At 45.0% G+C, this 285,110-nt stretch overlaps 10 protein-coding genes, 1 non-coding gene and 1 pseudogene across 15 annotated transcripts; 8 read left to right on the forward strand and 4 right to left on the reverse strand.

Moving 5' to 3' along the window:
• Positions 1-2,509: 2,509 nt before the first annotated feature.
• Positions 2,510-3,514, reverse strand: LOC147002066 (uncharacterized; the record flags this gene model as incomplete). The annotated part of the gene is made up of 1 exon (XM_085828228.1): positions 2,510-3,514. A coding segment is annotated over one exon (1,005 nt), but the record flags the coding sequence as incomplete, so codon positions are not given.
• On the forward strand, positions 3,322-28,954 carry Pygo1 (pygopus family PHD finger 1). Its single transcript, XM_021173379.3, has 3 exons — positions 3,322-3,615; positions 21,330-21,415; positions 23,107-28,954. The coding sequence occupies exons 1-3, from the start codon at positions 3,567-3,569 to the stop codon at positions 24,223-24,225; spliced, it is 1,254 nt and encodes a 417-aa protein (XP_021029038.1). The 5' UTR covers positions 3,322-3,566; the 3' UTR covers positions 24,226-28,954.
• An 8,355-nt stretch (positions 28,955-37,309) lies between these two features.
• Positions 37,310-51,877, forward strand: Dnaaf4 (dynein axonemal assembly factor 4). Of its 2 annotated transcripts, XM_021172575.2 has the most exons (9): positions 37,311-37,484; positions 39,091-39,238; positions 39,777-39,910; positions 40,453-40,678; positions 42,726-42,871; positions 43,769-43,878; positions 48,047-48,200; positions 50,686-50,791; positions 51,031-51,872. In XM_021172575.2, the coding sequence occupies exons 1-9, from the start codon at positions 37,362-37,364 to the stop codon at positions 51,144-51,146; spliced, it is 1,263 nt and encodes a 420-aa protein (XP_021028234.1). In that variant the 5' UTR covers positions 37,311-37,361; the 3' UTR covers positions 51,147-51,872. The 2 variants fall into 2 exon arrangements, with proteins under 2 accessions (XP_021028235.1, XP_021028234.1); XM_021172576.2 differs by lacking the exon at positions 50,686-50,791 and having other exon boundaries at positions 37,310-37,484; positions 51,031-51,877.
• LOC115032112 (U6 spliceosomal RNA) lies at positions 48,666-48,772 on the forward strand. Its single transcript, XR_003837739.1, has one exon. It is a non-coding gene; the product is annotated as a U6 spliceosomal RNA (small nuclear RNA).
• Positions 51,878-54,277: 2,400 nt separating the features above from the next.
• Pierce2 (piercer of microtubule wall 2) lies at positions 54,278-58,590 on the reverse strand. Of its 2 annotated transcripts, none has more exons than XM_021173397.3 (2): positions 58,082-58,351; positions 54,278-55,713 (listed from the first exon to the last, which is right to left on the reverse strand). In XM_021173397.3, exons 1-2 carry the CDS (start codon positions 58,142-58,144, stop codon positions 55,372-55,374), a joined length of 405 nt encoding a protein of 134 aa, XP_021029056.1. In that variant the 5' UTR covers positions 58,145-58,351; the 3' UTR covers positions 54,278-55,371. The 2 variants fall into 2 exon arrangements, with proteins under 2 accessions (XP_021029056.1, XP_021029057.1); XM_021173398.3 differs by having other exon boundaries at positions 54,280-55,713; positions 58,329-58,590.
• A 138-nt stretch (positions 58,591-58,728) lies between these two features.
• On the forward strand, positions 58,729-88,562 carry Ccpg1 (cell cycle progression 1). Of its 2 annotated transcripts, none has more exons than XM_021173388.2 (9): positions 58,729-58,866; positions 70,384-70,452; positions 71,976-72,096; positions 72,416-72,492; positions 74,089-74,287; positions 78,244-78,495; positions 82,738-82,859; positions 84,388-85,784; positions 87,872-88,562. In XM_021173388.2, exons 2-9 carry the CDS (start codon positions 70,393-70,395, stop codon positions 88,059-88,061), a joined length of 2,418 nt encoding a protein of 805 aa, XP_021029047.1. In that variant the 5' UTR covers positions 58,729-58,866; positions 70,384-70,392; the 3' UTR covers positions 88,062-88,562. The 2 variants fall into 2 exon arrangements, with proteins under 2 accessions (XP_021029047.1, XP_021029050.1); XM_021173391.2 differs by having other exon boundaries at positions 84,388-85,450.
• Positions 87,841-110,829, reverse strand: Pigb (phosphatidylinositol glycan anchor biosynthesis class B). The gene is given in 12 exon segments (XM_085844783.1): positions 87,841-88,858; positions 89,962-90,142; positions 90,438-90,651; positions 94,128-94,192; positions 95,285-95,496; positions 96,253-96,304; positions 100,744-100,884; positions 103,449-103,579; positions 105,929-106,033; positions 107,880-108,006; positions 109,710-109,857; positions 110,593-110,829. Coding segments are annotated over 12 exon segments (1,650 nt in total). The 5' UTR covers positions 110,723-110,829; the 3' UTR covers positions 87,841-88,714.
• Positions 110,830-113,580: 2,751 nt separating this feature from the next.
• Positions 113,581-113,920, forward strand: Pigbos1 (PIGB opposite strand 1). Its single transcript, XM_021173399.3, has one exon. The coding sequence runs from the start codon at positions 113,648-113,650 to the stop codon at positions 113,819-113,821; it is 174 nt and encodes a 57-aa protein (XP_021029058.1). The 5' UTR covers positions 113,581-113,647; the 3' UTR covers positions 113,822-113,920.
• A 959-nt stretch (positions 113,921-114,879) lies between these two features.
• On the forward strand, positions 114,880-168,078 carry Rab27a (RAB27A, member RAS oncogene family). The gene is made up of 6 exons (XM_021172122.3): positions 114,880-116,131; positions 146,469-146,643; positions 153,317-153,402; positions 155,670-155,773; positions 157,998-158,121; positions 166,115-168,078. Exons 2-6 carry the CDS (start codon positions 146,491-146,493, stop codon positions 166,311-166,313), a joined length of 666 nt encoding a protein of 221 aa, XP_021027781.1. The 5' UTR covers positions 114,880-116,131; positions 146,469-146,490; the 3' UTR covers positions 166,314-168,078.
• Positions 168,079-173,380: 5,302 nt separating this feature from the next.
• Khdc3l (KH domain containing 3 like, subcortical maternal complex member) lies at positions 173,381-175,448 on the forward strand. 2 transcript variants are annotated; one of them, XM_085828276.1, is made up of 6 exons: positions 173,381-173,546; positions 173,691-173,870; positions 174,074-174,297; positions 174,529-174,687; positions 174,724-174,975; positions 175,428-175,448. In XM_085828276.1, the coding sequence occupies exons 1-6, from the start codon at positions 173,381-173,383 to the stop codon at positions 175,446-175,448; spliced, it is 1,002 nt and encodes a 333-aa protein (XP_085684402.1). The 2 variants fall into 2 exon arrangements, with proteins under 2 accessions (XP_085684402.1, XP_085684401.1); XM_085828275.1 differs by lacking the exon at positions 175,428-175,448 and having other exon boundaries at positions 174,724-175,278.
• A 10,434-nt stretch (positions 175,449-185,882) lies between these two features.
• Rsl24d1 (ribosomal L24 domain containing 1) lies at positions 185,883-196,798 on the forward strand. The gene is made up of 6 exons (XM_021172452.3): positions 185,883-186,037; positions 187,977-188,090; positions 189,539-189,611; positions 190,694-190,757; positions 194,236-194,321; positions 195,285-196,798. The coding sequence occupies exons 1-6, from the start codon at positions 185,957-185,959 to the stop codon at positions 195,356-195,358; spliced, it is 492 nt and encodes a 163-aa protein (XP_021028111.1). The 5' UTR covers positions 185,883-185,956; the 3' UTR covers positions 195,359-196,798.
• Positions 196,799-264,472: 67,674 nt separating this feature from the next.
• On the reverse strand, positions 264,473-264,927 carry LOC110301069 (ARL14 effector protein-like pseudogene; annotated as a pseudogene).
• Positions 264,928-285,110: the final 20,183 nt, after the last annotated feature.

Genomic DNA, 285,110 nt, shown 5'->3' on the forward strand with positions numbered 1-285,110 from the left:
AGTCCCAACATAAGGACGAATGTATGTTTTGAGTGACAGTCCCTATTTGTTCTGTTCTCTTTTGTGTCTGTGTAGTTACCCATTCCTACAGTGGTTCTAGAAAATTAACCAATGAGGCACAAGCCAAGCCTTGGGAAGTGCTTGCACAGTAAGGTCTTTGCTCCCTTTATGCCCTTGCAAATCCTGTAAACATTATCCTCTGAAAGATCCCAGACTCCCAGGGCTGGGTGCTGCCCCACAGCCCAGCTGTGGTGCTTGCTCATTGCTCCAGCTAAAAGCCATCTACTTACCAGAAAGTAGAGCCTTTGGCCACCAACTAACCACAGATGCCTGAATTACTTTGTGGTACTACAAAAAGCCATTCTATCAGAGTCCAGCATAGACTGCCTGTCCACAGAATTATAAGCAACTAAATGATTGTTTAAACCACTGGGAGTGGGGTCATTATACAGTATTGATACACAACAACTTATAAATAACATCAGTGCAGATGTGATTTCTGCCCCACACCCCCAGGTACTAGTATATGCACGACCTGAGGTATTATTATCTTTCTGTCACCTGAACTTTCCAGTCTCAGACCTAGGGTGTCCAAAACTGAGTTCACCTTCCCCCCATATCACCACCAGTTTTCTCTCCCTGTGTCCACCCCACAAAGACAAGACTGGCAGCAAGCTCATGACTGGTGCTTCATTCAGTGTCATTGTCATTGCTTCGTACAGTTCCCCAACCCCACCTCAGTGTGTGAGGCACTCACTCACTTCTTGGATATTTCATGGCTGGTATTGTTGACAATGTGTCACCTTTGTGGTTCAGGTGCCAGGGGGCTAGCATGAGGAGGCCTTTAAGAGGCCATCAGACTGTAAGGGAGTGTCGGTAACAGCTTGAGTTGGGTGTTGTCTAGTTACTGTTGCTTAGTTACTATTGCTGTGATGCAGTGTACTGACAAATAGCTGAGAAGGGAGGGGCTGACCCTGGCTCACAGGTCACAGTTCAGTCCATCATGGTGGGGGGACACCGTGCCATAGTCATGGTGGGGACACTTACCACAGTCAGGAAACAGAGCAGTGTTTGCTTCCTTGTGCTTAGCTCTTTCTCCATTTTAGTTTAGGGTATTTTTTTTTTTTCCAGACAGGGTTTCTCTGTGTAGTCCTGGCTGTCCTGGAACTCACTCTGTAGACCAGGCTGGCCTTGAACTCAGAAATCTGCCTGCCTCTGCCTTTCAAGTGCTGGGATTAAAGGCATGTGCCACTACTGCTGGCTTAGTTTAGTTTTTGAGACAGAGTCTTACTCTATGGCCCAGGCTGACCTGGAACTCACTATGTATAGCCCAGGATGGCCTAGAACTCACTACATAGACCAGGCTGGCCCTGAATTCACAGAGATCTGCCTACTGAGTGCTAGCATTAAAGAGGTGGGCTACCATGCCCAGTTATTTTATGTGTGTCTGTTTGCATGTATGTATGTATGTATGTATGTATGTATGTATGTATGTATGCCATGTCTGCGCCTAGTATTTGAAGAGGCCAGCAAAGAACATGGGATCCCCTGGAATTGGAGTCATGGGTGACTGTGAGCCAATATGTCAGTTCTAGGAACCAGTCACTTGTCTATCTGAAACAGCAGCTCCTAACCAATGATTCACCTCTCCAGCCCCTCTCCCTCTGCCTTGTCTTTTGACAAGGTCTCTCAGTGAACCTTGTTATTGTTTGGGTAGACTGGCTAGTCAATAAACTCCATGGGTCCCTTTCTCTCCAACTGCCCAGTCCTGGGTTTATAGACACAAATTGGTGCCCAGCTTTTATGTGAATGCTGAGGAAACTAACTCACACTTCTCTGGTTCCTCTCCCCCTCCCACTCCTTCTCCCTGAGACAAGGTTTCTGTATGTAGCTTTGGCTGACCTCGAACACACAAATATCCATCTGCCTCTGTCTCCAGAGTGCTAGGGTTAGTAGTGTGCCATATGCCATCACCAGCCAGGACTGGGATATTCTTTTTCTAAAGCAGATTGCACTAATGTAGGGTTTTCCCTTGGCCATTGCCTGAGCACTTGAATGAATTGTGTAAGTCCTGTGTATAGGAAGATGAGAATCCCGTTTTGATTAGTTTATAGGTCCTCCTTGTGCTTAAGAGCACTTGTCAGATATATTTGTCTAAGGTTGGATATAGAAACAAACGGTGTGATAGATACCTGGTGGAAGATTGGAGGCTGCACCTAATTTCTCTTAGTATAACAAGGAGAAAACCTAACAACGAACAGGGGAAACTCCTAAACGTTCACAGAATGTCAGAGCTAGAAGACATTCTGAGTTGAAATCAGAAAAGGAACCTCAAGAGTGTATGCCTCAGTTGTCTTGGGTCACACAGCTCAAGGGGAGAATGTGGACCACTGCTGGAATCTAATTTACACTCTCCTCGGCTTGGGGTGGGGGAATCTCCCTACAACTTGTCCGTGTGAGGTCACCTTTCCCACTTCTGGTGTTAATTGCATGCACTGTGTTGAACAACTCACTCATTGCTCCTCCAAGGAAGGGGGCGTTGCAGAAAAACGAGTTCGAGCCACGGGCACGGGGAAAGTGGGGTGTCCACATATCCACCCGGAACTATGCTGCTTTCTCTGACAAAGTTTTTCTGAAATCTGACTGCGAGGCGTGCGGTGGTTGGGATGAAGTTCGGAGCTGCTGTTTCCTCGGGGAGGCTGGGGCTGGGCGTGCAGAGGGGCGTGGAGCCCGGGGTCCTGGGGCCTGGAGGGCAGAGAGCAGCCCAGGGCACAGAGGAGCTGGACTCAGATTTGGAGGGTTTGGGGTCTTGGAGGGTGGCGGGGAACGCGGAGCAGGACATTGCGCCCTTGCGCCCTGCACAGGTTGCGCAGAGCCAGCTAGTCTTGGGCCTCGGAGGACAGCGGGAAGCGCGGGGCCCGAGCTGCGGGGCGCGGGCGGGAGACGCAGGGCCCGGGGTACTGGGCCTTGGAGGGCGCGAGGTGAGTGAAGGGCCTGGCACACACGGCCCCGGAGCGCAGCGCAGCCTTCCAGCGAGGCCGCGGCCCCGAAACCCCGTGCGGGTGCGGGTGAGGGTGCGGGGCTCCGCGCGCCCTGGGTCCCCGCCCCCGAAGCCCGGCCCCGTGCTGGGCTGTGGAGCACAGGCAGGGCGGGGAGGCCTCGGGTCCGCGCCACGTCCCCCGAGCGGCCGCTGCAGGCCGGGGGCTTTTGTGTCCGCGGAGGCCGCGTCTCCCCCGCGCGCGGGCGGAGCGCAGCGCAGCGCGGCCCAGGGCGCGCGTCTCCTCCCGGCCGGGCGCGGGCGCCGCCCCCAGGCCGCGGCCCTGAGCCCGGCGGATCCCGGCTGAGCCCCGCGAGCGCACGGAGCCCCGAGGCCTCGGCTGCCTCCTAAACTTTTCAAAGTCGGCCCGCGGCTCGGCCGGCCTGGGCTCCGAGCTCGGCCGGGAGGACTCCAGGGACCGAGAGGAGGACCCGGAGGATCAGGAGGAGGACCCAGAGGAGGAGGGGCCGCCGCATCAAAGACACCGGCTTCCCGCGGCCCGGGGGCGAGCCATGCGCGGCGGTCGGTAATGTCAGCGGAACAGGACAAGGAGCCCATCGCGCTGAAGAGAGTTAGAGGTAACCGAGCTGGGTTGGGAGGACTAAGGGAGCGCGGGCCCGCGAGGAAGCCACCGGGGCGCCCCGGGCCTAAGTGCGTGGCTCTAGGCGCCCCGGGTCCCCACTTTGTGTGCAGACGTGCGGCGCTCAGCATCCCTTCCTACCCGGCTCCTCTCCTGCTCCCCACCACACAGCACAATAGACACCTCGGGGTGAAAAAGAGACACCCGCGAACAATACCCACCCCCCAGAAAACTAAGTTGCACTGCCAGAGAGTTGAGGCGCTTGGAGGAATCACCTCCCTCCAAAAGGCAAACACATATTCACTATATTTTCTTTTAGTTTAGGGAGAGGAACTAGATACATTCAGAAGGCGTTTTCTTATTAACCAATAAGATTAAGAATCAAATCATACAAAATCAGCTCCTGCATCATTGGTTTTCTTCCTTGCCTTACTGTCTCAGAGAAAACAGAGAGAAGGACGTATTGAACAAAAGGTACTGCATGTAAATTTAAAACACACACATACTCACTACCACATACCATCTGGAGATTTGGAGATACCTGCCAGCCCTTATTTCCAGCTCTGAGTGGGTTTCTCAGTCTGGGAGTCTCAAAGTTTGTTCATTGTGCAAATATTTGTTGAACATGTACTAGGTACTAGGTACTGTGCTTGGCATGGGTTAAAACAGTGAATAAAGAATTTAGATGTTCTTTACACAGGAGTGTAGCTCTCAGTAAACAATATAAATGGTAAAGTACTGTGCAAAATACCAAAGCAGGGAATGGGGGTAGAAAAGACCGACAGGGAGCGGAGGCCAGGAGTATATAGAAGGTGACCTGGAAGGTGGGCTGAAAGGAAGATGACACAATCCCTGTCTTACCTGGGGAGAAGGCACTCCAGGCAAAGGGAACCAGAGATGCAAAGGCTTTGGGTTTGGTTAGCCTGTGTATCCAAGCCGTGCCAAGGCAGCTATGGTAACTGTGGCAAGGTGAGCTGGGATGAGCTGGAACAGCCAGGTGAGATGGGCAGAGGGTGGGTGTGTCTTGAGAGTCATTAAGACTTTGTCTTTTGCTAGGCACGGTGGGCAGGCCTTTAGCTCCAACACTGCTGAGGCAGAGGCAGGTGGCTGTCTGTGAGTTTGAGGCTAGCTTGATCTATACTAGTAAGTTTCAGTCCAGCTATTGAGACCCTGTCAAAGAAGAAAAAAAAAAAAAAAAAGAAGGAATGCCCCAGGCTTGGTGGCACACGCCTTTAATCCCAGCCCTTGGGAGGCAGAGGCAGGCAAATTTCTGAGTTCGAGGCCAGCCTGGTCTACAGAGTGAGTTCTAGGACAGCCAGGGGTACACAGAAAAACCCTGTCTCAAAACAAACAAAAGAAGAAGGAAGAGGAGGAGGAGGAAGGAAGGCAGGCAGGCAGACAGATTTTGGCTTTTACTCTGAGATGGGAACTGGACAGTTTTTCAGAAAAGCAGTATTGGGTTCCTAAGAGGTTTGTCTGGGTGTTGTGCAGACAATCAGACTGAGGGGAAGGACTGAAGCAGTGAGGCTACTGTGTAACCTTTCCATCCATGCCCCACAAAAGGATAAGGTGCGCATAAGTCGGCAAAATGTCCTTTTGCCTTATGTGACCACAGACATCTATTGATGTCTTGGTTCAGTGTGACTTCCGCATGCACATGACCCCAGTGCGGTGGCATCCATGTTCTTCTCTCAAATGTTTAGGGAGAATTCTCCTTTTCAAGCACTTGGAGGATGGTTCAGTGGGCAAAACATCTGCCCATTAAGTGTGAAGCTCTGAATCCAGGTGCCCAAGACCCCAGTAAATGCCAGGTGGGTGTGGTGGCTCTCCTGTTACTCCAGTAAATGCCAGGTGGGTGTGGTGGCTCTCCTGTTACTCCAGTAAATGCCAGGTGGGTGTGGTGGCTCTCCTGTTACTCCAGCAGGTGAAAGGGAGACAGGTGACCCCCAGAGCAAACTAGACTCTGACTCAGTGAACGTGGGTTTCAGGTAAGAGACCCTGCTGGAATACATACATTAGAAAGCAATGAAGAACCCACCTCTGGCCTCCACGTGCACGTAAACAGGAAGAAAAGGAGAAATGGACTCTTTAGTTATTGAAACAAAAGTTTTAACTTAGAGCAAAGTGTTACTTTTAAAGGCTTGATGTCTGACAACCTTTCATTTGCTGAATTTTTGTTGTGGTGTTATTGTTTGTTTGTTTGTTTGTTTGTTTTGAGACAGGGTCTTACTGTTGTAGCCTTGGCCATCCTGGAACTGACTATGTAGACCGGGCTAGCCTGGAACTCACTGAGCTCTGCCTGCCTTTGCAGGGGGTGCAGGGATTAAAGATGTGCACCACAGTATTCTGGCTGGTGAAAGATGTAATCCTGTGTTGTTTGTGAGTTAGACTTGCCAAAGCCATCAAGGAATAGACCCTTCTGAGATGCACTTTTCCCCTGAGATTTTTGCAATAGAAGTTTGCCTGTTATTATAAATTGCTTCGGGGTTAACGGAAAGGAAACAGCTTTCGGGTTTGTACCTTTGATCTTAGCAGTCTGTCCTAACCAAATGTAATGTTAATTGGAATGCGTTAGTATTTGATAGTGTGGCCAAGAATACAGATAATCCTTCATATTGCTGTGTTTGCAGCCACATCAGCAGTAGGTAGTTGGCTCAACTTTCAGCTCAAGAATATTCTAAGAGTGAAGATCCCCAAATACAAGAAAATACACAGCCAATATTTTTACAGCATGGAGAGTATCTTTATAATAACTCATTTCCAGACATTAATTTTCCAGATATTTTTGGATTGGTTCCTAGTCCATAAAAGTTTTGTGTTCCTTTTTTTGTTTTGCTATGATTTGGGTTTTTGTTTGTTTGTTTGTTTGTTTAGTTTTTGAGACAGGGTTTCTCTGTGTAGCCCTGGCTGTCCTGGAACTCACTCTGTCGACCAATATGGCCTCAAAGTTGCCGAGATTGACCTGTCTCTGCCTTCTGAGTGTTGCAGTTAAATTTAAAGGTGTGCACCATCAACATCTGTCTGGTTTTGTTTTGCTTTTTTAAAAAGACTCATGTTATGTGGTCCAATTGGTTCAAACTCCAGGCAGATTCCTGCCTCAGCCTTCTGAGGCAGAAACTGCAGGCATGCATGAACAAGCACACTCTGCTTCTATCTGAGCTTTTCTGAAGCACAATACTGCTGAAATTAGCTGCCCTGGAACCGTTTGTTTGTTTTGTTTTGTTTTTTGGTAAATTATATATATATATATTTTTGAGACTCTTTGCAAGATGTGGCTTTTGTGCGGTATAGATTCTTGAGCCGAGTTTCTCAGGCTGTTCTCACCCACTTGTTTTTCCTGGTAGACCTTAGAGTGGTTTTGTGTTTATTTCACGTGTATTAAAAGACTTCATTGAGGAAGAAATAGATTCCAATCACCTGAGACAGACTGTGAAAAATACTGTCCCCTGATCCAAAGGAGCAAATGGCACATTTTAATAAAGAAATCAAAGTCTAAGAAATAAAAAAAAAGACTTCATTAAATTCCTGACCTAGGGGTGTGTGTGTGTGTAAGGTTTGCATACATATGTGTGTATGAAATATGTGTATATATATACATATTTCAATTTAAATGAATTGTTTTTTAAAGGAGATTTATTTTATTTCAAAGTGTGTGTATATGTGGAGGGGAGGTGCCTATGCACGTAAGTACCGGTCATCTTAAAACCAGGAAGACATATGATGCCCTGGAGATAACGTTGCAGTTGTGAGCAACCTGATAAGGGTGGTAGGAACCAGACTGGCATCTTCTGCAAGAGCAGTTGTGCTCTCAAACACGGAGCCATCTCTCCAGAGCCTTAAATGAATTGTTAAGAGAGCAGTACAGCCAAGCAGTGCTGGCACATGCCTTCAGTCTCAGCACTCAGGAGGCAAAGGCAGGTAGGTCTCTGAGTTTGAGGTCAGTGTGGTCTTCATAGTGAGCTCCAGGGCAGCCAGGACTGTGCAGAGAAACCTTGTTTCATAAAGAAAAAAAAAAAGTAATTTAGGGGCTGGAGAGGTGGCTCCTCACTCAGTAGTTTATATACTTACTGCTCTTGCAGAGAACCCAAGTTCAACTCCCAGTACCCACATCGGATGGCTTAACAAGGGCCTCAAATTCCACCTCCAGGGGATCCTGTGGCTCTGGTTTCAAAGGGCACCTGCAGTCTCTCTCTCACATGTACACATGATTTAAAATCATAATAAAAGTGAATCTTTTTAAAAAGTAAGTAAGATGGCTCAGCAGGTGACGGTGCTTGTTGTGTCAGCCTGGTGACCTGAGTTGGGTTCATGGAACTCCAAAACAGAAGGAAGAAAAGTGACTTTAAAAACGTATCCTTTGACTGACACATGCATGCTGTGGAACAGCTACTCCTCCACACATGATGAGTGAATGAATGAATGAATGAATGAATGAACGAATGAATGAGGAACTGCAATAGATAGAACTCAGGTTTGACAAAAATGAGATGTCGTTGACTGAGGACTTTGCTGTAGCGTGCTCTATAGATCAAAACCATCACACCTTTAATCCCAGCACTTGGAATGTAGATGCAGGTGGATCTCTGTGAGTTCCAGGCCAGCCTGGTCTACAGAGTGGGTTTCAGGACAGTTCAGAACTCCATAGTGAGACCTTGTCTTGGAAAAAAAATACATGAAGACATCATAATATCTTGTAATTAAATACAGATTTCCATAGGGCTTGGGAGATGGCTCAGTGGTTAAGAGCATGGGCTACTCTTCTAGAGGATCCAGGTTCAAGTCTCAGTACCCACTGTCAGCTCACAATCATCTGTAACTCCAGTTCCAGGGGCTCCAGTGCCTTCTGGCCTCCTGCAGCACCAGATACATGCACATAGTGCAAAGACAAATATGTCGGCAAACAGTCATATGCATAAAATAAAAGTAAATAAATATTTTTAAATGCTTTTGGATGGGTTACTTCAGTTGGGCAGAATGTTTGCCTAACATGAGGGAAGCCCTGGACTTGAACCAGCTTCAGATAAACTGGATGAGGGGGCACAGGCTTTTAACCCCAGCACTTGGGAGACAGAGGCAGGCTGATCTCTGTCTAAATAGTGAGATCCTGGACAGCCAGGGATATTAATGGAGAGACCCGTCTCAAAAAAACCAAAGAGAGGAAAGGGAAGGGTGTGTGTTTCTTTTTTTTTTTTTTTTTCACTGTTTTTTTTTTATTACATATTTTCCTCAATTACATTTCCAATGCTATCCCAAAAGTCCCCCATACCGCCCCCCACTTCCCTACCCTCCCATTCCCATTCTTTTGGCCCTGGCATTCCCCTATATTGGGGCATATAAAGTTTGCAAGTCCAATGGGCCTCTCTTTCCAGTGATGGCCGACTAGGCCATCTTTCGATACATATGCAGCTAGAGACAAGAGCTCCGGGGTACTGGTTAGTTCATCATGTTGTTCCAACTATAGGGTTGCAGATCCCTTTAGCTCCTTGGGTACTTTCTCTAGCTTCTCCATTGGGAGCCCTGTGATCCATCCAATAGCTGACTGTGAGCATCCACTCCTGTGTTTGCTAGGCCCCTGCATAGTCTCACAAGAGACAGCTATCTTTGGGTCCTTTCAGCAAAATCTTGCTAGTGTATGCAATGGTGTCAGCGTTTAGAAGCTGATTATGGGATGGATCCCTGGATACGGCAGTCTCTAGATGGTCCATCCTTTCATCACAGCTCCAGGGTGTGTGTTTCATGGTTTCATCCATGGTTACCAGGTGAGTTAAAGGCCAGTGTGCAGTAGATGTCTCTCCAAAAAGAAAAACATCAATACAAGAATTCCCATGGAGGCTTAATCTTGAGGGGAAATCCCAAAAGAATTGAGGGAGAGAAACAAATTCAGAGACGAGGAATTATGAATAACCAGAGTTAGCAGTAACATAAGGGGCAGGGTGACATTTACAGAAGTGACAGAGAAGTCCTATAATGTACTAACAGGAGATGCTACCAATAGACAATATTTAGTAAGTGCCCCACTGGGATGGATGAATGGAGGGTTAGGATTGAGAGTGGAGAAATATGGCAGAAATTGGCAGAAGAGCTAGTGGAAGGACGGGAGGGAACAGTTTCCATGTTTAACATTGGACTGTGTGTGACTCAGTACATCAGCAGCAGGCGTCTGAGTCTGGCTCTAAGTCTATTGTTCAACTCCCCCCACCGCCACCCTCACCCCCACCCCCAGGGTTTTCCAGTGTATGCAGAGAGTATACCTGACATGGCTTGTAACTGAAGCGAGTCACTTATGTCAGAAACAGAGACCTGGAAGTCATAGGTAAACAGGTGAATACTAATTAACATCTTGGGAACACACAAGCGTACCCGAGAGAATGAAGAGCCTTGAGGTCTCAAACGTTGAAAAATACTAACATTTGGGAGACAGATGGAGAAGACTGAAGCAGAGCAAGAGAGCTGTCAGGAAAGATGGAGTGGTGGGAGGAAGTCACACGCAGAAGAAGAAGAGTGCACTTACGAGGGACACACAGATGGATCTTGGTGTTTTAAAGAACATTTATTAGGAAGAACAACAATAGGAACTAACCAGTACCCCCAGAGCTCCCTGGAACTAAACCACCAATCAAAGAAAACATATGGGTGGGACTCATGGCTCCAGCTGCATATGTAGCAGAGGATGGCCTTGTCGGTCATCAATGGGAGGAGAGGCCCTTGGTCCTGTGAAGGTTCTATGCCCCATAAGGGAATGCCAGGGCCAGGAAGCAGGAGTGGGTAGGTTGGGGAGTGGGGGGGGGGATAGGGAATCTTTGGAGAGGGAACTAGGACAGGGGATAACATTTGAAATGTAAATAAAGAAAATATCTAATAAAAAATTAAAAAAAACATTTATTCTAGAATAAATTTGGTGGCACACGCCTTTAATCCCAGCACTCAGGAGGCAGAGGCAGGTGGATCTTTTGAGTTGGAGGCCAGCCTGGTCTACAGAGTGAGTTCCAGGACAGCCAGGGCTACACAGGGAAACATAAGATGTATGCATTAGTATGTGCAAGCATGCATACCTGTGTGAATTTATGTGCACTACCTGTGTTCAGGAGGCCACAGAGGCAAGAAGGCTTTGGATCCTCTGGAACTGGGGTTACAAGCAGTTGTGAGTGCCGAGAACTGAAATCAGGTTCTCTGGAAGAGCAGCCAGGGCTCTTAACTGCTGCACTCCCTCTGTGTGTGTGTGTGTGTGTGTGTGTGTGTGTGTGTGTGTGTATTGTTGTTGTTGTTGGTTTTTTTGTTGTTGTTATTTTAAGTAGAGTCTTTTTGCTTGTATTTTTCAGACAGTATTACTTCGTGTATCTCTGGCTGTCCTGGAATTAGTTCTGTAGATCAGGCTGGCCTCAAACTCACAGAGATCTGCCTGCTTCTGCTTTCCAAGTGCTAAGATTGAAGGTGTGTGCTACCACCACCCCAATAGTAGAGTCTTACTATACAACACTGACTGGCCTAGAATGTACTGTTGAGACCAGACTGGCCTTGAACTCACAGAGATCTGTCTTCCTGAGTGCTGATATTAAAGTCATGCCATACCACCACTCAGCTGGTAGAGTGTTATTATATAACACTGACTGGTCTGGAATGCTGTTTAGACAAGGCTAAGGCTGGCCTTGAACTCACAGAGATCTACCACCCTTCTGCCTCTGGAGTGCTGGGATTAAAGATATGTGCTGTCTTTCCCCAGATGGAACTTTAAAAAAAAAAAAAAGATTTATTTCTGAGTGTCTGTCTCTGTCTTTCTCACTGTCTCCATTCTCTCTACCCCCATCCCTCTGTGTGTGTGTGTGTGTTGTATGCACTCTCTTGCGTCTGTCCTATGCAGGAGTCTAAATGTCCAGACTGGAGCATTGCCTACCCTTGGGTTGCTGGCCTTTATAACACCATGTACGCACTGGTCCCAGACTCCTGTGCTCTGACAACAGTTAGTGTTTAATTATGGAGCCCTCTCTCCATTCTGTCTTTAACATGTTGACTGGAAGTCATGTGTTTTACCTCTTGGTTGTATGACAGAAACTCCTTATAGGATGAAGGTCTGTTTTGACTCACAGTTTCAGGTTCCATTGTGGGGAAGGGACAGTAGTGGGCACACGTGGTGGAGGCTTGGTCACATGACTGCAGACAGAAGCAGGGAGAGCTAGACTCAAGAATAGGTAGACTCTTAAATGCTCCCCTCGGGGGCTGGAGAGATGGCTCAGCGTTTAAGAGCACTGACTGCTCTTCCAAAGGTCCTGAGTTCAAATCCCAGCAACCACATGATGGCTCACAACCATCTGTAACGAGATCTGATGCCCTCTTCTGGAACAGCTACAGTGTACTTACATATAATAAATAAATCTTAAATAATAATAAAAAAAGGCCAACCTCTAGTGATCTACTTGTGCCAGTAAACTCATTCCCTTAAGGCTCTTCTTGCCTGGCACACAAGCTGGGCATAGTGGCACAAACCTGTAACCCTCAGTAGGCTGAGGCAGGAGAATCTTGAGTCCCATACTGTAGTTAGCTACCTCTCTCTCTCTCTCTCTCTCTCTCTCTCTCTCTCTCTCTCTCTCTCTCTCTCTCTCTCTCTCTCTCTCATAGACACACACATACAGCACTACAACAACACAATACATAAATAAATGATTTGGTTTTGATTTTTTGAGACAGGATTTCTCTGCATCTGTTCTGGAACTATATAGATCATATATATAGAGAGAGAGAGATAGATAGATAGATAGATAGATAGATAGATAGATCTTAAATATATTTTGCCTGCATGTATGTATGTGCCTGGTGCTGGGAGCAAAAGCATGTGTGCCACCACACCCAGCTTATAAATTAATAAATGTAATGAAAATTTTTAAAAAGACAAACAAAGGTAGGAGGAGATATTAAAATAATATCTTCAACTTCCAAAACAGAGAGTGAATGAATCTAAAAATGAACAAAGTCCTGGAAACATAGCCCAGGAGTAGATTATTTGCTTAGCATGTGTAAGGTCCTGAATTCCATCCCAACACCATTTAAATAAATAAAATGTAAGGACAAAATATAACTTTCCCAACTTAATGATCTTTTTTTAAAAATAGTGTTCATGGTTCTTTTTGAAGGTGTACTTTAAAATTTATTTTTATTTCATGTACATTGGTGTTTTGCCTGCATGTATGTGTGTGAGAGGGTGTCAAACTCCCTGGAATTGGAGTTACAGACCGCTGTGAGCTGCTGTGTGTGTGCTGGGAATTGAACCAGGTTCTCTGGAAGAGCAGCCAGTGTTCTTAACCATGAACTAATTCTCCAGCCCTAAGGTAATGTTTTTTTCAAAGTGTTTTTTCTTAATCCCTAGAGCAGTGGTTCTCACAGGTTGAAGGAGTTGTCTAAGACCCTTAGAAAACACAGATATTTACATTTCAACTCACAACAGTAGCAACATTACAGTTATAATAGTTAATGTATCATCAAAAATAATATATAGTTAAAGTGGCAACAATGTTATGGTTGGGTCAGCACAACATGAGGAACTGTATTAAAGAGTTTACAGCATTAGGAAGGTTGAGAACCACCTCCCTACATGAGTCTTTTAAAAACCCTCTTGAGCTGGAATGTGACTCACTTAACAAAAGTGTTTGCTTAGCGTGCAGAAAGCCCCAGACTCCATCCCCAACACTGAATAATTTCAGAGAAGTGACACATGCCTGTAATCCGAGCACTGGAGAGGTGAAGGCAGAAGGATCAGAAGTTCAAGGTCATCTTTATCTACCTGGTGACTTAAAGGCCAACCTGAGCTACATAAGCCCCTGTCTCAAAAGGAAAGGAAAGGAAAAAAATAAAACAAAAAGGAAAAGGAGAACATTTCCCTTAATGAAGAAAACACTGCAGTTTGTTTTCCTTTAGTTCCATGAAATACTAGTGAATTTTAAATTTTAACGCTGTTTCTTAAAAAATATTGTCTGGTGAGGCTGGAGAGATGGCTGTTGTTAGAGCACTGGCTTCTCTTCTAGAGAACCAGATGAGATTCTCAGCACCCACAGGAGGGCTCCCAGCTGTCTGCGACTTCAGTTCCAGAGGATCTGATGCCCTCTTCTGGCCTCTGTGCACACTGCAGGCATGTGGTACACAGATGTACATGTGAGAGAGAGAAAAAAAACTATGTACAATTTAATTTTTTTTAATTAAAGATTAAAAAAGGGCTGGAGAGATGGCTCGGAGGTTAAGGGCACTGACTGCTCTGCCGAAGGTCCTGAGTTCAACTCCCAGCAACCACATGGTGGCTCACAACCATCTGTAATGGGATCTGATGCCCTCTTCTGGTGTGTCTGAAGACAGCTACAGTGTACTTCCATATAATAAATAAATAAATAAATAAATAAATAAATAAATAAATAAATCTATCTTTTAAAAAAGGTTTAAAAATATGATTTTATGAAAGTATTACTACGTGTTCCTCTGTATACACAGAAGGAAAATAGAGCCGTCGACAGCAAGCCGGGTGTCTGAAGTGAGTTAGCTTCACGGTTGTGTGTGGCTGGTGGGGCTTGAGATGCTTTTCAGTCAGTAGGTTTTAACAGTCATTACCAGATGGCGAATGTAAGTGACCACAGCATAGGAAGTAGGATTTTCATGGCGGTGGCAGCTCGTGGAAACAACCACCATGGCTGAAGCTTTCAGACAAACCAAGCAAGGCTGGAGCTACTAAACTACGTGAACTCCAGAAGGGAAGCATGTGGGATATAACCCGACTTCCGAGAAAATGATGCTCATGGGGTCTCACTCCGGCCTTGACTTGGAGGAGAGGGGTGAAGTTCTGAGGATCAAACCTGGGTGTGAGGCACCTGTGAGGCCAGTGCTCAACTCCAACCCAAGCCCTCCAAGGTTTTTAAAAAAGTATTTACTGGGACAAGGGCTATTGACTGTGGTGTATTGTTGTAAGCCTTGCAGCTCTGAGGGGCAAGGGCTGTCCCAGTGGAAGCAAGTGTTGCTGCTCTGAGGGGAAAGGTGTCCTGGCAGTTGAGAGCAAAATCACATTGTGCAACAAACCTCCTTACATAAGAGGTTTATTGGGAAAGACACAAGAGGGTGGCTGCCTCTGCTCAGGTGAGAAGCAGCAAAGAACTGACCCGGAGACAGGTTTTCTTTCCAGCAGACTTTTCCAGGAGATTTCCAGAGCAGTGACTGGTAGGATTTCAAGTCCTGATCTTGGGACAAGCCCAAGGATTGGTAAATTTTTGAGCTCAGAGATTGGTGGGTTTTCAAACCCAGAAGTGAGCTCTGACATTTTACCTTGCACCTCCCCCCCGTTTTTTGTTTATTAGTAGTAAGCTATCAGGTGTAGTACAACCAATTTAAGCGTATCCCTGACTAGCTTACTGAAACACAGACTATGGTTATTTTATTTGACTTTGACATTTGGCAGCTGAGGTAGGATCAAGCAAGGGGATGGAGCAGCAGATTTCAGCATCTCAGCATCCCGAAGGGTAAACGAATCCTGTCACAGCTGCTCTCTTAGTCTTCCATTCTGCATTCCATTAAGCATTAAGAATGATTTTCTGCTCTTTGAGCAGATGAAAGACATCTTTCTTTAAAAGTCAGTTTGGATTATATCAGATTGTAATACCAATTTTTACTTATAGCATTTAAAAGAATGGTATGAACAGTCTTGAGGATTTTGTAGTCAATAAGGTCTATTGGCTATGCAAAGACATTTCTTTTTTATGTCTCAGACAGTCTCAGAGCTGTTCTTACATAGCAGGATCAACACATATATTGCCTGTCTTGTTGATCTCACCAAACTCCCTCTTTTTGTTTGTTGCCAAGGTCATCAGGTTGTCTTCCCGGTCAAATCTTATTATCAATAATTTGGATGGACGATACAGCTTCTCTTTTCCTGTCAGAACAAATGTAAAACCTCATCCCCAACATAACATATTTCCTTTCTCTCATTTTGGAATTAGGACTTGTATAGGTTGATCTAATTCAGCAGTTCTTTCTGAAATCCAGTGTATCGTAGCAATTGTGCTATTTGTCTCATTGACTTTTAAAGAACCTAAAGTCAACAAAGCACGTTTTAAACCATCTTTTGGAGATACTATACCCTTCTTCTGTTCTATGAGCATGTCCTTCAAAGTCCTGTTAGGTCTTCTTATTATGGCTTGACGTATAGGATTGTGAGCTATAACTAGAATAGGCTTCATGCCATGATGTCCATAAGACTGTTGTATTTTAATGGACATGTATGTGTGAGCATCATCAGTTTTAATATGGAAAGGCATCTCCAAGATAGCCATCATTTCTAATAAATGTGCAATCTCAGAATCATCCCCCTCAGAACTCCGGGCAGAAGTCCATTGGAACTCCAAACATGTATCAACTGTATGATGTATTAACATGTGTACGTATCTTAATACTCCAAACTATAAAATGAAACACACAATCAGTTGTTTGGCATTTCTCTAAATTCTGCATAAGCAGAATCTGGATTCTTAATTCAATATATTGCATCTCTAAGGGCTATCGTTCTAATTTCTTAAGCTCCTGTGGAACCTTTCTGTCTGGAACTACGCTTTTTGATGTTATTGTACGTTACAGATTGAATTCTTTTGAGATTTAAAGATTTTGATTTAAATATTCCTTTAACCTCTGTTTTATGGTCTCTAGTTTAGTATCTAATTTCTCAGTCTCTTCTTTCTCCAAGTCTGTTTTGTTCTGATTTCTCCCAAAGATGATATACAAAACTGTAATCATTGAAAAAAACATAGCCATTTGTATGCTGATAAGCAAAACAAGATCATATCGAACCCGGAAGCATTGTATTATTGTGTTTCCCTCCATCCCAAATATAGAAGGCATTTTTCTTTTATAATTTCAAAACTTCTCCCTGAAGACTTTATTTCTTACATTTAAATTAAAATTTTCTCTTTATGGTTTTTTTATATTTAGTTTCCCTTCTCTTTTATTGTTCTTTAAACTCAATACCTTATCAGTGAGATTCTTGGGAATTTTTAGTTTGTATCTTGTGCTATGTTAGCCCCACCCCAGCTAGCTTAATCGGTAGAGCATGTGGCTATTAATCTCAGGGTCTTAGGTTCCTGCCCCACATTGGGCACCAAAATGTATAACCAATTTAAGCATATCCACAACTAGGTTACAAATAAGTGAGACTCAGACTATGGTTATCTTATTTGGGTTTGACAATTACTTAGGGGTCACCCCTAATCTACTTTTCTAGCTGATGACCTGGCTACCTCCCCAGCAGTGTACCCCAGATACTTGCTGTTTCTCCTGGCCAAGTGCTCGTGGTTCCTCTCCCCTCACAATTATTTCTTCCTTTCTGGTTCTCCCTCCTTCTCTCCTCTCTCCTCCAACCAGGTCACTCTAACCCACCTACCTCTAATCCCTCCAGTAATCCCTCCAGTAATCCCTCCAGTAAAGTAGCCAATTTTACATAATCAATAGTTTTAAATCAAGGAACAAGTTTTACACAACAAAAGCTTGTAAGCATAAAAATTCACTTATAGGCCTAGACCTTTGGGTCTAGAATTTAGCATTACAATATACAGCAACAGATCAAACCTCAACAATCAGGGCTTAGGGGGTCATGTTATTGTTACACTACTGTCACGCTGATTGGGGGCACCTAGGTCCTAGGGGCAAACTTGACCTTCAATGACAGGGTGTTATCTGAGATCATAGGCCTCTGGTCCTATATTTAGGGGCTGATAATCCTGTAATAGCAACTGGTTAAAAATCTGGTTAGAAATCTTTCAGATCTGTTGGTGAAGAAATCTAGACAAGCAGATTATGAGACAGGGTACAATTAATAGAGTTAGGAAAAGAAGGAAGAGGCAGTGTCCAATTCCATGTTGGATTGTCAGTGATGCACTGTCCAGATGCATTGAGCCATTCCTTATGTTTTTTGGAGATCTGTCTGAAGTTGTCAGATCTTATTTTTTCCTATACCCAACTGATTGGCATAAAAATCAACATTCTTCCCTGAGGAAGAGGCAAAGACCACACTTCTCCACTGTTAGTAAATCTAATCCTGGCCAATTTGTAGCCCTACAGCAGCCAGTGAGCCTGTTTGACCCTGGAGGGTGAGGATCTGAGCTACCTGTTGGAGATCCTAGATGAACTGAGAGAAAAACTGATAGGAGGCAGTTAGGGATGTAGTTAGTCCTTCAGTTAAAGTGGCACTGCCAGAGGTTAAACCCACGTTGTGAAGAAGAATAAGACCTGAACCATTCATTTGTCATTCATGTCATGCCAGTTTAAACTCTGGAATGGGATTGGGCAAGGGCTCTTCTCCAGGTTCCACCCCCAATTTTGGGAAAAGGAACACCAGGGCACAAATCCCAGACCACAAAGTAGATAGGCAGCAGAAAACTTGAGTGCCACAGAGGACTGAAGGGTTGTGACTATTTCGACATGAGTGCTCAGGGTCAGGGTATGATCACAGTCTGAGGAATGCAGTGTGCCCATAAAGTGTGTCTCTGAGGGGCTGAATCAGCCTGTGATACCCCAGATAAGTGAGGAGTGGGGATTTGGCTGAGAGCTGTTACTGAGCAGCACGGTCTGTTAGTGGGTATGAGAGTCCAGTGGGTGATGGTGGTTGTGAGTTTGACTCAGGAGGTACATGCATCCAGCACTTTCCAAAGTGGCCAGGCACTGGTCTTCAGTAGCTGATCTGCAATTAGGATGGCCCACATTTGTTCCATGGTATGTGCAAGACCATTATGAGTAACCTTGTTAAGTTTTTGGCCACTTTTTACAGTAATTTTCCTTTTGGTTATAGAGAAAACAGGCACGGGGGGGGGGTAACCTCTAATGAAGGAGAGATGGATAAGGGGGGTATGGGGAAGTGGATTAGTTTTTGACAGCCGAATAGAGAAAGTTCCTGACCCTATTAAGATGGGCTGTTGGTTACCAGTAGGGGTCTCCTGGACATTAAACACCTGTATGTAAGAGCTATGTTGAACAGGTGTAGATAGGAAGAGATAGAAGAGAGAACAATTTTTGATATAAAAAAATTTTTTTAGAATAAAGGGGGAAAGCTTGTTGAGTGGCAGAGTTGCTGCCATTGGAAACTGATCATGCCAATTTTGGCCACTGAACTGTCATGAAGCCATGCTGTTTATAGTAATAGAGTGAGGCTTTAATAAGATCTGTGTCTGTGGAGGGAGAGAGGAAGGGTCAAAAAAACCAACTACAGAGTGAGTTCCAAGACAGCCAGGGTTACACAGAGAAACCCTCTTCCGAAAAACAAAACAAACACACAAACAAAGAGAAAGCTCTACTCTGTTGTTTGGTTTAGTTTGAGACAAGGTCTCACTCTGTAGCCCAGGCTGGCTTGAAACCTGCCTCAGACTTCAAAATCTGGATTATGGGTATGTCCTGGCTGCATTTTTTTTTTAAAAAATCTTGAAGATTCTAGGTTTGTTAAATGTTTATCTGGAGCCAGACGTGGTGGCGCATGCCTTTAATCCCAGCACTTGGGAGGCAGAGGCAGGCAGATTTCTGAGTTCGAGGCCAGCCTGGTCTACAAAGTGAGTTCCAGGACAGCCAGGGCTACACAGAAAAACCCTGTCTCAAAAAACCAAATAAAATAAAATAAAATAAAATAAAATAAAATGTTTATCTGCATCTGTTGACATGATCACATGGGGGGTTTCCCCCTTTATACTAAAATAGTTGATTATGTTGCTTGATTTTCTATCTATCTATCTATCTATCTTTGTTTTTTGGTTTTTTTGTTTGTTTGGTTGGTTGGTTGGTTTTTCGAGACAGGGTTTCTCTGTGTAGCCCTGGATGTCCTGGAACTCACTCTGTAGACCAGGCTATTGAATTCAGAGATCCCCCTGCCTCTGCCTCACTCCTGGGTGCTGGGTATAAAGGTTCTACCACCACCTGGCTAGAAGTTTGAGGATTTTAAGTTTAAGGACAGCCTGAGATACTATCTAAAAATCAAAAGCAAAGACAGGAAGACAGACAGACAGACAGACAGATGGACGGACAGACAGGAAGGAAGGAAGGAAGGAAGGAAGGAAGGAAGGAAGGAAGGAAGGATGCTAACCAAAAAAGCAAACTATGGGGATTGTGTAAACATAACTACAGGAAACCACTTCCACATTCCGGATTTAACTAAAATGAAGTTGGGGTCCCTGGAACCTGGAGGGTTGGAGGGATGGCCCTGTAGAGTTAAGCCCTCAGAGACTCCGAGATGTAGATGCTGTAGGGCTGGGCTCCTGTGCTGAACACATGCTCCCTAGCTGGGAGTGCTGTTTTAGGAGATCCTGCCTAAGGGGCTGTGCCTTTGGGAGCTGTATCTATCTGGTCCTCTCTTTCTTAATTGCTCTCTGTCTTGTTTTCCTTGACATTTCCTCCACCCTCGCCTTGGTGATCCAGTGCTTGGGCCAAGCAGCTGGGAGTGAAGCTCTGACACTGAGCTGAACACTCAGCTTCACTTCTCTCAAGTTATAGCCAGCACTTTCTCACAGCAAGAAAGTAATACAACAGGTTACATATAATAGAGACTGGTTGTTGGTGAGACGGCTCAGTGGGGGAAGGCACTTGCTGAAACCTATCAACTTGAGTCTGGTTCCCTGATTCCTCAGTGGGAAGAGAAAACCAGTTCTCTCAGGTCATCATTTGACCTTCACACACACACACACACACACACACAAATATATATCTTATATACACTTAAAATAGTCGTAAGGTTAAACAAAAATGATAAAGAAAGTAGATCTTTTTAGTGGCCTCAGTGACCATTCCTTTAATCTTTTAGGGACCTTGACTTAGGCCAAATTGGGACTGGTGGCTTCCATGCTGAAAACGAATTTCAGGATCACTCAGCATGAAGTAGAGTTGGAGACTTTATTAAAGATATATTTTTCAGTGTTCTGCCTGTCTGTATGCCTGATCTCACTATATATGGTTGTGAGCCATCATGGGTTGCTGGAAATTGAACTCAGACCTTGGGCAGAACAATCAGCACTCCTTAATCTCTGAGCCATCTCCCCAGCCCCTGTTAAAGATATCTTAATGTAGGCTTAAATTGTGAAAGGTAGGGCAAATGAGGCACTCAGAAAAAAACTGATGACACGTCCAAGGGTAGGTGTGGGCTCAAGAAAGAGCGTATTCAGCCGGGCGTGGTGGCGCACGCCTTTAATCCCAGCGCTCGGGAGGCAGAGGCAGGCAGATTTCTGAGTTCGAAGCCAGCCTGGTCTACAAAGTGAGTTCCAGGAGAGCCAGAGCTATACAGAGAAACCTTGTCTCAAAAAACCAAAAAGAAAAAAAAAAGAGAGAGAAAAAAGAGAGAGCATATTCATGACCTCTGCTTTAGTTACATAAACTATTTTGGTGGCTCTCAAGTTATGTCTCAAAAGTCTGACTAAAACCCTTTTCTGTTCATCCCTTTGTCTTTGTCTTGTGTTCAGTGAAGTTATAGGATGCTCCAGAGATGCACTGGGTGAAATTGTACTCTGATGAGGGGTTGAGTCCCTGAGAGCTCCAGGTTCACTGCTGGGGAGGAAGCCAGCCTTCAGCAACTGCTATGCTAGATTCTTAGGAGAGGGGCTCCTCCCAGCTTCCTGTCCCTGTAATTGTCCCTGTCCTTATATCCTTCTGCCTTAATCATATCACAATGAGATCTATGAAGCAGTTTCACCTCCAAGTGGGAATATTATGGGATTTACTTTTTTGTAGGTGGTGACAGTGGACTGGATGGGTTAGGAGGGCCCAATATACAACTAGGAAGCCCAGATAAGAAAAAACGCAAGGCCAACACACAGGTAAGTTGACATTTTTAAAAAGTTATTGTTTTTTTTAAGATCTGGTGTTTTGATGTGGTTGTTTGTTTGTTTGTTTGTTTGTTTTAAAGCAAGTGTTTATGTGCATGTGTGTAGGTACCCCGGGAGGCCTGAAGTTACAGGCAGTTGTGAGCCACCTGAGATGTGTGCTGGGAACTGAACTCAGGTCCTCTGGAAGAGTGTAAGTGCTCTTAACCACTGAGCAGCCTCTGGAGACCTGATGGTTTCCTTAGTAACAGTTTCACTTGGGGTGATCAAGAGGATAAGTGAATGTTTCCATTTGGCCATGTAGTTTGCTTCCTGTCTGCTTCAGAGCCTAACCGAGGGTTCTGCACTCAGTGTGCTGTGTGCTAGTCTACCCTGTCATTCTATTTAAAGATTTTCAAATAGTTTTACCTTGAAGTAACTATTCTGTTATTATGGCAGTCAGTATTGTGTGGATATCATGAAGTAATTATAGCGGAAGTCTTTGTTGTAACTTGTGATTATAATAAGCACACACAGCCATTTATGGTTTTTTATTTGTTTATTCATGTATTTGTTTATATGTGTGTGAGTGCCTGCATGTACGGCTGTATATCGTGTGCATGCAGTGCTCTTGGAGGCCAGAAGAGGGCGTGGAATCACCCAGAACTGGTTACAGGTGGTTGTGAGCCCCTGTGGGTGTTGGAAACTAAACCCCAGCCTCTGGCAGAGCAGCAAGTGCTGTTTCCTCGGATCATCTCTCCAGCCTGCTTTATGATTTGATTTGCTGGAAACTGAGGCACTCTTCTGCTGACAATGAGTATGAGTTACTTTGATAGGAATCCAAATTATATTTTGTTTCCACTTTGGTCACTGTCTGTTAAATCTGAAGTGTAACCATTAGATATGTAGAGATTAGGGCTTTGAGAATGCTTTAATTATGGCTCTCCTGACATAAAAAAAAAAAAAACACTTGGAATTTGTTTATCGCTAAGTAGCTTTATGACTATTTGGAGTATAAAAAAGTTTTGATTGGAGCACGTCAGTGTTTTAAGAGAGAGGATGGAGCTGCAGGCGAGCACATGCATGAAAGCTATGGCAGGCCTCTGAAATGATTGATTTGTTTTTATTTTATGTGTGTGAGTGATGATCCGCATATATTTCTGTATACCAGATGCATGCCTGGTACCCGTGGCGAGCAAAAGAAAGTATCAGATCTCCAGGATCTGAGCTACAGACAGTTGTGAGCCACCACATGGGTGCTGGGACTGGAACCCAGGTCCTGAGGAGCAGCCAGTGCTCGCCACTGCAGAGCATCTCTCCTGCCCAGTGACGGGCTTCTTGAGAGAGCTAAATGAAGTTTGAAATAGCGACGAGTTTGAGCTAGAGAAGCGTGCCTCATCTCCATCCCTAAGTGGGAAAAATGTGTTTTATACTGCGGGTGTGTGCACCTGAGTGTCAGTGCTGGGGAAGGCCTTGAGGAAGGTGTCAGATGCCCCGGAGCTGCACTTGTAGGTGGTTAGGGTCCATGTGCTGGGCGCCAAACTTGGGTCCTCTGGGAGAGCAGGGTGTTCTCTTGACCACTGAGCCATCTCTGCAGCTCCATATGTTTTTATCAAATATAATTAAATATAAACGTCGGGGAGGGCAATTGAAGAAACTGAACATGCATCCGGACTCTTTGTTTCCCCTTTCTATTCTCCTTGCAGGGGTCTTCCTTTCCTCCGCTGTCAGAGTACGCGCCACCACCGAATCCAAACTCCGACCATCTAGTGGCTGCCAATCCGTTCGATGACAGCTACAACACCATTTCCTATAAACCACTGCCTTCATCTAATCCATATCTTGGCCCTGGGTATCCTGGCTTTGGAGGCTACAGCACGTTCAGAATGCCACCCCACGTCCCTCCAAGAATGTCTTCTCCCTACTGTGGTCCTTACTCACTCAGGAATCAGCCACACCCATTTCCTCAGAATCCTTTGGGCATGGGCTTTAACCGGCCTCATGCTTTTAACTTTGGGCCACATGATAATTCGAATTTTGGAAACCCACCTTATAATAATGTACTGACTCAGGACATTAACATGCCCGGTCAGCATTTTAGACAAGGCTCTGCTGAAAACTTCAGTCAGATTCCCCCGCAGAATGTTGGCCAAGTATCTAACCCTGACCTGGCATCTAATTTTGCTCCTGGGAATAATTCAAACTTTACCTCTCCGTTAGAATCGAATCATTCGTTTATTCCACCCCCAAACGCGTTTGGCCAAGCAAAAGCTCCACTTCCCAAACAAGACTTCACTCAAGGGGCAACCAAAACCCCGAGTCAGAACTCGTCCACTCACCCACCTCACCTAAATATGGAGGATCCAGGCAATCAGAGTAACGTCGAGTTAAAAAATGTCAACAGAAACAACGTTGTCCAAGAGAACAGCCGTTCGGGCAGCGCAGAGGCCACCAACAACCATGCGAATGGGACCCAGAACAAGCCCCGGCAGCCCAGGGGCGCGGCTGACCTGTGCACCACCGACAAAAGCCGCAAGTTCTCCCTGCTCCCCAGCCGGCATGGCCATTCCTCCTCTGACCCTGTGTACCCGTGCGGGATTTGTACAAATGAAGTGAATGACGATCAGGACGCCATTCTGTGTGAAGCCTCTTGTCAGAAGTGGTTTCATCGCATCTGCACTGGAATGACCGAAACAGCCTACGGGCTCCTGACAGCGGAAGCATCCGCAGTGTGGGGCTGTGACACGTGCATGGCTGACAAGGATGTCCAGCTCATGCGCACTAGAGAGGCCTTTGGTCCACCTGCCGTGGGCGGCGATGCCTAAGTACGGCTGTCGGCTAACGTGGGTTCATTGTTCTGTGTAGAACAGAGATTTGGTGACATAGGATTTTAATGTTTGACATTATTTTTTTAAAGGCACACACAAAAATATTACATTTTAGTTCTTACTAACAATGCTTCATTTTATTGTTTTTTGTTTGTTGTCTTAAAATGAGATTAATGTGGGGGGTAGAGACATTTACAAATAAATGTTCATTGTTATTTATCATAAACACAAAAGCCTCTTGAAGCTTCAAAATAATATATGACAAAAATAGGCAGGTTGTAACTTTTAAAAGTTAGAGTCATTGAAAAAAAATGTATATTTCAGCGTTAAACTTTGACCGTGTGAACGTACATATTTGGTTCAAGAGTAGACCAATTTAACATGTTCTCTGAATACAATCTGTGTGGGGATAACATAGGGGGATATGTATCTTTAATAGATTTTAAATGGCTTTTTTTTTTTTACTTTATTGTTAGAATTTGACACCTGATTCTTCCTCTTCTAGGGTCTTTGAAATATGTGAATTTCATTGTGTCAAATCAGTCTTTCCAGGATATCTATGTAGTTACAAGACAGACACTGGTCATAGCATAGAGTCTATTCCAAGCAGTAGTTGCTAATTAACTGGTGGGTTGTGCCACATGAAATTGCTAATATCAGCTCACTGGTTTTAGTAAAGTTGGCATAACACGTTTCCACATGTGTCGTTTAGAATTATGCTGGCATTGTGTTCTCTATTTTTAAATTATTCTTGTTTCTGTTAATGTTTTCCACATAATAATGCAGAGTGCTCAGACTCGTGAACACTTTCTTCCACACACGGCTAAACTGGGACAGTCTGCAAAGAGAGGGGCAGGAGTGGCCATGGGGTCTTACAGGGCTCCGCTGCTCTGAGAACTAAGCACTGGTGGTTGGAGGAATGTTCTGGAGATCTGAGCCTGTAAGATGAACCTCAGGGAAGTTCAAAATCCACTTAAAGTAAAGGCCCGTGAAGAGGCAAGGCCAACGCTTCCTTGGGGCTGTGCTTCAGGCTTAGTGGTTTCTGGTGTAACTGGGGATGGTGTGAGAAGGCACCTGAGAGGACCTGACCTCCAGAGGGATGCTCTAAGATCCTCCAAAATGGCACACAGATATTTTAGGAAAGGATCATAACCTGTGACTTTAATAAACAAATGGTGTATAGGACAGTAGGTAGCAATTTAGACAACAGTGGGGTATCCCTAATAATGCTTTGATATTCATTATCAGTGTGACCATAAAAAGTTCTGAATGTGGGGCTGGTAGCCTGGCACTGTATACAAGAGCCCTTGCTGCTCTTGCAAAGGACCTGGATTCAGTTCCCTGAAGCCACAGTGGTCAATGTACAACCACCTGTATCTCCAGTTCCAGGGAATCTGATGCCCTCTTCTGGCCTTTATAGGCACTGCACACACAAAGTGCACATATATATGTTTGTGCATGCACAGATACACATAAAATAGAAACATCCTAAAACATAATAATCAAAGGGATTAAAATGTAAAAGCTCTGAACACTCTGCTGCTCTTAAAGAGGATAATTACTACAGGAAGCTTGAAGGGAAGGAGACCCGTGACAGCAGCCCCATGTTATCAAGAAACTTAAGGTATGTGAAGATTTTCGACTTAAGGGCTGGAGAGATGGCCCAGAAGTTAAGGGAGCTAGCAGATTTTTCTGAAGGACCAGAGTTTGATTCCCAGAACCCATGTGGCAGCTCACAACCATCCATAATTCCAGTTCCAGAAGATCTCATACCATCTTCTGACCCGCCTGGTGAGGGACACGGGCATACATGCAGACAAAACACTCATACACCTAAGAATAAATAAAAAGATACTTTTGACTTAAAAAATCTTTTTGTTAATGAACAGAAACCATACGTTGACACAGTAGGCCCGTACCTTGTGTGTGTCCCGGGTCTCAATGTGCTGAACCATGGTTAATTGATGAACCATGAGCTTTGTCACCCACCCTCATCCCTAGACCATTATTTAATGGAAAGCTAGTTTTTTACAATTGGGGCTTATTTTCTAGGAAACAGCATGTTCCAATTAAGAAGTAGTAACTATAGGGCCTGAATAATTTATACAGTTGACAAAATGATTAATTGTGTGAATATTAGACCTCTGATACCCTGTTGGTAGAAAACAGTGTTTCTGATGTAGATCATTATTGACTTAAATTTAAAAATATATATATAGTGCTTTGGAGTGGGGGGAAATACAGTGCTTTAATTTTGACATAATAGTTTCGTACAATACAATGTACGCAAGGTTTTCTCCCGCTACCCTTGACTGGCTAGAACTGGGTAATCATATAATAAATATTGTCACAGTTTTAGGAAATGAAATGATAATGAGCTTTGTAACTAATGTCTCTTCGGGTGCAGGAAGGCCTGCGAGGCGGGGGCTACCTGCCGTGTGCTGGAGTTCAGTGGCTCCATCATCTCAGGCGGGTTGTTTTTGTTAGAGCTAACTTTCTTTTTCTTGAAATTCTTTTGAGCGCTGACTTTTTGAAGATGTATCTTGGTTTTAATTCTGTGTATCTGCGTGTGGGTGTCCACAGAGGCCAGGAGAGGGCACCAGATCCCCTGCTGGAATTAACAGGCAGTTGTAAGCAGCCTGTGGTGGGTACCGGGAAGCAAGCTCTGGACCACACCCTTAGCGCTTAGCCTCGCAGCCACCTCTAGCCGTTGTGTCCTGACTCAGGGGGAGAGTTAAGGACTTCATGCCGTGTGCTCACTCCTAGCATTAGGTGGTGACTCTGACTGAATGGAACAAGATGGCTGGTGCTCTCAGGAGTTAACACCTCAGTGTGGTAGTATTGATTTGGTTATTGTTAAAAATGGGTTATATAGTTGGATAAGCCATTTCTTGCTGATGGCTTTAGTGGTTAGCTTTCTTTGTGTAGAAGTGACCTCTAGGGACATGTGACCTCTAGGGACAATGTGATTTATTTCACTTTATTTCTAAGGCGCTGCTTTAAAAAACAATACAGTTGAATTTCAAGTGCATTACACTTACCAAGCATCATAGTAAGAATCTGTAAATATAAGAAAAACAGCGGATGCACACCTTTAATCTTAGCACCCAGAAAGCAGAGGCAGGTGGATCTCTGAGTTGGAGGCCAGCCTGGTCTACAGAGTGAGTTCCAGCACAGCCAGGCTCCACAGAGATACTCTGTCTCACAAAACAAAAACAAGAACAGAAAAGAAAAACCACAGGAGGTGGAGACAGGAGGCTCTCTAGGAATTTCAGGATACATATTGAGACCCTAACTTTACAAAAAAGAAAAGAAAGAAAGAAAGAAAGAGAGAGAAAGAAAGAGAAAGGAAGGAAGAAAAGAAAAAGAAAAGTCTTACCTTTGTTTCAGCCATGAGTCATGGCTAAGCTTCAGCAATCACAGCTGATGAATATCTTCACACATTTGAATTAATTTTCTTACTAGTTAACACATTCGTCTGTACAAAATACTGTCAAAATTATAAGACATATAGAGATACATTTGGTGATGTAAAGGATGAATTTTGAGTATAGCCAGAAAATTTGTCTCATTTTACACAAAGATGTCTGTTACACAGCTTGACAGAGCTTTCTTAGGAAACGTGATTAAAGAAAAAAAAAAAAAAACAAAAACAAAACCTCCCAACTTCAAAAATGTATCAGGTGAAGAAGTATGGGCAGAATTGTGTCTTTTCTGGTCTGATCCTCTTTCCTCACTGAAAGGCCTCCTCTCCTACACACTACAAACCTAGCTCACTGTTTATACCTGGGCTCGCTCAACAAAGCCAAGTTCCTGATGAAGTTGTAAATCATCAGTTTCTAGGCTGGGATATGACCCAGCTGTGAACACTTCCTGCTCTAGAGAAGCCAGCTTCTGTTCCCATGGCAACCCACAAGCATGTGTAACTCCAGGCGTGGGGGATCTGATACCTTCTTTTGAGGGCACTGCATGTGTATATGTGTGTGAACTCTGAGCTACCACATGGAAGCTGAGATTTGAACCTGTGTCTTCTAGAAGAGAAGCCAGTGCTCTTAACCCCTGAGCCATCTTTCCATTGATGTCTGCAAAATTTGAAACACGGAGCATGTGCACGCACAAATTAGTTATTTTCTGAGAAGTTTCCTTGCTTGTTCAGTAGAGGGTTTCTGAACCCTGTGCTTCAGATATTACAGGATACACAAATACTGAAGCAACTTAGATAATTGAAGAAAATACATCTGTCTTCAAATAGAGTGCTTAGAGTTAGATTTGTGATCAGTGTCTTCTGGCTAGAACAGTGCTGCTCTGTGGTTCTTGCTACCCAAATTAGAAGGTCACGTACAGGCATCCAGGTTTTCCTGCACTGGTGATTTATTCTGTGTAAGTACGCAGAACATAATGACAGCCAGGTTTTGAGTTTTGCTTTTTGTTGATGTTTGGTTTTTGGGGGTGGGGAGATTGGTTTGATTTCAGTTGGTTTGTTTTTCAGACACCCAGTTCTGCCTAGTGATAGAAAAACCTCTTAGTGATATTGGTCACCATGCAATCTGATAATTTACCATCATAAAAATACCCTGCCCCCCCATATCAAACAACTTCATCTAATAGCCTTTCAACCTTATTTGTCTTGAGTAAATTAGCATGCCAGCATTTCTCTCACACTCAGGCTGATAGGACATGAAGCAGATACGCGAGCAGATCTTTAAAGGGGGGTTTTAAGTGTGTAGAGCTTCGTTTCTGTAATGTAGAGAGGTTTTGTGTGCATGTACAGTTGTGCTGTTTTATGCTTTCCTAATTTAAAAAGTTGAAAATCAACCAGACCCACAGAGCTCATTTGTAAATAATAGTCTGGAAAGTCAATATGAGATGGTTAGATTCTTAGGGAAGCCCATGAAGGCTTAAAACTCTTTTAAATGACACATTAGTGTAAGAGAGAAAGCGGCGGCCTTCCGTGCTCCTGGTGTGCTGATGAAGTTGACTGGCATGGGCGGTTCCTACTTGCCCTCTTAGCTTCTGCTGTAGAGGGAAGTTTGTCTTCTCTCCTCCAGGATGCTCCAACTATCCAGCTTTCCTCTGATCAGAAGTTATTTTGTGAGCTATGGATGTGGCTCAGATAGTGAATTGCTTGCCTGGCATGCATGAAATCTGGATTCCATCCCCAGGACCATGAAAAAAATGGGCCACGGTGGTTGGTAGCCACCTGTAATCCCAACACTTGGCAGATGGAAGCCAGAGAATCAGAAACTCAGCACCATCCTCAGCTGTGGAACAAGTTTGAGGCTAGCCTGGGGTACATAAGACTAACTCAGAAAGTGGGGCGAGGGAGAAAGAAAGAAAAGCAATGACTTTGTCCTGTGGTGTTGGGTGTCTAGGTTTTAAGAGAAGAGCATTTTCTGCCGGGATACAAATGAAGATAGTCGTGACATTATGTTACCTTTTTCAAAGAGTCTTTGGAATCTTTAACACCTAACATTTCCGACAATGTGGCTGCATCCCAGGTCCCACAGGAAGCAGTACTTTTTGCAGACCAGCTGCCCTGTCTTTGGACCACTTCCTTCAGACTGTCTGGACTTTTCGTAGCTTCCCTGTGCTCTGAGGTTCCCTACTCATCCCCAGATTTCAGTAACTTTCTCTCGCTCTCTCTCCTCTTACTCAGGAGAGCAGTATAAGATTGCATCTGCATTTACCGATTCTTGGTGGTTCTGACATAGGACTTTGGAGGTACTGGAGCCCAGAGGCCAGGAAGAGCCCTCTCGACTCCCAAATCAGATGGTCAAAGAGAGATGGAAGAAGGAAGTTATGTATAAGGCAGAACCTCAACACATCGGACACTTGCCTGTGTGCCATTCAAAACTCAATACAAACCACGGGTGGGAAACCTGGCCTGTGTCCAGTTTTACCAGTAACACATTACGTGCAGTTATATCAAACAGTTCTGCAAGTACCTGTACCTTTCTTGTTCTGTGGACATGTACGTGGTATTGCTTGTTAGTTAAAATGTTATCTTTTATTAAAAAAAAAAAGAGTCCTGCTTCTTATCATGATGTCTGTGACTTGAGCAGTTGTTTCATATTAAAACTGTCTCTTTCCCATGTACTGTTGTCATACGCCTCTTCTGGGGATATCAGTTAAGTGCTTTTATACAACCCCAAGTGTGTTCCACATTGGTGACATGTATTTTGGCAGTAGGTTGTCCTTTTGTTCTTAGTGTGTGTCTTAAGTCATACATGCACCAGTGCTGTGGTCTGTGGCAAAATTACTGTAATTCAAATTGGAAAATAAAAAGTTTCCAGACTTTGTCCAACCTTTATTCCCATGACAAAGGAAATGACTGTGTAATTCTGATGATTTTGTCTGCTGGTACGTTTTAAGGTATTCTAGGAGGTAACGGAAACATCCGTATTTATGGGTTAGTTTGTAATGGCTCTGATGTCTTTGGGGATTAAAATTTGGTGTTAGCTCATGGCGTTCATAATACATAAATACATCTAAGAGTAGTGTAATTAGTGAATCTCAGTGTTTAGTACCTGAACCGGGAGGCTCTGGAGTTGGAGACCATCCTGGGCTGCTTAGCAAGACTGTCTCAAGAAGAAAAGAGCCTATCTACCTGCAGATATGATTTCTAAGGAATTCCCTCAGCTGACACACACAGATGACTCCTAACTGGAAGCAATATTCATTGTACTATAAGCAAAAGAATGGTTCTTTATTAATAAAGAACTTATTGAGAAAAGACAATGATTAATAAAATGATTCTCGCTTATTTAGAATTTGTGACCATGCACACACATAGGATGTCCTATTCGTTTGTGCTGTATGATGACTGGTGTGGTGTTGAAATGCATGATCGTGATTTTAAAAATATTTAACCAGCGAAGCACATTTTCATCTTTTATTTTTGAGGTATTTATTTAAGAACACTAGTTTAAAAACATTCTTTGATGGAATTGGAGGAATGATCCAGCCCTTAAGAGGGCTTGCTGCTCTTCCAGAAAATCAAGTTCAGTTCCCAGCACCCACATTGGGTGTCTCCCAACTGTTACTCCTGTTCAAGGGGAGCCAAAACTCTTCTGCCCTCTAAGGACATCTGCGTGTGTGCGTGCATGTATGCGAGTGCGTACACACACACACACACACCATTAATAAGGAATAAATATTTTTAAAGTCTTTATCATTAAAATTAGTACCCAAAGAAATTGTAACCAATGACATTTGGTCACTGCAAATTTGCATATTTGAAATTATATTAAGCATATACAAATGTAAAGTATAAACAAATGCTGGTGCATGCTTAAGTTGCTTTATCTTTCTAAAACATTCTAGTTTAGACTTCACCAGTCAGAACTGCTCTGGCTTAGAAAGACTATTCTACACTACTGAACACATTTCTGGGTGAATGTGAACCTAGGTTATGTTCATGTATCAGAGACTGCATCAGACCTTCATATGCTGGTTGTGCTATGTCCTGTATTTTTTTTATTGCTGAGTAGCTTGACAGGATGGAATAGCAATACCTCTCATTCAGTCTTTTTTTTTTTTTTTTTTTTTTTCGAGACAGGGTTTCTCTGTCTAGCCCTGGCTGTCCTGGAACTCACTTTGTAGACCAGGCTGGCCTCGAACTCAGAAATCCACCTGCCTCTGCCTCCCGAGTGCTGGGATTAAAGGCGTGCGCCACCACACCCAGCTTCATTCAGTCTTAAAGATGCTACATGGTGGCCAATCCCGCTCTATCTGACTTGAATGTCCATGTTTTCCTAGGCCTTTGTGTGTGTGTGTGTGTGTTAAAAAAAATTTAGTAGCACATCTTAGGGGTTTAATCTAACAAACAGCCTTTTAAGGGCTTTAGTGTTTCTATTTAATCATAAAGCTTTAAGGAAGTAGTACTATGAATTAATAAAGTGATCAGGGCTGGGCACGGTAGTACGTACCTTTTGTTTCAGTACTGGGAAGCAGGCAGGAGGATCTCCTGCAATTTTGGGGCTAGCCTGGTCTACATAGTGAATTCCAGGCCATCCAGGTATGCAGAGTGAGATGGCAGCCTCAAAATAACAATGTAATAACAACAAAATAATAAAGTGATTACTAGATCATTCCAAATTATAATCGTTACATGGCTCATACACGGGGTTACACTTCTCAAAGAAACTGAAAGCGCAGTAACTGATAGAACTTGGTCAAATGTGGGTAGTTTTTATTTTAAAGTCTCTCAAGGGTTAAATCTAATACATTTGGAATTATAAGTATCTCTCCTAGGAGATACTGACCCTGTACAGTTTCTCCATTCTGCTCAACCCCCTTCTGCCCCCAACACCATGCAGGAGTTTAACACTGAGCGTGCCTCCCCACCTTTGTGTTTTAGTCTAAAGTTTTAAGACAAGCAGAGAGTCTGTTTTCCCATCAGACTACGGTCTCGTCACCATTGCTTTCAGGGAGACACGTGTGTCATCTGTGCTGTGCAAGGACTGTCGTCCCACTTAGGCTCACTGCTAGTGGAAATGTTGAATGTAGGCTTTCTTGAACAACTTGTCAGTTTGTCTCCTCTGGCGTTACTCTGTCCCAGACTCTCTTGAATAAAGGTAGTTTTTAAGGAGAAGGCCTGGTTCTTTGAAGAGTTTGAACTTTCATTAGGAAGGGGAGGGGTGAGTGCATTGGCTTTGAATGAAGTGGAACCATCAGCAGGTTAAGGGAGGCTCTGGCCTGGAGGTTGCCAGGAGTTGACACTGATTGAGTGAATTCTTTTGGTCAGGTCCTGCTATGTACACTTCTTTTCTTCAAAGAACAGAGATGAGGTAGAAGGTTAAATCTGTGTGACTTTAATATTGTATGCAATGCAGAAAGATACAACTAAATACTTGCCATGCAAGGGAGACACCAGGATCAAGAAGGTGGTTTGGGGCAGGGTGGAAGTGTGAGGTGGGGGCTTGGGGGTGTGGGGTTAGGAGGGGCTAGAGAGATGGGTAAGAGCACTCGCTGCTCTTCCAAATGTTGTTCAATTCCCAGCACCTACATGGCAGCTCACCACCGCCATCTGTAACTCCAGTTCCAGGGGAATTTGATGCCTCCTTCTGGCCTCTGTGGACTCTGCATGAACATGGTACTCAAAAATGCAGGCAAACACCCAAACACATAACACAAATAAATTTTAAAAGAAATGACTTAGTGGGCGTGATGGCACACACCTTTAATTCCAGCACTTGTGATGCAGAGGAACGGGCATGCAGATCTCTGTGAGTGTGAGGCCAGCCTGGGCTACAGACCGATGTCATATATTCTTAAATTTTTAAAATTTGGGATTAGTAAGTCAGATGTGTAGTCACATATGTATTCCAGACAGAAGGACAGAGTTTCATTATGTAGCTTGCCTGGACTACATAATGAAAGAGGGGTAGGGAAACAGTGGGTGAGAGGGCTCAGCAAATCAGTAGCCTGAGCTATACAGCAAGTTCCAGGTCAGCCTAGACTACATGGTGTCTCTAAAATGAACGAATGAATAGTAATTTTTAAAAAGAACCTTTTGTTTTATATACGATGCTTATTTGTTTTATCTATTAGAGGTCAGAATTCTCTCCTTTGACTATGTGGGTCCTGGACCTTAAACTCACGTTATCAGGCTTGGCTACTTAAGAATCCTTTTTTTTTTTTTTTTAAAACTTCCTTTTTTCAGTCATCATTTAGCGTACAGCAATAATTTGCTTGTTTGTTTTGCTATATAATATTCTGTTTGTGTATTTACTTTAGAAATATTTAGGTGCTTTCCAGGTTTAAAAGATTTCATTTATTTTATATTATGTGTATGAATCTTTTGCCTGGCCTATGTCTGTGCACCGTATGCATGCAGTGCCTTTTGAGGCCAGAAGATGGCATCAGATTCCCTAGAACTGGAGCTACAGACAGTCATGAGCTGCCTTGTGGGTGCTGGGTGCTCTGTAGAGCAGCAGTCAATGCTGTTACCTGGTGAGCTGTCTCTTTAGGCCCTAAGGGAGGACATTGTTTTTATCTATCTGTCTGTCTGCAGTTTCTCCTCCCTCCTCTCCTCCCAGTCCTTACCCCCATCCCTCTCCAGAAAAGGGGAGGCCTTAAGAAGGACATTTTTTTTTTTTTTCACAGAAGGATCTTATGAGATCTGTCTCAGAGAAGACTGGGTTATAGACAGTTAAAGGGTCTTTCTTACATTCCTTCAGTTTAAGCCAGGCAATGGTAGTACATGCCTTTAGTTCCAATACTAGGGAGCCAGAGGCACAGTCACAGGCAGGTGGATCTCTGTGAGTTCCAGGACAGTCAGGGATACACAGAGAACCCATGTCTCAAAAAACTGGGAGGGGGGGGCGACAAAGTTTCTTTAGCCTAGAATATTTAATGTGTCAAATATAGCATGATGTGGGATAAGCAAAGGGATTACCTCAATTTTGGAAGCACTGAATCTAGTTGGAAACTTCCTTCTCTTAGGCTGTCCCAAATTCCGACCCCTTTCAGAAAGGCGTTTCTCCCCGTAGTCTGTTCTCTCCTGCTCAGTGTGCTGAGCTCAGCTTGTTCAGCTACAGAGAGATGGCTTATATGCCTGGGTTGAAAAGCTTTGAAGAAATATGTCAGATAAAAAATTAACAATATTATGCTTTTTGATAAACATCAGTTCTACTTTTGTTTTTGTTTGTTTGTTTGTTTGTTTTGAGACAGGGTTTCTCTTTGTAACCCTGCCTATCCTGGAACTCCCTCTATAGACCAGGCTGGCCTTGAACTCAGAGATCTGCCTGCCTTTGCTTCCTTAGTGCTGGGACTAAAGGCGTGAGCCACTACTGCCAGATAGTTCTGCTGTATTTTATTTCAGACAAGGTCTCATGCAGCCCAGGCTGGCCTCAAATTTAGGATGTAGTAGAAGTTAGCTTTGAACTTCTGGTCTTCCTGTTTCCACTTTGCAAGTTCTAGGATTTCAGCACACACAGCTACACCTACCTGGTTTGTGTAGTGCTGGGATTAAACCCAGGGCTTTGAGCATGCTAAGCAAGCTCTCTACCACCTGAGCTACCTCCTCAACCCATCAAGTCCTTTAGTTTTTTATAATTTATTTGGATTTCCAAGATAGGATTTCTCTGTGCAGTCTTGGCTGTCATGGAACTTGCTCTGTAGACCAGGCTGGCCTCGAACTCAGAAATAGACGCCTGCCTCTGCCTCCCAAGCACTGGGACTAAAGGTGTGTTGGCACACTGCCTGACTTCTTATTTTTATTTTTAAAGATTTATTTATTTATTATATGTAAGTACACTGTAGCTGTCTTCAGACACTCCAGAAGAGGGCACAAGATCTCATTACAGATGGTTGTGAGCCACCATGTGGTTGCCAGGAATTGAACTCAGGACCTTCCGAAGAGCAGTCAGTGCTCTTAACCGCTGAGCCATCTCTCCAGCCCCTTTTTAAATTTTTTAAAAAAAGATTTATTTATTATATGTAAGTACACTGTAGCTGCCTTCAGACATTCCAGAAGAGGGCGTCAGATCTCATTATGGATGGTTGTGAGCCACCATGTGGTTGCTGGGATTTGAACTCAGGACCTTTGGAAGAGCAGTCGGTGCTCTTATTCACTGAGCCATCTCACCAGCCCCAATTTTTTATTTTAAAGTATGTGCGTGTGTGTATGTGTGCGTGCGTGCGTGTGTGTGTGTGTGTGTGTGTGTGTATACAGTGCCTGTAGAGGCCAGAAAAGACACAAGAGCTTGAGACAACGAGCTAAGAACAAGAATAGAATAAAAAGAGGGAAATGGCAAAAAGCAGGATGAAAGTGAAACAAATCTGCAGGGTCTGTTAGGTTCTCAGCTCAGGACTGACAAAGGATCAGACGTTTGAGATAACGGTCTGCTGACGAAACAGGTCAAAATCAGGAAGGGAGAGATACTAACGCCAACTCTACTGATCCTCAACGTTCTGCAATAAATTACGCTGGAGTTTAAACATTTCTCTAAATGCTCGCCAAACTTTTTATTTCTAGTTTAAAATGCAGCATCCTATGTGCAAATAACTTCTCTAGTACTTAATTACATTTATCATTCACATCAGATTTCCGTAATGTAGCAACTGGGCCTAAGGAAGTAGTGTAGAAGGAGCATTTAGAATAAATGAAAGATCTCGGTTATTTTTCTGCTAACAATGCACATGGCACGAAGGACGTTGGGCTGAACTACGCGGCCTTCACGTTTCTTGGCAGCTGAAGTTCGGTGTGTATTATTGAAGTCCAGTGGGAAATGTATCCGTTTAAATCCAATAGATCCTACTATGGAATTGCAGCAAAGTTTATTGTGAGGCCTTTGGGTCTCAAAAATTGAAGTTTAGGTCCCTTCCCAGGGTTAGAGGGAATGTACACACCAGTGCTCCCAGGATGGGTGACGGCGTCAGCCCCTGAACATCAAACGTTGCTTTGTATTTTGAGACAGAATATTTGTGTTTATCAGGGTGGGTCTCCAAGTGAGGGCTCTGCCTCAAGTCGTGAGATTACAGGCTACCACACAGCAAATGGTCAGAGCAAACCAAACGTCCTGACTCTAAAAGTGCCTTGCTGTCACAATGTACACATTCCAGCTCTGCCGACCCACATCCCTCTGCATCCTAAAGCTCCAAGCTTTTTCCTTTCCAGAGCTGGGAATACAACCCAGCCTCTCCCAGGGAGCCACACCACAGCTTCTCTTCTCCTTTAGCAAAAAGTCACTTTAAACTATTTGTATTTATTTTAATTATTTTGTGTCTGCGTGTGAGTGCGGTGCCCTCGGAAGCCAGAAGAGCTCAGATTGGAGCTCCTGGCGCTTGAGAGACGCCAAGCACCGGTGCTGAGGCTCGAACTCGGATCCTTTCGGAAGCAGTGCCTGCGCACGGCAGTCTCCGGTCCCCGAGCCCTCTCGTTTCCCGTGTCCTGCTCTACTTCTTCCTCATTCTCTCAGAGGCAGCGGGGACACAGACACTCCAGACTCAAGTCGGACTACCGCCAACTGCAATACCCAACACGGTGGGAGACGGAGGGTCCTACTGGACCCCTGACCCGGAAGGACCCTAAGGACCGGAAGTGATGGCAACCTCGCAATCCCCGCTTCCCTAGCAACCCGATCGGCTTCCTAGCGACGCAAAGTGGCTGTGCAGTCCCTAGTCCCGCCATGCCGGTGCGAGTGAGCGAGTTCAGCTGGCAGCAGACGCCGGCCACGATCTTCCTGTCTCTGCCTCTGCGGGGCGTCTGCGTGCGCGATGCTGACGTATTCTGTGGGGAAAGTTACCTGAAGGTGGGCGGGGCGGAGATGCAGTTGCTGTGCGCCCCGTGAGCAGGAGCTGTCTTGTAGAGTGTCCATTGCTTTACTTTTTAAAGTTAATTTTTAATTTACATTTTTTACTCTTAATTAATTTATTTTTGTTATGCTAAGGATCAAGCCCAGCATCCTGTGTATGCCAAGCCACTGAGCCACATCTCTAGTAACTATGTATATATTAAATGTATGAATGCGTGCATTCATGAGTGTGCATCAGGTGTGTGTAAATGCCTGCGAAGGCCAGAAGAGGGGGTCAGATCTCCTAGAACTAGAGTTACAGATGGTTGTGAGCCACGCAGGATGGGAGAATAAGAATAAGTGCTCTTAACCACTGAACCATCTCTCCAGCCCCATTAGCCTCGGGGTGTGAGCAGGGGGGAGGGTGTCTTATTCTGTAGCCCACACTGGCAATCCTCCTGCCTCAGACTTCCAAGTGTTGGGATTAATGGGATGCTCTCCCATCCCTGGCTAAACCTCAACTTAAAGTTGATAAACAAGTCTAAAGCTGCTGAGATGGGCCAATGAGTTAATGCACTACCAGCAAGCCTGACAGCCGCAGTTCCGTCCCCAGAAAGGAGAAAACCAACTTCTCACATTCTCTGACCTTCTCCTGCGTGCCATGGCACTCAGACCCACACACATGCACACAACGTTGTCATTAAAACAACAGCTGGGCAGTGGTGGTGCTCACCTTTAATCCCAGCACTTGGGAGGCAGAGGCAGGCAGATCTCTGAGTTCAAGGCCAGCCTAGTCTACAGAGTGAGTTCCAGGACAGCCAGGGCTACACAGAGGAATCCTGTCTCGAGAAACCAAAAAACAAAACAAAACAAAACCAACCAAACAAACAAACAAACAAAAATATCTAAAAAAAAAAAAAAAACCCCAACAACAAAAACAAATCTGTTGTGAGCGTGGTGTCATCTAGACATATTCAGGTCCCAGATTTGCTTTCACCTATTGCGTCCTCATATGCTTTGCTAAATTATGCTGCCTGGAATAAATTCAGTGGGGTTTTGAGAAACATTTTACACACACACACACACACACACACACACACACACACACACACACTGGGATGGAGAGGGGGAGGGCTGGCTTCAAACTGGCTCCCTCACTTCGTAGCTGAGAGAGAGAGAATGACCTGGGATGTCTGAGCCCCCTGCTTCTACCTCCTGAGTGCCCGGATAAAAGGCCTTGGACACCACACTAGGAACTATATCCCCACCCTAGCATGTTTGCTTTTTTTTTTCTGGAATAAATGGTTGTAAATATTTTTGATTTACCTTTATTTATGTGTGTTGCAGATTTGGCTCTGTGCATGAATGTGTACCATGTGCTTGTCTGACACCCTAGGAGTTCAGATGAGGATGCCAGATCCCCTGGAACTGGATTTCAGAGGGTTGAGAATTTCCATGTGGGTGCTGGGAACAGAACCCAGGTTGTCTACAAGAATAAGTGCTCTTAACCACTGAGCCGTCTCTCCAGCCCAGACTTTTTTTTTTTTTTAAGGTGGCAGTGTCTTTAATTTGTGTAACTAACTCAATGCCTCTCTCTCTCGCTCTCTCTCTCTCGTCTGAACAGGTTAACTTTCCTCCATTTTTATTTGAGCTGTTTCTCTATGCTCCCATAGATGATGGGAAGAGCAAAGCCAAGATTGGAAATGACACGATTCTTTTCACATTGTATAAAAAGGAGCCAGTTCTGTGGGATAGCCTTTCTATGCCCGGTGGTAAGTTTTTAAAGGAAAGTTGTTCACTTGAGCTGGGTGCCATTCAAGAGAGCTCAGTATGTGCCTGTAAGCCAATATCAGAAAGATGGGCTACATGAAACCTTGTCTCAAAAAGTATTTTTCCCCCCTTGGTGTCATGGTGACTCTAGGTGATGCTTGCTTACATTTCTCAGGTCTTAAGATGCTGAAGTAAGAGGATCACAGTGCTAAACCACCCTGGGCCATATAAAAGATGCTGTCTCCATCAGTCTTCCACATTTTATGAAATTAGATCTAAAGAAGTCTTATCCAGATCAGTATAAGTGCTTCTCTCCTCAATAAAGCAAGTTAATGCCGGGTGGTGGTGGTGCACGCCTTTAATCCCAGCACTTGGGAGGTAGAGGCAGGCGGATTTCTGAGTTAGAGGCCAGCCTGGTCTACAGAGTGAGTTCCGGGATAGCCAGGGCTACACAGAAAAACCTTGTCTCGAAAGACCAAAAAAAAAAAAAAAAACACACACATTCATAATCCCGACATAGTACTTTTCCTTATATTCCAGTTGATAAAGAGATGATGCAGAGAATAAGAGAAAAATCTATCTTGCAAGCACAGGAGAAAGCAAAAGAGGCCACAGAAGCAAAAGCTGTTGCCAAGCGAGAAGACCAGAGATACGCGCTAGGCGAGATGATGAAGGTAAGCGACAGATTCCAGGGCACTAGAGGTGCCGATGAGCCAGGGTCAGAGAAGTAGTGCAGCCAGGAGTGGGGGTGCAGGCCACCAGGCTCCTCAGGAAGGTGAAACAGGAGGATCAGAAGTCGCAGCCATCAGCAACTGTGGTGAAACAGCCAGCAGTTGAGAGGCAGAGGCAGTCAGACCTCTGAGTCAGAGGCCAGCTTGGTTTACAGATGGAGTGCTAGGCAAATGATCAGCTACTGCAGCTCACGAGTTAGGTCCTCAGCTTCTTGGCCACTGACCGGTGTACTGTCCCACCACTTCTCGTGTCACTCCCCCAGCCCCACCCAACACTGAGCCTCCTACATGAAGCCTAGTGGGTTGGGGGAGGTGTGGACATGGACACATAAACACACACACACAAACACGAGCGGGATCCACTGTTTCAATGTAAACTGAAACCCAAGCTCTTACCCCAAGGCTCAGACACTCAAACTCATCCCACTTGTACAGCCACTGCTTTTTGAATGTTTTAAAGAACTTGCTAATTACAATGCTTGTAGATTGAAGAAGAAGAGAGGAAAAAAATAGAAGATATGAAAGAAAATGAACGGAAAAAGGCAACTAGAGAATTAGAAGCGTGGAAAGAATGTCAAGAGAAAGCTGACCGACAAAAAAGAGTCCAGAGGAAGGAGAAACCGCCCGAGGGAAAGCAAGCTGAAGAGACCAAAGCTCTAAAACCTCGGAGTTTGCCCCGGAAGGCCCCACCCACTCGCTTCCCCACAAGAGGTGTGGCGCCCCTGTCTTTTTCTCTTCCTTCCTTTCTTTTTAGAAATCTTTTTGCAGGCATAGGCCATGCTCCGGTGTACCGAAAATAAACAATAAGACACAACACAAAGACATAAGATGGAAGACCTTTGCTGAGGGGCGGGACAGGATTTGCTGTGTAGGTCTGAACCTCCTGGAATGTGATACGCTGGCCTCAACCACAAATGCTTGGCTTGTAGGGATTCACCGTCACACATGGCTTACTGGGCACACTGTAGTCATTTTGTACAAACCGGAAACATCAGGTGTAGAGAGGCATTGAAAAGAACAACAAAATACGGGGCAGACACTGGGAACTAGTTAAGGATTGGCTAGAGGACAGGAGCCACACAATTGGCGTAAGGACGCAACCAGGGTAAAGACGGGCAACTCATTTACCTTCTTCATTTTCCTCTCCTGTAGCCCAGGCTGGCCTCAAACTTGCTGCATAGAGACAAAGACCTTGAACTTCCGATCCTCCTGCCTCCACCTCAATAGTGTTGGAATTTTAGGCATGGCGCACCATCCCTCAAGCAAGTTTGTTTTTTTCTTAGTGCTGGGAACCAAGTCCAAGGCCTTCTGCTTTTCTAGGCAAGCTTATAGAGCCCGAGCTAAATCCAACACACATACACGCACGCGCGCACACACAGAGACACACACAGACATGCACACACACACATTTTTTTTTTTTTTGAGAAGGCATTGTATGTAGTCCAGGGCTGTCCTGAATGCCCTATATAGATTTTTTAAAATGTCTTTACCTTTTCGTTCTTTCTTTTAAAAAATAGTTTGTTTTTATTTTATGGGCATTGCTGTTTTGCCTGCATGCATATTTATGTGAGAGTATTGGATCCCCTGCAACTGGAGTTACAGTAAGCTGCCATGTGGGTGCCAGGAATTAAACCCTGATCCTCTGGAAGAGCAGCCAGTGCTCTTAACTGCTCAGCCTTCTCTCCAGCCCCTCCTTTTCTTATTTATATGCACTCCTTTTTCTCTAAAGTATATTACTCTGAGTCTTTGTTTCTTGAAATCCTCTCCCACCTGTTTCAATGTTTGCCTCTAAGCCTGTGCGTGTTATTTAGGTATGTTGGTGTTTCTAACTAACAGCATCCTTCCTTGTCTATAGATGACATCCTAGCACCTGGCCTCATTCCCCTTGTCCAGGCTGGGCAGCCTCTGAGTCTGCTGAGCCCCGTATGCGACTGTCTGCCTTTCATTATCATCATGGCTGCTTCCTTACAGTTCTCTGAGATGGGTGAAAAGCTCCCTTCTTTAGGAAGTGTGTAGAGATACTGCTGTGGGGCACAGAGATTGGAGGAGGTGTGCATGTCAGTCATAGGTTTGCCTAGTGTGCCTCCCCCAGAGTGGATATGAACTAGACAGAAGCTCAACAGTGAACCCCAGAAAAGTAGCAGGTCGTTGGTTAAAGAACAGACTGGCTGCCATGTTAATGCTAGATGTTCTATTCCCTGTTGCAGAAAACATCTTTGGTTTATTTTTGTTACTATTATTTGTGTATGACGTGTGTGTGTGTGTGTGTGTGTGTGTGTGTGTGTTGGAGGTGTGGGAGGACCACTCTGTGGAATTGTTGTCCTGTTATGTCCTCCCTCCCCCCTCCTTTTTTTTTGAGACAGGGTCTCACTTTGCTCACTATGTAGTCCTGGTGGTCTGAACCTCCTTATATTAGAGCAGTCTGGCCTTGAACTCACACAGACCAGCCTGCTTCTGCCCCGAGTACTGGGACTAAGGTGTACACTGCCCAACCAGCTCCTTCCACTTTGTGCCATGCTTACACAGCAAGCATCTACCCTCAGGCCTGTCTCACTGGCCTAGCTTTGCCTTGTTTTATTTTGTTGGGTTTTATTGTTGTGGTTTTTTTTATTATTTATTTTTTGTTATTTGCTTCTTTGTTATTGTTATTATTTGTTATTAATCCTAGAACTAGCTTTGGTGTATAATTATCTTAAAAGTCAATGTGTTAGTTAGAAGTGAGAAATAAATGACTTGTTGGATGCCTTTGCTTTTGAAGGGAGGAATTGGGAAAACATATTTCCTGAGAAGTTAAAGGAAGACAGAATCCCTGCGCCTCGTTCCGCTGGCAGTATTCAAATCAGCTTTACCCCTCGAGTGTTCCCAACTGCACTTCGGGAATCCCAAGTCGCAGAAGAGGAGGAGGTAGGCACACAGTATCAGTAAGGCAGTCACCACTTCAGTTAGTGTCAGCGTCACCGCTGGTGGAATGCCTTCCCTGCTTCATCTATGGAAATTAGTGAGTTTCAGGACAGCCAGAGCTATGGAGAGAGATTCTACCAAAAAAGAAAGAAAAAAAAAAGGAAGGAAGAGAAAAGAGAAGAAAAGAAAGGAGAGGAGGAAAGGAGAACAAAACAAGTTAGGTTTTATATTCCTTTGTTTTGTGTTGCATGTTTTGTTTTAGTGTTTTTCTCTTTGTTTTTGTTTGAGACAGTGCTTAGATTTTTCTCTAAACCTACTTTATTCAGGGTTCTTAAATGACTTAACCTCCCTTCTAGCCCACCACCAGAGAGAGGGGTGAAAGAAGGTTAGTAGAAAAAGGGCATTGTGGATCTGTTTCGTAGTAGTTCCTTGCGGGAGTCCACTCTTCACTGTCAGGATACCAGCAGTCTGGTTCAATAGAAAACACTAAACAAGAAACAGTAGCACTGGCTCAATCCAGCAGAAACCTGAAGGCTCTCCCATATTGGCACGAGTCAGCAGAAATATCACGAGAAGTTCTTTGATGTGTTTCTCTCTGAAAAGTGAAGACCAGCAAGCATTGCACAGAGTTCTAATGCAAGAATGCCTTCTCATTGTGTATGGGGACCATACGTGTTTCCTGTTCCTACCCCTCTCCTCATGAACACAGTCCAGGAGCCCCTGCCCTGGGGATGGCTCCATCAACAGTTTAAACGAGTCTCTTCACATTAAGTAATGCAATCAGGATAATCCCGCAGGTATTCTAGAGGCCTACGTCCTGGGTGATTTCCATATACTGTTGGGTTGACGGCACTAGCCAGCATAGACAGTGTCCACCACCAAACTGCGTTCTCATTGTAGTGGCTGCATAAACAAGCAGAAGCACGGAGAGCCATGAGCACTGACCTTCCTGAATTCTTTGACTTAAAAGAAGAAGAGAAGAATCCAGACTGGTTGAAAGACAAGGGAAAGTGAGTTGTCTGAGTGTCCTGCACCCTACACTGGGCTCATCATGTTCCAAGACTAGCTGGACCTTGTGTTTATGAGTGTGTTGGGGTAGGCAGGCCATGTGCTGGCCTTTTCATGTCTACTTGATGCAAGCTTGAGTCATTAGGGAAGAGGGAACATCAATTGAAAAAAATGTCCTCAGCAAGGTTTGCTTGGCCTACACAACAAACTGAAAGCCAGCATGGGCAACTTAGTGAAACCTTGTCTCAAAATAAGGAAGGAATTGCTACAATCCCACTACTTGAGAGAGAGAAAGGAGATCTGGGGTTTAAGGCTTTGTTCCCCAGACTGTACCATGTGAGCCCCATGTCCAAACAAACAATAAGTGAAGTAATTTTAAAAGGGGGGAAAGGGCAGGGGACATAGCTTAGTGTTATAGCACTTGTCTAGTTAGTGAGGTCCTTGGTTCAAACTCCAATGCTACAAAAAGAGGCCTATAATCCCAGAAGCTTGGAGGCAGAAACAGCTTGGTCTATATAATGAGTCACACACCAGCAGGGGTAACATACAGCTGTCTTTTTCTCATAGAGTATTCCAGAAAAAAAAAAAAAAAAAAAGGAGCCATGGGACATACAATTAGACACATGACATTTTAGTCAACATCAGAATGTACACTGAGCTTCAAAGAGTCTGTCACTAGTGATAGCATAGCCATCTTTATGTGCATAAGCACACCTACAGCTTTCAAAAACAAGTCACCTACTGTCATCTTTCTGAGACCAAGCAGCTCCTGCTGGTACAGATGGGGAAAGAGAGATAGATGTGCTGTGCGCAGCTGGGATTATGATGCTTGCTTTTAACCCCAGCTCTGAGGAGACAGGTGGATCCCTGGGGCTCACTGGCCAGTCATCCTAGCCTGGTCATCCTAGCCTGGTCAGGAGCCCGAGAGCCCAGTGAGAGACCCTGTCTAAAAAGCATGGTGAGGCTGAGTGTGTTGTACACACCTTTAATTTGAGGTGGGGCTCATCTACATAGTGAGTTCCAGACTAGCCAGGGCTCCATAGTGAGACCCTGTCTGAAAACAAGCAAGCAAGCAAGCAAGCAAGCAAGCAAGCAAGCAAGCAAGCAAAAGCAAGCAAGCAAGCAAGCAAGCAAGCAAGCAAGCAAGCAAGCAAGCAAGCAAGCAAGCAAGCAAGCAAAGCAAGCAAGCAAGCAAGCAAGCAAGCAAAGCAAGCAAGCAAAGCAAGCAAGCAAGCAAGCAAGCAAGCAAGCAAGCAAGCAAGCAAGCAAGCAAGCAAAACAAACAAACAAACAAACAAACAAACAAACAAACCCAAAAAAGGCAGCTGGCTCCTAGGGAACAAACGCAAGCAGCATACACTTTATGCAGGTTCCCTTTGCAGGTCTAGTCCCTCGGAGCCAGCGTGTAGGCAGGCCAGGTGAGTGGAATACTCACTCACAGTTGCCCTCCACCACAGTTGACGGAGAACAGCCTTAAGAATGAAAATTTTGAACCTGGCAGTGGTGGCACATGCCTTTAATCCCAGCACTTGGGAGGCAGAGGTAGGCAGATTTCTGAGTTTGAGGCCAGCCTGGTCTACAGAGTGAGTTCCAGGACAGCCAGGGCTACACAGAGAAACCCTGTCTCAAAAAACCAAAAAAAAAAAAAAAAAAAAGAATGAAAGTTTTGTGTAAAAGATTTCAGTAAACCTGTAAACTCTTGTTCTGAAAGGGATTATTATGTTTGTTATTATTTGCATAAATCTGTCCCCTGCTTCCTAAGAGACAATCTCTGCCAAGATTAAGTGCTACACAGTGTCTTCTAACAGGATAGTGCCAGGTTGCTGTGAGTCCTGCTTGGTGAACATGCCTCCCACATGTGACACATGAAGTCCTAGCTTCAACTTGTAGATCCCACCCCTCCTACCCCACCTCACCCCCACCCCCTCCCTAGATTGTCACAGGAGATCCATGGAGAACTGTCTTGTTATTTTGTTGAGCCAGGGTCTCTTGTAGCCCAGTCTACACTCATCGTTTTGAAAGTTGCCTTTTAACCCATGTACCTAAATGCTTTCAGAGCAGGGCCAGGAAACCCATCTTTGCTACTGTGTTGAAATAAACTAAAGTTTATAGAGACAGGCCAGTCTCTTCACCCTGCTTTTCCTGATAGAAGCTTGTTAGGCTTGCTATTGTAAGATGGCTTCTCAGTGCAGGTGTAATTGTTTTCCATTGATTGTGTTTTACAGCTTATCCTAGTCTGTTGCAGCACTTGGTGTTTAGAGTAAGTTAACAAAATGCAGAGGAGGGAAAATTCACTCTTCCCTTTTGAGGACTCTTATCCCCTAGGGAGAAATCAGTTGCGTATGCTGCAAGAGATCACCAAGCTGTGTATTTGTTTGTTTATGGTTTTATTTTTTGTTTTGTTCTGCTTTGGTTTTGTTTGTTTGAGACACGCTCTCACTTTGTAGCCCTGGCTGGCCTGAAACTCCCTGTGTAGGCAAGGCTGGTCTTGAACTCATGATGATTCTCCTGCTTCAGCCTCCCGAGTGCTGGACTGACTACCCTGTGCTTTCATGCATGGGAGGATGTGTTTTACTAGGGCTTTTGTTTTGTTTTTACTAGGGCTTTTTTTTTTTTTTTAAAGATTTATTTATTTATTATATGTAAGTACACTGTAGCTGTCTTCAGACATTCCAGAAGAGGGCGCCAGATCTCGTTGCGGATGGTTGTGAGCCACCATGTGGTTGCTGGGATTTGAACTCTGGACCTTCGGAAGAGCAGTCGGGTGCTCTTACCCACTGAGCCATCTCACCAGCCCCTTTACTAGGGCTTTTGTTTTGTTTTGTTTTTGAGACAGAATTATGTGTAGCCCTAGCTGGCCTGGAACTAGCTCTGTAGACCAGGCTGGTCTTGAACTCACAGAGATCTTCCTCTGCCTCTGCCTCTGCCTCTGCCTCTGCCTCTGCCTCTGCCTCTGCCTCTGCCTCTGCCTCTGCCTCTGCCTCTGCCTCTGCCTCTGCCTCTGCCTCTGCCTCTGCCTCTGCCTCTGCCTCTGCCTCTGCCTCTGTGATTAAAGGTGTTTGCCATCACCACTGAACTGACATATCAGCACTCCTGCTTCTGCCTCCAAACTCCTGGGACCACAGGCCTTTAGCACCATGTCCATGTTATTCTTTAAAAATCATATTTAGAATGCTTCTCCCTGCTTCATTCTAATGCTAAATCAAAGGGGCATGTGTCTCTTTACCAAGATGTACGGATGCTGGCTGGCTGGCCTTGCGCACTCTTGCTGTCCGTCCAGTAGATTTTTGTAGTGTTGGGGTTTGCTCAAGGGCCTCACTAACTAGACATGTGCTATAACACTGAGCTATGTCCCCTGCTCTCACTAACTAGACAAGTGCTATAACACTGAGCTGTGTCCCCTGCTCTTTCTCCTTTTTACAATTATGTCACCTATTGTTTGCTTTGACATGGGGCTCACATGACACAGTCTCCTTTCTCCCTCTCAAGTCGTGGGATTGCAGCAATTCCTTCCTTATGTTGAGACAGTGCCTTCAGCTTGTTGTCTGGGCCGAGCAAACCTTGATTTTGCAATCTTCTCACCTCAGCCTGTGACATGACTGGGATTACAGATCTGCACCACCAGGCTGGTTGGTGTTGGCTGTGTGTGTGTTGACGGTACTCCGACACGGGTGTCTTGCTCGCTCATAGCAGCTTCCTCACGTCATGAAGAGCTGTTCCCTCCTGTTCTTGCTGTTTCCATTCTCAGCACCAGTTTCCCCATGGTTACCAATGAGCAGCAGTGTTTGTGCTGTGTGCTTTCCTCCTCCATATCCAGCAGGGGAGAAGTTTTACCAGCTTTTCACACTCCAACTTGAGGCCCAAGTCACTGGCTTCATTCAGGCCAGTTTAAGTCTCCTATCCCTAAATAAATCCCTGTATCAAGAAAGATAGACATACACCTGCTGCATTAAACCAATGAGGGCGGCCTTTGGGTGGGAGGATCTGCCCTACTCAAGGTCCTTGCTTGGTGTATGTGGAGAGCTGGAGTCTGTGCAGTAGGCTGTCTCCATCTGACAAGAAATAAACAAGGCAGATGGTGAACTATCTCTCTGAGTGCCAAGTAGGCTCAATGTTATTTTTTCATGTTTGCTTCAATGTTAAATTGGCCCTTTCTTTTTGTCTCATTAGCAAATTGTTTGCAACGGAAAACTATTTGGCAGCGGTTGATGCATATAATTTAGCCATACGACTGAACTGTAAGATCCCATTATTGTATTTGAATCGGGCTGCTTGCCACCTCAAATTAAAAAACCTACACAAGGCCATCGAGGACTCTTCTAAGGTATGTATATTTCTCTGTTTGGGTGTGTTGTGTATATGTTTATGTATTTACTTCATTTAAAAATATAGTGCTTTGAGGCTGGAGAGATGGATCAGCTGTTAAGAGCACTGACTGCTCCTCCAGTGGACCCAGGTTCAATTCCCAGCACCCACGTGGTGGCTCACAACTGTCTGTAACTCCAAGATCTGACACCCTCACATAGATATACATGCAAGTAAAACACCAATGCACATAATACACACGCGCACACCCCATATGTATATGTATATGTATATGTATATGTATATGTATATGTATATGTATATGTATATGTATATGTATATGTATATCTATGTATATCTATCTATATCTTTAAGATTATCATGAAGAGCCAGCTATAGTGGCTCATCAAGGGTTTGAAGGAAGAGGATCACTTAGATCAAGGCCAGGCGAATTCCAGGCAATGTTACCAAATGAGAGAAATGTGTGCTCACTTCAGCAGCACGCATGCTAAAATTGGAATGATGCAGAGAAGAGCATCATGGTCCCTGTGCAAGGATGACACAAAAATTCATGAAGTATTTCCTAATTTTTCTTTTTGAGTTTCCATTTGGAATGTGCTTAGACTACTAAAACAATAAACTACTGATGTCTGAAAAGTTTGTTACAGAACCTAGCATGTTCAAGATCCACAGGGATGGGGGTGGGGTGGGGCTTGGGCCTACCTTTGCTAGGCCTTCTTTATTGGTTTAAACGATGCTCTAGGATTAGCACTTAGCCTAATGGTAAAGCCTCTGCTCAGCCAGTGTGAGGTGCTGGTTCTGTACTCAGTCCCCTCCCCCAGAAGTTGATGCTAAGCCCTTCTGCCTTCAAGGTAAGCCTGTGCTGTGTGTGGTCCCTTTTCCCTTTTTATTTGTTCTGTGTAGAGGATGCTCTACAGTTGCCATGCTTCCTGTCTCCAAAGAGTGAGCTTGTTTTGGAGTGAGCCAAAGTGAAAGACCAATCAGCAAGTAGCAGACAGGAAGTGAAGCATAGTAAAACATCATCGCCTCTGGCACTGACAACATCCTGCAGCAGTGACAGGGGAGATCCACTGAGAGAGTCACACTGGGTGTCCTGATTGAGAGGTGTCTAGGCAGAGCATAGACTTTGCTTCATGGATGAGCCTCCCGTTCCTCCTATCCACTGCAAGTCTTTTTATGCTGTGTGATTAAACAGTAGTAACCTCTGCTCTGCTGGGAACGGCTCACCCTGAGACCCAGTCATTCTCAGGGGCGCGATGTTTTTAATCACAGCCTCAGCACTTAGCTATTTTCCTTTCTCCCCGTTAGAGAACCTGACCTAGTATGTGGAGTTTTGGGAGATCTTGAAATAAATATGCTTGAGTCAGCTCTCAATACGTGCAAATAGCACATGACAATTTACCAATATAACTTATAGTGCAGGCCTAAATTGCCTAACATTGGCTAACATTGAACAGGTCTTAAGTTTGCTGTTCTATGCCTTAGCCTCCCTATACCTGGGATTATAGGCACGTACCACCAGGCTGAGCTGTTTGATTTGTTTGTACTTTTAGTGTTTTATTTATTTTTGAGACAGGATCTCATGTAGCCTAGACTGTCCTGGAACTTAGTATGTAGAGAATGGCCTTTCACTCTTGATCCTCAAAAGTGCTGGAATTGCAAGCCTGTGACTACACCCAGCTTAATAATGCTCCAGGCACAGGAATTATAGGTGCAAAGCATTCTGTTTGACTGCTTTATACACACATGTAGTATGTGTGTGGATGTGGTTTTGGGCCTGCGTAGTGGCAAGAGGTCAATCTTGGTGGTGTTCTTCAGACACTGGTCACCTTATTTTGTTTTCTAAGGATTTATTTTGAGTTATGTGTATGTCTGTGTGTGGTGGAGAGATGGGCAGTTATTTGCACATGAATGCAAAGGATGAGACTGGATCCCCTGGAACTGAAGTTATAGACATTAGTAAGATGTCTAATGTGGGTGCTGGGAACTGAACTCAGGTCCTCTGCAAGAGCAGCCTGTGCTCTTAGCCTCTGAGCCATCTTTCTAGCTTCACACTTGCAATGTGTGTGTGTGTGTGTGTGTGTGTGTGTACTAAGTTAAAGTATGACTATACAAGTTCCTCACTTTCTTCTTTCATTCCCCCATGTCCACTCCTGTACCATAGACTCTTTTTCTTTAACTATCACTCCTCACCTTTTTGTTGAAGCAAGGTCTCTCACTGGGATCAGGGCCTGCTGATTCAGCTAGGGCTGGCTGGCCTGCCAACCAGCCAGCCCTAGGGATCCTTCTGTCTCTGCTTCCCAGAGCTGACATTAGCACACTCCGCCACGCCTGTTTTCGTTTTCTTTTTCTTTCTTTCTTTTTTTTTTTTTTTTTTTATGTGGGTGCTGGGGTTTGAACACAGGTCTTCAGGCTTGCAGAGCAAGCACTTTACCCACTGAGCCATCTCAGTAACCCCTAACTATATATACATTATTTGAAAGGCACTAGAGTTATTGACACCACCTGTTGCTGACAATGCCAATGCAAGAATGAAGGCACACGTCCGACGAGGGACAGCATTCTGTCAACTAGAATTGTATGTTGAAGGTAAGAGACTGATAGAGGCATGGCCATAGTTCTGTTAGTAGACCCATTTCTTTGCCTTGCATGCATGAGGCCGTTAGATTCCCAGTTCCATATAAACTATGTGTGGTGGCACACACCTGCAATCCCAGCAAGGTCTAAGTCTTTTAAGCTTCAGGAGACCCTGTTTTAGAAAAACAAAAAGTTGTCTAGATAACACAGGTATTTATGAAATACTTGCTTTATTATTGTTGTCAATACAGGCTTGCAAGATTATGAAGCTGCACTTAAGATTGACCCAGCCAACACAGTTATACAGAACGATGCAGAGAAGATTCGGAATATAATTCAAGGGACAACACTGAAGTCTCGTGACTAGAGGCAGCTAGGTACAGGAGTCTCTGCAAGTACTCTAGCTCTGTAAAGCACCGTGCTACTGAGTCTTTGGAATGGCAGTGCCTGACGAATCATCTCCAAGATGAAAATGGCCTGTCTCTCACTGCCTTTGCTCCCAGTACTGGGAAGACAGAGGTAGGCAGGTCTCTATGAGCTTGAGGCCAGCCAGAGCTAGACAGCAAGCAAAACACAAAAGAAAGCCAGAGAGCAAGCTGTTTGAATCCTCAATCTTGGCACAGGGATTGGTTGGGCTTTGATGTTGCTGTTGGCATTTCCAGGATACTATTGAGGAATGTACAGAATAGAATTTCCACATAAAAGATTGTGCATATAAAATATTTTTATCATATTAAATATAGTATTTCATTCTAAATGATTGGCTTTGGTATAATATGTAAACAATTTTTAGTCACTTATAGATACACATAACCATATAGTTTTCTTTATATTATTTGTCATTTGAGGCTAGACCAGTTAGAGTATAATATACATTGCATACCAATCCTGGGTCTGCTGGGTAAAAGGATATAGAATTCCAGGCTAGCCTGGGCTACATAGTGAAACTGTTTCAAGAAAAAGTGAAGAAATAAACAACAGAAAAAAAATAAACAACAGAAAAACCAGTTACTCTGAAAACCTTATTTTTTTAAAGAGATTTATTTATTTATATTTAATTTTCTGTGTATGGGTATTTTGCCTGTAGGAATGTGTACCACTGTTGTATGCAGTGCCTGCAGTGGCCAGCAGAGAGCATCAGGTCTTTTGGAACTGGAATTACAGTTGTGAGCCACCATGTGGGTGCTGGGAATTGAACCCAAGCCCTCTGGAAAAGCAGCCAGTGCTCTGAACCACTGAGCCATCTCTCCAGTCCCTAAGCCATATTTTGAACTTAGTTACAGGCTGTTGTTGAAAACAAAACTGAGCAGGGTCTTGTGTGTGCCCTTAATCCCAGCACTCCTGAGTAGGACATACAATGAAGAGGCCTTCTTCCAGGCCAGCCTGGGCCACATAGTAAGACTGAGTCTCAAAAAAACTAATCAAGGGCCGGGCGTGGTGGCGCACGCCTTTAATCCCAGCACTCGGGAGGCAGAGGCAGGCGGATTTCTGAGTTCGAGGCCAGCCTGGTCTACAGAGTGAGTTCCAGGACAGCCTGGGCTACACAGAGAAACCCTGTCTCAAAAACAAACAAACAAACAAACAAACTAATCAAGGGCCAGTGTGACAGCTTAGTGGTTAAAAACACTTGTGGCTTTTCCAGAAGACTCAAGTTCAGTGCCAGCCCTACACTGGATGTCTCGCAACCACTTGAAGCTCCAGCTTCAGGGATCTGATGCCTTCTTTGATCACTCTGAGCACTATTGTAGTTGCTTTGGGTGTCATGTTTGGGGCTTAGTAATAAAGACATGGAGACATCTTTATAGTATTAGCCTGCTGGCCTTTTTGCTGAGGGCAGTGTCCTGAGCTAGCTGTCCAGACTCAGCTAATCTCCTACCAGATCTCCACCCTGGGACTCTGTGGCTCACTGGCTTCCTCCACATTCTGCCCCTCCCCCAGCTTCAGCCTCCAGTTATTTTCATCAAAACCCACTCCTCCTTCCTGATACAAAAAACTTATTAGCATAGTGGGAGTGCTGTCACAGTTTATTCCTTCTGAACCAATCATCAGCAGGACTATGCCAGATCTATCTCTAGGTGTTGCCTTTTGGGCAGATTGAAGTTGCTTTTTAACTCGATAATCTCAGAATCATTTACCTGTTATTCCAGCAGGTGAGGGGCACCATTTATAAATAGAAAGCAGTCTTGTGGGCTATAGAAATGACAATATCATATCCCACCAGCACCTGGCACTTCAGGCACAGCAACTAACACTTGAGGAGACTGGGGCTGGGGCACCATTCACACTGATGCATTGTACGTGGAGGGAGGTTATCCCAACAGAGCACAAACTCACATGGTACATACACACACAGTAAATAAAGTGAAAAAAATTCATCCCAATGAAAGTTAAAATAAATTTAGTTTGCAGATTTTGATGTTGTGAGACAGGTCCTACTTTTATAGTTCTGTCTGTTCTGGAATTCATGGTGGTCCTTCTGGTTCAGCCTTGCCAATGCTGGGTTTACAAACAGTTACTATAGCCAGGCAGTGGTGGCATATGCCTTTAATCCCAGCACTCAAGAGGCAGAAGCAGGTGGATCTCTGTGAGGGTTAGAGGCCAGCCTTGTCTACAGAGCGGAGTTCCAGGACAGCCAGAGCTACACAAATACACTGTCTCCAAAAACCAAAAAGAAAAAAAAAAAAAAAAAAAAAAGCAAAAGCAAAAGCAAAACCAAAAACTTAACCATATCTTAGAGCTGGGTCTGGTGTGGTGATTCACACCTCTGAGCTTAGGAGGCTGCCACGGAGATGAGCCATCTCACGGACCCCTCTTCACTCATTTTTAGGGGGCTAGCTTGGTAGACGCTATGGATCCCAGGCTGGTCTTGAAATCATGGCAATCCTCCTCTCTTAGCCTTCCAAGTACTGGGTTTCTAGGTGTGGGCCACCATGCCCAGCTAAATGGTAATATACTTATATTTGGCTTTTAGAGGTAAGGCCTCACTCTGTCACTCTGGCTGGTCAGGAACTCCCTTTGAAACCCAGCTGGCCTCAAGTTTGCAATCTCTTGCCTCAACTTCCTGAATGCTGGGTTCATGTGAGCCAGCAGGCCAGGCTGCTATGTTCCTTTGTCTTAGTAAGTGTACTTAGTAGCATGTGCTATGATGAAAGTCCCTTGCAGCTTAGTGGGGTCCATATATTCAGCACATCTGTTGGAATGTACTTCTACAGAAGACCAGCTGAAACAACTAGCCTCGTGGGACTGAGTAACTACTAGATCCTTGGACTTCCCATCCATAGCTTCGTACTGTTGGGCTAGTTGGACTACACACTGTAGTATGTCATTACAACAAATTCCCTTAATATACAGAAACATTCCATCAGTTCTGTGACTCTAGAGAACCCCGACTAATACAGCCCTTAGTAACATGCTTTAATGTGAAAATAGTTTGAAGAAGTTTATAGTTACAGAACAAAAAAAGCCACAAATCCAGACACTTTTCCATACACTGGTGGGAACAGCAGGTCACAGTAAAGCAAGGCTTCAGGTGCTATTTGAAACATTCTTAGCTGCTGGGTTGTTGGAAACCAATGACCTACAAGGTTAATGCATTCCAAAGGTATGACTACCTCATAATCACAGGATGCCAGGTCAAATACAGAGCTGGGATAAATGGCTAGTAAGGGGACTAGCCATAGTCCCCAAGATTGTTTGTAAATCTGTAACATTCCAACTCAACCAACCTTTAAAATAATTCTTTTAATAGGTGTGTGACTGTTCCTAGGAACTTCAGTTCACATAGTTGTTTGACGCAAGGTCTCACTGAGTTGATCAGGCTGACCTTGAACTTGCTCTTCTCTTGCCTCAGTCTCCTGTGTGGTTGCTATAGGCCTGTGCCACCAGACCTGTCTGTATTTGGTTTTTGGTAGTGTAGACATAGGCAACTTTATTATAAAGTGGGATATTCTCAGGTGGGTTTTGTTGGGTTTAAGAATTCTACTGTGTTATCCCAGGTTGGCCATGAAATTCTGGTCCTTGTGCCTAAGTCTGCAGAGTCCTCAGGGTACAAGTGAATTCCAGCATGCCTAGCTTTGAATACTTTTTAAGATTTATTTTTAAATTTTTAATTATGTGTCTGTGTGTGTATCTGTGGGTACATACTGGTGAGTGGAGATGGCTCAGAGGCCAGAGGCATAGGATCCTTGGGAAGCTGGAATTATAGGGGCTGTGTCCCTTCCCCTTTTCCCATAGTGCTCAGGACAAAACAAGAACAGTCTGTGCTCTTAACTGCTGAGCCACCTTTTCTGCCCCTGAACATGTGTTTGTATGGTAGGGTCCAGTGGTTTACATCTGGAGGCTAAGGTGGTTCTAGATTTTATAGAGAATTCTAGGCTAGCTGGGTTACATAGTGAGGCTCTTCTTCTAACATAAATAAATGAATGAGGTCACTGTCACTAATTTTTCAGTTATTTTTTTATTTCTTAAAAGTGTTTTGAGAATATGCATTTGTATCTTTATTAAAAGTTATTAATGTTCAAAATTAGTTGTTCTAGACTTAGAAACTTATACCTCCAGGACATTTTCTCTTCAATTGTCAGAAGGATGTATTTTCATAGTGTGTGTTGATAATTAGGAGAATCGATGGTTCTGGTTCGGTCAGGACCAACATTTAGGCTGTTGTTTTGATAAAAGCCAGTTGTTTTGAGGTGCTCTGTAAACGCTTGCTCTTGTGGTAGGAACTTACAGGGAAAGAAGAAGGGCCTGGGTGAGAAGGCCCCGTACTGGCTGGCATTGGTCTTGTACATAATCATCTGGGGTTTGGACAGTGAGGTAGCTGTGTGCAATGTCTTGGGATCCAACATACAGGAAAACACAGGGTTGCCAGGGTTCACACACGGAGCCGGTGGTTCAGGTCTCATTTCTGCATCTGAAGTCAAAGAAGTTTTCTTATCCTAAAAGGCACAAAACCCACCCTGAGTTACACAGGCATGTACCTGACTTACCCTTCAGCTTTTCTTGCATTTTTTTTCTTTCCTGCTTCTTCTCATTATTTTTTTAAGTAAGGGTCTTACTATGTAGCCTTGGCTGGCCTGGACCAGGCTGTTCCAGAGTTCACAAAGATCTGCCTGCCTCTCAGGTGCTGGGATTAAAATCTATAATCACCATACCTGGCTCTTTCTCTCATTCTTTTAGAGAAAGTCTCAGGTGGCCCTGACTATCCTAGACCTTTTATGTAGCTGCAGATGACCTTGAACTTCTGATCATCTTGTCCTCAACCTTCCAAGCAATTAGCTAAGAACATCAACAAAACCCAAACCACAGATTTTGAGTACCTCGAAGGAAAGGTGAATAGAATCATTAAAATGCTGGATGCATGGATTTTTCTTCTTTTTTTTCTTCAAGATTTACTTATTTTACATATATGGATGCTCTATCTGCATGTACACCTATACACCAGGAGATGGCATCAGCATAGATGGTTGTGAGCCACCATATGGTTGCTGGGAATCAAACTCAGGACCTCCGGGGAGCACATAGTGCTCTTAACAGATGAGCCATCTCTCTTTCAATGATTACTCAGCCCCAAACTCCTGGCAATTCTGCCTTCATAGTGCTGGGATCTAGGTCTGGGCCACCCATGTCTAACTGTACCATGGGTTTTTTTTTTTTCCTTTTTTTTTGGATATTACTATTCTCCTTCAGTTACCATCAAATCACCCTTGCTACTACTGGCCCTAAAACTAAATCACCTTTCTTGCCTCTCTTTTACATCTTGCTCCCTTTCCCTTCCCCCTCTCTCCACGTGGTCATGGCTGGCCTCTACTTCTCTACTCTCTCCTTCTCTCTGTCTTTCTCTGCTTCTACTATTTTTTTTTTTTTTTTTTTTTTGGTTTTTTCGAGACAGGGTTTCTCTGTGTAGCCCTGGCTGTCCTGGAACTCACTTTGTAGACCAGGCTGGCCTCGAACTCAGAAATCCACCTGCCTCTGCCTCCCGAGTGCTGGGACTAAAGGCGTGCGCCACCACGCCCGGCTTCTACTACTCTCTTAACTCCCCTCCACAAGCCCTAAATAAACTCTATTCTACATTATAAACAAAACAAAACAAAAAACCCTAAATCACTGTAGTGGCTATTCCTGGTTGTCAACTTGACTATATTTGGAATGAACTACAATCCAGAATTGGAAGGCTCACCAGCGACCCTTATCTGGAGGCTTGGAGATAGAAGTTTCTGATCTGGATCTTGGTATGGAGAACTTGAGCCATAGTGGCTATGGATTCCAGAAGAATAAATCTCCGAGTTCAAGGTCATCCGGGATTAAAGGTATAATCTGGGCTACACCTTCTGCTGGAGACAATATAAGGACATTGGAAGAAGGGAGTCTGGCTCTTGCTCCTTTGCCTGCTTGCTATGTGAGACTGAGTAACTGCTAGATCCTTGGACTTCCATTCACAGCTGTGACTGAACCATTGTTGGGAATTGGGCTGCCGACTGTAAGTCATCAATAAATTCTTTTACTATATAGAGACTAACCATAAGTTCTGTGACTCTAGAGAACCCTGACTAATACAATCACCTTCAGGTCTAGATTTAATAATTTTAAAAAGTCACTTCAATAATCCAAGTCACCAGATGTCTTATCTACTACCAAATCGTGGGGGACCGATGCTATCTCCTTACATCTTTCACAGCTCCATTATAACTGAAGATGTTTATAAGTAATCAAAGTTAAGTACCACTTTACAAACCCACTCACTGTAAAACCAGCTTTGTTATTTAAATGTTCGCTTGTTCACCCAGTTTTACAACTGAGCAGAGTGTAGTAGCTTAGGCCTGTAATCCTAACACTTGGGAAATAAAGGCAAGGGGTTCTGGAATTCAGTGCCAGCTACACAGAGAATTTAAAGTCAGCCCGAGTTACTCTGAGAAGCTCTGTCTCAAAAAAAAAAAAAAAAAAAAAAAAAAAACACCACCCAGAACTCCCCTCTCACCCAAACAAAAACGAGGGGTTAGGGATCTACCTCCTTTGTAGAGGGCTTTCTTAGCGTGTGTGAGGCTTGCGGTTCAATCCCTAGTTACAGCAATACAAATATCAGATCTAACTGTGAACTAGCTTTTGCTCAACATCAGCTTGTTTAATGGTTTCCTTTACTGTTTACTCACTAGCCAGGTAGGGGACAGAGGAACGGTAACTTCCCTCTGGGGTGAGTGCACTGTATTCACCCTCTCCCATCCTTTTAGACAAGGCATACTCCAAGTGACAAAAACATGAAGGTTCTAGGGCTGGGAGGTGTAGTTCAGTAGAACAGAGGTTACCTACCATGCACAAGTCCCTGAGTTCGATCCTCACGACTGCAAATAGATAATGCAAAACAAAAACCATCCTGGACAAAAGATCATTTGTAGTGAGGTGCCTCCTATACACCTTCAGAGTAATTACTTTGTGGATCGCGCATTTAAACTTGTAAATATAACAGCTTGGTGACTAGTGAGTGGGAGTAGATGGTGCCTCAAACACTATTATGAATTCGACTTTCAAAAGCATCTAGCTCTCTGCTCAAACCCACCAAGTCGCAGTCTGTCTCTCTCGCCATCTTAATCTCTTCGGCAAAAGCAACTCTTTCCTGATAGCGAGAAGTCTGGCGAAGGCGTATGGCCCAGTCTTCTTACAGAACCGACGGAAAGCAGCAGCAAGCCAAAACGATCGGAGTCGCGTAAACTACAATTTCTGGGGAGGGAGACGGTGGGTGGAAACCCTCAGTCTTCCAGTGTGGCAGCTCGTCTCCGTGGCAACCGGCTGCAGGCGTGGGAGCCCGGATGTTGTGGAGATCCGCGGTCGCTCCGCCCAGCTTCCGGTAGCCTCAGGGGTGCGGGCCGTACGAGTCTTCGGGAGTCGTAGTTCTTTTTCCTCGCCGGGAGCTGGCAGGAAACGCAGGAGGAACTTCAAGTCCCAGCATGCCTTGCTGCGCCGCGCCTGCCACCGCTTCCCCGCTGCGGACGCCCGCGAGCAGGTTGTTGTTTTTATGAGGCGTCACTGGCGTCTGGAGCGCGGACGCCGCCACGGTGACAGCTGGCGCGGTCGGGCGGAAGAGGCGCTGTCTTCGGGTAAGACCCTGGGGCGCAGGTCGGGCTGATGGGGCGGCCACAGGCTGCAACTCATACCTTCGGGCGCAGCACCAGGAGGCTTTCTCCTGGTGGACGCCTTGGTCCTCGGGCGACCTCGAGCGGAGGGCGCGACCTGGCAGGTGTTAGGCGCGGGCTCGCAGGCTGCAGCCCCGCGAGCTCGGAGCTGGGCGCCCGGGGATTCAGGTGCGGCTGCATCCATATGCTGAGATGCCGCGTGCGTCACTCTGAGCCCGCCCGGAGGTCCCAGGTGTCAGGAATAGAAAAGTGTGCACCCCAGAAGTATACTCCTACTCAGCCCCGAAGCCGCTCCTTCCTGGCTCCCCTCTTCTCCTCCCGTTCTTCACGCTTCCCCTCCGGGTCCTTCCCAGCGTTTGTCAGGCTGACGGCTTGTCCTAAGTAGCAGCTGCGCGCGTGTCATTTGTGTTTACCTCTCATTTATCCCAACTCTGCCAGGGGCAGCGCCCGAGTTCTAGACCGCAACCAGCTGGGGTGTTTTCCTTAAGGGTGAACCATCATGCACTGCCCTCTCCCACTTTTGCTTTATTGGCAATATGGGGCTGCTAGTCCCCTAGAATGGGCAACCAGTTGGTTATTCTCAGTTAGGGGTGCTATGAGACCTTTCCAGCAAGGTCACATAATGTTTGAAATGTCAGCACTAACTATCTTAAAGTCCCAATATTTTTTCTTTCGCCTTTTTTTTTTTTTTTTTTGGAGTGGGTGGATTGGTTTTTTTGGTTTGTTTGTTTTTGTTTTTTGAGGTAGGGTTTCTCTGTGTATCCCCACCTATCCTAAAACTTGCTCTGTAGTCCAAGCTGACCTCCAACTCAGAAATCCGCTTGCCTCTGCCTTCTGAGTCCACCGACTAACTTTAAGATCCCAATCTTAATAGGTCTTAGATTTCTCAGGGGATATTTATCGTGTATAACTGGTGTGAATAGTTTGCTATTCTGACAAGCTCAAGTCACAGGGGAACTGAGAAGGTTAAGGGTGAGTTAATGCTTTTGGCTTTTTTTCTTTCTGTGTATCTCTGGCTGTCCTGATACTAATATATCCCAGGCTAGACCTGGGACTTCTCTTGCCTAAGCATCCTAGGCACTGTGATCATAGTTGGGTACTATGGAGCCTGCTGTAAATGCTATTTTAACCCTCTTACACCAGAGTTGAAATTCCAGTTAAAGGTGGTACCCCAGATATTTAGAAACTGAAGCAGGGGAATGTCAAGTTTGAGACCACTTGAGCAATCTAGTGGAGACCATATTTCTGTATAAAAAGATCTGAGAATGTAGTTCTTTGGTACAGTACTTGCTTAATGTATGTGAGGCCCTGAGTTCAAGCCCCAGGATGATCAAAACAACTCCTAGAACCAGTTTTGTACTGTAAGCCAAAGAATAGACTGTTGTGTTTCCATTGGAGTTTTAAGTATATTTAGCTATGAAGGTGATTGTCTAGGATGTGAAACTAAACTGACCTCGTTATGCTTTACTGTGTTTTCTGGGGATGCCACCACTTTTTTTAAAAAAAAGATGTGTTTTTGTATGTGTTTTGCCTGCTGTAAAGGCAGCTTGTGTGTGCAGTGCCTGTGGAGGCCAGAAGAGTCGGGAACTGTCCTAGTATTTGTTCTCCACCACTGAGCTGTTTCTTCAGCCCTGAAGTCTTTAAAGACAGTGTCTCATATAGCTCAGGCCAGCTACCAGTTGGCTATGTAGCCTTGAATTCTAGATACTCTTGCCTCCATTATCTTTGGATTCTTTAAGTATGACTTTCTAAAGTAAATGGGCTGGCAAGATGTCTCCATGGGTAAGGGGACTCGCTGAGCAAGTCTGTCATCTGAGGTTCATTTCTGGAACCCACAGGGTGGAGAGAACTGACCCCCACAAGTTGCTCACTGTCCTCCGAACACAGATGCACAGAGATGGGGATCTGTGGGGCTGGGTGTTGGGCTTAAAAACTAAAAGTAAATAAACGAGTTAGTGTAATGGCCTGGGTCTATTACATAGCTTAGGAGGCATAGGCAGAACAATTGGAAATTTAAGGCCAGTCTGGGCTACACAACAAGATCCAGTTTCAAAAAAAGGACAAAGCAGTATACAGTCCAATCAGGGTAGTTGGGCGGGTGGTGCACACCTGTAATCCCTTCACTAAGGAGGCAGGCCTTACCTCAAAAAAGCAAATCAGGAAATAGGAAAAAAAAAAACACATACAAACTGATCAACAACAAAAGAAACCAAAGCACAGCTGGGCAGTGATGGCGCATGCCTTTATTAATCACGGCCCTTGGGAGGTAGAGGCAGGTGGATTTCTGAGTTCCAGGACAGCCAGGGCTATACAGAGAAACCTAGTCTTGAAAAACCCAAAAAAAAAAAAAAAAAGAAAGAAAGAAAGAAAGAAAGAAAGAAAGAAAGAAAGAAACCAAAGCACAATCCTCAGTTATACTGAATTCACAAACCATATATGAATTTAAATGAAAATTATTTTGAGGAGAAGGGAAAGAGACCGATTAGTTGTCTGGAAAGAATAAAAAACATCCTAACAGTAATTCTTAGCATGTATTGTGTCTTTTGATATGTTGTTAACTAGAACAAAAATCAAACATAAAAGATACATTAGACTAGACAATCTTGGTTATTTTAATAAATCCACATGCAAAAAAATATGTGGAGGGGCAGGAGACAGTCTTACTGTATCCTTGGTTGGTCTCTGATTCACTGACCAGGGCCACCATGTTCAGCTGAAAACAGCTTGTTTATTTGTAAGGGTTTACAGTGGGAGTTAGCGTGCAGTGATGGAACTTGCCTGTAATCCTTATACATGGGAGGTCAGAAGAAGAATCAGGAGTCCACGGTCATCCTGGGCTAACAGACCCAGTTTGAAGATAATTAAGTAGTAGGCTTCATATGTCTGATCATTTGAGCTATATTTAATTTTTTTTGTTAGATTCATTGTGAACAGATAAAATTATACAATTCATTAGTCTACATCTTTGCTTCTGTTCTTTGAAAGAATAGTGACTGTGTTTTGTCATTAGCGACCTTAGGAGAAGTAACTCTCATCGGTTTGCCTTGGTTATATTTTTATTTTGTATGTAAACAGAGGAAAGGATAATTTATGGGAATCTCAGACTTACCATGTGATTGTGTCCTGGAGGTCAAATTCTGGCCGCCCAGCTTGGTGGCTGTGAGCCCAGGTATAACCTTTGAGTTATACCTCTGGTCCGACGTTTTGTTTTTGTTTTTCTGACACAGGGTTTCTTGGTGAAACACCCCAGGCTGTCCTGGACTAGTAGACCAGGTTGGCCTCCACCTGCCTCTGCCTTCTGAGCTCTGGGATTCTTTGTTTTCTTTTTTTAAGACAGGGTCTTCCTCAGCCCAAGGCCTGGAGCTTGCTGCAGTTTTCTGCCTTAGCCTTCTGAGTACAGGTGTGAGCCAGCATGAGCCAGCCTTTATTGCTTTTTAGATGGTAGTATTTTTGTTTTTTTAGGCTGTTCTGGTTGGGAGCTTTTCTCCACATGTCAGTTTCTTTTCAATATTTTCTGTCTGTCTTTTACTTGTGTTTTGTGTGTCTTGTGTGGATTTGTGAGCTGCCATGTGGATGCTGGGACTCAAACCCAGGTCTTCTGGAAGAACAGTCAGTGGTTTTAACCACTGAGCCATCTCACCAGTCCATCTTGTGTTGGTTTAATGTAGGCTTTGGGTCCATCCACAGGATATAAAAAGCATTTGTACTAGATTAATATGTCTGAGCTGCCACATTCCACAGTGCTATTGTAGGTGAAATTGTATTTTTCAACCAACGTAAGTATTTTTTAAATTATTTGAATGTTAACTGTAAAAATCCACACATTGTCGTTTGGAAAACGTCAAGAACGTGGCCTTCAGGGCCATCACTGCCTCTTCTCTAGGTCTTTATTCTTAGGAACAATCAGATTTGGCTAGATTAGGGCAGGTAAAGAGGTTGGTTTCAGGGCTTACTGTTTGCCTTGCTCCGTTAAACAGGACCAAATCATCTTTCAGTTTGAGTTCAGAGAAAGGTTAGTCCTGTAATATGTAAGGGTTGCATGTAATATATTTAGGGATTTTTATTTTGTTTTAATTGGGCATTTAGAAGGGTATTTAATATGTGAAAAACCTTTGAAGAGTCAGTAGGGTTTTCTGTGGAAGCTTTAGGAAGTCAGTAAGATGAGTTGCAGGTTTCCTCTTTCATAATATGAGAACAAAGTCTGATTTTTCTTAGTGAGTGTTGCTGACAGACTCAGCTCTTGAGTTCATATTGCCGATGAGCTCCAGAGAACGTGGAAAGGAAAACAGAATTCAGTGATGAACAAGTATCTGAGGTACCAAGTCTTTCCGTTACTTCCAAGCTGGAAGTAGCCCCTGTGTACCTTCAAGGTGGACTTGGGAAGAGGGACTCAGGCCTTTGTAAGTGACCTGTGAAACTGAGTACACATCGTGATGGCAGTGCCATGCACATTCTTTTGGAGCATAATTTTGGTGAAGAAACATCCAGGGTTTTATTTGTCTTCTAGCTAGAGCTGCGTAGTGTGTTCTAGTCTAAAGACCAGTTAGTTCCCTTCCTCACTGTGACTTAGCTCTTCTAATTAAAAGACCTGGAATTGTAAAATGGTGCCTCTGTGGTTGGGCCTTTCACGTTTGTCTCAGTCTCACAGTTAGATGTGTTGAGGTCCTTTGTTTGATTTCATAGGAAGTGGCTTCTTTTTAATGTTGCCCTCATGAGCAGCAAGACTGTTGAGTCTGAAATCCTCCTGGCAGGCAGGTGTGAGAGCCCTGGGTGGCGGTGGAGAGATGCCTTCTCCTGGGAAAGTCAGTTATCCGTTAGCATCTAACTCTGAGGTTGATCTGAAGTTAAGTTAATTGATACAGAACATTAATGTAAAGCAGTGTTTTAGAAATTTTTTTTTTTTTTTTTTTTTGGTTTTTTCGAGACAGGGTTTCTCTGTGTAGCCCTGGCTGTCCTGGCACTCACTTTGTAGACCAGGCTGGCCTCGAACTCAGAAATCCGCCTGCCTCTGCCTCCCGAGTGCTGGGACTAAAGGTGTGCGCCACCACGCCTGGCTAGAAATTTCTAAGTTCATTTGGAAGGCTTTACCAAAGTGATACAGGTCTGTGAAAGTGAAGGAAAACAGATGTGTAAAATGTACTGGGTTGGGTATCCACTCTTGAAGTTAGGGGACAGCACAGGAAGATCTATATCATCTCCTAGTGCCACTAGATCACTAGATGACAGTGGGGACCCTTCTCCCTTGTAACCAGATATAAACTAATAAATAGCAACTAGAAAAAATACATAGATCCTTGTATTAGCTTTTCTTTCAGTTATCTTAGATCATAGCTGTAAGAAAATAAGAGTAAATTATCTTTTGTGAGAACATCTAAAAATACAATTATAGTGTGTGTGTGGAGAGAGAGAACGAACATGAGAGAGAACAGTATTAGTATAGGAAAAACAGAGCCAAAACCAGATAGATTTGTAAAATGATGAAGCCACCCTGGACTCAGTGTCCCAGGAAGGGCAGTGCGCAGCCTGCCCATCTTAGGTATTAGTTAACTAAAATGGGGGGGGGGCACGTTTTTTTACTCTGTAAGTTCCTGTTTCTGGGATATACATGTGAGTTCCCTACCTATGGAAATGGGAGGTGTTTGATCCCCCAGAAGCCAGAACATAAGCAGTTTTTGTAAGCCATCTAATGTGGGTGCTGGGTAATTCGGGTCCTTTGAGAACAGTACTGCGCTGTCTCTTCAGCCTCATTTATTAGCTCTTTTAGGCTTTTTCCAAAACTGAACAGTAACAACCCTGGACAGCCAGGACATTTCCTAAGACTGCAGATAGCTGATGAAAGGCGGGCCTCCCTGCCCTAGGTGATTTCCCCTCGCTGTTTGAATCATTGTTTTCTCACTTTTAAAAAAGATGTGGCTTAGGCTATTTACTTCAGATATCAGAGCAAAAGTGGTTTTTGCTTCCTAATTTGCAGTGTTACATCATAGAAGGAAATTTACAGAGTAATGGTGTTGCCTCATTTCTCTTGCAGAGATGATGTTCTTGATGAAAAGGTATATTTAGTATATATAGCAGGAGTACATGGGTGGACCATATTTATTCTTTTAAAAATATTGTAATTGATTGTTTTTAATTTTAGTTTTTAAAAGATTTATTTATTTTATATGTGTGTATATGTGTGTGTGTCACTGTGACTGTCTTTAGACACCAGAATAGGGTATGGAATCCCATTACAGATGGTTGTGAGCCACCATGTGGTTGCTGGGAATTGAACTCAGGACCTCTGGAAGAGCAGGCAGTGCTCTTAACCTCTGATCCATCTCTCCAGCCCCCTTTTTTGTTGTTTTTGTTTGTTTGTTTTTCGAGACAGGGTTTCTCTCTGTAGCCCTGGCTGTCCTGGAACTCACTCTGTAGACCAGGCTGGCCTCAAACTCAGAAATTCACCTGCCTCTGCCTCCCAAGTGCTGGGATAAAAGGCGTACGCCACCACTGCCCAGCTTTTTTGTTGTTTTTAAAGGCCGAGTTTCATGTAGCTCAGATTAGCATCCAGTCTCACTACATAGACTAGGTTGGCCTTGAACTTCAGATCTTCCTGTCCTACCCTTTCCTTTGCTAAGATTTGTGTGTGACTACACTCATTTTTTGTTTTGTTTTGTATTAAAGACAGGGTTATAACTCTGTGCCAGGTTGACCTGGAGCTTGTGGGCAGTCTCCTGCCTCTGCTTTCCTGAGTGCTGGGGTTATAGTGTGCCAGGATTGCCTGGCTTACATTATTTTTAGTGACAGTGTCTTCCTACCGCATTTCAACCAGGAAAGCCTGCTTTTTACGGAGATGAGTCTTTGCACTCACTGATAGGATTACTATGGCCAGAGAAAAAGAACCTTATATCCTGTACTATGTGGACTCAACTCACTAAAAGTCTAGTGGGTAAAACTTTAAGGTAACATGTTAGTTTCGTTAACTTTTCAGGGAGAAAATGCTCCTTGAATTTGTGTCTTTCACCGTGCTTAAAATTGGTTCTGTCGTGGCGGTTGGCACACGACTAGGCAGAGGCAGCCACATCTCTGAGCAGCCCAGGATTCCTGAACAGGAGAGTCTGAGTCAGGAAGATAGTTCAAGGCCTGCCTGGGTAACAGAAGAATTCCAGTCGTGCCTGGGTAAGTTAGTGAGACCCTCCTGTATCAAAGTAAAAACCACAGGAGCTGTAGCCTGGTCTATAGAGTGAGTTCCAGGACAGCCAGGGCTACACAGAGAAACCCTGTCTCACAGAAACAAAGCAAAACCAAAAACCACTGCTTTTGTTGTTCTGAGAAAGGGTGTCAGTGTGCAACTCCTGCCTAGAACTTGCTATGCTGGTCTCAAAAACTAGGTAGCTTACCTGCCTGCTGGTGTTAAAGGCATACACCACCACAGGCCTTTGTGTTGTGTATGTGTCTTATTTACTTGCTGTGAAGAGACACCCTGACCAACACAATAGAAGAGATTGAGGGCTGGAGAGATGATGGCTCTGTGGTTAGCAGAACCTGTTGCTCTTCCAGAGGACCCAAATTTAATTCCCAGCACCCACATGACAGCTCCCAACTATTTGAACTCCAGTTCCATGGGATCTGACCAGGAACATCATATTATGTTGGGGAGCATGGCATTAAGCAGGCGAGCACAGTTCTGGAGTGATAGCTGAGAGTATGCCATCTTTCCAGGACACCCCTCCGTTTTGTTACATCCTAGGCTAGACTATGACATCATGCAACCCTAGTTGTTGGAACTATTCATCTCTTGTCTCAGACTCCAAGTAATTAGGACTATAGGTCTGAGGTTTTGTTTGTTTGTTTAATAGAACAGTCTGCTGTAAGGGCAAACAGGCATGGTGGCTCATGCCTAAAATCCCGGAATTGGAGAGTCCCAGTCAAGATGATAGGAAGGCCTGCCTGGGCTATAGAATCATTCCCAGGCCAGCCTGGGTAAGGCAGTGAGATCCTCCCTATATCAAAATAAAAGCCCCGGGGGCTGCAGCTCGGTGGTGAGGTGCTTACCTAGCATCTGTAAGGAAGGCCTTAGCTTAACTCCCCAGCACTGAAAAATGGGCCCACAGACTTTGAGTCTCCATTTTCTTTATCTCCCTCCCTCCCTCCCTCCCTCCCTCCCTCCCTCCCTTCCTTCCTTCCTGAGTTAGGGTCTCAGTCCCCAGCTCGGTTCCACAATCTGTTTTCTCACTTGGCTGGGGAGCAGAGCTGGGTTACAGGCCCAGCCACCATGCTTAGCTGCTTCTCAGGTAAGGAAGACCAGGTTGTACTGGGCTGCCAGGTTAGCCTTGAGTCTGGGCTCAAACACTTGATGGAAATAAAGTATACATGCAATCACGTTAGCCTTCAGAGCATTCCCTTTTTTCTCAATTAAAAAAAAGAAGTCATTTTCATTTTACATAAGCTACCTTTCACACCCCTGCAGTAGCCGGGTGTGGTGGTGCACACCTTTAATCCCAGCACTTGGGAGGCAGAGGCAGGTGGATTTCTGAGTTCAAGGCCAGCCTGGTCTACAGAGTGAGTTCCAGGACAGCCAGAGCTATACAGAGAAACCCTGTCTCAAAAAACAAAAAACCAAAACCAAACACAACAAACAAACAAACAAAACCCTGCAGTAATTATATCAAATAAAATGGAAAAGTGAAATGTCTGGCTGGGACAGGTGACACGCCAGTGCCATCCCAGAACTCGGGAAAGGAGGAAAGGAGGATTATGAGTTTGAGGCCAGCCTGGGCTACATAGCAAGGCTCAGTCTCCAAAATAGACACAGGGGCTGGAGAGAACTCAGTCACTAAAGTACTGTCAGGCAAGCGTGAGGACCTGAGTTTGGTATCCAGCTCCCATGTAAGACAGTGGCGTGGCGGCACTTGTTTGTTTATAGGTCAGATCAAGTTAGCTGGTCAGACAGCCTGGCCTGCTTGGCCTACTTGGCATGTTCCTTTTGAGATAGAATCTCACTTTGTAGCCCTGACTGTCCTGAAACTCAGCTTAGGTAGACCAGGCTGGCCTCAAACTCAAAGAGATCCACCTGCCTCTCCCTTATGAGTGCTGTGATTAAAGGTGTGCATGACTCTCCCTAAGAGACGCTGTCTTAAAACCACGAGGACTGCTTGCCACTCTTGTCCTCTGGCATCTTTATGTGTATGCATGCATGCAGGGACACGTACAGGCATGTGCACTCATGAACATACATAAGCACACAGAATACCTTAATTAACACAGCTATTTAATTAGAGTTAGAAGTAACATAGCCTCAGTACTGGGAAAGCTGATACAGGAAAGCCCCAAATTCTAGGCTAGCTTTGTTTATACAGCAAGATTTAGGCTAACGGGTGGCTTCGGTGAGACATGTCTCAGCTACTTTCTGATCCCCCCAAAATTTGTTTTGAATGCTCAAACTGAATTGGGTTGAACCTAATGCCAGATACATGTGAAGTAGTTGCTGTGCCACTAAGTTACATCACAGCCACTGAACCTCATTTACATTAGCTTGTAATGGATGGAAACTTTAAAGAGGAGGAGCTAGAGAGATTGCTCAGTGGTTGAGAGCTCTTGCTGCCCATGGAGAGGACCCCAGTTTGGTCCCCAGCACCCACATTGTAGCTCTCAACCGTTTGTAACTCAGTTCTAGGAAACCCAACACCTTTTGATTTATATGGGCACCAAGCCTGCTTGTGATTCACATGCATGCCGGCACAACGCACATGTTCATGCAAAAATACTTAAAGAGGATTTTTGAAAGGGAAAAAAAAACCTCCACAAGGTTACTCAGCTTGATCTGGAGCCCAAACTTGTAGCCTAAGCTAGTCTTAAACTTGTTGTTCTTCTGTCTTGGCCTCCTGGAGAGCTGGGCTTACAGCCTGATTACAGTCAGATTCTGGACAGGCATCCAAATGGACTCAGGGACAGCCCAGCAGCGTTGGCCTTTACCTCAGTCTGTGGTCTGCTTAGAATCACAGGATTGTGAGATAACAGTGCCCCATTCTTCTCACTCCTGTCTAATTCTAGAAGATAAGGAAATGGAAGCCCTGCCTTCTTCATAGTAAAATGTAGCTTATTAGGGACAATGTAGGGCATCATCAGACCAGGTAACTTGTCTGTTTGGGTTAATGAGGAATGCTGTTGTTTATTTTTATTTATTTATTTTTTGTTTTTGTTTTTTTTTTTTGAGACAGGGTTTCTCTGTATAGCCATGGCTGCCCTGGAACTCACTCTGTAGACCAGGCTGGCCTCAAACTCAGAAATTCGCCTGCCTCTGCCTCCCAAGTACTGGGATTAAAGGCATGCACAGCTATGCCCAGAAGCCCTCAAGTTACCCTTGCAGAACATGTTTTTTTGGTTATTTTGAGACAAATTCATACTATAGAGCTCAAGTGCTGGTGTCACAGGCTAAAACCAACAGAATCTATGGAGGCTGATGCTTAAGGGAGCCTACCTGCTTCCCTCCCTTCTGCCTTTCACCCACCCTGCCTCCCCCACCCCTCAAGTACTTGCTGTCTCTCTTAGGCTGGCTTACAGTTGGAAGCTCTCCCACTTCAGCTTTCTTAGTGCAGAGCCCTGGAATTGAAGGGTGCCATGCACTGCTGTCCAGTAGCCTTGGGAAGGTCATTGCAGACTAGCTATTCTTAGAGCAGAACGGAGGGTGGGGCAACTTCTTAAGAGTGTTTAGAATACCAGGTTGGCCTGGAACTTATTACTGTGTAGCCAGGAGTGACCTTGAACTTCTGATCCTTCTGACTCTACCTCAGATGCTAGGATTACAGATGGGTGCCAGCATGTTTAAGTCATATGGTGCTGGAAAACTCACCCAGCTAGGCATGCTACCAGCTGAGCTATGTCCCAGCTCCTGGATACAGTTGTGTTGGAACCACAGCCTTCAAATTAGATCTAACACTTTGATTGTGTCTGTGCACTAGGCAGAAGCTAGTTAAAGAGGTGGATAATCTCAAGGCTAGCCTAGGCTAGCCTTCGTGGAGTGGCAATGTAAAAGCTTTCCAGATGGAAGAGCGACCAGGCAGCACTGAGCAAGGTGCTACTTCAGGACAAAAATGAGGTCCTTCTCAGTGTCTTAGGTTTGGAACCACCCTTTATAAAGCCAATTGAGGTATTGATAATAGTTATTTTAATTGAAATTTCTCTGTTGGCTTTTCACAGCTCACTGCTGTTTGAAAGTGAACTTAGGCTGCTGCTGTCTGGTCCCAATTAACCATCTGCCAGCAGGATCCTAGGTATTCGCCTTTCAGATACAACTTCTGTTGGTCGCAGCAGCACAGCTGGGAGGTTGCCTTAGCTCAGGAGGGTTCCCACAGCTTAACGATTTGGTTTATTCTTATAGCTGTGTAGTCGTATGGTCGGTGTGGAAAGCCTGTGGTGGTGTCTCAGTTTTACCTGGAGGTTATGCTGTGTGGTAGAGCTTTTGCAGACATTTAAAAACGTGTTACATGTTTCATTGTATTATAGACCTGAAAAATGTCTGAAAGTTCCAGCGACAGTGACTCATCTTGTGGCTGGACTGTCATCAATCATGAGGTATGTTCTCCAATATGTTGTTAGCAGTGACAGAAACTGCTTTATGAAGGTCGGTGTTTTCTAGGGAAGTGTGGCTTCCTTTGTAGTTGGCTGTTTTCTCACCCATATTAAACTTGCCTGCTAAATGCCATTGAGCTACATACAGCCCTAGGGTTTGTTTTTTTAACAGACAAAATTTTGATATAGGGTTTTAATAAGTTGCTCTAGGTGGTCTTGGAGTCAAGTGTGCAGCTCATACTGATCTTCGTGAGCTTGGAATCCTCCTGTCTCTGCCTCCTCAGGCTGGGCTGACAGGCCTGTACCAGCACACCCAGGGTGTGGGGCTTTTTGGTTGTACTGAGACATTCAAGTCTCACTGAGTAGCCATGGCTGCCCAGAACTGGCCTCACATCCACAGCGGTTGCTTCCGAGAGCTGGGGTTATAGGTATATGCTAGTATGGCTGGCTTTTGTTTTGTTTTTGAGAAAGTCTCCTTCTGTCATGTAGGCTGGCCTAAAACTCAAGGCACCCTTCCTGCCTCAGCCTCCCAGGTATGGGGATTAGAGGCATGAACCATATCTAACCTCATCACCCTCTTTTAATGGCGTACAGAACTTAATAAGAAAAAAATATGTATTTTAGATTTTTATGTGTGAAGACAGCAGTTCATAATCAAGAGGAAGTGTGACCTTCTCTAGAGAAGCATCCAGAATTTTGGGAACTGCTGAAAACCATAGCTAGACTCATTTCTACATTATTCTACCTGTCTTCCTTAACTTTGAGGGGCGCCGCAAAGTTCTTTGTCAGGTGCTGCCTGGTACAACTACATTCTTACGTAATTTTTAAAGACCTTCTTTGTGGTACATTTTTTTTTCATTTCTATTTTGGGTGTGTGTGTGTGGAGGGAAGATCAGTGTCTTACTGTGTAACTAGGAGAGCCCCTATCTAAATTTCCACACAGCCCAGGCTGAACCTCTAACCCTTGATCCTTCTGCTTTACTTTCTGAGCACTGGGATAGAGGCATGTGCCTGGTTGTCTTCTTTGTTGTTGAGGATGGAGTCAGATTCTCTGGGACTGGAGGTACAGATGGTTGTGAGCCACCATATGGGTGCTAGTAACTGAACCTGGGTTTTTGAAAGAGCAACTACTGAGCCTTCTCTCCAGCTCCATCAGCCTTCATTTTTTGTTACTGTTTATGGAGCCAAGTATAGTTGTGACTGGGATGGAGCCTACTACATAGTTTGGGCTGCTTTTAACTCCTGAGCTCTCTCCAGCCTCATAGTGCAGACACTCAGGACTCAGGGTTTGGCCTTTAGTGTCATTGAATAGCACAGTCATCTTGTGTTCACCAGACATTGACTTGAAGGCTATGGCTCCATTTTGCAATCTTCTACCTGCAGGCCTGTATAGACTGAGTTGAACAAAGCCAGTCAGGACAGATACTGTTTAGAGTGTGGTAGCATCAGGAATTTTCTACATATCATCAGTGAAATCCAGTCTTAGGGAGGCAATAGCTAAATTAATAATTACCACTTTCCCCTAGGGTTCTGATATAGAGATCGTGAATTCTGCCACAGCCAGTGACAACTGTGGACTGACTCTAGAATGTTCCTTAGTAGAACAAGAGGAGCTGCCTGTTCTTTATGTAGGGCATGGAGGTGAAGGTAAGTTAAGTTCCTGTTTTGTTTTGTTTTTCTGGAGATGGGGGTGTCATCCTTGATTGCCATTGGAATGGTCTTACCCCAGATGTTCAGTGGACTTTGTTTTAAGTGGAAAACCTGCCAGCAAGTGTCTGAGAGTAGTTAGAAGGGTGCTGACACCTGAGAGCCTGTAATGAGTCACATTCCCTGTGTGAAATTGTCCCTTCACACTTACAAGTAATTAAATTTGTTAGCAAGAGCAGAGGGACTAATGATATGTAGGCTGCACAGTTAAAGTGTTTACAACAAAAGAAATAACCATACATTTTTGGTTTTATACCAGAAAGCAGCGCAAACAACACATCGTCGGTGGGAGAAGCCATGTTGTCATCAATGAGAGAAACCAAGTCAGCAGTTGAGGTAAACTTTTATTCTGTTCTGTGGATGTTTGATAAGCACTGTCTTCCTGTTTATACATTCTACTCCTACCGAAATTATAGGAAAATCTAGTGAAAAAAGATCCATCAGTTTTAAGGTTAAAGTGAACTTTTTTGGGTTTCAGAACAGGACTCTAAGCAAGCGCCTGCCTCAGGTTACCCTCACAGCCGACTGTGACTAGAAGATAAGAACCTCTTCTGAGTTAGCTAGCTTATCTGTTGGTTTAATCTGGTTAACCACTTTAAGTATAGTTTATTCTTTTAATCTACATTGTGATTATTTTTAGAAGTAGAGTTTATTCTTGAATTATATTAAAAATTTACTGAGCGAAGGTCTAAAATGAAGGTTAACTTTTACATTTGATAACAAATTAAATATTGGCTATTGTGGTTGTCTTTTGAATACAGCTACTTGGCTGCATAATCTTTCCATGGTATTGTAGTCAATGGGTGACATAAAGAATAATTCTTTTCTGGAAGGGCCTGGAGACATGGCCAAGTGGCTATGAATATCTGCTACTCAATCCTGAGAGCCTGAGTTCAGATCTCAGCACACATGGAAGAATCTGGGTGTCCTGCAAACACTTGTAACTTCAGCTCCATGGATCTGATGCCCTTCTCTGGCCTCTGCACAGATAGACATGTGCATAACTTAAGCAGACACAGAAGTAAATAAAGCTCAGGGTTGATGAGGTGGTTCAGCAGGTGGAGAGGTCTTGCTGCCAAGTGTATTATTAAAAATAGTTTATTTTTGGAGGTTAGGGAGTTCAAGAAGAAGGTGCTAATAGCTGGTTTGGTGTGTGGTGATTGTACCTTTGGCCACATTCTCTGTAGGGAAAAAATGCAATATCCTTGGATGACAGAGGAAGGAAATGACTGAATGGCACTGTGCTGAGTGCCTCTTCAAACAGCAGCCCCTTCAGCTCTTCAGAGCTCATTGAGTTTTCATGGTGGTTGTTGGGGTTTTGTTTTTGTTTTGTTTGCAGGGTCTTTCTACATAGCCCTGGCAGTCCTGGGAACTCAGTATGTAGACCAGGCTGGTCTCCAACTCACAGAGGTCCACTTGAGTGCTGAGATTGAAGGCATGTGCTAACCCAAGTTTTAATGAATTTTAGGGGACATGTTCAGATTGTAGAACGTAGCCTATTTGTTGTCAGTCTGTCATATACTCTTTAGAAGTAGTATTTTGTGCCAGCAAACTCAGGACTGCTGAAGTAAGTGAATTCTTGGTGTCCTGTGGTCATAGCAGGGCTGAGCAGTTTCTGAAGCATAGTGGGAGGAGACAGACATCATCTCATCTAATTCTTAGCATCATGGATGGCTTTGAGGTCTCCAGTGTAAAGAAAGTGAGCCTGTGACTGTATATTCCTTTACTGTTGGATAGAAATTGCGTCTCTAGGGGTTAGGGGAGGTGTCCAGTGGTAGACAAGGCCCTGGGCTCCATCCCCAGTATTGAAAAGAAAAGGGAAGTGGAGAGAATACAAAAAGAATGATGCTAGGTGTCATATATTTTGAACTGTGAAGAAAATATAAGACTCAAACTTACTGAGCTTACTGCCTGTAAACTTTGGTTCTGTAGGTGGAGGAAGCACCTTCCCCTGAAGACAATGTCTATTTCGGAACTACTAGTGACGATTCGGATATTGTTACACTTGAACCACCTAAGCTGGAAGAAATGGGGATCCAGGAAGTTACAATTCAAGAAGTGCCCAGCTCAGATGACCTTAACATGGGCTCTTCCTCCAGCAGCCAGTACGCCTTCTGCCAGCCAGAAACCGGTATGGACCTGTGGCAGCAGCGAACCTCTGACGTCTTACTTAATGGCTTGTTCTCTAGCTCCAGCTTTCAACATCTTAAATAATTTCTCTGAAACTCAAGAAAATTTGGATAAAATTTGTTAGTGTTTTCCTGGCCTTTATGGCTGAGCTCAGTGTTCTTTCTTTGACACATTACTGTGTGTGTGTACGTGTGCGTGCATGCATGTGTATAGGGGTATGCTGGGGACTGAACCCCAGATACTGCACATGCTAACTAAGTAAGCAGTATGCTACATTCAGTTTATTGAAGTCTCAAGTTCTCAAAAGGTGCATTTGTCTTTTAATATCTGATTAATTGATTGTGGTATAGCAGAGTCTAGCTCTGTAACTCTGGCTGTTTTTATGCTCACTGTGTAGCTCAGGATTTGCCTCCGACTTGGCAGCAGTCCCACAGGCAGGTGCCATCATTCCCAGCTTTCACAAGTTTTTTTCCAAACAGAGTTTCTCTGTGTAGCCCTGGCTGCCTTGGAACTTGCTCTCTGTAGAGCAAGCTGGTCTTGAACTCAGAGATCTGCCTACGTCTGCCTCTTGAGCGCTGAGATTAAAGACCTGTGCTGCTACCACCCAGCCTCTTCTACAGTCCTTAACCTCTGATTTCTGAATATGTAATAGCTTTCAAAGAGACAAAATATTTCGACATAAAGTCCCTGGAAAATGTTAAAAGAGAAGCCTGTGGCTAACTCAGTTATTAGTTAACCCACAGTGATAATTAAAAGATGGAGTGTGGAGGCCTGTGACTCTATTTAGAACTGCTGTTTTAATAATTTCCTAATCTGATGAAAAGGTAAGAATATATAGTTTGGGTTAGCTCCTTATATTTTTCTATCTTTTAATAATTTGTATACATTTGGCAGTCAGAATCACACAGTGACATTTTTCATTCCAACTTAAGGTAGTAAAATGCCACATTGTGCTTTTTGGCTTGTTTGTTGGTTTGTTCTGGGATAGTATCTCTTGAGTCCACATTGTCCTAGATCTCACTATGTAGCCTTGACTAGCCTTGGATTTGTGACAGTCTGCATGCTTCAGCTGGGATTATGTCACAAAACACCCACATCCTCTGTCTGTCCCCATGTAACACGTCTGACACGTGAGTGCTGTGTAAGTTGTTGGGGAATGGTAGTAAGTCTGTATGTATTAATGGTAGTAAGTCTGTATGTATTAATGGTAGTAAGTCTGTATGTATTAAGAGCAGAACGAGTGTCTTCTGAATTTTTTTTTTTTTTTTTTTTTTGGTTTTTTCGAGACAGGGTTTCTCTTTATAGCTCTGGCTGTCCTGGAGCTCACTTTGTAGACCAGGCTGGCCTCGAACTCAGAAATCCGCCTGCCTCTGCCTCCCGAGTGCTGGGATTAAAGGCGTGCGCCACCACGCCCGGCTCTGAATATTTTTAATCCGTCTTTTGTTGAGCCTGGGATACAGACAGATGTGTGACTGTGTTTACAAAAAGTTGGTACAGTTGACCTTGGAATTCAACAAGTATCCAGAGGTCAAGGCCTTCCCACACTCAGTGCAGTTGGGTTCCTTTCAGATTTTCTGATTCTATCATGTTCAGTTTTCTCCCTTTTGATATATTTATTATTCAGTTATAATTGTCTGCCTCTGGCTTAAGAAACATGAACTCAGGTAGGAGTGGAGCCAAAGGGTGCAGTGAGAGAACAGTACACATTGTTGATGGGAACTGCACCCAAAAGCCCAGGATTCTGGCTTGATTTCCTCTTTGAAAGAGCTAAGAATGTTTCAGAACTAGTTAACAGAAACATTAAGGATGTGTGTGTGTGTGTCTATGTGTGTGTGTGTGTGTGTGTGTGTTTTAATTTGACACAGGGTCCCATGATGTATCCTTGGCTGGCCTGAAATTTGCTATAGACCAGGTTGGCCTCAAATTTATAGAGATTGACTTGTCTCTGTTTCTTGAGTGCTAGTATCAGGTGTGTATGGCCACACCCAATTTAAGCATTCTTTTTTAACCTGTTGCAGTCCATCCCATCAGAATTGCTTGTATAAAGACAATGTTTAAAGATGATGATAAATTTTAGGCTACAGAGTCAGGCATCGCTGGGCGCTGTGTCTCTTAGTTTCTCTGCTCTGCTCTTCCAGTCTCTTTTCCCTTACAGCTTTTCAGCTTCCTGTTTTTGTGTGATTCTAATAGGTATGCAGCTTTTGTTTGTTTAAGAAAACTACTGCCTTTCAGTGGCCAACCAACCCTCTTACCCAGAAGGCGCAGGTGACTGCTGTAGTGAAGTTCTTGTGTATGTTTCTAATGAGAAAGTCATGGGGTTTTAATTTCATATAGATAATAGTGTTAACTGGTCAAAGTTGTATTTTTAGGTTTTTTTCCTTTATTATTTATAATGAAGCTTTATATATCTTTTTCCCCCTATTTATTCACAAAAGAAAGGTGGTGGGAGAAGCTGTGGAAGATTCCTGGATGCTTAAGGGGATGGGATGATCAGCTGAGACTACGTGTTCCTAGCCAGCTTGCTCTCCAAGGTGGCGTGACGGGCGGCTTCTCGGCTTCTGGAGCTGGGCTAGTCACATTCCTGTTGAACTGCTGAGTGCTGTGGAGAGTCTTGGTCTAAGAGATCTCACACACAGGCTGGCTAAGCTTACTGCATGCCTCTGCATTGCGTGCTGCTTAGATTGTGGGCCATTATGCTGTACAGGAAACTTAGAAATCCAAATACTTCACCATTACATGTATGAGTTAAAGAGAGAAGCATTTGGTAGTTAATATCTACGGGGTGGTTTGTTCATGTATATGAAGGCAATATGCATTGTAGGTTTGGAGACATTTTTAAGAGATTTGGAGAAAAGTTTGCTTTTACATTGACATGGTGTGCTTCTGTCAGAAAGTATTACTTCAGTATCCCAGCCGTGAGCTGGATACCTTTATATCGCGTAATGCTTGGTTTAAGTCTTCCTCTTTTTCTCTCTATCTAAGAGATGTACGTCACAGCTGAGGCAGTGGCATCGTGGGAAAACTAGTGATCAAAAATAACCAGTCACATGCTAGGCATGAGGGGCATGAAGTTATAACACAGTGACCCCTCAGTGGCTCCCATGTCACTAAGCATTAGGATATGTGTTCATTCAGTAGTGATGGTGTCTCTTTTGTCATGTGAACATGAACTACATTCTCCACGCTTGATCTTTAGAAAGCATTGCCTGATGTAGACACCAGCTTTTCTGTGGCATGCACAGCCTGTTTTCTAAAAGACTGGCATTGTTGGTTGCATGAGTGTGTGCTGTTTTGGAGCTCTGTTAAATTCAAGTTCACATCTTCTCTTTACCTCTAACTGACCTATAGAGATTATTATTACTAAGTGTTCTTGTCTATAATTCATTGAAGTATGGGATGGAATTTAGGAGTAACGTGTGCAAAAAGCTGCCAGTGGTATCTCCGAGGATTGTTCCTGGACTGGAGATGGTTTTGTGTAGTTGTCATTTCTTCCCGTGAAGGAGCAGCACAGTCTGCTGGGAGAAGAGCTGTTGTGTCACTTCCTCAGGCAGACATATTTACTAGAGCGTGCAATCCAAAACCTTCCGGTAAGAGAGGCAGCAGAAGGGAGGGTCTCACCTGACTTTGGGAACTGTGTGGACTGTGGTGCTCTGGACCGCACAGTGGGGTAGGGACCTGTTGTAAGAGACCAGGAGTACTTCACACTTCCTGTCCCCTCAAGTAACAATGAAGTTAAATGAAAAGACAGGACTTCTTTTTTCCTTAGCTGACATGTTTGTTTCTGCCTGGGTTTGATCTGGTGTTGGTAAATGAACAGCCTGTTCCTGTTTATGATTCTCTTTTTGGCTTTCTTGTGTCAAAGGGCATGAAAGGCTGGCATTGATGATTGGCAGATTTACTGGCAAGGCTTTTCTGAGACTGTGTACTTAAATATCAACATTTTTCTTTTTAAACTAGTCTTTTCATCTCAGCCTAGTGATGAGGAATCCAGTAGTGATGACACCAGCCACGAGCCCAGCCCTGCTCCTAGACGGCGCCGCAACAGGAAGAAGACCGTTTCTATCTCAGAGTCTGAGGAGCCTTCACTCGCTGAGCCGGAAGATGAGCCCTCCAAGGAACCAAGTAAACGCCACTTTAGTCGTGGTCTCAACAAGTGTGTTATCCTGGCCTTGGTGATTGCTGTCAGCATGGGATTTGGACATTTCTATGGTGAGTGAGTGAGTGGAAACACCTTGTGCTGAAGCCACTTGCATATAGCAGCAAGACAAGATGGCACAAAAGGTCAGTGTTGGATTCTGTGGCCTGTACCTACAGTCAGCCACTTTACTCAGGAGGCACAAGTGAAGGTTGCTGAGTCTTCAGAATTTGAGATTAGTCTGGGCAACATAGTGAGATCCTGTTCCAAAACAAAACAAGATCAGGCTGGTCTCCAACCTGTAATCTTCCTACATCATCAAAATCTCAAGTATAAATAAGGACTAGTAACATACATATTTGTGTAATGTATTTTTTTTTAAGTAAGAAGACTGGAAATTTAAAATCTGAAGTTGGGGGTGGGGAGGTAGTTAAAAGCAGTGGCTAGGCTATTCTTCCAGAGGCCCCAGTTTCAGTCTCGTACACCAAACCCATATGCTGGCTTTATTCCAGCTGCCCTCTTCTGACCTTTTAGGGCACTGTATGCACATAGTGCACAGACACACATGCAGGCAAAATACCAATAAAAAATGATCCAAAGGTGCTGGGCGTGGTGTTAAAGGGCTTTACCCAGGGCAGGCAGAGGGTTTTGAGTTTGGGGTCAGACTGGTTTTTGAAGTAGGGCTTTACACCTATCTATCTATCTATCTATCTATCTATCTATCTATCTATCTATCTATCTATCTATGGTTTTAAAACAGGGTCTTACTGTGTAATCCAGGCTGACCTCTGACTCAGCTACCTGAGTGCTGAGGTTATAGACCCTGTGCTGCCTGGCCAGAGAGGTATTGTATGCTTGAGAAGTCAGTGTCTTAAACCTTGTCAAGTTCACAACTCTTTTGTTGTTGTCTGAAAAAGCCCTGGCTGTCTAGGAACTCAGTGTGTAGCAGCTCACTCTGTAGACCAGGCTGGTCTCAGAGTCACAGAGCTCCATCTGCCTCTGCCACCCAAGTGCTGGACTAAAGTCTACCTTTGCCATCATGCCTAGCAACCTGAACACTCTTAGCTTACTTATATAAACTACTTTTAGATTTATTCCTTTTCTTGGTCTACATAACCTATACTTCAATCTCTGTTTTAATAGGTTCTTTTCAACAGTACATTCTTTCATGAATGTGGGAAAGGTATTTGATAGAACGTGATATTGGAATGAGATGATGGGCCAGTCCATACTTGCTAAAGTCAAAGTCGCTGACCTATGCTTCCTATGTTCAGCTTGGGGTGGTATTTGGGCTTGTGGGGAGGCCTGCCCATGTGTGTCCTGCCGAGTACTTACTCGAGCCACGCTAGTGTGATGTGCTCTCAGGCACAAATTTTATCAATGGTTTTGAGTGTATTTTTGCCCCCCTACAGGTAAAAATGAAGGAAACAAGGGAAAAGGTCTAAAATCTTTTTTTCTTACTGAAAGCCAAGAGTTGGTTATTAACGTGAATATTAGTACAGACTGCAATAAAATCTCACAATTTGCATGACTTTGGAATTTTGTTTTAGAATGTACAGTTTAGAACAGTTCTTCTAAAACTAAATTAACAAAATTAACACACTATCTTCCTTTCTGTAACTTTTAGTCTTAGCCTTATCACAGTGTGGGAACCCTGGATGATGCAGTATATGAAGTGAGTTCCATATCTAAGCCCTGACTCAGTGACCTCTCAGTATTTTCTCGGGCAGTGAGCTCCATGCTAACATAGCTTCTCTGAGATCTGTATCCATAGCAGCCATGTCTTATAAACAGTCTACTAGAACACAGCCAGCCCTGGCTCTGTCTAACTGTGGGGTTTCCTGTCTGTAGTAGAAGAGAAAGCAAAAGATAGTGACATTGACATGATTCTAAAAGTGCATCTGAACTTTTGGAAAAAGATAAAAATTAGCAGAGAAGATAAATAGTCTATAAGAAAGCTAACACCAGATTCATGTTTGAAGTGCTTCTTCATCCTTGCTCATCTCTCCACACTTAGGTAGAAGGTGTTGACAGGTTGTCCAGCCATTCTGAGGATGTAACTGTAACTAGATGAGAAGTTACACAGCACAAAGAGGCATTGAAATCCATGGCTATATCAGCTTACTCAGTCATCCTTGAATGGGCTTTTAGTAAGCTTACGACAGGCAGGGGGAAAAGCAGACCATTCCAGCAATGGCAACTCTATAAACCCTTTGGAAACAAAATTTACCTAGATTAATGATAAAAGATGTCTTTAAGGGGGCTGGAGAGATGGCTCAGTGGTTAAGAGCACTGACTGCTCTTCCAGAGGTCCTGAGTTAGTTCCTAGCAACCACATGGTGGCTCAGAACCATCTGTAATGGTATCTGATGCCCTCTTCTAGCGTCTGAATACAGTTTAGGATGCTGAGTGAGAAAGTTTGATTCATGGAGCAACTGAAAACAACCATTTAAAAAACTGAAAAGGAAAAGATAAAAATAAAAGAAGCTAGTGGCCAGCTGGAACTGCTGTGGGTTTTGTAATCTGTATACTGGTGCTGAAGGCAGGCCTTGGGGATTAGGGTGAAGGATCAAGGAAGAGGTGAGAATGGGGAGGGCACTCGTGGTTTCCAGCTTAGAGTTTTAGTTTGGTAGTCTATCAACAATTCAGGAAGTGTGCTAGCTGCTTCACATTGGAAGTAAACAGTTCCTTCATGGAAGAGTCCTGATAGACAGTGAAGTAGCTAGATGATATGGTAGTCCTTCTGCAACTCAGCTGAATTTCCACTCCTAGATTGTTAAGTGATGTTCAAAGTGGGTTTCAAGACCTGTAGAAGGAATTAAAAGGGATGGTTACATCCTGTTTAAACTATGCATGCACTGGTATACCCACTAGTTATCAGATATGCTTTTTGGTTTAGTGGTGGTTTTTTTTTTCTCTTTCATGTATGATACATGTAGCAGGAGCATGCAAACAGCTTGTCTTGGCAAAAGAACATTTTGAATTTAAGTTCAAATATGAAGGAATTGTCCTAGTACTGGATGACCACCTGAGGGCTTTGCGGATGGTAGTTAGAGGCTCTTCCACTGCCCTGCTCTATTGCAGACTTCCTAATACATTTGGCTTTGAGGGTCTATAAGACAGCTCGGTGGGTAAGGGTGCTACTTTCAAGCCTGATGGCCTGAGTTTGATCCCCTACATGGGAAAGGAGGGATCCATCTCCTCTAAGTTTCCCTGACCTCCACATTTGTGTCATAGCATGCATGTTCCCTCCGCCAAAATAGTATATGTATATATTTTTTAAAAGTAATCTCAGTATTTAAAGAGTAGAAGGGATGTAGCTCTATTGGTAGAGTGTTTGCCTAGCATGCACAAACTCCTGGGTTCAAGCCTTGCTCAACATAAAAACTAGGAATTGGTACGGTCCTAGCTCCCTAGAGGCAGGGACTCTAGTACAGAAGAAGTTGTTCATGATCATTCTCCAGGTCATAGTTCATAGAGTCCAGCCTGGTCTGCGAGAGACTCAGTCTCGAAAACAGTTAAACAAACGAAAAGCCTCTTTGCCAGGTGGTTGTGGTACATGCCTTTAATCCTAGCACTCAGGAGGCAAAAGCAGGTGCTCTGTAAGTTCAAGTCCAGCTGGTCTACAAAAGATTTCCAGGGTAGCCAGAACAGTTACACAGAAACATCCTGACTCATAAAAACAAAAACAGTAGAAGCAGGAGAGTCGAGGTCCAGATCATATTCAGGTAAACAGGGAGTTGGACTCTACCCGAGATAACTTAAGACCCTGTCTTTAAAAGATAAGTAAAATAGAAAATTGACTTTGAGAATAATGGGTGTTCTTAATTAGGCATTCCCTGTGTTATATTTCAGTGTTTGAGTTGTAGCCTGTAGGCAGATTATTAAGAAACATTTTAATTTTTCTTTGACTCTTAACCTGTAGGAAAAGAACTCCACCAGTGCCTTATTTTTCTGTTTAAGGAGGTTGAAACACTTTACTTCAGCGATCTCAAAGCTGAGTACTGTTGGTATAGCAAGATGAGAAGTGGTTTTTGGGGGGGAAGGGTGGGTTATTAGAGTGGCCTGTGTTTTTCTTTGGAAGGGTAGTGAACTACTTAAGTGATCCTGTGTGCATGCTGAATGAATGAAGCTGCATCATTAGCCTGCTTGCCCTATGCATTAGCATCCACTGTTGTCTGAGGAATGATGCCATGAATGTTTTAGGGTAAAGAATGTCCTGCCCTAGTTAAGGAGCTTGTGTAGGCCGAATATGCTGTGTATTTATTTTCCAGTAGTGGCAGTTATGTTATCCCTATAATGGCTTTTCCTTTCAGGCACAATCCAGATTCAGAAGCGTCAGCAGTTAGTCAGAAAGATCCACGAAGATGAGCTGAATGGTGTGAACGGTTATCTCTCACAGTGCAAGCAGGAACAAGTGTCTTTTCTAGATTTCAAGGTATATATTAATTAAACATCGAAAAATAACTAATGGGTGTGAGGGCACATACACACTGTAATCCTAACCTGGCACTTGAGAACCTAGGCAGTATGAATCAGGCCAAGTTCAAGACTAGCCTGTGCTACTTAGTGACCCCCTGCCTCAGAAAGCCAAGGGGAAGAAAAGTAGAAACCAGCAGTGAAATAGTTCGGTGCCATTACAATGAAGAGTAGTGGATGAGAGAGGTGGGCCAGCCCCCAGCCACAAGCTGTCCACTGACCTCCACATGCGCACATACACACAAACAAAGGTAGTCATGCATGGCATAGATGTGGAAATCAGAAAATCACTTTTAGGAGTCAGTTCTCTGATCTACCATGCTGGTCCTGTGGAATCTAGCTCAGGTCATCAGGCCTGGCGGCAGGCACCTCTGCCAGCAGAGCCGGCTTGCAAACTAGTTTTAAACCTTTTCTTTCTTTTTTTTTTTTTTTCCCTAAAGATTAATGAGTTAGGAAAACAACTATTTCAGTTGTTTCTCATGTGTAAAACTCTTACTTATTTTGTGTGTTTGTTTCTGAATTCAAGTTTACTTGGATTTGGGGAAGTACTTAACTATGTTAAGGATGCAGGCTGCCCTCTGTGTACAGAGATGTTTCCATGAAATTCTGTACTGACATAGAGCAGCCTTTTCTGCCACCCTAGTGCTGGGATTAAAGGTGGGTACTACCATGCCATGCTGCTCTCTGAATATTTTTTTATCCTCATCAGAACTGAGTCTGGGGACATGAGGATACAGATAAACAAATAGCTGATTGTGGGGTACTTACAGAAGGCAAATGCAACTTAGTTTAAAATCTCTTAGTTGCTGGGTGTGGTGGGACAGAGGCAAGCAGATCTGAGTTCGAGGCCAACCTGGTCTACAGAATAAGTGATAGGTCAGCTAGCGTGATGTAGAGAGGCCCTTTTTGAAAATAAAGAATAAGTAGAATAAAATGTTCTCTAAACCGTGTAGGCACCTTTTCAGGACAGCTATTGTAGTAACAAGATGGGAGGGCTTCCCTCACTTTTCTAGCTTAGAAATGGGTGTATTCCGATGATGTGTCGGTTTGCAGCACTGTGCATGGACTCTGGGGACTTGGGTCTGTTAGTCAGTCCGTGGCCTTTGGGCTGTTAGAGACCCATGGAATTCTGCCTACTTGTTCTTGTTTGAATTCTCCTTCCTCAACAGTGTCCTTGATTTGACATGCCTGCCTGCTACTCGTTTTCTTCCATGTGACACTTTCACTTCCCATTTCTCTTTTTAGAATGAGAAGCCTCTTGAGTATATGGCAAGTGTCATTAAGCATTTATTTTCCAATTTTTAACACCATTTAACCATACCCAAAGGATTTGTGCACACGGTCACACACACACACACACACACACACACACACACACAAGAGGCACTGAAGGGCATGGTGGTTACATGATTAAAGATTTAGATTGAACTTTCCAAGCACTTAACATTTCTCTTCTCTTTCATTAAAACAAAATTTCTTTCCTCTAGTCGCTGAAAGAAAGCCTTGAGAGGTGTTGGGCCATTACTGAATCAGAGAAGACTACATTTGAAACTCAGAAGAAGAACCTTGCTGCAGAAAACCAGTATTTACGAATATCTCTGGAGAAGGAAGAACAAGCCCTGTCTTCAGTACAGGAAGAGCTACGGCAACTAAGGGAGCAGATTAGATTGTTGGAGGATAAAGGCACAAGCACCCAGTTAGTTAGGGAGAACCAGGTTCTTAAGCAGTACTTAGAAGTGGAAAAACAGAAAACAAATAGCTTCCTTAGTGAAAGGGAGACGCTCTTGGAGGAGGCAAGGATGCTGAAAAAGGACCTGGAGAGGGAACAGCTCACAGTCATGGCTCTGCGGGCAGAACTTGAGCAGTTCGTCCCTGGCCAGGCGCAGAGCCGTGCAGAGTCTCCTAGTGTGCAGACTGAAGAGAAGGAAGTGGGGCTGTTACAGCAGAGGCTGGCTGAGCTGGAGCAGAAGCTCAGCTTTGAGCAGCAGCGCTCGGATTTGTGGGAGAGACTGTACGTTGAGGCGAAGGATCAACATGGAAAGCAGGAGACAGATGGGAGGAAGAGAGGAAGCAGAGGAAGCCACAGGGCGAAGAGCAAGTCGAAGGAGACATTTCTGGGGACAGTTAAGGAAACATTTGATGCTATGAAGAATTCTACCAAGGAGTTTGTGAGACATCATAAAGAAAAAATCAAGCAGGCCAAAGAAGCTGTGAAGGAGAATCTGAAAAAATTCTCAGATTCGGTCAAATCCACTTTTCGCCATTTCAAAGATACTACCAAGAATATCTTTGATGAAAAGGGCAGTAAGAGGTTCAGGGCTCCAAAAGAAGCAGCAACTGAAAAGACAAGAACAGCTTATAGTTATTCCTCCTACTCACAGCAGGAGGCACCAAACCAAAACCAGAATTGCAGGCGCCCTTTTGCACAGAGGGATGGAGGGAGAGAAAAGCCCAGTCACTCTGAAGAAATTAGAAAGAATGCAAATTCATACACATTCAAGGCCAAGTCTGACTGCAGAGGCACCCATTCCACCAGAAGGGTTTGTTCAGGTATGTTTGAATGTGCTGGACAGGAAGCCATTAGCCCTGTTAATAAGGCGAGTCCTGTTAGGATGAATGACTTTAGACAGCTGATTCACTGGTACTTAGTGAATGAACTGGAGACTTTTCACCACTGGGAAGAACTGGATCAGTTCATCAGTCCGTTTTTTCCGAATGGTGTCTTTAGACATGACCAGAAGCTCTTCGCCGACTTTGTTGATGATGTGAAAGGTTACCTTAAGAGCATAAAGGAGTATCGAGTAGAGGATGGCAATCTGGAGAAGTTGGACGGATGTATATATAGACACTTTGGGCATGTTTTCGCCCTGCCATTTGGACCCAGGTCGGTTTACATAAAACCATGTTACTATAATAGCTTCTAAACAGTGCATAGCATTTTATTTTATCTTTTAACACTTTGAGCTTTTGGAAAGTTACTGTTTGTAAGACATAAGCTTTATTGCCAGTGAAATTCAGAATAAATTGAAAGACAGTTTTAAAATTATAACTATTGCAAACTGAAAAAAAATCCATGTCAGTCACTTAGACTTGAACAAATGATTGAATTTCTACCTTAAAAATTTAAAGGGTGTGTATGTATGTATGTATGTATATGTGTGTATGTGTGTATGTATATATATATATATATATACACACACACAATATACACACACAATTTAATTGAGCCAATCTAGCTTTTTTCAGTATAGTTTATATAATTAAGTGAAATTATTTCCCTTTAATCTTTAACTTAGGAAGCTAGAAACAAAGACTTTAGTGTGAAGCCCAGCTATCATCAGCTTTAGGAGCTGCCCACCTATAATCACTGTCAGTTCTATTGAGTTTAGGAGTACTCGTTGCAGGGTTACTACTGAGAAGGGTGCTGGACGCTCGGGAGCCACAAAATCCCATAATGTTCTTCAAGACTGTGTCTGTTGTCCTTCAGCTTTTTATTCTGTAACTGAAAATGTCTGTTTACTTTTGAGAGTCAAGTTTCATCTTTATGAATAAATGCAATGTGCCTATAAAATAATGAGACTGGTTTCTGATGTCTTTAGTTCCTGAAGCAGATGCTTTAATGAGCAGTATTGGAGGCTGCTTTAAGGAAGCATGAATAACTTCTTGCTGTTCAAGAGTTAGGTGTGCAGAGAGAGGCATGAAGGTGTAGTGGCCTCAGGTAGTCTAGAGATGGTTGGAAAAATCTTCATGATTGAAGTGACCTTGCATCTAAACTTGCTTTGAAATTAGCTTCTGGAAGAGAAGTGAGGGTTGGTGCATGGATAGAGCAGGGTCCTCCCTGGAATGGAAGGTCCTTTGCAAAGGTTGGAGAAATGGAGACCAGCTACTTTAAAGAAACCAGGTGAGCTGGGGTGATCAGGAAGGTCTCCCTTTTGTCCTGAAGTGCCTGTCTTGTGAGATGGAGAATTTCTGAAGGATCTTGTCACTGGATGGGATGGCGCCTAGTCCTCTAGATGACTGGCAGCAGCCAAGAGGGTTGATTGGCAAGGTGTGAAGCCAGCTGTGGTGGTCTGCACATGAGAAACTGATGGGAGTTTGAATGAGGTCATCAAAGGTGGTGAGGAGCAGACAAGATACATTTGAAACGACTCATATAGCCAGGCAGTTCTATCTTGTGTAAGGGAAGTAGGAAGTAAGTGGTGTAGGTTTATCTGGAATGACTTCACTGTTGGATGCTGAGATTACTCAGAATACCAGAAGGAAGCTCTAAGCAAGAGGAACCAGAAGCAAATTGATTTTGGAGGTATCTGTTGACATTTATTTGGAGAGGACGGGTTGGTAGGTACATGGCTATTTTTACTCACTTCGAAGCCAGTCCCCATTAGTCTAGTGCAGGGGACACTGATATCTGTGCTGGTTAGAGAGAAGGCTAAGCGAGAAGAGTGCAGAGTGATGCACGTGAACCCAGAGATATCAAGTCAGGTGCTTAGAGCTGAGGGCTGCAGAGCGCTTGTGTGCAGGTCCTGGTGTAAAGCAGTGGAGGAGCCAGCAGGCAGAGTGGGAAGACAGCAGTGCCTGCTCACTGCACTTGCCTGGAACGGGGAAGGTTGGAGACTGCTCTGCGAGATGTGTCTCTTCTCTCATTGAGGGATAAAGCCAACGGAGACGAGGCTGGTTGTTCTTACTCTTACTGGAGTGATAACGGAAACACCTCATTATTTTATGGTTACATTCCTGCTCCTCATCACCTGTTAGGTCTCCCCTTCCAGCCAGTGCAAGAGTATTGATGTCTGTCCTTTTTCCTTCAGTGTTGAAATAATACCCCTTTTTCCTGGAATTAGAGTAGGATTTTAGTTTCTGTTTTATCTTTTTGCAGTGTTCAGGTAGATAAGTGGAGAAAAACATTGTTCTTTTTACTTTTAGAAAACTGAACTCTAACATAGATTAAAAAAATGTGTTTACTACTTTCAGTCGACCTGATAAAAAGCAACGTATGGTAAATATTGAAAACGCCAGGCACCGAAAACAAGAGCAGAAGCACCTTCATCCACAGCCTTATGAAAGGGAAGGTAAATGGCAAAAATACGGTCGCGCTAACGGAAGACACACGGCAAATCTTGAGATAGAACTGGGACAGTTACCTTTCGATCCTAAGTACTGATTTATGATTAAGTTAAGTTAGGAAGAGCTGTGGATGCTTTCTACTTCGTTTGATGTTGATTAAGATGAACTCCCCATGACTGTCTTTATATTATGCAAAAGCAAAGCTTACTAACTTGCATTTTCCTGTAGCTTAGGTTTGTTAAAAACAAAAACTTTTTTTTTCCTGCTCTTGGGGGGTAGGGGGATGGTAGTTTTATTAAGGAAGCCAGGCATGAAATATTCTGTGCATGAACCAAGGCTTGGTTTGAGGAGCTGAGCTGAGCGTAGTGCAAGCTCAGCTCACAGGGGCACTTCGTGCAGTGTGGAGGTGTGCAACAAGGGCCTGAGGACTGCGCTGAGGCGGGACTCCGCGCTAACATCTCTACTCTCACGCTTTTGTCTCTCTGTGGGTTCAAGAGCCCGTTGGTTTGTGAAGAGCTGGCTGGCTTGTCTTGTGAACTCTCTTGCACACCTGAATGCTATGGAAGAAACAATAAACTGCACCGTGAGGAAAACTAAAGGTCTCTCTCAAGTCTGGCGCCGTATTAGTGTTCTCTGAGAATGCCTCAGGACAGTGTACGGGACAGCTGTCCCCAGTGGCTTCCCCTCATTTCACGAGTCACCTACAGTTTCTCTCAGTTATGCCAACATCTCTGCAGAAGTCCTTACAGTTCAGTTTCCTCCTGTGTTGACCCTGCCGGGTAACCGTCGCTCGTAGACGTGTATGTGACTTCCAGTTCGACGCTCTGGCCAGTGAGTGTGGAAGAATGTAGCAGCCCTCTCGTAGTTCCCTGAGGTGAGGAAGGTATTGATCTCCTGCAAGCAAATAAAGACATGTTTGCCGAGTGCGACTTCAAGGAATTCTAGAGTTGCCAATTACAATTTTTCTTTTGTGACTTTTTCCTTTTCGAAGCAATTCTGAAAGGCGTGTAGCTAAGCCTATCTAGTAAGTTACAGAACAACTGATTTTACTGGGGAGATCAATTATGGAATACGGGGGTTAGAATCATCAAATTTTGTCAACTTTACTGGATTAAGAAACTATTAGGAACAGGCAGTGGTGTCACACGCCTTTAATCCCAGCACTCAGGAGGCAGAGGCAGGTGGATCTCTGAGTTTGAGGCCAGCCATTAGGGTGGGCACAGGAGATGGCTTATTTGGTCAACTGGTTGCTGACCAAGCATGAGGGTCTGAGTTCAGACCCCCTAGAACCCACATGAAGAGTTGGGCATGGTAGCTGGGTGGGGTGGCACGTGTCTTTAGTCCTATCTAGCACTTGGGAGGCAGAGGCAGTGGCAGATGGAGTTCTGTGAGTTCCAGGACAGCCAGGGCTACATTGTGAGACCCTGTCTCAAAAAAGGCTCAGACATGGTGGCACATAACTGTAGCCCTAACAGTGGGTCATTGGAGTGGGGCAGAGAAAGGGTTTGGGAGGCTGTGGCAGGCCACAGTTGTTATGTTCCAGGTTTAGTGAGAAAATGAGGTGGAAAGGGACAGGAGGCGTCATTGGTGGACTTGAACCTCTGGCCCTTCCATGTGTATACACATACACAACGAGGAAACAAGACAGGGCAGCACTGAAGCATACTTCCTAAGTTTGTAAGTTTTTAAAGCCTTAAGGGAAGACCTGCCCTGAATGTGGGTGACACGTTCCTGTGGGCTGTGGTCCAGGCTGAATAAAGGGAAGAGCAGACCAACCCAGGATGTTCCCCTGTTACATGCTGTTCCACCCAGCACCATGCTGCCTCGGCTAGGCTGGGCTGCTGTCCTGAACCTGAGCCAGGGTAAAGCCTGTCTCCTTAAGTCAGGTTTGTCAGGTGTTTGGCCACAGCTATTAGAGAACCAATTCATACAGAGGATGAGAGGGGTCAGTGAGGCAGATTGTTGTTAATCTAATGAAAACCTTTGAGTTGACATACCTTCTCCAGAACATTGAAGGTGACCAAGTGAGTGGGGAGTGACGCATTGCTGTGAAATTCTTGTTGTAGCCATCTTAAGGGGTTTAAGTAGAACATATCTGCTTCATCAAGATACTGAGTTTTTCCAGTCAAGTCTGGGGGACACTGGAGAAACCGCATGGACAGTGGACAGTGAACATGGCTGTGGAAGAAAGGGTCAAAGAGTTAGACACCCTGGGCTGGTGAGATGGCTCAGTGCTTAAGAGCACTGATTGCTCTTCCAGAGGTCCTGAGTTCAATTCCCAGCAACCACATGGTGGCTCACAACCATCTATAATGGGATCTTATGCCCTCTTCTGGTGTGTCTAAAGACAGCTACAGTGTACTCACATAAAATAAATAAATCTTAGAGAGAGAGAGAGAGAGAGCGCTAGTGAGCGTACGTGTCCATGTCCTTTCAGGCTGACCTTGAGCCCAGGCAGAACTGCCTTCCTCACCTGTAGTAAGGCGTGGAGTGGCAGGGCATCATCATGAATACTGAGGCCGAAGCTGGGTCAGGACCTCGGGGGCAGACTTTCTGAATGTGATTCATGACATCCAAGGTGCCTCTCTGATGAACTAGGCCAGTGTAGAATGCCAGCGGCACATTTGACAAGAGCAGGAAGCTCAGGGCTGCCTTCCTCCATGCCTTCAGGTGGGCTAGTGAGTAACCTGCATGGAGATAGGTGGGTAAGTGGAACACTGGCAGCTTCCTGTTCCTGTTACTCAGCAAATACATTTGTATGATTTTCCATGCAGACATAAGCAGTGATACTGTGAGGCAAACTCAAACAGGCAGTGAGTCATCTCTGACCACTCGCCACCACTGCACTCAGGCAAGGTCTAGCCTTCTAGTCAGTCAAGGCACGGTGTGGGTAATGGCTGCCCAGTCTTAACATGTAGACTTAAGTCTCTGACATCCAAAGATTTCCAAGGGGATTCTGACATTTGATTCCAGGACAATTGGAAGGGCATAGTTAAACAGCAATCCTGGACTAAGATTCATGATTTTCTTAACAGGAGCAATACTGCTTGTTCAGACATACCCAGTTAGATCCCACACCCAGTAGGTGTTTTTATTTGCATGTAGTATGGACGTGTAGTTCTCAGAAGCATCACTCCAAGTGCCTACTTTGCTCCTGTTGTCTGGTCCTAAGAAGTGTTGTGCTGAGATGTAGCTAAGTGCCAGGTTGCCTGCCTGGCTTCCATCTCACACACAGAATACAAGCCGCTCTATGTGAACTAGCTCTTTGTATGCTTGTGGGTTTTGTGGTTTTTGGAATGGGGTTTTACTATGTAGCCCAGGCTGGCCTCAGACTCTCAAATCCCGGGATTCCAGGTATGTGCTACCATGCTGATAAATGTACTAGTTACCTTATGAGCCACATCTTAACCCTGCTCACTCACACTGACTGGACGGAGCACTGGAAGGGCTCTAGCTGTGTGGACCAGACTGTGTACATCAGTTCCGGAGCCTTCTCACTGCCCAGCTTTAGCTTTTGCCACACAGTCTTCTCCATCGGTGACTTACCAGGGTGGTTCACACCGTGGAGAGAGTGGGAAGCCCTGAACTTTCATTTAGTCATTCCATTTCCTGTGCTGCAGTGGCAAGAAATGCTAAACAACAACAACAAAACAAAACAAAACAAAAAACCTCACGGTCACTGGGCAGTGGTGGCACAGCAGAGGCAGGGCAGATTTCTGAGTTCAAAGGCAGCCTGGTCTACAGAGTGAGTTCCAAGACATTAGGGCTACACAGAGAGACCCTGACTCTGGGGGCTGGGAGGAAGCCAAGGAAAAGTCCCCATTGCCTTCTCTAGTATGTTCTGTCACTTAGAAATACATGTTAATTTTTACATTTTTAAACACTGCTGGGGAGGAAGGCTGTTAAGTCAGTTGTGGTGTTTACATGAGAAAAGCAAAGGGGTAGTTTAGCTGGAGAACCAGTGGAGAAGGGCAAGGCTGCACTGTATCTTAACCTCTGCACAGGCAGAGGCACCAGGAAGTTTAGATTGCAGCTCTCTTAAGGAAACAAAGCCAAGGGCTGGTGAGATGGCTCAGTGAGTAAGAGCACCCGACTGCTCTTCCGAAGGTCCCAAGTTCAAATCCCAGCAACCACATGGTGGCTCACAACCATCCGTAATGAGATCTGACTCCCTCTTCTGGAGTGTCTGAAGACAGCTACAGTGTACTTACATATAATCAATAAATAAATCTTAAAAAAAAACAAAAAACAAAAACCTAACATACCTTTAAAAAAAAAAAAAAAAAAAAGGAAACAAAGCCATATTTTTCACTGACCACAACCTAAAGACTAAATTCCCCAAGAAAGACCTTGTAGTGGAATTGTGAACATCAGACATTAAAATTAACTGGAGACTATGTACTGTGTGATCTCAGTAATCCCAGTTAGTAGGGAGTTGGAGGCAAGAGGGGCGCAAGTTTAAGGCTAGCCTGGGCAACTTACAGCAAGATCTTCTGGTTGAGCAGTTGCTTCCAGGGCAGAGGACTGGGAGGGGTAGCAGGGGTTAAAGGTCTTGCCACACAGGCCTGAGTTGGACCCTAGAGTTCATGCCTCCCAGGTCTCACTAGGCTGCTCTAGAACTTTGGTTTCTTCAGTCTCTACCTCCCAAGTGCAAGGATTACAAGGATTATATCACACCTGCTGTTTTGGAGTTTTCAATTTTTTTCCCCCTTGAGACAGGATCTTGCCATGCATGTAACCCAGGCTGTCCTTAACCAGCAGTTCTCTGGCCTCGGCTGTTAGAGTGCTGGTGTGCAGACAGGTACCACTTTCCCTGGCCCGTTGGCTTTAGAACACAGAATCCGTCTTGAGGCGGTGCATAAGTAATGTTGATAGACACGTTGGAACTCAGAACAAATGCTCTTCAGTGGGAAGCAAAGGGCTCTACTGGCTGGGAGCAAGCCAATGCCACCTGATTCTTGTTGGCAGTACATCAGTGCACCTCGGCGTTTCTGCTCGGGCTATTAGATAAGACACCAAGATACAGCACGCACTGTGAGGAACCTGGATGCTGTTATCCAGACTTAGCCTTAGAGGACTGAGAGGGGTTCTGGCTGGAATCTTAGAGACTGACTAAAAAAACCTTGCTTTTTAACCACCTCTTGAATCTGACCTGGCTTTTGATTCGCTGTGACCCAAAAACTGGTGGAAGGAACTGCAGATTTGAGGCCCATGCCTCCTACCTTCCCACTCTTTCCTTGGAACCCTGAAAGCACTGTGTAAGAAGCTCCGCCTGACCCACTGGGCAGTGAGAAGGCTCCGGGGCTGATGTACAGCTAGTCTGGCCCACACAGCTAGAGCCCTTCCAGTGCTCTGTCCAGTCAGTTTGAGCGAGCAGGGTTAAGATGTGGCTCATAAGAATAAATGGCATTAAAAGTCACTACACAGCAGTGGCTGGCAGTGACATTTATATGAAACAGGTTAAAATAGGTCACAAGAACAGAATAAGGCTTAGAGGTGAGTTTTGGAAAGCCTCAACAGTTCTATGGAAAGCTGCACGGTGCAGCGAGCTTGCTGTCCTATCACTGCTGGGGATGGGCTTAGAGGATAATCTGGAGTTCAAGATCAGCCTGATGACATGGTAAGAATCCTGCATGGGTGTTTCAGCCAGCCAGCCAGTCTTACCTCCTACCCCTGGCAAAAGAGTGGACAGTCTGGTGATCACTCTTGTATCTTATGTAATACAGAAAAAGGCCACTTAGGAGCTAGGCAGAGTGGCTCACATCAGTAATCCCAGCACTTGAAAGTTTGAGGCAAGATGATGGCCCTTGAGTTCAGGTCTGGCCGCATAGATTGCTCTAGGTCAGCTCTGTCTCTATAACCAGACAACAGACACCCACAGAGCATTAGATTACAAAAAAGGAAACACTATAGTAATAGTTTGTAATTAGGAAAGTTTTCATTAAGCCTAGTTGGAAATAAATAGCTCCCTGGGCATTGACAGTCTCTTAATCTTTTATTGCTGTTTTGAGACAGGATCTTGCTATCAAAGCCCAGGCTGCCCTTGACTTGTGGTTGATCCTCCTGCCTTTTCCTCTCCGGGGCAGGGATTACAGCAGTGCTGTCAAGTCTGGCTTCTTTTAGCTATTCTTTCTAAAATGTATTCTGTATTAAAAATACTTACCACAGAACACCATGCAGAATGGTAAAACGGGATAGATAAACCTGAATTCTTTGTGGCCCAACATGCTATAATAAAAGATATTAAGACAAAACAATTTTATATTAGTCTGAGAAATTAATGCATTTAAATTATATGATCTGTTTATTTTTCAAGTATTTGACACTGAATTCCTTTTTTTTTCCCTGATAACTTTTTCACCAGCCTCAAACTCTAGACACTTGTGCTTTAGCCCATGTTGCTGCATTACAGGCGTTATACCATGAGTCCAACTCGGGAATTATACTCCTTTTTAAATAGAGTGTGATGATGTGTTAATAATGTCAGAGTGAAGCCGGGTGTGGTGGCACATGCCTTTAGTCCCAGCACACTCGGGAGGCAGAGGCAGGCGGATTTCTGAGTTCGAGGCCAGCCTGGTCTACAAAGTGAGTTCCAGGACAGCCAGGGCTACACAGAGAAACCCTGTCTCGAAAATAAATAAATAAATAAATAAATAAATAAATAAATAAATAAAATAATGTCAGAGTGAAATTATAAAGTACAATTACACTTAGAAAAAAATTATGAGCCGGGCGTGGTGGTTCACGCCTTTAATCCCAGCACTCGGGAGGCAGAGGCAGGCGGATTTCTGAGTTCGAGGCCAGCCTGGTCTACAAAGTGAGTTCCAGGACAGCCAGGGCTACACAGAGAAACCCTGTCTCAAAAAAACCAAAAAAAAGAAAAAAAAAAGAAAAAAATTATGTATTCAACTAAGTAATATTACTCAAATTTAGAAGAAGGATATATTCCTTTAAAATGTGTGTGTGTGTGTGTGTGTGTGTGGCAGGTGAGGTGCTCACACCACAGTGCACACGTGGAAGTCAGAGGACCAGAACTTGTGGCCATCAGTAGTAGTCTCCTCCTGTGTGGATCATGGTGATGCTGCTCAGGGCCACAGGCATGGTGGTGGGTGGTGGTAGGTGCCTCTACCTGCTGAGCCATCCCACCAGTTCCACACTTTCATCTCACAATTAGACAGATGTAATAGGTCTAAGTCCTCTGAGTAGCACATTTGTTCACCTGACATAATCTCTACTGCTATCTTCTAAGAAACAACTTCTCAATAGTTTCAGAATCTCTTAGTGACATTTAAACACTCACCTGCCTGAACAAAGCCTTACCTGTACACCAGCAGTGTCCACAGCACGGTCAGCAGCAGTATGTGGAGCCTCCTTGGGGCTAGGAAGCAACCGTGAATGAAGAAAGGTAAGTGGGTCCCCAGGACAACTGGGAACCCTTGACTGAGGTACCAGTGCCATGGGTGGGAGCCATAAAACGTCCCCAGGTTCTGCAGCACGTTAAATTTCAAGAAATTTAATTGGACCAGCGTCCACTGGCACAAATGAAAGAGAAAGAAAAATGGGTTAGTGTCAAAACCTGATCTAGGGCTTTATAGTATTTGACAGAATCATAACATTAAATAAGAATTTAATCCAAAAACTCAGGCAGCAGTCTTAAGTCTGCATAACGACATGAGTTCTTGTTAATAACTGTCTGTCTTTTTTTCTCTCACCCCCTCTTTCTTTTTTCTTGGAGACAGGGTTTCTCTGTGTTGGTCTGTCCTGTACACGAGGTTGGCCTTGAACTCAGAGATCCACATGCCTCTGCCTCCCAAGTGCTGGGATTAAAGGCTTGGGCCACCACTGCCCCAGTTAATAACTTGTTTTTCTACGTACTTGATAGTGTTAATTTGTAAAATGCTAAGTTTTTTAAGGTTTAAATCTCAAATTATGAATAATCATTCACACATACTTTTGTTTTATATCCAATTAGAAGAGAATTTTTTAAAAATTGATTTTTCTTTTAATTGTATGTGTGTGCACTTGAACACATGCCCTCATGCCTAATTGCTCTTCGAGAAGGGATCAGATTCCCTGGAATTGCCGGCAGTTATGAGCAGCTCCTACGTGATGCTGGGACTCTAGCAGTTAGGGAGCCTCAGTGTGGATTCCAGGTGTGAGCCACTACACCAAGCACTCACCACCACAGCTGGATCAGATACAAAGCGCTAAAAGCCCAGCTTGAGGGTTCAGAGCAGTAAGTGGTTAGAACAGATAGCCTAATTGAGCTTACTCTAATTTTTACTTACTTGGCCAAAAAAGATACGGTCAATTATCAGAGACAAACTGAAGGTTATAAATCTGAAAAACAAAGTAGAGTGGTGACTCACATGGGAGCCCGCTGAAGTCTAGGCCACTGTCTTTGTCCCAGCACAACTCTAAAATGCTTTACAGGTGGGTGGGGGACTGGGGGGGGGGAGTGTATTGGGGACTTTTTTGGATAGCATTGGAAATGTAATTGAGGAAAATACCTAATAAAAAAAAATATTGTGAGACAATGCTGGGGCCTAGCAAACACAGAAGTGGATGCTCACAGTCAGCTATTGGATGGATCACAGGGCCCCCCAATGGAGGAGCTAGAGAAAGTACCCAAGGAGCTAAAGGGAACTGCAACCCCATAGGTGGATCATTATTATGAACTAACCAGTACCCCAGAGCTCTTGTCTCTAGCTGCATTTGTATCAAAAGATGGCCCTGTAGGCCATCACTGAAAAGAGAGGCCCATTGGACTTGCCAGGGGAATGCCAGGGCCAAGGGGTGGAGGTGGGTGGGTGGGGGACTGGGGGGGGGGAAGTGTATTGGGGACTTGTTGGATAGCATTGGAAATGTAATTGAGGAAATTACCTAATTAAAAAAATATATATTAACCCCCCCAAAAAAATGCTTTACAAGCTTGCCAGCTGTGGGGTTGTACATGGTGAAAGATGAGAAGATGCACTTAAGCAAACATTTAAAAACCCCACTATTGTCTCTATCCTCAGATAATTAACCCATCAACATAAAAATATAGATATGTATTATTTTGAAATCCTCAGGGTTTAAAAAGTCGTAACTGTAGTGGGTGAGGTGCCAGTGGCTCCACGTGATCATTACCAGAGCTCAGCTTTGCAGCTCTCAGGGCTGCTGGGAGCTTCATTGGCATCGCGATTCTAGGACTAAACTGGCTTCCTGTGTGTGTGTGCTGCAGTCATTTATGTCTAATTCGTGGCTGGAACTGTCACGGTGCTTCTATTCCGTTTTACGAGACTCCATTTTTAGTTTTTTAGAACACTGGCTGCTGACAGTATCATAGTTCCCATGAGTTGTCAACTTTTCACACTGGAAAGAACCTCAGAGGAACTGTCTCCATGTAATTGTCTGTGGCATATATATGTGGCATCTTCTTAACTATTAATTGATACAGTAGTGCCCAGCCCACTGTGGGTGCAGCCATCATTGGACCCATAGGCCAGGCTGGGTAAGAATGGCAGCTGAGCAGGCCAGAGGAAGCCAGCCAGGAAGCGGCATTCCTTAGAGGCTTCCTTCCTTCAGTGTCTCCCTACAGGTTCCTGCCTTGGCTTCCCTGGGTAATGGATACAATTTGTAAGATGTAATCAACCCTTTCCTCCCCACATTGGTTTTGGTTAGTGATTTATCACAGCAACAGAAAGCTAACAAGGAGACACAGCTATATAATTTCGTTTTGTTTTTGTCTTTGAGACAAGGTCTCTCTATGTATGTGGCCCTGTCTGTACCAGGACTCACTATGTAGAACAGCTGGCCTCAGACTCAGATCCACGTGGCTCTAGCTCCTGAGTGCTGGGATTAAAAGTGTGTGCCACTATGCCTATCCTTGATTGGTCTCCTGAAATATACTGAACCCAAGGTCTTGTGCATGATAAACTAGCACTGAGGCGCTGAGTGCAGCTGAGCTCATTTTCGGTTTGCTTTGAGACTGAGTCTTACTATGTAACCCTGCTTGGCCTGGAACTCACAGAGATCCACCCGCGTCTGCCTCCTAAGTGCTGTGGTTAAAGCTATGCGCCACATCCTGTACAATGAACACCTTTAAATTTAGTGGCAATCTGATTTTTCTTTTTAGATTTATATATGTGTATTAGTGTTTTGTGTGTTATGTATGTGTAACATGTACATGGTTGGTGCCTCCAGAGGTAAAGAAAAAAAGGGTGTTAATCAATATGAACTAATCAGTACCCCCAGAGCTCCCTGAGACTAAACCACCAATCAAAAAAAACACATGGTGGGACTCGTGTCTCTAGCTGCATATGTAGCAGAGGATGATGGCCTAGTTGGCCATTAATGGGAGGAGAGGCCCTTAGTTCTGTGAAGGTTCTATGACCCAGTATAGGGGAATGCCAGGGCTAGGAAGCAGGAGGGGTGGGGAGGGAGGGGATTTTCGGAGAGGAAACTAGGAAAGGGGATAACATTTGAAATGTGAATAAAGAAAATATCTCATTTAAAAAAGAAAAGTGTTGATTCTACGACAGTCAGGGCTGTTGTCTCAAAAAACCAGCCAAATAAACAAAAGAGGGTGTTGGATCCCCTGGAACTGAGGTTATGGGCAGCTGGGAATGTGTCGGTGCTGGGAACTAACCCTGGATCCTACAGGAGGAACAACTGCCCTTTTTTAAAAAATTTTTTTCCACTGTGACTCCAGCTCCCAAACTGGATATTTTTTTGAAGTACCTAGTAGGGTCTTTCATGGTTTGTTTCCAGTCACCCTGTTCTTACAGTTTTCTGTTTTGTGCCCTCTCTGGACATGAGGTTTGATTGATCATCTATGTTGTAGATTTGGTCTTCCACTCTCTTCATAGTGAACTTGTGTTTTTGGTTTGTGCTGTGCTGGGGTCAGCATGGAAGTCAGTCAGTCCTCTGTTGTTGAGTCATTTTTCCAGCACAAAGGTCCTTAACTATTCAAATGTATCTTTCTGAAAGCTTTTCTGTTGGCCTGGGGATGCTCTGGTCATGGGGTAGTCTGTCTGCCTGGCAGAGCCACTGCTGTTTGACCTTTACAGTGAGATCCATGCTTTTCTTGGAGATCTTCTAATAATTATGGTGGGATGTAGGTTTAACGTTTTTTTTTTTTCTTTTTCAAAGATTTATTATTTATTGTATGTGACTACTCTGCAGCTGTCTTCAGACACACCAGAAGAGGGTATCAGATCCCTTTATAGATGGTTGTGAGCCACCATGTAGTCATGTAGTTGCTAAGAATTGAACTCAGGACCTCTGGAAGAACAGTCAGTGCTTTTAACTGCTGAGCCATCTTTCTAGCCCTCTCAACATTTTTTTTTTTTTTTTTTTTTTGCCACAATTCTCACATAAGGAAATGTGACCTGTGGTCATGTACGCCCAGAACAGAGTTCTCAATGCTAATGAGATACTGGGGGTTTAGCCAATAAGCTTCCCTTCCCAGACATTCCTCCCCAAAAAAGGTATTTAATCTCAGGTCCTCCCTGAGAAGTAGGTAGGCATCCATTTTCCATGCTGAACAACCAATAAACAGTTTGGAACCAAGGACTGTCTCATCTACCACTGCCATGGGGAGCATGGAGAAGGCCTTCTACCACCAACCCCTCCTCCATCCCCCCGGGCCCTGGGCTCATCCTCAGCTCATCACAGGTCCCGGACAGCCCTCCACTCCCACCGACTGACCCATACTTCGTTCACCAGCAGTGACTGGAGGCCCAAAGTCAAGGGATACCAGCTTCGGGTTTTCCCACATCTCGGACTGCATTCCCCTCAGTCCCCCAGTGGTGTTTCAGTGCTCCCCAAAGCCCAGCACCCACCCAGCAGCTGCTTGGGATAAGTGCAGTCAAACTCCCTGGCCTCCAGGGAGGAACTCAGACCCACAAGACCCTGTCTCAAAAACAAACAGGTAAGTAAGAAAGAGCAAACCTGACTCTTCCACTGGTCTGTTTGCCTTTGCACTATTTCTAAGTCACCTTAGTCATTGTATGTCCTAACACTTTTCTCCTCTGAAGATCTTTACATTCCTTTAAGGGTCAGAGTATGGGGAGCTGGCTCAAGAGCTGGCACTACCCCAGAGGCCAGGCCTCATCCTGGGGTCTGCCATCCTAGTTTCTCAGAAAGCTGAGGCAGATGGCAAACCCATGCTGTGCTGGGCAAGGTACACCACACCCCCAGGCTCAGGAGATAGTTGGAATTTTCTTTGAGATGCTGTGCCAGGCTTCATACCTGGGCACTCATGTCCTATTTAACAGTTCCTGTTTCATCGCTCACCAGCTCACTGGCTTTGCTAACTTTAAACTTCTCCATGTTTCTATTTACTATAAAATAAGAACAGTAGCATCACTTAAATCTAAAAAGATCATGAGTTTATATATGAGCAAAACTGTTTTAGGTCCCATACAAATATAATAGGAAACTTTAGGAAATGAAGTGTGGAAACTCTAAGGAATAGACACTTTTGTTTCACTGAAGTATAATACAATTAATCAGTCTCATAAATTTAGACATCTAAAATAGAATTCTGGGTCAGTGACATGGCTCAGTGGGTAGATTGCTTGCCACAAAGCTGGATAGCCTGAGTTCAATTCCTGGAACGAATGCAGAGAGAACCACTCTGACCTCCACATATGCCTTCCAATATGCACACAACAGTGTGGGAAAAACTTTCCTGAGACATCTGATACAGTAATTTTAGCTGAAATATTAAAAAAAAAAAATCTTCCTTATAGTCTTAGTAAGGTTATAGATGGCACCACAGCCAGACTTACCCTACAGGTAAAAAACGATGCAGAGTCAGATGGAGCTTTCTCTGTTCTTGGTAGAAATGTCTGAAGAGCAGCGGCAACCATGGGATAAGAGCTGTGGGGCGGACCACACAAGCAAGTGCCACCAGGAGCGAGTACTTGACACTAGGAGCAAGGAGAGCTTGTTACAGGGACAGTGGGGACTGAGCTTGAAGGCAGGCGACTACTTTCACTGCGAGACAAGAACAAAGTGCAGGCGTTTAAGGAAATAGCGTGATTATGCAGTGATAGCCTTTTGTGCACGTATGACCTTGTGGAGCTGAGGTCTAGCCTAGTGGAAGAGCATCTAAGGCCCTGGGTCTGACTCCAGCACCACTCATAAGAAGGAAGGTATTATATATATTTTTTTTCAAAATTGAAGTAAATTATACTCATCTGAGCGATGCACATGCATACACATATACACACACATAAGGTTGTGTGTACACACTTGTAAGACTCAAAGTGAGCCTCAGCTCCTGGGAGACCCCCAACTGAGACTCAGGATCGGAGTTTGTTCGATGCAAAAGCAAGAGGTTTATCTTTCCAGCACACTGGGGTCATCCTGCGCCCACGGGAGAGGCGAACCCTTCTCTCTCTGTCATAAGCTTTTTATACAATTTTTGAGGGCAGATTATAGCAACAGCAACTAGGCGCAAAATGTTTGGTGGTTCTGGTGACCTTTAATTGGCTGGACAGGGGAGGGGGGAATCAGGGACCTTCCCGAAGGCCCAGTGGGACGTTCCAAGTCGGGGCTTTCTCAGTGTGAGGGTGTGTGATCCCAGCCCTGCAGAGACTGAAGCAGGTGGACCATGAGTTTGAGGCAGGGCGGGGCTCAGCAGTTTAACGAGTGTTCCAAGTGTTGGGGTGATAGTCATGAACCCCCATGCCCAGACTAATTTCTTGTCTGTTATATAGCCCAGGCTGACTTCAGACTTGCTGTGTAAAAGAGGCCGACTTGCCGGGCGTGGTGGCGCACGCCTTTAATCCCAGCACTTGGGAGGCAGAGGCAGGCGGATTTCTGAGTTCGAGGCCAGCCTGGTCTACAAAGTGAGTGCCAAGACAGCCAGGGCTACACAGAGAAACCCTGTCTTGAAAAAAACCAAAAAAAAAAAAAAAAAGAAAGAAAGAAAAAAAAAAAAAGAGGCCGACTTTCAACTTCTGACCCTCCTGTCTCTGCTTCCATGCTGGCATTTCAAAAGTGTGCGACCACTGTGCCCAAATAGGGTCATGATGTTTTAACAGACCTACCCAGAGTTTCTCAAACGGAATGTTACACACAGAGAAAGTTGAGCAATGGGTAGTGAGACCACAAGTGGACAGGACCTGGATAGGTCTCTCATGGTGATAAAGGACCAAAATAGGGAGTTAGAGACCTCAGGCTATAAAGCACAAAACAGCTGGTTCCCCAAACGCCCTTGGAGTCTCCATCTCCTAACTCTCTTACATGACTGAAATCTTCTAATTCTGTCCCAGGCTCAGGAGACCAAACTGAGATGCTATTTTCTCTGTCTTTTCTTTTCCCCTTATGGTACCCTCCATCATATCTACAGTAAACCGAATCTAATGCAGAAATAATCTTAGTGGGCATGGTGGCATACACCTTTACTCCCAGCACTTGGGAGGCAGAGGTAGGCTGCTTCTCTGTAAGTTTGCAGCCATCTTGGTTTACATAGTGAGCCCCAGAAACAGAACCACCAGGAGGTCAGGCCCTTTCCCAAAACAAAACAAAACAAAACCCAGGAAAGCTATTTTATCTAGAAGATCTTTATGCAGGAAGAGAGAGTGCACTCTAGCTGTTGTGTGCTTTGAAAGCCTATCTCCCTTCCATCCAACACAATCTTTTTTTCTGTTTTTTGACTCAGGCTCTCTATGTGCCCCTGGCTGTCCCGGAACTTTCTCCTTAGATAAAGCTGGTCTCAAACTCAGAGTTATGTCTGCTTTTTGCCTACCTGAGTGCTGGGACTAGAGGTGTGTGCCAGCATCCCCAGCTTTCAGTGCATTGTTTTGAAATCAGATTTGATTGTGATGATCTTCTGTGGGTGTGGCGAAGGGCCTGGTCCCATCCCAGCCTCACCCTTGCCCACTCCTCCCTCCTCTCACTTGCTCCCCACACCAGCAGCCTGGCATCTGCAGCTCTCTCAGCTCCGTGCTTCTGCTCAGCCCTTCCTCCCCGCTTGGTCTGGGTTTTTCTCTTTTGCCATTCTGATCTGCTCAACCTGTTCTCCCATGCTGGTCAGCAGACCTGCAGGAGCGCTCTAAGCCTACCTTGCTTCTGATTGCTTTAGGGAACCAGAAGGCAGTCACAGCATGAGTGAGGATTATTTATCCTTCTGGCTGACTCCTGGCTATTGCTAAAGGCTAGCCAGGCAGGTCTCCCTCGGGGACCTTCAAGTACAGCTTTACACGGATCCCGGTTCTTTCTCCTAGTCTTTGGAGCCCACTGATACTAGACTGCTACTTCAGTAAGCTCTGGGTACTACAGGATTTCCTGAGTGTTGTCTACACTTTGTAATCATCCCTTTTATTAGCTTCACCGTACAGGGTGACTGTTTCCTGTGATACTCATTGAAAAAAACCCTTTGTTTCTTCTAAGCCCCAGGAACACTTGGGAGTCTACTGGATATGCCACACTGATACTTGGGGTTTGGACTTCTGTCTGCATTTATTAACAGTAACAGCCATCTTACCTGTTCATGGACCTCGAGCCTTCCAGAGGATAGTAGAAAAGGGCGAGGGCAGTGAGGGCGGTCTCCATGGTGTTCGTGAGGGTCCGTGTGCAGCAGTACCATGTGAACCAGGAGCACAGCTGGCAGAGGAACTAACGGGTCAGGAGTGAGTATGGCTGCAGTGGGAAGTGGGAAGCTAGGTGGTCGAGTCTGTAGAAAGCACCAGCCCAGATGCTGTAGCCGTGGCCACACACTGTTCTCAGCCCATGCCACCCATGCTCCAACACCAGGTTTGTATTTGTTATGCTAAGCCATAGTGCTTTTTGAATTTAGAATTTTTTTTCAGGTCTTTTTGAAGGTTTGCACTTGACTAATTTTCACTTCTTGCTAATGAAATACCCACAACACAGACACTAAGAGTGAAGTTTATAGAACACTGAAACTTCTCACTAGATCATCTGGCCATTGCTCCACCTCCTACCTCACAGTGGCCAGGAGTCAGCTATCCTGAGCATCTATGGACCTTGTTTTGGAAATGCTGCTCTATTTCTTTTTGCTCCTCCTCCTCTTCTTCATATATGCATGTAAAGTCGGTAGTGCTTTCTTTTAGGGGTACACACACGTGCGCACACGTGCACACACACACATAAATAATTTTGAATTTTATTTATTTATTTTATTTTTATTATTTATTTATTTATTTATTTATTTATTTTGTTTTTTTTGAGACAGGGTTTCTCTGTATAGCCCTGGCTGTCCTGGAACTCACTTTGTAGACCAGGCTGGCCTCGAACTCAGAAATCCACCTGCCTCTGCCTCCCGAGTGCTGGGATTAAAGGCATGTGCCACCATGCCCGGCTTGAATTTTATTTTTAAGGGTTAGAATTTTGCTATAGCTGATGCTGACCTGGAAGCTAGTCTTGATTGAGTCAGTATCTGGCCCCCGTTATCTCTTTTTCCTTTTTTTTTTGGGGGGGGGCAAGGCTTCACACATTCGAAGCCAGGTATCCTGCAACTAAGCTATAGCCTTTGCCCCAGCTCCCATATTTTTTGGTAAAAAATTAAGAGAAGCGAGAAGAGAAGACTTATCAGGGAGCATTTGGTTTCAGGTTGAAAACTAACTAAAAATCAGTCTTCCTGAAGAACATGGAAACAAAAGTATCAGAAGTCTACAAAACCACATCTCAGAATGAAGGAACTCCTTGTTAAAGCAACGGTGGCTTCTTGTTCTCCTACAAGAAGAGATTTTTCCTTAAGGAGAACTCGGAAGGAAGGTCTCAAAAGTGGGCTGGCATATTTGCTATCATTTCATGTACACCTTTGGCAATGTATATAAAACATAAAAACAAAAAAGACAGTTGCCATGGAGCTGAGTGTGTGTCTGAATCAACTAGCAAGAACCTAACCACTAAACTAACTTTCTTTTTACAATGTAAAAAACAAAACAAACTAAGAAGCTAAGAACACTTATTGCTCTATGAGAGGATGGGGGTTTAGGGGTCCCAGCACCCCAGGAGGTGGCTCATGGACACCTGTAACTTCAGCTGTAGGGGATCCCACGCCCTCTTCTGGCCTCTATGGGCACTGCATATAGACACAAGATAAAGAAGAAAAAACATTCTTTAAAATGTAAAAGAATACATGTCTGCACAAAGAGGCCTTTTCTCCAGGTTAGTGATACATCATATTCTAGAAATGTGTTGGTGAGTGGGAAGTCTGGAATTCTGAATGTATTTCCTGATAGAAACGATAAAACCAGTACAGCTGTAAATGGTTCATGTGGACAGAGTCAAGTGAGGAAGCAGCGGATGTGTGTAATCCAGTCACCCACTGGGGTGTAGCTTGACTTGGAGATGCAAGTATTGAAAACCCATCAACCCATCTTGAGATAAACCAGTGGGGCACACCTTTAACCCCAGTACCCAGGAGGAAAATGGATCTCCTGTGAGTTTGAGGCCTGCCTGCCTGCCTGGTCCACACAATGAGCTCCAGGACAGTCAGAGCTATGTAGAGAGACACTGTTTCAAAAAAAAAAAAAAAAAAAAAAAAAACCAAAAACCCAAAAACAAAAACAAGAACAAAAATAAACAACAAAAATCCAAACAAACAAACACCCAGAACTTAAAAAAACAAAAAAAACCAAGAACTAAGCCTTCATTGAGATGCTCTTCCAGGTGATGCCCTCCCTCTCACACCCTGGATTTCTCAGGAGAGCCTCAGGGTGGTGGGGGTGAGGGGCTAGGCTGTGAAAGCAGCTTCCAGAGTGCCCAAAATCTAAGGATGAGGATCCTGTCAGTTTAGAGGCCCAAGGGCTTCCATAGCTGACTCCTGGGACTCAGCCTGTCCCACTTGGGGCTCAGTCAGGAGATGGCATACACCATCTGATTGTGGAAGGAAGACACGCCAGGAAGTTCTCTGGATCGGCTGTTTTAGGAAGCGTTTACCCCACACATCTGATACATCACACCATATCACATCCCGTCTAAAGTGCTCAGACTTACCACCCATCGTGCCACTTCCTGGTTTTCCAGCTGCTTCACGAGGGAGTAAAGCCTTATATCTGCTACAGCAGACAGAAGAGCTTGGCCAAGTCTGGGAATCCAGATCTTCATTAGTGAAAAAGAAAGCCGGTTGTTAAGCACATCTTCCTGCTTCATACTGAATTGCCATGAAAATAAGAAAAACCTAACCATTAACAGAAAACTCCTGTCCATCTCCAAGCATATCTGTTCATATGCTTGCTATGTGTGCTTGGCTTGCAGGCTTACCCTCCCTCCCTCCATCCCAGCTGTCTTTTAGGAAGGCTTTGTCATGTGGCCTAGCTAGTGTTGTCCTTGTTTTTCCTGCCTCAGCACCAAGTACTGGGATTCACAGGTTTCACACCATACCCCATTTACCCATTTTTATATTTATGTATATCTTACAACACTAATCGTTCACCTTTTGTAATAGTAGGGACTGAACCTACATTTTTAGAAGCATATTTATTCTCCTGAGCATGCAATAGCTTTTGTTTTTAAGCGAAGCATTTACAGAACTATATGCTGGGTGTCAGAGCAAGGACTTTATCTGTATCAGCTCATTCCTCGGTAATCCTCCGAGGCAGGTATTGTTCAGTACAGAGACCAAGGCACAAAGAGGGAAGGTGATGCTCCCAAGGCTACAGAGCTTGTTAGCATTAATGCCTGAATTCCGACCAAGGTAGTCTTGACACCACAGCCTGTGCTCTTAACAATAAAAATTTAAAAACCCAGGGCTGGAGCGAGGACTAGTGGTTATGAGTACCTGCTGCTCCCTCAGAGGTGCCATGTTTACAACCTTCCTAGCACCCAGGTCAGGCAGCTCCCGGGTGCTGACCAGCTCCGGGCATCTGACCCTTCCTCTGGCCTACAGCAGCAACATATCTGTGTGTGCATGGCACACACACTGAAAATCTTATTTTTTTTTTCTTTCAAGATGGCCTTAGACGGAGAAGAGAAAGCACAACCCTGTATAGAAATACTCTGATCCTGAGCCTTGTTTTTCTAGGCTCCACACAGCGAGCGCCTCATGGACTCCCTTGGAATACTAGGTTGCAACTTTCCCTGACTGAAAAGAAAAAGTCCAGACTCCCAGGTCCAACCTGATGACAGCCTAGCACACCTCGAGGGCCGAGTGTACCTCAGTGAAACCTGCTAGCACATCAGGGAACTTGGGTTTGGTTCCCTCCTGCCCCTCTCCCAGAGGATCCTAAAACAAGAGAGTGAGACTAGACATTTCTCGGGTCCTGTGCACAGCCTCCTCTGAATTGCCAGTGGTAGTCCGTAATCCAGAAACTAAGTCTTACTGCACAGTGATGATACACACCGTTCAGTTTTTGTTACATTTTCTCCACAAGTTCAAGGAACAAAAACTATGTAAAATAGTGACTCTGCTGTCTTTAAACCGGAGTTCTGATAGACTTTCTCATTCACTTTTACTTCTGCATGCTTATGTCTGTGTGCACATGAGGGCGCCAGAGGTTGCTTTTGTCTTTCCCTATCACTTGTTCCCTTTGAGGCAGGGGGCTGACTGGGCACTGAGACTGACCTGCCTTGGGGACCGAGTTTTTGCCGGGTAGAGCACAAGCGGAGATAATCTTGTGTCTACCTCCTCAGAGCTATGGTCACAGGTGTCTGCAGGGACACACCTATCTTGTTTCATGGGTGTTGGGACCTAAATCTGGTCTTCAATTGTGGAGCAAAGGGGCTTACCCTTGAGCGCTCTCTCTCCAGCCCCTTCTTTTTACTTCAAAATTTATTTTACTTCTTTTTAAATATATTGAGGATAAGGCTGGACTTTAACAACAATAGACTTTTAAAAACAACAAGTTTTGTGGTACTAAGAAAGCCACTCAGTTATTACCAGTTAACTTCTGAAAAAGGAAGAAATCTGGATTTAACAACAATTTTGGTCATTTTAATTTCAACTTACCAGGAATTGAACACTGTCTTTCCCCAGAAGATGCAGAACCTTGTAAATACTGGCGAAGATGAGGGGATAAGTGTAGCCTCTCAATTGCTCCGTCCATTCCCAGGTCAAATAACCATAATTATTAATACTAAGGATTAAATGTCAAAAAGTATTGAAGCAAATTTATTTGTATTTTGATATATAAAACTATTTTATGGGCTGATGAGATGGCTCAGTGGGTAAGAGTACCCGACTGCTCTTCCGAAGGTCTGGAGTTCAAATCCCAGCAACCACATGGTGGCTCACAACCATCCGTAATGAGATCTGACTCCCTCTTCTGGAGTGTCTGAAGACAGCTACAGTGTACTTACATATAATCAATAAATAAATCTTTAAAAAAAAAACCTATTTTATTCTTTAACAATGAAGTTTGTTTTGTTTTTGTTTTTTTGTTTTTGAGACAGGGTTCGTCCATGTAGCCATGACTATCCTGGAACTCACTCTGTAGACCAGGCTGGCCTCGAACTCTGAAATCCACCTGCCTCAGCCTCTCAAATGCTAGGACTAAAGGCATGTGCTATCACCACTTAGCTTTTTTTTTTTAGAATTTATTTTTGTGTGCATTGGTGTTTTATCTGCATGTATGTCTGTGTGAAGTTGGCAGTTGGAGTTACAGACAGTTGTGAGCTGTCATGTGGGTGCTGAGAATTGAACTCTAGTCCTTGGGATAAAGCAGTCAGTGCTCTTAACCACTGAGCCATCTCTCCAGCCCCAAGACAGAGCTTTTTATTGCCTGTTCAGCTAACTAAAGTCTTAATTTCTTCAAGTTAGTAGAAATATATTTCTCATATAATTATATAATATGGTTACATATATATGTGTGTATATATCTATGTATGTATATATATGTATGTGTGTGTATATATTATATATATATCATATATGTATATATATATAATAGTGTGTGTGGCTGTGCATGATATGTATGTTGATACAAGGGTAAAAGTTAGAAGACAACTCTATAGAGTTGGCTCTCTTTTTAAAATATTTATGTGTATGTGTGTGCACATGTATGTTCTGTGCACCAGCACATGCCTGGTGCACATGGAAGCCAGAAGAGGGTATCAAATCTCCTAGAACAGGGATAGTTAAAAGCCTCCATGTGGGTGCTGGGAATTCTCTGGTCCTCTAGAAGAGCCTGGTCCTCAGCGGTTAAGAGTAGCTCTAACCACTGAGAAATCCCAGCCTCTCTAGCCACCCTTATGTAAGTCTCAGGGACAGGACTATGGTGGCCGTGTTCGCAGGCTGTTACTAGCGGAGCCATCCCAATGACCGGGCTTTGTTTTGAAACAGAGCTAGTCCAGCTTATCCTTGAACTTCCACACTGGGACGAATTGAGCTTTTTACTTTCTCTATATCCCAGGGCTACAAATCATTTAGGTGTATATACTAATTCAAAGGCAGCGTCAAGTCGTTTGTTGGTGTTCTTTGGTTGTTGGTGTTTTGTTTGTTTGTTGTTGTTTGTTTTTCGAGACAGGGTTTCTCTGTATAGCCCTGGCTATCCTGGAACTAGCTCTGTAGACCAGGCTGGCCTCAAACTCAGAAATCCACCTGCTTCTGCCTCCTAAATGCTGGGTGGGATTAAAAAGTCATGTGACACCATGCCTATATTTTCTTTGTGTGTGTGTTTTTCTTCTCTGTCAAGTCTGTGTCAAAGGGAGACATACGGTAACTATCAGCACACAACAACAGCATACTTGGTTGAGCTGAAATTATTCAAAGAATTACTGAAAAGATATAATCATGAACTGAGCTCCGAAGATGGAGACACACTCAGAGAGGAAAAGAAACTATCAAGGATATCTGAAAACCATGCGGTGTGCAACTTCGAGGGACTGCCAGTATTCATCAGGAACAAAGCTTGTCTGGACTAAGAAGCAGTTAAGTATTCGCAGAGCAATGGTAAACAAGACCAGGTAAGTGTTTTCTCCAAGAAGACCTGGAAAGCAAATCAAAGCAGTAAGTGTGGCATAAAGTGAGCCATTTCCGCCCCCCACCCCCACCCCACAATGCCACATGCGCGGTGCCCTGGCTCCCTCTCTGTTAACACCTTCCACAGCACTCCACAAAGGCCTTCTCACTAATTGATTACTGAGCCAGCTGAGGCTCTAGCTCAGGGGTGGAACTCTTGTCTAGCCTGCTTGAGGCCCTGGAAGTGTGGTCACTAGCAATGTGTAGGGAATAGAAAACAACCCACGAACACCTCCCACCACCGCAAAAAATAGATACAAACCCCACTAAAGAACACAACACAACACAACACACACACACAATTTGTTAACCACTGGTGAGTCTGAACCTGTTTTACTTGTGAGGATGCTAAGGTTCAGAAACTGCTTTGCCCAACACAAAAATGCTGTTACTGACTAGGTAGTCGGTCGGCTGTTTCTAAAGTTTGCTTTTCGCAGTGTGCAGGCAGCCTGTATTTTCACTTTAGTTACCAACAGTGGTGGTGGTTGGGGGTAGGGTAAGATTTTATGTGAAAATCTGTATGCCAGGTGTGATGATGTGACATCACCACACAGCACTGGGGAGACTGATGCAGGAGGATTGAGACAAGTCTAAGCACAGTCAGCACAACACAGCGAAGAGACTGTCCAGAGAGCCTGAGCTCATTGCCACCACGCTGTGTAGTCCCAGGTGCCCCGTGCTCTGCGGTGAGCCCGGCACTCACCATGGCGCCGAGAGCGCTTCTCCTGCGCGCTCGCGTTCTGCCTTGACTTCCTCTTCCGCAGCTTCATTTCTCCGGAGCTGCCGTGGAGATTGCAGAAGGCCGGGTTATAGTCGCCGGCCTGGGACTCCATCCTCCTCCGGCTACCTGCAGCCCACGGTGCCCGCCCCTCACTTTCTTGTAGTCGGACACATGCCTCTAAGATTGGGCCCCGCGAGCCGCCGTCCCTTCGCTGCTCCGGCTCAATCGCCGCAGGAAGTGCTGCCGGAAGCGCACGAGTCTCCGGGTGGGTCAGGAGCAAACCTCCCTGACCGGGGTTCAGTGCTGGAAGAGACAAAAATTAAGATTCTGGATGCTTTACTCCGCCTGACACACCTCGCACAGCGCCCGCCGAGGAGGCGCTCGGAGGTAACAGAGCAGAGGGAGGCAGTGCATCGCTGAGGACCAGCTCCCGGGTGACCGTGGTGCTCACCCCTCACGCCACGTCCTCGCGTGGGAAGTTTCATCACGGTTCTTACAATAACAGGAAAAATTATAACTCAATGAAAATTTATTACCTATTTTTCACCACCCCATTGGATTTCTCTATCCCTAATTATCTACTTTCTAATCAATTTATTTTCTTGAGTCGATCTCACTGTGTAGATCAGACTGGCCTTGAACTCGGGAGAATTACTGTCTCAGCCTCATGAGTGCTGGGATTTAATGCCTAAGCCACCACACTCTGCCTCCTCTTATCTTTGTGACAGGGCCACACTCTTATATAACCGTGGCTGGCCTGGAACTTGCTCTGAAGACCAGACTGGCCTCAAACTCCTGCCTCTGTCTTATGGGTGTTGGGATCAAAAGCATGGGCCATCATGACCAGCAATCAAGGCATTTAAAAAATTAGTTGGTGGGGGCTGGAGAACTGGTTCAAGGCTTAAAAACACTGACTGCATTTGCAGAATACCCTGGTTTGATTCCCAGTACCCATATACTAGCCCGGTGTCTCCGAGGGTACCAGGCATGCGTGCTGTTGCAGATACGTACATGAGGACGAACACCCATACACATAAATTGTCTTTTGTGTGGCCAACTGTATAATCCAGGAGAAGACATGCTTTTCTTTCCTCGGCGAGCTTAAATTATGCCTGAGAACTATTTAGGGCAAGCTCCTTACAGTACAGGAAGGAGTTGCTGATTATTTTTGTGACCTGAGGCTTGGATTAAGGATCCATACCGGAGTCCAGAAAGCGTGTGGCTCCTTCCCTGTGCTCTCCTCATTCACAGCCTCTGACCCAGATGCTGAGGGGGTTGACACGGAACACTGTGTTCTAGAAAGTGCTATGTTGTTCATTTGTCACTTTCTACTGTTTTCAGTTGTTGGATGGAGAAGCAAAATCTCCTCCCCCCACCCCTGTTTTTCTCAAAGAAGGCAAATGATCTGCATTTGATTTCTCCTAAAATATCAAAAGAACTCAACATAATTTGTTTTTGCTTTTTTTGAGATAGGCTCTTACTATGTAGCCTTGGCTGGCTTGGAACTCAGCTCTTTAGACCAGGCTGGCCTCAGACTCACAGAGTCTCTGCCCACACCTGGTGCTGGGATTAAAATCCTGCGCCACCACACCTGGTTCAGTGAAGTTTTACAGCCTCTTAAAAATCGCTTTTGTCATACATCTTGCTTAAAAGAGTTACGGCTACTGCAGAAGGCATAGTGAGGTCACTTGTCCCCTCTCTCTATCATTCTTTAGAGGAAGTTTAAACTGAGACACTCACTTCTGAGTCCTTTCGGACACCTTTTGGAGAAAAAGTATTGAACGGCTTGAAAGCTGTCAGCCATCCCTCCCCCTCCTTTTGCCATTTTGAAAATTACCAGTTTAACCGCTCTGAGAAGACTTCCAGCAGCCATGTTAGTGGCACACGCCTGTCATCCTAACACTGGGGAGGTAAAGGCAGAATTGTAATCTAGAACAGCCTGCCTATCATAAAGAACCAGAACAAACACTCAAATGCAAAATAACTCACAGGCAAATACACACAAAATAACTCCCTGGGAACATTCCGTGATAGACGAGGATGCATCTCTCTCACACCACCCTCGAACTTGCATTCCCTATAGGTTCCTTTTTAAGGTTTTTATTGACTTGTTCTCTGAGAACCTGTTATGGAATCCAGACTGGCCGCCAACTGGCAGTGCAGGCAAAGGGTAACCTTGAGTTCCTGATCCTCTTGCCTGGACCCAAGTGTTGGGAATATGAGCATGTGCTACCATGCCTAGAAGAAATAACAATTTTAATATAAAATATGATTTTTAACTACTGACAATCTCATTGAAATTTTAGAAAATATCCCATAGTAAGCCTATGTGCTGTCATGCTACCCTTGTGTATTTGTATTTATTAGTTAGTGATTCTTGGTTTTTTAAAGATTTATTTTATGTATATGGGTACACCATAGCTGTACAGATGGTTGTGAGCCTTCATGTGGTTGTTGGGAATTGAATTTTTTTAGGACCTCTGCTTGCTCAGTCCCAAAGATGTATTTATTATACATAAGTACACTGTCGTTGACTTCAGACACACCAGAAGAGGGCATCAGATCCCATTACAGATGGTTGTGAGCCACCATGTGGTTGCTGGGAATTGAACTCAGGACCTCTGGAAGAATAGTCAGTGTTCTTAACTGCTGAGCCATCTCTCCAGCCTTAGTTAGTGATTTTTAAATATTACAAAAACATTCATGCCAGAGGAAAGTAGTGACAAGTCTTCTAAAGGGCAGCTGTGGGGCTGGAGACGTGGCCCTGGAGTTAAGAGTGAGCTGCTGTTCCGGAGGACCTGAGTTCAGTTCCCAGCACCTGTGTTAGATGACAACTGCCTGTAACTTTCTGGCCTCCAGACTCCTGCACTCAGTCGCACACATAGCTCAAAATAAAATTGTTTCTAAAAGTTTGCTGTACTAAGTGGTCCTTTTTTTTTTTTTTTTTTTTTGTCCCTTTTCCTTAGAAACAGCTCTGAAGCGGTTTGCTGCCCGGGGAGCATAGCCACCCTCAACTTGTGCGCTACCTGCCGCCGCAATGCTCGGGAGATTGCCACTTCCACAACTGCTTTTTGCCGCCATCCTTGGAATTGCTGGAGGAATGTATATTTATCAGCCAATATTTGAGCAATATTCCAGAGATCAGAAGGAATTAAAAGAAAAGGTGAAGTTGTTGCAAGAATCAGAAGAAAAGGGAGCTAATTCTGCATAAACTGAAATTGTAGACCTTGCTTAAAGTTGTATTGAAATCACACCGACTATTAGTCTAGTAAGACTTTAGGTATGCTTTAAATAAATAAATCATGGGTAAGGAATCTAAGTTATTTATAAAGGTAGTTCTTGGGCTGGAGAGATGGCTTAACGGTTAAGAGCACTGTCTGCTCTTCCAGAGGTCCTAAGTTCAATTCCCAGCAACCACATGGTGGCTCACAACCATCTGTAATGGGATCTGATGCTCTCTTCTGGTGTGTCTGAAGATAGCAACAGTGTACTCATATACGGAAAATAAATAAATCCAGACACACTACAAGAGGGCATCTGAGCCTCATTACAAATGGTTGTGAGCCACCATGTGATTGCTGGGATTTGAACTCAGGACCTCTGGAAAAGCAGTCAGTGCTCTTAACCACTGAGCCGTCTCTCTAGCCTGGCATTTTGTTTTGTTTGTTTGTTTGTTTGTTTTCATTGTTTGCTGGTTTAGAGTATGTCACATAATCTCAGACCAGGCTGAGACATGGACTCTTGGAACCAGATGCATAGTCAAGTCTCAGGGCACAGTGGGAGCCCTAGGTTTCAGGGCCAGCACCTCACCCCCTGGGCAAAGTGATGCAGCTGTGTGCTTCCGGCACTCAGGTGAAAGCAGGAGGATCAGAAGTGACAGACAGTGTGGTTCCCCAGTATAGTTCATAGTGTAGGAAGCCTGGTCCCCAGTGTGATGGTATTGGAAGGTGATACCTCCTTTTTTTTTTTTTTTTTTCTTTTTGGTTTTTTGAGACAGGGTTTCTCTGTGTAGCCCTCGCTGTCTGGGAACTCACTCTGTAGACCAGGTTGCCCTCGAACTCAGAAATCCACCTGTCTTGGCCTCTGGTGATAGCTCCTTAAGAGCTAGTGCCAGAGCTGGGTGGTGGTGGCGGCGGCGCACACCTTTAATCCCAGCACTTGGGAGGAGGCAGAGGCAGACAGATTTCTGAGTTCGAGGCCAGCCTGGTCTACAGAGTGAGTTCCAGGACAGCCAGGACTACACAGAGAAACCCTGTCTCAAAAAAAAAAAAAAAAAAAAAAGAGCTAGTGCCTGAAGGAAGATGGTTGCCTTGCTTTTCCTGGGGAGGCTATTTCTCTTCAGCCCTGATAGAATGATAGCAAAGATTCTGTTCCAGTCCAGTTTATTGGGGTTGCTTACAAGCGTGGGTGACTCCAGTAGCTGCCATCTACAGAAAGCTCCTTGGACACAGTTGAGAAACTGCACTGTGGTGCAGTCCTAGTAGCTACAGACAGGAGGGGTGATTGGGGTGTGCAAGTGGGTGGGACAGCTGGACCGCTGGAGTTTGTGGTGGCAGGCCATAGGGATGAATGAAACTGCATGGACAGAACTTAGCCCAGTCTTCTCAGCATTTTGCTTGTCTTGGAATTGGAGTTCTGAAAGCAACAGAGCAGGCCCAAAGGCCAGTGTGAAGCTCAGAACCACCTTTGGACGGATTTGGCTAATATCCTCCTTCCCCAGGTTTGAGACCCAGACTGCTCACAGAAAACCCTAGGCATCAGTAGAAGGCCACTAGGAGGCAGCAGAGGTTCATAGGATGCTCCCGACCCTGCCGGGTCTTAGCATGTTATGCCACCCCATAATTTCCCTCTTACTGTGCATTAACTGCCCTAACAGTGTTTTAGGACTTCAGGGTGAGTGTAATCCGAGTTAGACTGTGTGCATGTAGACTCCGCTGGCCATTGCCTTCCAGAATAGTGTTTATTTTCTTCTGACTGAATCTTACCTATTTTTCTCGTCATCGAGTCCAGGAACCCCAGTAGGCCATGCCCAAGCTGTCTCCAGGGAGGATGCACAGCCATGAAAAAGCTTTTAGGACAGACCTTTGGAGTCTCCAAGGCACGCCTCGCCTTACCCGGATCCTGGGGCAATTTGAGCTTTTTGTGAATGGCTCTCTTGGTCTCAAGGAAAACCACCCTCTGTGGTTCTCACACCTTTCAGAAGGGGCGAGGAGACCCGTTCCGCGCCAGGCGAGGCGAGCAGTCGTTTCTGTGGCTGGGGGCCTGCGGGCAGGTGACAGGAGGCGGAGGTGGAGGCCGCTCAGGACCCGCCCCCACCGCGCTCTCCTCTACGGGAAGTGATGTGGGGCCGGACGGAAAATAGCGCCAAGCACCCAAAAAAGGCCAGTCGCACGGGGTCCCGAGCTCCATTTGGAAGGGAGTACCTAAGGGATAGAGCACAGCGAGAACGCGGCACGTTGGGAATCTAGCACTGCAGGGACGCAACACCGCAGGGACAGCACCAGACAGAGCACCAAACCGGGTGAGCACTATGCGTTCTGGGCGCGCTGCAGATTGCAGGCGAGCAAATCAGCCCTAGGGCAACCAGGGGACAGATCTTCGGAATGGATGCTGGTTCGCTGGAGTTCCAGGGGCTGGAGGTTATCCCGGGTAGCATCTAGGTGCCAAAATCCCATTAATGAGGGGAAGAGAGATAGGTCTGCCCATCCCTCTCTCCTTCCTTCACTTCGGTTTTAAAGTCTTTGACTTTAAAGTCTTTAAGAGTTCTGCTGCTTTCAGGTGAGAAAGGCTCTCCCTTTTCCTGTCATTCAGAGAACCCAGCTGGTCAGCCTGGTCTTAGAGTCACCCTATCAGAGGTAGAATTGATGGATGACATATTTTGGTCACTTTGCCAAGACCGGGTCTCTGGCCCAGTAGCTGGGTACCGATTTGGAAAGCCAGCTCTGTAATGTAGGAGATCTTGAGGCGTCTCAGCAGCCCCCCTGGCCTTTTCACCTTGCTGTTGTCTGGAGTATTCCCCTAGGCTTCTCTTTCAAGCCCAAGGGCTAACAGCTGTTCTGCCTTAGCTGTTCAGACCAGCCGGGTGAGGAAGGCAGGAGACATTTCGTATTCTTTAAAGCTCTCTGTAGAGTGGAACCGGTATGGGAAAAGTAATCCCTGCATTTGGAAGGTGGACAGAGAAGGATCCAGGGTTCAAGGTCAGCCTTTGCTACATAGTGTGTGCTTGAATCCAGCCTGGGTTACAGGAGACTCTTTCTCAAAAAACAAACAACACCAAAAAGAAAGGGGGGGGGGTAATACAGAAATGCTAAGCACGCCTGAATGGGAGCTGCCGCCTTCTTCTTTTTCCTTGGTCTTCCTCCCCTCGACACCTTTCCGTTTCCTCTCCACAATGTGTCTTATTTGTTGTTGTTGTTTATTTCTTTCTGACGTGGCCCCACCCCACCCCCTCCCTCGCCACCTTTTACGATTGTTTTTGGCTGTGCAGAGTCCCTTGTATCTCTGTGTGGAATTTACAGTCAGCTTCTCAATTCTGTGGCCTTGGCTTTAGAGCACGCACAGGCATTTTGAAGAGGGAAGCCGCCTTTGGGAACCAGACTTTTAACTTCCTTTCCTGATACCTGTTTCCCCCGTCTTAGTAAAGAAATTCCACTCTTATAGAATCTCAGGCCAAACATTCCAGAATCGCCTTCAATTCTCTTCATTCTTCCATGTCTCTTGTCCTCCCTGAACACGTTTTATTGAGTCTAACTTGAGTAGAACTAAATATTTTTTGGTTTAAAAACTTGGTAAGTGGCTGGAGAAATGGCTCTGTCATTTAGAGCACAGGCTGCTTGCTCTTTCTGAGGATCCAAGTTCGGTTCCTAGCACCCACAACAGGCAACTCACAACTGCCTGTAACTCCAACTTCAGAGAACCCAGTGCTCTCTTCTGGCTTCTGCCAGTATTGCACTCATTGCACAAAACCACACACACACACACTTAAAAATAAACAAACTGTAAAATTGGCGTTCACTGAATGCCCTGGTGACTAGGAATACTTGCTGCCTTTGCAGAGGACCTGGGCTTAGTTCCCAGCACCCACATGGCAGCTCACTAACACTGAGTAATTTCAGTTCCAGGGGACTGGATTCCCTTCTCTGGCCGCTGAAAGCACTGCACACATGTGCTGCATGTACATACGTGTAGGCAAAATACTCACACACATGTATTGATCATTTGTGTATGGTGTGATATGTATGGAAGGTCAGAGGACTGTCTATAGGAGTCGGCTCTTTCCTTCCACCCTGTGGATCCAGGGATTTAACTCAGGCTGTGTGGCTTGGTGGTAACTACTGAGCTATCTTGTCTACTTAGTTTTTTGGGGTGTGTGTGTGTGTGTGGTAGTTGAAACATGGCTCCGTTATGTATCCCAGGATAGCTTGGAACCCAGAGTGTAGCCTAGGCCTTAGTCTCCTGAATGGGATTACAGGTGTGCCCTACACCTGGCCACCGCCACATCTGCTCAAATAGCCATTTCTCTACTGTTGGCACCCATCCTGACTACCTTCTCTAGCTGTGTTCCTGCCAAGGCCTCTTAAAGCACTTTCAATCTTGTTCTTATTTTGAAATAGAGATCCCACTTTGTCCTACCTGTCCTCTTCCCCTTCGTAGTGCTGAGAGCAGCACAGAGACATGCCCACCGTGAGGGCCAGGGGTCAGGCTCATTCACTATTGTGTCCGCTGCAATCAGGGTTATTAAGTTGTTATTATTAAGGGGCTGGAGAGATGGCTCAGCACTTAGGAGCATTCAGAGGACAAGGCTCGATTCCCAGGACCCACAGGGCAGCTCACAACCAGCCATAACTCCAGTTCCAGTGGCCCTGATACCCTCTCTGGGCACGGAGGCAGGGGGATCAAAGTTATTCTCTGCTATCTTGGAAGTTCCAGGTCAGCATGCAGAACAAACTTACGGCGGGCTGAGGAGTAATGGCTCCTTCCACACTCCTGCACCTGTCTTGTGATGGTGGCAGCAGGCAGCCCTCTGTCCTGGCCCTGAGAAAATTAGGCAGGGCTGTTTAGTAGCTGACCTATCTTCTGACCTCTTACATTAGTCTAGGGCAAGAGTGGAGTTCTTGGAAATCGAAGGAAATGGGCACTAATTTCTTCATGAATATTTTGCACTATAATGAATGAACCTTTCTGTGGCTTCTAACAGAAATGGCCAACTGTTGGCACTTCATTGGGTAACTACTTTCAGTTGTCAGCTGTTTTTCTGTGTCTTGGCCCATTTCCATGACTACACCCTTTCATTCTTGGGGCTTGAACTCAGGGCCTGGCAGATGCTAGGCAAGTGCTCTCTCATTCACTGAGCCACCCCTGCCTCCAGCCCATCCTTGATTAGACCCTGTCAGCCTGGAGACAGAGTGTCACTCTGGCTCATTTTGAATCTTATTTTGTAAGGAGTCAGAGGCAAAACCAAGTGTAAGACTGTGGCTGAGTGTGCACTTGAGTTACTGGATAAAGCTCCAGGACCATCTCTCTAGTCCAGCAGCTCTCAACCTCCCTAATGCTTCCAGCCTTCCATACCATTCCTCATGTCGTGGTGACCCCAACCATAAAATTATTTTCATTGCTACATTATACGTAATCTTGATACTGTGTTTCCCAATTGTCTTAGGCAACCCCTGTGAAAAATCATTTGACCCCCCCAAAGGGGTTGAGACACAAAGGTTGAGAAGCAACAATTAAGTCTGTACTTTCTTAGCAGGCGTCTTTATAGACCACTTTACCCTACTGAACGGGGCTTCCCACCGAATGAGGAGTTGGGAGGCTTCCCAGTGAGAACTGAACTAATTTGGCCTATAAAGTATGATAACTAATTTTATGGTTACTCTCTTTATCTCTCTCTTTTCCTTCTTTTCTCCCTCCCTCCCTCCCTCCCTCCCTCCCTCCCTCCCTCCCTCCCTCCCTCCCTTCCTCCCTCTCTCCCTCCTTCCCTCCTCCTTCTTCACACACACACACACACACCCCTGAGTGCTGGGAACTGAACTTGGGTTCCCTTTAGGAACAATCCTTCTTAACCATTCAGCCATTTCTCCAGCCTATATATGGGATTTTTTTTTTCAATTGAATTTACCTTCTTCTTTTGTTATTAAGACTTTTCCTGGCACGTGTCTTATTTATAGATTCACTATGAAATAGGAAAGAATTATTTTAACAGATGTATGCAGGAGTTATACACACACATAAAACATATTTCCCAAATAAAATAGAATAAGTTTGATGCTGCTGAAGGACAGAACAATGCTTGCAGCTTAAAGCCTGAGCCCCCCTAAGAAGAAAGCTCTCTTGCAGCCGGGCGTGGTGGCGCACGCCTTTAATCCCAGCACTTGGGAGGCAGAGGCAGGCGGATTTCTGAGTTCAAGGCCAGCCTGGTCTACAGAGTGAGTTCCAGGACAGCCAAGGCTACACAGAGAAACCCTGTCTCGAAAAACCAAAAAAAAAAGAAAGCTCTCTTGCCCCTGTTAAGAAAATGATTGGCTCCTGAAAGTAGCGCTTCCCTTCAAAAGTGCTCCCTTTCTGTGCCCCCTGAGATTTGCTTGGACTGTGTTTGTTTCTCCACTTGGGGATGAGGAAATTTGAGTTGATGATCTGGCTTCCCCTAAGCTGATTAGCCCGAGAGCAGACTCTGGAGATAAAAGCTTTTAGTGAACCTGGTGTCCTGGGGTGAGGGACTGGAATAGTGAACATTTAGCTAGCTAGGGCCTTCCAGTGTGGGGGCTCAGCTCATCATTTCTCTTGTATGATTTGGGGTCCATTAACACATTTTATTTATTGTCAATTAAAATTGAGTGCCTTGTCTAAAAGGGATGGGAATTTTCTCCCTCCCCTCCCCCATCCCCTTTTCTTCTCTCTCACTCCTTTTCCCTCCCCTCTCCCCTTCTCTCTTCTTTCTTTTGTTCTTTCTTTCTTTCTTTCTTTCTTTCTTTCTTTCTTTCTTTCTCTCTCTCTCTCTCTCTTTCTTCTTCTTCTTCTTCTTCTTCTTCTTCTTCTTCTTCTTCTTCTTCTTTCTCTCCTCTCTCCTCTCTCTCTCTCTCTCTTTCTCTCTCTCTCTCCTTCCTTCCTTCCTTCCTTCCTTCCTTCCTTCCTTCCTTTTTTATTTCTTGTCTAATTGGATCTCATGTATGTCAGGCTAGGCTGGAACTCTGTGTAGCTGAGGATGCCCTTGAACTTCTGAGTGTTTGTTTTATGCTAGGACTACAGGTGTGTGTTACCATGCTTATATGAAATTCTAATTTGAGGATAGGGTTTCAAATTTACCAAATAAAAGTGATTCAATTTTTCAATCTCTCTTTAATTTTTTTTCTTTTAAATCAGGGTCTTGAGATGTAGCCCAAGCTAGCTCTTGATCTCCCTGACTCCACCTCCTTATGTGCACCATCACCCCTTATTCCAAAATACACATGTACACAGCTCTAGTTAGAGGTCATGTTTATATACAGGAAATGTGCGATATAGTCCAAAGAATGGCTGAGCCGTGGGTTTCCATGGTGATGGGAATCTGTTAATGGCTCTAGCGCTAGAAACAAGTAAGAGAGCATTAGTTTTACTTTAGTCCTTCATAGTTAAGGAGATCCTTCCCTACAGAGACTAAATCTGTCCACGTCACATAGACTAGGAGGAGGGGCCGGGGCCAGAGCCAGGACCCGTGGCACAACGCCTCCCTTAAGAAGTTATGTATATCCCATAATCAGCTTCCAAACGCTGACACCATTGCATACACTAGCAAGATTTTGCTGAAAGGACCCAGATATAGCTGTCTCTTGTGAGACAATGCTGGGGCCTAGCAAACACAGAAGTGGATGCTCACAGTCAGCTATTGACCAGGCTGGCCTCGAACTCAGAATCCGCCTGCCTCTGCCTCCCAAGTGCTGGGATTAAAGGTGTGCGCCACCACGCCGAGCAGGAAATTATTTTAATTGGGGGCTGGCTTACAGTTTCAGAGGATTGGTCTATTATCACCAGGGTGGGAGTATGGCCTCACACCTTATTGGAGCAGTAGCTGTGAGACCCACAAGGCGGTTTGGGGAGGAAGGGAGTGTGAGCATCAGATGGATTTTTGAAACCTCCAAGCCCACCTCCAGTGACATACTTCCTCCAGTAAGGCCACATTGACGCCAAGTGAGTATGAGACCAGCCTGGGACTATAAAAGACCCTTTCTCAGACAGATAGGCAGACACTGACACTCCCTGGTGAGGGTGGGGTGATGACCCCTGCTGCAAGCTGCTAATGTGATACCTCACAACCGATTATCAGTGACTTGGAAAAGAGAAGCCTCCCAGTGACTCCTGGCAGTGGTGGGTCTTTCGTTTTCAGGCACGGGCACATAGATGAGTGATTTTTCCCCACCCCTACCAAAAATACCCAAGCAAACAAACAAGAAAGCCCATAGTCTACTTTACGTTCTCATGCAGAGCGGAGTGGGATAATGAAGGGTTAGCCTAGTCTCTAATAAGAGAAGCGAAGCCCAGAACAACCAACAGACTGCTTTCCAGAGGCTGTCCCACTGCTGAGCTCTTTCTGGTATTCCTTACTGTTCAAGTAAGACGTGGAATGGAAACTAACACAAGAAATAAAGAAACCCTGCCCACAACTATGAATTAATATTTTTAAATTATTTTTCCATATTCCTTTTATTGCAATATTTTTTAAGTTTTATGTCATAGGACCCAGGAACCAGTTCAATTGATAAGGTGCTCGCCTGGCACACACGAAACCCTGGGTTCCATCCCTGGTACCACATAAACCAAGAACGGTGTCTCAGGCCTGTAATCCTAGCACTTGGGAGTGGGAGGCAGGGGGATCTGAAATTGAAGGTCATTGTTGGCTACATAGCAAGTTCAGGCCAGCAGTCTGAGCTATAGGAGACTCTGTCTCAAACACATGCACAATTCTTAGGTAACCTGAAGGAGCAGAAGGAGGCTCCTGCATGCCAAGCAAGCATGTATCGAGTGGTGTTCCCAGCCACCAGCAAGAGATTTCTATCTATGCATCCAAACAGACTGAAGCTTTATGTCTGACTTCCCCAAGCCAGGCTAGGACTGCAAGAATTAAAGTGCTCACTCTATTATGTTTAGCCAGGTGATTGACGCCTTGTCTTTTTCTCTAACAATACAAATACATAGTAGATTAGTGCGCAGGAACACCCAGAGGATCTGCCATCCACCCACACGGTTGGACAAACCTCAGCAAACAAGAGAGAACAGACTTTTCTGTCTCTTGGCAACCAATTTTATTATGCTTTGACCTGGCAGCTGGAAAAGGCTTAATATGAATTAACCACCATCCAGGTTATGAAAAAAGACCAGGGGCTCTGAAATACGGTTTCCCTAGTGGCAGACAAAACCACGTTCGTTTTCAGGATTGCCTTCCTTCCTTCCTTCATTCCTTCCTTTAAAAAGAGACTTAGTTTTTCCCCCCTGTGTCCGTTTTTCTTGTCTGTATGTCTTGTACCACACTCACGCCCACAGAAGTGAGAAGACGGTACTGGATCCCATCCCCTGGAACTGGAGTTATATAAACTTATTTTAAAAAATGTTCTTAAGCGTATTTATTTTATGTGTATGAGTCTTTTGCCTGCATGCATGTATGAGGAGGTCATAAGAGGGCACTGGATCCTCTGTGACTGGAATTATGGAAGGTTGTAAGCCATAATGTGGGTGATGGGTGCCAAACCCAGGTCCTCTGAAAGAGCAAAGAGGGCCACCCCACCCCACCCTATACATAACTTCTTCTTTTTTTTTTTTAGAATTAATTTTTTTATTAGGTATTTTCCTCATTTACATTTCCAATGCTATCCAAAAAGTCCCCAATACACTCCCCCCCCCACTCCCACTTTTTGGCCCTGGCGTTCCCCTGTACTGGGGCATATAAAGTTTGCAAGTCCAATGGGCCTCTCTTTCCAGTGATGGCCGACTAGGCCATCTTTTGATACAAATGCAGCTAGAGTCTTACTTGAACAGTAAGGAATACCAGAAAGAGCTCAGCAGTGGGACAGCCTCTGGAAAGCAGTCTGTTGGTTGTTCTGGGCTTCGCTTCTCTTATTAGACTAGGCTAACCCTTCATTATCCCACTCCGCTCTGCATGAGAACGTAAAGTAGACTATGGGCTTTCTTTGTTTGCTTGCTTGGGTATTTTTGGTAGGGGTGGGGAAAATCACTCATCTATGTGCCCGTGCCTGAAAACGAAAGACCCACCACTGCCAGGAGTCACTGGGAGGCTTCTCTTTTCCAAGTCACTGATAATCGGTTGTGAGGTATCACATTAGCAGCTTGCAACAGGGGTCATCACCCCACCCTCACCAGGGAGTTTCAGTGTCTGCCTGTCTGTCTGAGACAGGGTCTTTTATAGTCCCAGGCTGGTCTCATACTCACTTGGCGTCAATGTGGCCTTATTGGAGGAAGTATGTCACTGGAGGTGGGCTTGGAGGTTTCAAAAATCCATCTGATGCTCACACTCCCTTCCTCCCCAAACCGCCTTGTGGGTCTCACAGCTACTGCTCCAATAAGGTGTGAGGCCATACTCCCACCCTGGTGATAATAGACCAATCCTCTGAAACTGTAAGCCAGCCCCCAATTAAAATAATTTCCTGCTCGGCGTGGTGGCGCACACCTTTAATCCCAGCACTTGGGAGGCAGAGGCAGGCGGACTCTGAGTTCGAGGCCAGCCTGGTCTACAGAGTTCCAGAACAGCCAAGGCTACACAGAGAAACCCTGTCTCGGAAAAACCAAAAAAAAAAAAAAAAAGACTTCTTTTCTAAGAGTTGCCATGGTGACAGTGCCTCTTCACAGCAGTCGGACATCGAGAAAGACAATGCCTATACATGTGTTTTGTTTGTTGTGATTTTTCCCAGCACTTGGGAGGCAGAGGCAGACGGATTTCTGAGTTCGAGGCCAGCCTGGTCTACAAAGTGAGTTCCAGGACAGCCAGGGCTATACAGAGAATCCCTGTCTCGAAAAACAAAAACAAAACAAAACAAAAAAACAAAGCCGCAAGCAAGCGGCTGGACTGCAACGTCTCTTTGTGTGACCCCAAAAGGGGGCAGAACGAAAGACAGGGATCTGGGCAGACAAAGCCTGTGGCCACCTCAAGTCTTCAGCCTACCAGTGTCTGTACTTCCTGAGTTCCCAGCAGCCTCCTATAGCTTTGTGCCAGGAAGCCAAGAAACTAGCGAGACGGAGCAGTGTCTTCATTGATTGGTTCTGCTTGGCTGGGAGGTTTTCTGCATTTGAGAGTCAGTCATGGAAGCCGCCTCCTAACTCTCCAGCCCCTTTTGCTGCCCAGATAAGGAAACTTACTGGTTACATTGACAAAGTTGTGTAACTTTAGATCTGGTTGGAAGGGGCCTTGAAAATCATGTGGCTCAGCCAGGTTTTTCCTTAGTCTCCTTGGTCAGAAGCCAGGTACCATACCACTAGGGGATTGACAGCAGGGAGGATTCCTAGGAAGAACCTTTTTAATGTGTCTAGGCTGATATTTCTTCACTGCCAACAGCTGTGAGGTAGGCAGTCCAAACAGCTGTGTTGTTTGAGTGTTCAAAGGAAGTGGCATTCATTCATTCATTCATTCATTCGTATATTTATTTATAGATAGACTTTCGGGTATCCCAGACTGTCCTTGAAACCCTTGAACTTCCAGTTCCCCTGCCTTTACTTCTGGGTATGCTAGAAACTGAACTCAGGGCTGCATGTGAGCTAGGCCAGTACTCTATTCACTGAGCTGCCATCCAACCCCGAGAGAGACTTTCGATGGAATTTTACTAACCACTGAGGCAACTTCCTTGAAACTGTCTGAAATGACTGAGTATCTATGGTCTTGACTTACATTAAAGCTGCCCAGAAGTGTCTGCCACAATGATTGTATCAGAGAGCTTCTGCTAGAGTCGTCTCTCTGCCCACTTTGTGCCGTCAGTGAGTTCCTATCTCTACAGTATCTATTGCTATTTGAGATGAGTCTATTATGTTTATCTTGCTTGTGGCCTGTCTCTTCCATCTAATGTGCTCTCTCAGTGAGCCACTGTGGGTGACTACCTAGAAATTACCTAGAGTAGCGGTTCTCCACCTTCCAATGCTGCGACCCTTTCATACAGTTCCTCCTGTGGTGACCCCCAACCATACAATTATCTTGTTACCACTCCGTAAGTGTATATCCATACTGTTATGAACCGTAATGTAGATGTCTGATATGCAACCCTCTCCAAAGGGGTTGTTATCCACGGGTTGAGAGCCACTGACCTAGAAGGTGGTGAGTGCTAAGTTAATAATTAGCAGGTGAATAGGGGAACAGGCAGTTTGAGAAGTCTGCTTGCTTTTTCTTCTTAGACGTCATACCTTATTTCATGCTTATGTCTGTGTACCATGTATGTGCCTGGTGATTTCAGAGGCCAGAAGAGGGTGTCAAATCTCTTGGATTTGGTGTTAAAGGTCACTGTAAGCTTACATGTGGGTGCTGAGAATCAAACCTAGGTCCTCTGTAAGAACACCAAACACTCCTAACTACAGAGAGATCTCTCTAGCCCCTGAACTTTATTTTGAAGAACTAAATCCAGAATACCAGTTTATTAGTACATAGAAAAATTTTTTTCAGGTTCATGTTATTTTTTTTTATGTGTATGAATATTTAGCCTGTGCCCACGGGAGCCAGAGAGGGCATTTGATCCTGAAACTGAAGTTACAGAAGTTGGGAGCCACCATGTGGGTGCTGGGAATTGAACTCAGGTCCTTTGTAAGAGCAGTCAGCATCCTTAATCACTGAGCCATCACTACACTCACCCACTCAGATAGCTCAGGCATTCTCTTAAACACAACACATCCCTACCTCCCCAGAGGGCAAACAGAGAAAGAGAAGGTTCCTGTGAACCCCGATGTGCAAGGACAAAGAAACAGAACTACCCAGGGCTTTATGCTGCAAGGAGCCAGAGAGACAGTGAGTCACAAGACAGCTTCATTATGTCTCTTTAAAGCTCCCTTTAAAAGCAGCATGCAATGTGTCTCCTTCAGCGACTGTAATCTGTTAGGTTTGAGGTTAGGCCTTGGGAACAGTTTATTTGTTTTTGTTTGTTTGTTGTGTATTAGTGTTTGACCTGCATGTATGTATATATGCCATATATGTACAGTGCCAAGAAGGCCAGAAGAGAACATTGGATCCCCTAGGAGTGGAATTACAGAGGGTGTGAGTGAGCCCAATCTCTCCTTACCACTGCTGACCTTGGCTTCTGTTGACCTTGGCTTCTGTTGACCTTGGCTTCTGCAGTAGGTGGCTCTTTAACATGAAAACCTTGGCTTGTTAAGCAAGCCATCATGTTTAGATGCTGGACTCAATGCAGGTTCTCTGAAAAACAGCAACTGTTCTTAATCGCTGAACTGCCTCTTCAGCCCAAAGGAATCAGCTTTTATTTAAAAAGACTTCCCAGCCAAGACTGGGACACAGTGATGCTCTCTACCCTAAGGTACTTAACTAAGGCTCAGATAAACGTGAGCCGGGGACACAGAACCCCACCTCTCTGCAGCATTCGGAAACCAGTAAGAAAGAAACGATTTTCAGGACAGAGGTAGCGCGCAGAGCCTCAGAATTTGTTGGCTCATTACATTCAGCGTTGTTTACTTGTAACTAGCCAGGCTGGTGTCAAACAGGAAACCCTCAGGCACAGCTTTCCTTTCCGGTACATGGTGTCCTGTGAATTAGGTGTTAGATGTGGGGCTGTAGAGGAAAGCCCTCCCTCCATAAGTTCATCTGAGCCCAGCAATGTGAACACTACCTGAGAATGTGCTACGGAGGCAAATTCACAGCCCCACCCCAGAGCCGCTGGTTCTGAAGCTGGGGAGCTCAGGGCCTGTGTTTTAATACATCCACGGTAATCCTAGTGCCCACAGAGCTGAAGGACACCGTCTATGGGTCACAGCCCAATCTTTCCTTAACACTGCTGACCTTGGCTTCTGCCGTCGGTGACTCAGTGAGGTGGAAGCCGTAACTTATTAAGCACACCATCTGGCTTGCTTAGGAACACCTATTCAAAACCCGAGCTGTCCTTAGGATCTTAGGAATATCACACAAGGTGGAGAACAAAGTCCTGCCCAGCACCTGCTGTGGGTGAGGCACTGGGCTTAGAGTGTTTACTTGGTATTTTGTTTTCACAGGGATCCTGCTGAGGAGATGCTATGATCTGGTTTACAGATCTGGGGCCTGGGACTGGTAGAGGTTGAACACAGCTTTCACCTCCAGACTTCTCACCTAGTCATGGCTCTGCACATTGTCTTCCTAATATAGTGGCTCTCAAACCTTATGCAACACCAGGTAGCCCCTGGTAAACTAGTGATAAATGCAGATTTTCTAGATCTCCCTGGAATCCTGATTCAGAGGCCCAGGTGGGGCTCAGGGCTTGAGGGTTTCATCAAAGGCCCAGAAGGGTCTTCCCATGGGCATCTGACCATACCTAGGAAAACCCCATCTGGGGCTGTCTCCTGCCCTAGCTGGTTGGTACAGGCCATCCTCAAGGGTTCATAAGGTTTTGTGGTGCTGTTTTGTGCTCACAGGTCTTGGGGGCTGCTGAGTGGGAAAATAGCAGGAGAATATGAGAACACACAGAAGAGGGCTTTTGTAGCTGAGAGAAGTCTCCAATGCCTGGTCTCTCCTGCATCCTGGCTGCCTCTTGTGGGAGGCCAGGCCATGTGTTGGTTTTGAGTAACTTGTGATTTTTTTCCTGATATTTACCCCACCCCCACCCCCCTGCCACACTTTTGTAATTTTTCCTATGGTGGCTTTGTGATTGTGTTTGTGGGGAGCTCAGATGGGAGCAACTCCCTCCGACTGCAGTTAACATCTGTGGAATTGTGAATTGCTTCAGCTTTGAGGTCAGAAATGGGGTTTCATGTGCTCAGAGAGAAGAGTCTTTATTTTTCAGATGGGAGTGACATCGAGAGAGTCATTTGGCAGCCCAGCAAGACACTAAATGACTTGGCACTGCTGTGAAGGAAGAAAGTAAGACACACATTGAAAACCAACTTCATGTGTGATGCCCGGTGTCCTTTGCCAGTTCATGCTAACAGCTAGCTATCAGCTATCGGAAAGTTTAGAAACTGTTAGAATAATAAATACCTCAAGGGAGTGCTAGGAACGAGCCTGATCCACAAAACGCACACTGCCCAAGCATAAAGGCCTGAGTTCAAGTCCCAAAGCCATGGAAAAAAGCCGGCTGTGAACTGGGTGTGTGTTGCGCACCTTTAATTCTAGCACTCAGGAGGCAGAAGCAGGCGGCTCTCCATGAGTTCTAGACCAGCCTGGTCTACAGAGTGAGGCCTGGTCTACAGAGTACAGGACAAGCAGGGCACAGAGAAACCATGTCTCAAAACAAACAAACAAACAAACAAACACCAAACAAAAAACCAAAAACAAAAAAAGACAAAAAACAAAAACAAAACAACAACAACAACACAAAAACCCAAACCAAACCAAACCAAACCAAAAATGGTGTGCTTATAATCTCAGCACTGAGGAAACAGAGACAGGGATTTGCTGGCCAAAACTGGCTTCGTGAGACCTCCAGGTGGCATGTCAGTAAGACATTGTCTCATCTAAAAACAAAGAAGAAGCAAGGGGCTGGTGAGATGGCTCAGTGGGTCAAGGTGCCTGCTGCCAAGCCTGACCACCCAAGTTCGATCCCTGGGTCCTACTTGGGGGAGAAGAGAAGCAACTCCCTAGAGCTGTCGTCCCTTTCCTCCACAGGGAGGCCCAGTGTGACAACCTGCATACGAAATAGATGAATGAAAATGTACTGATTGTAAAACAAAACCAAGGGCACACACACACACACAGCCCTAAAACTCTCACAGTGGAGAAAAGGGAACCTTGCAAGAGAACACAGTCAGCGCCAGCCTTTGTAGAGGAGAGTGGTAAATGTTGCTGAACTATTAAACATCTTTGAAAGAATTATTTTTACTTTATGTGTATGAGTGTGAGCCTGAATGTCTGTCTGTCTGTCTGTATGCCATGTGTGTACAGAGCCTTTGAGGCCGGAAAAGGGCGTTGGATCACCTGGAATTAGAGTTACAGGTGGTTGTGAGTCACCATGTCAGTCTTGGAAACCCAGGTTCTCTGTAAGGGCAGCCAGTGCTCTTAACCACTGAGCTATCTCTCTAGTCCCAACCATCAAAATTTTAAGTATGTCTTAATCCTAACACAAATTGTGTGGGACAGAGATGGAGAACATTTAATAAGAAGCTAGCTTTGGCAAGGTGTGGTGTTGCACGCCTTTAATTGGGTGTTGTACTACTTGGGAGGCCGAGGCAGGCAGATCTCTGTGAAATTGGGGTTAGCCTGGTCTACATAATGAGTTCCAGGCCAGCCAGGGCTGTACAGTGAGATCCTAGCTCAAAAAAAAAAAAAAATACACAGCCATAAAGAAAGAAAGAGAAAGAAACTCAGCATCCGACTTCCAGGAAGGCACTGCACACAGAGCACCTTGCCTGTTTCCTACTAAGAGCCTTTCCTCACCCTACGTCAGAGCTGCGTGCCCTGGGTGCAGCTGGAGCCACCACTGCCAAATGTGTGAGGAATTATGGGAGCACTGTCTCACCCATGCTTTAGCAGCCTTTCAAAATAGTAGCCACCTTTGAATGGGCTGGAGAGTCGGCTCAGCGGTTAAGAGCATTGACTGCTCTTCTAGAGGTCCTGAGTTCAAATCCCAGCAACCACATGGTGGCTCACAACCATCTAATAGCATCCGATGCCCTTGTCTGAAGACAGCTACAGAATACTTATATACGTAAAATAAAAAAATCTTAAAACAAACAAACAAACAAACCCAGTAGCCACCTTTGGTATTCCCGTTAAGATCTAGGTCAGGGACAAGGTTGGTTTTTCTGGGTCATGGGCCTCTTTCATCGACTTAAATCTGATCATCTCTGCAAAATGGGAGGGTCGGTCGCCATGTCAGCACTTCACCTCACAGGTGACAGTGAGGAAGTAAGGCCATGAGGTTCTGTTCATTACACAGATGACTGCTATAAGGAAACTTCCAGTCAGATGCAGACCTGAGACTGAGACATGTCTCGGTGCCCTTTTCCCTCTGGGCCACACGTCGCTCAGTAAGCCTGGCTATCTGGTGACCCAGTGCCCAATCACTGAGCAACGACATGCTGGAAGATGGCAGAGCTTGTTCTACAAGGGCACATTGACTGTGTTGAGGGACAGCTGGCTGACATGCATGGGTGGGGAAGGAAAAATGAAATACAAACCAATAATGCTGGGCGTGGTGGCGCACGCCTTTATTCCCAGCACTTGGGAGGCAGAGGCAGGCAGATTTCTGAGTTCGAGGCCAGCCTGGTCTACAGAGTGAGTTCCAGGGCAGCCAGGGCTACACAGAGAAACCCTGTCTCGAAAAACAAAACAAACAAACAAAAAAAGAAAGTGTTGATTTTCTTCTTCCTCCATGGGATTCCCAGGGTTCAAACTCAGGCCTTTAGCTATGTCTCATGTACTCAGCAAGCCATGTCACTGTCCCCGCAAACCGCTTTAGGTACTTCATAGGTCTTGCATAATTCAGTCCGTATAACACAATCCTATCAGCTTTCCTGTTTCACAGTATGGGACAGTGAGACAGAAAGTTGGGTAATTTTCTCAAAGTGGTAAGTTTGTGCATCAAAGCCAGTCACTCTTCCTCTAGAGCCGAGGTCAGGATAGGTAATCAATCCTGGAGAAACAGTGTGGCCACTTTGGGATGTCTAGTATGATGTCCTAAATCATTCAAGGAAAACAAACACATTTTATTTTGCATTAATTCATTTTAAAATCAAGCCGGGCAGTGGTGGCCCATGCCTTTAATCCCAGCACTTGGGAGGCAGAGGCAGGCGGATTTCTGAGTTTAAGGCCAGCCTGGTCTACAGAGTGAGTTCCAGGACAGCCAGGGCTACACAGGGTAGCCAGGGCTACACAGGGTAGCCAGGGCTACCCTGTCTCGAAAAACAAAAACAAAACAAAACAAAAACAAAAACAAAAAACCCCACAAATGTTGTTCTACGAGGCTTCTATTTTAAAAAGAATCCAGCAGTCTCTCCACCTCCAGCCATTTCTAGCTCCAGTGTCACCCAGTTTGCTGGCTTTGCCGGTCCTTGCACATACACACACACACACACATAGGCGCTAAATGACACACTTACATTGCCATGGTCACTTCCCCTCAGGGTTAGGTGTTCTATCTTGCCACTCTATTGGGGAATAAGAGTGGTTGGTTCATTTTCCCAGCCACCTCTCCCACACATACCACTTCTGACCCTTTCCTCTCCGTGCACAAGTCACATTAGAAGTTTTGGTTTAGGGCTGGAGAGATGGCTCAGTAGTTAAGAACACTGACTGCTCTTCCAAAGGTCCTGAGTTCAAATCCCGACAACCACATGGTGGCTCACAACCATCCATAACAAGATGTAACCCTCTCTTCTGGAGTGTCTGAAGACAGCTACAGTGTACTTACATATAATAAATAAATAAATCTTAAAAAAAAAAAAGAAGTTTTGGTTTAGTTTTATATTGAGGCAGGGTTTCTCAATGTGTAGTCTGAACTGGTCTAGGATTTGCTATGTAGTCCAGGCTGGCCTAGCAGTCCTCCTGCAACTAAAGACTTATGCTACCAGTCTTTTTAATTTTTTTTTCTGGTGTCTCCTAGGATTTTTACAATTTTAGGCTTCTCCTCTATTCCAGAGTCAGCCAAAGTTGGGGTGACAGACTTTCCATGCTAGACCATGGTCCAGTTCATCCATAACTTTGAGAAGCCCCCTACCCCACCTCTACCCCACCTCCACCCCACCCCACCCCACCCCACCCCACCCTACTCCTGTACTGGTGAACCCTGCTGTGACTTGCCCACGTTTTGATTCTATACCCAGATTGAATTTATCTCATCAACCCTGGCTGAGCTCCCTACAGCTATTTAGAGCCTGAAAAAAAAAAAAAAAAGTCCAAAGTGCTAAGCTAAAACTGAGAGCTTCAAACAGCTCCCAGCTAAGGACACTAGGCTGCACACTTCCGTGGCCACTGAGGTATGAATGTGGTTTTCTGTCGGAGGGATCACTGGCAGGCACGGATCTTTGTGACGATGTTTGAAGGTCAGTCTTTAACATCTGATTTGAGTTCTTATTTGAATATTGAGGACCACATAAATCAGGCTGTTATAAAAAAAAAAAGACTATTCTATGTTAAGTTGATGCCTGTGTAGTTTAGCTCTTGGGCCTGCATATAGCCCATTTTCTCCACACTGTTGGAGAGTCTGTGCTAATCCATTTCCTCTGTGTGCCTGGCTCTCTCATTGGAAATTAAGTAACCATAGTGTGAATTTATTTCTGAGTTCTCTCTTCTGTACCTCTGCTCTGTTTGCCATGGCAGTGCGTTCTGTTTTAATTACTGTGGTTTGTAATAGTTTTATATTTTCTTTCTTTCTTATTTTTCCTAGACAAGGTTTCTCTATGTAGCCCTGGTTGTCCTGGAACTCAATTTGTAGACCAGGCTGGCCTTGAACTCACAGAGATCCTGCCTCAGCCTCCTGGTGCTGGGATTAAAGGCATGCGTCACTGTGCCTAGCCTTAGTTTTTTAATAGCTTGAAATCAGGAAGTGCAATGACACCTTCTCTTTTGTTTGTTGGGTTTTGTTGTATTGTGTTGTGTTTTTGTCTTTTTGTTTGTTTGAGACAGGGTCTCAGGCCAGGCTGAGACTCGTGACCGTCCTTTTACTCAGGCTCCTGAGTATGTGATTATAAATACGCATGCCGTGCCCAGGTTCCATCTTCCTAGTCAATTGCGTCCATAGGAGAGTGTGTGTGTGTGTGTGTGTGTGTGTGTGCATGAGCATGTGTGTATATATATGTATGTGTGTGATGAGCATATGTGTATAATCTTCTGGGTTCTCTGTCCATAGGCTCATATTGCCAACAAAGGCAGATTCTCTAGTTGTTACTGTTTGCAGTGCTGGGGCTTGAACTCAGGGCAAGGTTGAACTCTGCTGTGAGCTCCATCCTCAGTCCTCCGTTCTTCCTGGGATGCTTTAGTTTCTTTCCCTTGCCTGGCTGATCCAGCTGTGACCTTCAGGACCATGCTGAAGGGCAGTGGTGAGTGTGGGCATCTGCCTTGGCCTTGGTCTTGAAGAAGGTTTTCGGCAGCTCGGCACTGAGAATGCTGTAGGCCGTGACTTTGTGTTTCTTTCACGTGTCCATGACTGTGGTGAGGGGAATGCCCCCTATAACTAATTTCTTGAGAGCTTTTGTCGTGAAAAGATTGGTCTTTGACAAACATCTTGTTGATCATATTGTCTTTGTTCTGCATTTTTAATTGTGGGTGTCTCACATTTATTTATTTTGGGGGTGGAGAGATGGCTCAGTAATTAAGAGCGCTTGCTGCTCAGGTAGAGAACCTGGGTTCACTTCGTATTGGGACATTCAAAACCACCTGTGATTCTAGGAGATCTGAAACCCTCTGACCTCCTCAAGCACCTGCGCGCGCGCCCACACACACACACACACACACACACACACACACACGCACGCACACATGCGCGCGCGCACGCACACACACACACACACACACGACTAAATAAAAATTTTAAATAATTGGTTTTTATTTTTTTGTGTAAGAGCCCATGCTCTCACAGAGGACCTGGATTCAATTCCCAGAAGCCACACAGCAACTCACAACCTCCGCAAGAGCCGTGTATGCTCTTAACTGCCTTACTGCAGAGTCTTCTCTTCCTGACCCTAGGTTTTATGGAGGAAGTGCTTGGGGAAAGAACAATTTGAGTACCGTGAGGGGGCCAGGATCAGAGGTGTGGACATATTTGCAGCCAGAATACCAAATAAGCGTTTAATCACGGCCATCCAGACCAGAAATAAAATTTTAAAACAGATGAGTACGAAAGCAGGAAAGATGTGGCCAATTGGAAATCAAGAGAGGAGGAGAGGGCGGGGCCGCTGAGGACCCTTAGTTACTGAAGACCCAGGAGCAGAGGCAGCAGGAAGGGGAGCTAGGTAGGCGCTCTGAGGGCGGGCAGGCGTACGTGCTGACTTGGAGGTGCTAGTGGGTATCAGGGTAGCCTCCTCTGGAGACTGTCAGTGGCTTTGAAGGCCTGGAGCAGGCGGAGACACTGATTTATCTCTGGCTGGCCGCTACTTGCACGTGCTCTGCCGTCTGTCTGAACCAAGTGTTGCATTGGTAAAGAAACTGCAGTTCAGAAAACAAATGTGCTTTCGTGATGGTGAGGGAGAGTAACACTGCCCCCACCCCACCCCCACCCCCACCCCCACCCCCAAGTCCCAGGCACAGTTAATAAGTCTGCTCTATGTGAGAACCTGCTGGATTGGATATAAGAAGCCTGACCCGGGGAAGTCACTTGACTGCTCGGCCCAGCCATATGACGAGCAGCTGAGACTCATTAGCCAGACTGTGGGTTTCTGTGGAGAAGCCTGATTTGGAAAGCCTGTAAGACAGACAGCTTTTCAAAAGAGTCTTTGGAAAAACTTTCCCTAAGTCGGCCGTTTGGCCTTTACCATTTTCTCTTTGTTGTAACGTCAGCCTCAAAGTGACCTTGGAGACCAAGAGATGTGATTCAAGAGTTGTCAGTTAGTGTGTTGGCAACTTCAAGTTAGAGGGTTAGAGAACAACGGGCTCTCTCCTAACTCAGGTATGGTTTGCATCTGTTCTTATTTTTTTTTTTTTCTCCTGATGTTTTCGAGATCTGCCATGCCAACTTCCAGGCACTGAAGTGGTTAATTGTGTTAGGTTTGAAAGGCCAGGCTCTTATTTCAGAGCTTGGGGGTAGGGGTGGGGAGTCTGAGCCTAATATAAATGTTGGCACTTTGGGACAGTTTGATGTAGGTGGCACTCCACCTTGTAAATGTATTGTCACCTAAAATCAGGGTGTTGGCAGGGATGGGTCCTCGTCAGAGTGTCAAGGGAGACTCCATCCCTGACCTCTGCTCTTGAGTCTGCATGCCCATCTTCCCTCTAGGCATGTCGGGGACCCAGTTTCCTCTGTGTGTTCCAATGCTTGTGTTCTTGAAGGCCAGAGGTCAACCTCCGATGTCTTCCTCTGTGGGTTTCACTTTATGGTTTAAGACAAGGTCTCTCATGGAGCCTGGAGCTCATAAGCCAGGTGAGGCTGGCTGACCAGCACACCTAAGATCATTTTCTCTCTGCTTCCCCAGTGCTGGGATTACAGCTATCTGCTCCCGTGCCTACTTATTACATGAGGTCTGGGGCTAGCACTCAGGTCTCCAAGTCTGAGGAGTCAAGTTGTCTTACCAGTTCAGCTGTTCTTTTCTTTCTTTTTGATTTGTCGAGACAGGGTCTCTCTATGTAACCCTGGCTGTCCTGGAACTGGCTTTGTAGACCAGACTGGTCTCACACTCGCCCTGCCCTACTGATCTCTCATAACACCTGACTACCTCCATTAGAAGTCCTAGCTATGAAAGAGGTTATAACCTGAGATACTGCAAGTTAGTACTTTCCAGCGACAATTTTGGAGAAAGATAATTCAACTTGAAACAGATGTGTTTGAGAAGTTTCAATAATATCACAAGTTAAAGATCTGCCTTTCCCAGGCTGCATAGCTGGAGAGTTGGGTCAGTGGTTAAGAGCATTGGCTGATTCTACAGAGGATCCTTACACCTGATCCACAAGTTGCAGAGAGAGAGAGAGAGAGAGAGAGAGAGAGAGTGTCAGAGAGTCAGAGACTAGGCTTAGAGTAGGTGTTTGAAACCTCACTTCTGTGACAAACCTCCTCCAACAAGGCCACACCTCCTAATCCTTCCTAAACTGTCCACCAACTGGAAACCAGACTTTCAAATATGAGCCTGTGGGAGTCATTCTCATTCGAAGGACTAATACTGATCTGGGATATACCACAATCAAAACATAATACAAAGATCATCTGAAATTCCTCCAAAGTTGGCATCATGCAGGCGATATGTGTGGATTACTGTGCAGTAGAATTAGAAGCTAACAGTAACAAGAAAGCATACTGCAGTCTAACAGGCTGATGGAAATGAGCGGGTGGTGGTGCGTTGCTCTGCATAAATGAACACCAGGCACACCCAGTCTATAAACAGATGCTGATAGACAGGCAAACATCCAGTTCTAAGAACCCACATCTACCTAGGAAAAGTAGACGGAGGAGAGTCTGCGTAGATACTGTAAGGAGTGTATGTGATCAGGCCCCGTCCTCTTGGTAAGTTTATTTTCATTCGTTTAGATTCATCAACTAAAGCCTATGATGTTTGGGGGTAATTAAATATGTATTGTAGAGAGTAAAGCAGTAGAGAGAAAGCCTAGAACACAGACTTGGTGATGGCTAATGACAGAGGCTTAGGATTCTAAGGTCCCACCCATGCCACTAATGGAAGGAAGTTCTGTCTGGGTTGTTTGTTTGTTTGTTTGTTTTTGAGACAGGGTTTCTCTGCATAGCCCTGGAACTTGCTCTGCATACAACCAGTTTGGCTCGGAATCTCCTGAGTGCTGGGATTAAAGATGTGTTCTACCACACCCTCCATATCAAAGCTGTTCTGTTTTGTTTTGTTTTTTAATATTAGATTTATGTGTATGAATGTTTTGTCTGGTGTCCTTAAAAGCCAGAAGAGGGTGTCAGATCCCCTGAATCTGGAATTATAGATGGTTGTGAGCCACCACGTGAACACTGAGAATCAACCCTGGGTCCTCTGCAAGCGTGAAAAGTACTCTAAGCCGCTGAGCCACCTCTTCAGGCCCAGAGCTGTTTTCAATAATGTTACTCTAGAATGTTTTCTTTTCAGATAAGGATTGAGAACCTAATCATCATTTTTAAAAGAATTCTATTTTAGTAGTTTTTAACATTAGACAATAGATTGATTTTCTGAGTCTATTACACTGGTTTTTATTCCTCATCTTTTAGAAGAACCGAGTTGGTGAATGGTGGAAATTTTAGAGCTACTACGGGGTAAGCTTGTGATAGGCACATCTAATGCCTTCTCTGTTATGCCATGGTGAATTCCAAACCAGGACAGTGTTGAGACACTTGGGTCTGTGAGGCGCTCCCCTTAGTATACAGTGAGGAAAAACTCTCTTAATGGAAAAGTAGAATTTCCTAGAGACCCAGCCTTGTGGGAACTGAGAAGGGTTGAACACTAGCAGCTCACTGTGTTTCAGGAGAGCACTTGCCGGTTGATTGCTGGTGTGACTCTAAGGTCAGCTTTTGGGAAGAAAATCTGGAGATGTGGGACCAGAGAGCCAAAAGATGAGGAAGACAGAGGATGACCATGAGGTCCTGGAGAGAGGGCACACACGCTCAGGTTTGCTGTTAGAGAGCTACGTGCTTGTGTGGCCGGCAGATGCGGCAGATGTAGCAGATGCGTGACAAATGAAAGCAAGCTGGAAATGTTGATTGCTTGGGGTGGGAGGAGGCCGCGGGGGGTGGGGGCATCTTGGACCTGAAGAGCTTGTTTCCATGGCTGCAGAGCAGCTCTGTTTAATGAGGTTAGTTAGGATGTGAGGGAGGGGAAGCTGAATATAGTCCACCAGAGCAGCCTTTGGGAGTATCTCTGCCCCAAGCCAACTGTGCAGCTTTTCCTTAGGGGCGGATTGTTAGGATAGGAGTGCAGGATTCAGCACAGAGAACTTACAGCCTACTTTGGACCTCATGTTGAAGAATTCAGATTTGATTACAACGTACTGGAAACACCACTCCTTTAAAAGCGATGAAAGTATCACCCTGGTGTGTTAATGAACGGGCGCAGAAAGAGCAGGGTGCTAAATACCCAGGGCCCAATTTCTCTATGGATGAGGAAATGTACAACACTCATTCTCTTAAAAAGTTAACTCTAAATGAGACCCTTTTCTCAGTTCTACTGACAACTCGGGGTTCTTTGTATAACTGCTTTCATTACTCAAATAGACATGTAATTTGCAGTTTTCTTAGAACAAGAGAAGCACCGTTGCCCCTTCACAGAGTAGAGGGGCTTGCTTCTTGATCTGGTACATTTCCCTAGCCCATGGCCACCACTGATGCTCAACAGCTGCATGGTGCAGCCCTTCATCACACAGGCCTGTGTTCCACATGGAATCTTCGCAGAATCCCTACCTGGGTTTCAGAAAGGCATTTGTGTTGTAGAGCCTTGAGAGATTCTCGTTCCAACTCCATATTCCTTCCGAGCCCTCTGCTTTGGGTGCTGTTTCTAACAGTTCTGCCTTGAGCAGCAGGCCTGGGGGTGGGGGTGCAGGGTTGGTGGTCTCCAGCTTAACTAGTAACCGTCACATTCAGTTACTTCAGAGCCTGTGAGTAGCAGATGGACTTGCAGGGAGCCTGCAGTCCAGGCGGCTTAGGTTGCTCCTGTACTTCCATGCTCGGAGAATCTTTACTGTCCTATCTTTGAGAAATGCCCTTTAAGTGTCGTTCTTTAGCCTGTGTGGAAAGCACCAGGCTTACAGCAGTAATGTGGGGTTCAAGCCCTGACCTGCCTGGAGTGATGAGCAGAGCTCTAACTTAGTTGATCCACCACTCCCAGACTCTGCTGCTCATTTTACCCAGGAGGGTGTGGTGTCTGTCGGCCTGTAGAGGATCCTGGCTCTGGGCCCTGTTCTGCACTCTCTCTTGTCCCCACAGAAAGCAGCCACCCACTGGGAGTAGACTTTGCACTTCTTCGTTTATTTTTTATCACATTCTTGGAGATAGCTCAGCTTCAGGGTTTACTGGAAGGCACACTCAGCTGTGGGCTGGTGTTTCATGACAGTGACATATGGCTGTGTGCATTGTGTGACTGCCTCTGTGTTATTTACGGTATTACTTAGGAAGCCAATCAGCCACACCTCTACTCTACACATGGAACGCTGTATTCTCCTCCCACCAGACAGTATATAAAGCAAGAGGTACTTGTCACAGACATAAGTACTACACTCCCAGATCTTGGTAAATTTCCCAAATTCCAATATGTCAATATGCAAATATCCTCAAAGAGGCTTTCGCAATAAGTGATATAGATGCTGCCCCTTGAGTAAGCGAAAGGACGGTTCACCCTGGGATAAAAAGCTAGCGTCTCCTTTGAGTCACAGACGCCAGTCTTCCGGATCTACTCAGGAAAGGTCTAACGGCCTCTCCTTCCCTATCTTGCTGCAGCCCATGTTACCACTTCCTGGTCAGCTGCTAAGGGATGGCAACCTTTCACAAATCCTCAGTGGACTTTGGAACTGACAGCGTTTAAGTTTTCTTCAAGCTGGTTTTCCCTCACACTGACACTATGTGTCTTTCTGAACCTGTATTAAGGGTAAGAATAGGTTTTAGGGCCGAGGCTGTAACTCGGTGGTAGAAGACTTGCCTAACCCAAACAAGGCCCTAATTTGATCCCCAACACCACTAAGGAAGAGAAAGGGGAGGGATGTTTAAAATGAAAAGTGTCCTGTAGGCTGGGCATGCTGCCACTCACCTTTAAGTCTAGGGCTCAGAATTCAGAGCAGGCAGGCCTCTGAGTTTGAGGGCAGAGTGGTATAAGTAGTGGTGTATCCATGCCAGCCAGGCTACACAGTGAGATTCTCCCTAAACAGCAACAACAAAAAACGCACCTTATTGCTATGACAGGCAAGCCGGCTTCCTGGGTAAAGATACTTGCTGCCGAATGTGATGACTTGAGTTGATTTCTGGAACCCACACCGTGGAAGGAGAGAACCAATGCTTGCATAGTTTTTCTATGGCCTCTACACGTGCTCTGCTCCCCGCCCCGCCCCCCCCACCAAATAAATAGAAAAAAAAAAAAAACCCTCTGCACTGCTAATAAGTCGAGGTGACTGACCATTTGGATCCATCACTGGGCTGGAATCTTTCTGTGAGTTACCTCAGTGCATAAATCACATCCCTGCACTTAGTGGGGTCCTTATGAGGGCTGGCTTTACTTGTCAAGTTGATACAGCCTAGAATCACCTGGGAAGAGAGTCTCAGTGAGGGATTATGTAGATCAAGGTGACCTATGAGCAAGTCTTAACTGAGGTGGTGAAGCTGTCCCCTGGGTTTGAACCCTGAGTTGTCCAAGGGCGGGGGGAAAGTTGACCACCAAGCATGCATGCATGAGTTCATCCTCTTTGCGCTTGACCATGGATATGGTGTGGCCGGCTGCTTCCAGTTCCTGCCGTTGTCACTTCCTGAAATGATGGACTGCCTTCTGAAGTTTTGAGCTAACATGTATGTACATACACATATAGACATGTAGTAACACTTGGAGGAGAGCAAGGAGGACAGGGAAGGGAGAGATTATAGGATTACCATCTCAAAAGCTTTTTTAAAAAGTAAAAAACAAAACAAAACAAAAAACCAAACAGCTCAGATCCCCCTTAGTTGCTTATCGCCAGGGCGTTTATCGGGAGGTTGGTGGCTGCCGCCTCCGGTTTATAATTGAAGGGATGAGGTCACTTTTAAGCACTGGGACTGAACCGTGTAAGGCAGAAGAGGAAGAGTCAGAATTGGGACCTATGCAAACCCTTGTTGGGAAGGCTCTCTCTCTGTGTTGGAAATCTATAGATCTAAGGATGATAAATAAGTGCCTATGTCTAGTGCTGTTTGTGGCATATGACAGTGTCCGGCAACGCATCCCTCTCTCCTTATTTTTTGAGACAGTCTTGCTGTGCGGCCCAGCAACCTTTCCTGCATCAGCCTCTTGAGTCTCAGGGTTAAAGGCATGAACTGCTAAAGCTCATCTCCTTTTGTCTGAACTGAAACCACTTCCCTCATTTACTCCCTGGAAAACAATTTACCTATGTTTAGAGTTTTTGTTTATTTGTATTTTTGTTAGTTTTGGTACTAGGAATTAAGCCTAAGGCCTCGAACTGCTAGACAGGTGCCCACCCCCCACCCAACCCCCCCACCCCAGCATCTTCAGGTCCTTTTACTGTTTGTTTGAGTAGAGGTGTAACCAAATTGCACAGACTGCCTTTTCTATCCTCCTGCCTTAGCTTCTGGAGTAGCTGGGATTCCTGGCTTGCACCACCAGGCCCCGCCCTCCTCCTGCACTTTTTTTTTTTTCTTTTTTTTTTTTTCTTTTAAATAAGGAAGCTCTCTGCCTATCTGGCACTTATCTAACATGCGGTTCTTGTTGAGGAAATGGGTGTTCTGTGCTTTCTATTGTTAGTCTGATGAGAATGAGGGTGGGGAGCACTTTGAGAAAATATTTGTGTAAGAAGGGAGAGGCAGAAGCCAACTGAGTGGGCGTGTGTCCACTCTGAAGGTGCCTGGAGCTTTTGACCCTGATGGAGGCTTTGAAACAGAACTTTCCTCCAGGAGAGAGGGACTCAGATGTGTGATGCTCGGTTCCAATGCCCTCTGCATATCTTAGCTTGAGGAATTTAGTAATCTTAATGTAGATGAGTTTCTGGGCATTTCCTTGCAGTTCTGTGAGTCACAGGCTGTTAGATGACACTGAATGCTGGGTATTCCACAAACAGCATGTCTTTCCATCTTCAGGGCAGTTGTGTGAGGGGGTGTATTATCACCGTTCTTTTTTCTTCAAAGATCTTACAATTCTTTATTTTTGTGTGTATGGGTTTGTACCTGCATGCAGTGTCTGAGGAAGCCAGTAGAGGGCGTCAGATCCTAGAGCTGGGTTTACAGGTGATCATGAGGCGCTGATGTGGGTGCTGGGAACCAAACCCAGGTCCTCTGTAAGAGCAGCAGGTGTTCTTAACTACCAAGCCACCTAACCCCAGAGTTTAATTTTTTTTTTTAAACCAAACCAAACCAAACAAATAAAAACACAGCCAGTGTAGTGGCACACATATTAATTTGAAACTAACCTGGTCTGCACAGCAAGTTCCAGGATAGTAAGGGCTACACAGAGAAACCCTGTCTTGAAACAAAACAAAACAAAACAAAACAAGGCAACATCATCAATAAAAATAATATGGCCAGACAGTGGTGGCACAGACTTTTAATCCCAGCACTCAGGAGGCAGATGGGTCTGTGAGTTTGAGATCAGCCCATTCTACAGAGTGAGTTCTGGGACAGCCACGGGTGCACAGAGAAAGCCTATCTCAAAAAAAAAAATTGTAAATTAAAAGGGTTGGTCAGATGGCTCAGCAGTTAAGAGTACTGCCCGCTCTTCCAGAGGTCCTGAGTTCAATTCCCAGCAACCACATGGTGGCTCACAACCATCTGTAATAGGATCTGATGTCCTCTTCTGGTGTGTCTGAAGACAGGAACAGTGGACTCACATGCATAAAATAAATAAATCTTTTTAAAAAATAAACTAAAGCATAAGTACCTGACTGACCAGCTTTCCCCAAATTAACATAAAGCACAAATCAAACAGGTACAGGGTCTCTGTCGCTCCTGTTGCAGAACCAGAGCCCCTTTGCTTCCATTTGAAGCCCCCACCTTCCAGCCGCCTGGAGCTTGTCTGCGTCTGCTTTCAAGTCTTAGCTCTGTTTCTGTACAACATGAAGCCAGGCTCTAGCCTCATGTGCTCCTCGTTTGGAGAGCTCAGTAATCCTGAGTTCTGTGTCTGCAAGGAGAAACTATAAACACCTCAGTAAAGTGTCACCCTTTGTATCCTGCCAACAGAACTGTGAAGGTTTGTAGAGGCTCTGTCCTCATCCACAGGGCCAGTCCTATCTGCAATCTGAGGTCACAGCTAGGGCTGTCTGAGGAAGTTCACCACAGCAGCTCTAGGGGCTGAGGATTTTGAATTTTTAATAGTCACCAAGTTCAGGCAGGGGTAGAAGAGGTGAGCCTGAGGAGAAGACCCTTGCCTGTACTCTTACTCTATTAATTCCTGCATACAGGAAGCACCTAGTGTTGAGCCTAGGACCTGAGTAGACAGTATGAGGGAATGGAGTGGCTTGGCGGGCACCTGATGTGCTCATAGATGGGCGGACCTGCCTTTCACGGGCAGGATGAGGTGTCTCTGTGAGGGGGACCGACAGAAGATCATTGTTCTGATTGTCAGAGAGTTTGTTAGCGTTTGACATGTGAAATGAGAGTGCCCAGGACTTTCCTGGAGAGGGGTGTGTGTGTGTGTGTGTGTGTGTGTGTGTGTGTATGTAGCCCTGGCTGGCCTGGAATGCCACATAGACCGCTACGTTGGCTGACTTAAACTCACAGAAATCTGCTGGGCTCTGCCTCCCTGGCACTGGGATCAGAAGTGTGTCCTCCCTGCCCCCACAGCTCCCCCCATACCTGGTGAGAGACTCGTTTCTCTTTGGATTGGAATTGTGTGCTGCATCTGTTGAGAAGGTAAAGGCAGATGGCGAGAGCCTCACAGAGGAGAAAAGCAACCGCGGATGGGTATTGCTGGGGACGATGACATTTTTCTCCTTTGTGGTGGAGTTTATTTCAGTTGATCTTGAAGAATTTTGAGCAACTTCCTGTTAGAAAACCCCGGTGGAGGTGGATTTAGCTGTGGGTTATGGTCTCTACTCCACTATGGAACCCACTTCCTGAAAGAGCATGACAGCTAGGCAGTCTGACCAATAAGTAGGAAATAATAATAGTGTATACAGAAGCCATCAGAATGATTTGACCTGTGAGTTAAAAGTGACTTATTTCCTCCTCCTCCTCCTCCTCCTCATCTTCTTCTTCTTCCTCCTCCTCCTCATCTTCTTTTTCCTCTCCCTCCTCTTCCTCCTCTTCTTCTTCTTCCTCCTCCTCCCCCTCCTCCTCTTTCTTTTCTGGTTTTTCAAGACAGGGTTTCTCTGTGTAGCCCTGGCTCCTTGAACTAACTCTGAAGACCAGACTGGCTTTGAACCCAGACATCTGGCTGTCTCTGCCTTCCAAGTGCTGAGTTTATAAGTGTGTGTCACCAGTCTTGGTGTGTGTGTGTGCGTGCGCGTGTGCGTGTGCATGTGCATATGGAGGTCAGAGGTTGGACTCCGATGTCTTTCTCCAGCCCTCTCTCTGTACCTTACCTTTTGAGACTGGGTATCTCGCTGAATCTGGAGGTCACCAGTGGACTAGACTGGCTGGCCACAACTGCCTATCCCCACACTGTGATTGGGGTAGGGATGGACCTGCCTTTGCATGTGCATACTAGGGAATCAGAACTCAGGCCCTCACACTTGCACAGTAAGTGCTTTATGGACCGAGCCACTTCCCATGAGCATAAAAATGAATAAGACAAACAAAATTATTTAAAGTCCAAGTGGAAAGAGAGAGAGACCAGGATCTAGTGCTGAAAAGATGACCGGCAGCCACTGAGCACTGGGAGTCACCACTCATGCCCCATCCCACCTACCTGCCCCATTCTTCCCACCCATCCCACCCGTCCCATACGTCTCTTTCTGTACATTTTCTCATTGAGGCAACATCTCAACTCAGGTTGGCCTTGAACTCAGGCTCCTCCTGCATTCCTTCCAGGTACTGGGGTTGGGGACATGCACCACTGTGTGGTATTCTTTCCCTTTCTTATGCTTCTCTTTTCTTATTTACTTTTCCCTTTTCTTATGGGAAACAATCTTACTATGTAGCCTTAGTTGGATGAGAACTCACTGTATAGACCAGGTTAGCCCCCAAGGTCATGGGCAGTTCTTCTGCCTCTATTTCTGGATTGCTCGGATTGCAGGTGTGTACCACCACATCCACCTGCCCCTTCTTTGGTTCATGTACTGGCTATTTTTGTGTCAACTTGACACAGCTGGAGTTATCACAGAGAAAGGAGCTTCAGTTGAGGAAATGCCTCCATGAGATCCAACTGTAAGGCATTTTCTCAATTAGTGATCAAGGGGGAAAGGCCCCTTGTGGGTGGTGCCATCTCTGGGCTGGTAGTCTTGGGTTCTATAAGAGAGCAGGCTGAGCAAGCCAGGGGAGGCAAGCCAGTAAAGAACATCCCTCCATGGCCTCTGTATCAGCTCCTGCTCCCTGACCTGTCTGAGTTCCAGTCCTGACTTCCTTTGGTGATGAACAGCAGCATGGAAGTGTAAGCCGAATAAACCCTTTCCTCCCCAACTTGCTTCTTGGTCATGATGTTTGTGCAGGAATAGAAACCCTGACTAAGACAGTTCACCAGCTTTTGTTTTATGTGGTCTGCCATGACTGTGGTTAACTGTCCAACAGACATTCCCACTTGGAGTCTCCTTCTTTATATAAATTCTACAGTTGAGTTCAGGAAAGCCAGAGCTACACAGAGAAACCCCATCTCAAAAAACCACCCCCACCAAAACAAAACAAAACAAAAACCCTAACCCCCAAAACTAAAAAAAACCAAACCCCAAGCCCTAAACTGTTATTTATGTTTCCATGAGCATCTCAGTCACCAATTATTAGGTTCTTGGGGACAGTGAACATCTCATTACCTTCCCTCATGGACCCCTAGATCAGGCTGTTACACAGAAGCACTTGTGGAAAGCCAGGCACGGTGGTGCATCCTGTCTGTAATCCAAGCACTTGGGAGCTGGAGGCAGGAAGATCAGGAGTTCTAGACCAACCTGAAGTACCTGAGACCTTCCTCAAAAATAAACAGACATCACCAACAAACAGACAGACAGACAGACAGATGGACAAAACCCCCAACAAAGCATGCAAACAAATACTTATTGAACAGAATATTGTTACTTTAATATAGAAATTTTTAATATTTCCTTAATTAAAAATGTATGTGTGTGTCTGAGAGAGAGAGAGAGAGAGAGCGCACAGACATGCATGTATGCTCACATGCCATGGCATGCATGTGTCAGCAGACCACCTTGTGGATTTGCTTCCCTCTAACTTTACGTGGGCTCCAGGGATAACGCAGGTCGACAGCCTTGCATGGCGAGTGCTTTGACCACTGAGGCATCTCACCAGCTCTAGTTCTCGTATTTCTGGTGGACTTTCCTAACTCCATTTCTTTGTGTCTTACAGGTGAAGCACAGAGCCCTCCATCATGTCGGATGGAGACTATGATTACCTCATCAAGTTCCTGGCCTTGGGAGACTCTGGGGTAGGGAAGACCAGTGTACTTTACCAGTACACTGATGGCAAGTTCAACTCCAAATTCATCACCACAGTGGGCATTGATTTCAGGGAAAAGAGAGTGGTAAGTTCTGCACCCTTCATAAGAATCTAATCTGAGTCAACAAATTAACGGGATTTAAGAAGCCAAAGGTTGGGACCTAAAATTACAGTACACAAGAAAGTGGCTAGGTACGACATCCATGCCTTTAATCCCAGCATGGAGGCAGTGGTAGGGATATTGAGTTTGAGAGCAGCCAGGTCTGTATAGTAAGCAAGCAAGCAAGAAAGCAAGCAGACAAACAAACAAGGGTTCTGTGCTCGGGACACTTGATATAAAACCCTTTGGACACAGTTAAAGTCCATATTACTTTTTTTTTTCTTAAAACAACAACAACAATAACAACAATAATAACAATTACTTATTTTGGGGGCTGGAGAGTGACTCAGAGGTTAAGAGCACTGACTGCTCTTCAAGAGTTCCTGAGTTCAATTCCCAGCAACCATATAGTGGCTCACAACCATCTGTAATAGGATCTGATTGATGCCCTCTTCTGGTATGTCTGAAGACAGCTACAGTGTATGCATATACATAAAATAAATAAATCATTTAAAAAAAGAAAGAAAGAAAGAAAGAAAGAAAGAAAGAAAGAAAACAATGAAAAAAAAACCTTATTTTTAATCAGGTATGTGTGTGTGTGTGTCCCTGTGAGTGTATGGTTACACTCTCCCTGCCCCCGCTCTCCGTGTGTGTGTGTGTGTGTGTGTGTGTGTGTGTGTGTGTGTACACCCATGGAGGCTAGAGGTGTTGGATCCTCTAGAGCTGGAGTTATAGGTGTTTGTGAGCCACTTAATGTAGGTGCTGGGAATCAAACCTGGGTCCCCTGGGTTAAGAGCAAGAGCAGCTCATGCTCTTAACCACTGCACCATGTCTCCAGCCCCTGCAGAGAACATTTCTATTCGCATTTCCCCTTGCTTCCCTTCTAGCTTATATCTTTCTTTCTGAAAACCACAGTCTACCTGTCTACCGTTGTCATGAAGTCTGTCAGCCATCCTGCCTCTTCTGGTCCGGTTGGCTGGGCTGGGCCTTACAATGTCTCTTACACTGGCATCGTCTCCTCTTTAACCGCAGCTCCCTTACCTGGAGCCCAGAGCTCCACAGGAAACCCCATGTGCCAGGAGGGCCAGGGTGGGATGATGTTACCACTGATGCAGTGTGCTGCAGAATGGTGGTGAGGAAGTGTGTGTGTGCAGGTGTTGTGTTTAAGAGGAGTGCAGGGTCTTCTAGGGAAGGGAAAAGTAAGAGGTCATAATGCAAGGAGAGACTATGACCTTCCATGAATGGTGGTGTTTGAAAAACCCAGTTATGGTGTTACTGGTAGGTCCCATAAGACTGAAGCCAGGGGGCTGGTGAGATGGCTCAGTGGGTAAGAGCACCCGACTGCTCTTCCAAAGGTCCGGAGTTCAAATCCCAGCAACCACATGGTGGCTCACAACCATCTGTAACGAGATCTGACTCCCTCTTCTGGAGTGTCTGAAGACAACTACAGTGTACTTACATATAATAAATAAATAAATCTTAAAAAAAAAAAAAAAAAAAAAGACTGAAGCCAAAGAGCCTTCAGCATGTGTATTCTCTCAGGGAAGCTGCACGGTCCCCAGCTTCGCAGACAGAACAAGTCAGTCCCTTTAACCCAGGATAGGCCCTTTCTACTACCAGCCGTATTTTAACACTTTAGGGTCTTTCTATGTGGCCCAGGCTAACCTTGAACTCTTGCTCCTCCCACCACAGACTCAGAGTTACAGGCACGTGCCATCACACCCAGCAACCAGAGTATCTGACAGACATTCAGACTCACTGCGAGAGATGCGTGCCCTAAGAGGTGCTCATGGTCACATAGCTGATGGAGATGTCACATCGTCAGTTTCTGTCTCCGGGTTCAACCACATGGAGTCTCCCAGTGTTCTACTGGGTGCTGTGTAGTTAAGTCTAGGGTGATAGATGTGAGTCACTGGACCCCGGTAGACTTTCAAGTTTCTCTCTGTCTGTCCGAGTCTTTGTCTTTCCATCCTTCCCTCTCTCTTTCCTCCTCCCCTGGCCAATGTGCAGACTTTTCTCTTGGCATTATTCTGACCAACACAGTTTCAATAACTTCAACCCACAGTGATTTTGGAAGTGTTTGTAGCAATAACCTCAACCTGCGGTGATTTTTGGAAGGGTTTATAGGCTTTGGTGTCACCCACTAGGGCTGATTGTGTGCACACGATTGTTTTTGCTAGTTACCTCCCGCCTTGTGACCCAGCTTGTTTCATGCATGGTGTTCTGAGGGTTGAAGTCAGGGCCTTGTGCATGCTGGGTGTTCTGCCACGGAGGGCCAACTCCAGCTCTTCCCTTGGGTCTAAAGCAGATTTGTTGATGTGTAATTCTCAACAAGTAAAATCAGGAGCTGGTGAGATGGCTCAGCAGGTAAGAGCACTGACTGCTCTTCTGAAGGTTCTGAGTTCAAATCCCAGCAATCATATATGGTGGCTCACAACCACCCATAGTGAGATCTGACACCCTCTTCTGATGCATCTGAAGTTAGCTATAGTGTACTTATGTATAATAATAAATAAATCTTTGGGCCAGAGCAAGCAGAGACGACCAGGGCGAGTGGGGTTGACCAGAGCGAGCAGAGGTCTTAAATACAATTCCCAACAACCACATGAAGGCTCACAACCATCTGTACAGCTACAGTGTACTCATATACATAAAAATAAATAAATAAAGTCTTAAAAAATAACAAGTGAAATTAGTCCATTTAAAATGTAGAATTCAGCAGATTTTTTTCTAGCATATCCATGGCAGCAGATTCACACGATGTCTCCATCACAGTTAATTGCTTGCATATTTCTTTGTTGATTTACTTAGATTTTCGGATTGATTTTTTCTTGTTTTATGTGAATGATTGTCTGCATGCATGTATGATATATATGTGAACCATATATGTGCCTGGGACCCACAAAGGCCAGAAAAAGGTATCACATTCCCCGGACCTGGAGTTATAAATGGTCGTGAGCCAACACATGGGTATTGGGAACCGAACCTAGGTCCTCTACGGGAGCAGCCAGTGCTCTCCAGCTCAACTCGTTTAGTTTTTGAAGACAGGGTCTCACACAGCCTAGGCTACTTTGAATTAATCTCCTGCCACACCTTTGGGGTTATAAGTATGTGCCACTAGCAACTGTTTTTTTCTTTTGAGACAAGGTCTTACCATGTAGTTCTGGCTGTCCTGGAACTTGCTGTATAGGATGGTCTTGAACTAACTCACAGAGATCCAAGTGTTGGAACTAAAAGTCTTCACCACCATGTCCAGCATGAACATTTTTATCATCACAGAAATAAACCCCGATAATACCATTGCCTATCTCTCTTCCTTCCAGAGTTGCCTAATTCTGGATCTGCTGTATACAAGGCCTTTTGTGTCTGTCTTCTTAGACTTAGCATGTCTCAAGGTTCATCCGTATTGTAGCAAGCATCAGACAGAATCAATTTTAAAATGTTTATTTTTATTTTTATTATGTTTATGAGAGAGTGGGGTGGGTTGGGGTACTTGCAGAGGCCAGAAGAAGGCATTGGATCTCTTGGAGCTGGAGCTATGGTTACAATATGAACTGCCTGTTGTGGGCATCGTGAACTGAATTCAGGTCCTTTCCAAAAAGCGCCAGATTGCTCTCAAGCACCGAGCCATCTCTCTAACCCTTGTATGCATCGATTTACGGCGGCAGAATAAGATTCCACTGTGCTAACTAACATGCCAGATGCATCTGCCCAGTGCTGATGGGGATTTTCACCGTTTTCTGTTTTAGCTATGAAAATGATTCTTCTGTAAATATTCTGTTTTCCTGTGGCATAGATTTCACTTTCATTGTCTTATTTTTACGGAATGAAGCCGGAGTTTATTAGGCAAAGGTTTGGACATAGATTTAAGCACGGGCACTAGGAGGGGAAAGGTTAGTGCTGAGGAAAAGGACAGCGACTTAGAGACACAGGTAGAGGGAGCCACTCTTTAGGGTCTTAACAATAAGTGGCCATGCCTCACTGGTAGCTTCTGAAGTCATACTTGTTGTAAGCTGGCCCGAGGCCTACAGGAACCGGGTATTTCTGGAAGGCAGGCTGGGGCTGAAAGAGACTTAGACTGCGAGAAAAGATAATGAAGCCAAGACAAATGTTCTGATCAAGGCCCGAGATTTTACTCAGAGACTGTACTTAAAAGGGGGAAAGCCCATTCCCCGCCAATCCATTCTTGGTGCCTGGAGCCAGCCTGCAGGCGAGGAGGTGCAGGATAGGATGTGCCTCTGGAATATCTCAGGGGCCTCTCAGCAGGTAGCAGTGTCTTGGAGGAGAGCAGCGGCTGGTGACAGAACAATAGAGCCATCTAGGTCCGAAGGCTCCACCCCAGGTGGTCTCTTTCTCTTTTTTTTTTTTTTTTTTTTTTTTTTTCGAGACAGGGTTTCTCTGTGTAGCCCTGGCTGTCTTGGAACTCACTTTGTAGACCAGGCTGGCCTTGAACTCAGTAATCCACCCGCCTCTGCCTCCCAAGTGCTGGGATTAAAGGCGTGTGCCACCACGCCGGGCTGGTCTCTTTCTCAGTAGCAGTAAGGTTTGCATCAGCCCGCTTCAGGCTGGGGGAGGCTACACATACTGTTTCAAGGGCTTCTGAAAAACAAAACAAAACAACCCAAAACCTCCTATTTTTCTTCTTAGTAAGAAACCTGTGGTAGTTCCCAAGGTATACTGGTCAGGATTACAGGCTGATACACAAAACCACAGGCCACAAGGGCTGAAGGAATCGTTACTCCATGAGGTCACAAGGAACTTAAGACCTAAGTTTTGGTCATTAGAAAAGTTCATAATCTTGTTTGTGAAGCTCTCCAGAAGCTACGGGAGTAGCTTTATAGTAGGAAGGAGTGATACTAACTGTAGGGGTTATAGATGCTGAAGTCTTAAGCCTGGTTCCTTGCTCTTTTAACATTATTATTAGGAATGTTTGCATATGAAAGAAAAAGTTTCTCTATACAGCAAATCTTATTAACAACTGGATTTTTTTTTCCATTTGTTTTTCAAGACAGGATTTCTCTGTATAGCCCTAGTTGTCCTGGAGCTCACTCTGTAGAGCAGGCTGGCTCCATATTCATAGGAATCTGCCTGCCTCTGCCGCCCAAGTGCTGGGATTAAAGGCATGAGCCACTATTGCCCACCTGTTTTTGTCTAGTTTTTGAGACAAGGTCTCTATAGTCACGGCTGTCCTGGAACTCTATCTGTAGACCAGGCTGGCCTGCAACTCACAAATTCACCTGCCTCTGCCTCCAAGTGCTGGGGTTAAAAGGGGACACCACCTTTGCCAGGCTTTTTTTTTTTTTTTAAAGTTTATTCTGAGGGGACCATGCTAGAGATTAGACATTTATTAGCCAAAATTGGTGTCGCTGTCCCTGGAAGCCAGCGGTGTCTGTTAAATAACTATAGGGACGGCTGTTGACGAATTCACCAAGTCTGGGACTTTTCTCATGAACAAGCTCTGGTTGAGGACAAGCCTGGGAATGGAGCTGCTCTTTAGGGAAGCTTTCTGACGAGTCTCCAAACCTGCTCTGCAGTGGCTGCCTGGCCAGCTGAGGTTCTCTAGGCTGTCATGCTGGTCCATTTGCTGTTGTTTGTTTTGTCCTGTGGTTTGTGGTGCCTGGGATCAGACCTGGAGCCTCATGCATAGTAAGGCGGTGCTACCCCACTGAGCTACTGAGCCACACCTCCAGCTTCAGTCTCTCTCTCTCTCTCTCTCTCTCTCTCTCTCTCTCTCTCTCTCTCACAGCTTTCTTTTCTTTTTTAAAGATTTATTTATTTATTATATGTAAGTATACTGTAGCCATCTTCAGCCACACCAGAAGAGGGCATCAGATCTCATTATGGATGGCCATCTCTCCAGCCCTCCCCCCTCTCAAATGGGGTCTCACTGTGTAGCCCTAGCTGGCCTGGAGCCTGCGTTTTAGCCCTGGCTTGTCCTGCCCCCTGAGAGCTGGGACAGGAGTGCCCATGTATAAAGTCATTAGGTTTTGTATTTATCTATTTGTTGTGTATGTGTGTGCACCTGTGCTGTGGTTCATGTATAGAAGTCAGAAGACAATCTGTGGGAGTTGGTTCTCTCCACCATGTAGGTGGTAGGGATTGAACTCAGCCTGCCCTTGAACTCAAGGTAAGCATGGTTACCTGCTGTATCATCTCCCTGGTCTCTATAAAATCATTTCCAGGGCACTTCCTAAAGATAAGATAAGGAAAAGCCATAGAAAGTCAGTGTTTTTTGGAATAAAATAAATTATTTTTATTAAGTTTGGTGTTTTAGAGACAGGGACTTATACATTCTTGGCTGGCCTCAAATTCAATTTGATATATAGCTGAGAGTGACCTTTCTATCTTCTGTCTCACCTCCCAAGTGCTAGGATTGCAGGCATGCACCACCATGCCTGCTTTTATGGTACAGGGGATGGAATCTGGAGCTTCCTGGATGCTAAGCAAGACTATCAACTGAACTACACCCTCAGCTAGGTCTTAATAGGAGGTGCCACTGCTCAAGTGTGGTTATCGCACCAAAGTCTAAACCTGGCTCTATTTGGGACTCAATTCTCGAGAAGTCTAAATGCTTTGGGGTTTTGTGCTGAATCGAAAGTCAAGAAGAGCCCGCTGGTCTCAGAATTTCCCTAGGCTTATCTTTGCTTTGCTGTTTTAGGTGTACAGAGCTAATGGGCCAGATGGAGCTGTGGGCCGAGGCCAGAGAATCCACCTGCAGTTATGGGACACGGCGGGGCAGGAGAGGTATGTCTCCCCCAGTCTATTCACACTGACCTGGGCAGGAGAGGTGTGTCTCCCCAGTCTGTCCACACTGACCTGGCCAGGCAAAGGCAGCCAACTGGCTCATCTGCACCTGGTAAGATGAGCTGCCAGATCTGTGTTGGCAGCCTGAGGTGATGGTGACAGGCACATTTTCTCCAAGGTCAAAGGAGATGTAAATCTCAAAATTAACCCTTCATACTTGGGACTCATTCTTTCTTCCGTTTCAGGCTCTAGGCTTCTCCCCGTTGCCTTCTGCGCTCTGCTCACCAGTAAGGGAGTCCCAAGGGTGCTTGCTTTGCTCTTCTCTGTTGCTGAGGCCTGGTGGAACATCTGGTCGGGATGAATTAATCTGATTATAGGTTACTTGACTGAAATAAACCACATGACACTTTGGTGCAAGGTTGCTTTCAGTTAGCTACAGCCTCTGATTTATCTCAGTCTTCTGGAAGGCTGTGTGTGTGTGTGTGTGTGTGTGTGTGTGTGTGTGGTGTGCTCCTGTGGTTATGCATGCACACGTGTGATGTGGGGGCCCAAGGTTGACATTAGGTCTCTTCTGTAATTGTTCTCCACCTTATTCATTGAAGCAGTGTGTCTCACTCCAGCTCAGTGCTCACACACACAGCTAGTCCAGCTATGTAGCTTATTCTGAGAATTCCCATCTCAGCCTCCTCTGTGCTGGAGTTATAGGCGGTCTGCTGTGCCTACCTAATAGTTGTGTGGGTTCCAGGGATCCACACTCTGGCTCTCAAGCTTGTATGGGAAACACTTTAACCACTGAGCGATCTCCCACTTTTCTTTCTTTCTTTCTTTTTTTTTGGTTTTTCAAGACAGGATTTCTCTGTATAGCCCTGGCTGTCCTGGAACTTGCTTTGTAGACCAGGCTGGCCTCGAACTCAGAAATCTGCCTGCCTCTGCCTCCCTAGTGCTGGGACCAAAGGCGTGTGCCGCCACTCCCGGCTCCCATTCTTCTTTTAATGATAAAAGAACCAAACCAAACCACCCATAGAAATCTCCAAGTGTATATATAATGGTGAAGAGATGTAACTGAACCTGTGTCCCCTACTCAGATCCGATCGTTCCCATGTTGTGGCCATTCTCATTTCATCTCTCCCCTTAAAACTCCTCCTTCCTCCCTCCCATATTACCTGGAGGGAAAAAATTTAAATACCACATCCTGCCATCCACAGCTATTTTGATATGTATCTATAAACAGTAAAGACTTTTTATGAGAGCATTGAATACAGTAATTGAGGAAAACCTAGTATTTCTGACTAGCTGGTTACTGTTTGGCATTTCCTTCTGTGGAGCCTGCCTGTCGGTTACAGACTGGACCTTTAGGTGAAGCGAGAAGGAACTGAGAGAAGAGAGGGACAGCAGGCAAAGCCTGGGGGAGGAAGCATACCATGACAGGTCCGCCCAGCACCATTCCCACCTCAGAGGTAGTGAAATGGTTGCCAGAGAGACTTCTACAGAGCCAGAAGTGAGTTCTATTGACTTGTAGTGACCTGAAACCTCCCCAGAAGGAGAAGACACATGGCTGACACTGTTGGTTTTGGCTTGGTGAACTCAAGAGTTGTCCAGTGATTTCCTGGCTGAGATCTCCCGTGCAGCCGGTTCAGTCTTCCCTAACACATTCTGTTCACATGTGAATTTGGGGGAGTGGTAAGCACCTGTTTGAGAGAACTTCGTTGGAATAGTTGATGTAGCTTTGTAGAATGCTGAGGGTGTCAGTGGCAGCTTTACAGTTCAGGAGTGGGACCATGACTTGGGTGTTAAGTTTCAGGACCCGGGACAAGTAGCAGAGGTGCCTATTTAACATATCAAAGCGGACCTGGCCTCCAGGTTCTCCCAGTGTCCCTTAGTCCCTGCCTGTTACAGGATCTGGCTGGTATACTCCACCCTCTACCCTGAACTCTCCTGCCCCAGAGCTGGGCCGCCCTTCTTCCAGAAGTTCTTCCCTGTATAATCCAGACCTGGGTCAGCCACTCCTCCTTAGCTCCTCCTTTTGCGCCTTTGGCTACCTGGCTGCTGTTCCTTGCTCTCTCTCTCTCTCCCCCCTCCCCTCTCCCCACAACGTTCAGGGTCCTGCTCACTCTAGCCCTCCCAAATGTCTGCTGCTGGCTATGCTCTCCCACAAATCCATAACAAACTTTCTCCTCCTCCACACTTGGAGCCATCATATCCTGTCCTTTTCTTTTTATTGACTTATGTTTCATTCGTTAGTGACCAACTGTTTTTTTGTGCCCTAGGTTTCGTAGCTTGACCACTGCATTCTTCAGGGACGCTATGGGTTTCCTGCTTCTGTTTGACCTGACAAATGAGCAAAGTTTCCTCAATGTCCGAAACTGGATAAGTACGTGTGGTTTCCCTAGCCCTGCCCTGCTCCCGGACCTGCTCTGCACTACCATGTTACGACATGTCCACTCTATGGCTGCCATGTTATATATTCTGCAGGAAACAGCTCAGTGCCGAGGCTACTAAGAATAAGCCCTTCAGCTTAGGGCCTCAGATGGCAGACATCCTTTGTTCCCTGGAGCTGCCTTCCCCAGGGAGCTGCTGGGGATCCTTCCTCATCCTCTCAGGAAGGGGTGAGAAGAGCCTAAGGGTGAGCCAGCCCACTGCAGGAGCCTGATCAGAGAGCTGCTGTCCTGGAACTCGCTTTGTAGACCAGGCTGGCCTCGAACTCAGAAATCCTCCTGCCTCTGCCTCCCCAGTGCTGGGATTAAAGGCATGTGCCACCATGCCCGGCTCAGAATTTGCATTTTCAATAAGTTCTCAGGGGTTGCTGAGGCTGCTAGCCCATACCCCTTACCCAGAGAGCCAATAAATCAGTTAATCTTGGTCCTGGAAAGTAAGTACTGCCATGTTCATTTGTAGATCAGGATGCTAAGGTAGTCACATCACTTCCCCCTCAAGACGAGGGCGTGCAGAGGGTTGGGTAGTGGATGAGGAGAACACACAGCCAGCAACAGAGCCAAGCTTCCAACACTAGGAGATGTTCGTAACCATGGTAGTGGACGTTGGAGGTTCTGGGAGAGCGCAGAAGGGACCAGTAGAGGAGAGGATGGAGCAGATCTTGAAGGAAGTTGTGTCTGGGCATTAAAGAGTGTGGCAACTGCACATTAACAACCTAGGGTAGAAGAGGCCTGCCCTGTACAGGAAACAGGGCACAGTTAGATCTTGCCTGGGCAGGTCTTGTGACCCAAGTTGTCTCTTGAAAGCAAAGAACAATATCCTGAAATTCAGGCCTGTGTTATTTAAGGCTTGGGGAGACTTCCTCCTTCTTCACCTTCCCCTGATAAGATATGTTTGTGAGGAGGAACTGAAGTGTCAACACTCCTGGCTGAAGTCACTTGCTCTGAGGCCACTTGTTGCAAAACTCGAGATGCTTCCATTTCTGGGGTGTTGAGGAGAAAGAGGTTGGTTTTATGTTTCTCCTTCGGAAGATGGAACTATTTAGCACCATGGAGCTCCTTTCTTTCCTTTTAAAAGAGAGTTCATTTTTATGATTTTTTTATAAAAATCTTGTGTCTGTGTGGGTATGCACAGGTGAGTGCAGGGGCCTGGGAGGCCAGCGCAGCTGGTGGCGATGAGCCACTTAGGTGAACGGTGGGAACAGAATCCGGGTCCCCTAGAAGCGCAGTGCCTGCTCTTAACCAGCCCGTCTTTTGTTTTTCATGGTTAAGACGCGAGAACGGGTTCTAGACGAATGTTTCCAAAAGTTACAGAATATGAATTGTGGTGTCCTGTGTCACCTGGTCTTGGTGACACTCATTTACTATTTATTCTCTGTCTTCTTTCATCATCAAACTGCAGTTTTTCTTTGTTTGTATAAGACAAGATCTCACTAGGTAGTCCAGGTTAGCTCTGAACTCAGAGTTTCTTGCCCCAACTTCTGGGATTACAGGCATGCACCATCACACCTGGTGGTGATGGCAGCAGTGGTGGCGGCGGCTGCTGCTGCCGCCCTGCTGCCTCTGCCACTGCCTCTGCCCCTCCCCCTCCCCCTTCCCCTCCTCTTCCTCCTCCTTTTTCTTCTTCTTCAAATGGCAGTTTATAAAAGGAAAGGGGGAACCCCAGTTAGGATGAGTTGATCCCTTTTGATTACATGTTAATTAGGTGAGCCAAAAGGGGCTTTTTGAATCCTGGACTTCAATACTTTGATAGCTGGACCTCAGTGGGGAGGAGGAAGTAGCCCAATAAGAGACTAGACCTTGGTGGCCAGTTTTAGGAATGCAATCTGTGGTTCACCAAGGCAGAGGGAAAGTATTCTACCAGCTCTTTACTTCTGTATACTCATTTGAGGTTTGTATACTCATTTGAGGTTTTCTTTTTTTTTTTTTTTTTTTTTTTTTTCCGAGACAGGGTTTCTCTGTATAGCTCCGGCTGTCCTGGAACACACTTTATAGACCAGGCTGGCCTCAAACTCAGAAATTAGCCTGCCTCTGCCTCCCAAGTGCTGGGATTAAAGGCGTGTGCCACCACGCCCACCTCATTTAAGGTTTTCAGAACCACCTTTGCACGGATTTTCTGTCGATCACGTGTTCTTACGTATAACCAACTTTCCCGTGCCTTAGGCCAGCTACAGATGCACGCATACTGTGAAAACCCAGATATAGTGCTGTGTGGAAATAAGAGTGACCTGGAAGACCAGAGGGCCGTGAAAGAGGAGGAAGCCCGGGAACTTGCCGAGAAGTACGGGTGAGTATTCCTGTGGCGGGGTCCAGAGGAAACAGAAACATTAGCCAGCGAGTGACTGAAAGGAGAAAAGAGCGAACTCAGTGTCAAACCCTCAGATTTCACATGGTCATCGTCACAGTGGGGAGTTTGAGAGCACACACAGGGTGGGGGTGGCCTCTGCTGACTCCGCCCCCTCTTGGCAAGTTCTTAGACTTTGCAGGAAGAGAGTTTTGAGTGCAGCCATACTGACTTCAGTGCCTTCTGTCCAACACGCAAAGAGAAGATTTGTTTGGTTTGGTTTTTCAAGACAGGGTTTCACTGTGTAGCCCTGGCTGTCCTGGGACTTGTTCTGTACACCAGGCTGGCCTCGTACTCACAGATCTGCCTGCCTCTGCCTCCCAAGTGCTGGGATTGAAAGGTGTGCTTGGCCATCACCTGTCTAACAAAAGACTCTTGGAGTAAGGAAATCCTCTGTGTTTGGCAAGGAAATTTCAAAACCACTTTGCATACCGTTGCAGGGTTCTGGCAGTTGAGGTGGCCTTTGGGGTATCTATCACAGAGCAGGCGATGACTTTGATGGGAGGAAGTGTAGCCGCCCTTGGCTTTAAGTTGGTTTTGAGTGAAGGGCCAGGGCACGCTGTCTTTCTTCTCAAGCTCTTGGATCGGGTTCATGGAGGCACCACAGGGCTTGCACATGAAAGGAGAAGGTGACAGTTGCTTCGCTTGACTCCTGTCCCTCCAGGTGGGCAGGTGCGGGATTTTTGGGAAAGGAAAAGAGAAATACAAGAGAGAAAGTGTTACAGAGTGGGCAGGGCATGACTTTGTACCTCTAGCAGCTCCAGCTTCACCTGAGATGATGTGTTTATAAAAAGATAAACGAAGAGGGGAATATGTTTTATGGATGTGTGGTGAGGTATAAGGGAAAGGGACATCTCAGCGGGAGGCATCCCTTCCCCCTGAGGGACCAGCCACACAATGGTATAGTATAGAATAGAGTTTATTCAGGGCATGTGGAGGGGAGTTAAGAGGGTAGGAGAGACAGAGAGAGGCAGAGAGCAGAGAAGAGTAGAGAAATAGAGGCCGGCCATGAGCACGTGGATAGAGAAGGGGGAGGGGAATGGAGAGAGGGGGATGGGGTGAGGGAACAGGAGGAGAGCAAGAAAGCAAGAGAGAGCAGAGGGGACAAGCAGCCCCTTTTATAGTGAGTCAGGCATACCTGGCTGTTGCCAGGTAACTGCGGGGCAGAGCTTAGACAAAATGCTAACATGGGGGGCTCCTACCCACCCCACTGGCTTACTCTGATGAGGAGATGCGGTTTCATGCCAGGGTAGACGGTGTCAAGGCCTTAGAAACACCTGGGAGCTTTGTACAGTGGCTTGAGTATGGGTCTCACCTCTGTCGCTCAGTCGTGTGGAGTGTTAGCAGTTAAGTTTCTGTTAGATGCTTGTATATGAAGAGATCCTGGCCTGGGGGCTGTGATGACACAGTTGGCAGAGTGCTTACCACACAAGCTTGAAGACCCGAGTTCAATGGCCCCCGCTCCAGAACCCCCGTTTAAAGCCTGGTGTGGTGGCAGCTCATGCCTTTAATCCTAGTACTCAAGAGGCCAAGGCAGGCGGATCTCTTTGAGTTTGAGCCCAGCCTGGTCTATATAAGTGACACCCTATCTTACAAAACAAAACAAAACAAAACAACAAAAATAAAACAAGTTGGGTGTGTTAGCTCTCATTTAATCTCAGAGCTTGAAGGCAGAAACAGGTGCCTCCCTGGGACTTGCCTGCCAGCCAAACTAGCATAGGTGGTAAATTCCAGGCCACTGAGAAATCTATCAAACTAAAAACAAGGTGGATGTTGCCACTCAGGGTTAATCTCTGCCTTCACCTACACCTACATATGTGCACATGTGCGCCTAGGGACATGCAAGCCTGTGTGAGTGCACGTATCTGTTGCCGAGATCTGCCTTTATGCCATTGTAGTTACAGAGTCTCTGGAACTCTCTCTCTGTGTCTGATGCTGAATCCTGGGCTTCACAGGGTGGGTTGTCAGGAAAGGCAGCTGATTGCAAACTGTGGAGTTGGGTATAGGAAATGAAGAGCGACTAGAATTTAGATCAGTGTCCCAAAACTGGCGGCAGCTGTCGCCTCTGACCTTGGTGGCATAGGCATCCTGCACAAGCCAGTCGCTTTATCTTAGCTAATCACACACCTGGTTTAGCAGTCTCAGTGCTTTGGAGAGGCAAGGCAAGGGGAGGGGAGGGGAGGGGAGGGGGTGGGACAGGTGCAAGTTTGGTTGCTAGGCTGCACCAAGATGAGTCAGCAGGTACGTGCCTACGTGTGCGAAATCTTTAAAGGGTAATGCTTCACCTCCCCCACGCCTCTCCTGTGGCCCACCCGAGACCACAGAGCAGTTTCTGGGAAATGCTCAGCCAGGCGACAGTGGCGTACTATGTGGGGACCTGGGCACTAGTGCCTTTAACAGCTTGAGGCTGGCAGAGCTAGGTGCCAGGCAGTTCTGGTATGGCTCCTCCCTCTTGAGAGGCTCTCAAAAGTGTGGAAAGGAAACCGAGGGGCCAAACACCACAAGTCAGGCTGAAGTGCTGAAAGGGAGGCTGTTTTGCAAGGGCATAGGAGGAAGTCAGCCATGAGGCAACAGAGGCCGCAGTTCTTGCCCGTGCTTTTGAGAAGTGAATGTAAAAGTAGGGCAGGTTGAAGAGTCTTTCAACAGGATGTCTCAAGCACCCGGAGAGTGGAAGGGCCAACCTGGCCCACTCTAGGCCTTCATCAGATCTTTCCTTGTTACTGCATGCTGGGTCTCGGGATCCTGTAGTCTGCTCGGCATCAGAGAGCCTGGTGTTGCTTTCTGTTGTACGAGGATCTGAGCCATGCAGGGACTGTCTTTCCCTGGGTCCAGCACACACGTGCCACGGAAGAGGTCACAAAGATGGGCTAAGTCGAGCTCTAACGAGAAACGGTTTTAATTGATGAGGATAAAAGAAATGCCAGGAAAAGAGAGGGGAGGGATGGAGGCCGTCCATGCTCCTTTAGTCATGGAAGATAACTGGCGCTGGGAATAAACCCCTTTACCATTTTTATTCCGAATGGAGAGAGCCATGGAAACTGTGAATGGGGTTAAAGGACAACTGAATGGGCATACTTGTGTGCTGGCACATAATTGGCCACAGATTTGAGAACTCTGTCCCTCCTGCTGGTCGCTGATGAGGGAAGGCACTCCAAGTTTCTGCAACAAAAGCTCAGTTGAAAACCTTTATTCAGTGTCAGTGATAGATACGTCCTCGTCGCCACAGACCAGGTTATGGATTTCCGGGGTCTGAACTCGGCGGTGCTCCTTGATAACTCAGAACTAGGGAATGTGGTCTGAATTGGGTCTCTGATCGTTTGATCCCTGGTAAAGAAATTAATGGGGGCCGGAGCGATGGCTCCATGGTGAAGAGCGCTTGTCACTCTTGTAGAGAACCAGGGTTTGATTCTTAGCACCTATTCAGTAGCTTACAACTCCATAGTCCAGATCCAGGGGACCCAGTGCTCTCTTCTGACTTCCTCAGACACAGGCACACACACGGTGCACACATTTACACACACGCAGGCAAAACACTCATACACATAAAAATAATACATTTTTAAAAGAAAAAAATTAATCTATTATTGTGCATACGTTGAAACAACATAAGTAAGCTACAACTAAACACACAAGACTGACTCCTGGAAGCCACTGTGAGAACTCAGTGTCCAGCAAGACTCGCCATCAATTCTGGATCCACGTGTAAGCCAAATGCTTAGACACATTTGACAAAACTCTCTAGAGATCGTCATTGTCATTCTGACGACTTCTACAGTGCTGGGGACTGACCTCTAGGCCTTGCACATGCCAGACAAGTGCTTTCTTAGTGAATATATGAATATATGTATATACGTGTATGTGTATATATATTGATTATATATTCTATATTGAGTGTGTATATATATATATATATATATATATATATATATATATATCATCCGTTCCTGCACATGCCTTTAATACCAGCACTTGGGAGGCAGAGGCAGGCAGATTTCTGAGTTTGAGGCCAGCCTGGTCTACAGAGTGAGTTCCAGGACAGCCAGGGCTATACAGAAAAACCCTGTCTCGAAAAACCAAAAAAAAAAAAAAAAAAAAAAAATTTTTTTTTAAAACTATGTTTGTGTAGATGCAACTACCCAGAAGGTCCACCATAGATATCAAAGGCATTGTGTCTCTCTGGAGCTGGAGTTACAGTTGTGAGTGCCCGATATGGGTGCTGAGAACTGAACATGGATCCTCTGCAAGGACAGTAAGGCACATTCAACCTCTGAGCCATCGCTTAATCCTTGCAACTTGGTGTTAAGTTTCCAGTTTTGTCAGTAAGTAAATAATAGAAGAGAAGTAATTTTTAAAAATTTATTTATTTTTTATTTATGAGCACACTGCAGTTGTCTTCAGACACACCAGAAGAGTGCATGGGATCCCATTACAGATGGTTGTGAGCCACCATGTGGGTGTTGGGAATTAAACTCCGGATATCTGGAAGAGCAGTCAGTGCTCTTAACTGCTGAGCCATCTCACCAGCCCATGATGAATCTGTTGTTGTTGTTTTTCGAGACAGGTTTTCTCTGTGTAGCCCTTGACTATTTGGAACTCACTCTGTTGACCAGCCTGATACAAACTCACAGAGATCTGCCTGCCCCTGCCTCCTGAATGATGAGATTAAAGGCACGTGCCATCACCGCCCACCCTTTTAAAAAACACATCAAAACATTTGTTGTCTCCACGAACTCCCAAGTAACTATTAAGTGGCCATTTGTTAGGTGGATATATCAACCAACCATTTTTCATACCTTTAGCAAGAGCTCTCCCTGGCAATGCTGCTTTATCGCCATCTTGTGGACATAAAGGACAGTACCAGCTTTCTATGGTGAAAGTGATGGTCCTTTTGAATTTATGTTCAGGTACCTGGACTTGTTCTCAGATAAGAATTTGGAAAAGAAAACATAAGCATCAGACACGCCTTTAATCCCAGCACTCCTGAGGCAGAAGCAGGAAGGTCTCTGAGTTCAAGGCCAGCCTGGTCTATAGAATGAGTTCAGGACAGTCAGGAGGGCTACACAGAGAAGTCCTGTCTTGAAAACCAAGCCAAGCCGGGCGTGGTGGCGCACGCCTTTAATCCCAGCACTCGGGAGGCAGAGGCAGGCGGATTTCTGAGTTTGAAGCCAGCCTGGTCTACAAAGTGAGTTCCAGGACAGCCTAGGCTATACAGAGAAACCCTGTTTCAAACAACCAAAAAAAAAAAAAAAAAAAAAAAAAAAAGATGTATTTATTTTATTTATGAGTACACTGTAGCTGTCTTCAGACACACCAGAAGAGGGCATTGGATCCCATTACAGATGGTTGTGAGCCACCATGTGGGTGCTGGGATTTGAACTCAGGACCTCTGGAAGAGCAGCCAGTACTCTTAAGGGCTGAGCCATCTCTCCAGCCCTGACTGTGTTAAGTGTTGTACCTATGTCTGTCTCAGCCCCTTAGCACCATGCCCTCCAGTTACTCCTTTTCAAGGAGAAGGAGAAGGCTCCAGAGCTAGGCTGGAAGCACAGTACTTGCTCTACAGCTTAGAATACTTGCTGTTTTCTGACTGTCCAGTACTGACTCTCCTAAAATTCACTAACATAGACCAGACTGGCCTGGAAGTCACAGAGATCGGCCTGCGGCTAACATCGTGTGGGACTCTGTGACCAATCCAGAATCCAGAATCGGAGTCTGTTGCTGCTTTTGGTTTTGAAGCAGTCTCCTGTCAGATGGTTCTGCAGTCCAGGCCAGCCTGGCACTTTCCATACGCAAGTCTCGGCTTCCCAAGTGCGTATAACACAAACTAACAAGCAAACAAACAAAAGCATAACACGGTAAGCTGAGAGTGGTGGTGCACATCTGCAGTCGGAATACTGGACAGGCTGAAGCAGGAGAACTGTGAATTTGAGGCTACCTTGACTACATAGAAAATCCAAAACCCATTTGAGTTACCTAGTTAAATTCTGTCTCAAAAACCAAAAGGTTGTGGGTGTTGCTCACTCATGGATCCAAGAGGGTGTTTCCTAGTTGAACGGGGGCTATAGGATGTATGAGAACCTATGTAGGAATGCAGGGCCAGGCATAGTGATGTACACCCGCAATCCTAGCTTGGGAGGTAGAGGCAGGGGGATCCTAAATTTAAGGGCAGACTCACAACACAGCAAATTTGAGGAAAGCCTGGGCTACATTAGACCCTGTCTCAAACAAAAACAAAAAAAAAAAAAAAAAAAAAAGAGGGGAAGGGGGGGCTTTAACTTCTCTGGTGTTGAGAGTGTTAAGTTTCAGCACTGCCCCCTCCCCACCCCAAGCCCACACAAAAGTAGATAGTAGATATGGCTTCCAGATTCTTCCGGAATTTCTCAGTCCCTTCCTGTGTGGCTGGCATACACCACCCTCTACCCTGAACTCTCCAGCCCAGGGACTCTTCCCTACATAATCCAGACATTTTGGATACGTGCCCCACTTTTGTACCTTTTTCCTCCTCTTTCCCTCCCCTCCCCCACATGGCTCAGGGTCACACTCTGGACTCTCCCAGATGCCCCAACCTTTGGCTATACTCTCTCCTAAGTGTATAATAAACTTTCTCCTCCACCACACCCAGGAGCAGTCGCTTCCTTTCCTTCCTTTTTTTTTTTTTTAATTTTTAAATTTTTTTTTTTTTTATTCAGGGAGCACAAAGGTTCTTGCATCAACAGATCATTAGGGAAACCAGGGATGTTAAGCATACAAAAGATTTCTTTTCAAAGAAAAAGAAGTACCACCAGTTTTTCACCCAGATAGCTAGCTGTGGATGTTGTTAACGACCTGATGGCCTTAGCTACCAGTAGAGCCAGAACACACCCAAATACCACCGAATGTTTATCCCAGACCCTCCCTCCAAAGACCTTTTATTTTTAGTTTTCTCAGTCAATAGGATACCTGTACTTTATAGACCCAAGGACTTCTACACTGTTTGATGGAGACATACCAGGTCCTCCCCTAGGTACTTAAGCTACTACATGTAGCCTATCTCTGGGGCCCGTCTTCTTGGAAGAAGTAACATATACTTTGAATTGTTTTTTGTTTGTTTGGTTTTGGTTTTGTTTTTGTTTCGAGACAGGGTTTCTCTGTGTAGCCCTGGCTGTCCTGGAACTCACTCTGTAGACCAGGCTGGCCTCGAACTCAGAAATCCACCTGCCTCTGCCTCCCAAGTGCTGGGATTAAAGGTGTTTTGATATAATTATGCTTCCCTGTGTACTGGCAATTGTATTACACCAGGAAACCCCCGCCCCCCAAATTGTACTGCACTTAAACTGCCTGGCGCTAGACTCTAGAAGGAAACATTTCCTTTCCGGCTGTGATGCTTGCGGCACACTCCCCTCCACACACACACCTAAAGGTCATTCCGCTAATACTTGGCACTCGTGTAATCGGTCTCCAGGAAACACCAGGCTCTATTCTCTGTGGCAGCTACTGGTGGTTGCCTAGACGACACTCATAGCCCACCCCTTCCCTCCTCGTAGAAATCCAGTTTTCTTTACACATACATTTCTGCCTCAGGATGAGGCTGAGAGACTCGAGTACAAACGCCAGCCCACGCAGACCAATTGCCTTCCGGCAATTGTGATGACGCCATTCCTTTAAGCCTAAGTGGGCATTTGTTTTAGGTGCTGGCAAAAGATATCCTTTTGAAAAATGAAATATGAGGGTCCGGTTTTGAGAGGCACACACAGTGGAATAGAATTCAGTTTTTCTTGTAATTTGGCACTCTGAATTAAACTGAAACACTGTCGCCTCCTCTCTGGGCACTAATAAAGTCACACTGTTTGTCATGTATATCCTCAAATTCTCCAAATCGTGAATGGCCAAAAAAATTACGAAGGGCAAAAGTCACTGTCTTTCTTCCTACATTGTTACCCCAGTGATTTCTGTCTTCCAGAATCCCCTATTTTGAAACCAGTGCTGCCAACGGGACAAACATAAGCCACGCGATTGAGATGCTCCTGGACCTGATCATGAAGCGGATGGAGCGGTGTGTGGACAAGTCCTGGATTCCGGAGGGAGTGGTACGGTCCAATGGCCATACCTCTGCGGATCAGTTAAGTGAGGAGAAGGAGAAGGGGTTGTGTGGCTGTTGAGACGCCAAGCGAACCCCGTGGCAGCAGCGCACGACCCCTGGCTGCCGCCGGCTCCTCCGTAGAGACCAAGCCAGCAGCTTGATGAGATGAGCAAACAGCCCCTCCTCTGCCAGGTGCCTCTCCTCGCCTCCAGGAGGATCACCTCGGCATCTATCTGTAACGCGCTGCAGCTTTGTATGATTTAGTTCATGAATCGGAAGAAATACTTCACAGAGCCAAAAGTGTCTTATAAAAGCCCACGGTGGCGGGTCATTTAGGGATCCAAGATTTCAGCCATGAAAGATTTCATCTGTTATGTAGAACGCTGATGGTCCTGTCGCCTGCCTTAACACAGTCGCCTGCCTCAACACAGACAGCCCTAGAGTCTCATTGAAGACATTAAGATCTTTGAGCAAGGAAAAGCTAGCACGGTCTTGAGAATCCAGATTTCAAAATTCATACTGTAGACTATCACTCTCAAACACATGAATGTCAATAAGTGTGTACACACAGATCAATGTCTTTCAGCATTGCTTTTTAACATAGCCTTCCCTTTGACATGAGCATAAACAGATGGCGGCCATACCTATAGACTCTGAATAGATCAGATTGACTCACTGAGTTTGGGGGTGGGGGAAAGGGCTTATGGAGCAGGGGTGGGTCAAGTAGGGATCAAGTTCAGTCAGATTGTCTGGCTGTTAGCCGAGGGGTCATAAAGACTCTTGTGTCTATCCATGGTCTGTTGGGTTCAGTCCACCTCTGAACATCGCTCATGCTTCTGCAGTATGTATGGTTGCATGTATGTATGTATGTATGTATGGTCTCTTCATATGTACGTATGTTTGGTCTGGCACCTCAGGCTCTGCTTTCACTTGTCTGGACACTGCCAGTCTGACTTTTCCCATCAAGCTTTGGTGGTGGTGGTGGTGGTTCCCATTTTGTTTTCTCCCCCCCCTCCCCCATTAATGTAACGGAAGGAATCTCTTTTTAATTAAATGGCGACGTGTTTATTTGCTATCTGGAGGGAGGGAGATCACTGTCTGTATTTAAGCAGTCACATTTGTGGGCCAGTTTAAGAGAAGTGTTTTGTAGCCTGTAGCTTTCACTGGGAATGTGGGGCACTGATGTTTTTTGATAGTGGAAAACACATACTTTGCATGGTAGTTTCAAGTGGCTTTTTTTTTTTTTTTTTTGAGACAGGGTCTTTTCATGTAGTTTCTAGCTGGCCCAAAACTCCCTTTGTAGACTAGGCTGGCCTCAAACTCACAGAGATCCACCTGTCTCAGCACCCTAAGCGCTGGGGATTAAAGGTGTAGTTGTCACACCTGGCTCTCAGAAGACTTTTAAAAAATTGAACATCTATCATTTATTGCCATTGTCTTTTGACCCCTCCTCAGAAAAAAATAGCCATGGCCACTAAGCTTTTACTGTTCTTGAAATAAGGGACTCTTTGAAACACCAAAGTCCCAAAGTCGTCATTGAGGCCTATACATCTGAATCCTATATACCCAGGACATGAGGCCCATCATAGCTGTGCCTTCCAGCATTGTTCTAAGACTTCAGTGGAGCATACTGCATGTCTGGGCACATTTCTCAATGTCTCTCTTGTAAATACATCAAGTCAATATGCCAGACAGGTATTGGTGGTTCATTCTTTTCATCTCCCATACTTGAGAGGCAGAGACAGGCAGTGAGTTTGAAGCCAGGCTTCACTATAGAGTGAGTTTCAGGACAGCCAAAGCTACATAGTGAAGTCCTGTTTCAAAAAACAAACACACACTAGGCAGTGGAGGCGCATGCCTTTCATCCCAGCACTCAGGAGGCAGAGGCAGGTGGATCTCTGAGTTCGAGGCCAGCCTGGTCTACAGAGTGAGTTCCAGGACAGCCAGGGCTACACATAAAAAAGTGAATGTTTGCACAGTGGCATAGTGCGGGTTTTGAGAAGTCAGGTGCCGCTCCTGTTGGCTCCACACCAGGCACAGGGCTTAATGTATGTGATAGTTGCCCAACACAAGAGCTGCCTTGAATTGTTGAAACAAAACAAAACTGAGTTCTCTGAAAATGGTTTAAATTTGATAAAAAAAAAAAAAATAACCGTACTTTTTGTCACTGTATTTTTCTATTTACAAATCTGTATAAAAAAATGCTCTTTAGTGAACTTTGTGCCAATTAAACCATAATAATAATAATAAAAATAATAAAAGAGGCCCAGTATATCAAGTTTTGGTGAATATTTCAAACTAGGAATTGTAATGCCAAAGGAACCCGAATTCAGGAATGCAGAGTCCACGAGATGCTTGCTGAGGAGCCTGGCCAAAACAGCATCCAGGGACGATAGCTCGAAATAGACTTTTTTTGGTCAATTTTATTTCATGTATATGAATGTTTGCCTGTGCGTCTGTGTCCTTTGTGTGCATGTCCTTGGAGACCAGAAAAGGCCATTGGATTTTTTTGGGACTAGAGTCACAGACAGTTGTCAGCTGCCATGTAGTTGCTGGGAATTGAACATAGGTCCTCTAGAAGAGCAGCCAGTGCTTTTAACATTTCTTCACCCCCAATTCAAAATGTTTTATCCAATATTTATTGAGTACCTTTGAGAGTTGGTGAACTAGGTAGTCTGATGGTTAGGTCCTGCACTCAAAGCAGAGCTGGGGGTGGTGCAGGGCACTGGAGAAGGCTTGGCTACTGACTGAAAGAGACTCAGTCTCCTCTCAGGGGCACACCCCTGACTTGGCTCTGATCTAGCACTCATGGGTCTGTGATGCTAGCTTTCCAGAGGTGGTCTTGGTGCTCTCGCCAAGACTGTTCAAATACCACCTTGTCCAATCATGTCCTATAAAAGAGCAGCCACTTTCATGGTCCACTAGAATGCCCCATGCTGAAAACCTGGTGCCTGATTTGCTCACCCTATTGAAGAGGATTTGTCAAAGTATGCAAGCCATAGCTAAAAAGTGGAGGATCCAACGGGGGCCTTTAAGTGTTCATGCTCACAACCCTCCTGTAGCTGCTTAATCTGCAACAGCCCTGGTGCTGTGCACATCTGCAGATGGGAACTCATCAAAGACAAAGGAAAAAAAAAAAAAAAGACCAAAGAAAGAAAGGACTTGACTGCTCCTAGGTCTGGTGGAGGAGGAAGTTCATTATAGCTATGTGGGTGAGCACAGCTAGAGGCAGACATATCTGGGAGAGTCCATAAAGAGCTTGACCCTGAAATGTGGGAGAGGGGAAGGAAGAGAGGGGAGCCATCATCCTGGAGGCCAATGGTACAAAACAGTGTGCAAATTGTTTGGATTATATAGGGAAGAGCCTCTGGGAGAAGGGCGTGAACAGAAAACAAAACCTTAACTTTGTTAATGAAGATAACCTGCCTCCAGGTCTTCTCTGGGACTAGAGTTACCTTATCAGGTGTCCTCTAGAAGCACCCAGGGATAGGATAGCAATTTCACCCAAATCCTGTAGACTATTGTAAAACAAAACAAAACAACCCCCCCCCCAAAAAAAAAAAACCCATTGCCCTGTTGTAAATATGGTGGCAGCCCTGGGAGACAGAGGCTAGCAGACAGAGTTCTATGAGTTCCAGGCCAGCCAGGGCTACTGGGTGAGACTCTGTCTCAAAACAACACACAAGATACAATGAGCAGTGTCCATCCTTAAGATAGCTACACCCATTCTGCTAGATATGACTTTTTCTTCCTGGTGCTTTATCTCCTAACCCTCTTACATAAGCCTACATTAAAATGCCTTTAGGCTCTAGGGTTACGGGGGTGGGGTGGGGTGGGATGGTAAGTGGTGGTGGTGGGTGGAGTTGGGGGTTGGGAGCTCCTGGGGGTGTGTGGCAGGCACATACTTTTATTTATTTAAAGATTTATTTTATGTACATGAGTACACTGTAGCTGTACAGATGGTTGTGAGCCTTCATTTGTTTGTTGGGAATTGAATTCGTGCCCCGCACACTCTGGCCAACCCTGCTCGATCCAGCCCAAAGATTTATTTATTATTATACATAAGTGCACTGCAGCTGACTTCAGACTCACCAGAAGAGGGTGTCAGATCTCATCATGGGTGGTTGTGAGCCACCATGTGGTTGCTGGGACTTGAGTTCAGGACCTTTGGAAGAGCAGTCAGTGCTCTTACCCACTGAGCCATCTCACCAGCCCCAGGCACACACTTTTAATCCCAGTATTCAGGAAGCAGAGGCAGGCCAATCTTTTAAGTTCGAAGCCAGTTTTGTCTACACAGTGAGTTCTTGGACAGTCAGGGATACACAGGGAAACACTGTCTTATGCTCCCTACTCTCTCATCCCCCTCCCTCCAAAATACCTTTAGTAAAACATTCTCTTGTTCAGAAACTGGCTAGTCCTGCAATTCTCTCTCTCTCTCTCTCTCTCTCTCTCTCTCTCTCTCTCTCTCTCTCTCTCTCTCTCCCTCTCTCCCTCTCTCCCTCTCTCCCTCTCTCCCTCTCTCCCTCTCTCCCTCCCTCCCTCCTCTCTTTCTCTCTAAGATGTTTCCTAGTTAGCCCTGGCTGTCCTAGAACTCAACAGAGTTTGTCTGGCTTTGTCTCCCGAGTGCTGGAATTCTGGGTGTGAGCTACCATTATCTGCTACTCTGGAATTCTTTTTAGTGTCCAAGCAACAGATACTGATTTGGTTTGGGTTGCCTTTGTGTGCACCCCAAAAATACCAACAGTGGGACTATGTTTCAAAAGAGAACAGAAAGGAAAATCTCTTGTTCACAACGGCTAGCCAGGCATGGTGTACACGCATGTAACCCCAGCATCTGGAAAGCTGACACTTGAGGATCGGAAGTTTGGGGGGAACTTGGGCTCTATGGTGAGGCCCGGGCTGCCTGGGCTACAGTGTGAGGCTGTCTCAAAAGCAGGCAAACAACCAAAACCAAAAATGAATTCTATAGCCACCTTAATAAAATCACAAGGACTTTATTGTATTAAGATGTGCACTATTTGGCTGGAGAGATGGCTCAGAGGTTAAGAGCACTCACTGATTGCTCTCCCAGAGGTCCTGAGTTCAATTCCCAGCAACCACATGGTGGCTCACAATCATCTGGAGCCCTCTTCTGGTGTGTCTGAAGACAGCTACAGTGCATTCATATCCATAAAATAAATAAATCTTTAAAAAAAAAAGATGTGCACTATTCACTAGTTTGTGCGTGTATAGATTTTGAGTTGAATGTAATCCCGAGAGTCTCAGGGGCTGGGGGCAAGCTCTAGAGATTAAGAGCTTGTATTCCTACTGAGGACTCAGTTTGATTTCCAGCACCGATGTCAGCTGACTCAGGATTCAATGCTTCTTGCCTATCAGGGCACCTGCCCTCACTAGTGCATAATATCAACACCGACACACATACTTACACATGATTAAAAGTAATAAAGATAATAAAAAAATCTTAAAACTTTAAGCAAAAAATAGTTTTAAGCATTGTTCTGCCTACTCACAGAAGTAAGTCCACTCTGCAGTCATCTGAATGTCTTTCTCTGCCTCTTAATTCCTATTCTCAGATCTCAGGACTTTTTCGGGCCTGGTAAGCATTTATTGTTGCCTGGACCCTCCCTTGGCTTAGAGAGGTTCTACAGAGCAGACAAAGAGGAGCCTGATTTCTTCTGGCTGGAGAGAAGACACAAACTGTTGACCCCAGGAGGCCTGTAACTTCACTTTCTGTTGTTGTTGTTGATGATGATGTTGTTTTGAGACAGGGTTTCTCCGTGTAGCCCCAGCTGTCCTGAAACTTCCTCTGTAGACCAGGCTGGCTTTGAACTCAGATCTACCTGCCTCTGACTCCCAAGTTCTCAGATTAAAGGCATGGGCCACCACATCCCACCTAACAACAGACTTTTTTTTTTTCTTTTTTTTATGTATATGAGTACACTGTAGTTGACTTCAGACACACCAGAAGAGGGCATCAGAGTCCATTACAGATGGTGGCGAGCCACCATGTGGTTGCTGGGAATTGAACTCAGGACCTCTAGGAAGAGCATCCAGTGCTCTTAACTGAGGAGTCATCTTTTCAGCCCCCAGAAGACTTAGAATAAAGACATCCTCTGTAATTTGATTGTCTTACATTACAACGAACAAACAAATAACATGAATAGGAAACTAAATTGAAATATAATTCTGTTGTTTAGAGAAAAGAGGCATCACAAATGTGACCTTCCCTCTAGTTAGGAAGCCACATGTGTGGAGTTACGGTCATTAAATGTGCTTTCTTTTTGCCCAGCTGTCTCTAGAAAGTAAAAGAAATTGGAAGCCCAGCATACCGGAGCATGTCATTTGGGGGGGGGGGGGGAGACAGTATTTGAGACAGTTTCTCTGTGTAGTGCTGGCTGTCCTGGAACTTGCTCTGTAGACCAGAATTCAGAGATCCTCCTGCCTCTGCCTCCACAGTACTGGGACCAAAGGCATGCACCACTGCTGCCTGGCATGTCTTAACTCCTTAATTCCTGGGCAGGTTATTTAGTAAGACCCATCTTAAAACCAAAAGCAACAGAAAAAAAATTTGCTTTTTAAAGTATATGGAAACTTGGTACCCAAGGGGAGGTTACTCAGAGCTAAGGTACAGGGGCTGTGAGACTTTGATTTTTTGGAGACAGCCCTGGTTGTCCTGGAATTTGTTTTGTAGACTAGGGTGGCCTTGAACTCAACTCAGAGATCAGCCTGACTCTGCCTCCTGAGTGTTGAGATTGAAGGCATTTGCCACCACAGCCCTGCCACATGTGAGATTAAATTGGCCTTGAAGTCAGGTAACACTCTGTCCTAATGTTGGGTCTACTGTCATCATCTCCCTGTGTTCATACTTAGGATGTCTGAGCTTCCCAACACATATCTTAAAAACAGAAACCAGGTTCTCCCTCTAAGGGCAGCAAGCTGCCCTATCTCCCCCACCCCAGGTGCAGCCAGTGAGGCCTTGAGCAGAGGTGGGGCTTCTGGGAGGGGGAAGCAAGGCTTGGGATCCAATTGGAAGGATTTGAGTGGGAAGGGGCCAGTGAACAGCCCTTGAAATAGAGCTCTGAGATCAATCTTTGAGTTCACTGATTTTGAGGTTGCGTACGCTTCCTGCGGTGAAACGTGTACACTATGGCTTCTCTGAAGAGGTTTCAGACACTCGTGCCGCTGGATCACAAACAAGGTACCTTATTTGAAATTATTGGAGAGCCCAAGTTGCCCAAGTGGTTCCGTGTCGAGTGCCTGGAAGATCCAAAAAGACTGTACGTGGAACCTCGGCTACTGGAAATCATGTTTGGTAAGTGAACTGGAAAGGCCAAGGTAACCTTTTCCTGATCCCTTGACTGCGGATGTTCTTCTGTATTGAAAAGCCTCTTCAGTGGCTGTGGCCCTAAGAAATAGAAGCCACCTCACTCCCAGGTTCCCCCTGCTCCTTGTCCAGGTAAGGATGGAGAGCACATCCCGCATCTTGAATCTATGTTGCACACCCTGATACATGTGAACGTGTGGGGCCCTGAAAGGCAAGCTGAGATTTGGATATTCGGACCGCCGCCTTTCCGAAGGGACGTTGATCGGATGCTTACTGATCTGGCTCACTATTGCCGCATGAAACTGATGGAAAGTAAGGGATGGGACGGGAGTGGGTAGGGCTATCCTGCCCCGCAAGTCTTGGCTCCTTGGGAGGGCTCCACCTTGGGAAAGTGGGTTTTGGAGATGTTCTAGAAGGCCAGAAGACCTGTGTTTAGGAACCCTTAACTCCTACTCCTTCAGGTTACAGGGTGGTTGTCCTTATCGGCCTCCTTACACTGCTTTATTCCAACTCAGTAGAGGCTCTGGAGGCTGGAGTTGAGCGTCGTCGTCTTAAGGCTGCCACCCAGCCCGCTTCCGTGAAGGTCCCCGAGACGTCCACCCAGCCCGCTCCGGTGCAGGAGGTCCGCGAGGCTGCCCCCCAGCCGGCTCCGGTGCAGGAGGTCCGCGAGGCTGCCCCCCAGCCGGCTCCGGTGCAGGAGGTCCGCGAGGCTGCCCCCGAGCAGGCTCCCGTGCAGGAGGTCCGCGAGGCTGCCACCCAGCCCGCTCCCGTGCAGGAGGTCCGCGAGGCTGCCCCCGAGCAGGCTCCCGTGCAGGAGGTCCGCGAGGCTGCCCCCCAGCCGGCTCCGGTGCAGGAGGTCCGCGAGGCTGCCCCCGAGCAGGCTCCCGTGCAGGAGGTCCGCGAGGCTGCCCCCCAGCCGGCTCCGGTGCAGGAGGTCAGCGAGGCTGCCCCCCAGCCGGCTCCGGTGCAGGAGGTCCGCGAGGCTGCCCCCGAGCAGGCTCCCGTGCAGGAGGTCCGCGAGGCTGCCCCCGAGCAGGCTCCCGTGCAGGAGGTCCGCGAGGCTGCCACCCAGCCCGCTCCCGTGCAGGAGGTCCGCGAGGCTGCCCCCGAGCAGGCTCCCGTGCAGGAGGTCCGCGAGGCTGCCCCCGAGCAGGCTCCGGGGAAGGTCCGCGAGGCGGCCACCCGGCCGGCTCCCGGGAAGGTCCGCAAGGCGGCCACCCAGCCGGCTCCTGTGCAGGTTTGCGAGGCGGCCACCCAGTTGGCTCCCGTGAAGGTCCACGAGGCGGCCACCCAGCCGGCTTCCGGGAAGGTCCGCGAGGCGGCCACCCAGTTGGCTCCTGTGAAGGTCCACGAGGCGGCCACCCAGCCGGCTCCAGGGAAGGTCAGCGATGCTGCCACGCAGTCGGCTTCGGTGCAGGTTCGTGAGGCTGCCACGCAGTTGTCTCCCGTGGAGGCCACTGATACTACCCAGTTGGCTCAGGTGAAGGCTGGTGAAGCCTTTGCCCAGCACACTTCAGGGGAGGCCCACCAGGTTGCCAATGGGCAGTCTCCCATTGAAGTCTGTGAGGCTGCCACCGGGCAGCATTCTCTAGATGTCTCTAGGGCTTTGTCCCAGAAGTGTCCTGAGGTTTTTGAGTGGGAGACCCAGAGTTGTTTGGATGGCAGCTATGTCATAGTTCAGCCTCCAAGGGATGCCTGGGAATCATTTATCATATTATAAATGCATCTCTGGTGTGAGCCAGGATAGATGGTACACACCTGCCAATCCAGAACCTAAAGGCAAGGGGGTTAGCTTGGGCTGAGTAAGGCAATGATCTTAAACAGCCTGCCTAAGACTCCCTTCATCTTTCTTTCTGGTTTTTGCCCTAGGAATCAGGAAGAACAGAGTAGAGCTTTTTTGTTTCCCCATTGTGTTAAATGTTTGCAAACACAATTTAAAGTATTCTAATAAAAAAATTGCATTCCCCAGGTGTGTATTTGAATGGAGGGATGGGGACAGAGCTCTCCTCCAGCCGCCAAGTGCTGTTACACACCCTCACCCCGAGGAGGGTGGAATGTCTTGGATAGTTGGTCCCCATCCCGGCACCCCCAGCATCAGATGCTTCCACTGTGCTGATTAACCCAGGACATCTGGTGTTTCGATTAAGATGCCTTGAAGGGCCATTGAGTCTCCTGACTGTATCTTGAGCAGACTGGTGTGAAACCTTGTTATTTGATAACTGGCTTTGAGAGGTGTAGTTGTGGGGCTCACAGAAACTGGGCCACCAGCCAGGGAGTATATTGCAGGGGCTGTACCTAGGCCCCCTACACATTTGTAGTAAATGTGCAACTTGGTCTTCATGTTGGTCGCCTAACAAATGTGAGTGTGGCTGGCTTGGTCTCGGTTCCCTGCCATTCGATACCCTTTCCCCTACCTGGACTGCCTAGGTGGACCTCAATGGGAAAAGAGGTACCTAGTCCTGCTGGGACTAGATGTCCCAAGGTCTGGTGGTACCCAAGGGTGGGGGCTCCCCTTCTTAGAAAGGGGAAGGAGACAATGATTTGTAAGGAAAGAGAGGGGCCTATGATTGGCAGGTAAAGTGAATTACATTGAAACATAGTGAATTGTATCCAGTTACCACTAGCTACTTCAGATTTTGGCTAGTGTTTTTTTTTTTTTTTTTTTTTTTTTTTTTTTTTTTTTTTGGAGGGTGATTTATTGTAGGAGGGCTGGGACTCACTGCAAAGCTATCAGCCTCAGAACTTACACGTGGCATGTCTCACGAGGTAGAGGCAGCTGAGTGCTACCTTTGAGCAGTTTGAGCAGAAATATTCAGGTGGTAGGGCTAGCTAGCAGCTGGTAGTGATGCCAGGAGGCAGGGTTTGATGCTGCAGGCCTTTATTCCCAGCCCTTGGGAATCTGGGCCAGGAAGACCTCAAAGTTCAGGATCCTGCTGATATAGTAGCAAGTTCAGGCCAGCTGGGACTGCACAATGAGCCCTGTCTCAAATTCTAGAAGATAATCATGGAGAAGGGAAGAGAGAGGAAATCTTGGGGTTGGCACAGGGGAAGCAGAGCTTCCATATTCTGGATGACAAAGCTGGATATAGAAATGATTTTGAGGGTGGGATACCAAGTTTAAGGAACCTTTATTTGGGCATGTTCTGTTCTGTGGTGGCAGGGTCTCACTGTATAGCCCTAGCTGGCTTACTACTCTCACTATATAGTTCCTGTTGGCTTAGAACTCCAATCTGCCTGCATCTGCCTTCCTAGTGCTGGGATTAAAGGCATGGGGCACCACCTCCCTGCTGAACCACAATTAACTCATAAAATGATGGGAATATTGGAGTGTATCCCTGTATCTATGTTAATACTGCCATTTGCCAGAAAAACCAACTCCACCATTCTGGGCCAAATTTAAAGCAAGTATTAAATATTTCAATACTGACCAAAAAGAAATGGACTTTGGTCAGGAACTTTCCCCAGGAATTTCCAAGTTGCAATGGCCTTTAGCCAAGTATTGCAGGGACTTGTAAGGACAAGTTTATAGGCCATCTTACTTTCTCATGAGGCTTATCTCCCAAGAATTACTGAGACATCCCAGCATTCCAGGAAATTACCTGTTCCTGGGCAGGTGGGGCTTACAGGTTAATTTTGGGCATCACACTGGCCAAGTCTAAAGATTTAACCATAACTATATCCTTTACCTTGTGTATATCGTATAAGTGGGTTTCATGACATTGCTCCTAACATGGGCTTTGATTTGATTACATTTGCCAGTTATTTCCTTTGCCTCTGCTTTTAGCTTATTTCTTTGAATTTATATTCTCTGTAATGAGAAAGAACATGTTAGGCCTGTCTAAGACAGCTTGTTTTTCTTGTTATGATGCACTCCATCTGTTTCCTGTAAATGCCTCCCTCTTCTCAGAATTCTTGTCCGCCCCCCCCCCCAGCTTCGCAAGTGGTGGGACTATAGGCTCTTGTGTGTTAAAAGAGGATAGGAAGTAGGGGTTGTGATGGTCTCCTGTAGCCCAGGCTATCTAGTTTCCTACATAGTGGAAGATGACTTTGAACTTAGGTTTTTTTTTGTTTTTTTTTTTTTTTTTTTTTTTTTTGCCTCTGTCTCCTAATGCTGGAGTTTCAGTACACTGCCACATTAGCTTTTAGATTTCCTGTTTTACAAGAAAGTCAGCAGCAGATAGGGAACCAAAATAGGTAAAGAAACCCAAATAGCTACTCTGTGGCTATTTATTCCAAACTGCCAGGGCTGGCTGTGCAGAGAGAAGGGGCCAGGGTGAGGTGAGGGGGGATACATTGTATCCGCTGGATTATAGGGGATTGGGTACCTGGGAGGAAGGGAGTTTGTGAATAGTCTGAGGGAGGGAGCCTAGAGGCTAGCATTGACCTTGATATGTGAACAGGTGCCATAGGTATATGTTAATGGAGCCTACAACCATCTGCCAGAGATAAGAAGAATGACTGCTTTCGGGAAGGAGGAAATATATTCAAGCCCTGGAAGGAATTCTGGCTTTTGTCTAAATGTCTGATTCTGGGAAAAGGAGTTTCTTGACTGTTTTGAAAAGAAGGAAAACTCTGCCCTCACCGAAAAGGCCTAAGGAGAGATGGCTCCTTGGTTAAGAGCACTGACTTCTCTTCCAGAGGTCCTGAGTTCAATTCCCAGCAATCACAAGGTGGCTCACAACCATCTGTAATGGGATGCCCTCTTCTGATGTGTCTGAAGAGAGCAATGGTGGTATACTCATATGCATAAAATAAAAAATAATAAAATCTTTTAAAAACATGTTTGAAAGGGAAAGAATCTTAAAAAGAATAGATCTAAAATGACTTTCAAAGACTATGGTAAGATGTGTGTATGAAACATCCTTGGATGGAAAAAGCACTAGAAGAGCAGGCAGGTACTCTATAATTGAGCTGTTTACATATATATATATTTTTGAGACATGGTCTTATAGCTCAGGCTGACCTGGGATTCACTATATAGCCAAGGATATTCTTTTTTTTTTGGTTTTTCGAGACAGGGTTTCTCTGTGTAGCCCTGGCTGGCTGTCCTGGCACTCACTTTGTAGACCAGGCTGGCCTCGAACTCAGAAATCCGCCTGCCTCTGCCTCCCGAATGCTGGGATTAAAGGTGTGCGCCACCACGCCCAGCAGATATTCTTGAATTTCTGATCCTTCCGCCTCCACTGCCAAGTGCTGGGGTAAAGGGGTGTGCCACTATTTCTGGTTTATGCAGTGCTGGGAACCTAACCCAAGGCTCTGTACATGCTTGGCAACACTTCAGGATATAGCTGTGTTATGTCTCCAGCCCTAAAACTGACACAGAAAGCCACTAAGGAGCTCAGGCTGGAGTAAAACAAAATCTTCCTGCCTCACTCACACCTCCACTCTTCAGAATAATGGGATTGTAGGTCTGGGCACTGTGTCCAGAACATCCGAGCTGAAAATGTTAAACTGAGTGGTGGTGGCAGATGCCTTTAATCTTAGCACTCAGGAGGCAGAGGCAGACAGATCTCTTTAGAGTTCAAGGCCAGCCTGGTCTACAGAGTGAGTTCCAGGACAACCAGGGCTACACAGAAAAACCCTGTCTGGAAAAAGTAAAATTAAAAAAAAAAAACACCCAGCCGGGCATGGTGGCGCACGCCTTTAATCCCAGCATTCGGGAGGCAGAGGCAGAGGCAGGCGGATTTCTGAGTTCGAGGCCAGCCTGGTCTACAAAGTGAGTGCCAGGACAGCCAGGGCTACACAGAGAAACCCTGTCTCGAAAAACCAAAAAAAAAAAAAAAAAAAAAAAAAAAAAAAAAAAAAAAAAAACCTTTAAATGTGATATCCTTTATATGTAATTCATATATTTATACGTATATGAAGATATGTGTTAATTTTTAAACTTAGAGACTGGAGAGGTGGCTCAGCATGAACTGTTGCTGCAGAGTTCACTCACCAGCACCCACATTTGGGTGACTCATAATGGTCTGTATCTCTAGTTCCAGGGAAGCCAACGCTGCCTTCTGGTCTCTGTAGGAACTGTACTCATGTGTGCACAAATCCACACACAGATACATACACACTTCAAAATGTACAAATCTTTCCAAAGAAATCACTGGGTAAAGATGTCTCATGGTGATGATAAAACACCTGTCTGACATGCACAGGGCTCTGGGTTCATCTCCAGCCCTCAGAAATAGGAACAATGCATTTGGCAGCATGCACAGTAGAGTTCAGCATCCTTCAAGATTGTTGGCCTTCCTTATATTTTCAAGGCCATTCTCTATTACCAGTTTTACGGGTACTTTTCATCATAGTGTTTCTGTACAACTTTTGAGTGGAAGTGTATTGAAGAATAAGCACCTTAAACAGCAACGTTGCCAATTTGTCCATGTGTATAGCTTTTCCATTGACTTTTAAGCTCTACCTTTTTTTAAAATTTTTAATATTTTTATTACATATTTTCCTCAATTACATTTCCAATGCTATCCCAAAAGTCCCCCATACCGCCCCCCACTTCCCTACCCACCCATTCCCATTCTTTTGGCCCTGGCATTCCCCTATATTGGGGCATATAAAGTTTGAAAGTCCAATGGGCCTCTCTTTCCAGTGATGGCCGACTAGGCCATCTTTCGATACATATGCAGCTAGAGACAAGAGCTCCAGGGTTCTGGTTAGTACATCATGTTGTTCCAACAATAGGGTTGCAGATCCCTTTAGCTCCTTGGGTACTTTCTCTAGCTTCTCCATTGGGAGCCCTGTGATACATCCAATAGCTGACTGTGAACATCCACTCCTGTGTTTGCTAGGCCCCGGCATCGTCTCACAAGAGACAGCTATATTTGGGTCCTTTCAGCAAAATCTTGCTAGTGTATGCAATGGTGTCAGCGTTTAGAAGCTGCTTATGGGATGGATCCCTGGATACGGCAGTCTCTAAATGGTCCATCCTTTCATCACAGCTACGAACTTTGTCTCTGTAACTCCTTCCCTGGGTGTTTTGTTCCCAATTCTAAGAAGGGGCACAGTGTCCACACTTTGGTCTTCATTCTTCTTGAGTTTCATGCGTTTATCAAATTGTATCTTATATCTTGGGTATCCTAAGTTTTGGGCTAATATCCACTTATCAGTGAATACATATTGTGTGAGTTCTTTTGTGACTGTGTTACTTCACTCAAGATGATGCCCTCCAGGTCCATCCATTTGGCTAGGAATTTCATAAATTCATTCTTTTTTTTTTTTTTTTTTTTTGGTTTTTCGAGACAAGGTTTCTCTGTGTAGCCCTGGCTGTCCTGGAACTCACTTTGTAGACCAGGCTGGCCTCGAACTCAGAAATCCACCTGCCTCTGCCTCCAGAGTGCTGGGATTAAAGGCGTGCGCCACCACGCCCGGCTAAATTCATTCTTTTTAATAGCTGAGTAGTACTCCATTGTGTAAATGTACCATAATTTCTGTATCCATTCCTCTGTTGAGGGACATCTGGGTTCTTTCCAGCTTCTGGCTATTATAAATAGGGCTGCTATGAACATAGTGGAGCATGTGTCCTTTTTACCAGTTGGGACATTTTCTGGATATATGCCCAGGAGAGGTATTGCTGGATCCTCCGGTAGTACTATGTCCAATTTTCTGAGGAAGCTCTACTTTTTTTTGATTACCAACCTTTGTCAAATGTGTATATCTGAGAAGGTACATTTACTCTCACTGTTAAATTAGATTTTTAGTCACCATTATTATCTTTATAGATGAATCACTTTATCAAAATACATAGAAAATTGGTTGAGATGACTCAGTAGGTAAGGGTGCCTGCTACCCAGGCTGAGGGCCTGAGTTCAATTTCTGGAACCCACAATGGGGGAAGGAGAGAGCCAATTCCCCCACATGCATAGTCACATGCATGTGTATACAAAATTATATAAAATGGAGCACAAGGTATATCTATGAATGGCTTCCAAAAGAGGCATTCTAGTATTCATTATATTCTTGAAACTATAGACATGCACATTTAATAGATCCACTTGCCTCTCTCTGCCTCCTGAATTCTGGGATTAAAGGCATGGGGCATCACACCTGTCTTAGTGTAACACACACACACACACACACACGACAAAAGAAAGGAAAATTGGAGGGATGTGTGTGTGTGTTTCTGTGGGCGCGCACGCACGCGCAGTTTATCCTAGAGCCTGCTTTTCTGCATGCGCATGCCCATATAGGTGCCTGATGAGGCTAGAGATTCCAGTCTCTTGTAGCTGGAGCTAAACAGTTATGAGCCACATGAGTAGTGTATGTTTTTAACTGCTCAGACATCTCTCCAGCCCCAATATTTATTTACTTAAAAGATTTATTTTCTGTATATGAGTACACCATCACTCTTTTCAGACACACCAGAAGAGGGCATCGGATGCCATTACAGATGGTTGTGAGCCACCATGTGGTTGCTGGGAATTGAACTCAGGACCTCTGGAAGAACAGTCAGTGCTCTTAACCACTGAGCCATCTTTCCAGCCCCAATATTTATTTTTGCATTCTATGAGAATGAGTGTTTTGGCTATGTGTATGTACTAGGTCTGTAGCAGTGCTGTGGGGGCCAGAGGACAGCTGCTTACTCCTTGAAACTGGAGTTACAGGTGGCTGTTGGCTACCACAAGCTTCCTAGGAACCAAATCTGGTTTCTTCACAACAAAAACTGCTCTCAAGCACAGAAGCGCTCTCCAATGCCATATACATTATTTTAAAATTAAGCTTTTTTTTTCCCTCCCTTTGCACTGTTTTTTCCTCCCTCAATATTCATCCCTCCCCCGTTTTCCTCTCCTCTCCCTGTCAATGGAGTCTTGCTGTGTTGACACAGCTGTCTGTGTTTTATGTTGGCTTGACACAAGTTACCTCAGCTGAGAAAATGCCCACAACAAACAGGCCTGTAGTGCTATTTCTTGATGGATGTGGAAGGGCCCAGCGTATTTTGGGTGGGTTGGTGGTTCTGGATGCTCTAAGAATGCAGGCTGAGCAAGCCAATAGGCCTCCATGGCTTCTATTTCAGTTTGTGCTCTGACTTCCCTGACTTCGGGTTGTAAGTGGAAATAAACCCTTTGTTCCCTCTGATTCTTTTGGTCATGGTGTTTTATCATGGCACTGGAAACTCTAAGACAATGGCCTACAAGTCCTGGATTCAAGCAATCCTCCTGTATCAGCTTATCCAAGTACCTAGGACTATAAACATGGCTGTATATACAAACCTAGAAAATAGTTTACAAACTAAAGGGGGCCGCTAGAGATGGGAAGTATCTTAATTATTTTCTAAGTTATATTCTAATGCCAAGGGAAAACACATGAAAGCATTTGACTCAGGACCACAGTTTCGGAGGGTGAGTCCATGACTGCCTCGGCAGGGAGCATGGCAGTGGGCTGGCTGGCACTGGGGCAGCAGCTGAGAGCTTAAACCCGACCCATAAAGCACAGGTCAGAAGGAACTAAGAAAAGTGTGTGGGCTTTTGAAAGCTCAAAGCTGCTGGTGGTGGCACACTTACCTCCTGGTCAGAAAGCTAGAAGAACAACTTATCTCATTCCTTAGTTGCATGTTTGGGATCTGAGGCCCAAGGCACTGGTATTTTGGGCCTTCTGTTCAGTGAGGTCAACTCAGGAACAGAAGACTATAGTTTTGGGGTTTGAGGGTGTAGTTAGTGGTAAGTACTTGCCTTGAATGCTCAGGACCTTGGGCTTGGTCCTAGCACACAGGAGAAGTGGTAACGTTTGATCCAGAGGATACACAGGCCAGGCGGACAGGAGGGCAGGCAAGCCTGCAGAGCTTTTTGTCTAGCAGTATAAGATACAAGATTCAGGGTATATGCCATTTCATTTTTCTGGTAGCCACAAAGTCCTCCCCCTCCCTCTCCCTTTGACAGGGTCTCAATAAATAATTCTGGCTGACCTGAAACTTGCTACATAAACCAGGCTGGTGGAGAACCCACAGAGGTCTCCCCACAGTCTACCTTTGCATCCCTAGTGCTGGTGTTAAAGACACGCACAACGAGTCTTAGCCAGAAATTTAATGCTTCTCAAAACAGGGTTTCTCTATGTAGCCCTGGCTGTTCTGGGCTTCTTGGAGATCTGCCTGCCTCGGCCTCCTGAGTGCTGGGACTACGTGCACCATCCAGGGGTTGTATGCTTTACTTAAAATGTTGTGCCCGGAAGTTCATGAATCTCAAAAACCCACCAAGGAGATGATTCCGATGCAACGCATTAGGGTCTTTATTACAAGCTTGAGCTGGGGGCCACACTGCCATCTCTGCCAGCAGAATGGGAGTGTGTAGCCCCGAGGTCTTAGGGGGACAAGGCTTTATAAGACATTGTGAGCAAGGAAGGGGACTTTAGCCTGGCAAGTATCTAATTGAGTAACTATTGTATGACAACAGGTGGGTGCTCTGAAGCAAGACTGTATACAATGACAAATGGTCTGAAAGTACATTTGAAACAATCAGACTAATCTTTGATGAACTGTTGCTAGGAAGTAGCTAGGGAGTAACTCTGGCCCAGGACAAGCCCTGGGGTCCTTCCTGGTATGTGGGTGCAGCTTGGGTTCAGCTGCGGGCCAAGTCTCAGGCTTGCTTTAAGATGGAGGCTGGTCCCAAGATGGAGTAGGTTTGGCCTCTCAGAACATCTTTTAAATATTCCAATATACGATCAGCAGGTAAATATCAAGCCAGTATGGTGGCACACCTCTACAATATCAGCACAAAGGCAGAAGGATCATGATTTCTAGGGAACACTGGGCTATATATTGAGACGGAGACCTCAAAAACAGAATGAGGCACTGGAGAGATGACTCAGAGGCTAAGAGCACTGGCTAGTCTTCCAGAGGACTTGGGTTCAGTCCCAGGGTCCACATGGAGACTCGCACCTATCTCTAACTCCAGTTCCCAGGATCCTATGCCATCTTCTGACATTGGCTGGCACAGCACACACAATGTGCACATACTAAGCAAGTAAAACACATAAAATAATACGATTTAAAAAATAGCAAGGCATGGTAGTACACTCCCTCCCTCCCTTCCTCCCCCCCCCTTTTTTTTTTTTTTTTGGTTTTTCGAGACAGGGTTTCTCTGGCTGTCCTGGAACTCACTTTGTAGACCAGGCTGGCCTCGAACTCAGAAATCCACCTGCCTCTGCCTCCCGAGTGCTGGGATTAAAGTCGTGTGCCACCACTGCCTGGCTCCCTCCCTTTTAAAAAAAGATTTATTTATTATTATTATATGTAAGTACACTGTAGCTGTCTTCAGACACACCAGAAGAGGGTGTCAGATCTCATTAGGGATGGTTGTGAGCCACCATGTGGTTGCTGGGACTTGAACTCAGATCTTTGGAAGAGCAATCAGTGCTCTTAACCGTTGAGCCATCTCTCCATCTCCCACCCCTTCCTTTTAAAATATTTTATTTTTATTTTCACGTGCATTGGTATTTTGCCTATATGTGCTCTGGACCCAGGTCCTCTGGAAGAGCAGCTGGTGCTCATCACTCCAGCCCCCCTCGTTTAAAATTTATTTTATATGTGTAGGAAGTTTGGTTACATATATGTCAGTGTACTGTGTGTATGCCCGGTGCCTGTGGAGGCCAGAAGAGGGCATCAGATCCCCTGGAACTGGAGTTACAGATGGTTGTGAACTATCATGTGAGTTCTGGGAATCAAATCCGGGTCCTCTGGAAGAACAACCAGTGCTCTTAACCCTAGAGCCATCTCTCCAGCACCTGGTAGCACACCCCTTTAATCCCAGTACTAAGGAGGCAGAGGTAGGAAAATCTCTTATTAGATCGAGTCCAGCTTGGTTTACATAGCCAGTTCCAGATTACACAAAACGAGACCCTCTGTCAAAATACAAAATCAGTTAAGTGATCTGTGATCAATCCCTGGGACCCACATATGGTGAGAGGAAAGAAGCAACTCGTCCAAGCTGTCCTGACTTTGAGTAGGTTGCTCTCCTAAGACCAGGGTGGAAGGTTTTAGTTGCGTACTCCTGCCAAGTCCTTTGGGGAAGACAAGCCTGGGGTAAAGCAGACTTTGGCTACAACCCGGTGGGGGAGGGAGGGGGGAGCGTGCCCGTGGCAAAGCACAAGCACCGCAATAGCGTTATTGAGTATACAGGGAAAAATTCCGGAGCGCCCGTATGCTAGATCTCACAGAACCAAAAAGTCAAACTCCCAGATGCAGTCTATAGCCTCTGCGTCTGCGCGGGGCGCTGCTGCAGCTGCTGCGGCGGCTGCTGCTGCTGTTGCGCACACTTGGGTCGGGTGGTGCCTTTACCTTCAGCTCACTCGTCTTCTAAGATACCATTTCCGGGTCGGGTCAGGGACTCGCTTCCGGCGGCTAGGAAGTGACGTCCCACTTCCTCTCCAGCTCCGCGTCCCGAAGGTGGGTCCCACGCGGGGTCAACATGAGGATCGAAAAGTGTTATTTCTGCTCCGGGCCGATCTACCCCGGCCACGGCATGATGTTCGTCCGCAACGACTGCAAGGTGAGGCGGCCGTGGCCCGCACGCTCCCGACGGCTCGGGGACTGGAGCGCGCGCTGCTCGCGCCGGGTTCTGAAAGCCGTGGAGTGGCCTGGGCTGAACCCGGCGTCGGTTCACTGCCGGCGAGGTCTCCTCGTTGCTGTCAGACGCACATCTCATCCGCAGGCCACCCGGCTTGCCACAGGGTCAGGAAGTCGGTCGAATTAATGCTTAAGGAGGCTCATGCTCACGTACAGTGGGAGGTGGGGTTGTCTGTAGCGGTTAATGGACATGGTGCCTGAGCCTTATAACTTTTGCATTGTTGCTGGAGGTGAGCTAGGAGAGAGACAACATGGGGGTTCTTTGGGGGGGGGGAACTAACTGGCTACTTCGGCAGCTTTCACTATCCCACTTCTTGAAGGTTCTCACGGAATGAAGTATGTAAGCAAAAGCTTTATGTTTTGTGCCGCATGCACAGGCTTTCTTAGTTTAGGTTTCTGAGCGGGTCACACATTTTAGTTACCATACTCAGCTTTCTTTGTTAGCGCCCAGTAACCTCAAACGCTTACTTTTTATGTTGCTTCCAGTGACACACAGAGATTTCATTATTAATTATTTTTGGTTTTTCGAGACAGGGTTTGGTTTCTCTTTATAGCCCTGGCTGTCCTGGAACTCACTCTGTAGACCAGGCTCAAAAATCCGCCTGCCTCTGTCTCCCAAGAGCTGGGATTAAAGGCGTGCGCCACCACTGCCAGGCTCGAGATAGCGGTTGTTTGTTTGTTTGTTGTTTTTCGAGACAGGGTTTCTCTGTATAGCCCTGGCTGTCCTGGAACTCACTCTGTAGAGCAGGCTGGCCTCGAACTCAGAAATTCGCCTGCCTCTGTCTCCCTAGTTTAGGGATTAAAGCGTGCGCCACCACGCCCGACTTATAGCGTTATTTTTAAAGGCATTATAGGTAACAAAGTAATGTAGCTTAGACTTGTAAAAAAGCCTTGCTATTGATTTCAAGAACACACTGAAGTGTTAATGAGTTGAAAGTTGCTGCTGCTTTGGGGAATTAAAATAGCAAAGACTCAGACCTGTGACTATGATCTTTAAAAGACACATCCGGCACCCAACATGGAAGCAAATGTCTGTAATCCAAGTCGGTAGAAGACTGAGGCAGGATGATTCCAAGTTGCAGGCCAGCCTGGACTGTATGTAGGACTTTGTTTCAGAACAACAACAGAAAAGGGGTTCACTGTAATTCATAGTCAGTGATAAAATAGACACTGGAAGTGAAAAGGAAGAATGACCTATTAGCAGTCTTAGTTTTGAAAATATTTTGTGCTTTCAGCCAGAATGTCAGAAGGGAGCAAATAGGATTTCAGTGTGGCTCAGATCTCACCCTCACTAGGGATACAGGAAAGTGGTTTTGAGAATTTAGCAAATGGAGAAGGTCTTTAAGGAGCTTTTTCTTAGACTAGTCCTTCACTTAAGGCCAGTGTAAGGTATTATTCTCTGAAGTGATTAGTGATGGCTTGTTTCCGGGTGCTTAGCCTGGTAGAGATGATGTATGACACCCATCAAACACTTGAGTGTCCTTCTGTTCTGATGTCGCATGTGATTCTAGGTGTTGTCCTTAGTTCTTATGTGAGTGTCGGTTTTTTTGCTTTACAGTAGTTTTTTTTTTTTTAAAGATTTTATTTATTTATTATATGTAAGTACACTATAGCTGTCTTCAGACACTCCAGAAGAGGGCGCCAGATCTCATTGCGGATGGTTGTGAGCCACCATGTGGTTGCTGGGACTTGAACTCTGGACCTTTGGAAGAGCAGTCGGGTGCTCTTACCCACTGAGCCATCTCACCAGCCCCAGTTTTTTTTTTTTTTTCTTTTTGGTTGGCTGGGGTGGGGGGCGGTGTAGAAACATTTTTATTGTTGACTCTTCAGCTCTTTGGTATTTTAACTTGAGTGTCCTGTAGGTGTTCCGGTTCTGCAAATCCAAGTGTCATAAAAACTTTAAGAAGAAGAGGAACCCACGCAAGGTCAGGTGGACTAAAGCCTTCCGGAAAGCAGCCGGCAAGGAGCTCACGGTGGTGAGTGCGGGTGGTGGCCTGGCCTGAGCGAGGGCCCTGCAGTGTGCCTGCTTCTTTATTTCTCTGTGGGAAGCCTCATTCTCACAGGATCCTAAAATCCATTGTTCTGTAGACTTCTGAAAAGGGAAAAACTGCTACCCCCTAGTACGTAGAAGTTTGTTTATTTTCTGTTCTTCTTTCTTTTCTTTTGTTTCCTCTCTGTCTCTCTGTTTCTGTCCCTGTCTGTGTGTCTCTTTTCTCCCCAAAACTGTTTTCGGCTTTGGCAAAGAAGAAGAAAAATCATGTAAATGGGTTGGATGAAGTGGGAACTTGGACTTTCAGGACTGGGTGGAGGTTGGGAGGTGAGCTGTAGAGCCCCTGGGTAGCACCGGGGCTCAGGCGAGGTTTGTAACAGACACGTATTGGTTTCTGCGTGTCCTTGGTAGGACTCTGTCGGAGAGCAAAAGCTAGAAGTGTTGGTATTAGGGCAAGCCAAGGGCTGAGGTAAGGGTACTTGGTGTCTGAAGAGGGAGGTGACAGAAGCTGCAGGTGTCATTTGCTGGAGGTAGAAGTTTTAAGTTGTGCCCCTCTCTGGCTGTCCCTTCCCCCAAAACCTGTGACCTGCCTCCTTCCTGTCACTTAGAGGTATAACCTATAAGCCAGATCCAGGTTCCTAATCCCAGGGCTGTCTAGTGAGCACAGCTGCTGGCCATGTAGGATGGGAGGCCAAATCAGTTACTCTTTCAGAAATAGTCTTCAGTGTAGGTGAGGCAGCAGGATCTCTTTAATGCCCAAGATAGAGGGTGCCAATCCTGCTCCTCCCCTACCCCAGCTGCCTTACTGCCTAGGACACTGAGCCGAGGAGAATCTCACATTTGTAAATGAAATAGCTAGCATAGAGTTGATATTCTGTATCTTCTGTCAGCTACATTTGGAAGCAAAGGCACACCTGCAGCTTTTTCAGGTCGGTCTTCAGATGCCTGCTCACTAACTATCACAATACCCGCTTGTGGAGGCCCCGCACCACAGGGGTTGTCCCTGCAGGTGTGTGGGCTCACAACTCTTCGCTCTAACAGGTTCTTAGACAGAAACAATATGGATTCTTGGTATTTGATTTGATCTATGAAAAGTGGTTCATATAATGGAATTTCTGCCTGTGATTCTCATCTGGAGCTCAGAAGTTGGGAAAGCCCTTCAGTTGTCTATAATTCTCACAGCTGCTGGACAGCCACTGACAGAGGGAGAGAGAGAAGGAGGGAGGGAAGGAAGGAGGGAGGGAGGGAAGGAAGGAGGGATTCGCCTTTCCCTCCAAGAATCCCTCAGAAAAGGGCTGTTTTCAGCCAGCATTCTCCAGTATAACTAGGACAGTGTCTTAATATGTGTCCACTTAGGATTTTTGTGCAAAGGAGACTATTTTAAACAATGCTTGCTTACCATCTTTCTTGTCAACACTATCTTCTGTCTTATAGGACAACTCATTTGAATTTGAAAAACGTAGAAATGAACCTGTGAAATACCAGCGTGAGCTGTGGAATAAAACTAGTAAGTCCTGGGGTAGCAGAGACTGTGGGCCTTCTGTGACTTCAACTGCTGGCTTGTTATACAAATAACAAACTTACTTCATTGCTTGGCTGGTATATCCATATATAAATATTATAATTATTAAGCTTGAAGCATCATCCAAAATGTAAACCACACATTCTGAAGGAATAAATAAGGAGAGTGTTTTGCTGTGTGAGGTGAGACTGGTCAGGAAGCAGACAAACCCAGTATGCTAGACTGGCTGCCTTGCACAGGAAGATGCGAAGATGCTGAACTTAAGCGATTGGCACTGATTTTAAGGGTACATCCAAGTGCTTGTTTGCATAAATATGAAGTTACAGGCCCAAAATTTGAAAACAGCACTGTTCAGCTCTTGTGTGTGTTCCCCCCCCCCCATCACCCCAAGTAGACGACAGGGATGCTGGTGGGGAGGAAAAATGTTATAAAACGTAGTTCCTTCTTTTCACTTTTAAGAGGATCTTGGTGTGAAGCCATGGCTGGCCTTGAACTCACAGCCTTGTCTTCCCCAGTGCTGGTATTATAGGTGTCTGTTGTGTGAGCTCTTTTAGGTTGCAGTGTTTTTGTGTGTGACAGGTCCCCTCTGCGTATTCTCTCCTTCCCATGGCTGCTCTCATGCAGCCTTCAGCTTGCAGAGTATACTCAGTCCTGGCCTGCACTGAGTTCTTAGTCCCTGGTGTTCGTTCCTTGTTGACTGGCTCAGGTATTCACAGACTAATGCCCACGTCTGGAAGTGCTGTTAAAAAGCAGTGCCACACTACGTTTCCTCCCTGCATGGATTCTGCTCATCTTTTGTATTGAATCCTAAAGACAGACTTTTTGAAAGTATTTCATGTATACATATGGGAGTCTAACATTGTTCCCTAACCTGTTGTATACGGTTCCTAACCCTGACTTGTGAGCACAGCTAAACCTCATACCTTTAGCTCTGTCAGTAGTTAGTAGTGAATTGTTTCATTTAAGCCAAAGTCATGCAGAAGTATATAAAGTGCTTTTTACAATCCTACTGGTTGAATGTGCGTACATTTGCTGACTGTAATTTATTTATTTATTTTTCTTTGTAGTTGATGCCATGAAGAGAGTTGAAGAGATCAAACAGAAGCGCCAGGCCAAATTTATAATGAACAGGTATGTATATGTGTAGAGGAATAATTACGAGATTTCTAGAGGCACTGGTATTTTTAAAACTGTTTTTATTTTGAAAACACTTTGTATTTATAAAAACCCTAGGAAGAATAGTGTGACAAACACTTGTGTATTCTCTCCATTTTTCACTGTCACTGTACAGTGAGCTGAACACTTGCATGTGCCTCGGGTGATCCGCCCCACATAAGAATCTGTTCTTACTTAAACACAGTGTGATTTCCCATCAGGAAATAGACAAGGTGCAGGACTGCTGTGTGGCCAGCAGAGGCTGCTTCTGCTTCCAGGTCCTATCATTTGGGCTCCCTACACATGGACAGGTCCTGGCTTGCTTTGTCTTACAGGTGTAAACAGTTTTGAAGAGTACATACCAGCCAGGTGGTACTCTTGTATATCAGTTGTGTAGAACGTCTCTTTTTTTTTTTTTTTTTTTAATAACAGAATTTTATTATTTTTTTAAAGATTTATTTATTTATTATATGTAAGTACACTGTAGCTGTCTTCAGACACTCCAGAAGAGGGCACCAGATCTCGTTACGGGATGGTTGTGAGCCACCATGTGGTTGCTGGGATCTGAACTCTGGACCTTCGGAAGAGCAGTCGGGTGCTCTTACCCACTGAGCCATCTCACCAGCCCAGAACGTCTCTTCATTTAGGTTTATCTGCTTTTCCTTGTGGTTTACCTAGTTGCCCTGGAAGGAATGCCCCGGCCATCATGGTGTCCTTGCTCATGTGTCCTGTCCCTGTTAACTTTGACTCTTTCGTTACAGCGTTGTCTGTGGGTTTCTCGTGAACAAAGTTAGACTTGTTTTGTCCATGGTAATTGATAATGGAGAAGATTCTGGAAAGAGCTTGCTATTCCCCAGACTTGTTCTTGTTTTCAGTCTCCACAGGGAGGGAGTCTGGCCTCAGTGTGAAATGTTCTCATGTCAGACACGGCTCTCCCTTTCTCTACTTTCAGAATCTCCTTTATTCATATCAGCACACTGGGTCTGTCTCCATGGCCTCCTGTGGTATTTGGAGGGCTATGGTTCATATTGTTGTTTGTTTGATGTTCTGTGTGGCCCACATCTGCCCAGTGGGAGTCCCTCAGGCTCTCCTGCTGTAGGAGACAAGTTGTTTTCATTTCTGTAGTTCTTTGTTGTCTCACATTAGCACACACTTTTTTTTTTTAATTAGGTATTTTCTTCATTTACATTTCCAATGCTATCCCAAAAGTCCCCCATACCCCCCCCCCACTCCCCTACCCACCCACTCTCACTTCTTGGCCCTGGCATTCCCCTGTACTGAGGCATATAAAGTTTGCAAGTCCAATGGGCCTCTCTTTCCAATGATGGCCGACTAGGCCATCTTCTGATACATATGTAACTAGAGACACAAGCTCTGGGGGGTACTGGTTAGTTCATATTGTTGTTCCACCTATAGGGTTGCAGATCCCTTTAGCTTGGGTATTTTCTCTAGCTCCTCCATTGGGGGCCCTGTGATCCATCCAATAGCTGACTGTGATCATCCACTTCTGTGTTTGCTAGGCCCCGTGTAGTCTCACAAGAGACAGCTATATCAGGGTCCTTTCAGCAAAATCTTGCTGGTGTATGCAATGGTGTCAGCGTTTGGAGGCTGATTATGGGATGGATCCCGGGGTATGGCAGTCTCTAGATGGTCCATCCTTTCATCTCAGCTCCAAACTTTGTCTCTGTAACTCCTTCCATGGATGTTTTGTTCCCAATTCTAAGAAGGGGTAAAGTGTCCACATTTTGATCTTCGTTTTCTTGAGTTTCATGTGTTTTGCAGTTTGTATCTTGTATCTTTGGTATTCTAAGTTTCTGGGCTAATATCCACTTATCAGTGAGTACATATCATGTGAGTTCTTTTGTGATTGGGTTACCTCACTCAGGATGATGCCTCCAGGTCTATCCATTTGCCTAGGAGTTTTATAAATTCATTCTTTTTAATAGCTGAGTAGTACTCCATTGTGTAAATGTACCACATTTTCTGTATCCATTCCTCTGTTGAGGGGCATCTGGGCTCTTTCCAGCTGTGCTCTGCCTTAACACAGGGAAATTCACCTTTATCTGTTTATTAACTCTTTAAAAAGGGTTTTGTTTTTTGGTTTTTCGAGACAGGGTTTCTCTGTATAGCCTTGGCTGTCCTGGAAATCACTTTGTAGACCAGGCTGGCCTAGAACTCAGAAATCTGCCTGCCTCTGCCTCCCGAGTGCTGGGATTAAAGGCGTGTGCCACCATGCCCAGCGATTTTTATTTTATATGAGTGTTTTGTCTGCATGTGTAAATGACTGTGCACTGCCTGCAGAGTCAGAAAAAGGCATCAGATCTGGAACTAGAGTCACAATAGTTGTGGGCCACTATGTGGGCCCTGGGAGAACCCAGGCTCTGCAAGGGCAAGCAGTGCTTTTAACTACTGGGCCATTTCTCCCGACTTTTCTTTTTTCTTTCTTTCTTTTTTTTTTCTTGTTTATTTTTTTGTCTTTTGAGACAGGGTCTTATGGGTCTGTGGCCTGGAACTTAGAGTTTCAGCTGCCTCTACTTTTTTGAGTGCTGGGATTAAAGGAGTGTGCACCATACCCAGCCTAAGATTATGTGTGTGTGTGTGTGAGAGATGGTGTGTGTGTACATGCCATGGTGAATATGTGGCACTCAGAGGACATCTTGCAGGAGTTGATTCTTTCTGTACACTCTGTGGGCCCAAGGGATTGAACTCAGGTAGTTGGGCTGGACAGCAAGTGCCTCCGCCCACTGAGCCATGTTGCTGGCAAAAGTTAGCCTTCATCTAGCCATCGTGGAAGTCTTAGTACAGAAGCTGCCATGGTGGCTTTCTGTATTTCAGAAGGTGAGCATGGGTGTTTTGAGGACAGCTCAGTGTTTCTGGTGAATGTCGTGTGTTTTATGTAATGGCTGAGGAACTAACAAAGCTACGGAGATTGTGTGCAGTGAGGAGGGTGGACACACATGCTGGCAGTTGGGAGACTGCCTTGTGTGATAGGGTTTTGTGTCTTTGCTATGGAAACGGGCTCTGACATCTACCGAGTCCTCAGTGAGACGCTCATTTGTCAGCAGATAGGAATTGAGCCCCAAATTGCACCACACTGGGCACAGTGGGTGTAGTGGACAGGTTGCCAGGATACAAACCCTGTTAATTAGGAACTTGAACATAGTTTTGACATAGAGTAGGGAAGAGGATATCTATTGGTAAGGGCTCAACAGGTGACTTTGCCTTAGCTTATGGAATAACAAGATTTGGGATCCAGCTGATTCCTTGTTCACTTGCAGCAGCTGTCGCTGAGTGGGAGGTGGGGAATAGGAAGGAGCCGAAGGGTGGCCAGCTCTTTATACCCTGACCTGTGCCCCCTGCAGCCAGCATCATTAGTGAATGCAGATGCTGTGGTGGGAGTTAAAGTCTCAGAGGTTTTGTCACTGAGATGTGGCTTTGATGTATTCTGTCACAGGTTGAAGAAGAACAAAGAGCTCCAGAAGGTGCAGGACATCAAGGAGGTCAAGCAGAACATCCATCTTATCCGGGCTCCTCTCGCCGGTGAGCAGACAGGAGTGGGCTCTGCTGGGGCTCTGACTATAAAGTGCTGCTCGCCCAGTGTCCCCGTTGTGGACAGGCTGTGGCTTGTGGTGTCTCTTCCTTCTATTCTTCCACAAATGCCCTTATAAGTTAAACAAAAGTATTTGTGCAATAATTGCATAGGTGATGTTTGCCTCATACTTTGACTAAAAGACACTTCAGGTTACCTACTCTAAACCTTTGGTTTGTTTTGGAATAATCTGGGAGACGTTGAGTATAAACACAAAAGCCCAGGTCCTGTAGCTCTCCAGGTGATCCTGGTACCACATTCCAGGGGCACTTTGTAATAAAACCACTTTACCTGGGCACAGGTTCTCTCTAGTCTTTTGTGTAGCCAGCAGCAAAGACAATCTTGTACATATTGATTCTTTTAAAATGCAGATTACTCAAAGGGAGAGAGAAATTGACTAAATTTTAGTAAAGGCAAACTCTGTAATTAGACCTTGATTGGGTTTGTGTGAAGGGACTACCTCGGTCGTGTTTGTACCTAATTCCATCAAAACAACTAGACCAAACCCTGGGGTGTTTGTTCCTGATGCACATGATGCAGAGCCCGGAAAGAGCTGAGAGCCTGCTTCCTTTGGTTCTCAGTAGCCCTCTTCTGGTCAAGTGGTGTAGGGCATGTGGCTCTGTCTGTGGTTTCTCACGGTTCATCGGGGCTTACAGAAGTTTGCAATGGTGCATTTGTAGAATGCTTTGTGCATTCCCAAGACCTGGGTGAGTTTGGCTAGTATTCCTAACTTTTTAGTAATGGCTGCTACTGCGGGGCAGTTGGGATGCATTGTAGAATGCTGGACTCAGTTCTGCAGAGTCATGCATGAGTTCCTGTGTTTTACATTTTTCTCCTATTTAAATTTGAGTTTACTTTTGAGAATCTCACACATGAGCCCTGTATTTACATTGCATCTTCTGCATCTTTTAAAGGCAAAGGAAAGCAGCTGGAGGAAAAAATGGTCCAGCAGTTACAGGAGGATGTGGACATGGAGGAAGCTTCCTAACGGTGCTGCCCACAACCAGCCCCGAGCACACTGGAGTGGAGTGGAGACTTTCGGCCCCTAAATTATTCATTGGTTCCATAAGGTTCTTCAGACAAGGATGATTCAGTGTGCTTCCCCCTTCAACGTTGCAGCCTGTAAAAGCATCCCCTGTGGGTGTTAGGTCTCAGCTCAGCACTCTGCTTCACTGTGTTATGTGCACGCAAACAGGAAAGTTTGTGTGTAGATGAAGACATGAACTGTGGGCATAAAATGGTTGAGCCAGTTGTCTTCCTGTGTGAAATTCGAAATGATGTACTATTTTCCATGCATTGGGATAGTCTGTTTATTAGGGTTATTGAGATGGAGGTCATGCAAGGAACTGACTGTTCTCAAGTCTACCTGAGTCTTTTTTGTTTTGGTCTAGTATGTTTAGTAATTGCTGACAGTTGCTAATGGCAGCACTGTACAGCACAGCTGAGTTTTGTTGGGCCGTCTGACCTGCTACAGTTATTCAGCCTGCAGCTGCGATGTTGGAGGTGGGCTGGGTTGTTAAACTCTGCCTGAATGTCCAGTTGTGACATCTGTCCCGAAAGATTCTCCTTTCCTTCCTGCCCAGCACTGATCTAGAAGCAGAAGAAGAATCTTGGTGCCTTTCAAAGATTAGGGTGTGGTTTTGTTTTCTCCCTCTTCCTCTCCCTCTCTTCCTTTTTTTCTTTTCCTTTTCCTCTTTTTTTTTTTTTGAGACATGATCTCTTTGTGTAGTTCTGGCTATCTTGAAACTCACTCTGTAGGTCAGTCTGCGTGGCACTCACAGAGATCCCTTGCCTCCTGGATTACGGGATTAAAGGCATGCACCATCGTATCCAGTATTTTTTTTTAAACCTTAAAAAGACAACCAAAAAGAAACTTTTGCTTTTGGAAAATAGAATTTATGGATAGAATGCTAACTGTTATTTGTACATAAATAAAGCCCTTTCTAAAGTAAGTGCCTACATATCTCTTAAAAGTCCTGAACAAAAGTACATGTCTGTTTCTTTGACGAGAGCTTCTACACACATTGTAAGTAGGAGGTATAGTTAAAGGGAAATATGTGTTTCATACTTCTTGGTAGTTTCTATATTATGATTACATTAAGAATGTTGAGCTTAGCCAGGTGGTGGTGGTACGCCTTTTAATTCCAGCCCTGGGGAGGCAGAGGCTGGAGGAGGTCTGAGTTTGAGGCTTCCTGTTCTACAAGTCGAGTTCCAGGACAGCTGGGGCTACTCAGTGAAACCCTGTGGGGTGTGTGGGGGTGGTGGTGGAGAACATCTAGAGCTGGAGCCAGAGCTACACAATAGGAACCTTGTCTCGAAACCCCTCCCCCATTTTAAGTGTGTATATTGAGTCTTATAGGACATTTAGACTATACATTTTTAGGATTATATTTGTACAAAGTAATGCCTAATCTTGTTTTTTTTTTTTTTTTTCTGTTATTTCTTGTTTTTTTGAGACAGGGTCTTGTAGGCGTACTTTTGGGCTATTTTATTGGTTCTTACACCTCTACCCTCCTTCCAAACCCCAAACACTAGATAGGAGAGAAAGAAGGTTAGAGAGAAAGCAAGCGGGTGTAGACTCTTTAGACTATTTCCTGCTGATTAGGGGTGTCGAGTTCCTTGGGGCAAGATGCTTTGTATGTCTTTAATGTCTTCTCTTTGCTCACGATCCCTTGACAATTCACGGGAGCAGTAGCCTCCTCCGAGTGCCCCACCCCTCTCCAGGTGCTGGCATTTATACCCTCTGAAAAGTTCCCAGAATTCCAAATGTCATCACACAGTCACAGGAACTCTGTAGCTGGAAAAACCATGCCCCTGCTAGAGCACGAGGCAAATCATAGTCAGCTGCTGTGAAGCTGGCTTTTTTTTTTTTCCCCGAGACAGGGTTTCTCTGTGTAGTCGTGGCTGTCCTGGAACTCACTCTGTAGCCCAGGCTGGCCTCGAACTCAGAAATCCACCTGCCTCTGCCTCCCGAGTGCTGGGATTAAAGGCGTGCGCCACCACGCCCGGGTCTTGAAGCTGGCTTTTACCCCACACTGTTGGAGAACCTTATGAACTCCGTGCAAAATGGGAGACTCCCTTCTTGGGCTTTCCTGTTCTGCTGCTGTAGAGTGTTTGTGTCTGGGGAAAGTGCACCATCACTGCCTGGCCTTTCACTCTTGATGAGTAAGTTGACATGTATAAGTTCAAGATGGAGAGTTGTAAGCATAAGAAATGAAACACAGAAGTTCAGAAATGTCCGCTAGAAACTGCATCAAATGCTCTTTTGTGTTCTATTTTAAAAGACTTATTTTATATATGTATGTCTGTACACTGCCTTCTGTGCCAGAAGAGGGTGTGGAACCCCTGGAACTAGAGGTATAGACTGGTGGACCGCCACGTGGGTGCTGGGATTGAAACTGGGTGTTCTGCAGGGACAGCAAGCACTTTTAACGGAAGGTATCGGGTGTTTCTGATTGCCACTAATAACGTGACTAAGGACACTGGTCTGTGAGGAGAGAGCATTTTTCACGATGTGTGCTTTTGTTTTACTGTGAGTTTGTTTTTAAACTGGCAGTGTTGGGCACCAAGCTTTCCACCTTGCTAACTTGGGTGCCTGCTGCTTTGCCTTGAGAGCAGTCAGTTTGGAGAAATTGAACAGAAGAACTGAAATGTAGTCAGTGAAGAACATCTCACATTAAAGTACTTCTTTCAAAAAAATTTATTTTTGCATTTGTTTAAAGATTTTTTTTTTGCCTGCATATATATCTGTGTGCCACACACACGTAGTACCCACAGAAGACAAAAGAGGACATCAGCTCCCTGGAACTGGGGATTCAGACAAACCCTCCATCCGCTGGGTAGGCAGCCAGTGCTCTAACTACTGAGCCATCTCTCCCAGGCCCCCTAGAAAAAGTGATCTGGTAAGTACTGGCATGTAGCCTTGAGCTCTGTCCTCGACAGCACAGGGGTGTGGTCGGGCGTGTAGCTGATGCTCTGTGTAAGCCTGCTTAAGGGAAACACCCAACCGGGGAAGAGAATGCTGGGAGGAAGTGAGATGGTTTGGAGTAGTTGAAGTTCTTGCTGGGGGCGGGCACTTGGAAGTTGGTGGTCCTTTCTGATTGGTGTTCTGAGGCAGCACATGCAGTGAGGTGAAGGCTGTGGAAAGCCAGTGCAGCAGCACCAAGTTATGGTGTTAGCACTGCAGAAATGGCTTGCCTTTAGCCTGGAGATGAAGGTTAATCTAGGCATGTGGAGAATTTCAAATTTTCTCAACACTTGCTTTTGTTTTTGAGCAGTTTCAATTCAGCGCTCATTAACTCTGGAATGTTTGCTGGAGTGCTGTGTGTGTAAGATTGTGTTTGACCTGGCTTGTTCAAGCTGAGAAAAGCACTAAGAAAGTCACTGGAAGGTATGCTAGCTAGAGTTGATGTCTTTTGTATTTTTTCTCTGTTTTTTCATAGACACGTGTGGCTCTGTGTAACCCTGGCTGTCCTGGAACTCATTCTGTAGATCGGGCTGGCCAGGAATTCACCCAGATCTGCCTGCCTCTGCTTCCCAAGTGCTGGGATTAAAGGTGTGCACCATCACCTCTGGGCTGTAGTTCATGTCTTTCAGGACAATTTAAATCTACAGCACAAGCTTGCTAGGCACTGCTAGGAGGGACTTTTTTGATGATTTGAAATGGGAAGACCCCTCACAGCAACCCATATCAAAGGCAGGATGTGGAAAAAGGAGACTTTTTCTTCTTGCCTTCACTTCTGGCAAGTTCATTGTGTTGCTGCGGTATTAGACCAGAGCTCTCCAGGAATCCTCCAATGCCCAAGTCAGACTGCTGAGACATCCTATCTCATGGGCTAAACAACCAGGGTTTTGGCTTCTTAATTCGAGACAGCTAGTGTTGGGATGCCCGGACTATAATGTAAGCCAATCTAATAAACTTCCTTATAACATACACATTCATTCCCTTTTTCTGTTCCGTAGAGAACCCTAATACAGCCCTTGGAATTGATGGAAAGTCATTAGAGGTTAAGATTCTGTTATGGCTTCAAGTGTGTCTTCCCCCAAAGTCCATGCTGGGAGCGTCCAGCCAGTGGAACAGTATTAGGCGGGGCTTAGCTGGAGTTGTTTGCAGTTAGGCGGTTGAGCTCTTGCTCAACCCACATTCAGCCGTGGTAAGACACAACATGAAGACCGTGAGTGCTGGCAACTCTTTGATCTCCGAACTTCCCAGCATCCAGATCTGTAAAGCAGTTACATGCTCTTTATAAACGATCCTTCTCGGGCATCCTGTTAGCAGTAGCACAAAGTCCATACACTAAGACAGCCCAGAGGCTTGGGTCGAAACAGTTGAGGCTGCGCTACATACAGTGGTGGTCGAGTGGCCTTGAAGCCACAGTTGGCCGATTGCACATTGGAACGGCCTGGCACCAATTTCCATCCCTGGAGCCTGGGCCCTTCTCACTAGAGCAGTGCAATAGGTGTGTCTGTAGCTGGAGCCCAGGTGTTAGTGTGTTTAGTGTGTTTCAAGCAGCTACCAAGTGATTCTGACATGCCTTCCCCGGAAGGAGGGCATTTGAAATTTCTAGTTTACGTAATTAATGGAAACAGTGCTTTCTTAGGAGGCGCCTTGCTAAGGATTCTGTTTCTTTGCAATATCAAGTGGCTCGCTGGAGAAGTGGGAACAGTTTTTGCATGCTGCTGGGATAGTGATAACATCAGTCATGTAATTTTCCTGCCAACTCCACCAGGGAGGCTGATGGATGTTTTTTGGCTTTTAAGATGAATTGTGGTTCAAAGGCAATCATGTCTATTTTTAATTGGGGCTTGATTAGTATTCTGTCTGGGTGAATGTGGCCGTGGATGTTAGCAGGAGGATTTTGTGGTCCACTTGTTGGACTCTGTATATTTTATCTTTAAGTCTCTTGTTTCTGAAAGGCCTGGTTAAGACGCCTGCTTGAGCATTGGCCACAGCCCTGCCTTCCTGTTAATGGGCTGTCATGGTATAGCTCATGTTATACACAACACACTTACCCAACTCAAGGAGAGGTGATGTGGATATGTGTGTGGAAGGCATAGAAGGCATAGTAATTTCTACCAGAAGAGTCTTGTGCTCCCTGCAGCTGCGCAGTAGCAGAGAGCACGGGGAACAGTCTCAGATCTGTTTTGTTACCTCAGCATGCTTTTTGAAGGGACACTGGGATTCGGGGTTCACTAATTATAACTGGGTGAGCAGAGTGAATTCAGATAAATGATTCTGCCTCAGGTCAGACAGTCTCCACAGAACCTCAATTAGTCAAGCAAGAGCAAGCTGAATCTTTGTTTGAGAGGATCACCAAAGCAGCCTTTCTCTCTTTGCTGGTTCTTCCAGGGAAGGGAGCTGTATTACCCCGAGGGCAGTGGGTGGGACGGTCTTCCAGCACAGCCCCATAACTACCTGACAAGCAACCCAGTGTTTCCCCACTGCTACCAAAGCCTCTCCCTGTAACCGCACTGCACTGATGTGTGCAGGCCTTGGGCCTTTATGTCATCTCTTCCTTCTAAAAGATTTATTTGTATTTTTTAAAAAAAGACTTATTCATTTATTTCATGTATATGGGTACACTGTTGCTCTCTTCAGACACACCAGAAGGGGGTGTCGGATCCCAGTACAGTTGGTTGTGAGACGCCATGTGGTTGCTGGGAATTGAACTCAGGACCTTTGGAAGAGCCCTCAGTGCTCTTAACTGCTGAGCTATCTCTCCAGCCCTTACTTGTATTTTTAAATTATGTATGTATGTCTCTCTGTGTGTGTAGTGCCCTTTGAAGGTAGAAAAGGGTGTCAGAACTCCTAGAGATGAAGTTACGGGCAGTGGTGAGCTGCCATGTTGGTGCTGGGAACCAAACCCAGGTTCTCAGAAAGAGCAGCTAGTGTTCTTGACCTCTGAGCTATCCTCCAGCCCGTTACATCCATTTAACACTCTTCCTTGTTTTGGGGAGGCAGAATAGATTTATTCTTAGTCTATTACTCAAGGATTTTTCCAAATGTCTTTTTGGATAAAGTTAAGTTATAACACTCTAGCAATCTGCAGGGCATTTGGATTTTTATCCATTAGTCTTCATGTCACCATCCATTTGTTCAGAAAAACTATCGAGCTTCTGCCATGTGCCAGGCATAACCAGATGCTGGGGACACTGGAGTAAACAGATCAGATGGAATCCGTCAGATAGGATGTCGTAGCTAAAGGTGGACAATCCTGAATGAATAAGATTGGGGGGTGGGTGTTACATTGATCATTTTTAGTTTATTCATGTTACTCTTGTATTTTTTTTTTAAAGATTTACCTTTGCTTTTATTGTATGCGTGTGGGTATGTGCACACAGGAGCAGGTGCCCCCAGAGGCCACGGGCATCAGAGCCCTCTGGAGCTTGAGCTGTGTGCAGTTGGGAACTGCACAGCATGGACGCTGGGAACTGAACCTGGGTACTTTGCAAGAGTAGCAAGTGTTCCTAACTGCTAGTCATTGCTCCAGCCTTCATTCTAAACGAGGCAGCTCTGACCGGGACTTCTCTTCTGAGACAACTTGGCACTTTTCCCCTTTACTTCCCTTGCTTCTCCAGAATGCACAGCTGGTGGTCTGGGTCTGAGGTGTGTATGTGCAAACAGCTCTGGCTGCGCCTGATCTTGGGTCTCTCCCTGATGTGCATCTGTGTCCTTGCTGCTTAATTATGAGTTTCAAACACCTAGACAAGCCTTCTCTTGTCCACTCTGAATAGCTCTTAGAAGCACGGGTTCTAGTCTGAAGAAGTCCAGAGGAGCGTGCACATCTGGAGACCAGAGCCACTGAACATCAGGGACCTTCTAGTCTGGGATTTCCAGGCCATATCACCACATCTGGTGGTGGGTTCTAGGGATCAACCTTACCTTTTTGTGCTTGTACAGCAAACATTTTACCAGCTGAGCAGCCCTGTAGCCCCTCTAAATGGACTTCTGATACAGTTACTTCCTCAAGCCCATACTGGAAACAGACTAGTCATACAACACTGTCAGAAGTCCCTATGTTTATCTGCACAGAATTCAGAGTCACTTATATGATGTCAGTATTTGGAAGACCTGTGGTCACTGCAGAAACTCTTGGTGACGATACAGATTTTCTCTGATACTCAATGTGGCTTACCTTTCAGGGAAGAGAACCTCTCCGTTCTCTTTGAGTAGAAGTCAGATTTCAGGAGGCTAGAGAGATGGCTTAGCAGTTAAGAGCACTGGCTATTTTTCCAGAGGATCCCAGCACTCACATGGCAGCTCACAACTGTCTGTAACCCCAGTTCCAGGGGACTGGACACCCTCACACAGACATATATGCAGGCAAAACAATGTGTACATTATAAAAAAAATAAAGTCCCATTTCACACTAAAGAGATGGTTTGGAGATTATGAGGACTCTTCTAGAGGATTTGGTGGCTAAAAACCATCTGGAACTCTTGACCCTGAGTGCCAGGTATCCAGCACCTTCTGACTTCTTCAGGCACACACAAAACTGCAGGTAAAAATCATGTAGAGAAAATAAGTAAGTCCAAAAAAGCAGCCAAACAAACAAAGAAAGAATACAAATCACATTTCTTTGGCAGAGCCAGTAGGCAGGGCTGCTGGTGTGTTGTTTTCTAAGTAGGCCCATGGCTCTGTGTTTCAGACCTCTTCAGATGAACTCAGCTCATGGACACGTTTATTGGAGTCCTCTAGTTGGTTACATCTAACATTCTCCCCACAGTAAAGAGAACAATTCATCAGTAGATGGCTCGTTTCCAGGAGTGGGTGCTAGTTTATGATAACCTCATCTACAGTTATACCACATTAATGGGTGCCTGAGGAGACCTGGGGTTGGCAGAACAAAGTACACTGCTTTGCATAACTACAAAGGAGCCAGGGAAATGAACCTCAGGATTTCAGCTCTGCAAAGCTCACTGCAGAAGCACAGATGGGTCGGGAGATGCTGATAAGAAATGCCCGGGACCAATCCTGTCTAAGCACTGGCTCAATACCACAAGTGCAGGACAAATCACTCAGCGTTAATCACTTTAGAGTGTCTCGGTCCATGTCTGTCTCCCACAGACAGCATCCTGGAGGCAGTCCTTGTCACGCTCCGTTTACCTTGAATCATTAGCTTGCTCAGAAAATCATTTGTCCCCAGACTTGTCTAGGTAGAAAGTTCAATATCTAGTGGCTGCCTCTCTGTGCCTCTCTAACCTCCCCTAAGCTGTTGCTTTTGCAGCATGTGGCCTCCTGGGATCGTTGAGCACCTCAGGGAAATGGGAAACAGCCGAGGCTGGCATTTGTCTGGAAACCTGTTTAAGAACCAAGCTGGCTGGTTTTGCTCCTTCAAAACTGACACTAAGGCTAAGCAAAGGTCCACAGGCAAAGGGCTTTCCAGTGTGCATTTGTTATCTGCTCCAGTGGGTTTCTAGGGAAAGAAACCCACCTCACCCATTGTGTGAGAAGAAGGCACTTCCCAGATGGAACTGGAAAGATGAGGTGTGAGCTGAGTCTGGGTGTGAGGTCCAGGGCTCAGTGCAGTTGTCAGATGTGTGTTTATTCACTCTGTCAACTCTTTGTATTGGGAAAGAGGTGAAGTGGGGTCCTGAACTCACACCTCTCTTATTTGATACCTGCGGTGAAGATTGTCTTCTTTAACATCAGGAAGAGGAGACTGACTGGTGTAGGGAGGGGTGACCCATACCCCTTGAGCAATCATTGTGATTGCGGAATGGAATGTCTATATTACTCATGTTCTTGGAGGAAAGGGGAGGGGAGACTATGGTTTACATCTATGGGAGCAGGGCTAGAAGACAGTTCAGTAGCTAAAGACTAAATGTCCCTGCTCTTAGCTGGGGAGGCCACTGTTTCTGCAGAGGACCTGAGGTCCATTTCCTGCACCCACATTGGGTGGCTCACATCCACCTGTAACTCCTGTCTCAGGGGTCTCATGCCCTCTTCTGGCCTCCAGGAACACACACACACATACACCCCAACATTATCTTTAAACCTATGGGAACCATGGGACATGGGAACACCCGAGCCTTTCATGAGGCTGTTCATTCTGTTGAGTTCCAATCAGTTCAGTCACATTCCTACAGTGTGGGATCCGGGGTGGGGGTGTTCATCTCGAGAGTCCTCAAAGAGCCAAGCATGCCATCAGTATCTATTAAAGAATTATGGATTAGGGACTGTAGAGGTTGCCCAGTGGTCGAGAGTGCTAGCTGCACTTCCAAGGGACTGGCATTCAGTCTCTAGTGCCCACCTAGAGTGGTAACTCCAGCGCAGATGATCTGACTCCCTCCCTCTTCTGGACTCTGCATTGTGTGCATGCATGTATATGTGTGTGTGTATACACCACAGCTCACTGATATACCACAAATGGATAGCACGAATGCCAGTGTACCATCTCTCTCTCTCTCTTCTCTCTCTCTCTCTCTCTCACACACACACACACACACAAATTGTTGACTGGTGAGTGAAAGGCAAATATTGCTTATTTTGTTTGAAACTCACTGCTCTAGAGGCAGTGGGACCTGGGAGAATCGGGCAGATAAGTGGGGCAGACTAAAGTCTCACACACTAGACAAACTTTCTTCAGAGCATCAGACAATTTATACTCTGAGGGTTAAGTGCAGTAACCTGAGTAAAGTTCTCATGATTTCAGGCTGTGTACAATCCCAAAGACAAGCTACATGTGGCAAAACCACATTTTTCCATAGAGGCATAAACATTTGAATAACAGCAGCAAACAATTTTGAGTAATCAGAAGCAAACTCACTCCTACCTATCTGTTTACACCTGGGAGTGGCATAAAACATTCCCAGAATGATCGTGTATTTCGAGGAAATGGGTCATGAGACTTGTTCTGGAGTTTTCTTATAGGCGCTCGGAATTCTCACACAACTTCATGTTCCCACAGAAACGATTCCCAAGAGATTCCAGGATGAAATGCTGCTTGGGTTGATGGCTCCAGGGCAGGAACGAGTAATTCTCTGAACAGAAGATGACTTCTTGGTGTTTCTCTCTCAGCTCTCTGGGCTGTGAGCCTCTGACTGCCCGGAAGTCTTTCCAGGCTGTGAGCTTTGAGCAAAGACTGTGTGGAAGTGTGGTCCTTGTCACAGCTTATCCTGATAGGTTGTAAAATATTTGCTCTTTTCTTGTAAACTGGGAAGACCAGAGAAAGTTTTTCTCACAGATGTCTCCAGAAACCCAATCCCAAGGACAAGAAGGGCTGGGGATGGAGAAGCTGACCTGGCCTGGGATCATCTGTGAGCATGGAAGAGCAGTGTGGTGATACGTGCTAAGGATTGTCCTGAGACTTTAATGAGGAGGAAGTCACCGTGGCAAACAATTACTCAAGAAACAGGCTGTTCTTTTGAGAGTCAGTAAGTAACTCAGAGTAAAGTGTTATATGTCTGCCCACAAGCAGGTCGTTGCTCCATATCTCCAGTTACGAATCTGCTTGGCTGGAGTTTTTGCTCACAAAGAAACAATGTGATCTTCCCCAAATGTCGGACTTGGCCAAGAAAAGGTTATCCTGGAGATCTTATCTAGGACTCTTAACCCTTGTTCTACAAGCTTACCGCAGAGAGCGCAATGAGACAGGAAGGGCTGGTCAACTGCTCAGAGAACATGTTGAGTAATTTTGCTTTTGAAAATAAAATAAGACACAGCTGGTGATGTTCAGGCTAGCCACTACAACCGAAGTCACTTTGAAGTTTGACTTTGAGGATCAGAAAATTTGGGGATGATGAGACCTTCCTCAGGCTGGAATGAAGGAGATGAATTGTGTATTTATGTATATGAGTACACTGTAGCAGTACAGATGGTCGTGAGCCATCATGTGGTTGCTGGGAATTGAATGCAGGACCTCTGCTTGCTCTGGTCCTGCTTGCTCCAGCCCCACTAGCTCCAGCCCCAAGATTTATTTATTGTTATATGTAAGGACACTGTAGATGTCTTCAGACACACCAGAAGAGGGTGTCAGATCTCATTATGAATGGTTGTGAGCCACCATGTGGTTGCTGGGATTTGAACTCAGGATCTTCAGAACAGTCAGTGCTCCTAACCACTGAGCCATCTTTCCAGCCTGAATTGTGTTTTAATATGACGATTTATCTTTTCTCTAGCAATAAACTTACTGTTGGAGAAAAAAACACTAGGTAGGGTTTATATGTGCTGGGAAGAAAGTGAGGTGTGCCTGTGGACCTAGGCTGGGAAACAATGGGATTTGAAGTGGGGCCTCTGCAGAGTGGGCAGTGGAAAGCCCATGCATGTCTTGGGCTGACCTTGCCGTGGCAACTTGGATAGATGGGAGACATTCAGGCAGGTGGAGGAGCCTGGAAAGGTCTCTGAATCACAGAGCCATCAGTCTGCTGCATTGGCATGATGGAGCTCAGGTGCTGACAAAGGGAGATAGGGAAATCTTTTCTCCCAGGAGAGAAGCGTAGGGCAGTTAGATCGTGGGCATATTCTCTAGTGTCCCTGTGTTCTCTACTTTTAGTGCTGCCAACAGAAAGCAGCAGGCGTGTATCTGCGGATTGAATTATTCAGCTGTTGATCTGAATGAAAGAACAGGGCCCATGACACTTATCGATCTGTAAAAGCACTTGCCTCAAAAGCCTGATAAATACCTGAGTTCAATCTCCAGAACCCATATAAAAGGCCAGATGCCCCATAGCCTAGAACCAACTCCCAAGCCTTGTCCTCTCACCCGCACATAACTGAACTCTGTTCTCTGTTTACTTGACCAGCAGATGATGTCTCTCAGGTGAGTTTATAGGCCATCCCAAAGTTTCAAAGAGAGGGCTAGGGCATCCCGTGGGCAATGCCAGCCTTTCCTAGGGCTTGAGGGAGCACCGGGCATTCACAGTGGGAGGAGGGTCATGCTGCTGCTTATGAGAACAAAGTGGTTCGAACAGCCTTATGAGGGAGAACATTTTTCCCTTCACAATCTGTATTTTGTGAAAATAGAGAGCACTTGGTAGTAGCCAAGAGTAGAGACAATTTGAATCAATTGAGCTTCCTGCAGAGAGTTTTATTTCTCCAAAATTATGCTCGGAGAATTTAAATGACCAAAGTTTCTCAAACTATTAATAAGTAGAAAATGAACAAATCACATTCTATATACTTTCATGGATCAAATATATCAATATTTAAAAAAATTAAAATGTGTATGGGCATTTAGCCTGAATGTGCATCGTGCATATTCCTGGCACTTGTGGAGGCCAGAAGCGGGCATGAGATCCCCTGGAGCTGGAGTTACAGTCGGTCTGTGAGCTGCCATCTGGGGGCTGGGAATCAAACCCAGATCCTCTGGACGACGTTGTACCATGTATAACCCATGAGCTGTTCCTTGATCTCCCTGGATGAATACTTTTGTAGCTAATGGGGGATGGGGGGTGGGGCACAGAGAGGGGAGAGCTGGAGAGATGCCTCATTGGTTAAAAGTGTTCACTGCTTTTCCACAGGACCTGATTTCTGTTCCCAGCATCCACATTGGGCAGCTCACAATCATGTATAACTCCTGCTCCAGGGGATGTGATGTCCTCTCCTGGCCTTCAAAGACATCTGCACACATACATATACATATATACACACATACACACATGCATATAAATAAAAAAGAAAAAAAAACATTTACCTGGGTTCTGAGTACCAAAAAAGGATGTACAAAGCCAACCAAACCATCAGAATTAATGTTTTCTTGTTTTTGAGAGATATATGTATTTTTTTCTTGCATCAAAACATGTTTATTAGGAGCCTACATCCTGTGAATTAGCCCCATGAGCGAATATTCACTATTACTTTAATTTTCACTTGTTGTTTTTATTGTTGTTACTGTTATTATTGATTTTTTTTTTTTTTTGAGTTGAGATCTTGCTACATGCCCATGACTGTTCTGGAACACTCCTGTGGATCTGGCTGGTCTCAAACTCATAGAAATCCACCTGCCTCTGCCTTCCTAGTGCTGAGATGAAAGGACTGTGCTATCATGCCCTGGTGCACATCCATTTCTTACTTGATGCAGAGTTCTGTGGGCTCTGTAAACCTTGGGAAGGTGAGCTTGCAGGTTTGGTAATAGACATCCATTTTTATTTTTCCTTGGATATTTTCATTTATATTTCAAATGTTTTTCCCTTTCTAGGTCTCCCCTTCAGAAACCCCCTATCCCATCCACCTCCCTTTGCCTCTATGAGGGTGCTCCCTCACCCACCCACTCCCATCCTCCCACCCTGGCATTCCCCTACACTGGGGCATTGAACACCCTCAGGCCCGAGGGCCTTTCCTCCCACGGATGTCCAACAAGGCCATCCTCTGCCACGTATGTGGCCAGCACCACAGGTCGCTCCATGTGTATTCATTGGTTAGTGGTCCAGTTTCTGGGAGCTCTGTGTGTGTGTGTGGGGGTCTGGCCTGTTGACACTGTTGCTCCCTCCATGGGGCTGCAAACCCCCTCAGCTCTTTCAGTCCCTTCTCCAACTCCTCCACTGGGGACTCCAGAGCTCAGTCCAATATTGGCTGCAAGTTTCCTCCTCTGTATTTGTCAGGCTCTGGCAGAGCCTCTCAGGAGACAGCCATATCAGGCTTCCATTAGCAAGCAATTCCCGGCATCTACAATAGTGTTCAGGTTTGGTGGCTGTATATGGGATGGATCCCTAGGTAGGGCAGTCTCTGGATGGCCTTTCCTTCAGTCTCTGCTCCACGTTTTGTCTCCATATTTCCTCTTATGAGTATTTTGTTCACCCTTCTAAAAAGCACTGAAGCACCCACACTTTGGTCTTCCTTCTTCTTAGGCTTCATATGGTCTGTGAATTGAATTTTGGGTATTCCGAACTTTTGGGCTAATATCCACTTATCAGTGAGTACATATCGTGTTTGTTCCTTTGTAACTGAATCACCTCACTTGGGATGATATTCTCAAGTTCCATCCATTTGCCTGTGATTTTCATGAAGTCATTGTTTTTAATGGCTGCATAGTATTCCATTGTGTAAATGTATTCTGTATTCATTCCTCTGTGGAAGGACATCTAGGTTGCTTCAACCTTCTGGGTATTATAAATAAGGCTGCTATGAACATAGTGGAACATGTATCCTTATTACATGTTGGAGAATCTTTTGGGTATGTGTCCAGGAGTGGTATTGCTGGATCCTCCAGTAGTACTATGTCCAATTTTCTGAGGAACCGCCAGACTGATTTCCAAAGTGGTTGTACCAGCTTGCAATCCCACCAGCAATGGAGGAGTGTTCCTCTTTCTCCACATCCTTGCCAGCATCTGCTGTCACCTGAGTTTTTCATCGTAGCCATTCTGACTGGTCTGAGGTGGAATCGCAGGGTAGTTTTGATTTGCATTTCCCTGATGACTAAGGATGTTGAACATTTCTTTAGTTGTTTCTGAACCCTTTGAGTTTCTTCAGTTGAGAATCCTCTGTTTAGCCCTGTCCCCCATTTTTTTTAAATAGGGTTATCTGGTTCGGTAATAGGCATCCTTAAGGGTGAGCTTTGCCCTTGGACACCTTGAGAATAACAATATGTATCTGTTTACACCACAGTGCTGAGGTCATTGTGAGACTTAAGAGAGGCATAAGAGAGACAGGGCTGTGTGTTTGCTCCACACTTTGGATGCATCTTATAAGGCGATCTGCTTTGGGTTAACTGCAATAGCAGTGAACCTGTCTATAGCCAGACCATTGAGCAGTGGTGATGGTCCCACTTTTTTCAGTGACTGATCTGGCAGACAGAGTCTCCCATCAGGCTGTGAGAGCGCAGTCTTTATCCATCAGGCTCTTCTGAAAGCCCAGCAAAGGCTCGCTGCACAGAACCTGGGAACAGTGAAGGAAGGGAAGCAAGCTCGCTGACGCCAGAGCTGGGTGGGAAAGAATGAAGTGGCCTCCGATCCATAGCACCGAGGAGGAGCTCCGGGAACAGCTGCACAAACAGAAGCAGCTGTCACGTGGGCATCAAGGCGGGATCAATAACCATCAGAGACACAGCTGCAGATCACTGGGCTGGCCATGTCTGGCTCTGTATTCCATCAAGCAATCACTCTGGTTGCCGGCCACCCAAGAACAAAGCGAGCAGCCTGTGGGGTGGAAACTTGAAACCTAGAGCATGTGTAGATGGCTTAGAGAGGCCCGATGTGACCCTAGAGGCTGAGAGACCAGAGGCAGGCTTTGAGTCATGGGTAGCAGTGATACTGGCTGTAAGCATTAGGTCCTGATCTCTTGCTGGAATGGGTCAGAAGTCAGATGCAGTTCTGTCTGGGATAGCATCATGTGTCAGCAGGACTTCTGTGGCCTTCCTGGAGGCTTTGCAGGAGTCTGTCTGCTTCCCTTTTCCAGGTTTGAGGGACTTCCATTTTTAAGCTTATGGTTTCCTCCCTCCATCTTCAATGACCTCTAGTTATTTCCCATCACCTTTCTCTCTGACTGGTTACAGTTAGGAACGGTCTTCACTCTTTACAGATTTATAAGAAGAGACTGGGTGGCCTGGATAATCCAGGCTCATGGCCCCATCTCAAGGTCCTTAACCCTAAACACTTTCAAAGGGCTAATTGTCATCTAAGGGGATGTGTCCACAAATTCTGGAGATCAGGCTGTGAACATCAGCGAAGGGGCTCATTTTGATGCTACAATCCCCACTCAGTATTACAAGGCACTGACAGGGTTGGTAACAAACACAAAAGGCTCATAGGAAACTTCCAGGTAGTTTAACAGGAGGGTATGGGTGTATGGCCGTGTGGCTGTCTGTGGTGTCCATAATGTATCGTGAGTCTGTCAGTTTGTACAAGGAGTGGGTGGAGTAAGTCAGTTAATAGATTAGATGAGATGTAACTGATGAATTTCAGCTGCCATCTGGGCCCACGTAGAGAGAGATGCTCAAAGGTGTTGTCTGTGTTCTCATGTTTTCACTTCTAGAGTAAGAACAATGCCCCTCCCTCCAATCTCTTATAAATTTATTTTAAAAGTGTGTATATGCACATGATGCTATTTGCAGTGCTCTTGAGGGCAGATAGGGGCATCAGATTCATTGGTGATGGAGTTACAGGCAGCTGGCAAACTCAGGTTCTATGCAGGAACAGTGTACTCCCTCTTTAAAAAAATTATATATAGACACATACACACACATATGTACATACACACACACACACACATTGATGTTTTGCCTGCATGTATGTCTGTGGGAGGGTGTTAAGATCCCCTGGAACTGGAGTTACATACAGAGAGTTGTAAGCTGCCATGTGGGTGCTGGGAATAGAACCCAGGTCCTCTGGAAGAACAGACACTGCTCTCAACCACTAAGTCATTCATATCTCCAGTAATCTTATGTATGAAAACTTTCTACATAATCTTTCTAGTAATCTTATGTATGAAAACTTCATTTCCCTTATAAAACTTTCCAGAGTGTGACATATATTTATACTATATATGTATGTATATATGAATGTATGTATATATGATATATGGTACACTTTTCTCTAAGGATTAATGAGATAAAGCTCACATAACTTATTCTTTCTTTCTTTCTTTATTTATTTATTATATGTAAGTACACTGAGCTGTCTTCAGACACACCAGAAGAGGGAGTCAGATCTCATTACGGATGGTTGTGAGCCACCATGTGGTTGCTGGGATTTGAACTCAGGACCTTTGGAAGAGCAATCGGGTGCTCTTACCTACTGAGCCATCTCACCAGCCCTCACATAACTTATAAGGTATGAGGAAAATGAATACCACATAATATTATTGGGTGCAGCCAGTGCTCTTAACTGCTGGACCATCATTCTAGCCCAGACTTGTCCTGAAAGGAATTTTTCTTTTCAAGGCAGAGTTTCTTTGCATAGCTTTGGCTGTTCTGGGACTTGCTCTGTAGATCAGGTTGGCCTCGAACTCACAGAGATCAGCCTGCCTCTGACTCTATAGTGCTGAGATTAAAGGCATGCACCACCACAGCCCAAGTCAGTATGAACTCTTTTAACAGTGGATCCTGAGCCATCTCTCTAGCTTTGCGCATAGTGTCTCCTGAGTGGTTGCAAACAGTGCTTGCAGAGGTAGGCATTAGAACCAACCTTTTATTGATATGGGGAAAGGCCAGATTTCACGTCTACAGAGGGTTTTGGGATGCACTGTTTCTCATTTCTTTTCGATTGGCTTAAAAGCTGGCTCAAGTTAATAGGAGCAGCTGAAATTAGGAAGGCAAAGTGCTTCACCTGGGGCCAGCAGGCTGGCTGGCTGTGCCATGGTGACCTTGTGTAATTCTTTCAGATACAGGGTGGCTGTTTCTGGTGGTTTGCAATCATCAGCAAAACCAGAAAGGAACCTCATGTCCTCTTCCATTTGAAATATGTCTAATAAATAGACACAGTGTCTGAATGTGTTTGGGTTTCTATCACAAGGCACCAGAGAGTGGTGCCTCATAAAGAACAGAAAGGTGCGAAGGCATGGGCGGAACAGTTGGTGATAGTGTGTGTAATGGTTGACAGAGAGCTGTAGATGCGTTTCCACGTGGCTGAGGTTGCTCAGGGACCTTTTTGATCTCCTTTAAAAAAAAAGAAAAGATTTATTTATTTATTATATGTAAGTACACTGTAGCTGTCTTCAGACACCCCAGAAGAGGGCATCAGATCTCATTACAGATGGTTGTGAGCCACCATGTGGTTACTGGGATTTTGAGCAGTCAGTGCTCTTAACCACTGAGCCATCTCACCAGCCCTTTGGTTTCCTTTATAGATCCATTGACTTTGTTTCTAAAGAATCCATCTTCTCCAAATGCTCTGACCTTAGGGGTTAGCTTTCAGTCTGTGACTTAGGGGGGGTGTGCGGGGGTGAGGGCGGGGCTATAACGCTGCAGTCAATGGAGCATACCACCTTGTGAGTGGACTTGAACAGAATCTATTTATTTTGGTTGTTTGATTTCCAAGACAAGGTTTTTCTATGTAGCCCAGGCTGTTCTGTGCAGACCAGGCTAGCCTCAAACTTAAGAGATCAGCTTGCTTCTGCCTCCCAAGTGCTGGGATCAACGGTGTGTGGGTTGCCAATTCTCAGGTTTTCTCACCAGTATGATTTTACTTTTGTCATGAAGGCCGTTCCTTCAGCCAGATTGTTTTATCTGTAGACATACTGATACAGAGTTACAGGCTTGTCACAGATCCTAGTAAATCTCTTACTGCTTTTAATCTGAACTTGTTCTTGGGACCCTTTGGAAGCAACACATGTATGTTGTGTGTGGCCACTGGAACTGTTCTCTGGGTGATAGAGAAATCACCAGAAAGGGTCAACTGGTTTGATTTCTATCTGGACTTGTTGATGTGGTTCTGAATTAATTTAAATATTCCTATTGGATGGACTAATGCTCTTTAATAGTGGCTGTGGACATTTGATTTGTTTGTGTTTGTAGAACATTTTAGCCTCATGGTAGTTTTACATCAAAGCCATCAGAGAAAGGATGAAAGTTAGCTTTTCCTTTGTAATTTAAAAATATTTACTTAAAAAATATTTATTGTCGTTGTTGCTGCTGTTGGTGTGTGTGCTTGTGTATGTGTGTATGTGTGTATGTGTGTGTGTGTGTATGTATGTGTGTGTGTGTATGTGTGTATGTGTGTGTGTGTGTATGTATGTGTGTGTGCTTGTGTGTGTATAGTTCAGAGGAAAAGTTTCAGGAGTTGGTTTTCTTCTAAATGGGTTCTTTGCATCGGACTCAGGTCATCAGGCATGCATGCCAAGTACTCTTTGCCTTCTGAGCCATCTAGATGGCTTGTGAGATTTACTTTCTTAATCAAAATTTAAAAGGAAAACGGTACAATAAGCTGTCAAATAAGTCATCAAATAAGTATATGGTGGGAATTATCGGCAATTTAATCTGAGAGCCCCTGCTCTTATACTCATTTTTCTTTTTAGTTCCTTTTTAATGCTTCGGAGGGTGGAACCCAGAGCCCCATGCTTGCTAGGCAAGTACTCCATCATTGAACCACACCCCCCAGGCCCCAGAGCTTAATCTGTTCATCATTTGGGAAGTACCAAGTAAGGCAATTGCCATAGCATCAAAATTCCTATAAAATACAGGGGCGGGAGTTGCTGGAGAGATGGCTCAGGGGTTAGGAGCACTTGTGGCTCTTCCAGAGGACCTGAGTTCAGTTCTTAGAATCCACATGCTGGCTCACAACCACCTGTCCTAGGGGATCTGACACCTTCTGATGTACAGGAAAATATGCAGGTGAGACAGTTATTCATAGACAATATAAAATAATATCTAAAAGTTATTAAATATTAAATATTAAAAAATTGAGGTGGTTGGTGTGCATCATCAGTGTGTTCATGCAAGGCTCACTCATTCTGCTGGAATAGGCTTCAGTTGCTAAGATTCCAACAGGACGGAGAACAAGTATAGACTTGACCTTGCCCGCTTGTTGAGGTGAGCAGGAGAAGAGCAGGCGTCTGAAGACTGTTTATGGGAGACAGGGGTGCCAAGGTTGAGTTCAGATATATCTTCAGCGCGTTGAGGTTTCTTTTTTAAAAGAAGAAGACAGGGGCTGGAGAAATGGCTCAGTGTTTTAAGAGTGTGTGCTGCTGTCCCCAGCATCCACATGAGGTGACTTACCACTCCCTGTAACTCCACCACCAGGGGATCTGACCCCTCTGCAGCCACCTGCGCTCATGTGCACATACCCCACCATACATATGACGAAAAGTCAAATAAACATAAGGAAGAGACATCACCAAACTGAACTCTGTAACAGCTGTATTAATTTTCACCTCCTGCCAGCAGTGTCTAAGGGTTCCTTTCTCCATATCCTCTCCAGCATTTGTTGCTAGATTTGTTGCTGAAGCCATTCTGACTGGGGTGAGGTGGCATCTCAAAGTAGTTTTAATTTGCATGCCCCTGATGGCTAGGGATATTGAACACTTCAAAAAATAGTTGGTAGGTGGTGGTAGTGCATGCCTTTAATCCCAGTAATTGGGAGGCAGAAGCAGGTGGATCTGTGGGTTAGAGGCCAGTCTGGTTTACAGTGTGAGTTCTAGGACAGAGAGGGCTACAGAGAGAAATCCTGTCTTGAAAAACAAACCATTCTTGTTCCCTCTTCTTCCTGTGATCTTATAAATTTGTTAACATATACACATGTATTATTGGCTAGATTTCATATATATATATACATACATACATATATATATATATACATACATATATATATATATACATACATATATATATATATATGGAAACATGCAGTTATTTCTTTCTGAAATTGTGTCACCTTGCTTAATATTACAATCTAAGTTCACCCACTTTTCCTTAAAAAAATTAACTTTAGGAAAATTTTTCTTTAGGAAATGAACGGTATTCCATTTTTAAATGGTGATGTTTACACAATGCAGGACTGCTTTGCCAAAGCGCCCTCCTTGTGTGGCTTCCCTTACGATTTGAGGACATTTGTGTCTACATGAAAACGAACGACCTGCAATGCTGCTGCAGTGTATGGTTACATTTTGAGTCTTTGCCTTGCATCAGTGTTAGAACACAGCAGGCCCTGCTCCTGTGGCACCTGCCATGACAGGTATGGTGTTTGTGCTTAAGTAACTTGCCCCAGTGCCGTCATACGTGGTATGGATGCCCCACTGGCACACAGAGGGAATCTGCCAGAGACGGCACGCTAGAAAGGCTCAGCAAGTGGATTTAAAATTGTTTTCTTTAGTTAAAGTTTTTTTTTTTTTTCTAAAAAGGACTATTAAATGAATCAAATGTGTTTGGTGTGTATATTTATGTATGTATGCATGCAGGTGTCTATGTATGCATGTGCGTGTGTGTGTGTGTGTGTTTGTGTAGGTCAGAGGTATCTTCCTCAATTGATCTTCATGTTTTTCTTGAGATTGGGCCTCACTATATAGCTCTGGCTTGGCCTGGAACCTACAGAGACCAGGCTTGCTACCATCTCACAGAGATCCACTGGTCACTATCTCCCAAATGATGGGATTAAAGGTGTGCACCACCATCATGTCTGCATTTCACTGTCACCCAACAGTGGGTGTGTGCCACTGTGCCTGGCTTTTATGTGGGTGCCAGGAAACTAAGTCAGTCCCTCATGTTTGTGTGGCAATCGTGAACGGATCTCTCTAGCTCTGCCCTTATTATTATTTTTATTTATTAAGACACAGAATACAAGGCTCTGGAGTACACACTGTAGAGGGGAGCTTTACTAACATTTACTGAATATTGTTCCAGGCATAATTATCATCCTTATCCCTCTTTGCCCCACTTCCTGCCCAGTGCAAGAACAGCATACTGGCTCTGGCTATTATGGCCTCGTCTAGTTGCTGTTCACAGTAACGGTGGCCCTCAGCATGGACCAAATAAGGTGGCAGCCAGTCTGGCCTTGGGAGGTACGGTCATGGTATTCTGTGCTTTTGATGTCTACTTCAAGCTGACCCAGTGTGGCCACAGCAATTCCTTTCCTATGGACATGCTAGCCTCTGCAGGGTCTGTCAGTGCCAGCAAGGTGCTGACCCGACCGGCTGCAGGCAGTGTGTGCCCTCCATCACTGGCTTCAATATATCCCCAGGGTCCCTATCACAGATCTTCCCTCACATCAAAGGCTGAAATGCTGCCATCTGTATCCTTAGCAGCTGGCCTCTGGTCTTTCTGGTGAAAAAAAGACTTTTGACAGCTTTGTGGAGGTAATGCTTTGGTGAGCTCTCTGGCTCAGCTCCATTTTTTTTTTTTTTTCATCTCCAGTGTCCATTTTCTTTGTTCAGTGTCCCTGGAATAAAAGGAATTAATGTGTAACAAATCATAGGGATTTGAAATTTATTTTATTTTATTTTTTATATTTATGAGTGCTTGCTGGCATGTATGTCTGTGCACCACATACATGCAGTCCCGGAGGAGGACATAAGAGGGTATCAGGTCCCTTGGAACTGGAGTTAGATATGACTTTGCATTGTCATGTGAATGTTGGGAATTGAACTAGGGTCCTCTGGAAAGCAATCACTGCTGTTAGCTTCTGGGTCATCTCTTTAGCTCTAAATCATTGGGATATTGAGAAGTGGAGACAACATTTCTGTGACTGTCTGTTTTACCCAGCTGATTGCTTTGGTACTCAGAATTCTTTCCCTTGATTATATATAAACTTATTAACAGGGTAATCATACACACACACACTATATATATATATATATATATATATATATATATACACACACACATATATATATATTTATATTCAATTCTGCAATTTTCTTACTCAGTCAATATTTACAATGTTTCATTTTTTTATCATTGGGAAGGTTACAAAGATTATTATTATTATCATTGTCATTATGATTATTAAAAATTTAAATTTTGTATATGCATATGTGTTTATGTATGGGTTTGTATACACGAGTGCGTGTAGTTGCAATTTTGGTTTCTTTGGAAAACACAGAAATATTATGAGAATATGTTTTCATTTTAATCCCAGGTGTGGAATATGGGGCTGCTTCAGACTGTCCACAGCAGCTGACTATGATTTGCCTCGTGCTTTAGTAGGGGTGTGATTTTGCCAGCTGCAGATAGTTTCTGTGATTGTTTGATGTTTGGAATTCTGGGGACTTTTCAGAGGATATATAAATGCTATGGCCCTGAGAGGAGGGGTTGTTGTTGATGTTGATGGGTTGTTGGTTGGTTGCTTGCTGTTGATTGTAGCTTACTAAGTAGTTGTGCCCAAATAAGAAACAACAAGAAGAAATTAGATATCCTGGCAGTGAAGATCAAACTTGCCCCAAAGAATTGGATGCCCCTAATCAGTAGGAAGTCTAATGATAACACAGCCCCCTCCCCCCTCAACCTTTTCCCCCCTCTCCTATCTAGTGTTAGGAGGTTGAAACGGAAGAAAAACTGGTGGAGAAGGATGAAAGAAAGAAGAACCCACAAAGTAGCAAAGGACCAGTTGGTTACAAGTGCACATATCTGAGAAACTAGTGGACTCCACTCTCTTGGAACTGGAGTTATGGCAGTTGTTCATTACCTGATATGGGTGCGAGAGACCAAACTTAGGTACTCTGCAAGAACAGTATGAATTCTTAACCACTGAGCCATTTATCCAGCCCTTCACTGAACACTTAAATAATTTCAAATATAAAATAGGGATCAGTGAGTTGTCTCAATAGATAAACCTACTTGTCATACAAACCTGACTACCTGAGTCCAATCCCTGGAACCCATTAAAAAAAAAAGTCAGAGCCGGGCGTGGTGGCGTACGCCTTTAATCCCAGCACTCGGGAGGCAGAGGCAGGCGGATTTCTGAGTTCGAGGCCAGCCTGGTCTACAAAGTGAGTTCCAGGACAGCCAGGGCTATACAGAGAAACCCTGTCTCGAAAAACCGAAAAACCAAAAAAAAAAAAAAAAAAGGTCAGGTGCAGTGATGTGCAAACCCAGCATCTCTACAGAGAGATGGAGCTAGGAGAATCACCTAGGAGCTATGGACCACCCAGCCTGGAATTCCTGATCTCAATCAGTTCCCAAAAAGTGTTCTCTGGTTTCAGTACATGTGCCATGGAATACGCATGTGTGCATGTGTCTGCACACATACATACAAAATAAAAATATTACCTTTATTAGCTGGGCATGATGGTGTATGTGTTTAATTTCAGTACTCAGGAGGCAGAGGCAGGTGAATCTCTCTGAGTTCAAAGCTAGCTGGTCTACAAATTGAATTCCAGGACAGCCAGGGCTACACAGAGAAGTTCTGTCTCAAAAAACCAACAATCGAATAAACAAAAGAATTGAAAACAAATTCATCTTTATTACCTTTTATTACCTATTACAATCCCTCCAATCAACCACTTCTCTCTCTCTCTCTCTCTGCCTCTCTCCCTCTCTGCCTCTCTCTCTCCCTTTCTGCCTCTCTCTCTGCCTATCTCTGCCTCTCTCTCTGCCTCTCTCTCTCTCTCTGCCTCTCTCCCTCTCTGCCTCTCTCTCTCCCTTTCTGCCTCTCTCTCTGCCTATCTCTGCCTCTCTCTGCCTCTCTCTCTCTCTCTCTGCCTCTCTCTCTCTCTCTCTCTCTGCCTCTCTCTCTCTCTCTGCCTCTCTCTCTCTCTCTGCTTCTCTCAATGAACATGGCTATGGAAGTGTAAGCCAAATAAATCCTTTCCTCCCCAAGTTGCTTTTCGTCATGGTGTGTTGTCATGGCAATGGTCACCCTGACTAAGACATGGTGTGTACTCAATGTGTGTGAGTCCATATCCCTGTTCATTGAAGGAAGCCAGGGCAGAAACCCAAACAGGGCAGGAACCTGGAGGCAGGAGCTGATGCAGGGGCCGTGCTTACTGGATTGTTCTTCGTGGTTTGCTCAGTCTGCTTTCTTAGAGAACCCAGGACCACAGCTCTGGCCTCATGGAGGCATTGTCTCTAGCTTGTGTCAAGTTGACATAAAACTATCCAGCACACACAATAATAATTTTTAAAAATACAGGATAAACAGTACCTGAGAGATAGCACCTATGGGTATCCTCTGGGTTCCACATATTCATACATGCATACACATAGGCACACATGTACACACACATGTGCACTTACACACACACATACTCACACAGAATCAACTTACATTCAGGATTTTAAGAGGAGAAAATAAGATAAATATATAAATACATTTTTTTATGTGTGTGAATCTTTTGCCAGTCTGTACAAGCATGTCTAATGTGTGTGCCTGGTGACCATGGGGGTCAGAAGAGAGCATCGGATCCTTTCTGAATGGAGTTTCATACAACTGTGCATGTACAGCCGTGCATGTACGAGCTGGCCTCTGGCTTTATTTGGAAGACCACACATTTCCATAACTTTGGGCCATCCACTGCTCACCTCTCCCTGGCCTGTAATTTGTACTCTTGTCAAGTCCATAAAGTTAGGGGAAGGAGTGGGTGTCTCCAGTTGAGACGGCACAGAAGTGAGCTTTTACCCCTCACCACAACAAAGAGCCAGTAACATAACAAAGATTCCTCAAGTGACTATTGGAGTGATGAAAGCAGGGATGTCTCTGTAGTGTGACTTCAAACATGCTCTCCCTACTGCTCAGACCTGCAAGCCTCTCAGGCATTGCTTGTATGGACTCTGTTAGCAGTTCCAAGCTAACATCCTTCCAGGATGAAGAATGTGGGTGAGCTGTGAACCACGGTCTCGCCTTGAGTGAGCATTTTAGGATACTGTACGGGTTTACAGCATAGCTGAGTTTGTAGTCAGCTGAAAAAAAAGAGGCAGAGAGAGAGAGAGAGAGAGAGGCAGAGAGGCAGAGAGACAGAGAGGCAGGCAGAGAGGCAGAGAGGCAGGCAGAGAGGCAGACAGAGAGGCAGAGAGGCAGAGAGGCAGGTAGATTTCTGAGTTCGAGGCCAGCCTGGTCTACAAAGTGAGTTTCAGGACAGCTAGGGCTACACAGAGAAACCCTGTCTTAGAAAGAAAAACAAACAAACAAACAAACAAACAAACAAAAACCGTTTTGTTTTGAGCTCCAAATCCTAGAAAACTGGCTCAGTGCTTGGTAATTTACCGTGAAAGAACTTTTGAGAATGTTCTCAGTGTGATGGCTGAGGAGAGAGAGAAACAGATTCTTCCCTGCAGGTTTTGTGGCACCTCATGCATCTTCCACAGCCTGGAGACCTGGGCCAGGAGAGAGGCAGCTGCCATTGTCTGGTCTTGCTGCCTTGGTCTTCTATCCATTTTCTATATCTTGAAGTAATTTGAGACCACCAACAATGTACAGAAACAGTGACTAAATGTGCTTTTAACCTAAGAAAGAAAATGAGTTTTAGAAGTGGAACACAGTTACCTTTCATAGTACTTTTTAATATTCTTTAAGGATTTAAATTTTTCTTTTTTTATTCTGGATCTCTCTATGAACCCTGGCTGTCCTGGACTTCACTATGTAGAACAGGCTGGCTTCAGACTCAGAGATCTGCCTGTGTCTGCCTCCTGAGTGCTGGGATTAAAGGTGTGTGACACTATGGTTAGCTTTTGTTTTAATTTTATGTGTATGTGTGGGTACATAGCTCTAGTTTCCCATAGTTGCTCATGCATCTCTCACAGCCTGGAGACCTGGGCCAAGAGAGAGGCACCTGCCTTTGTCTGCTCTTGCTGTCTTTGTCTTCTATCCATTTTCTATAGCTATCAATATCTGTATAGGTGTCGGATCCCCTGGAGTTATAAGCAGTTATGAACTGATTGATGGAGTTGCTGAGAATTGAACTTGGGACCTCTGGAAGAGCAGCAAGCACTCTTGAACACTGAGCCATTTCTCTAGCTTCAGATTTATTGTATTTTAATTATGTGTGTCTGTAGTGTGTGTGTATGCACATGTGTGAGTGCAGTGCCTACAGAGTCCAGAAGAGGTCTTGGGAGCTTAAGTTATGGATTGTGTGCTACCTGATGTGGGTGATGGGATCAAACTTGAGTTCTCTCAAGTACCTACTCATAACTGTCATCTTTCCAGCCTCACCTCTGCCAGCATTTTGCTGGCAATTGTTTCTGTAGCTTTTTAGAAATGCAATCAGTCGGGGCTAGAGAGATGGCTCAGCGGTTAAGAGCACTGACTGCTCTTCTGAAGGTCCTGAGTTCAAATCCCAGCCACCACATGGTGGCTCACAACCATCTGTAATGAGATCTGATGCCCTCTTCTGGTATGTCTGAAGACAGCTACAGTGTTCTTAGATATAATAATAAATAAATCTTAAAAAAGAAAGAAATGGAATCAGTCACTTTCAAACCTTATAGGTTTGTATGTAGCTAGTAAACTGAGCTAGCATAGTAAAGGGAAGGTAGTTTATGTTGGAGAGCCAACTTCATTGGTGTTTCTCATCTCCCTTAAAACCTTCCTGAGGCTGGGCGTGGTGGCGCACACCTTTAATCCCAGCACTCGGGAGGCAGAGCAGAGGCAGGCGGATTTCTGAGTTCGAGGCCAGCCTGGTCTACAGAGTGAGTTCCAGGACAGCCAGAGCTACACAGAGAAACCCTGTCTCGAAAAACCAAAAACAAACAAACAAACAAACAAAACAAAACAAAAAAACCCCAAACAAACAAAAAACCCCACAAAACCTTCCTTTGGACGGTGCTTGGGAGGTGGCTGAGGGTGTAAAGCACTTGCTGTTCAAGCATGCGGATGGAATTTTGAATCCTTAGCACCCAGGAAAAAGGCCAGACCTGGCCACATGCTTCTCAGGGCTGGGAATTGGAGAGAGGAAGATCTCTGCAATAGCTGGTTGACAGCTTAGGTCCAGGTTCAGTGAGAGACCCCATCTTAAGGGGATAAGGCAGCGTGTGATAGGGCAGGACACCAACCATCTTCCTTTGGCCTCTCTGCATGAGCACGGGTGCATGCACTTGCATATACATGTGCATATACACTACACACACACACACACACACTTGCTGGGTGGGAGTGGTGTTTGCCTGTCACTGGATGAAGCCCTGATGACCTACCCATGATCCTTTTGGTGACTCATAAGTGTAACAGTGGCACAAATGTCACAAGCATAACTACCACCTCAACTTAGTGCTAAGGAATGATACAAATCCCTGACAGCTGAAAAGATCCAGCAACCGTGAATCATCGTTATGCTCTCCTGTCTCGCATCCCCTGCCTCGCATCCCTTGTCCTGGCTGCTTGAAGGGGGAGAACCTGAGGGTGGCGCTTCACTTTTCCCCTTTTCTTCTGCTTTGCCTCTCTCTCTCCTTGGTGTTCTCAGGAAGTGTTTCTTTTCTCTCTCCTCATAGGATCTGGGGATGACGCATTGAGAGAAGGAGGGGGAAGGCGTCTGAGCCATCTGGTGGCAGGCGTTCAAGCCATGGGCCCTTCACAGGACTTCCCATGGAACTACCCATGCCTACCTTGACAGCATGGTTCAAGTTTGGAGGTCAGTGACTCCCTTCCACAGTCCCAGGAAAGCCAGTGTGTGCCCAAACTCCTAGCAGCGGTTCCCCCCATTCTTCTCTGAGATTTTTATAAGGGGAAACCATGTCGTTTGTCCTCGAATGGAACTCCTCTGGGCCTGGGAAATAGCCACCCGTGTTTGTGTGTACGTGCGCACACTCGTGCATATAAATCCCACCAGTAAAGAAGCAGCTATTGCCCAAGCGGGAAGTTTTTATTCTGCTGAGCACCAGCAGAGGTCGCAAGGAGTGCTGCAAGAGCCCTTAGGCTCTAACCAGCCTGTGGCCCACTTATCTCTGACACTCTACTTCCCAGGGAGAGGGAAAGGTTTCATAGGACAGTTTCTTCCAAGAGAATCCTCTTTACCAAATGTTCGCGTTTAATCCTCCTCCTCTTTCTCTTCCTCCCTCTCCTTTTATTTTATTTTTTTGAGACAGGGTTTCTCTGTGTTGCCCTGGCTGTCCTAAAATTAACACTGTAGACTGGGCTGGCCTCAAACTCAGAGATTCACCTGTCTCTGCCTGCCAAGAGTTTAGATTAAAGGTGTATGCCACCATTACCCAGCAAATCCTGCTTCTTTTATGTGGGTAGATATTTTGCCTGTGTATATATGTGTGTACCACATGTGTGCAGTGCTGACAGAGGCCAGAAGAGAGCATTAAATCTCCTAGAACTGGATTTCTGGACAACTGTGGGTCTCCGTGTGGCTGTTTGGTACTCAGTCTCTTAACTCCTGAGCCATCTAACCTGCCCCTAATCTTGCTTTTGTCTTGCCTTTCTGATGAACATTAGATCTGTGGATCTGTTTCAATCCAGAGGTTCTAACACTCACTGGGGTGTTAAGAAGCATGGCAGTGTGATCTTACATGGACGACATCATGATCCCCAGAGCTTGCTGGACATAGAATGGTGTGTGTGTGTGTGATTGTGTGTGTGTGTGAAGCACTGGGCTTTAGTGAAGTCTTAACAGTGGCGTCAGCTGCCCCCTTGCTGGCTCCACAGCTGAAGCATCCTCTGAGTGATTCTGAGTTGGCATGAGAGGATGGGCGCTAATAACCCACAGCAAGTAGCCTTTCATTGCCCAGCACCTGGAAGAGGGCTCAACCTTGAGGCTGGCCATCTTCTGAAGCTAAGGCAGTCTCCAAAGAGAGCCATTGGGGACCCTTCAGTAACTCTCTAGCTCTTCACCATGAAGGTCAGGAGGCAGGATCACAGCTCCTCCATACCCCCTCCCCCATCTCATCTCCCTGTGTTTCCTGAGACTATCTCCTGAACAGCGGGTCCTTGTCCACTTCTGGGGAATGAGCTCAGGCAGAGTGGTCAGGACACGGTGTGGGAGCTTGCTGTGGCAGGGAGCCTGAAAGGAGAGAGACCACCTCTTTGCTGATGGAGGCAGCAGGAAAGATTCTTCTCCAGGGATGGGTCTGGGTCTTAGAAGGAGAGTGAGTATTTCCATGGAGCAGACAAGGAGTTTGGGTGAAAGAGCACATGGAGGCCAGGTGCTTGCTGACCAGCCAGCAAGCGGCTTCAGCAAGGTGCTGGAGCCCAGGGGGTGGTGTATGCAAGGAGGCACACATAACTGTGTGATGTGTTATAATAAACCCCAGAAGATTACAAAAGGGCAGAATCCAATTCCTTCTACCTGCATTCATTATAGAAAACCCAATTTATTTGGGAAATAAAGCAGCAATGTCCAGGGCTTATCTGGGAGAGAATCTTCTCTCATTCATCACTCCAGCTATCTGTGTTCTCAAAGCCAACCTAGACTCTTTATGGGGAAAATTAGCTATTCTACCTCAGAGTTAGGCTTGCTAATTCTACATGGTTGAATCTATCATTGAGAATAATAGGATAATGAAGGCTGGGCCACCTCTGGCCATGAGTGCGGTACTCAATCAAGGCAGCCCAGAAATCCATATTAATGGTTTATGTTTTCTGCAATCAGTATCACAGAATGGCAAATTTTATAACTTTTCAGTATTTCTAACTGGATGATGATCAATTGGATATCTGGCAACTTGCTGTTTATTTAGCATGGTCAAGCTGGGTTACATAGTACTGCAAAGTGTTCAGTCTGGGTCAGACACCATTTGACCAAGAGTGAAAATGTCATGACACTTTGAAACATCACATAAGAAACAAATTCAGAGGCCAGTGAAATGGCTTATATACACAGACACAGATGCACACATACAAAATATACATACGTGCATATACACAGACACATATACATGCAGACATACACATATACATTAAACACACACAGACATACACACAAACACAGATGTACAGATATATACACATATACACAGATGCACACATATATAGAACATATATATGCAAACACAGAAATATATATACATACATACATATGCACATATACATATAGACACTGATATGTACACATACATACAGATGCAAATATAGATACATATAGATACACATATGGACACATATACATATACACATACACATATGTACGTATATATACAATACACATGTACATACACATCACACATTTGGCCATGACACAGTGACCATTGCACAATGGCCATCATGGAGTGGCCATCAAGTGGTGCCCATAACACAGTGGCCATCACATTGGCTATCACACTGTGACCATGAAACTGTGCCTATTAACCAGAAGCCATCACACAGTGGCCATCACACAGTGACTATCATACAGTAGTTGTCAGACAATGGCCACATACAATGACCATTACTCAGTTGGCAATCACATAGAAGCCATCACACAGTGGCCATCACTCAGTGGCCATGAAACTGCCCATAACCAGAAGCTATCACACACAGTGGCCGTTACACAATCACCATACACACAGACATATACATATGTACTAAATAAAGAATGTAATTTGAAAAACAAATTCAGGAGTGCTCCGAGGGAAGAATTTTATAAACATTTATTTATTATTTTATATATGTATGCATATATACCTGCATGAGTTTATGTGTACCATATGCATGCAGGAGCCTGATGAAGCCAGAAGAGGGCGCTAGATCCCTTGTAACTAGAGTTACAAGTAGTTGTGAGCTGCCGTTTGGGTGCTGGGAACTGAAACCATCCACTCTGATGGGGCAGCTAGTACTCTTAACTGCTAAGTCATCTCTCTAGCTCCACTTTTTCTTAAAAAAATTAAGTTATAACTCTTATTTTCACCTTTTTAGATCTGATATTAATATTATTGATAATCTCTAGAGATTTTTAACTTCTATTAAAGTTAATTATAAATTTTGCAGTCAGGGTGAGCTTCTAAACTCAAAAGCATGTTTTCGAGGCAAGGTTTCACACATCCTAGGTTGTGTGAACTCCCTGTATAGCCAAGAATGACCTTGATCCTTTGATTTTTCATTTATTGAGGGCTAGGAGCGTGGGTCTGTGCCATCATGCCTGGTTTATGCGGTGCTGGCAACCCAGGGCTTCCTGCATTCTAGGCAAGTACTGTACCAAAGGGGCCACATTCTCTCTCAGTGGGAGCCACACCCTCAGTGGGGCCACACCCTCAGTGGGGGGCCACACCCTCAGTGAGAGCCACACCCTCAGTGGGAGCCACACCCTCAGTGGGGCCACATTCTCAGTGGGGTTCTTGCTTAAGGCAGATCAATGATGTAGACATGGAGGTTGTGGATGAATTTCATCATATTCCATGGGTAAAGGGATGAATCGGCAGGACTCTTGATAAAAATGGGCTATACAAGCCGGGGAGTGGTGGCACATGCCTTTAATCCCAGCACTTGGGAGGCAGAGGCAGGCAGATTTCTGAGTTTGAGGTCAGCCTGGTCTACAGAGTGAGTTCCAGGACAGCCAGGGCTACACAGAGAAGCCCTGTCTTGAAAACAAACAAACAAACAAACAAACAAGCTCCCCACCCCCCAAAAGGGCTATACAGGTAAGGCAAGGGAAAAAGCCTGCCCAAGGGTTGGAGAGGTGCTCAGAGTCATTTCTGTGCTCGTACAGAACCTGAGTTTGGTTCCCAGAGCCCACATCTGCTGGCCTACAAATGTCCATAACTACAACTCCAGGGGATCTAATGCTCTCCTCTGGCCTCTGCAGACACTGCAGTCACTGCAGTCTCTCTCTCTCTCTCTCTCTCTCTCTCACACACACACACACACACACGGAGTGAGACATACACAAACATACATATAAAGAAATAAAATCTTAAACAGCTCTTCTTCTGGTTTAAGGCAGGTGGATAAGTTCTTATTTTCTTTCACAGATGTAAGTTTATGTCTTACTCAGTCTCTTTCATTCACGACACTCAGCCAAATCAGCTATGGAGACCTGGTAGAAGAAGGTACTTGCTGAATAGTGTGAAGCATCAGGTTTTCAATAGTGGGGGTCTGACGTTAGAAGTTTCAGAGGCCAGACCTGAGGCCAGGTCCTATGATGGTGAGATATGGGAGCAGATGTGCTCAGGCCCCCATAGCTGAGGAGCAGGGATCCACTGAGCTTTCATGAGAGGATAGCATGTTTATGAGAACAGAGGAGAAGGGACTTAAAGGGCTATACATTAATGCTATGCATGCATAATAGAATTGTTTCTAACCTTGAACATGCATAAGGATTGCCACATGGACCTTATTACAATGAAGACTGTAATTGATAGGTTTGGGGTGGGGTCTGAGATTCTGAACAACTGCCAGCAAGCTACTGTTGCTGCAGGTTTGTGGGCCATGCTGTCATAGTAATAAGAACCCAGAAGACAGTTTTTAAAAAAGCCCTGATAAAGGCTCAGCAAGTAGGGATGCTTGTGTACCTGAATACCACAAGGTGGCAGGAGAGAGCTAGCTTGAGAATTGTACACACACACACACACACACACACACACACACACACACACACCCCAATTTCAATCCAGATGCTTTTCAGCAAAACATTCACTTTAACATATCTTCCCATGCCAATTTGCATAAAGCCAGGCCTGGTACTTGCTCAGGGTTAGGTACTGGCCTTCATTGTTCTAGTGTAGCTAAGAGGAGAAAATGTTGACCATTGAACTACAACACAACCTGGTTTTAGAAATGATAAAACAGAAATTTTAGAGTTGAGTATGTTGGTTTCTCTGGCTTCTGTTCACTTTCCATGCTGGGTTTTTTTCCTATCAGGTTTCTTAAGCCTATTTATTTATTTATTTATTTATTGAGACAGTCTCTCATAGCCCTGGCTGGCCTCAAACTCATTATATAGCCAGGATTGACTTTGAATTTCTTAAATTTTTTTTTTTTTAGATAGGTTCTCATTGTGTAGTCTGGCTGGCCTGGCCTGAACTCTTGCTGTATAGACCAGGCTGGCCCTGAACTCACAAAGATCCACCTGCCTCTGCCTCTCCAGTGCTGGGATTAAAGGTATGCCATATAAAAATTATTTATTGTTATTGTATGTACGTCTATGTATGTATTTTTGTATGATGTGTGTGTGTGTGTGTGTGTGGGCATGCATGTGTCACAGTGCCCACGTGGAGGTCAGAGGACATCTTTTAGGAGTTGGTTCTCTCCGTCCACCAGTGGCTCTGGGGCTCAAACTCAGGCTGACAGGGTTGCTTGGCACGTGCTTCCGTCTGCTGGAGCCCTCTCAGCAGGTGGGCCTTGAACTTCTGATCCTCATGCCTTCATTCCTCAAGTGGAGGGAATTATAGGCATTCGCCTGGTTTATACAGTGCTGGGGGTCTTGTATCCTAGGCCAGCATGCCACCAGCTGGGCCATATCCCCAGGGCATCATCCCACTTTAGACTTGGAATGGCTAAGTTTCTCTGAGAGGCATGTCTGGACCTCTAATCTGGGTCTCTATGACCAGGCCTATACTCTCAGGTTGGAAGGACCACTGCCTCAGAGGAGTGTGCTCTGGGCTGTCTCCCTTAAGCCAAATACTCCCGAAAAAATGGGGGACAGTGGTGTCTGCCCAATACATCTTATTTCCTTTCCATACTCATCCTCTTGGAGCCCAGCCCTTTGTATGCAACCCTCCACTGAAGTGACTGGCATGAACTCCACATGGCCTTTCTTTTGCCACCCCTGCCACGGGAATCTTCGATTGCCCTGCTGTCTACCTGACCTGCCTGCAGCCTCTGCTTCAGGCTCCTTCTGCGTTTCTATTGCTGATCTTTGATATTGGGTGGATCAGACCTCATGTGTGCATGGCCAGCTCTGCCCTTGTCAGCCATCTACTGGAAGTGTCTTCAGACACTCCGAGTTCTTCTTGCTTGGCACGTGCTTCCGTCTGAAGGAGCCCTCTCAGCAGGTGGCAGGGATCTGGGAATGTGTTACTAATTACTGCTTTGAAGTCACAGGTCTTTCTGCAATCTTCTTTGCCCTTACTCTGTGATATTTTTGTCATTGGCTTTACAGTGTTATATTCTAATTATACATACTTGTCTTTATGCTACTTATGGGAAGGGACTGGGTTTTGTTTATTTTGTTTACTCTTGTCCACTACCTGGTACATAAACAGTGGAGTTGAGAGACGTGGCCCTAGTTCACTAATTTAGCATCGACAGAAACCAAATTTCCTGGTCTGTGTCCTGCGTTGTAAGAGAGCTCCACTTAGGAAGGCTCTTGTTTCAGGAGTGGATCGATCAGGAACGGGGTGGGTTGAGGAGACCAGTGATGGACTCTGTTTTGTATGGAGCCTGAGCTAGCCTCACATGAAGTTTCTTTCAATCTCTTTCTCTATGGTTTTTTTGGGGGGAGGGGGGCAATTTCACAGGATAGCTTTCTGACCAACTAAACCTACAAGGAGAGAAGCTTTTTTTCTTTTGCCTTCTGATTTTGGAAGTTTTAGTGCTTGATTGCTTAGCACCACCTTTGCACTGGGCCTGTGGCCTTGCATCGTGTTGCTGAGGCGGTTGCTATCACACACATTGCTGGGAAGCAATCAGAGTAAGGCTGTGAGGTCAGGGTCCCAATATCCCCTTTCGGGAACTCTCTCCAGTGGTTAATGTCTTTCTTCTAGGCTCCACTTCTTAAAGGCCTTCTACCAGCCAGTCGGCCCACGCCCCCATGAGCCCTGACCCCACCCCGGGCCGTGTGTGTGCCAGTGTATGTATACACATTTGCGGAGGCCAGAGGCCAACCAGTATCCCTTCTCAGGACCTGTTCACCTTGTTTGTTCGAGACAGGGTCTCACTGCTTAGAGTACATTAATTATGCTGGGGAGACTCCCCAGTGCCACTAGGTCTAATTCCCCCTCCCCTCCCCCCACGAGTGGAGGGCACAGGGACTCAGGTCTGTGGATTTAACACAGCAAACACTTTACTAATGGAGCCGTTTCCCCAGCTCCACACATGGGCTATTTAGAGGTAGGGTAGATTGAAACCACAAGCGCACTTGGAGTGCAACCTAACTTTATATGGAGGTCAAGGTTGAAACACCAGCGAGGACCACCTCATGTTGTCATATCAAGTGTAAACCAGGGCCTTTGAGATGGCTCGGCAGGCAAAGGCACCTGCCAGCAAACCTGACAGGGCTAGTTCGATCCCCGAGGCTCACACTGAGGAAGAAAACCACAAGCTGCCTTCCGGTCTACGTGTGTGAGCTGTGGTCACAACCCCGTCCTCAAAAATAAATAAATGTAATCTAAAAATTTTAAAAAGCAACACAGGATCAGTGACTGAAGGCTAACCTTTTTCTTGCTGATGAATGTTTTCCTGAGTGTGTGAGGTGGCTGAGCTCTGCAACGCCTTCTTGCCCTCCTTCCTGTCGGGACCTCTGAGCTCTTTCCCAGACCTGAAGGTCACACGAGCCTGGAGAAAGCCAAGGCTGGGGCTTCTCTGCTTGGGCAAACAGGGCCACCTCCCACTTTTGGGCTCGGGTACTTGAGTTGGAGTTGTCAGTTTCGCAGCTGCAATTACTGGCACCTCGGCAGTGTGACAAAAAGCAGTTTTTAAGAAAATTGAATCTGTTCGAAGGAGGAAAAGAAGCTGATAATTGACTCGACTTTTAGTAACGTCAGCACGTGATTTTAGAGTCCCTTGTCTCAGCTGCTTGTTTCTCCGTTTAGCAGAGGATCTGCATTCACTTGCTAAGGCACCTTTCTTAAGCCATGAAGTCATCATTTTGCAGAGGTTGTACTGCGAAAGTCAGTGTGGTGGTAAGACCGACAGAGGGCGCTGTGTTATTTCGGATAACTTTGGAAAGGTCGGAGAAGTTTGGTAAATGCCTTCAGAACAAGCAAAAAACCCGAGAAAGTGTGAAAGCACAGCGATTTAACCTCACTAATTCTTTTAGCAGCACGATGCAAGTTTAAAGAACAAAAATGGGGGGGAGGGGATTCGTCGCCTTTCCCTTTAGGTTTGAGTTCAGGGTAAAGAAAACTTTCCGTGTGTTTATCAGCTACAAAAGGGCTTACACAAGGAATCGGCAAAACCCACGCACAGCGCACTGTTTTCTTGATGTATTTCAGGTGCCTCGGGGGTGATGGAAATGTTTTTAAATGACCCCAAGACGGTGTTCTGAAAGTGGTGTGACTCTTTTAACTTTGTAGATTTCAAAATAAAAAGTTGCTGATTGTATCAAGTCTAGTTTCCAGTGAACATTTTGTTTCCTTCTTTGAATTTCTTATTTCTTCCCTCTCTCCCTTCCTCTCTTCCTCCTTCCCCCCCTCCTCATCTTCCTGCGTTTTCTTTATTCTGGATACCTCTCCCCTAACCGGCTTTCAGGCTTTGGTATTTCTCTCCTGAAGCTGTTTTAGATTTATGTCTGCAGGTAGCACTTGGTGGTTACATCTGCCTGGCAATGGGGGGTGCTTATTGCCACAGACACTAATTATCTCATAAAACAATTTACAGGTATATTATTTAAGAAAAGCAAGAATTGACAATAATCTCTGGGCTTTCAAGTTTATATAGTGAAATAAAAATAGTGTTAGGATATGGTCAAACTCACATTCTGCATATCAAAACCAGACAAACCCAGACTCATCTGTCTTGAAACTTCTCAATGCTTACTCAAATTGTTTTTATTCCAGGGGATTTTTGGACCCGAATTCCTCTGGGGTGGGATTTCACACGCACTTCTGAAAGGCTCACAATGACTTGCTACAGCAAGGCTGTGGGATAATCTGTCTGTATGAAATGAGGCGCAGCAGTGGGGGCTGGGGGGAAGCCTCCACTGGGCAAAGGACTTCCTTCCGGGACACTGGGGAGAGAACCTAAGCGAAGCCCAAAGGGACCAGAAGGAGCAAGGAACGAGAAGGGGGAAGCAGGGAAAGATGGAGAGTAAGGCAGGTGTGAAAGGTGATTTATGTGATGTGAATAAATACTAAAGACGGTAGCAAGTTAGTAGCTCTTCACAGCAGCCAGGCATGGATAAAAGGGAATAGGGCAGCTTTCAACTCAGGGCTCTTAGGAAATTTCCTCCCCCTTAAGGCTTACCCTACAGTCTCTCTGGACACTTAGTGTGTGTCACTTCCCCAGCACAAGTGCTTTCATAAGGACGGTCTTACAGTGAGGGATCTTCCAGAGACATCCCTTACTATGCATCTATAGAAGTCAGATATTGGTTAAAGTAGATGACAGAGGTTTCTCTCTGGATGACATGTGACTGGGGGCCATGCAAATTATATATATGAATTATTATATATAAAATATAAAAATATATAAATACATGTATATTTATATATCTATTGTGTGTGTGTGATGTGCATGCATTTTGCTTGCATATGTACGGCACACTTTTGTGTGCGTGGGCGTGGTTACCTTCCTCAATTACTTCTGCTTTGTATATTGAAGGCAGGCTCTAATGCTTGGCATTTTGGGTCGTCTAGCTGGTCAGTTTGTTCCAGGGATTTCCCATATCTGCCTCCCAGATGCTAGGATTACAAGCAGCTGCAGTACCCAGCTGCTTTTATGTGGGTTCTGGGGATCTGAGTTCCAATCTTCAGCTCTCTATAGTAAGTGTCTGATTCATTAAGACGTGAACTCTCTCTTTCCCTAGAATTCCAGTTTGGTTCATGGATGTCGAGTTTTGCATTCCACCGTTACTTATAGGACATTGCTTGTCTCAGTTTGGTGTGCCATATAGTCTCTAGCACATTTCAACAGCCATGAAAGCCATGCTTTGACTAGAGTTTTTGCCTGGTATCCTTAGGAGTCCCCTGTTAACGTTTTCTCAGACCCAAAGCCTAAGTCTAGGTGTGGCCATTGCAGATGTTAGCATATTGCAGATGGCTTGGGAGGAGTCTTGCCTCTCATAGTAGGCCCACAACAAGAACAATGTCTGAGGACATATGTGGTTAGTGACAGGCAGGGAAGCCAGTGTTGGGTGATGTTAGAAGCCATAGGAGGGTTTTCTTTGGAAGGCTGCCACACCAAGAGCAATGGTTGCAACTTAAAAGGAAGAGGAAAAGTAACCAATCAGAGAACACAGAGAAAGGGTCTCTTTCCAGCTGGACGCGTAAAAGACTCAGGAGTAATGATGGGTATTTGGTTTCATAGATGGACCGTGAGCCTAGGTGGAGTTGACCAGAATCCTCTTGTTAAGGAATTTTAGCCCTGGGGAAAGGTGGGTGTTTAATGGTGTTTCTCTTGTAGTGGACTGGGAAAGGAAAGACAAGACACTAACATCAAAGACCTCATTCTTTAGCTCCTTCCTTAAGCCTGAAGAGACACTTTGAAACTAAGCCAAAAGACAGTAGATCTGAGAGTTCTGCCAAGGGTAAGAGGAGCCTATGGGGTCGTCTTACCACTCCAGGGTGGTCGAATACTCGCGCTAGCCAGGGCTCTCTAGAGACTGTAGTTATCAGACTGTCTGGGATCCTGAGATGGTGCTCAGATTGGCTCTGAATCACCTCACAATGACTGTGCAGGCTGGAGTCCAGGGAAGCCAGCAGCTGCTCAGTCCAGGAAGCCAGAAACCTCAGAACAAGGGCAAGGACAGAGATGCTGCCCAAGGCCAAGGTCAAAGTCCTTACAGGCCCTGGAGAACCAACCGTACAGCTCTGCAATCAAAGAACAATCATCCAGAGTCTAATGTCAGGGGTCCAAGGGATGCAGGAGGAGAGTGAGCTCTCTCTAGAGGTGTCACATGTGGGACAGTCAACTTCCTTTCCTACCTTTCCATTTCATCTCACCCCCAGACCAACCAGAGAGGGTCTGGGCGGACCCTCCCTATTGTGTTTGCTGGCTCTCACACTAGTTTTCCCAGAAACACCCCAGGCACACTCAGGCATTCACCCCAGGCTGACAACGAAAGTGATCATTGTTCTAGTTTGCGTTCCATTGCTGTGATAAACACCACAACCAAAAGCAACTTGGAGAAGGAAGGGTTTATTTGGCTTACATATCCATGCCACAGTCCATGATTGAGGGAAGTCAGGGCAGGAGCCTTGAGGGAGGAACTGAAGCAGACACCATGGAGGAACACTACCTACTGGCTTGGTCCCCCTGGCTTGCTTAGCTGCTTTCTTAGACCACTTGGGACATCTTGCCCAGGGACTGATGGCATCATTTATACTGGGCGGGGCTCTCTCACATCCATCATTCAGAAAATGCCCACAGACTTGCCTACAGGCTAATCCGATGGGGGCATTTTCTCAATTGAGGATTCCTCCTCTCATAGGACTCTGGCTTGTCTCATTGACAAAACCTGATGCAGCACAGTTACAATAGTGAAAGACAGAGCATGAGTGCCAGGAGATAACTGATACTGGTATGACACATGTCTTTAGAGGGTTGAGCGGTAAGCCCAACCATTGGAAAAATTCATCTGTCTTTGGCTAAAAGTAGGAATGATCTATTGGCATTGAAGGAGCAATAGAACCCCACTCCCAGGTGTCTGTAACAGCAAGAAGTGACTTCTTTTTTTTATTAGATATTTTCTTTATTTACATTTCAAATGTTATCCCCTTTCCTTGTTCCCCTCCAAAAACCCCTTGCCTCCTTCCCCATCCTCCTGCTTACCAACCTACCTACTCCCGCTCCCTGGCCCTGGCATTCCCTTACACTGGGGCATAGAGCCTTCACAGGACCAAGGGCCTCTTCTCCCATTGATGACTGACTAGGCCATTCTCTACTACATATGCAGCTGGAGCCATGAGTCCCACCATGTGTACTCTTTGGTTGGTGGTTTAGTCCCAGGAAGTTCTGGGGGTACTGGTTAGTTCATATTGTTGTTCCTCCTATGGGGCTGCAAACCCCTTCAGTTCCTTGGGTCCTTTCTCTAGCTCCTTCATTGGGGACCCTGTGCTCAGTCCAATGGATGGCTGTGAGCATCCACTTCTGTATTTGTCTGGCACTGGCAAAGCCTCTCAGGAGACAGCTATATCGTAGTTGCTACATATGCAACTAGAGACACTAGCTCTGCGGATTTTGGTTAGTTCATATTATTGTTCCTCCTATAGGGCTGCAGACCCCATGTTCAATATCCTTAATCATCAGGGAAATGCAAATCAAAACAACCCTGAGATTCCACCTCACACCAGTCAGAATGGCTAAGATCAAAAATTCAGGTGACAGCAGATGCTGGCGAGGATGTGGAGAAAGAGGAACACTCCTCCATTGCTGGTGGGATTGCAAGCTTGTACAACCACTCTGGAAATCAGTCTGGCGGTTCCTCAGAAAATTGGACATAGTACTACTGGAAGATTCAGCAATACCTCTCTTGAGCATATACCCAGAAGATGTCCCAACCGGTAAGAAGGACACATGCTCCACTATGTTAATAGCAGCCTTAGTTATAGTAGCCAGATGCCAGAAAGAACCCAGATGCCCCTCAACAGAGGAATGGATACAGAAAATGTGGTACATTTACACAATGGAGTACGACTCAGCTATTAAAAACAATGAATTTATGAAATTCTTAGGCAAATGGATGGATCTGGAGGATATCATCCTGAGTGAAGTAACCCAAATCACAAAAGAACTCACATGATATGTACTCACCGATAAGTGGATATTAGTCCAGAAACTTAGAATACCCAAGATACAATTTGCAAAACACATGAAACTCAAGAAGGAGGAAGACTAAAGTGTGGGTACTTCATTTCCTTCTTAGAATGGTGAACAAAACACCCATGGAAGGAGTTACAGAGAAAAAGTTCGGAGCTGAGACAGAAGGAAGGACCATCCAGAGACTGCCCCACCCCAGGATCCATCCCATAAACAAAAAGTGACTTCTTATGCCAGGGACCTTGACTTCAGCTTGTGGTTCCTTAAAACCTTGATCTGGATGACTGAAGCTACTTCATTCATAACCTTTGCATATATTTGATATTATTGTGCATCTTTGAAGAATCTTTAAGAGGTTTGGTAATTAAAATATATGTAATAGTTTTATAAAAGTATTATTTACTTTATTTACATTATTTATTATATACATGTGGGTACAGTGGCTTGTCTGTATGTACACCATGTGCATACAGTTGTCCTCAGAGGGCAGAAGAGAGTTTGGATCTCTTAGAACTGCAGTTAAATGTGCCTCTGAGCCACCCAATATGAGTGCTGGGAACTAACCTAGAGTCTCAGCAAGAGGAGCAAGTGCTCTTGAGCCATCTCTCCCGCCCTCTGTGACAGTCAGTTTTAACTGTCAAGTTGACACAATCTAGAATCCCTTGGGAAAAGAGTCACAATGAGGGGTTGTTTGGATTAGATTGTTTTGTGGGCAAGTCTGTGAGGGATTATCTTGATTAGTAGAAAGACTAGATCACCATGGGCGGCATCATTCCCTTGTCAGGGGCATCCTGGGCTTTGTGAGAGCAGGGAGATTGAGCTAAGCACAAGCTTGCGTGCATGCATGCTCTCTCTGCTCTTGGCTGTGGCTGTAATGTAGCTAGCCGCTTCCTGTTCTCGCTGCCTTGACTTCTCCCTAATGATGTAACCTGAAATTGTGAACAAAATAAAGCCTATTTTCCTTAAGTTGCTTTTGTCAGGTGATTTATCAAAGTAGTAGGGGTGAAGTTAAGTCATCACATGGCTATTTCTGTTAAATACCCAGATTTAGGTCTTTGTGTCATTTTCTTTCTCTCCATATGTCCATTGAAGAAACACACATTTGCTTTCTCATTCATTGAATGGAGAGTAGAAGAATGGGAATGCTCTCACGGAAGGTTTAGACTAGAGTGTGGAATTTGCAAAGGATTATGATTGTCCTTAATTCTTGCCAAAAAGAAGCCTGCAGCAATTATAGAAGTATAGATGCATTATTAATACCAGCAGCACCAGGTTTCACTTATATAAGGAAATAGGCTTACACTTTTGACAGACGCTGAACATGAAAGCACATGTAAATCCGGGCTTTTAAATCCTCAAGATGTAGCAGGCATTTCCCCCAGGAACCCAGATTCTCTCCCATACCTTCGCCCAGGGAATACACTGGAACCGGAATTACCTCAGCTACGTTAGTTGTGATTTTCTTTAGTATCTAACTGCAACTTGACTTTTTTGAGTGATCAGGTTTATTATTTTCTCTTTTTTTTTTCTTCTTTTTTGCTTTTTTTTTTATTATTTTTTTTTTATTATTTTCTCAATGCATTCTTTTCTTTCTTTTTTTTTTTTTTTGACACACTATGACCCAGGATGCTCTAAAAAGTTGTAAACATTTCCCCCTCCCCTCACACAGATTTCTATTAGTGTTTCTGTACTCTTCTCGAGGTTTCTTGGTGGGGGTGGGGGTGTGTGTCTTAAATGACTTCTTGCAAGAGAGTACTCTGGTGGGTGGGAAAGTCCTACTTGCCCTCTCCTGATGAATCTACAGAAAATTAAAGGACCAAAGGGAATGAAGGTTGCTTCAGCAGGGGCAAGGATGACATTGGTTTGTTGAGGTCTGTCAGCAGAATGGCTGAAAGGATCAAGGATGTCACTGTCTCACTCCAATCTTAGGACAAGGTGTGTGCTGGTGTATAGGATAAACCATGTCAGGAAGCTTGGTTGAGACTTCTGAAACTCACACCTGAGACAGTAGGCACCTCCCTGCTCCCTGCCAAATTCCTGTCCTGGATCACCTGTGACCCGTAGTCACGTAGGCCCAGAACAGAGTTCTCCAAGCTAATGAGGTACCTAGAGTCCCTGAGGGTTTAGCCAATAAGCTTCCCTTCTCAGACATTCCTCCCTGCAAAAGGTATTTAATTTCGAGTCCACCCTGAGAAGTTGGTATGGTATGCACCTGTTTTCCACAATGAACAATCAATAAACAGTTTAGAATCATAGACCGTCTCTTTCATCAAGAATCACCATGGGGAGCACGGAAGGGGTCTTTGACTATGAGCTACCGCCTAAGCCTCCCGCAGAAGGCCTCTCTGTGCTTCCAGCTACAACTGCAGCCAAGCGAAGGATCTTCATCGATGAGCAAAGCTGGAGCTCCTATCGTCTTCCCAGACACCAACCTCAGCCTGCAGCCCCCCAACTCCGCTCCCAACTCAACAGCGTCCGAATGTCCAGGAGTTTGGGAGCCCCCGGTCTGGCCTCATTTCAGTTCATAGACCCCCAACACTTCACTTCCAACTTCTCTGTGGGGTTTTCTAGCAGCGACTAGATGCCTGGAAGTTAGAGAATCCCAGTTTCAGCTTTCTTACATTTCAGACTGCGCTTTCCTACCCCCAGGGCAGTGTCTTAGAGCTTCCCTGATGCCCAGCACCCACCCATTGGTAGTGTGGGATAAGAGCAGTCAGGCTCCCTGCTTCTGCCTCCTCCCAAGAAGCCATGCCCTGTGGCAGAGCAGAATAGGACCCCACACTGGTATACTTTCCATTCCCTGATAAAAGGAGTATCTTTCAACTTCAGGAAGTAGGGGTGGGGAGAGGAGGCAGGTTCTGATCCAGGAACTTAATGTCCTTCATAAACTAGTCACTATGTATAGGGGAGAGTGTAACTTGAGTTTGTCAATGGTTACAGTGTATCAATTCTAGCTCTTTAGAGTAGCTGAATAAGTAGCAAGGTGGAGAGCAAGCTAGAAAGAAATACCAGGGGTCAGATGTCACTTGGGGGTGAGCATGCTGCCGTGAAAGACCCACAAGGTGAGGGACTCCCCCACGTTCTGACTCAGGAGAAGCGCACCCTAAATCACTCACAAGAAATGGCCTTGATGCAAACTGCAAGAGGACTTTTTATTCCAGGCGTGCTCTGGAGCCCACAGTCGCTGGGAACGGGGATATTTAAAGGAAGAAAAACCCACAACCCAAGGGAGTAGGGAGGGCGTTATTGTAAAATACCAGTGAAAAATCACAAGGGGGTACTAAAAATCACAAGTGGAAACTCCCTGCTTCTCAAGATTGTTCTCAAGATTTTAATCTAACTTTTGTGGTCAACCAGTTCCTGGAACAGGGTCACTGAACCAGCTAACCTACATTCTTGGTGCTAGGGGGTCTGAATTTTTCCCGGTCTTTCAGCTGCATGCTGACATCTACAGGGCTGTGAATTCTTTCTAATAGCTTCATGGTGTGACACTGTCTATAAGTAGAAATTACTGATTGGTTGGCTGGGCTGTGGTGGTGTACATCTTTAATCTTAGCTCTTGGGAGACAGAGGCAGGCAGGATCTCTCTGTGAGTTTGAGGCCAGCCTGGTGTGCAGAGCAAGTTCCAGGACAGCCAGGGCTACACAGAGAGAAAAACCCTGTCTCAAAACCAAACCAAACCAAACCAAACCAAACCAAACCAAACCAAACCAAACCAAACCAAACCAAACCAAATTACTGATTGGAGATGGATAGAATCATAAAAAATGATTACATCTTTTTTAAAAAGAATTATTTATTTGCTTTATGTATATGAGTACACTGTCTATATCTTCAGACATACCAGAAGAGGGCATTGGATCCCATTACAGATGCTTGTGAGTCACCATATGGTTGCTGGGAATTGAACTCAGGATTTCAGGAAGAGCAGTCAATGCTCTTAACTAACCTCTGAGCCATCTCTCCTGCCCTGCATACTTTTTTCCCCCTAGAACATTTTGTTATTCAAAATGAATCATTATCAATAAAATGAAGACATGTTTTCTTCCTCTGTGGGATTTCTGACAAAGGGAAAAGGACACAAAGGAATTAGAAAAGATGTAGTTCAGGCTTGGGGGATGGCTCAGGTGATAAATCAATCACCAGGCAAGGATAGGGCCTGAGATTGAGCCCTAGAACCCAAGTAGAAGGAAAAACTGGGCACAGTGGTGGCTACCAGTGCTGTGGAGGCTGAGATTGGTGAAGCCCTGGGGTTTGCTGGTCAGACAGCCTAGCTGCAGGTGAGCTCCAGGCCAATGAGAAATATTGTCTCAAAAGACAAAACAGCAAAGTGAGGCACTAGAGAGGTTAAGAGCACATACTGCTCTTCCACAGGATAGGAGGATAGGAGCTCAGTTCCTAGCAGCCATATTAGGCAACTCACAACCACTTGGGATTCCAGCTCCAGGGGATCTGACACCCTCTTCTGGCTTTGGCATTTGTGTATGTATGTACATGTGTGTGTCTTTGTGTGTATGTGTTCATACACATACACACACATGTACATACACACAAAGACACACACATGTACACACACACCTTTAAAAACAGAAGGTAGCAGCAACTGAGGACCCATACCCAAGGTTCTCCTCTGGATTCTACATGAATACATGTGCACCTGTGTACATGTGCACCTGTGTACACATGAGCATGTACAAACACATACACACAAAAGGTAATATTTGCAAACATATCTTTCCCCCACTGAGATCATATCAAATGATTCTCAGCAAATACCATATCTCTTATATCACCATAAGCTGGTTGTTATCATCTGGAATTCTTTTCTGATAAAAAGTGAGACATACAAAGTTACATAAGGTGACCACTGCCACACAGTAATTAAAATACAAATCTGGGACCTGAATTTGGGTAGGCTGACTTTAGACCCTGAGCTCTTGGCTGCAAATCTGTCTCCTGGGCATGCTCCATGCTCATTTGTTCACCAGGTAGCAATGCCATCTTCACAGGTACCTCATGGGCAAACGGCTGGAGCAGGAGAGCTAGGCAGCCTGGCTTGCCTGCAAGTCAGATGGGGCCGAGAAGGAGTGGCTCTCTGTCCCAATGCAGTTAAAGCAGCAAAGAGAAAACCAGCCTTGGTTTCCTGTCCAGAGCCAGAAGAATAATTTTCTGGATTGATTCCACTTCTTTATTTCCTCATTTATAAAGGCCAATTTTCTTGATTTGCTAGACTATCTCTAATTATTTGGCTTACAGACACTTATTCATTCTATTAAAAATGCACGTTTAAATGGCTCCATCTGAAAAAGCTCAAACAACAAGTAAGAATGTGCTCCGTGGCTCCTGGCCAAACACTGCTAATGCCTGATTTCAACTCCTATTTCACATAACCAGACACTGGGACTGGGGTTCTCTCCGAGTAATTTTCCTTGCTTCTCGGCTCTCCACAGTAAATCATTGAACCAAGGAAATGAACCACTACCTGGTGTCTTCTTTCTTACACCAGTTGGTTTTAATGACAGTTGCAGTCTCTCCTATAATTTCCCAAGGCGATGTGTTGCCTCAGTAAACCTGCCCACTCACTCACTCATTAGCCATGTCTTCTTTTTGTCTTCCCCTTTCTCTATGCAGTCATCTCCTTTCCTATTTTTTTTTTTTATATCTACCCTTGCTTCTCTGCCTTTTCATCTTTCACCCTCTACTCTCCCGTCTCCCTTCCTTCCCTCCCTTCAACAAACACCACAGGGTTCCTAATAAATGCTGAGCACCGTGAAGATGTGTAGCTGGATAGATGGATAAATGGGATTGACCACTTAATGAGTATGTATTGATCACCTACTATATTCCAGGTCCTACGGGCAACCTGAGAACAGAGCAAAATACAAAATATCTTTTCTTAGAGAATGATATTCTTGAGCATGTGGTAGGAAGACATTAAAAAAACTCCAAATAAATATATCATATGCCAAGCAGTAGGAAGAGCTAGGGTTAAAAATGATTCGAGGTACATGAGGAGTGTGGGGAATGACGGCCTACAGTTCTCACATAGGCTGGGCAGTGAAGGCCTCTTTGGCAAGGTGACATCAGAACACAGATACATTTATCAGAGGGAAGAGCAAACCCCAAGAAAAACCCACTTTCGACATGGGAGAAAGGAGTGGGTAATCTTGAAAATGAGATGGGGGTGAGACCAGCAAGGGAAGGTCGGATGAGCAGCTCTTGGGAGAAGCCTGAGGGAAGCAAGCTCTGGGGCTGGGCCCTCGTGAAGAACGGACTGTGTATCTTAGGAGAAGCACACACTGTGTGTGGCACCTCACAGCTAAGCATGTTCTGCTGGTCCCTTCCACACAAGGGACTAGGCTCCTCAGTGAGGCCATTTTGGGGCTGCTCACCTTAAACACCCAGCTAAGATGCCGTAGAATCTGTTTTTCCTCTGGCTTCAGACTCTCTTCTAAGTCACATTTCTTATTGAAAGGAAAACTAACCAACCTCTAGGCCTTGGAAATATGGGGCTGAAGAGCAGAACTGTGTGGGGCTTTCCTCCTACTGTTAGTTTGGGATCCTCTATTTTTATCTGGATTGGTCAACAAGAGATGCACACCCCAGGGAAAGGGGACAGCTTCAGTGTTGCCTGGCTATGAGCAGAGAGCTGTGTGAGCAAGGTACTGTGGCAAAGCCTACACATTTATTCTTTATTTTATTAAATTTTATTTATTTATTGATTGATTGTATATAAGTACGCTATAGTTGTCTTCAGACACACCAGAAGAGGGCATCGGATCCTATTACAGATGGTTGTGAGCCACCATGTGGTTGCTGGAAATTGAACTCATGACCTCTGGAAAAGCAGCCAGTGCTCTTAACCACTGAGCCATCTCTCCAGCCTCCCACATTTCTTCTTTAAATGGGATACCTGAAAGGTGTGTGTGAAGGGTGTGTGGATATACATACCTTCATGACGTGAGTGATGACATGCCAAGGAGAGACTTTTGTGCCTCTCCTTTTGGCTGCAGGAAATTGAGGTCTTCCCAGGAATCTTGTGCTGGGGAAAGGTTGAAGCCTGGTTGGTGCCAGGCAGCACAAGGACTTTTTTTTTCCCTCCAGAAAGAGATTTCATACAGCTCTTAAAACTTGTCTAACTACCTTGCAGGTGATGTCTGAGACCATACATTGACCAGGATGGCTTAGCTATGCATGCCTCTTGCCTTCTACTTAAGCCTAAACTATATGTCAGGACCCCCAAAGTAGAACTGGGGTTAATAGACTTTTTTGTTACCCTTCGCAGTATGACCACATTGAACAGAGCTCTTTTTCTCTGCTTTTTAATTTTATTTATCTGTTTAAGATTGGGCTGTTGAGGATGGGTGGCTGAGCTTATCTTCTTAGGGTTGCTAGGCCCAGACTCTGACCTTAACTTTGGCTATAGGACTCTAAATGGAAAGTTGTGTGTGTGTTGGTTTGAATGAAAATGGTTCCCATAGGCTACTAGGGAGTGGCACTTTTAGGAGGTGTGGTTTTGTTGGAGTAGGTGTGGCCTTGATGGAAGGAGTATGTCATGGGGGTGTGGGTGTAAGGGGAATGGGTGTGAGGGGTGTGGGTGTGGGTGGGCCTTGAGGTTTCAGAAGAAGCCTAGACCCAGTGGCACAGTCTCCTTCCTGCTGCCTGAGGATCCAGATATAGAACTTTTAGCCCCTCTTGAGCACCATGTCTGCCTGCTCTCCACCATGCTTCCTCCATGATAATGGACTAAACCTTTGAATTCTAAGCCAGCCCCAATTAAATGCTTTCCTTTATAGGAGCTGCGGTAGTCACATTGTCTCTTCATAGCTGGAGAAACCCTAAGGTAGTGTAGAATATCTCAGCGTAGGATGTTGAACAACCAAAAGAGGTTGATGACCTGAGTTTGATCTCTGAAACCCATGCAGCAAGGAGAGACCAGACTCCTGAAAGCCGTCCTCTGGCTTACACACGTGTGTTGTGGCCCATGCACACCTGCACTTGCAGACATCATGGATACAAATAAAGATGTATTAGTGTATGCTGTGGGGGGGTCTGCGAGGTCTACATGATGGAAAGCAGTCAGGAGGAGACTGAAGTTAGCACTGGGCAGAGAGCTTGAGCATAGGAGACCTCAAAGCCCGCCTCCACAGTGACACATTTCCTCCAACGAGGCCACACCTCCTAGTAATGCCATTCCCTGTGGGTCAAGCATTAAAACACACGAGTCTGGGGGGGGGCACCAAACCTATTCAAACCACCACAACACAATAGTTATAATAGCGATAATAATAAATATAATAGAAACTAGAAAAGTTTTCAAGAAAAAATATACTATTCAATTTCACAGTCCATATGCAACCAAATCTTAAACTGATCCAAGGAGATTTCTTGAGCTATCGCTATGGGAGGATCAGCAGAGCAGAAATATGTAGGTAAACTCCCTGAAGCAAAGGTGAGAGGAGAGAGAGTGTGGGTCTGGACAGGGAGCCTGGTTATACCTACAGCAGTGAAAGCAGAGTACCTTGAAACAAAGAGTTACAGGGGTTTGAAGATGAAGGACAGGACAGACCAGAGGGTGGAGAGGAGAGGGAGGAGCCCAGCCAGGACAGAGGCAGAGGCTGGCATCTACAGGAAGGAAATAGCCCATTGTGTTCATCAGTACAAATGTTAATAATTTTTAAAGTATTCGTGTGTTGCAGTAAATCTCCAACCCAAATATGCCCCAGCAATGAAAACACAACACAATATGAATTCACGCCGTGTGCCTAGATTGGGCAGATCTACCGCTACGTTACCATCTTCCACATCTATGAGACCCCTTAGAACTTGTGATTTCTCCAGGCCATGGGCTTCTGCTCTGCTTTTCTTCTTCTTCCTCCTCTGCGTCCTCTTTCTCTCCCATTTTCTTCTCTCTCTCTCTCTCTCTCTCTTTCTCTCAACTTTCCACTCCACATTCCCTTTATCTGCTCAATCATCAGCTCTATTTTACAAATTAAGGTGGGAAGAAGGTTTACAGGAAATCACCTAAGTGCTGACTCATTCCTTGTTCACAACGCCTCACAGGAGAACAGAATTAACATCAAATATAATTAGCCCCAGGGCTATCCGCCACATTCTTGTTGTAGCTGTATAGACTTTTATTTCCCAAACCTTTGGTAATATTTTCTATTCACTCAAATGCCTTTTTGCAAAGATGTGTTATGTAGAAATTAAAGATAGGAGCAGCCCATCATAAGAGAAGCATGAGACACACAGGAGTGTGTGGGAAAGGGTCCCTGACCTCACTCTTCACTTAGAGGCAGAAGTGTGGGGTCATCCCAGAGCCAGAACTGGGCAGGATGACACTACGTTCCCCTTCAATCTGAAAATAGTGATCTTTAATCTTTCTTTATCTAGACACTGTGAAATAGGTCAATTCCATGTGATATCTGGATTACACATATTTTAAAAAGCTATTGTGAATTTTTATTAAGGTGCTGGTGAGTTAGAACTCTGGAAGCAAGGTTGAAAGCCAGAGCTCCAGTGGTCTGCACGAAGAGGACGGCAACCTTTGAAGTGGTTCTTCCTTTTAAGTATGGGAATAAAGCTGTCTTTAGTTTAGCCAAGAAATACCTATTTGTCTGTGTCTCAGGAGGATCTTGTATAAAAGTGGGTCTTTGCCACGGTGACCCAGGAAGCGGAGGGGTTCGACGCTATTATTTCTTTTCACAGCTCCGAGGGCACATCTGCTGCCTTTGAAGGTCCTTCTCAATTCCTCCTCTTTTGAAGCCATGGAAAACCCCAGCTAACTACAGAGCAGGGGGATGGCTGCTCTTTATAATGTTCACTCTGCTTTTAATACCGACTAGCCAAGAACAGTGTGTGTTCAACCACACCACCCAGTTGCTTTTGGAGAGTCCTGATTGTTTTGATTAGATGACTAGCCAAGACTAGCCAAGAACAGTGTGTGTTCAACCACACCACCCAGTTGCTTTTGGAGAGTCCTGATTGTTTTGATTAGATGATGAACTGAGTTGGGCTCACAGGTTGGTCCCCCCCCCCTTTTTTTTTGTTTTTTCGAGACAGGGTTTCTCTGGCTGTCCTGGAACTGTCTCTGTCTAGCCCTGGATGTCCTGGAACTCACTTTGTAGACCAGGCTGGCTTCGAACTCAGAAATCCTCCTGCCTCTGCCTCCCGAGTGCTGGGATTAAAGGTGTGCGCCACCACGCCCGGCCGTTCCCCTCTCTCTTGCCCAGTGTTAAAATACCACAGCAGCCACAAGGAAGGAAGCCAGGAGGGCTGGAAGACCCACGGAAACAAACAACTAAACTCACAGGGACCCCGAGGCCTAGGCTGTGCCTGAGCTTCAGGTTGTGAGAAATACCTTGCTTCAGAAGAAGCCTGAAGACCAAAATGTCTCTGTCTGGCATGGAGGCCAATGGCCTCCAATGGCTAACACACTCTTGTGGAGTGACTAGTCTAAAGCCAGGCATGTTTGTAAATATAAAATGCTTCTAAGCAGGGCCAACAAAACAAAACAAGACAAAGGCAAAATATTTTTCCCCATGTTCATCTTTTTTTCTTTCATTAATTTTAATTTTGAGACAGGGTCTCATGTAACCCAAGCTGCCTTCAAACTTGCTATGAATGACCTTGAGCTGATCTCTCCACTCTGTAATCAGCCTGCCTGTCCAGAATACGGCTAAAGAGACCCTTTGTTCCTCCATTTAGCTATCAGACTAGTGAAGCAGTGGACCCTAAGAAATTATAAGTTCCCTAAGACTCTCTTCCTGACCAAAGGAGAGGATGAGGCCAAAGGGTCAGCTAGGGAGGCCGGTCTAATATCTACCAGAGTTCATAGCAGCCTTATTTATAATAGCCAGAAGCTGGAAAAGAACCCAGATGCCCCTCAACAGAGGAGCAGATACAGAAAATGTGGTACATTTACACAATGGAGTACTACTCAGCTATTAAAAAGAATGAATTTATGAAATTCCTAGCCAAATGGATGGACTTGGAGGGCATCATCCTGAGTGAGGTAACACAATCACAAAGGAACTCACACAATATATACTCACTGATAAGTGGATATTAGTCCAGAAACTTAGGATACCCAAGATATAAGATACAATTTGCTAAACACATGAAACTCAAGAAGAATGAAGACTGAAGTGTGGACACTATGCCCCTCCTTAGAATTGGGAACAAAACACCCATGGAAGGAGTTACAGAGACAAAGTTTGGAGCTGTGACGAAAGGATGGACCATCTAGAGACTGCCATATCCAGGGATCCACCCCATAATCAGCTTCCAAACACTGACACCATTGCATACACTAGCAAGATTTTGCTGAAAGGACCCAGACATAGCTGTCTCTTGTGAGACTATGCTGGGGCCTAGCAAACACATAAGTGGATGCTCACAGTCAGCTAGTGGATGGATCACAGGGCTCCCAATGGAGGAACTAGAGAAAGTACCCAAGGAGCTAAAGGGTTCTGCAACCCCATAGGTGGAACAACATTATAAACTAACCAGTACCCCGGAGCTCTTGTCTCTAGCTGCATATGTATCAAAAGATGGCCTAGTCTGCCATCACTGGAAAGAGAGGCCCATTGGACATGCAAACTTTATATGCCCCAGTACAGGGCAATGCCAGGGCCAAAAAAATGGGAATGGGTGGGTAGGGAAGTGGGGGGGGAGGGTATGGGGGACTTTTGGGATAGCGTTGGAAATGTAATTGAGGAAAATATGTAATAAAAAATATTAAAAAAAGACACCCCCCCCAAAAAAAAACCAAAAAACCAAAACCAAAACAAAAATAATATCTACCAGAGGATGCATGTTGACTCTATGGAAATACTCACAGCTGTGACACAATTTCACATAACTTCTGCATCTGTGACTCTGGCATCCAAGGTTGCTCTTGTAACTAAGCCTGTGGAGACATGGAGGAACTACTGTGTAGTCACACTGTGAGTTAGGATTTTGACTTGTGAATTTTGGGAAGATAGAATTCAGTTCATAATATATTGGAATTAATTTAATCTATTTTTTCCCTTTATAAGAGTTACAAAATCAATATAATTGAGAAGACATGGTTTATTCTCCATAGACTTTCTCTTGTTTTTATTTTTTTCCCCCACTGGTTCTCATTCATTTATAAACAATTCAATTTTAAAAAATATTTTACTTTTACTTATGTGTATGTGTCTGTCTGTGTAATGTCTGCCAAATGTGGGCAGATACCCAAAGTTTCAGAAGAGGGTATTGTTAGATCTCCTAGAGCTGGATTTATATAGGCAGTTGTGAGGGGCCTGAAGTGGGTTTGCTTTCTGCAAGAGTATATGTGTTCTTAACCACTGACTTACCTGTCCATCTCCCTTAACCTATTTCTTCTTAAAACTTTAATTAAAATATAGCTACACCTTTTTCCTTCCTACCCTTCCCACGTCTGGTTCTCTCTTCCTACTCAGTGTTATGTTACATATAAATGAATCAACATCTAAATACAATCTGCTGAGCCTATTCAGCGTTACCTGTGTGTATGTTTCTAGGGCTAACCACATGGAATCATGGGACTCATCTTGGGGAAGACTAACTCTCTGACTCAGCACTTATCAGTTGCCTATGGGTCTTCACCTAGCGGTGGGGCCTCATGGGATTCCCTCCATCTATATTAGGATGTCAACGGCTGTTGGAGTTGTTCAGGTCTTGTTTTAGATAGCTCTGTTGCTGAGATTTCACCGGTGTAGCTTTCCTGGCATATCTAGGAAGGCACAGTTTCAAAGCAGACTTCCTGGTCTTCTGGATTTTACAATTCCCCCACACCCCTTCTTCTTCAATGTTGCCTGTACCTTAGATGTAGGGCCTGTCTTGTAGAGACCTCAGCCGGGACTGGACTTCTCATAGTCAGCTGTTTTCTGCATTTTGATTAGTAGAGATGTCTTAGTTAGGGCTCTACTGCTGTGGATAGATATAATGACCAAGGCAAGTCTTATAAAGGACAATGTTTAATTGGGGTTCAGAGGTTCAGTCCATTATCATCTAGGTGGAAGCAAGGAAGCATCCAGGCAGACATGGTACAGGAGTCTCTGAGTGTTCTACATCTTCATCTGAAGGCTGCTAGAATACTGACTTCCAGGCAGCTAAAATGAGGGTTTTAAAGCCCACACCCATGGTGGCACACCTACTCCAACAAGGCCACACCTACTCCAATAGGGCCACACCTTATAATAGTGCCACTCCCTGAGCCAAGCATATATAAACCATCACAAGAGGTTTCCTGTAATTGTTTCCTTCTGCTACAAAAGGAAGCTTTTTTGGTGAGTGTTGAGAGCTACACTTAGCTGTGGGTGTAAAGCAAGTATTTAGAATGCAACTGGAAATTATATCGGCTTAGAAAAGTGCATATGTATCAAAAGATGGCCTAGTCGGCCATCACTGGAAAGAGAGGCCCATTGGACATGCAAACTTTATATGCCCCAGTACAGGGGAACGCCAGGGCCAAAAAAATGGGAATGGGTGGGTAGGTTAGTGGGGGGGAGGGTATGGGGGACTTTTGAGATAGCATTGGAAATGTAATTGAGGAAAAGATGTAATAAAAAATATTGGCTCTGTTTATAGTACCAGGCATGAGCTCCCTCCTCTTAATCAGGCCTTGAGTCCAATTAAAGAGTTGTTGATTACTGCCAAGATGTAAGTGCCACTGTTACATCTTGAGGGATACCCTAAAAGATGTGATTATTAGAAAATTTAAAATTACATACACGGCTTGCATTACATTTGTTGTTGTTAGTTTTGAGACAGAACCTCATGTATCCTAGGCTGGTCTTGGAGTTGCTATGGAGCTGAGGATGACCACGGATTTCTGATTCTCCTGATCCTTTTGCTCTACCTCCTGAGTACTGGGATTACTGGCAAGTGCCTCGTGCCTGGGCTTATGTGGTGCTGGGGCCTTAAACAGCTAGGGAAACATGGCAGGCACTCTACTCACTTAGCCTCATCCCTGCCTCATTCCATTAAATTTCTGTTGGACATTAGGTCATCCTGTGAGATTTCTTGGTACACTGTTATGGATGTCTTTTTTGGTAACTTGCGTACCTGCCACAGACACATGCTTAGTTTTCTTTGTTGGATGTGAATCGAATGGGTCCCATGGATAGTGGGCAGGTTAGGAGGGATTGCTGGGCACTGATATTCGTAAGATTCTTTGTCCTTGCCCTGTTGTTCCTCCCCTCCCCCGCCAGCTCCCCACCTTCCCCCTCCACAAGACAGTATTTCTCTGTGTAGCCCCGGCTGTCCTGGAACTTGCTTTGTAGACCAGGCTGGCCTTGAACTCAGAGATCCACCTGCCTCTGCCTCCCAAGTGCTGGGATTAAAGGTGCGTGTCATCACCTTATCCTGGTTTACACCCGCATGGTGTGTAGTTGATTCTGTTCACTTTGAAGTAAAGGAGCATAGACATCATGGCAACTGGATAAGCTTGGATGGAGGCAAGATTAGCTAAGGCAGGGGACATTCACAGTAGATGCCGACATACCTGCAGCCCTTCAAGTCTTCTCTGCACTCTGGTGCCTTTTCTGTCTTTAAATCAGGTGTCAGAATGGAGAGAGGCAGAGCTTGAGGATTTTCACCAAGAGGGACACAGACAGTGAGACTAGATAAGTACTAAAACTTACAGGCGTCCTCACAAAAGTTGTTTGAAAAGACAGCTAATGAATATTTTGAAAATGAGTTGAACTGGATTTCTTGAGATTATTTAAGACTATGCAACTATGAAAGAAAGGAGGTGTCCTAGTTTCCTTTCTGTTGCTGCGACAAAACACCAGTGAATGCAACTTAGCAAGAAAAGGATTTATCCAGCTTACAATTCTAGCTTACAACCTATCACTGTGGGGAGAGTCAAGGCAGGAACTTGAGACAGCTTGTTATATCATATGTACAACCTAGGGCAGAGAGAAAGAAACACATGTGTGCCTACTTGTGTTTAGCACCCTCTCTACTCTCACAATGTCCAGGATTCCCTACCTAGGGAATGGTGCTGTCCACAGTGGGCTGGGCTCCTCTACATCAATTAACAACCAAGAAAATCCTCCTGGCCACCAGATGTGCTCATAGGCGAGCCCAATCCTGATAGTCCCTCATTGGGACTCTTTTCCCAGGTGATTCCTGATTGTGCAAGTTTACAAAATTACCCGTTACAAGTGGGAACATTGCAGTTTGGAATGGTAATCAGAGATCCTCATCTGTATCCTGAGTCTCCTAAAGTATTAGGCTAAGATAGCTTCATGGGAATGGTCTATCACATTTTCAAGCAAAGAAAAATCCATGTTTTCTATAAATGTTAGAAATAAAGAGGAAAAGCTTCCCAACTCATTTTGCAAAAATAGAATAGGCTTAATGCCAGATAAAAATGGAAAAGGGAAGCAAAGGTACTTATAGATCCATTTCGCTTATGAGCTGCATATAAAATAATTCCTAAGCAACATGTTATATAACAAAATCCGAAAGTGCATTATAAATAATCAAGTGATGATGGCTTTAGCTTCAGGAGTTCTGGCCATGTAATTCTCTGAATTAAGTGGTCAAGCATGAACCTTTTCATATTTATCCTAATCAACAAAAGCTTTTGATGATTTCAGCTTCCATTAATGATGAAAAAGAAACCCTGGTGTGTCTGCCAGTTGAGTCGCAGGAGTCCCAAGAGTCTGTTGTGTTCCGTGTTTTTGGATCAGTGGTACTTGCTGTTACAATTATGTAACTTAGCTAAACACTGTAGGAGCTGCAGAATAAAAGAGCTGTTTCTCTGAGCATTCAGTTGAATGCTTTGGAAAGACTTGCGAGAGGGGAAGCCACTCTTAATACTGCGATTCGTTCAGGGACAGTCTCATTATTTTAAAATCAAAGACCTTGCTGGGTATGGCAGTGCATACTGTCAGTTCCGGCACTTGGGAGGCAGACAGTGGTGGATCACTGTGAATCCCAGGCTAACCAGGGTTACATAGTGAGACCTTGTCTCAAAAAAAAAAAAAAAAATCAAAAACCAAACCAAACCAAATAAAACCAAACTAAACCAAATACCAATGTGAATACAGGCCTATGTATTGAAAACTGAAAGGAAACGGTTTTGATCTTATTACTTCCTCTTCCTTGTTGTTTAAATTATCTACCAGTTGGCTCCAGTTATGTCACCTAAGAGGGCTCTCATTAATTACATTTGGATCCCAGGATCCTTCCTGAATTCCTGAAAGTAGATCTTTTATTCTCTTTCCCTCTCATTTGGTTAGAAGAGGAAGAAGTGGCCGGCTTTCATCCTGCCCAACCAGCGGGGCCACAGCAGGATGTGCAGACTGTTAGTCCCCCCTCCCCCTTCTTCCCTCTCTTCATTTCCCCTTCTCTGTTTCCTTCATTCTCCCTTTCTTTTCTCCTCAGTTAGTTAAATCTAGAAGAGGGCAGAGATTTAGAGGCTCTAATTGCTCCCATTTCTTGTCCATTTTGGAAATTCTCCTGAGTCTGAAAATGAGATGTTTTAAAGATGTTCCTCTTCTTCCTCTCCCCTTCTCCCCCTCTTCCCCTTCTCCCCCTTCTTCTCCTTCTCCTCTTTCTCCTTCTTTTTAAAGATTTATTATTTATTTATTTATTATATGTAAGTGCACTGTAGCTGTCTTCAGATACCCCAGCAGAGGGCATCAGACCTCATTATGGATGGTTGTGAGCCACCATGTGGTTGCTGGGATTTGAACTCAGAACCTTCAGAAGAGCAGTCAGTGCTCTTAACCATTGAGCCATCTCTTCAGCCCCAAAGTTTTTTTTTTCTTCTGTTGTTGTTGTTTTGATGGAGGCAGGGATGCTGTGCTGGACATCATGCATTATAGACACTAAGCAAACACTGATCCTAAGATACTTCCCAACCCCCTGAGCTATAGTATTTGAAATTTTTCCTCACTTCCTCTTCTCTAGATATTAGCTACTAGAACTATTTTTAAATGACTTATTTTAATTTTTTTACAATTTATTTATTTATTTATTTATTTATTTATTTATTTATTATAAGTACACTGTAGCTGTCTTCAGACACACCAGAAGAGGGCATCAGACCTCATTACAGATGGTTGTGAGCCACATTGTGGTTGCTGGGATTTGAATGGAAGAGCAGTCAGTGCTCTTAACCGCTGAGCCCTTATTTTAATTTTAAATTATGTGTTTGTGTGCGGGTTTATGAACATGCATGCCTTCATGTGCATGTGACACCTCTGGAGGCCAGAAGAGGGCGCTGGATTCCCTGGAGCTGGAGTTACAGGGGTTTATGAGCTGCCCAAGTTCAGTGGGAACTGAGCTTGGGTCCTCTGCAAGAGCAGTATGTGCTCTTGACCACTAAGCCATCTCATCAGCCCTGGAAATTCAGGTTTTGAAAAAATTAAAAAAAAAAAAAAAAAAAAAGAAAAAAAGAAAAGAAAAGAAAGAAAAACCCAAATAGAAATGCTAGAAATGAAAGACTCAGTGGATCAAATAAACCATAGCAGACAATGTCAGCAATAACCTTCACCAAACAGAAGCAAGAACATCAAGGATGAAGAAGGAGGATGGTGGAAAATGACAAACATCATTAAGGAAAGAAAAACGGACTGAGTACAATATCACTGACTCAGAATTCTGGGATAGCATCAGTAGACCAAACCTAAGAATATGTGGGACAGGAGGAGGAGCAGAGGCAAATACTAACTGCAGGAGAATTTATCAAATGTCATTATAGCAGAAATATCTCCAAATGTAGAGAGAAAAATAGACATTCAAACATGAGGCCTTTAGAAACCCCAGTAGACATGACCAGAAAAGACACATGACATATTATAGTCAAGATGTAAAAGCACAGAGCAAAAAACCCAAACCAAACCAAACCAAAAAAACATTAAAAAATCCCAATTCACAAAAGCAGAAACATCAGAATAGCATCTGATTTCTTGTCAGCAACCATTCAAACCAGGAAAGCCAGGAATGATATATTTCCTGGTCTGAAAGTAAATAGCTGGCAACCGAGATAGCTGCATCCAGCAGAGCTATCTTTCAGAATTGAGGAAAGAGACAAGACAGCCATCAGGAGAGAAAGAGACAACAAAAACTCGCTAGAAAGGAATCCATGACGTGCAGCACGCAGAATCAGCAAATCCCTGATCATCTCAGGGGAGAAAGCAAGAAACAATATTTCCAACAATTAGAAAAGCAGCCAATAAGATTACAAGAATGCTAAACGTCTCTCAATAACAAAATCGAGTGTTAAAAAAATAACCCTAATTATAAATGACCTCGACTCAACCAATAACGAGATGTGGACTGGCTGACCAGATTAAAAATACTCAGAGCCAACTATCTGTCATCTTCAAGAAATATACCTAAGAGGCCAGAGGTGTCTGGTTCGCCTGTAGCTGGAGTTACAGGTGATGGTGTACTGCCTGACTTGGGTGCTGGGAATTGAACTCAGGCTTTCTAGCAAAAGCAGTATGAAGAATTAATTGCTGAGTTAATCTTTCTAGCTTCTAATTTAAAGATTTATATAAAAAGAAAAAAACATTAGAAGGTTAAAAAAAAAGATAGCAAGTAGTGAGATTTATAGAGTATGTGGATGATAGGGACCATTTAAAACTTATTAATAGAAAAGGGGCCGGGCGGTGGTGGTGCTCACCTTTAATCCCAGCACTTGGGAGGCAGAGGCAGGAGGATTTCTGAGTTGGAGGCCAGCCTAATCTACAGAGGGAGTTCCAGGACAGCCAGAGCTACATAGAGAAACCCTGTCTCAAAACAAACAAACAAACAAATAAAAACTGTTATGTGGTTGCTGAGAATTGAACTTGGGTCCTCTGGAAGGGCAGCCAGTGCTCTTAACCTCTGAGCCATCTATCCAGCCCCTATATCTATCTTTATTTATTTATTTATTTATTTATTTATTTATTTTTTGAATCATGGTGTAACCTAGGTTCACACACTGTGCTGATTGTAGTTTTCAATATCTGTCAGTCTGGCATACACATCTGACTTATTTGTCTTCTGGCTTTAGAGTCTCAGGCAGCTGCTATGTGAACTGTGCACATTCTGGCCTTTTCTGGCTGCTTTTTCATGTTGTTTGGTTAATTCCTCTTCTATAAAAAAAAGTCATCTCTATAGGCTTGGCTAGATTCAGCCTAAACCCTTTGTAGTGGTGTTTCATACAGGTTGTGTTTTTATATCCCATTACATATGGGACACAGGGAACTGAATGCTTGTCACGTGACTCTAAGGTGATGCAAGAGTGCTCCACTGAGAGGTGAGTTTCTTTCCCTGTAGTCTGTAAGTTATCAGGAGACAGAGAATCTCTATTTGAAATTCAAGCATTCATTTAGGATTTTTGCTTACAGTAGTATTTGCAGTGGGAGGAGCAACATGGTGATTTCCTAGTATTCCTATTGCTTTAGCACTTACTCCAAAGCAAAAGCATCCGCTCTTTTTTGGCTTTCTCCTCTTCATTACCTTTGAGTTTGAGTTTCCTTATAGACCCAGGGGTGTTTGGTAATTCAGAGCCTTCTATGATTCTGGTCATTACTCTTTTGGATGGATTTATCATGGAGGTGGGTGGGAGTGAGTGCCTTCGACTGGCTTCTGGGTCCTCTCAGCATACTTCTATTCACCTCTGAGTGGCCCCATTTTGTGACTTAAGATGTCCTTGCTCAGCTTATACCGTTCCCAAAATCAGCTTTGCTTTTCAATGACTCCTGTGTGTGCGTGGGTACTCATTCAGTGGACGGCTAGAAAGGATCTGGCACTAGGCATCCTTGCTTCTATTATACTGTAAATGCTTTTTTAGACAGAGGAAGAAACATGTATTTTAAAGAACAGTGAGTTCATGTTGACTTTTGTAATTAAAATACAACACATGGCATTTCCTTTATTTTTCTCACCATGTTCTGTTAAGCACTAAAACATCTTCCTTTGTAATAACTTTAATGTTTTTTGATTGGCTTTACCTAAAAGACTACACAAAATAGTTTCAAAGCTCCATTTCCAATATGCCCACTAGCAATAAACTCGCATGCTGTATTTACTGGTTGTTTGAAATAACTATTTTCTTAAGGTGGAGTTTTATCAACTTGAAATACAGTTTGGATCACTTGTTCACACTTCTTAGTATTTTTGAGGCTAAATTGGAGTTTGTTCGGAAATAGTGTTATTATAGATTCAAGTGTAGGTGGGGAGGGAGAGTAAAGAGAATGAGAGAGAGAGAGAGGGAGAGAGAGAGAGAGAGAGAGAGAGAGAGAGAGAGAGAGAGAGAGAGAGAGAGAGAGAGAGAGAGAGAGAGAGAGAAGCAGTCCATACCTGACAGTGGGCATTGATTTCTCAAGAGAGTGTATTTGTATTAGGGAGTGCTACTTTCTCTCTCTCTCTCTCTCTCTCTCTCTCTCATTCTCATATAAAGTTTTTACATGTTTTTTAAAATATTTTTTTATTACGTATTTTCCTCAATTACATTTCCAATGCTATCCCAAAAGTCCCCCATGCCCTCCCCCCTACTTCCCTACTTCCCTACCCACCCATTCCCATTTTTTGGCCCTGACATTCCCCTGTACTGGGGCTTATAAAGTTTGCATGTCCAATGGGCCTCTCTTTCCAGTGATGGCCGACTAGGCCATCTTTTGATATGCAGGCAGAGTCAAGAGCTCCGGGGTACTGGTTAGTTCATAATGTTGTTGCACCTACAGGGTTGCAGATCTCTTTAGCTCCTTGGATACTTTCTCTAGCTCCTCCATTGGGGGCCCTGTGATCCATTCAATAGCTGACTGTGAGCATCCACTTCTGTGTTTGCTAGGCCCCTGTATTTACATGTTTTAAAGGAAAAGATTGTATAATAAAAAGTATATAAGATTAAATATGGAGGGATATGACTCTCATTCCTTTCTTTCAACATTTCCCTGGCTTTTGTGTGGCTCTGTTTTGTAAGACAAGAGTCACATTTAGGAATCACAACCTTCAGGCACTTTTGGCAGTCCAGGTGCTCTGCTAACCTGAGTGGCAATGCTGCTGCCCTAAGGTGGTGTCATAGAGGCTGACGTGGACAGGGAATGGGCTGACTGGGCTCAAGCAACAAGGTCATTCCCTATAGCCTCAAATCTGACTGTGGGTCTTCAGTAAGCAGCTGTATGGGGTTCTCAGGGTAATGGTTGAACTCTATAAAGAGAGACGGTCTTAGCATGGAATATCTCCTGAGTGAATTGAAGAACGAAAGGCTCCACATAGCATGATTTTATGAGAAAAAAATTCGTTGTCTTATTTCGTGACCTTGAAGCTAGTGAGGCTAAGGTCTCCCTAGAGATGAACCCAGGACAGGATTTTCGTGCAAGTGATTTATCACTGGGAAGGGGGGGGGTAGGGCAAGGCCCATTAATGATGTGATTTTGTCCAAATTCCACAGGAAAATGCTTCGGGAACCATATGTTGGGGGGAGGGGGGCTGCTACCCTCCTATTCAGCTTATCAACTTTTATACCCTCTACACACAACAGAAACTGGTCAAGCCTTCTCCAGAGGAAGGAACTTTCGAGCAAGCATCAGGCATATCAGGGACTCTCTGCCACAAGTTATTATTGGGGCTTAAACTAAAGTTAATTTAAAACAAACATTTTATTAAAATGGCCATAGAATTTGGTCAACTACAGATAATAGCTCCCTGTTTAATGATAGTTTCTGAAAATGTTTAAGCCACATTACCAATTAGTCATACATTATAGAGGATGCCTTCGCTGCATGAAATGCCCCACACTTCTGTCTAATTCTTGCTTTATTTTTATGGCCACAAATCTGAATTTAACTGCTTAAGGTCATGCTATTCATAACCGGCTCTTAGAAGGATTCTTTTTGCAGATAGAGGAAGAATTTAGGAAAACCCTATTGAGAAACCAATTTGGAAGTTTCTGCCTACCTGTCCTGGAATCATAGCCGATATCCCTGTGGAAGAGGTAGGCTGTGCTCACTTCCTCCCTGGGTTCTTCTAGATTGCCCTGGATTGCATTTGCTGCCATGGCGATCTTAGCCATTGCAGCTTCCCTGAGTCTCCAGCATGATCTTCACATATCCATCTTTAATTTACACGAGTCAAACGATTTACATAGATTTTCTTTCTTTCTCTGCTCCCACCTTGTCTCATTGCTTCCAGACACAAACACATGAAAAACTTAGGCAAATCTAGTTGCCAAATCCCTAGTCTAAACCTTTCAGTTCAGGGGCAAATTCTGTCTTCCAGTTCACGGAGGCCCCCAGTCACTGCCTTTAAAGAACAGATGTCAGTGTTGAAGCAGGTTCCTCTCTACACAGCATGGTCTGGTTGCCTTTTCCCAGGGAGCCCTTATCCTTGAAACGGACAGGGAGGATTGGGGGAAGGTCCTGAGCCTCCCATCAGGAAGCTAGTGGGCTGAAGCCCACTAAATCCATTTGTAGTAGTATCTGGGGGTACCACCCACCCACTCAGCACACACATATCAATGGCATCCAGCCTATCCTTGAGTGGGGAAAGCAGGAGAGATGTATGTGACTCAGGGTAAGAGTGGGTCTGGTGGAGGAGAAGAGCTTAAAGTTTTGTCAGAGGTTTTGTTCTTATGGCTCAGCAGGTACAGAGAACCAGTTCAGCTAATGATTTATGAAGAGAATATAATTTTGGAGAGTGTCTTAGTTAGGGTTTTTATTGCTGTGAAGAGACCCCCATGACCATGACAACTCTTACAAAGGAAAACATTTGATTGGGGTTGGCTTACAGCTTCAGAGGTTTAGTCTAGCATAGTTATAGTGAGAAGCATGGGAGCAGGCAGGCAGACATGATGGTGGAGAAGGAACTGAGAATTCTACAGCTTGATCCAAGAGCAACAGAAGGAGACTGTGAGCCACACTGGACCTCCCTTGAGCATAGGAGACTTCAAAGCTCGTCCCCCACAGTGACATGCTTTCTCTAACAAGGCCACACCTATTCCAACAAGGCCATACCTCTTAACAGTACCCTCCCTATGTGCTAAGCATTCAAGCACATGAGTCTATGGGGGTCAGTTCTATTCAAACAACCACAGAGGGTCTTTATCTGACCTTGACATAGGTGGACAAGGGAAATCCTTGTAGGCATGTCCAACCTTTTGACTTTGTGACATGATGCTGCCATTTACAAAGCTCATGCTTGAGCACAATGGGTTTACAAAAAGAAAAAAGAAGTAAGACTGAGGAGTGATTGCCCTAAAGGGAACATCTATGTTATGCCCCTTTCCCCTAAGGTTCAGGAGTTATCTGAGAAGAGGGGCAGGCAATCTGTAAGAGCCAGAGGTCATGAAGACCGAAGTAATACAGTGTCTTTTGGATATGGCAGAATGACTGCATTCATGAGCTCACAGCAGTTGCAGGTGACTACCCGTGGTTCCTGCAGGGATGGGGAGAGGCTCACAAAGCCTGACTCCTCCCTGTGGAGCTATTAGTGATGAGTAGCTGACATGGAGGGAGTCAGTTCTGTTTAGCCTCCAGGAGAGGCTCCCCTGTGGCAGGAGATGGCCCTGGTCCTGTGGGTACACTGATGGCATTAAGTGGACTCAGTGGGCTTCAGGAGGGGCACATGAAATTAGAAGGGAATGGCTTGGGGAGGATTGGGAAAAAGTTGGAGGTGTGTAGTGGAGGATGGGAGATGGATTCGATAATTTATATAAAAACATTAAAAAATAACCAAGCAAATAGGGGATAGAGGGATACTTCAGTAGTTAAGAGCACTGACTGCTCTTCCAGGGGACATGTGTTCTGTTCCCAGCTCGCAACCCTCTGTAACCCCAGTCTCAGGGGATCTGATGTCCTCTTCTAGCCTCTGTGAGCACTGAATACATGTGCTGCACAGACATACATGCAGGGAAAACACCCATACGCATAAAACAAAAATAAATAAAAAACATAAGAAAACCAAAAATCAAAATGGTTCTGAAAAGTATTGTGAAAATCCACCTCATGATGTTTTGAGTAGGTTCTGAGTATGATGTTTAGCCAGGTGTGTGGTTTTATATTTAATTTTTACATTTATTTTTAGCCTTTGTTGTAAACAGTCTATACTCTTTTTAGAGCACAAAGGACTGTGTGTGTGTGTGTTATATTTCATTAGGTAACCCTGTTCCTCAGGCACACAGAGCTCACAGAGCTTAGGTACACATTCATTGTCAAATTGTAGTAGGGGGCTAAAGGCTTTATGAGGTGACATTATTTGTTATAATCGATCAATCAAGTGTTCAAACACATTATCTTTTTTTTTAAGTTATTGCTTTTACTTTATGTGCATGAGTGTTTTGCCTACACATATGTATGTGCATTGCACACGTGCCTGGTGCCCACAGGGGCACGAAGAAGAAGCTAGATCTCTTGGAAGTAGAGTTTGGGATGGCTCTGAGCTACAGTGTGGGTGCTGGGAATCAAACTCGAGTCCTCAGGAAGAGCAGTATGTGCCCTTATCGCTGAGCCATCTCCCCACTATTGATACACTAATAATTAATTTAAGATTTTTAACACCCTTGATGGAGGGTAATGGAATACATATTTTGAAAATATTATCTCAAATGTATAAACTTAAATAGGTATAAAATAAATTTAGATTTCCTGTGTGTGTTGATGCATGAATATCGTGTGTGTGTGTGTGTGTGTGTGTGTGTGTGTGGTGGGGTGGGGTGGGGGGTGGGAGTGGAAGCTGAGGATAGAGGAATCCTGAAAGTAACAGTTCCTAGAAAAGAACAAGAATTGTCAGAAAAGCCTGATGGTTTGAAAACTGGGAAACTGATGTTCTCAGCAGAGGCTGCCGAGGGAGCAGATGTCTGAGTTTGAGGGCAACAGAGGCTGAGGGTGAAGGTTGACAGATCAGAGCTGGCGCTTGGCAGCCAGATAACCTGGGAAGCAGATCTGTACAGCAGGAGGCTGGGGGAGGGGCTGGGGTTTGGCTTCTGCAGCCTGTCACCCCTCCCCCACCTCTGGAGCCTTTGTGACGGAAGAGGCTGGAGTTCTGTGATTCAGGCCTGGGTTCAACTGAGTTACCACCTGGCTGACCCACTGTCACTTGGCAGCTCAGCGGTCCCTGCTGAGCAGGACAAGGACTGAGGACATCCGCGGAGGGTTTCACATAGATGTAACCGGCTGAGGCTGGAGCAGTTGCTGTCGGGTATGTGGGGAGGAACACTGTCACCTGGCAGCTCAGAGGTCCCTGCTGAGCAGGTCAGGGATTGAGGACATCTGTGGAAGATTTCGCACAGATGTAACCTGCTGAGGCTGGAGGAGATGCTGTCAGGTATGTGGGGAGGAACACCGCCCCTACATGCTGGACCCTGTGTCACAGAATCTCACCTTGAATTTGGCCTTAACTGCCTCCTTTCCCAGGACTCCAAGGCGGATGACATCGCCAAGTTCCTGGAGTACTTCCTCAGAGAGACTCAGCAGAGAGAGATGTTAAAGATAATGCCAGTTGGCACGCTATCGAGTCTTTTCCTTATCCATTCTGGAGAGGGTATTCACTGTGATAGCCAGAGGCCCTCAGAGGCTCATCTAAGCCGCAAAGATGGCTGCCTTCTTCTCAGCTCTCAGAGCGTGAAGACTGTCTTAACCCTGGAAGGCAGCCCATTGTCAAAGTGAAGCCCAACAGGGATGAACCATGGGAGGAGGCTGGGGGGTGGGTCCTCAAGAGACCCCCGTGCTCATGTGACAATTTTGGAGGTCCAATCAGGCTTCAGTGGCCAGAGAGATCATAAAGACAGGTCAGGTGGGGCACAGGCAGCCAGCATGGGAGGTGATGTCCGATAATGCTTTCCTGGTCTCTGAGGCTGGGATCGTCCTTGTACTGTATCCAGGTACGAAAGCTCGGGTTGTTAGTAAGGTTGACCGCACTACAGAGATCTAGTCTGACAAACAGCTTCTGGAACATGCTGCTTACATCCTTCCAGACCTCCATGCTGCCACCTTCCTACCACAGCTGGGACTTGAACCTAGGTCTCTGCTTGTGCTAGGTAAGGACTCTATCACTGAGTTATAACCCCAGCCCTCATTTTTTTTTTTTTTTAATATAAGATTCTTCAGGCCATATCATTCTTAAGTCATCTATGGCCATAATTCTTTCTCAAAGAATTTGTCCAGGTAATGCCACATTGTATTAGTATGGAGCCGTTCAAGTCCAGATATCTCTCTATAGTTCCTATTAGATCAGTACTATATCCTTCCTCTTTTGGTTAGAATAGATAGAACTTGACCAGTTTGATTTCTCTCATTTTTCTCTGTGCTTTATATTTCATTGATTGCCTTTCTAATAGTATTTCTTTCTACCTCAGTTGGGGTTTAACAACTTCCTTTCCCAGTTCCTTCAGGTAAAAGCTGTAATAATTTGTTAAGACCTCTGTGTTCCGGCCCTGGGACTTAGTACAAGGAAGTCCTCACTTCACTGTTGCTTGCTGCACTCCAGTCCTTTTAATAAGTAGCATTTTTATTTTTATTAATTTAAATTATTTTCTAACATCACTTTTAATTTCTTCTTTGGCCTGTAGTGCTGGGACTTGAACATGGCTCCTTATTCTCAGTCATTTCACAGACTGATCTGCTTCCAAAATCATGTCCTGCACCCACACATGATTTTATGTCAATATAAAATCTGCAGGATATTTGTCTCTTTGAGTCAACTTACTTTTCTTAAGATGATCTCAGTTTGCTTGCATTTTTTTTCCTGCAAACCGTACAATTTCAATCTTTTTTCAATCTTTTTTTCAATACTTCACATTTATTTAAAACAAAATTCTTGGTGGTTTAAAATAGTACCAAGCCACTAAGTCCCACTGTTTAAATACTTCCTTGCATTACATATCTAGTGTAACTTAAAGAAGTGCTTTTCATACATGGTCCCCAGACCTGTGACATCAGTATCATCTGGGAAATTGTTTCAAATGTAAATTGAGTCACAGTACATACTTCAAGTTAGTAACTGAAGATTTGCGAGCCCTCCAGACAATGAACATAAAAGAAACTCTGACTCAAAATGGGGAAAATGAATACGTTTGGTGTTTGAGAGATGGTTAGACATTTAAAGCACATACTGCTCTTGAAACGTTTGGTGGCTCCCAGCACTGATGTCAAGTGGTTCATAAAAGCCAGTAACTCAAGCTCTGAAGAACCCAACATCTCTGGCCTCTGCAGGCACCTGCACTGATGTACGTAAGTTCACAAAAGATACACATACACACATACAAACACACTCACACACTCGCACAAAGAAATGAATACATAGAAGGCTGAATTCAACTTTCCAGACACCTGCTACCATATGTTAGAACAGAGACAGCCACATCATGCTTTTTGTCAGCTGCCCATCCATACATCTAACTAGTAAACATAGAAACCACTCTGGGGATCACTGAAGGCTAACTTCCTTAAAAAACAAACAAAAAACAAACCCTGAAATACTGATCCAGTAAGGAAATTGGTTAATCACAGACTTTTAGCATATTCAAGTCTTTGCTTCTCAATTTAGCAAACTATATACAATTTAGTACAATATGAATGTTTGTTAATAAAAATATTGTAATTACCAAATTTAAGTTTAACATCAAAATATAAAAAATAAGGCTAAAGATATACAGCACAAAGGCACAAGTTGGCTTTTCTTAGTAATATATGACATTCCAAGAAAAACATACATTTGGTTGTATGGTCTAGATAACAGCTTTCAGATGCGGAGTTCTGCAAACCTTAAAATTATGGTGTTCTCAACCAGACACCCTGAGAAGGGAGAGGTGTAGCTTCAAGGCAGAGTCGAGGGTGCTGCTAATGAGGAAGACTGAGTGTCCACTCTTGCAGCCTGTGGTCACCAGCTGAGGAACCTGAGAGGGTCTATACAATGATTGTTTGGTCTACAGCCACCTGTTGCTTGAGAGAATATTTTGCCCAAACATTAACACTTATCCAAGAGAAAGAAGTTTGACTTAGAAGTGTACATATATAAAATATATTCTCTATATGGCCATACATACATTCATGAATGTTTGTTGGTATGTATGTATGCATGCATGCATGTATAAGGAACAGAAGCCAGGCATGATGTACTATACCTAAATTAATACAACTTGGGAAGCTAAGGCAAGAGGATTGCCATAACTTCAAGGCCAGCTTGAGCTACAGAATAAGACCGTTTCAAAACAAACAAATGCACACCCTCACACACAAAGCACACACAGGCAGAGAGAGGGGAGGAGGGAATGGGGAGGGGGAGGGGGGAAGAGGGGGGAGAGGGAGGAGAGGGAGGAGAGGGAGGAGAGGGAGAGGGGTGAATCTATGCATAATATCTCCTAGTCGGGAACACTAAATGGCAGGGTGCTGATGACCTCACCGGACTCGGTGACGATGGCATCATAGACCCAGCGGCAGTTGCAGTGGCACTCCGGCCCACACTTGTTGGAGTTGTACTTGGGGCACGGGTAGAAGCATCCCAGGCAGTTCTTCTCCAGGCAGTCACACAGGTCCACGTCGTTACAGATCAGCCTGCTGTTTTTGTCGTACTTCTTCATCACCTTGTACTTCACAGAAAAGTATTCATCTTTGACATCTGTGCTGTCTTTTTCTGTTGCCTTGTCTCTGGGTTAAAATCTGCCACCTGAGGTCCAGGGTTTTGAAATGCCAAGCACTTTAGCTGCCGTTCTATCTGTTGCAGTTGCTTCTGTCCAATCTGACTGCTTTTCTCTGGAAACGTGTGGTTAGTGTGCTCCTGTTGAGTGGAGTTGTTCTTCTGTGATGGTTCAGTCATTTTGGCAAAGTTCACAGGGATATGGCCCACCATAGCAGGAACGTAAGTCAGTAGGAACTGGAGGCAGCTGATCGCCTGTATCCACGGCCAGGAAGCAGACCAATTTCAATCTTTTTAAGGCCGAATAAAATTCTATTGTGTACACAGTCTGCATTTCCTTTATCCATTCATTTGTTGGCAGATACCTTGGTTGGGTCCATAACTTGGCTACTGTGAATAATACTGCAATGAACAGGAATGTGGCTTAGATTTTTTTTTTTTTTTTGGGATATGCCCAGGAGTAGCACAGATGTCACACTGCACACCACAGTATATATGCCCAGGAGTAGCACAGCTGACACACTGCACACCACAGTATATATGCCCAGGAGTAACACAGCTGACACACTGCACACCACAGTATATATGCCCAGGAGTAGCGTAGCTGGCACACTGCACACTGCACACCACAGTATATATGCCCAGGAGTAGCGTAGCTGGCACACAGCACACTGCACACCACAGTCTGGTAGTTTTCAGTCTTTTGAGGAACCTCCACACAGATTTCCACAGTGCTGGACTAATTTACATTTCTCCCAGCAGAATGTAAGGGCTCCTTTCTACCCGCTGCATCCTTCCCAGCATTTGTTATTTGTTTTTTTAGTAACAGCCATTTTTGACTGGGGTCAGATGGAATTGCAATATAGTTTTCATTTCCCTGGCAAACAGTATTGAGCATATTTCACAATTTAAAATTATGTGTGGGTGTGTGAATGTACGCATGCCTGTGTGCATGTGGTGTGTGTATGTGTGTGGCTGTGATGTGTGTTCAAGCCATGGCATATCCGTGGAGGTCAGAGGACAACTTAGGGGAGTCATTTCTTTCCTTCTACTATGTGGACCCTGGGGATCAAACTCACATCGTCAGGCTTAGAAACAGAAGTTCTACTCTGTATTGGATGGTGTGATGGTTTGTATATCCTTGGACCAGGGAGTGGCATCATCTGAAGGTGTGGCCTTGTTGGAATAGGTGTGACCTGGTTGGAATGGGTGTGTCACTGTGGGTGTGGGTATAAGATCCTCACCCTAATTGCCTGGAAGTCAGTCTTCCACTAGCAGCCTTTGGATGAAGACATAGAACTCTCGGCTCCTCCTGCACCATGCCTGCCTGGATACTGCCATGCTCCCACCTTGATGATAATGGACTGAACCTCTGAACCTGTAAGCCAGCCCCAATTAAATGTTGTTTTTTATAAGACTTACCTTGGTCATGGTGTCTGTTCACAGCAGTAAAACCCTAACTAAGACAGAAGTTGGTACCAGAAGTGGGGTATTGCTGTGATAGGCCTGACCATGCTTTTATTTGACAGAATGTGGATTTTTGGACTTTGTATTTGGATAGCAATGGAATGCTTTAAGTGGGGCTTAATGGGTCATCCTATTAGGAATATGGAAGACTTAGTTGCTGGGAGTAATTTGAACTGTGTTGACCTGGCCCAGGAGATTTCAAAGGAGAAGAATTTCAGAACGTGGCATAAAGACTGGTTTTGTGGTATTTTGGTGAAGAATGTGGCTACTTTTTGCCCTTGTCTGAAAAGTTTGCCTGAGGCTAAGGTGAAGAGACTTGGATTAATTGCATTGACAAAAGAAATTTCAAAAAAGCCGAGCAGAGACTTTGTTCTCTGGTTAAGTCTTATGAAGAGAAGTTTGAATAAGCATAGCAAGCTTAGAAAGGAAAAATATAAAATATATGGTTTGAGTATTAAAGGGGTACCAGGAAGTGAAATGGAACAAATTCCTGTGTTCTAGGAGATAACAGATTAAGGGAGTGGGACCTTGGGGCAAGATCCTACCCAGCTAAATTAAACCCAGGCATGGTGGTACACACCTTTAATATCAGGAGACAGGCATGCTGATCTCTGCATTCAAGGTCAATCTACAGAGCAAGAACCAGGATAGCCAAGCTTAGGTAGTGAAGGATTTAGAAAACATAAAGCTAGTGATAATGTAATAGTACAAGGGGATCATGTTCTAGTTCCTGTAAGCAGCAGAACTCGGCAGCTTCAGCCATGTGACACTGGCTCTAGAGTTAAGAATGGAAGGAACTACTGGGAAAATTGATGCTGGTTAGCTGGAGCTAAGGAATTAGCAGTGATTAAGAAGAGGCCAGCATCACTGAGGTGAAATCTTCTGGAAATTGTTTGCTGGGAGCACAAAGAAGCTGTGTACCAGAGATAACCAAGGTTGTACCTCATGCTGCGGCTGGATTTGGTAATGTGTAAGAGTCACTCAGGTGGTACAGCTTGTGAAGGAATAAAGGGATAATGGAGAGAAGCTGAGGCTTAGCACTGTGAGAGGCCAGGGAAGGCCATTGGAGAAGGTTAAGCCTCAGCTGTAGTTGATGGCCCAGGACTGAAGGGGTCATGCAAAGGATTTAAGGCTTGGCACCCTGAAGAGAGCCTATGAGAGGCTATTGGTGAAGCCTAGTTGGTGTGGAATACCCCAGTGTATTGGAGATGTCAGTACCATGGAGTGATCACCAAGAACTGCAGTCATAGTGGAGTGGATCAACCTGAGCTTAGAGTGCTACAGAGAGCAGAGCTGGAAAAGTGATGCCAGCCCTTAGGAGGAGTCCAAAAGATCAAGTGGAATCCCAGACACTGAAACAAGAAGCTGTAACATTGAAATTGCCTTGGAGACTCAAAGGTGTTAAAGATGCCAGAGCCATGGGACACATGCTGAGGAAAGCTGCTAACAGGGAGTGGAACCAGCCCAGGAGAAAGCAGTTTGTTGCAGTCAACAAAGATGAAAAAGGAGTGGAGATCTGAAGACCACTTTGACATCAGCCATGGAGATGCAGAGTTTGGAGTTTGCCCAGCTGGTTTCCTGCCTTGCTTTGGAGATTACAGTTAATTAAGTTGGATGAATCTCAGGAGAGACCTTGAACTTTGGACTTTTAACATTGTTGTGACTGCTATAGACTATGAGGACTTTGAAAGTTGGACTAAATGCATTTTGCATTATGCTATGTTTAAGTGTGGTCCCCATAGAGTCATGTTTTTGAACAAGTCTATGGGGACCAGGGAGTGGAATGTGATGGTTTGTATATCCTTGGACCAGGGAGTGGCATCATCTGAAGGTGTGGCCTTGTTGGAATAGGTGTCACCTGGTTGGAATGGGTGTGTCACTGTGGGTGTGGGTATAAGATCCTCACCCTAATTGCCTGGAAGTCAGTCTTCCACTAGCAGCCTTTGGATGAAGACATAGAACTCTCGGCTCCTCCTGCACCATGCCTGCCTGGATACTGCCATGCTCCCACCTTGATGATAATGGACTGAACCTCTGAACCTGTAAGCCAGCCCCAATTAAATGTTGTTTTTTATAAGACTTACCTTGGTCATGGTGTCTGTTCACAGCAGTAAAACCCTAACTAAGACAGATGGTAAAAGCTTATTTATCATGGTTGACTTGCAGACACACGAGTTATGACATTTGTTTATGTACGTGCTTTATCATGTACAACGTTTTGTGGATGTTTCTAGATGGAAGTCTTGGGAGGTTGTTTGGTGCAATCAGGAATAATTCCTTTTTAAAAATTTTATTTAATTTTCACGTATTCCTTTACATCCTGCTCACTGTCCCCCCTCCTGGTCACCTCTCCCACAACTTCCCCCTCCCCCTTCCAAGCAGATGTAATTATTTTTTCAAAAATATTTATTTTATCTATGTAAGTACACTGTAGCTGTCTTCAGACACACCAGAAGAGGGCATCAGATCCTATTACAGATGGTTGTGAGCCACCATGTGGTTGCTGGGAATTGAACTTAGGACCTCTGGAAGAGCAGTCAGTGCTCTTAACTGCTGAGCCATCTCTCCAGCCCAAGGAATAATTCTTGATAGATGAAGAAACAGGCACATGGAAACTAAATGGTGTGGCCAATTACTTTAAAAAGTGAGAATTAATTACTCAGAATCAGGTTCCAGTGAACTTTCTATTGTATCTTACAGTGACAGTGATGTTTTAAGAATATAGCCAGGGCAGGAAGGGTGGCTCAGTGGTTAAGATTACTGGCTGCTCTTCCAGAGGACCTGGGTTCAGTTCCGAGCACCCACTTTGACGCTCATAACCACCTGCAACTCCAGTTTCAGGAGATCTCATGCCCTCTTCTGGCCTCCTTAGGCATAAGTGGTGCACAGATAGAGATGTAGGCAGAACACCCACCCATACATAGTAAAAACAAAAAGGCGAAGAATACAGTTGCTTTCAGAAATGGGTGGGAATTTTAAAAAGATTTGCATTTGCTTCTTTAGTATGTATAGTTTACATGGGGAGAGTTGAGTCAGACATTGGGTGAGCAGATTCCATTCTATAGAGAAGAATCTATCCATCCATCCATCCATCCATCCATCCATCCATCCATCCATCCAGAATACATATAAAGGACTATTATGTCGTTATTTAAAACACTGACTGGTCTGATATAAGTTGGGGAAAGTGTCTGCTTCCCATTTCCCCTCTTAATTTCCACCCTCGTTTGTCTCTAGAATTAGTATAAGTCTGGGTCTCAGCTAAAACCCCTAACAATTTCATGACCTTTTCTTGTCCTTTATTTTTGAAAATATTTTATCTTACTTCTTTACTAACTGCTGTGTATGGACATTTTGTATGCATGCATATCTGTACACCATATGTATGCCTGGTACCCATAGGCCAGAAGAGGGCATCAGAGCTGGGACTGGAGTTAAAGATGGTTGTGAGCCACCATGTAGGTGCTGGGAACTGAACTTGGGTCTTCTGCAAGAGCAGCCAGTGCTCTTACCAGTGGAGATGTCATCGCTTCAGCTCTTTCTTGTCTTTTTACGCATAAGGAGATATATTTCTTGTAGTCTCGAGGAAACTCCTGACTCCTTAAAAATTCTCCCTTAAAAAATGGTGTTATAAAATATCATTTAGGATGAAGTAACTTCTGCTCTTCCTGGTGGGGACATAGACAAGACAGTGGCTCAGGCTCTTTTTACTTGAGTTGTTCTTGTTTATTTTATGGTCTGTTTTTCTGGCTGCCATGCAGTTTTTACCACTCTAGGTTGTTTCTAACAGAGCGTTGGCTTTGAATCAGGAAGGACAGGAGGGGGCTTGCTGTGAGGTGTGGTTAACACAGATTCCTGCATCACTGAGGACATTTTGAGGAAAGGATGTCTTTCACTGGTGTTGACTGTGACACACACACACACACACACGTGCGCGCGTGAATTCTAACTTAGCAGCTGGCTCCTCAGGCATGTAAACAGACATTGTGAAATCTCCTCAGGCTTACAGGGTAGCAAGAGCTCTGTCCCTGTCCCATGTATTAGCAGAAATGGCAGATGGCAGCTTTCTCCCCTAATAATCACCAGATGGCATGAAGTTATGCCCTGTGGTGCAGGAAGGAAGAAACTGGGTTGAGCGTGCATTTCTACCCTTAATCTCTTCTGACTTGATTGAAATATGTCTGCTATTGGATTTATGCCTGTGTTAGAACTTGAAAGTGACCAGACCTTAGGATGATCACAGAACACTGGTTCTGTAATCACTATGTTTGGTTTCTCTGTTGGCTCTAATTTCATCAAGTTTGGTGTATTTTGCCAGTTAGTGACTTGCTTGTATTCTTAACAGACACACAGATTTCTGTTTACTCTGGAGTCACCATCTCTTTGTGCCCCACTCTGGTCCCTTGTAAATCTGCTTTGCCTATCTTTTTTTTTTTTTTTTTCCTTCAGGACCAAAACATGTTCAGGGAATGGAAGTTTAATCTTTTGTGTAGCAGTGGTACTGTAAAACTTAAACTGTATTAATTATTTTTCTATTGCTGTGATTAAAAAAAAACCCAAAGGCAACTTATGGAATAATTTATTTGGGCTTATAGATCAGAGGGTTAGCATCCATCCATGATGATAAGGATGGCAGGCATGGTAGCTTGTGGGGCTCCCTGCAAGCATCACAGTTGCCAGGGAAATAATTTTGGTGAGGTAAAAATGAATCTCAGGTCACCTTGACTTAGGTAGCTGGTGCTGGGTCAAAACTTCTGGAGTCCGATGCCAAGTGCTTTATTATTATTAATTATTATTTACACATATAAACATAGTAAAGCTTGGTGTGGGGGGGTACTCCTTGTGACTATTATCACAACAAAGCTTTAGGCACAGCTCCACAGAAACTCCCTTGCAAAGTACATCTCTCTAGCAAAGCACCTGTGACCTTTCCCACAAGAACGAGTTCTCTTGGCTGGTGAACAGTGCTCAGGATAAGGGCCCAGGGAGGAATGGCTTGTAATAAGCATAAGGATGGGTTCTATTAATTGAGAAACAGCACCCAGGAGTCTGAGTCTGTTTATAAGAAGCATGATACCAAACTCTTTTGCAAAGTACCCGAGACCTCTTTCAATTGAGAGACAGTTTTTATGACCGAGAAGCAATGCTCAGAATTTTGGGGGCATTCAGCGAGGGCTGGCCTTTCAGGATAGTAAAGATTACCAGGTATTAACACATCCCTTCCCAGCCTTCTGAGTGTTAGTTTCTTCTGTTGAAGAAAAACCTTTCATGCTTACCAAGTCTGGTTTCCTTAGGGCTTATCTGTGAGCTTGTGTCCTCTACAGTAGCTGGAGCAGGATGCTGAAGGCTGGGCTGACATCTTAACCAGGAACACAAAGCAAGGGATGCTAGAAAGGATACAAGTCGGAACTCTCAAGCCTGCCTCCGGTGACACACTTCTCCCAACAAGGAGGTGGCTACACATCCTAACCCTCTCCAAATTGTGCTATCAAGTAGGGACCAAGTGTTCACATACCCGAGCATGTGGGAGACATTCCCATTCAAACCATGACTGACACAGTCCTTCTTAGCTTGTTCTGGTGGTGTAGACCCATCATTCCAGCTGCTTGGGGGCTGGGACATTGGAATCATAAGTTCAAGACCAGCCTGGTCAACTTAATAAGAGTAGAATATTGTAACAAAATAAAAAACAAAACTTAGGTTGGGACCATGGATCTAAACTCTCAGATGAGAGAGAGAATACTCTGGGATGTCCCTGTGACTGAAAAAACAAAAACAAAAGCAACAAAGCAAAGAAAAATCCTAAATCAAGTATTTGTAAAAACTCTATATGCAGCAGATCTATGCACATTTAGTTGGTGCTATTATCAATAGTACTTAACTTTTCCTGTTGGATAGTTTCCTGTCCCTGTCATGGGACAGATAGTGGTGCCATGGAAACCAATGAGATCCGAGGTAGCATAAGTCTTAATCCTCCAGATCATTTATTTTTAAAGATTTATTTATTTATTTTATGTATGTGAGTATACTGTACCTTGGGTCCAATTCCAGACAGTTGTAAGCCACCATGTGGGTGCTGGGAATTGAACTCAGGACTTCTGGATGAGCAGTTAAGAGTCAGTGCTCTTAACTGCTGAGCCATCTCTCCAGCGCCCCTTCAGATTATCTTAATCCCACTGCTCATTTTATTTATATGAGTACACTGTAGCTGTCTTCAGACACACCAGAAGAGGGCATCAGATCCATTACAGATGGTGGTAAGCCATCATGTGGTTGCTGGGAATTGAACTCAGGACCTCTGGAAGAATGGTCAGTGCTCTTAACCACTGAGCCATCTCTCCAGCCACACTGCTGCTCATTTTCGAGTAAAAGTTGCTTGCCATTATTAAAGACATCTTAGGCAAGTCTCCTTTGAACTTGCATGTTCAACAAGCTGCTCAGTATGGCGCTGGGACCCGAACTCTGGTCCTCTAGTGAGCAGTAAGTGTGCTGGACTACTGAGTCACCGGTCTAATCTCAGCTTTTTTTTTTTCCTTTTAATGGTTGTAAAGTTAGTGATTATAAATTTTATATTTTAATGTCAGGTTGGTTAGATAGGCAAAAAATACTGTATACTAAACGAAAGAGGCTTCAACAAATGGTGCTGGGGAAGCTAGATGTCTGAGAGAAATAGAGAAGTTGGGTTGTCGCCATATGCCCTAAACTTAGGCAAAAGGGACCAAAGATGATGAGAACGATGAAACTTGGGAGAAATAATGAGAAAGGTTTTATAAAAGAATAGAATATGTGTGTGTCTAGAGGTCAATCTCAAGTGTCATTTTTTAGACACCTGGATTGTGGGGATCATGGATCAGACCAGTCTGGCTCTAGGAATCCTCCTGTCTCCATCCCACCAGAGGTGGGATTCCTATCATGTGCCACCACATTCAGCTTTATAATATTTTTTGGCAGTTTTGTACATTTATGCAGTGTATTATGATCATATTTACCTTCATTACCCTCTCTTTCTTCTCTCTCTCTCTCTCTCTCTCTCTCTCTTTGTGTGTGTCTTAGAGGTGGTGGTGATGATGATGGTCAGCATTTAGTGTAAGGAAATCTGTTTTCTCTTTCTGCCATGTGGGTTCTCAAACTTGGTGGCAATAGCTTTTTACCAGCTAAGCCATTCTGTTGGCCCTTACCTCCCTCCCCTGAAGGCCCTTGTGATGACATGGAAGGTTTTGTGTGTGTGTGTGTGTGTGTGTATAATGCAGGATATACTCCATTTCAAGGATTTTAATCTCCTTTGCAAAGTCCTATTTTTTCCTGTAAGGACATAAATAGTCTCTGACTCTTTGTCCTCCAGATTCAGTATACGCTAATTATCTTAATTCTCAGCCAATAGAAGCTGAATTTGTATAGACAAACACAGAGCCACCTAGGTTGTTTACTTCTGTTCTTTAACGACTCACACAGCAGAGACTCACACAGCTTCATGTAAATAGCAAGAACATTTTGTAGTTAGCTTACTAGCACCCTCTAGTCCATTAGCATAATGGGCTGTGGTTACCCCCCCCCCTCCCATACCTATGGTTCCTCCCCATGAGACCTTGTGGCCCCAGCTCCGGAAGGCCCAAGGCTGAGGGGTATGTCAGGAGTCCCTGCTGCCTACTCTGTTTCACTGGCTTTGGGAAGAAGTGACAGACTCTGGCTTGAGCTCCTGCTCTCACTTCTACCCATGACAAACTGCGGCCTCTCTAGGATTCATTTTGGTCTGTGCTTTGAGATGCTTCTTTTTGTCTATCTGTGAAGCCCCAGGATGGCGTATTGCTTCTCAGTAAGGGGTGTCTTGAGCGTCATGACCCCTCAAGTCTTTTAGCCTCAGTCAGTCAGTCAGTCAGTCAGTGACATCTCCTCCTGGGTCCTGGTCACTCTTTCGAGAAACTTTAAGTTTAGAATTGAGCAGAAGTTTAACACCTAGGTTGTTTACTTCTGTTCTTTAACGACTCACACAGCAGAGACTCACACAGCTTCATGTAAATAGCAAGAACATTTTGTAGTTAGCTTACTAGCACCCTCTAGTCCATATATGTGTGTGTGTGTGTGTGTGTGTGTGTGTGTATGTATGTGTATGTATGCATATGTATATATAAAGAGAGAGTATGTGTGTGTGTATCTGCTTGAGTTTATGTATATCATGTGTGTGCAGGAGCCCAATGAGGCCAGAAGAGGTGTCTGGATAATCCCTTGGAAATGGAGTTATAGACAATTGAGCCTCCCGGTGGGTTCCAGAGACATACCCAGGTCCTCTGCAAGAATAACGAGTGCTCTTAACCACGGAGCCATCTCTCCAGCCCTGACAGGAAATGTTTTACAGTACCATTGCAGAATCCTACCAGAGACAGCTGGACCTGGGATCAAAGGCTGCTTCTGCCTTCCCAGTGCTGAACTGCATGCCGACTCCCTTCTGACTGGAAGTTGCCCTTCACTGACATGACAGGATTATTTCCTCAGGATGGATAGTGACAGGAGCCCTAGGCACCATAGTTTCTGAGTGCTTTCAGTGTTAGTTGTGTATTTATGTTTTTGTATAATGAATTCCTCTTTGGGGACGAAGAAAAACCACACTTCATCTAACCAGGGAAACAGCTACTTAAATATTTCATCCCAGATCTAATGTAATTTGGTTATAATAGTCACCGAGGGGGCTCCAACAATGAGAAATTAGGTTTCCAAAGGGCTGTTTTGATTATGTTCAGAAACATCTGATTATTTTCTGTTTCTGAGGGGAAAGATCTGTGGGGAAATGCTGGAGCAGTGAGGTCAGGCAGCCGGCCTCAGGCCTTAAGTTAATGGCTAAGAGTGAACAGTCAGTAGAACCTCATCCCTTCCTTTGTTCATCCTTTGTATCCTCTGAGGATTTTCTGTGTCCACCTTCTCTGCTGACTCCCTTGTACCGGTGTGAGTTGATCACATCTTGGTTGCGAGGGACTCCAGGTCTAGGATAGCAGACATATGTGTAGATGTCAAGTACAACAAAGTGTCCCAGATGGTACTGTAACAGAACCCTCAAGGCTAGACAATTTATAAAGCACAAAATTTATTTTCTATCAACTTGGAGGCTGGGGAGACCAAGATCAAGGTGCTAGCACCTGGGCTTCTCTCTGGAGCCTCAGTTGGCAGGTGCTAACATCTGTTGGGATTCTCTTTGTAGTTTTAGATGGCAGGTGCTATTATTTGTTGGAGTTTTCTCTGGAGTTTCAGATGGCAGGTGATAACCCTTGTTGGGGTTCCCTCTGGAGTTTCAGATGGTAAGTGCTAATTCTTGGGGTTCTCTCTGGTTCCTCAGATCGCAGTAGGCATTAGGACAGGGGATCTGAAAGCTGCACAAAACCTCTTTTGTAAGCATGTTGATCTCGCCTAGGAGGGAGACATTCTCATGATCACCTGGTATTATTACACTAGTAACATGAATTTCAGAGCAAATATATTCAGGCCTTAGCACATACTACTGAAGCATCTAACTAGCACATAATGAAGGCACAATGGGGCTAAATTGAGGATTTATCATTAGAACATAGAAGAATAAGACTTGAGACAGCATCTCACATTATAGTTCAGACTGGCTCTAAACTTACTGTGTATCCCAGGCTGGTCCTCAACTCCTAGCAATCTTTCTTCAGTCTAAGTGGTGGAATTATCGGTAGTATGATACACCATGCCTACCTATTGTAAGTTCTCATCAGAGGAGATATGGGTGGAAGATATTCTGAAAGAGGCCCGGAATTATCCACTCATTGGCTTAGTAACTCAGAAAGTATCTTTAAAATGATAGACCATTGAGTGTCTATATAATGGCACTGAGGTCTTCTTTATGCTTAAGACTGGAGGGCCCAATAAAAAAGAAATAATTACAAGAGACTAGAGGGAGAGAATTTTTCTTCCCCGAAGAATAAAGAAATAAAGAAGTAGTGAAACTTCCAGAGAGTCGACTTTAGTATTAAATATGGGCTGAAAGTTTTTCATACTCTGGTTAGATTTATCAAATTTAAAACGGCAAACTCATAAATGCAAACCTATGGCGTATCTTTTGTGACCTTTCATGCCATAGTAAAAATAGAATATATGACTTTTTTTTGTATAACCTAGGCTTTATAAACCCACAGGAAAAAGCTTAAATTCTCAAACAGTTCCTATATTTCTTAGAAAAGACATATTTTCTCTAATAGTTATTTCAGCCAAAGTAGTGCCAGATGATTTAATAATGGAAAACACAATAAGTCAGTAGAAACCCAGGCACAAAAATGGGGTGGCAGCTCGCAGAGAAAGAAACACAAGGCTTATTATAAACAAAAGGCATATAAAAAGTAAAAGATTAGCCTTATTCACAGTTGAGACTTGAAACCCAAACAAGGAGTGCCTATGAGATTGATAATATTTAACTTTTAATAATGTCAAGTATTAGAACATAAAGAAACTGTTAATCACAATCATTATGAATAACCAAGGAATGGGTGAATTTATTTTGGAGAGCAGTTAGACAGTAGCAAAACTGAACCTTTGTTCCTGTACCTTTGCCTGGTAATGCAGACACAGAGGTTTGTCTGAAGACCAGTGTGTGAACTAACACTCAAAGGTGGTTCTGTAGCTTCTCTTACTATTTCATTAAAAAATTAATTGGGGGGGGAATTTCATATATGAATTACTATATTTCCATTATTTCCTTCATCCCATCTTTGTCTTCCAACTCCTCATGTTCCTTTCCCACTCTTTCCCAAATTCATAATTTTTTCTTTAATTATTAATGACACACACACACACACACACACACACTCTCTGATGAGTCTATTTAATGATGCTTGAACATCCATGTGTTTAGAAGGCTGACGATCTGTGATTGGACTGAATAACCTGCCAAGGGGATGATCTTCTCTGGAGAAGATCGATGCTCACCATCCAGCAGTTATTAATTGCCTGTAGCTCTTCATCTAGAAGTGGGGACTTGTGAGATTTCCCCTATCTGTGCTGGCATGCCCATTGGTGTCATTGTGCAGGTCTTGTTTGGGCAGCCATATTGTTGAGATTTTTTTTTTTTTTTTTTTTTTTCAAGACAGGGTTTCTCTGTGTAGCCCTGGCCGGCCTGGAACTCACTCTGTGGACCAGACTGGCCTTGAACTCAGAAATCTGTGTGCCTCTGCCTCCCAAGTGCTGGGATTAAAGGTGTGCGCCACCACCGCCCAGCTATTGTTGAGATTTTTATGGGTGCAGTTTCCCTGTTGAATGCCCTGGTGCTCTGGCTCTCACACTCTTTCCATCCTGTCTTCTTTGATTTTCCCTGAACCTTAGATGGATGGGTTGTGTTGTCCAGGTATCAGTTGGGCTGGGCACCCTATGGTCAGTTGTTCTCTGTAGTTTGACCAGTTGTGGATTTCGGTAATGATCTCCTTGAGCTGCAAAAAGAAGCGTCTTCGATGACAGGTGAGAGCATAGTTCTGTTTCTAATACCAAGGACAACATTCACCAATTAGGAATTGACTCAGTAGTTTATAGCTGATGCCCAGTTTGAATCCTGGGGTTGGTTTAAATCAAGTTATTTTTACATAATGCTGTGTTGCTGTTAAAGAGAAAGACAGAGGTTTGTGCTGACTTTTGGGGATTTCAGCTATTGAAACAGAGATGCAGAGAAGCATGTGAGATGCTTATAGATACAGAACATTGGAATGCACATGAGAATCTGCTAATACCATTTTCAAGGAAGTGAATCAGAAGGGCTTAGGAAAAGAAAGAGATTTGGTTTTTATCTTATACATTGGACCGTTAAAATTTCCAATTAAAAACTAGACAGCAGATGGAAGAACCCAATGGCCTCTAATCTCTGTGGAGCACTCTGCAGAACAGCCACAAAATAGAAAGAAATTTCGACTTAGCTCGGGCTGTACCAATAGGCCTAATTGTTTTCTGGTCCCCCAATGGTCCACAGAGCATCCACTCCAATGTCTGAAATATGCCGGCTGCTCCCCAGACGAATGAGAACAAGAAGCTAGGATGAGCTATGGTAGGTGTTTTGTTTTGTTTTGTTTTGTTTTGTTTTAATTAGAAAATGTTAGAAGCAACTAAAGGTGACCTGCTTAGTGAGCTAACCATAAGGACACAATGGAGCAAGCTTAAGTTTAGGGATATTCTCAAATACAGACAATTTGACCTCTTAAAATGACACAAAAGAGGAACATTAAAACAAAGGTGACAACATATGGTGGGTGATACAGTTGCAAACAGTGATGTTCATGACCTTGATGGAATGATTGGATAAATATGTATGGATTGTGAATGACCATGTCGTGCTTAGGTAGCATTTCTGGGGTGTGACGGTTGTAATATAGTTATAAAGAATGTATTATTTACAGGAGATAGGAGCTGAATTATTTATGGGTAAAAAGAAGAGGTTTTCAACTCTCATGGATCAGCAAAAATGTATATTCATGTATAACTACATATATATCAAGAGAGGGAGAAGAGATGATGAAATATTTAAGAACTGTGAGTCTGGATTTAGAAAGTGTAGGTGGTTATTATGTTTCTGTTATTTTTTAGTTGATGTGAAAAGTATCAAAATAAAACTCCCTGGAAAACAAGAAGCAACCGGAGGAGTGCAAGTGTGGATGACTTAAACGATGTAGAATTGAACCGGAGTTTTCATCTCTTCCCTTAATGTTGAAGCGTGTGGGGAAGTGGGTGGGAGACTGAGGGTGGTTGGAACTTAGGCTTTGAGAGCGTCTTTCTGGGTGTTCAGAATGCAGGAGACTCTGGGCTCCATTCCCAGTACCAGGGAAGAAGAGCTTTGTAGTTGCTGTAGGAGGCCAGTGGTGGATGCAGCAGGCCCAGTTATGAGGTCACTGAGTCCAGGGAAGAGATCTAAATGGCTCAGACCAAGAAAGCAGAAGAGGAGGTGGTAAGATGTCCCCAATTCTGGAGGTATCTGGAAGACAGAACCAATAGAGTATGCTGGCAGGTTGGTGTGGGATTCAGAAGATGCCAGCTAAGGAAGACTCCAGTGGTTTTAGTCTGATCAAACAGGATAAAAGTACCTTCAACTGAGGACCTGGAGAGAGGGCTCCGCAGTTGAGAGCACTGGATGCTCTTGTGGAGGACCAGAGTTCAGTTCCCAACACCTGTATGGTTGCTCATAATTGCCTGTGATGTCAAATCCAGATCTGGTGTTCTCTTCCAGCCTCTGTGCATGCACATGCACATGTACATGTATATAAAAAAATCTTTAACTGAGTTTGGAGAGGCCTCAGGAAACCTAGGTTTTGTAGGATGAGGGAAGCTCAGGCATTGCTTTTGGCTACTTGAACCCTCCAATGTTTGAGCAGAGATCTAAGTGGATGGTTCTGTGTGTTAGTCTAGAGGTCATTAGCATGGAAGGTGCAGGCCATCAAGACAGATGAGAGCTTGGAGATGTGGCTCTGGGTAGAAAGAGGAGTTCAAGGGGATTTCAGTGTTGAGATTAAAGAGGCGACGAGTATCAACTGAAGAAGATGGAGAAAAGCAGTGAGTTAGAAGCTGCAGAATCTTCTAGAAGCTAGTGTGGAAAACATTCAAAGAGAAAGAAGAGGGCTGGAGAGATGGCTCAGTGGTTATGAGCATATACAACAAACCCAAGTTTGATTTCCAGCCTCCACTTCAGGTAGTTTACACTGCCTATAACTCTAGCTCCAGGGGCATCCCACACCTCTGGTGGTTTACAGAATCTGAACTCATGCACACATAGCTTCTGCCAGTACACAATTTTATAAAAAAAAAAATAAAAATGCTGTTTCCCAAAGAGAAGTAAGAGTTCTGCCACCAAATATCACTGATGGATCAGTTAACATGAGTACTTAGAATTGACCATTCAGCATACATTCAGCATGCTGACTGATGCCTTTGCCATGATGGCAAAGACCATCTTCTTTTTGAAGCAAGAAAACTCTAGTATGCAGCAAGAAAGTCAGGAAAGATGTACAGCAATTGTGTGCTATGGTGCATCCTGCTAGTTCTAGTTGCCTGAAGGCACAGATGTGAGTAAAGGCCATTGGAGTCCAGGAGTTTGAGACCAGCTTGGGCAACAGAGACTCACATCTTGGAAAACAAACTGATAGGCTGTAGGTTATAAGAGAAAACAAAACAAAAAACCAAACCAAACCAAGTGAAGCCCAACCCAACCCAAGCCAAGCCAAGCCCAAACCAAACCAAACCAACCCAACCCAACCAAACCCAACCCCAAACCAAACCAAACCCAACCCAACCCCAAACCAAACCCAACCCAACCCCAACCCCAAACCAAACCAAACCAAACCAAACCAAACCAAACCAAACCAAACCAAACCCAACCCCAACCCCAAACCAAACCAAACCAGAAAACCCAGTTTAAAAACTACATTTTAGAATACTGAAGTACTACTAGATAATCCATTGGTTTAAACAGCAAATCATGTTTTGGCAAAGAATTCCAAAAGTGTAATAAAGCAATACAGATTTTTCAAAAAGTGCATCACTGGGGCAGGTGAGTTGGTTTAGTGTTTGCCACCAAGTCTGATGGATGACCTGAGGTTCATTCTTGGGTTCCACCTGGTTGAAGGAAGGTGTGAACTATCTCCCTGTAAGCTGTTCTCTGACCTCTACTCATGTGCTGTGGCCCAGGCAGTCCTACACACCCATATACATGACACAGACACATAGACCCACACAAAATAAACCAAAATGTTGGGAAATCAATCACTGGATTTGGCACCTTGAAGGTCATCAGTCACCTTGTTGTGAGAAAATAATCTTGGAGGATTTTGGCTGCAAAATACAGTCATAATAGATCGTGGAGGATGATTTTCCCTACATGAGAAGAAATCTAGGGTGCTTGTTACTGGAGTTAGAGCAACCAGATCAAAGCAGTTAGAGATGTAATTGTTTTTTCCTCTCTTCATGGTTTTAAAATATATGTTTATGCCTCACAATACATTAATATTCAGGGAAGGAAGTGAAAGAAAAATGCCACCAGAGATTAACACTTCTCCACCAGGGAAAAATGGAATGGAATCCCTTTAAAAATTTAAGTGGCACTGACAGAGAGAGGACCCATTTATGTGTATTATACAAATATATAGTAGACTATTATTTGGGCATAAAAATTATGCTATTTGTAACATGGGTACAAAAGAAAGACCTTATTTTAAGCAATGAGTCAGGTATGGGCAGACAGACCCTGTTTGTTCCGACTTGCATGTGGAAAGCTGAAAGCCGATCTTCAGGGAGAACCAGAGGTTGCAAAGGGTGTGGCTGAAATGGAATTAGGAAGGGGATGGTTAATGATGTAGGAGTGCATGCCTGGACAGGAAGACAACTTTTAATGTTTTACATCACAGGATAAATAGAGCTGAAAACAAATACTCTAAAGTAGCCCAGTAGAGAAGACTGTAAACGATCCCACACATAGCACTGACTCACTGAGTCATGGACCTGCCGCTCATCCTGATCTGGTCCTATACACTGTAGAGTTGTGCTGGACTATCACATTGTGCAAACAGATACATATTATTTACTGTTTGGCTTTTAAGAAAGGTACACTGAAGCTGGGCAGTGGTGACTTTAATCCCAGCACTCGGAAGGCAGAGGCAGGTGGACCACTGACTTCAAGGCCAGCCTGGTCTACAGAGTGAATTCCAAGACAGCCAGGGCTACACAGAGGAATCCTATCATGAAAAATACCCCACCCCTCCAAGAGCTATGCAGAAGTCCATTCTTCCCCTCCCTTACCGCTTTAGTAGTCTGTTAGAGCCTTATTGGTCAGAACTTGATCACGTGACCCTCACATGCTTCAAGAGGGGTCAGAAACAAGACCAAGCCAGTCCAAATCATGGATAGATGATCTCCAGGCCTCATCCCTAACAGAGCTGCTAGTGGAATTTTTTTTTTTCCTGGTGGTTTGACCCCTGGCAGGTTCCCCATACTCTAGAGAGTGGCCCTAGACCTGTGAGCATATGCAAAGCAGCAAGTGAGTTTAGTTTATTACTAAAGAAAACACATGATACTGAGAGAGGAGGTGTCGTGGGGAGGATGGGGGGAGGTGAAAGGAAGATACATGTGATTGAAAGTCTCAAAAATGAGAAAAGTTGTTTGAGGGCTGCTATATGGTAAAAATGTAGTAGAGGCTCTTGTTGTCTACCCTTCGCCTGTGGAAGTGTACACTGTAAACTTTGGTAGAAGAGACCTGAAATAAACTTGAGCTTTTGGGTCTGATTGACATTCCATTAATGGGACAAACTAATAGCAAGGAAACAAACATTTCTAATTAAAGTGACTTCGGCTCTGTCTATAAGGCCATCTCTGAATCAAAGTGGAGATAAAAAATTGTTCTAAATTGCCACAAGTCTTTTAAATAATAGCAGGGTTGATAGCCTTGAACTTCCTAGGCACACCTTGGCTATATTAATGAGCTGGTCTCTTTGAAACCACCACAATTTTATTCCAATTAGCATAAAGTATGGAATAGAATGCACTATCTAGCCACCTAGTCAGCTCTTCCTGAAGCAGGGCAGCTGGCTGAGGATGTTTCAGCAATGATGCTCAAGAGGACTTTCATCAAGGTGTCTGAGCAAACCAGAGATGCTGAGTGTCCCCTGATGCACCCACCATGTGCCATAGAAACACTACAAGTCAGTCCAGAAGGAAGTCAGGAGGGTAGGTGGCATTCACTTGTCAACTGGATGAGATCTAAAATCACCTGGGAGATGGGCCTCTAGGCATGATTAGATTAAATGAGACTAAACGAGATAGGAAGACCAGCTCACTATACATGGTGCCATTCTGTGGGCTAAAGTCCTGGGTGGAACAAAACAGAGAAAGCTAGTTGAGCACTGTCACTCATTGCTCTTTGCTTCCTGATTGTGGATGCAACATGACCAGCTGCTGCAAGCTACGTCAGTCTTGACTTCCCCACCTTTGATGGACTGCACCCTTGAACTGTGAGCTGAAATATCTTTCCTCTCTTGACCTGCTTTTGTTGGGGTACTTTATCTCAGCAACAGGGGGAGAAACTGAGTCCTGCACTGCTCTAGTCATAATGACGTACAGAAGATCAAATGAAGGTTCAGATGAGATCATTCTATTTAGGAGCCAACTGATTGTAGTTCTGGGATGAAGCCCAGGACCCTCTCTGCGTGTCACACATCAGTCTACTGCTGTAAAACCAATTCTAAGCCAAGGCTGGCTTTTGTTTTGAGGAGAGAATTGTTCAGGCTCCCGAGGGGGATACGGTATTTTCATGTCCTACTGACAATAGCTTTGTATTTATTTCACTGCAGGCAGAGTATTTCATTTGTATATCTCCCAGGTCTTTTTCATCCCTATGAGGGTTCTTTAAGACCAAATTATCCATTTTGTAGATGAGGAAACTGGGCCTCAGAGAGTAAGGATGTGGGTGTACTTCCACAGAGATGTGTGGAAGAACCAACTCTCAAAGTGACTTAGAAACACCAGTCTGATTAGGGAAAACTTCATTGTAATTTCCATGGCACAGTGCTATTTAGGTAATTGAAGCAGTTACTGGGGCTGATGTGAAAGCAACTGGATTTCTATCCCTTGATTCTGAGTTGCCAGGGCTGGCTGAGGAGGGCTTGGTGTTGCACCAAGACTTCTGTGTTGAAGTCACTTGTGATTCCCAGGAAACTGTGTTCTGAAAAATTGCTGTGGTTGATAAAGTCATGGAGCCTGTAGCCCAGCTGATCTTGTCCTGGTGGGTACTTTGTTAGTCTTCCTGGAACTTAGCAGCATGTCTATCTGTTTATGTATATCTATTTATCTATGATCTATCTAACTATATCTATCTATCTATCTATCTATCTATCTATCTATCTATCTATCTATCTATCTATCTATCTATCCATTCATCATCCATTCTGTGTCAGGCACCCAAAATGCAAATCTGGTTGAGTGGTACGTCTGAAGTTAGTCTTGACTTAATTGATGCACTAACTTGCAGTTATAGTACAGGCAACTGTGAGTTTAGAGGACATGACTATCAGATGTGTAATAGCACCTGGAAGCACTGAGCAAATTTTAATTTTTCTGAAAAGGTTTTTGAAAAATTAGGGATATCAGGAAGATAGAAGAATTTTTAAAAATAATATATTGATGAATCTGAATGGGATTTTTTTTACTTTTTTAAAAAAAGATTTATTTATTATTATATCTAAGTACACTGTAGCTGTCTTCAGATGCACCAGAAGAGGACGTCAGATCTTATTATGGATGATTGTGAGCCACCATGTGGTTGCTGGGATTTGAACTCAGGACCTTTGGAAGAGCAGTCAGTGCTCTTAACCACTGAGCCAACTCTCAAGCCCCTAAATGGAAATTTAATGAAGAATATAATAGAGTTAACACATTAAAATGAAGATAGTAAGCACCACAGTCACTACCCAGAGCTTTTGGACAGCTGAGAAAGTTCCAAAATAGGAAAAGAAAACCATACCACTGAAATTAATGTATAATTAAATGTCTGTAAAATGATCACATTTTATCAGCTAGTCAACCACAACGCAACTGTTAGGTAGTTATGTAGGCTTATCTTCGGCAGGGATATCGATACACTTTAACACATTGTGGCTTAGTGAGGATCATAAATAAAAGTGGGAAAGATGCCATATGTATACAGTGAAATGCCCAGGAAAGTCACAGGGAGGTGGGAGAGCTAGAATAAAGAGGACAGAGGTGGCAGTGCTGGTGAAGAGGAGGCAGGAAGGGACTCAAGTACTGTTGCCCTGTGTCATGTGGCTAAGATGACAAGGTTGTACTGGATGGTTTTGTGGGTCAACTTGACACAAGCTAGTCATCAGAGAGGAAGGGGCCTCAGTTGAGGAAATACCTTCATGAGGTCCAGCTGTGTA

This window comes from Mus caroli, unplaced genomic scaffold (assembly GCF_978045245.1).
Source record: "Mus caroli unplaced genomic scaffold, Mus_caroli_1 scaffold_11, whole genome shotgun sequence".
In the NCBI taxonomy this organism is placed as follows: Eukaryota; Metazoa; Chordata; class Mammalia; order Rodentia; family Muridae; genus Mus; species Mus caroli.

What these genes read in the sequence shown, in the direction of transcription:
- Khdc3l (XM_085828275.1), top strand. Translation starts at nt 173,381, where the DNA reads ATGGCTTCTCTGAAGAGGTTTCAGACACTCGTGCCGCTGGATCACAAA. An exon ending in GCTACTGGAAATCATGTTTG is followed by an intron (nt 173,547 to 173,690) that starts GTAAGTGAACTG and finishes CTCCTTGTCCAG; the next exon opens with GTAAGGATGGAGAGCACATC. An exon ending in CCGCATGAAACTGATGGAAA is followed by an intron (nt 173,871 to 174,073) that starts GTAAGGGATGGG and finishes ATTCCAACTCAG; the next exon opens with TAGAGGCTCTGGAGGCTGGA.
- Ccpg1 (XM_021173388.2), top strand. Translation starts at nt 70,393, where the DNA reads ATGTCTGAAAGTTCCAGCGACAGTGACTCATCTTGTGGCTGGACTGTC. An exon ending in GGGATTTGGACATTTCTATG is followed by an intron (nt 78,496 to 82,737) that starts GTGAGTGAGTGA and finishes TTTTCCTTTCAG; the next exon opens with GCACAATCCAGATTCAGAAG. An exon ending in TGTCTTTTCTAGATTTCAAG is followed by an intron (nt 82,860 to 84,387) that starts GTATATATTAAT and finishes TCTTTCCTCTAG; the next exon opens with TCGCTGAAAGAAAGCCTTGA.
- Pygo1 (XM_021173379.3), top strand. Translation starts at nt 3,567, where the DNA reads ATGTCAGCGGAACAGGACAAGGAGCCCATCGCGCTGAAGAGAGTTAGA. An exon ending in CGCGCTGAAGAGAGTTAGAG is followed by an intron (nt 3,616 to 21,329) that starts GTAACCGAGCTG and finishes ACTTTTTTGTAG; the next exon opens with GTGGTGACAGTGGACTGGAT. An exon ending in AACGCAAGGCCAACACACAG is followed by an intron (nt 21,416 to 23,106) that starts GTAAGTTGACAT and finishes TTCTCCTTGCAG; the next exon opens with GGGTCTTCCTTTCCTCCGCT.
- Rab27a (XM_021172122.3), top strand. Translation starts at nt 146,491, where the DNA reads ATGTCGGATGGAGACTATGATTACCTCATCAAGTTCCTGGCCTTGGGA. An exon ending in ATTTCAGGGAAAAGAGAGTG is followed by an intron (nt 146,644 to 153,316) that starts GTAAGTTCTGCA and finishes TTGCTGTTTTAG; the next exon opens with GTGTACAGAGCTAATGGGCC. An exon ending in CAATGTCCGAAACTGGATAA is followed by an intron (nt 155,774 to 157,997) that starts GTACGTGTGGTT and finishes CCCGTGCCTTAG; the next exon opens with GCCAGCTACAGATGCACGCA.
- Pigbos1 (XM_021173399.3), top strand. Translation starts at nt 113,648, where the DNA reads ATGCTCGGGAGATTGCCACTTCCACAACTGCTTTTTGCCGCCATCCTT.
- Rsl24d1 (XM_021172452.3), top strand. Translation starts at nt 185,957, where the DNA reads ATGAGGATCGAAAAGTGTTATTTCTGCTCCGGGCCGATCTACCCCGGC. An exon ending in TGAGCTGTGGAATAAAACTA is followed by an intron (nt 189,612 to 190,693) that starts GTAAGTCCTGGG and finishes TTTTCTTTGTAG; the next exon opens with TTGATGCCATGAAGAGAGTT. An exon ending in GCCAAATTTATAATGAACAG is followed by an intron (nt 190,758 to 194,235) that starts GTATGTATATGT and finishes ATTCTGTCACAG; the next exon opens with GTTGAAGAAGAACAAAGAGC.
- Pierce2 (XM_021173397.3), bottom strand. Translation starts at nt 58,144, where the DNA reads ATGGTTTTTGTTTTGCATTATCTATTTGCAGTCGTGAGGATCGAACTC. An exon ending in AACTCAGGGACTTGTGCATG is followed by an intron (nt 55,714 to 58,081) that starts GTAGGTAACCTC and finishes TGTGCCTTTTAG; the next exon opens with GATAAGAAAACTTCTTTGAC.
- Dnaaf4 (XM_021172575.2), top strand. Translation starts at nt 37,362, where the DNA reads ATGCCGGTGCGAGTGAGCGAGTTCAGCTGGCAGCAGACGCCGGCCACG. An exon ending in CGCTAGGCGAGATGATGAAG is followed by an intron (nt 39,911 to 40,452) that starts GTAAGCGACAGA and finishes CAATGCTTGTAG; the next exon opens with ATTGAAGAAGAAGAGAGGAA. An exon ending in CACTCGCTTCCCCACAAGAG is followed by an intron (nt 40,679 to 42,725) that starts GTGTGGCGCCCC and finishes TTGCTTTTGAAG; the next exon opens with GGAGGAATTGGGAAAACATA.